Source organism: Nomascus leucogenys, chromosome 17 (assembly GCF_006542625.1).
Source record: "Nomascus leucogenys isolate Asia chromosome 17, Asia_NLE_v1, whole genome shotgun sequence".
Taxonomy (NCBI): domain Eukaryota; kingdom Metazoa; phylum Chordata; class Mammalia; order Primates; family Hylobatidae; genus Nomascus; species Nomascus leucogenys.
The window spans coordinates 81,269,401-81,536,295 of NC_044397.1; the positions used below are offsets into that span (position 1 = coordinate 81,269,401).

Sequence of the window (266,895 nt, forward strand, 5' to 3'; positions counted from 1 at the left end):
ACTTCTTTCTTGCAGCACTTCTCAGAGGTTTTACTATTCGAAAATACACTGTGACCCTTCAAGAGGGAAGTGTGGTAGTCTGTCCTTCCCAACCAGATTTGATCACACAGCCCTGTCTCTCTCAAGGACTAGTGTTCCACGGAACTCAGCTTGGGGAACACCACACTGTGGTCATTTGAGGATTATCTGGGGCCAAAATTTCTCCTGACATGCTGTCAATCACTAGCTACTAAAGAGCTGGGGGTAAAGAACACACAACATAAATCCTTAAACCCAAGATGTCCTGCTTTAGATATACACTATGTGTAAATAGTTTGGACACAATCCAAATTTCACAATCACCTAATAATTTCTCTCTTTTTCTAAACCGAGTCAATACTAATTTATTAAATTATATATTTATTTTATTCACAAGCATTTGGCATGATTCCTCTGCCCCAAATACTAAAATACCAACAAAAACAAGGCTTACTTCTGCCTAACATTCAAAGTCATCCTGATCTGACCCTTCCCTTATTAGCTGTTTGTCACAACTCCCCAGCCCAGTCTTCACCTTAGACTCATTACTCTCTCCCATCCCTGAGTCCTCAGCTCAGATCGCAACCGCAACAGCCTCATCCTTTCCAATTTTTTTTTCAGTTCTGGAATTGCAAATTAATTTTAATTATACATTTAGTTATATAAGCAATACATTAATACATGCTCCTTATACAAATCTAAATGCTAGGCTAACATCCCCTTTGATCGCCCCAATTGTGGTCCTCTTCCTGCCTCTACAAAAGTAACCACTGTTATCAGCTTTATGTGTAACCTTCTAGACCTTTTTCTGGGCATTTATACACACATATATGGACTCACAGAACACATGCAGGCATCTTCCATTCTATTGCTGCTCACCGTCCTCACCTTGGTTATGGACAGCTTTAAGGGCCCAGAAGCCAGGAGAGGTATTGAGAGGTGACAGCGTGCTGGCAGTCCTCGCAGCCCTCACTCGCTCTAGGTGCCTCCTCGGCCTCGGTGCCCATTCTGGCCGCGCTTGAGGAGCCCTTCAGCCTGCCGCTGCACCGTGGGAGCCCTTCTCTTGGCTGGCCAAGGCCGAAGCCGGCTCCCTGGGCTTGCAGGGAGGTGTGGAGGGAGAGGCATGGGTGGGAACCCAGGCTGCTCGCGGCACTTGCCAGCCAGCTAGAGTCCCGGGTGGGCGTGGGCTTGGCGGGCCCCGCACTCCGAGCAGCCAGCCGGCCCTGCCGGCCCGGGCAGTGAGGGGCTTAGCACCCACGCCAGCAGCTGCGTAGAGTGCGCCAGGTCCCCCAGCAGTGCTGGCCCACTGGCGCTGCACTCGATTTCTCGCCGGGCCTTAGCTGCCTTAGCTGCCTCCCGGCGGGGCAGGGCTCAGGACCTGCAGCCCGCCATGCCTGAGTCTCTCCCCACACCCGACCCCGCGCCTGAGGGAAAAGAAGTTCAGAAGTCAGCTGTGCTCCTGCACGGCCTGAGGCCTGAGTCTCCCCGAACAGAGCACCACCCCCTGCTCCACGGCACTGGGTGCCATCCACCGCCCAAGGGCTAAGGAGTGCGGGCGCACAGCGTGGGACTGGCAGGCAGCTCCATCTGCAGACCTGGTGCGAGATCCGCTGGGTGAAGCCAGCTGGGCTCATGAGTCTAGTAGGGACTTGGAGAATCTTTATGTCTAGCTAAGGGATTGTAAATACACCAATCAGCACTCTGCATCTAGCTCCAGGTTTGTAAACACACCAATCAGCACCCTGTGTCTAGCTCAGGGTTTGTGGACGCACCAATTGTCACTCTGTATCTAGTTAATCTGGTGGGGACTTGGAGAATCTTTATGTCTAGCTAAGGGATTGTGAATACACCAATTGGCACTCTGTATCTAGCTCAAGGTTTGTAAATGTACCAATCAGCACTCTGTGTCTAGCTCAAGGTTTGTAAATGCACCAATCGACATTGTATCTAGCTAATCCAGTGGGGAGGTGGAGAATTTTTGTGTCTAGCTCAGGGATTGTAAACGCACCAATCAGCACCCTGTCAAAATGGACCAATCAGCTCTCTGTAAAACAGACCAATTGGCTGTCTGTAAAATGGACCAATCAGCAGGATGTAGGTGGGGCAAAATAAGAGAATAAAAGCAGGCTGCGTGAGCCAGCAGTGGCAACCCGCTGGGTCCCCTTCCGCACTGTGGGAGCTTTGTTCTTTTGGTTTTTGCAATAAATCTTGCTGCTGGTCACTCTTTGGGTCCACATTGGGTTTACGAGCTGTAACACTCACCGTGAAGGTCTGCAGCTTCACTCCTGAGCCAGCGAGACCACGAACCCACCAGGAGGAAGAAGCTCCGAACACATCCGAACATCAGAAAGAACAAACTCCGGACACGCCACCATTAAGAACTGTAACACTCACCGCGAGGGTCTGCGGCTTCATTCTTGAAGTCGGTGAGACCAAGAACCCACCAATTCCGGACACAGTATTAGCTCCTAGAAACTGGGATCAAGGAAAAGAGAAGTACAACTTAGTTTCTCTGGAAAAATGGATGATATACAGCATCCACTGTTACACCAAAAATGTTATATTCTCAGAGGGCAAGAACTGGACAGTAAAGCCCTCTCACAGTAATGCATGGAGGAGAGAAAAGGAGCTATGGGGTGTTAGGAGCAATGCTGTCAGGCTCCCTGAAGAAGCGTTATGATATGGCTTGGATTTGTGTCCCTACATCTCATGTTTAATTGTAATCTCCCATGTTGGAGGAGGGGCTTGGTGGGAGGTGATTGGATCATGGGGGTGCATGTCCCCTTTGCTGTTCTTCTGATAGTGAGTTCTCACCAGATCTGGTTGTTTAAAAGTGTGTGGCACGTCCCCTCTGCCCTCTCTCTTCTGCTTTGGTCACATAAGATATGTCTGCTTCCCCTTCACCTTCCACCAAGATTGAAAACTTCCTGAGACCTCCCCAGCCATGCTACCTGTGCAGCCTGTGGAACCATGAGCCAATTACACCTCTTTTCTTTATAAATTACCCAGTCTCAGCTATTTCTTTATAGCAGTGGGGGAATGAACGAACATACCTTACAACCTCCATCGGATGTCACAGGGCAGCAATGGTTTGACGTAGGCAACACTCCAACCCTCATCAACATTGTGCGGTCCAGTTCTTCCCTGGGATTCTCTTCACAAGCCACACTCCACTCCCCCAGCCCCTCTCTACTTCCCACCCCTTCTGTCTGGAAAGCTAGGAGAGCTGCCTTTTGGATTTGGACAGCTACTTCCCAAATGTCCAACCAAGGGAAAGTGGGGAAAGAAAAGAAGGCCCACCCATATTTAAAGTGGGTTTGCCTGTTCCTTGCCCACTCTTCATCGTTACAGCCAAAACCGTTCTCTCCTGAGTTTGACAGAAACACTCTTAGGACAAATGTGCTAGTAGTGGCATGTTTTTCCCCGGGATCAGAGAGAGAGCACAACTGGGGGTGAGGTGGAAAAGACCCCCTGATGAAGTGGCAGTACAAGGGGAAAAGGGTGCTGAGCAAGAGTCAGACACACATCTGCACCGGCTCCCGTCACCTCCCTCCCCACACACTCCACCTTCTCCCTCATTTCCTGCACTGAGCCTTTGGTTATGAAACCTCTTTTGTTAATATCCACTAGATGTATTTGAATAAAATAACAAAATAGCCAAGTATAAATATAAAGTTTCCACTGAAGATGACCTCACTAGATTCACAACTCCTTCAGAACAGCAAAGCCCTGCGTGAAGCCAGCAGAGTGGGTGAGTGGGAGCTTTACCTGGGTTCAGGCAGTGCCTTTAATTGACTGCAATCCTCAATTCTGGCTCATGTCCCAGAATACAAGGCAAGGCTCCTCTCTTCTGGTCATCTAAGACCTCTGCCTTTTCTCTTTTTTTTTTCTTTTGAAACGGAGTCTCGCTCTGTCGCCCAGGCTGGAGTGCGGTGGCACGATCTCCGCTCACTGCAACCTCCACCTCCCGTGTTCAAGAGATTCTGCTGTCTCAGCCTCCGGAGTAGCTGGGCTTACAGGTGCCTGCCACCACGCCCGGCTAATTTTTGTATTTTTGTTAGAGATAGGGTGTCACCATGTTGGCCAGGCTGGTCTCGAACTCCTGACCTCAGGTGATCCACCTGCCATGGCCTCCCAAAGTGCTGGGATTACAGGCGTGAGCCACCGCACCCAGCCTGACTGCTGCCTTTTCATAAAGAAAATCCAACAGCAAACAAGAGTACATATATATCTGGAATTTTGCCCAGCATAATAATCTCTGCCTTCCTCCCTGACTTCATGTCCTCCCCTCTCTCCTCCCCTACTCTGTCCCTCACTGTCCCACTCACAGGTGATGCTCCTTCTTGGTTTAGGCCTTTGCACACGCTGTTCCTCCTGCCTAGAGTGCAGCTCCTCCTGGTCTCTGCATGACTATTTCTTACTTGCCATTCACACTAAATGTCTTGTCTTGCTCTAAATGTCATCTCTCAGGCCTTTTCTGGGTTTCTGCTCCAATATAGTCACTTTTTTCAGATCTCTCTATTTTAGTTTTCTGCGTAGAACCTAGCAATATCTGATGTTTTTCTTTTTCCCTTTTGCTGTTGATGTTGTATTTTAATTGTTTGACTTCTAGACTAGAATGGGAATGGGAATTTGCCTTGTTCATCCCAGCATCCCAGACATCTGAAAACAGAGCCTAGCATTAATAAGTATTGAATGAGTGAATCTTTGGACCTGCAACTTCACAAGTAAGCCCTTGCCTAATCCTCCTTCTATCTCAAAGCTTGTTTCTCATCCTTCCCTCCAACTCATGCTTTCCTCCAACCAGACTCATTTATTTAAAGTTCTCCTTTCATGCATGCTGTGTTGTCTTCCATTCTTTTCCACATACAGTCATGGGCCACATAACAATGTTTCACTCAATCATGGACCACATATACGACAGTGGTCCCATAAGATTATAGTACTGCATTTTGACTGTACCTTGTTAATGTTTAGATGTATTTAAATCCATTGTGTTACAATTGTATTGCCATTGTGTTACAGTTGCCTACAGTATCCAGTACAGTAGTATGCTATACAGAGTTGTAGCCTAGACACAATAGACTATACCATATAGCCTAGGTGTGTAGTAGGCCATGTCATCTAGGTTTGTGTCAGTACACTCCGTGATGTTTACACAGTGATGAAATTGCCTATCAACACATCCCTCAGCATACATGCCCTTTGTTAATCGACACGTGACTGTACTGTTCTCTCCCTTTTCTGTTCCCCCACTTGCCTGAAACCCTAGCTTCTCCACCTAGCTGAATCCTTCCTGTCTTTTAGCTGTTAGATCAAACATCACCTTCTTCAAAAACAGTCCCCACCTACCTCCTTCCATCCTCAGCCAGGCTACAAGTTTCTCCTCTGTGTTGGGAATTCTCTGCTTGCATGTACCAAATTATTTATGTCATTGTTCTGGTTATGTGTCTATTTACTCCTATTTACCCCCCTAGAGATTGAGATCATGAATGGGGATCATGTTAGTTTCCATACATCTGCAGCCCACTGACAGGTGAGTACTCAATAAATGGCTGCTGAATGAATAAATAGGAAACATTAAATATTTTGAAAGAAAAGAAAGAAGAGCAATACAAAGAAGCTCTGCACGGTGGCTCACACCTGTAATCCCAGCACTTTGGGAGGCCGAGGCAGGTGGATCACTTGAGGTTAGGAGTTTGAGACCAGCCTGGCCAACATGGTGAAACCCCATCTCTATCAAAAATACAAAAAATTAGCTGGGTGTGGTGGTACCCGCCTGTAGTCCCAGTTACTTGGGAGGCTGAGGCAGGAGAATCGTTTGAACCTAACAGAGAGAACAGAGAGTACAGTGAGCCAAGATCATGCCACTGCACTCCAGCCTGGGTGACAGAGTGAGACTCTGTCTCAAAACAAAGGAAGGGAGGGAGGGAGGGAGGGAGGGAGGGAATTACTGAAATGCAAAAGGCAAGACTTCATCTAAATCTTTTAGATTTAGAAAAAAATCCTGAATAAGACCTGAGAAACATCATATCAAAGTTAGGGGGATCTAAGACCTGCAGTGACCCTCCTTCATCTATTCCACTGGTTTTGATGCAATCATGTAGAAACCTACTAGATGTAGCCTTTTCAGATTATTTCTATTTATTATAAAATTATTGAACACAACAAAAGATAATCCAATATAAAATTACCTGACATCTAAACTAGGCCTTCCTGTTAATATACATACACCATGTCTTTGGGGTAGGAGTAGAAGGCCACAGTAGTAACCTATAGGTGGGATCCATGATTGTGCACTATCACCCTGTAGGTATGGATGTGTGCCCTCACCAATCCACAGGTGCCTAGGCTCTCACTGGAGGTTGGATTCAGTAGGAGGGCTCTCATTAGAGCAATATCAAAAACCTTTCTCCAGAGGCTCACCCTCCCAGCTGAGGGAAAGAATGTATCCCTGCAGCAGGAGCAAGTATCATGAAGGTATGAATGTTTGAGATCTTATAATTAATGGACACCTCTTGGTTGTCCTGGTTCTGTATATATATACTGTTTCTGTTACCCCAACCATATCGTTGTAAATCTTATGTATATGTAAACTAAGCAACCCCAAAGGATTGGTTTTAGCTGTAGTTTTTATGTATATACAAATTAGACAACCCAATGTCAATTCTAGATATGGTTAAGCAGACTTCCAGAGTAGACTTATTCGATACCCCCATGCATGTGGCTAGAGTTTTACATATTCACGAGTCAGTATGTGTACCCTTAGTTAGTTACATACCCTGGTATGTAGCTCCTAATAAGATGTGGTATTTCCTTTCACTGGACACAAGCAGCTCTTATAGGTTAGTATGGTAAGATAATGAGACTAGAACTAGGACTATGTAATCACACACATACTCTACGCAGTGAAGGCTGTAACATACACCATATAGTCTTCCTTCTCTTATAGAGAGAAGTACACATATGATCTATTTCATTCTGCTCATAAAAGTGATAAAGGGAGCCAAAGGACTCGAGGCTCCTTCCCAGGTCTATGATACCTTGCATCGATCCTCAACAAAGTAGTTTCCTTTCTATCCTCCTTTATTTCCTGGTGGTACCAAGGGTATGAACTGGGATAGACAGAAAGGGTTTCTCAATGACAAATTCTGCTCCCATGACATAAGTTCTCTGCCCTTGACCACCTAAAACTTCTAATTGGCCCAATTTCTCTCCTTGATGTTTTAAGAGAAAAAAAGAAAAGTAATAAAAATTACAAGTCAGAAGGTTTATGGCCCATGTCAAGCAACATCTTTCTAAGAAGATGGAATCAATACTGATGCAACCCATAGCCATATAATAGGAATATAAAGCAAAGAAATAGATTTCCCCAAGATTCATCTAGGCCTATTAGTTTCATTTCTGTAGTTGGGCCTCATGTGAAAAGTCTCCAACAGGGAGAACTAGTCATCTAGAGATATAATATCCTAACTTTTCAAATACAGCCATGCATCATTTAATGATGGGGATATGTTCTATAAAATGTATCACTGGATGATTTCATCATTGTGCAAACATTATAGAGTGCTCACACACAAACAGATGGCAGAGCCTACCCCACACTGAGCTTATATGGTATAGCCTAGGTGTAGGCTAGGCTACAACCCTGTTGAGCATGTTACTGTACTGAATACTGTAGGCAACTATTACACAATGGTAAGGTTTTGTGTATCTAAACATAGCTAAACATAGAAACATGTATCTAAACATAGCTAAACATAGAAAAGGTACAGGGAAAATATGATATAAAAGATTTAAAAATGATACATTTGTATAAGACACTCACTGTGAATGAAGCTTGTAGGACTGGAAGTTGCTCTAGATAAGTCAGTGAGTTAGTGGAGAGTGAATGTGAAGGCATAGGGCATTACTGTAGTACTGTACTACAGTAGAACACTACTCCAGACTTTATAAACACTGTACACTCAGGCTACATTAAATTTATAAAAATATTTTTCTTTCTTCAATAATAAATTAACTTGGGCTAATTTTTTGACTTTATAAACTTTTTAATTTTTTAACGTTTCGATTCATTTGTAATAACATTTAGCTTAAAACACAAGCATGTTGTACAGTTACACAAAAATATTTTCTTTTATTTTTGTTTTGTTTTTTTTTTGGAGACAGTGTCTTACTCTGTCACTCAGGCTGAGTGCAGTAGTGCAATCACAGCTCACTGCAGCCTCAACCTCCTGGGCTCAGCTGATCCTCCCACCTCAGCCTCCCAAGTAGCTGAGACCACAAGTGTGAACCACCGTGCCTGGCTAACTTTTGTATTTTCTGTAGAGATGGGGTTTTTGTCATGTTGCCCAGACTTGTCTTGAACCCCTGGGCTCAAGCAATCTGCCCACCTCAGCCTCCCAAAGTGCTGGGATTATAGGTATGAACCACTGCACCAGGCCTATTTTCTTTTTTATATCCTTATTCTATAAGCTTTTATCTATTTTTAATTTTGTTTTTAACTTTTTAAACTTATTTGTTAAAAACTAAGATACAAACACACACATTCACCTAGGCCTCCACAGGGTCAAGATCATCAACACCAGTGTCTTTCGCCTCCACATCCTGTCCCACTGGAAAGCCTTCAGAGGCAATAACACTCATGGCACTATCATCTCCTATGAGAACAATGCCTTCTTTGAGAATACCTTCTAAAGGACCTGCCCGAGGGTATTTTCATAAGTAAAAGGTGTACACAGTAAAATAATAGGAGGTATAGTAAATACATAAATCCATAATATAGTCATTTATTATCATCAAGTATCATGTACTGTACATATTGTATGTGGTAGACTTTCACATATCTGGTAGCACAATAGGTTTGTTAACACCAAGGGTCACCACAGACACAGGAGTGATGCATTGTGCTTTGAGGATACAATGGCTATGACATCACTAGGCAATAGGAATTTTTCAGCCTGATTATAATCTTCTGGAACTACCTTTGTATATGAGGCCATCATTGACTGAAACAGCCTTCTGCAGTGTATGACTGTACCTGCATTTACTACGGTAGGAAAATACACCATGCCCTGGGAATCCTGGGCCCACACTCCCCAAGAGCTACATGGTTGTGGGGGCGTGTGGAGTAAAGAGGTCAGGAGGAGAACCAAGTCAAGGTATAAACATGGCACATCTTCCTAAAGCCCAATTTTCTTCAGAGATTTGGAGAGGAAAATTATGTATATGTATGGTATAAAAACAAAGTTGAACATAAAGCTGCCCTTGCCTGAAGGTATTTGACATGCCTTTTTTTTTTTTTTTTTTTTTTGATAAGGAGTCTTGCTCTGTTGCCCAGGCTGGAGTGCAGTGGCACTATCTCGGCTCACTGTAAGCTCTGCCTCCCGGGTTCATGCCATTCTCCTGTCTCAGCCTCAGAGTAGCTAGGACTACAGGCGCGCGCCACCATGCCCAGCTAATTTTTTTTTTGCATTTTTAGTAGAGACCGGATTTCACCGTGTTAGCCAGGATGGTCTCGATCTCCTGACCTCGTGATCCGCCCACCTCGGCCTCCCAAAGTGCTGGGATTACAGGCGTGAGCCACCACGCCCGGCCAACATGCTTATTTTTTATGAATGAAACGTCAACATCTAGTCTGGCTAGTAAAAAGATTCAGGAAGGAGAGGGTCATTATTGATGATGGAATGAATTATTAATGGATGTAGTTCATCATAATGTTTAATGCAACATGTTCATGAATTTTAAAGATTAAATGAAGCATTTTTATTTATTTATTTATTTATTTTAGAGACAGGGTCTTGCTCTCTTGAGCTCAGGCTGGAGTGCAGTGGCACAGTCACAGTTCTCTGCATCTGCAAGTTCCTGGGCTCAAGGAATCCTCTGGCCTCAGCATCCCGAGTATCTGGGACTACACGTGCAGGCCAACACAGCTGGCTAATTTTTTTGTAAAGACTAGATTTTACCATGTTGCCTAGGCTGGTCTCAAACTCTGGGCTCAAGCAATCCTACTGCCTCTACCTCCCAAAGTGCTAAAATTAAAACCGCATGCATCCAGCCAATGAAATACTTTTTAAAATTGTGGGTGTGCTGCAGACAATTTCAGGTTTTGACCCTAGCCCCTACTTTTCCCAACCCCAATCAGGCTGGTGGTCACTCCCCTTTGCCTTGGGGTATTTTGCAGTGGAAAAGTTTAAGAAGTATTGAATCCCTATGGATTTTCAGAAACACTGAATGAGGGCTGAAACCAAAAGGGATATTTGTGTATACTTTAAATGTAGAGAAAATGTAACTAATTCAGAACATAGCATCTCTCCATTCTAGAGTCTGTCCTTCCTTCTTTCTGCTGCACCACAGTCTCTCCCCAACAACTCCTGCAAAAAGAAACCCACACACAAATCTTCACGCCTCCAAGCATTCTGAGTCAGCAAAGCTTTATTTGCACTGATGATAATGTGCACTATACATGGACATATCCATCTACCCCGACATCTAACAAACTGGGCTGGGCACCTCTGAGGATACAAAGGTGAGTGTGGTGTTATCCCTACCCTGGGATTCACAGGCATGTGAGGAATCCAGCTATCAATTTTTATAAGATTTTATAATGTGATAAATTCATAAAAAGCCACAAAGTGCTGCAGGAGCAGAGAGGGGAAAAAAAAAATTCCCTGCTCTACAAGGGCAGGATAGTCAGGGACGATTTCTCAGATGAATCAGCATTGGGGTCTCCACACTTTCAGGGTTTTTGCAGCAGCAAAATGAGCCTCCTGGGTGGAATCAGATGTGCCCTAGAAATTCCTCTGCCAAGCTGATTCTTCCTCACACCCCTCCCTCACTCCAGCCCTAAGTGCTCCCATTTCCTACACTTCCTCACAGCCTATTTTTCTAACTTTTAAATTATATTATCATTGCACAAGTATTTGTGGAACATCTTCCCTGTGAAAGGCTGACCTTGCATAGCTTTTAGTCTAACATTTAATACCCCCAAGAAACATATTTTCTACTCCTACTTTACTCATTGAGGCCGATAGAGGATAAATTACTTGCCCAAAGTCATGGCCAGGATGTGGTTGTGCTGGGTTTCAGACCCAGATCAGTCTACACTCTTTCCGTTGCACCCACTGTTTCCCTTGGTTATAAAGCTGCCCTTGCCCGTAGGCATTTGACATGCTTACTTTTATAAATGAAATGCCAGCATCTAGTCAACATCTAATAAAAAGATTCAGGAAGGAAAGGGTCATTTTTTATATTAGAATGGATTTTTTAAATTTTTTCTTTCTACTTTTACATGTTTCAAAAAAATTTCATCTCCATCCTTTTGTGGTTCAAGAGCTTGATGATTGGGTTTTCACGCTGATGTGTGAGAAGTGCCTCCCTCAAATCTTGTTATGACTCGATGTTGGCAAATTATGTCTGAAGTGAAAAAAAAATTATCTTAGTTTGAGAATGTATGATTTATAAATTGGAAATCGTGCATTATTTATTTATTTCTACTGAAAGAAGCAGTGCCATGCATAAGGAGATAAAGGGAAACCCAGATTAGGAGATGGGTAGGGAGGAAGCAGTGCAGAGTGTGAGAAAAAAAAAAAGCCAGAGATATAAAGTGAGTATAAAGTGAGGCAGCTTAGTGGAAAAGGTCACACAGCCCAATCTTGATGTCCTTTGAAATTTAAAAGATTCAGAAACAGTGTCTAGAAAATGCTGATCTAAAGCCATGGGGGCATCCGACCACAAACCACATCCGGGAAATGTCAGAGAAGCAAGGTCCTCAAACCCTGAGTGTAAATGGCTCAACCAAGCAACCCCTGGGTGAGTGAAACTCTGAGTTCACAATACACAGTCATGCTCAAAAGAGTGCCCAGCAGTAGGGTTCTGCCCTTCCATGAGGTGGAGAAAGAGCTTTCACTTGTGTTTGTGGCCCTGTCAGCTCCTCCAAGCTTGGATGCAAAGCCGAAGCTGGTAACACGCTGCCCCACCCCCCTATACCCACCAGGCCCAGGGTGAGACTAGCGCTGCCTCAGAGCCAGGGTGTGTGACCGGCCAAAAGGGGATGACAAAAGTCAACAAGCCAGGGGTCCAAACATGAAAACACCCTCCCCTTGTGAAATCTCTGCCTTCTGTTATGTGCCTGAGGACGATCAGAGGCAGCACATCCACTGCCACTTTGTCAGAGAACATTTCTCAGGGCAGGTCTGCCAGGGCTTTCTGCCAGACACCTCCTGCTCTGACTCAGGTGGCTCAAGAAGCCATCTCAAGCTAAAGACCTGCCCACAGGGAAGTTAATTTGACGTTTTCAACTCCTATTTGATTTCTACTCTATTTCTGTGAGGTCCTTTTCAAATCTATGTGGGTTCATTAAATGCTCCCATAGACCTACATGAGGAGGAAAAAATTAGTAAGCCAAACAGGCCACATCATTCTTTCTTCCATAGCTGCCGTATCAAAGGGCTGGTGGATGTGGTCATAGTTGCCATTTCCCGAGAGCTGATTATCACAGAGGAAAAGAATTTTATTTAAGGCAAAAAAAAAAAAAAAAAAAGCCAGCAAATTTACAATTTTATGTTTCCAGGAAGCAGCAAATGCCAGGGGCTGGATGCAGATAAGATGATCTGAAACTAAAAGTGCAGCAGGGATAGCCTATCTCCCAGTCCATTTCTAAAATTCCATCTACTGATAAAGAATTGTCAGGTGAAGAAAACCTCAGACTTGCACCTGTGCAAAAGGGAAAGGGAGCCAGTAGTAGACTGAAAATCAGATCAGAAAGTATCAGCAACATTCCAGGAAGAAAGTTGAGGAAAAAGAAAATGTTACACACACATACACACACACACACACACACACACACACACACACTGCATCAGGGAGTAGTCCTGCTGGTCAAAATAGATGCATAGCGCTGAGATATGATTAATCCTTGCTTCTGTAACCTCAGCAACGCAAAGGCTGTTTTCCACCCAAACCCTGGAGAGCCTGTCAAAATGAGTTAGACTGGATCTCCTGATTCAGTTCTCCTGTTATACAGTTGAGAAAAGTGACATGCCACAAATGCAGAGTGCTCAGGACACTGACAAGAGCCCTCCACATGCGGCAGCTTCTGTCCCTGCTCAGTGGCAGTTATAAGCAAACATTTTCATATTTCTAGGAATGCTTCTTACACAGAAGGTGAAATCCATCCTTCTCAACAGTCATGACCCTGAGAAAATGAGCCTAAGCTGTCAGATCCACCCGTGACCTGAAGTCCATAGGGACTATCTTTGCACTCTCACTCTGCCGGAGGGTCTCACATGCAGCCTGTGTCTCTCTCTTCTTACCCTCTAAGTGACGTTCCTCATAGTAATGACTGCTTCTCAGGAAGAGTCCATTGTCTTCTCTTCTTATTTTTTGTCTGCTTCTCTTCCATCTAGCTCACTTTCCCATAGTAGACGCACTACGGGAAAGCAATAGTATGAAAAAACACCTCACCACAACACAGCGTTTCCCCAAGATGGGGTTATCGTTTTAAAATTGTACCTGTGTTAATTCAAACTGGCCTATCACGGGGTCTGAAATTCTACCATTAATGATGATTTCTAGAATACAACAGAGTCAAATGTGCCCTTATAAAATAAAATACTACAAATAGAAAACACTGAAAATAGTTTTTAGTGCAAAGCAATTGATTTTCTCAGCTATTGGATGATTGTGTGGGAATCTGATAGAGGAAAGAACAGGCTAGACATTGGAGACTCGGAAGGGTGGGAGGTGGGGAGGAGGTGAGGGATGAGAAAGTACTTCATGGGTAAAATGTACATGTGATTCAGGTGATGGATACACTGAATGCCCAGACCTCATGACTGTGCAATATATTCATGTAATAAAACTGCACTTGTATCCCTTAACTTAATACAAATAATTTTTTTTTAAAGAACAAAAAAACACTCTTAGAACTTCTACAGCAACCCAGGAAATCCCTGCTCCAGCCCAGCTCCTCCCAGCTGTTCTGCCCTGGTGCTCGGGGGTTCATGAGATGAGGCTTAGAACTTCTACAGCAACCCAGGAAATCCCTGCTCCAGCCCAGCTCCTCCCAACTGTTCTGCCCTGGTGCTCGGGGGTTCCTGATAGGCAGCATCAACTTTGCATAGGTTTTATGTTTAAATACAACACTAAACTCTCCTCAGCCTGGCAGGCCCATTGTTGCTCATCACTGGCCTTTAGCTCCTGGCCATTTCCCAATTAAAATCAGTAGTGCCCTTCCTGGAAAACTTCATTTTCCTTTCAGCCACTCCCTGACAAGTATCTTTTATCTCCTTTCTCTCTCTCCCGCTTTCCTCCCTCCTCTCCCCTCCTTCCTTCTACTAACCATTCTCCAAACTTCCTCTCCTTTATTAGGCAGAACTAGGATGAGTTACACCATCAAACGTACCACATGAAGCATCATCTCAAATGGATTTCCAGTGAATTTAAGAAAAACCTGGATATAATATTTCTTGTATTTCCACTGAGCTCATAAAAGCCCAGGTTTTAGTCTGAAAACATTGCAGATAGTAAGACAGTCGAAACTGAACTGCCTGCCTAACGACTGCAATGAGCTCTGCCAGTATGGGCACAGGGTGGAAAATGCATGCGCTTCAGAGGCTGCTGGCCTAGGGAGCCAGAAACAACTGGACTCAAATCCCAGCTCCACCTTAATAGCTATACAACTTTGGAGAAGTTGTTCAGTCTTTCTGAACCTCAGTTTTCTCATCTCTAAAATGGAATAACAATTCTTCAGAGTTGTGAGTACTAAATGAGTCAATAAACATAAAAGAATATATTAAATGAATGTAAATAGTCTTTTTTAAAAAAAAAATTGCTTTCCTCTCTTCTTCCTGGTCAAGATATCATTGGTTTCTTTTGATTTTGAGAGCAGAGAGCTGGTTCCAGTTCCATTTTTATAATCCTGGGACTTCAATCAAAAGTGTATAGCTTCCTATATGGGCACTGGATACCTTGGGCTGTAGTAAGATGAAACTAATGTCAAATAAAGGACATGGTTTCATCAGATGAAAACTCCTGCTCAAGCTCCATATCACACCTCTCCCTATCTTTACTTCTTAAAAAAAAAAAAAAAAAGTCTATTTCAATGAATAAAACCAGCCTAAAATCACCTCCTCTCTAAAGCTATGTTTGATCCATTCTTCCCACTGATTGATTCATTCAAAACTAGCATCCCTCTATATATACAAAAGATTGGTTTCAGCCCCTCTACCCCTGCCAACCCCATATATACCAAAATTCTCACATACTCAAGTCCCACCGTTGGCCCTGTGGAGCCCGAGTACAGAACAAAAACAGCCTGCAGCCATAAAAAAGAATGAGATCTACCGGGTGCAGTGGCTCACACCTGTAATCCCAGCTCTTTGGGAGGCTGAGGTGGGCAGATTGCCTGAGGTCAGGAGTTCGAGACCACTCTGGCCAACATGGTGAAACCCCATCTCTACTAAAAATCCAAAAATTTAGCCGGGCGTGGTGGCATGCGCCTGTAATCCAGCTACTTGGGAGGCTGAGGCAGGGGAATTGCTTGAGGCAGAGAGATGGAGGTTGCAGTGATCCGAGATCGTGCCACTGCACTCCAGCCTGGGCAACAGAGCTAGACTCTATCTCCAAAAAAAAAAAAAAAAAAAAAAAAAAAGAATAAGATCGTGTCCTTTGCAGGGACATGGATAAAGCTGGAGGCCATTATGTTTAGCAAATTAACACAGGAACAGAAAACCAAATACTGCATGTTCTCACTTACAAGTAGGAGCTAAATGATGAGAACAGATGGACACATAGAGGGGAACAACACACACTGGGGTCTTTCAGAGAGTGGAGGTTGGGAGGAGGGAGAGGATCAGGAAAAATAACTGATGGATACTGGGCTTAATACCTGGGTGATGAAATAATCCATACCCCCAAAAAGAACCCATGACACAAGTTTACCTATATAGTAACAAACCTGCACTTGTACTCCTGAACTTAAAAGTTAAATAAAATAAATAAAAAGAAAAAAGCCATCCATATTCTTGGGTTTTGAGATGAAGAGTTTGTGGATGCTTATATTCAAGCATAGTATCTATTTTTTTTAACTCCATGAATACTGTCTTCCATCTGCATTTGGTTGAAAAAAATCCATGTAGAAGCGGACCCACACTGTTGAAATCCATGTTGTTCAAGGGTCAACTGTAATTGAATGTCCTCTGTCCCTGTTAGACAATGTGGATTAAATGGTGAGAAAAAAAGAGAGACATGAGCCCTGCCTTCCAGGAGTAATTATGTATTTACAGATAGACCTCTTCCACTAGACTCCAGAGTCAGGGCCCAGCATTCTACATTCCAAGCTTGGCATACAGTGTTCAAAGAAAAATTTTGAATGAATGAACGATTGGTTGATTTCAACATTTCATAAAAGTCGTGCTTTTCTAAAAAGAAAAAATCAGATCTGTTTTAACTATGTTTTTACTTTTAAAAATCAGTATATTTATTTCTGGTACATCTTCAGTTGATTGGCTTCCATCTTAGTCTACTTAGGCTGCAATAACTAAATACCACAGGGATTTATTTCTCTCAGCTCTGGAGGCTGAGAAATACAAAATCAAAGTCCCAGCCAGTTCAGACTCTTCCTGGTTTACAGATAGATGCATTCTTTCTTGCTGTATCCTCACATATGGACAGACAGAGCTCTGGCTTCTCCTTTTCTTCTTATCAGGACACTAACCCCGTCATAGAGGCCCCACCCTCATGATCTCATCTAAACTTAATTACCTTCCAAAGGCCCCATGGCCAAATGCCATCACATTGGGGGTTGCAGCTCCAACATATGAATTTGAGGAAACTCAGACATTCAGTACATAACAGCTACAATCTTTCTTTACACAACACAGGGAAACTAGAAGTTTCCAGGGGAGATTTTTAAACAATAATTAGTTTGTTTAAAATAAATTTAAAAAGAAAAGAGAGGTTTCCAGGGACAAAAGTTATGTTTCATGGAAAAATCAGAGCCAGGAGAGGTGGATTCTAACACTAGCCCTGCAACAAGCTATGTTAGACTTTGGTCAAGTTACTTCACTTCCTTATTCCTGAAAGAGGAGCTGGACTGATGATCCTTGGGCTCCTCTCCAGTTCTGCCATGCTGGGGTTCTCATGGGTATCTACCCTTAAAGATTATTTTTTAATTTGAGGGTCCCTATTGTTACCTTTCCTCACTAATCTCTGATACAAATTGAAAAGAATCCCATAAACAATAATGATGGCTGTTTTCATTCAAGACTGCCCCATCCATCAGGGAAACAACAGCCTTCCACTCCCCCCACCCTACCCACACGTGTTACCACCAACATGTGTTGCCACCCCACCAACATGTGTTAAGTTGGAAAGAAAAAAAACAGAAACCAAATCGAAGCTCTTTCAGAGGGTACTTTGAACTAGAAAAAATACCTAATTCCACTTACATAGGGGATACTTCTTAAGAGTTTACAGATGCTTATATTCAAGCATAGTATCTATTTTTTTTAACTCAACACCAAAACCATACAACTCAATTTTTAAAAAGACTGAGACTGATGTAGTGCTGCAATTGACATACACTATTTTTTATTTTGAATTCTGCAAATGTGTGATTGCAGTCAAGAAAGATATACCCACAGAATCTTCAAAGAACAGAAAGCCCCTGGTTGAAGATCTACTACATAAAATATTCATGTTACTAGTTCAGGTTTCCTCTCTGTGTTTCTCCAAGATAGCCTTAATCTCAACTGGAGATTTTAATACAGGTAGATTGGCAATAAAAATTAAAAGGACTCCTCTCTGTCCCCCTGCTGTTTTCTATTAGCAAAGTGCATCACATTGTATTATTTTCCAATGTTTACTTAGAAGAGCTAATAAATATTAGATGGATACCTCAGCTAACAAGAATGGTGACCACAAAATATTGAACAGCTGAAGATTAGAATCTGAACAAAAACAGTTTACATAAGCCATACTTCTGTGCAGGTAGGCATCCCAGTCCCCATTGATTACAGTATATACTGTGAAATCACATAGGAAAGCAAAGCAGATTTATTCTCTTTTGCATTGAACCCTACAGTTATTTCCTTTTTGCTGGTAGATTGTGACTCTGCAGTTATAAGTGTGAACTATGAAATCAATAATAAAATTACAAATCAGCAGGCAAAGTACATCTCAATAAAATTGTCCATTCTTGGGCATCTACCACCTGGCAGACCCAGGGCCAGAAGCCTCCACATGCACTGCCTCATACAAGTCTCAGCACTGTAAAAAGGCAGCATTATCTCCATTTTACAGGTGAGAGATCTAGAGAGGTCAGGCAACTTCTCCAAGGTCACACAGTTGGTAAATAATAGACACCCAGTTCTGGTGGATTCCTAAACTCATATTTGCTGCTCTACACTATGAACAGGGAGCACAGGTGCCATCGAAGGCACTGAGGGATAGAAAGACACCCTCTCCTATGGATTGAATTGTGCCCCTTCAAAATTCCTATAGTGAAGGCCCAACATGATTGTATTTGGAGATAGGGCCTCTATAGAGGTAATTAAGATTAAATGAGGTCGTAGGGTGGGGCTCTAACCCAATAGGATCAGCGTCCTAATAAGGAAAACCAGAGTTTGCTCTCTTATCTCTTCAGGGAATGCACAAAGAAGAGGTCATGTGGGCACACAGTGAGATGGCAGAAAATTACACACTTGAATTGTGGCTAGTGAAACTGAGATGTGCTGTAAGTGTAAACACTAGAGTTCACTCTTAGTATTAAAAAAAGAATATAAAATACTTTATTAATAATATTTATATTGATTACATGTTAAAATAATTTTTTTTTTGAGAAGGAGTCTCGCTCTGTCGCCCAGGCTGGAGTGAAGTGGCATAACTTTGGCTCACTGCAAGCTCCACCTCCCGGGTTCACACCATTCTCCTGCCTCAGCCTCCCAAGTAGCTGGGACTACAGGTGCCCGCCACCACACCCGGCTAATTTTTTGTATTTTTTAGTAGAGATGGGGTTTCACCGTATTAGCCAGGATGGTCTCGATCTCCTGACCTTGTGATCTGCCCGCCTCTGCCTCCCAGAGTGAGGGGATTACAGGCGTGAGTCACCACGCCCAGCCTAAAATAATATTTTTAATATATGAGGTTAAATAAAATGTATTATTATATTTAGTTTCATCTATTTTTTTAATGTAGCTGCTAGAAAATTTAGAATTACGTATGTGGTTCCCATTATATGCAGATTGGACAGCACTAATCGAGAATATATAGTTAACAGGAAGAAAAACAGATTTCAGAATGACCTAAGTACAGAAGCTCCTCTATTTATAAGCAGATCAGATTCTGAAAGGCTGGTCTAAGTCCATGTGTTGTGACTTCTAAGTGAGATTGTCAATTGGTCCTCTTGGAAACAGATGCCAAGAAGGTGTTAGAAATGCAAAAGATGTATTGGAGATAATGCCAGCAAAAGATAAAAGAAAACCTTCAGTCTATGATGTAGGGCTGAGTCCTATACAAGGAGAAGGGAGAGGAAGGAGAAGAGGGTAGCAGGAGGGTCAGACTACAGTGCAGCTCTTAGGGAGTTCTGGCCAGCCCAGTAGGGAGCTCTGGCAAGCCCTTGCAGTACTCCTGATGCTGCCTGGAAATCAGATGGACTCAACTCTAAATCTGAATCAAATACTGAAGGCATCTGCAACTATGGGCTATCAACTTACTGCACTCCTTGTGGCCAGTTCTCTTAAAGAGAGATCTGATAGGCACACCTCCATAGTCACCACAATAAGCAAGCGGGCTTTCACTTTGCACTCCTCGGATATTTTCCAATCAATAGGAAATATCTGCCCTATCCCCAAAATTTCCTGTCTCGATATACCTCCATTCATCCAGTGGGTTGTTACTCTGACTTAAAACTAGGAGTCATCTCTGATTCTTTTCCTTTGCCCGCACTAATCATCATCAGTAAGTCCTGTCCCCACTGCATTCAAAATGTATCCTGAATCTTACCAATACCACCTTCATCACAATAACTCTAGTTCAAGTCATTTTCTCTCTCACTTGAGTTACTCAGTAAACTCCTAATTGGTTACTTATTTTAATGCTTGAAATCAACAGTGTTCTCCACAGAATAGCCAGAGCAATATTTTTAAACCATAGATAAGATTATGTCACTTCTCTACTTAAAATCCCCCAGTGTCCTCCTGAATGACATAAAATTCAGACTCCATGCCATCTAATACCTTGCCACATTACCAGAGAGCTCGTTAGAAAGACATCATCTCGGACCCCACTCCAGACCTAAAGAATCAGAGGAGAGCCCCAGATGACTGATGTGCACATACAAGTTTGAGAAGCATCCTCTCCTACCAACCCCGTCCTCAGTCATTACACATTAATCACATGATCCCCCAGCTGTTCTTTGAACACACTAAGTACGTCCTATCTCTGGGCCTTTCCACTTGCTGTTCCTCCTGCTTGGAATACTCTTCCCCAAGATCTTCACACTCCTATTTACTGTCATCATTCAGTTCTTTTCTCAAATGTTACCTGCTCAAAGAAAATGTCTCTGATTACCCAAAATAATCCTCCCTCCATCTCAAGACATACTGTATCCCCTTTATCTGCTTTATTTTTTTCATGATATCTATAGGCACCTGAAATTTTTGTCTACTTATGTATTGCCTGTCTCTTACATTAGGATATAAGCTCCATATGAGTAACAACTTATTTTGTTCACTGTTATAATCCTGGTACTTTAAAAGGTGATTGGAACGTGATAGGTGCTTAATTAATATTCTTTGAATGAATTAATTAGTAAAAAAAATGAGTGCAGGCCAGGCTCGGTAGCTCACACCTGGAACTCCAGCACTTTGGGAGGCCAAGGCGGGAGGATTGCTTGAGCCCAGTAGTTCAAGGCCAGCCTGGGAAGCATGGAGAAATCCCATCTCTACAAAAAAATACAAACATTAGGGGGGCAAGGTGGTGCACACCTGTAGCCCCAGCTAATCAGGAGGCTGAGATGGGAGGATCACTTGAGCCTGGGAGGTCAAGGCTGCAGTGAGCTTTGTTTGTGCCCCTGCACTCCAGCCTGGGCAAGAGAGAAAGACCCTGTCTCAAAAGAAAATAAGAAAGAAGGAAGGAAGGAGAAAGGAAGGGAAGAAAGAAGGAAAATGAGTACATATGTGAATGTGCCTCTCTTTCTTACAGATATGTGCTTTGTCAAAAATGTGGAAAATTGTTGAAACAAGTTTCTGCCTACTCTTTTTTTTTTTTTTTTTTTTGAGACTCACTCATGGAGTTTTACTCTGTCGCCCAGGCTGGAGTGCAGTGGTGCAATCTCAGCTCACTGCAACCTCTGCCTCCCGGGTTCAAGTGATTTTCCTGCCTCAGTCTCCTGAGTAGCTGGGATTACAGGCATGCACTACCACACCTGGCTAATTTTTGTATTTTCAGTAGAGATGGGGTTTCACCATGTTGGCCAGGGTGGTCTCAAACTCCTGACCTCGAGTGATTGCCCACCTCAGCCTCCCAAAGTGCTATCTGCCTACTCTTTAACTATCTCTGCAAATGTAGTATACGATGCCTTAACCACTATAGAACCCAAATTTTTCATTTCACTACTCACTTTAACAGACAGTATATCCAAAAAGGCTTTAAATCTAAGGAATAATTCATGATTTATGAGGATAAAGTCTCAGAAGAACTGTTATACGTTGAGCCTCTAAATTCCTCAACAAAATCCCAGCCTTCATCTGATTTAATATTATGCTAATATGCATCCAACATGGATGTTGGCCTCTGGTCACAGGTAAGTTTTTCCATTTTTCCAGCCCTTAATGATTATTTTATTATTGAACAGTATTATACCTGAAAATCTTAAAGACACAAAAGGCCTTACAATGAAAAGGCCTTCTCCTTCCCAGTTTTGTCCTCCCTATTGCCCTCCCCAACTGCACCTAATGCTACCTATTTCTTATAGAGATATTCTATACATACAAAAGAGAATCTTTTTGTATATATTTTTATTCTTTTTCTTACAGAAATGATAACATATTATTAATGTTCTGCATCTTGATCTTGCTTAGCTTAACAAATTAACATGAAGGCTATTCAATATCAATACATAAAGAGCATCCTTGTTTTTTCAGATGTTCGTAGTTTTCATTGTATGGATCTATCATCATTATTTATCTGGTCCCCTTTTGTTGGGCAATTAGTTTGTTTGTAGGCTTTTTATCTATTACAGAGAAAGCCACAGTGAATAGCTTTGTGCATGAATCATTTCATACAGGCCTACTTACCTACTTTTGTCCATTGCACAGGTATGACATTTGTATGTTGCAGAATTTGTTCTTGGACCTTCAAAATCAATCCTACCGTTAAACAGTACTCTTATGTACCTCTTTTCTTGCCATTTCATTATTTTTCTTCGCTTTCATCTTCACCCTAATTGCATTCCTCTGTTAACTAGCACGTCAACATTCTTTCTGTTTCGCACTTAAGAAACATGACAGCCAGGTGTGGTGGCTCATGCCTGTAATCCCAGCACTTTGGGAGGCCGAGACAGGTGGGTCACCAGAGGTCAGGAGTTCGAGACCAGGCTGGGCAACATGGTGAAACCCCATCTCTACTAAAAATACAAAAATTAGCCAGGCATGGTGGCGTGCGCCTGTAATTCCAGCTACTGGGGAGGCTGAGGTAGGAGAATCGCTTGAACCTGGGAGACAGAGATTGCAGTGAGCTGAGTCATGCCATTTCACCCCATCCTGGGCAACAAGAGTGAAACTAGGAAGGAAGGAAGGAAGGAAGGAAGGAGGAAGGAAGGGAGGGAGGGAGGGGGAGGGAGGGAGGGAGGAGGGAGGGAGCAAGCGAAGGAAGGAAAGAAGGAAGGAGGGAGGGAGGGAGCGAGCGAAGGAAGGAAGAAAGGAAGGGAGCTAATAATATTCATGTTCAACTTCAAAACCAGGTAAAAAGACCAGCAGACATGCTGAACACTGATAAGTAATGTAATGACTACACACAACAACTGCTTCATCATCTATCTGTTGAAGGAGGTCATGGATTATATACTTTGGCTCTGGAGTGCAGCTATGTTCCTAATCTGTGATATTCAATAAAACTATGGGTAAAGGAGCTTCTATAGCAATAACAAGGACCACATCTTCTTCATAGTAAAGCGCCTAAATTCTCAGAGCCTGTCTGTGATTGGTTTATAGGCAACTCTAACGAGTAACATTCTCTGAGTTTTCTCACCAGAAAATTAAGAGTAGCATGTAATAAAGCTAGAGTCATACATTGATAACAGCCAGAAGTGATGCTTTACAGCAAAAGTGAAGCATCTAAACCATGAAAACATAAAATAACTCTAAGACCATTTACTGTAGAAGAAATAGCCCTATGCAAGTAAAATGCTCCTGAGGGTGCTACTTATCATATTATAGCACAGTAGCTGATGAACCAGAGACACTAAGACACTAAATTATGCTTACTCTTTTCTTTTTAAGAAGGCATAAAAAAACAACATGAACAACGAAACACAAAACACGAAACAAGAAACACGAAAGTATTTTGTCTACTTCCAAAAAATAGAAAATACCTTGAGAAGGCTTTCCATATTATATTATTTCATTCAATCACCAATCACTTTGGATAGACATTATAATTCTCATGTTATAGACGTGATTCAGAGAACTTAATTACCCAACTACTAAAATTTAGGCCTAAATGATTCCAACGTCCTCACTTTTTACCACAATAGCACACTGATACGGTTTGGATCTGTGTCCCCACCCAAAGCTCATGACCAGTTGTAATCCCCAGTGTTGGAGGTGGGACCTGGTGAGAGGTGATTGGATCAGGGGAGCACTTTCTTATGGTTTAACACTGCCCCCCTTGGTGCTGTCATCACGATAGTGAGTTCTCACAAAATCTGGCTGTTTAAAAGTGTATGGCACTTCCCTCCACCTTCCTCCTGCTCTGGGCATGTGGGGTGCTTGCTCCCTGATTCCCTTTCTCCATGATTGTAAGTTTCCTGAGGCCTCCTCAGAAGCTGAACAGATGCCAGCATCATGCTTCCTATACAGCCTGCAGAACCATAAGCTAATTAAATCTCTTTTTTTAATAAATCACCTAGTCTCAGGTATTTCTTCATAACAGCATGAGAATAAATAAAAAAAAATTGATACTGAACAGTGGGGCACTGCTGTAAAGATACCTGAAAATGTGGACGTGGCTTTGCAACCGGACAACAGGCAGAAGTTGGAAGAGTGTGGAGGTCTTAGAAGACAGGAAGATGAGGGGAAATTTGGAACTTACTACAGACTTGTTACAATAAATTGTTGTGACCAAGATGCTGATAGCAATATGGACAATGAAGTCCAGGCTGAGGAGGTCACAGATGAAAAAACAAGAGATTTGGGAGGAGACAGGGCAGAATAATATGGTTTGGATCTGTGTCACCACTCAAATCTCGTGTTAAATTGTAGTCCCCAATGTTGGAAGTGGGCCTGGTGGAAGGTGACTGTATCATGGGGGTGGATCCTTCATGAATAGTTTAGTACCATCTTCTTGGTGCTGTTCTTGTGACAGTGAGTGAGTTTTCCAAGATCTGGTTGTTTAAAAGTGTGTGGCACTTCCACCCTGCCGCCCTTCCTCCTGCTCTGGCCATGTGAGATGCCCACTCCTCTTTTGCCTTCTGCCATGAATGTAAGTTTCTTGAGGCCTCTCCAGACTCTGAGCAGATGCCAGCATCATGCTTCCTGTACAGCCTGCAGAACTATAAGACAATTAAACCTCTTTTCTTTATAAATCACCCAGTCTCAGGTATTTCTTTATAGCAGTGCAAGAACAGACTAATACACATACATTGTCTCTCCTGCCATGCTCACTGCTACGCTGTGGATGAAACTGCTATGAACTGACCCAGGAACTTAAATCCCTGTTTATAACACCATTTCTGTGGGGAAAATGGTGACCCTGGTCAGATAACCTACACACAAACTTTAAAAGCCCAGCTTATTCACCCCTTGTGTTCTTCCTGTGGTACATTTGTTACTCCTTAAAGATCTACCTAGCACAATGCAGGTAAAAGAAAAGGCTCCACAAATAAGGGTTTATAGCTACTTTCCCATGTCTTATTACCATCCATTTACTGCCATGTTACTATCCATTTAAACTCCTGTTTTGGGTAGATCCTTATAATTTTCTAATATTTGGTGTAAATGTTCTTTTTACTGACATAAGATATCTTCATCAACTATGTCTTATATATACAATGGATAAAGGCATTTTCTTTCTTAGATTTACTAGCAGAAGTTTTTCACCTAAAATAGTGCCAGACACACAGTAGGTGCTTTAACAATTGCCAATCAGTGAATGCATAAATTAATGAGTATAGAGTGGGGCTTACAAAAGGCAACTCAACTTTGGCAAACTGGTCAGCATGACAGATCAGAATCTGGACATAGACCAATTCACTGAAAATCAATTCACTGAAGGGGCAATTTGTCTACGTTATGCCGAAACCGAAACAAATTGTTGAATTAACCATCCGACAAATTAATCATTTGGTAAACTGATGTTGACAAACTAGTTTTGGTTTTTTTTGAGACGGAGTCTTGCTCTGTCGCCCAGGCTGGAGTGCAGTGGCGTGATCTCAGCTCACTGCAAGCTCTGCCTCCCAGGTTCACGCCATTCTCCTGCCTCAGCCTCCCGAGCAGCTGGGACTACAGGCGCCCGCCACCATGCCTGGCTAATTTTTTGTATTTTTAGTAGAGACGGGGTTTCACCGTGTTAGTCAGGATGGTCTCGATCTCCTGACCTTGTGATCCGCCCGCCTCGGCCTCCCAAAGTGCTGGGATTACAGGCTTGAGCCACCGCGCCCAGCGACAAACTAGTTAATAGGTAAATTGGCCACTTGAAAAATCAGCCACTGTTTTTAAAGCACTTCTTGAGCAACAACTGAGGCTTACGTTTTAAAAGCAGGGATTTAGCCTGGACTGCGTCTGTGGAAATGTCCATCTGATCAAGGATATATCAAAGTCCATCTATTTAAGTTCTCCTCTCCTCCACCTAGATGACCCTTCTCTTCCCTATTTTGTGTTCTTCCACTCCTCTAGCTACTGGCTCCTGTCATAATTAATCTCCCTTTCTCTTATCTCTAGTATATGCCTCCATCACTCCTGTCAGGTCTATGAATGTTTATGTCCTTTCTGCTGTCACTTCTACTTACCCTAGTTCTGCCAAAACCCGCCTTCCACATTGTGAATTTTTTGAGGCAAAAACATACTTTTGTAGAGAGGAAAAAAAAGTATGTCTCAATAAAATACTATGCATTGTCTAGAGGATACGCCTCCAGGTCATCTGATTCTAGCCTTTCATTCCTGAGTACTGTCTACATACATCACACTCTGCCAGATTATCTGATTCTAGGCTTGTTCATTATCTTTGAGTTGTTTTACAACTATGTATAAGTATGTCTACTCTTTGAATTCTCTTCCAACTAGTTATAACATCTGCCTAGTCCCTCCATTGTATGAGCTAAGTAAAGTCTTCAACACATGTTCATTTTCATAACTGTATAAGAATCATTTTACCCTTTTTTGAAAATTATCTTTTAACACATTCCTACAGTCTACTTATATTTGCACAGTATTAAGAGCATTATCACAGTCTATAGTCTTGAATTACAAGCCAGGGTACCTTGGTTCACTGGTGACCTTTGACCAATTACTCCCAGTGCTTATGGTTTCTTCTTTGCCTTCATTTTTATTATAATTTATTATAATGAAAATATTTACAAATAATTAACTCTCTCAGCTATTTTTAAAAGCTTTATTGACAAAATTTATATACCATAGAGTGTACCATCTAATGGTTTTTAGCACAGAGCTGTATAACCATAGATACAAATCAATTTTACTACATTCTCATCACTCCAAAAAGAAACCCCATAAGGATTAGCAGTAACTCTTCATTTACCCCTGTCCCCCAGTTCCCTGGCAACCACTAATATACTTTCCATTTCTATGAATTTACCTATTCTGGATATTTCATATGAAGGAAATTATACTATCTGTGGTCTTTGTAACTGGCTTCTTTCACTTAGCATGTTTTCAAGGTTATTCCACGTTGTAGCATGTATCAGTACTCGATTTACTTTTACAACCAAATTATCTTCCATTATATGGATAGGCCACATTTTATTATTCACTTGTCAGTTGGTGGACATGTAGATTGGTCTACTTTTTAGCTATTATGAATAATTCTGATATGAATGAGCATTCACAGACAAGTTTGTGTGCATGTGTATGTATGTGCCTGTGTGTGTGTGTGTGTGTGTGTGTGCTTTTATTTATCTTGGGTGTATACCATGAGCTGGGTCACATGGTACATTTCACCTTTTTAGGAACTGTCAGACTGTTTTCCAAGACAACTGCAGCATTTTACATTCCCTCCAGAAATGTGTGAGGGTTCTCATTTCTCCACATCTTTGCCAACACTTGTCTATCTTTTTTATTGTAGCCATTTTGGTAGGTGTGTCATAACTTAGGCTTTAAAGTTTACATGATTGATTTAATTTTCTTTAATTTTCACGATTTTTTCATTGTTAATTATTTTAATTGCGACCACAACTTTCTAAATACCCTATAGAAAGTTTTTTGAGGGGAAGGCAGAATGTACATCCTATGGAGATCATTAGTGACTACTCATCCTACCTTTCTTACTCCTTTCCTGACTATCCATGAAGATACTATCATTCTCTAGTACCATTATCTATAGACGCTCCATGTCATCTAACTTAATGTAAGAGGGTGAGAGAAGCTGGTCTCATGCTCATTCCTAACACCGTTTTTGAACCATGTAATTGACACATGTATCTCATTTCTTGACACAGAAACCATTCTTGTATATGATTCTCCTCAAATGACTGTTGCTACTGCTTATCACCATGTGGAAAATACTATTAGTTATCCTCCAGGACTCATTCTCTCCTACTTCCCTTATTAATAGAATACTCAGTTTCATCTGGCCACACAGTTACCCAGGTAAAAAACACAATCTCAGTCTGTCTTGCACATGACCACTCACCTGTCCTCCTATGGCCACATGACTGGGAATTATGTGTACAACTTCTGAAACATTGTCTTACAAGGAAAAAATATACCTTTCCCTTTTTTTTCTTCTCTAACAAATGTAGACATAAAGATGATCTTTGACTGTGCAGATGAGGGCACAAGCTACAGATGGCTGGGCAGCGAGAGAGGAGTTTCAGTCCCTGACACCACGAAACTTCCCTGCATCTTCATTTATTTATGTTCAGATTGCTATGTGAAAGAGGATAAACCTCTGTCCAATTTAAGTCACTGTTATTTTGGGTCTATGTTATGGCAGCCAAATCTGGGCCCGAGTAATACATCCTGTCACCATAACTCCCCCGCCACACACTTCCTAGCTACTTTCAAACTTCCCAGATAATGTTTTTGCTCACCACTCCATCTTTTACAGACTGCTTCAGTGATCACATACCCACCTCTTTTGGTGAGGTCCTTTACTCTTGATATTTCTCAGCCTCTCTTATTCAACAGACTCTGCACTTCCATTTCATATCAGTACAGTAGCAGCACATGCCAACCTTAATCAGCTCCTTATCACTTCTTGTAGTATTTATATTTACCTTTTATGTAGCACATTCCTGAAAATACCATTTCCCCTTTTGAGTTAGGGCTGTTTTCTTTCATTTCCCTCTCAAACTTTTCAAAAGAGCAACCTACAAATGACATCCCTCACTTTTTTCCATATACTTCCTGTATTAATCATGATTCTTCAGAGAAATAACCCAAAAATATAAATATAGAAATAGACACAGATATACATCTATCTAGATCTACAGAGAGAAAGATTGATTTTAAGGAATAGCTCACATGATTGTGAAGGCTACAATGTCCAAAACTGAAGGATAGGCTGGCAGGCTAGAGACAGACTGCGGTTAAAGTCTGAAAGCAATTCAGCGGGCAAAATCCCCTCTTCTCGTCTTTTTTTTTTTTTTAATAAGGTCGATCTCCAACTGATCAGATGAGGCCTACTCACATTATGGATGGTAATCTGCATTACTTAAAGTCTTCTAATTTAAGTGTTAAACTTATCCAAAGTATACTTTCAAAGAAACATCTAAAATAATGTTTGATCAAATATCTGGAGACCATGGCCTGAGGTGACCATCATACTCTCCCCCTTTAATTCCATTAAATCTCATTTCTGTTCCTTCAGTGCTACAGAAACTGTACACAACCCCAGAATTACCAGAATTAAGTTGGAGATTGTAAAACCCTAAACAAATCCAAAATTTTAAATGTTTGGTATATAACCTTTTTCTGGTGAAAGACTCCATCAAATTCTCCACAGATTAAAAACCACCATCCTAATAACTGAACCCAGTAGTCCTTCCCATCACCCTCCTCCTTAACCCATCCATGACCTCTTGTACTCCCTCTGATTGTTTGTCAATAAGAAGAGCTTTTGCACAGCAAAAGAAGCTATCATCAGAGTGAACAGGCAACCTATAGAATGGGAGAAAGTTTTTGCAATCTGTCCCTCTGACAAAGGGCTAATATCCAGAATCTACAAAGAACTTAAACAAATTTACAAGAAAAAAACAAACAACCCAATTAAAAAGTGGGCGAAGGATATGAATAGACACTTCTCAAAAGAAGACATTTATGCAGACAACAAACATGAAAAAAAAAGCTTATCACTGGTCATTAGAGAAATGAAAATCAAAACCACAATGAGATACCATCTCATGCCAGTTAGAATGGTGATCATTAAAAAGTCAGGAAACAACAGATGCTGGAGAGGATGTGGAGAAATAGGAACACTTTTACACTGTTGGTGGCAGTGTAAACTAGTTCAACCATTGTGGAAGACAGTGTGGCAATTCCTCAAGGATCTAGAACCAGAAATACCATTTGACCCAGCAATCTCATTACTGGGTATATACCCAAAGGGTTATAAATCATTCTACTATAAAGACACATGCACTTGTATGTTTATTGCAGCACTGTTCACAACAGCAAAGACTTGGAACCAATCCAACTGCCCATCAATCATAAACTGGATAAAAAAATGTGGCACATATACACCATGGAATACTATGCAGCCATAAAAAAGGATGAGTTCATGTCCTTTGCAGGGACATGGATGAAGCTGGAAACCATCATTCTGAGCAAACTAACACAAGAACAGAAAACCAAACACCACATGTTCTCACTTATAAGTGGGAGTTAAACAATGAGAACACACGGACACAGGGAGGGGAACATCACACACTGAGGCCTGTTGGTGAGTAGGGGGCTAAAGGAGGGATAGCATTATGAGAAATACCTAATGTAGATGATGGGTTGATGGGTGCAGCAAACCACCATGGCACGTGTACACCTATGTAACAAACCTGCACGTTCAGTACATGTATCCTGGAACTTAAAGTATAATTTAAAAAGTGTTTTTTTAAACAAAGCCAATAAGGTCCAATTAATTGTTCATATCACTTCAATTTGATTTCTGTCACCGGCAACCAAAGGAGTCCTGACTAACCCTCCTAGGGTTAGTTTCTTAGTCCACTGATCCTCTTGCTATACATTTTCTCTGGGAGGTTTTTTTCCTGCTCTCATAGCTTTAATTCTACCTCTGAGACAATAGTTTAGAAAGATCTTGGGTGTTGGAGCATTTTGACCTCAGTTTATATTCCAGCTCTGCCACTTTGCACCTGAGCAAGTTTACTTAATCTCTGAGTCCCTAGTCTTCATCTATAAAGTGGAGTCAATAAAATCTACTTCATAGAATGAATCATGTTTCTCCACCTTCCTTTTCTAAGCAGACGACTACCAGGACAAGGGCTTCAGCTTTCACGTATCTATCCACACTCAAGTTCAGCCTTTCTCTCTGCCTGCCAAGTATTTCCATTCAGACCTTATGCCATTACATGTTTAGCCTGCCTAAAGGTACGGCTATGACCTCCTCAAAATCACTTCCTCCTCCTCCTACTGTTTCTCTCCATGGTATCACTGTCCTCCAAAGCAAATCTTCTTTGAATCCTGTCTCTCCCTCAACTTCCTTACTCAACCAGGCACCATGCCCTCTCATTCCATCCTTTGGGATGTGTCCCTTTCTTTTCATTTCCATGACACCATTATAATCTATATCCTAATTAATTCAAGCCTGAACTGTTGTCTCTTGAGCCCTTTCCATGTCTCTACAATCTATCCAATACCAGGTTAAGGATCAGAAAACACTTTCTTTGACCATGTTGTTTCTCTTTTAAAGCGGGACCTCAAAGACTGCAGGATAAAAAACAGACTCTCTAGCCTGGTATTCCAGGCTGTGCGTGATCTGATTCCAACTCATGATCTTCCTTCACAAACCTCCTACTTTAATCAAATTAGTTTTTAACTTATCCAAAACACACCTGGTGCCCACCCCTTCACATCATAATACGGTTCATCATCCCACCCTCTATGAACACTTGCCACTCCTCTCTAACTACTCTACCCCTTTCTATCTTTTGAGATCCATCCAAATTACCATCTACTCTGTAAAGCCATCCTTGATGATCCAGCCTAAAACAAAGTCTTAATCCTCTGAAGGCAATTTAGCCTCAACATAATTGTATTAGTCAGGGTCCCAGCAGGAAATAGATGATATACTATAATTAGGATAATTAGAGGAGAGTTTAATAAAGGACATTTTTATAAAGGTGTGAGCAAGAAAACCAATCAACCGTCAAGAGTCAAGGCCTTCTGTGTGAGGGATATAGGCAGTCACCAGCAACCATGCAGAGAGGAAAACCGGGAGTTAAGTAACCCAACTTTGCTCGCCTTCCTCCCTCTAATTTCTTACCAGTATTCTCTATTAAATCCAACCTGGCACCAGAGGTTAGAGAAACCCATTGATGTAATCAACTTCCACAGCACAGAGCAAAGAGTGGAGGAGTAAAACATGGATCTAAAGGAATAAAGATACTTAGCATAGTAGACTACAGTAAAAGTTCTCTAGTCCCTCCTATGAAATTATATCAAAAGTATTTTTAAACAATTTTTTCTTAAATCCATCAAAAACAAAATGGATTAGAGAGTGGATAGATAAAGCAAATATGATAAAGCAAGTATGGTAACATGTCAATCATAGAATTTAGAGTTAGGTGTATTGGTGTTTACTACAAAATTCAACTTTACAGTATAATTAAAATTTTTCATAATTTAATACTTGGGAAAATGTGTTTTTAAAAAGCAGTGAATACTTTGCTGTGAAGCATGTTTCAAAAAGTATAAAATTTTTTTAAAAGAAGCAGTGAAACTTTCCTACCATATACTATCTTTTCCTCCGTACTCTTTATATCTTAAATGTAGCTTCATATCTGTTTGTCATAACCAGGCTACTGAAACCTCATAAGTAAAGTTATTTGGAAAGGACCAGGAAACGAAATATTTAACATGTAGTAGTTGTCATTTAACATCTTTTAAATATGTAAATGCTTCTTCCACAACAGATATCCTAGTTCCATTATATCAGCTTTCCTCTAGTCCTAAAACCTCAGGAAAGATAAAGATAATAGACATAGAGAGATAGATAGAGACAGAGATAGAGATAGAGATAGAGATAGAGATAGAGATAGAGATAGAGATAGAGATGGAGACAGAGATAGAGGTAGAGATGTCAGAGATAGAAAAAGAGACGGTGAGATCATTTTTAAAAGAGTGGCCTGAGGGTGAACAAGAATTCAGAAGATAGACTACCCATAAGATGGAACTTGGCATATAAGTGGGCTTTCACCCTCAGTGTTTCCAAAGCTATTACCATCAAAAATCAATTATGAAATACTTGTATGCCTCCTAAAAGCCAGACTGTAGAAAAGACTGATGGTCTATAAAAGTCCAATGGCTACTTCCTACTGGATAGATATCCATTCTGCAATTCCAAGTACTATCATAGGAAGGATTCTGGGGGAAAATGTGACAAACTTTAATTAGATTTAAAAAAGAGATCACTCCCGCCTTCTTTTCTCATCTCAGTGGCAGTGCAAAAGAGATCATTGATTTTTCATAATACTGTGGTCACAACACATTTACATCCCTAATAAGGAACTAATCTTACCTGTTATGACATGTCTGTCCTCTCCTATGAGGGCAGTAATACAACACAATTGTGTTCTATCCTGTGTTCCCAGTATCTGGCATACTGCTAGGCACATGGTTTAGAAATGACTTAGAAATCTTTGGGGATGTAATTTGAATTTACAATACCACAAAGATGTGGGGAGGCAGCATGGTGCAATGGAGGATGGAGAAATTGAGGAGAAAAGCTCACTAGGCATGTGCAGGGAGTAGTGTGCCTCCTGTGAGGCCAGCTGTCTTCCAAGCCAGCTGCCCAGGCAGCATTCTCTCCATAGCTGGCTAACTTCCTTTCAGTTTGACGCATCTGGTTTTAAGACAGAATAAAACAGTCAATAAAATTATAGTTATGTGACCATACGAAAGGACATTTCTGAGTTTTCTTTCTTCACTGGTAAGGTGAGGAGTTCACGGTTTGTATGGTAAGTGTATGTGTAACATTATAAGAAACTGCCACTCCATTTTTTAAAGTGGCTGCAGTATTGTACATTCCCAGAAGCTCCAATTTCTTGCCAACATGTGGCATTGTGAGCCTTTTGGGTTCAATTAGAATCCTTTCTAATTGATGTATAATTTGTCTATCCTCTTTGTGAAATATTTTAAAATATTTTGCCCCTTTAAAAAATGTTTTGGGTTATTTATCTTGAGTTGTAAATGTTCTTTGTATATTTTGAGTGTGAGTTGTTTGTCAAGTAGATGTACTGTGAATATTTTCTGCTAGTCTATGGTGTGTATGCCCTTTCATTTTCATAACACTGTCTTTTGAAGGACAGATGTTTTTAAAGTAATAAAGTTTATTTTATCAATTTTTTAATGGTTCATGCTTTTTGTGTTCTAAGAAATATTTGCCTATCCCAAGGTCACAAAGACATTTTTAAATCTTGTCCACCAGAAGTTTTAGAGTTTTTATGTTCACATTTAAGTCTATCATTCCTTTAAAGTTAATTTTGGTGTATGGTAAGAGATAATCGCTAAGGTTCATTTTTTTCCCCAAATGACATTCAAGTGTGCAGCACCATTTTTTGAAAAGACTGCCTTTCCTGACAGGGTTATATGGGCATTTTTATCAAAAGACAATTGACTAAGCTGGGTGTGGTGGCCAGCACCTATAGTCCCAGCTACTTGGGAGGCAGAAGCTGAAGTGGGAGGATTGCCTGAGCCCAGGAGTTCAAGGCCAGCCTCAGCAATATAGCAAGACCCTTTCTCTTAACAAACAAGAAGAAACAGCAACTGACCAAAATGTGTGAATCTAGACGCTTTACTCTCTTCTGCTGATCTACATGTTTCTATCCTAATGCTAATACCACAGTCTTGATTACTATAAATTTACAGTAAGTCTTGAAATCAGGTAAGTCCTCCAACTTTTATCTTTTCTTTCAAAATTATTTTGGCTATTGTTAATCCTTTGCTTTTCCATGTAAATTTTAGACTCAGATTATCAATTTCTGCAAAAATATATCTTGCAATTTTAATATAATTAAAATCAATTTGAAGACAATGGACATCTTAAGAATACTGAGTCTTTAAATACATGACTGTTATGATTTAGGTCTTTTAAAAAAAATTACTTGATGTTGCATAGTTTTCAGTATACAGATTCTACACATATTTTGTTAAGTTTATTCTAAGTATTGTACATTTTTGGATGCTATTATTAGTATTGTTTGCTTAATTTGAATTTCCTATTGTTGATAGCATATAGAAATACCATTGATTTTTATGTGCTGACCTTGGATCCTGTAACCTTAATAAACTCACTTATTATTCTAATAGCCTTTTTTGTAGATGCCATCAGATTTTCTACACAGACAATTATGTCGTCTCTAATTAAAGACTACATTATTTCTTCTTTTCCAATATTTATACCTTCTATATCTCTTTCTTATTTCACTGGCTGGAACCTCCAGTGTAAAGTAAAATAGAAGTGGTGAGAGTAGGCCAGGCGTGGTAGCTCATGCGTGTAATCCCAGCACTTTGGGAGGCTGAAGCGGGCAGATCACTTGAGGTCAGGAGTTCGAGACCAGCCTGGCCAACATGGCCAAAACCCCATCTCTACTAAAAATAAAAACATTAATTGGGTGTGGTGGCACGTGCCTGTAATCCCAGCTACTTGGGAGACTGAGGCATGAAAATTGCTTGAATGTGGGAGACAGAGGTTGGAGTGAACCAAGATTGCACCACTGCACTCCACCCTAGGCAACAGAGCGAAACTCCATCTCCAAAAAAAAAAAAAAAAAAAGGAAGTGGTGAGAGTAGTCTTATTCCCAATTTTAGAGGCAAAGTATTCATTCTTTCACCATGAGAAAAGATGTTTTTCATAAATGTCCTTAATCTGATTGAAGAAGTTCCTTCCTATTCCTAGCATACTGAGAATTGAAATCATAAATGGACATTGAATTTGATCAAAGATTTTTTTCTGCATCTACCGAGATGATCATATAGTTTTCCCCTCTTAGTCTGTTAATATGGTAAATTTTATTGATAGATTTTCAAGTATTGAGCCAACCTAGATTTCCTGTGATAACCTCCATTAGATTGTGACATATTATCCTTTTTATGTATTGCTGGAATTGATTTCCTAATATCTTTGTTAAAGATTTTTGAATCTATGCTCCTGAGAGATCTTGATCTGTAGTTTTCCTTTCTTGTAATGTCTTTTTCTGGTTTGGGCACTAACATAATTGTGCCCAACCTCATTAAATTAGTTGGGAAGAGTTACTTTTTCTTCTATTTTCTGAAAGATATTCGTGTGGGATTGACATTATATCGACATTAGATGTTTGACAGAATTCCTCTGTGAAGTTATTTGTGTTGAGTTTTCTTTGGTGAAATGCTTTGAATTATGAGCTCAATTTGTTTAATTGATATAGAGCTATCCTAGTTTTCTATTTCTTCCTGAGGGAGTTTTGGCAATTTGTGTCTATCAAGGAATTTGTCCATGTTAGCTTTTCATGTATTCAATGGTTAGGTTTAAATTTACTAGCATAAAGTTGTTCATAATGTAATCCTGTAAACCTTTTAATTTTCATAGGATTTTACTGATGTTCCTATTTTCATTTCTAATATTGGTAACTTGTAACTTTTTTTCTCTTTATCAGTCTAGCTAAAAATTTATTAATTGTATTGATCTTGTCAAAGAACCAGTCTTGGGTTTCACTCACATTTTTATATTGTGCTTTATTTTTTATTCTATTCATTTCCACTCCTTATTACATCCTTCCTTCTACTTCCTTTGGGGTTAATTTGCTCTTCTTTTCCTAGTTTCTTAAAGTGGAAAATTAGATCATTGATTTTAGACCTTCCTTCTTTTCTACTATAGGTATTTAAAGCTGTAGATTTCCCTGTGAGCATTGCTTTAGCTTTTTTCTGAAAATTTAGATCTTATGTCTTCATTTCCATTCAATTCAAAATACTTCCTAATTTCTCTTGTTGTTTCTTCTTTGCCTTGTGGGTTGTTTGACAGTATATTGATTTCTCAATGTTGAGCGTTATTTTCCCAGATCCCTGTCAATGTCCTTGAAGCATGGAGCATTACAGTTTTTGTTAATCTTGTCCTGAACCTGTTTATCAGCTTAAGGAGTTTTGGGGCTGAGACGATGGGGTTTTCTAAATATACAATCATGTCATCTGCAGACAGAGACAACTTGACTTCCTCTCTTTCTATCTGAATACTCTTTATTTCTTTCTCTTGTCTGATTGCTCTGGCCAGAACTTCCACTATGTTGAACAGGAGTGGTGAAAGAGGGCATTCTTGTCTGGTGCCAGTTTTCACAGGGAATGCTTCCAGCTTTTGCCCATTCAGTATGATATTGGCTGTGAGTTTGTCATAAATAGCTCTTATTATTTTGGGATATGTTCCAAAGCATTCCTGTACACAAATAATGGACAAGTAGAGAGCCAAATCATGAGTGAACTCCCATTCATAACTGCTACAAAGAAAATAAAATACCTAGGAATACAACTTACAAGAGACATGAAGGGCCTCTTCAAGGAGAACTACAAACCACTGCTCAAGGAAATAAGAGAGGACACAAACAAATGGAAAATAATTCCATGCTCATGGATAGGAAGAATCAATATCATGAAAATGGTTATACTGCCCAAAGCAGTTTGTAGATTCAATGCTATTCCCATCAAACTACCATTGACTTTCTTCACAGAACTATTAAAAAAAACTACTTTAAATTTCACATGGAACCAAAAAAAAGCCTGTATAGCCAAGACAATCCTAAGCAAAAAGAACAGAGCTGAAGGCATCACGCTACCTGACTTAACTGACTTCAAACTATACAGTAACCAAAACAATATGGTACTGGTGCCAAAACAGATATATAGACCAATGGAACAGAACAGAGGCCTCAGAAATAACACCACACATCTACAACCATCTGGTCTTTGACAAACCTGACAAAAACAAGCAATGGGGAAAGGATTCCCTATTTAATAAATGGTGCTGGAAAAACTGTCTAGCCACATGCAGAAAACAGAAACTGGACCCCTTCCTTACACCTTATATAAAAATTAACTCAAGATGGATTAAAGAGTTACACATGAAACCTAAAACCATAAAAACCCTAGTAGAAAACCTAGGTAATACTATTCAGGACATAAGCATGGGCAAAGACTTCATGAGTAAAACACCAAAAGCAATGGCAACAAAAGCCATAATTGACAAATGGGATCTAATTAAATGAAAGAGCTTCTTCTCATCAAAAGAAACTATCGTCAGAATGAACAGGCAACCTACAGAATGGGAGAAAATTTTTGCAATCTATCCCTCTGACAAAGGGCTAATATCCAGAATCTACGAGGAACTTAAGCAAATTTATAAGAAAAAAAAACAACCCCATCAAAAAGTGGACAAAGGATATGAACAGACACTTCTCAAAATAAGACATTTATGCAGCTAACAAACATATGAAAAAAAGTTCATCATCACTGGTCATTAGAGAAATGCAAATCAAAACCACAATGAGATACCATCTCATGCCAGTTAGAATGGTGATCATTAAAAAGTCTGGAAATAACAGATGCTGGCAAGGACGCAGAGAAATAAGAATGCTTTTACACTGTTGGCGGGAGTGTAAATTAGTTCAACCATTGTGGAAGACAGTGTGGCGATTCCTCAAGGATCTAGAGCCAGAAATACCATTAGACCCAGCAATTCCATTACTGGGTATATACCCAAAGAATTATAAATCATTCTACTATAAAGACACATGCACACATATGTTTATTGCAGCACTATTTACAATAGCAAAGACTTGGAACCCATCAATGATAGACTGAATAAAGAAAATGTGGCACATATACATCATAGAATACTATGCAGCCATAAAAAAGGATGAGTTCACATCCTTTGCAGGGACATGGATGAAGCTGGAAACCATCATTCTGAGCAAACTAACACAAGAACAGAAAACCAAACACTGCATATTCTCACTCATAAGTGGGAGTTAAACAATGAGAACACACGGACACAGGGAGGGGAACATCATACACCAGGGCATGTTGGGGGGTTAGGGGAAAGAGGAGAAAGAGCATTAGGACAAATACCTAATGCATGCAGGGCTTAAAACCGAGATGACGGGTTGATAGGTGCAGCAAACCAACATGGCATATATATATCTATGTAACAAACCTGCACGTTCAGCACATGTATCCCAGAACTTAAAGTAAAATAAAATAAAATTAAAAATCCAAAAAAAAGAAAAAAATCTTGTCCTTAACCTTGATCTTTAGGTTGCTTCTAAATTCTGTTAATTTGGGGAACTTTAATTATTAACTTAAGTTTGGAATCCAGACTCCTGTTCCACCCTCTCCTACATCCAGATCACCCAACTAACCTAACCCTGCTATTGCCTCCTAGCTTCCAGAGTAACTAAACAAACAATATTCATGAAATTAAGTGACCTATGGCATATTTACTTAAAATAATACCTTTAAACCCATTTTTAAAAGACTTACGCAGACTTTATAATATGAAAAAATAGCTATAGTATAGGCTCAACCAAAAAGAATTACATATACAATATCATAACAACAGGGTATTTAAAAAAAAAAAAGAAAAGCTATGCATGGAGAAACAATGGAAAGGAAAACACCAAAATGTGAAAAAATAATTTTTAGGTGATTGAAATGTGGTATTTTATTTTCTCTTATTCCCACTCTTTTAAGTTTTTCTATATATATATACTTTTAGTAATTAAAAAAGCATCCAAAATATAACTTTAAGAAACAAAAACGTCTAAGGAATAACTTAATACCATTTGTTTATTAATTTTTTAAAAGCAATACAGACATAATCAAATATTCCTTTGTCACCTCAGTCAGAATCCTTACATTGTCAAAAGTTCTACCCAGAAGTTGATTTTCAACTTCCAGGGTGCTATGGTCTTCAAAGGCCTCAGCTTCTTTACTACTAGAGGCCAGCTGTCCCTTCGTCTCAGTACCCATTGCTCTCTTCACTCCTTGCTGTATAGGATTATGTTAACATAGGCAACAACTCATCAGTGTACCACCAACCCTTCACAGGGGAGCCATCACACATGCAAAATTTATTTTTGCTACAAGTAAGGATATAAGGATACATACTGGTACAACAAGGTATATTAGACTTATAGGTTATGCAAGAGATTAATTCAGAGAAGATACAACTTGCTTCAAGTTAGCTATAAGAAACATGATGCAGCATCTGGCCAGTAATCAAAAAAGTTCATGATTTACTAGAAAATGTGATAACTGAATGCCTCTGAGAATGCAGGAAAATGTAGACAAACGGTCAACAGCCTTAAACGGTAATCATGAAATATACAGTAACTGTAATATGTATTTTCTATTTCCCAAAACTTTAAGATAAAAATTATATCCATCCTGTAAGTCCCTCAAATGATCTGCAAAAATTCTACTCTGCAAAAGTGCATAACAAATACAAAGTTTGGGAACGCTGAGGGTAACCCTTCTTTTGAATCCCACCACATGTTACAGTGCCTCTGTCAATTACAATGCCTCCCTTTCTCCCAAACTCTGATAATAAAGAGTGAAAGCAAAAACCATCAAGCATATCTACTGTGTCTGTTTTCCCCCAAATTGGTGTAATTAGCTCACTTGAATATCTTACTCAAGCTAGAACTGACAATTTCATATTCTATATTGAAGTTACTAGCTCTACAGAGATGGTCCCTACCAATGACTTTAGCCTGAAAAAATTAGCTTCAATTACAGACTGTTTCTATTAAAGATACAATATTCCTATAACAGAACATTTTGATAAAAAATTAAACATGCACAGAGGTAAAAATGTATTTCTTTACAAGTGTACAATCTACCAGTCATTCAAGAAAATGATCTGTAAACTTGAAAATAACAAGCTTCTAAGTTACCAAATTAGTTAAGTAATATATGGCTTCATATCTAGGGTAAGAACATTTCCTGTACAGAAGCTATCCTATGCCACATCAAGAAAATAATAAGGGACAATAATCTACATTTTAACTCTCTCAAAAATGTAAGGGCAGTGAACAGATTCACAAAAATAGTAGAGCTGCACTTCATTTTATACTCCTCTTCTAAGATAGAGAGCCTTCGATAGTTTGCTGACCCTATGATTGATTCACTTTTGCTGGAAGATACCATTTTAGGATTAGTGGCACTTAGAAAGTGATTCTTTTCTCTTTTTTTTTTTTTTTTTTTTCACAGATATGCCTTGCCTCAACAACCATACTTAAGACTCTCTAGGACAAAGACTTATAACTCTTAGTGCCTTCAGCATCTATCCAGTGTTCTACACATAATTTCAATTATGATCAATGTGATTCTTGCCAAGAACCTAGTCTCTTGTGCCTCACTTTCCTTCCTCCTATGTAAAAGAGGAATAACAGTTACACTTTAAAGGGTTGTTGTGAAGATTAAATTAGATAATGTAGGTGAAATGCCTGGTACCTGGCCCACCTCATGCACTGTGCTAGTTGATTCTACATAGCCTTTAATTATGAAACAAAATAACATTTCCAGACTCTATAAATTTTTAAAGAAGGTGAGAATTGAAAGTAATAGATTCAACTGACAGCCAAAGTGTGCTTTTAAATCAACGTTGTATCAGCGTCTGAGAGTTTACTTGGTAACATCAAAGTTATCTATGGCTACTCGAGCTCAGATTTTCACTCTAAATGTGCTCATTTTATAATAAACCACATCCCTTCCCAATGTGCAAAAATACAATGAAACAATTTTGTCAAGCACATTAATTAGTAATTTATTTTAAAATAACCTTTAAGCACGACTTTAAACACATTATGAAATGGGGGGAAGGTGATCATTTAGTAGGGAATAAAGTTTGTTTTAAAGAAAAAGAAAAAAAGCTTGAAAATTTTTATAGCAGCCTAAAAGAAATTATCTAGGTTTTGCTCTGAAACACATTTTCATCACATATTTATCTCCTATGTCTGACGCTTATGTGGGGGGTTAAAAAGGATGTAGTGAAATAAAATTTTGTGAATCATAGATCGGATGGCAGAAGATGATGCAAGCCATGACTCAGGCAAGTACAATAATCATGATCAAAATTATACTTGCAATTTGTCATAGCAATTGTAATTTGCAAATACCAGTTGTTTGCCATAAATGGAGCTGATATCAGATAAAAATGAATCATGACGTTCAAGGAAAAGCAAATAAATGTCAAAACATTAATCTGCATAATATTTTGGGGCAGTTATGAAAACATGATGGTAAGAGCTTGGTACCTTAACTTTCCCAAGAAATATTTCATGTTTCCAGAATATCAGCAATTTAAACTAACTTTTAACTAGTAATGGAAAAATGGGGGGCAAGGAGAAAAAAGAGGGGAAAGAGGAGGGAGGAAAAAAAGGAAGAAAGAGAAGGTACACAAAACAGGTATGCAATATAGACATTACTTACCTTTCAAGGCAATGAAGGGGAGAAAAGAGCATCAAAGTCCCAGCCCTTAAATATATAATGATTGTTCCTTGTAAATAAGTATAATTTGAAAGATGACATGTAAAAGCAGAACACAATTATAAAAATAGTAAGTCAATAATTTAATTCTTGAGCTAGGTAAATTTGTGATCTTGTTTCTCTGGAATCTTCCCTTTCCTGTAAATAGGAGTCCTTCTAAAAACAACAGCTCTAATATTGTTCATCTTCTCCTTTGATGAATCTTTCCACCATCCTGTCAGATATTCAAAAGCATGACACTAAATTCTTTGAGACACCTCCTTTATTTACGTTAAAATTCTCCCAAGACCTTTTACTCTAAATAGCGTCATTTTATTTAAAAAACCTACTGTTTCAAATATAGCTTATTAAATATCTCCTCTAAAAAAAAAGACTATAAATTGGAGAAAATTCTTTCACCTGGTTATTCCAGTAGTTTACTTGGCCATATTATTGGATTTTTGCCTCTATGATTTTATTTTCTGGTAGGTAGAAATAAATTGGCAGTTGATGACATCCTGCATAGAAAGAAACCCAGGATTCCTTAAAGGGGAAGAAAAAGAAAATATCTTGTTGTTTAAAACTGATTATAAAAATCTATTTTAAGTAGTTTAAGGCTCTACTTTCCTTTAAAAATAGCTATTTTTCACAAATAAAACCAGAAAAATATTTTCATGTAGGAGCAATTTTAAAACTGTAAAGATTATTTAAAATTGATCCTGTTATTAAAAGAAAATTTAAAAATGGAACAAGCACATTCTTAAGGAGTAGACTTACCAATTGTTACAAAATAGCTTTCATCCAGTTTCAAATCATTCTTTCCATTTATTCATTCACAGATATTTACTGAATGCCTGGAATTGTTCTACATACATTTTCAAACCTTATGGAGTTTATGTTTAAAAAGATATAGATATTAATCAAACAATCACACTAAAGAAAAATTCGAGTTGTGATGAGTTTTTGTTATACAAAAGAAGTCTGAATATTTGCATGTCCATGACTAACTTAAATATTTCTAAAATTAACCTTTCAAACAGCTGCTAACATAAACATGTTTGCTACATAAGCCAAAACTTATTACCTTGAGGCTGTGGAGTAAGAAAGTCACACTCCAGGTAAGAGAAAACGTGGTGGAAGCTTTTGAACAATAAAGAAAACATACAACCTAAATCAAATCCTTGAAATCCTTCAAGGAAGCAGGTTTTGATTCTATATCAAGGTTTATTTAATTACTTTACATCGTAATGAAGGTTAAATTTATTGTACTCTCCCTCACCCCAATAAACAAATCAAGTTTGATTTCATTTAGAAGTTGCCTTTCCTAAAACCCTCCCTGCAGATGCTTATCACTGAATGCTGTGGTCCAGAGCTACACCTGGTGGCCATACACAAACTTACAAGAAACCATTCTGAACCTCAACAGAAGTTTGTTACTCCTCTGTTAATCAAAAATCTCTCAAGACAGCAACATGTTATTTCTTTATAGCTGGGGAAAGTTAAACTTTTAATGGAAAAATGTTAAGGTAGATAGTTATAATAAAGTATAACATCATGTTAATGGTAGAAAGTAAGTGATGGGTATATGGATATTCACCATATTATTTTAACTTTCCAGTATGTTGGGAAATAGTCATTATAAAATGTTGAAAAGTAAGGATTTAAATTAAGAATTTTGCACCCATTTTTTTAACCAGAAATACCTTTTAGATATTGTTTCCCTTATGTATCAGCATAATGTGTGTCTTCAGAGTTCATGCTGGGTAATAGTCTATTATATTGCTGTACAATATTTTATGAAAAAATTCACTCATTCCACATTTATTCAATTTCCAATTGGACATTTACACATGTGTATTTTTGTTTCTATTAAGTCATGTTCCTAAAACAAACTTTTAAGACTGATGTCATTGGGATCAAAGGAGATCATCATTTTTATGGCTTTTGAGACATATGACCAAGCTACTTTCTACTAAGTTCACACTGTTATCACAAATGGAAACATACACCAATTTTAACCAATATTATAGGACCTAGACATTTTTAGATTGTACTGCTTTACTAAGCATGAAATACAATCCAAAGGTTAATTTGTACTTCTTGGAATTAAAAAAAATTACATGTTTATTTTTGCACTTATCTACTGGAATCTCAATAATTTTCTTGTAAATTTGAATATCACTTTATGTGCTTTAACTATTAACCTTTGTCTCCTAAACTCATGCAAGTTTTCCTGGTCAACTGCCATACTTTAGTTATTTTCACTGTGTTGACTTTTATATACTCTAATCTGTCAATCTTAACCTTTGTGATACCATTCAAAGCTAGAAAATATACTATCTAAAAATTTTTTTGTTTTAATTAGTCAATGTCAGACAGCAAAGCTCCCTTTAAGAAGATAATGAAGAAATAATAATACGGCTGGTAAAATTGAAAGCACATTGTCTCAGAGCACTATATTTCTAAGTGTGGTTCCCCCATATTAGCTCATTTATGCCTAGTGTTCCATTATTGGAATGCTAAGCTTGGAGTTATTTTATATCCTACTGAGAGGTGAAGCCAGCTGGACTTCCTGGGTCGAGTGGGGACTTGCAGAATTTTTCTGTCTAGCTAAAGGTTTGTAAATGCACCAATCAGCACTCTGTAAAAATGGACCAATCAGTGCTCTGTAAAATAGACAAATCAGCAGGATGTGGACAGGGCCAAATAAGGGAATAAAAGCTGGCCACCTGAGCCAGCAGTGGCAACCCACTCAGGTCCCCTTCCACGCTGTGGAAGTTTGTTCTTTTGCTCTTCATAATAAAGCTTGCTGCTGCTCACTCTTTGAGTCCACACTACCTTTACGAGCTGTAACACTCACTGTGAAGATCTGTGGCTTCACTCCTGAAGTCAAGCAAGACCACAAACCCATTAGAAGGAAGAAACTCTGGACACATCTGAACATCTGAAGGAACAAACTCCGGACACCCCATCTTTAAGAACTGTAACACTCACCATGAGGGTCTGCAGCTTCATTCTTGAAGTCAGAAAGACCAAGAATCCACTGGAAGGAATCAATTCCAGACACATTTTGGCAATCACGAAGGGACTACCACCAAGCAGTGAGTACCATCGGACCCCTTTTGCTTGCTATTCTGTCCTATTTTTCCTTAGAATTTGGGGGCTAAATACCAGGCACCTGTCAGACAGTTAAAAGTGACTAGCACGGCTGCCAGACTAAAGACATGGGTGTCAGGCTTTCTGGGAAAGGGCTCTATAACAACCCCCGACTCTTCGGAGTTGGGAGCGTTGGTTTGCCTGGAACAAGCTTCTGCTTTTCCTGTACTTCTGGGCTGAGCTGAGGGTCAACAGAGAGGAAAGCCATTCAGCTCCGGGGTCCCAACAAGTTGGGTGACCCTGCGGCCATGAGCAGAACTCTCAAAGTCATGTCGCCCAAGTGAGACTTGACCATCTAACCTATCTATACTGACCCTTGCCTCCTGGGTCCTAATGCCTGTCAGACAAACTTCCTCTCACTTCTCTTCTCCAAGGCTAGTCCCGCTTCTAAAAACCACTCCCTGTCTCTGGTGCTTTTCTAGTTTCTCCTATAAGAATGATTTCCAGTATAAACCTCAGGACTCTGTTCCCTTCTTTAGGCACCCAGGCTCACCAATCAGAAAGACATAATTTTTGCCCAAAGCCCCATCATGGGGGGACTATCTGGAATTTTAGGATCCCTCCTCAGACTAGCAGGCCTAACAAAAGGTATTCTTGAAGCTAGAATATGGGGAGCTTCAGAAACGGTATCTTTCCTATTCGTATAAGTGAGGACAAAAGGCATCACTCTTTCAACTCTGGAGATCCCTTCCCTCCTCTGGGTATGGCCCTCCACTTCATTTTTTGGGAATAACATCTTTATAGGACAGTGGTAAGGTCCTAATACTAACAGGAGAATGCTTAGGACTCTAACAGGTTTTTGAGAATGTGTCAGTAAGGGCCACTAAATCCAACCTTCCTTGGGCCTCCTTAGGGTCTAGGAGGAAAACTAGTGTTTCTGCTGCTGTGTCGGTGAGTGCAACTATTCTGATCAGCAGGGTCCATGGACCATTGCGGGTTCTTGGGCAAGAGGTGTTCCTGCTGCTGCATTGGTGAGCACAACTATTACAATCAGCAGTGTCCAGGGACTGTACTGTTGTGGGTTATTGGGCAAGAGGTGTTTCTGCTGCTTCATCGGCGAGTGCAACTATTCTGATCAGCAGGGTCCAGGGACCATTGCAGGTTCTTGGGCAGGGGGAGAAACAAACAAACCAAAACCGTAGGCAGTTTTGTCTTTCAGATGGGAAACACTCAGGCATCAACAGGCTCACCGTTGAAATGCATCCTAAGCCATTGGGACCAATTTGACCTGCAAATCCTGAAAAAGAGGCAGCTCATTTTTTTCTGCTCTATGGCTTGGCCCCAGTATTCTCTCTGATGGGGAAAAATGGCCACCTGAGGGAAGTATAAATTACAATACTATCCTGCAGCCTGACGTTTTCTGTAAGAGGGAAGGCAAATGGAGTGAAATACCTTATGTCCAAGCTTTCTTTTCATTGAAGGAGAATCCACAACTATGCAAAGCTTGCAACTTACATCCCACAGGAGGACCTCCCAGCTTACCCCCATATCCTAGCCTCCCTATAGCTCCCCTTCCTATTAATGATAAGCCTCCTCTAATCTCCCCTGCCCAGAAGGAAACAAGCAAAGAAATCTCCAAAGGACCATAAAAACCCCCAGGCTATCAGTTATGTCCCCTTCAAGCTGTAGGGGGAGGAGAATTTGGCCCAACCCGGGTACATGTCCCCTTCTCCTGCTCTAATTTAAAGCAGGCAGACCTGGGGAAGTTTTCAGATGATCCTGATAGGTACACAGATGTCCTACAGGGTCTAGGGCAAACCTTCAATCTCACTTGGAGAGATGTCTTGCTATTGTTGGATCAAACCCTGGCCTTTAATGAAAAGAATGCAGCTTTGGCTGCAGCCCAAGAGTTTGGAGATACCTGGTATCTTAGTCAAGTAAATGACAGAATGACAGCCGAAGAAAGGGACAAATTCCCTACCAGTCAGCAAGCCATCCCCAGTATGGATCCCCACTGGGACCTCAACTCAGATCACGGGGACTGGAGTCGTAAACATCTGTTGACCTGTGTTCTAGAAGGACTAAGGAGAATTAGGAAAAAACCCATGAAATACTTAATGATGACTACCATAACTCAGGGAAAGCAAGAAAATCCTTCTGCCTTCCTCGAGCAGCTATGGGAGGCCTTAAGAAAATATACTCCCCTGTCACCTGACTCACTCAAGGGTCAGTTGATTCTAAAAGTAAGTTTATTACCCAATCAGCTGCAGATATCAGGAGAAAGCTCCAAAAGCGAGCCCTGGGCCCTGAACAAAATCTGAAGGCATTATTAAACCTGGCAACCTTGGTGTTCTATAATAGGGACTAAGAGGAACAGGCCCAAAAGGAAAAGCGAGATCAGAGAAAGGCCACAGCCTTAGTCACGGCCCTCAGACAAACAAACCTTGGTGGTTCAGAGAGGACAGAAAATGGAGCAGGCCAATCACCCGGTATGGCTTGTTATCAGTGTGGATTACAAGGACACTATAAAAAAGATTGTCCAATGAGAAACAAGCCACACCCTTGTCTATGTCCACTATGCCAAGGCAATCACTGGAAGGCACACTGCCCCAGAGTGCAATGGTTCTCTGGGCCAGAAGCCCCCAATCAGATGATCCAACAACAGGACTGAGGGTGCCTGGGGCAAACACCAGCTCATGTCATCACCCTCACTGAGCCCCAGGTATGTTTAACCATTGAGGGCCAGGAAATTGACATCCTTCTGGACCTGGGTACAGCCTTCTCAGTGTTAATCTCCTATCCTGGACAATTGTCCTCAAGGTCCGTTACCATCCGAGGAATCCTAGGACAGCCTGTAACCAGGTATTTCTCCCACCTCCTCAGTTGTAATTGGTAGACTGCTCTTTTCACATGCCTTTCTTGTTATGCCTGCAAGTCCCACACCCTTATTAGGGAGGGATATATTAGCCAAAGCTGGAGGTATTATTACATGAATATGGGGAACAAGTTACCCATTTGTTGTCCCCTACTTGAGGAGGGAATCAACCCTGAAGTCTGGGCATTGGAAGGACAATTTGGAAGGGAAAAAATGCCTGTCCAGTCCAAATAAGGCTAAAAGATCCCACCACTTTTCCTTATCAAAGGCAATATCCCTTAAGGCCTGAAGCTCATAAAGGATTACAGGATATTGTTAAACATTTAAAAGCTCAAGGCTTAGTAAGGAAATGCGCAGTCCCTGCAACACCCCAACTCTAGGAGTACAAAAACCGAACAGTCAGTGGAGACTAGTGTAGGATCTTAGACTCATCAATGAGGCAGTAATTCCTCTATATCCAATTGTACCCAACCCCTATACCGTTCTCTCTCAAATACCAGAGGAAGCAGAATGGTTCACGGTCCTGGACCTCAAGGATGCCTTCTTCTGTATCCCCTGCACTCTGACTCCCAGTTTCTCTTTGCCTTTGAGGATCCCACAGACCACACATCCCAACTTACGTGGACGGTCTTGCCCCAAGGGTTTAGGGACAGCCCTCATCTGTTTGGTCAGGCACCGGCCCAAGATCTAGGCCACTTCTCAAGTCCAGGCACTCTGGTCCTTCAGTATGTGGACGATTTACTTTTGGCTACCAGTTCGGAAGCCTCATGCCAGCAGGCTACTCTAGATCTCTTGCACTTTCTAGCTAATCAAGGGTACAAGGCGTCTAGGAAGGCCCAGCTTTTCCTATGGCAGGTCAAATATCTAGGCCTAATGTTAGCCAGAGGGACCAGGGCCCTCATCAAGGAATGAATACAGCCTATACTGGCTTATCCTTATCCTAAGACATTAAAACAGCTGCAGGGGTTCCTTGGAATCACCGGCTTTTGCTGACTATGGATCCCTGGATACAGCGAGAGAGCCAGGCCTCTCTATACTCTAATCGAGGAGACCCAGAGGGCAAATACTCATCTAGTGGAATGGGAACCAGAGGCAGAAACAGCCTTCAAAACTTTAAAGCAGGCCCTAGTACAAGCTCCAGCTTTAAGCCTTTCCACAGGACAAAACTTCTCTTTATACGTCAGAGAGAGAGCAGGGATAGCTCTTGGAGTCCTTACTCAGACTCATGGGACAACTCCACAACCAGTGACATACCTAAGTAAGGAAATTGATGTACTAGCAAAAGGCTGGCCTCACTGTTTACAGGTAGTTGCGGCTGTGGCCGTCTTATTAGTGTCAGAGGCTATCAAAATAATACAAGGAAAGGATCTCACTGTCTGGACTACTCATGATGTAAATGGCATACTAGGTGCCAAAGGAAGTTTATGGCTATCAGACAACCACCTGCTTAGATATCAGGCGCTATTCCTTGAGGGACTGGTGCTTCAAATGCACATATGTGTGGCCCTCAACCCTGCCACTTTTCTCCCAGAGGATGGGGAACCAATCGAGCATAACTGCCAACAAATTATAGTCCAGACTTATGCTGCCTGAGATGATCTCTTAGAAGTCCCCTTAGCTAATCCTGACCTTAACCTATATACCGATGGAAATTCATTTGTGGAGAATGGGATACAAAGGGCAGGTTATGCCATAGTTAGTGATGTAACCGTACTTGAAAGTAAGCCCCTTCCCCCGGGGACCAGTGCCCAGTTAGCAGAACTAGTGGAACTTACCTGAGCCTTAGAACTGGGAAAGGGAAGAAGAATAAATGTGTATAGAGATAGCAAGTATGCTTATCTAATCCTATATGCCCATGCTGCAATATGGAAAGAAAGGGAGTTCCTAACCTCTGGGGGAACCCCCATTAAATACCACAAGGAAATCATGGAGTTATTGCATGCAATGCAAAAACCCAAGGAGGAGGTGGCAGTCTTACACTGCTGAAGCAATCAAAAAGGGGAAGGAGAGGAGAGAACGCAGCATAAGTGGCTGGCAGAGGCAGGGAAAGACCAGCAGAAAGGAAAGACAGAAAGAGACATAAAGTCAGAGAGAGAGAGAGAGAGAGAGGAAGAGACAGACAGAAAGGAGTCAAAAGAGAGAGACAGAGAGAGGAAGAGACAGAGAGACAGAAAGTCAAAGACAGAAGGAAAGAGAGAGACGAAGAGACAAAGAGGGAGTCAGAGAGAGAGAAAGAGAGAGACAAAAAGTCAAAGACAGAGAGGAAGAGACAGACAAAGTAGAGTCAGAGAGAGACAAAGAAGAAGTCAAAGAGAAACAAAGATGGAAGTAGTAAAGAAAAAACAGTGTACCCTATTCCTTTGACAGATAGGGTAAATTTAAAACCTGTAATTCATAATTAAAGGTCTTCTCTGTGACCCTGTAACACTCCAATACCACCTTGTTGTCTGTGTAAAAAAAGGCATAGCCCAAAAGCACTGAGGCCACTGACAACCTGTAGCCTTCCCATCAAAAATCCTTAACCTAGCAGGTTTCCTAACAGGGGATCTAAATCTTAATTAATTACCATACAAAGGTCTGACCACACCTAGGAGGAACTCCCTTCAGGACAGGACTATAGATGGTTCCTCCCAGGCGATTAAGGGAAAAAGACACAATGGGTTTTCAGTAAGTGATAAGGAAACTCTTGTAGAAGCAGAGTTAGGAAAATTGCCTAATAATTGGTCTGCTCAAATGTGCGAGCTGTTTGCACCCAGCCAAACCTTAAAAGTACTTACAGAATCAGGAAGGGGCCATCTATACCAATTCTAAGTTAATACGGACTGAACGAGGTCTTATTAATAGCAAAGAATAATTGAAATCCCAAACTTACAAGGTTTTCAACAAAAGCAGTTTGCTAAAAGTTAACTGTGTAACATGTATTATCCTACTACCACAAACTCTTAAAGGATTTCTCAGTTTGCAAGAAACAACAAAATCTATCCTTACCCTACAATCCCAAACAGACTCTGGCAGCAGTGACTCTCCAAACCCACCGAGGCCTAGACCTCCTCACTGCTGAGAAAGGAGGACTCTGCACCTTCTTAGGGGAAGAGTGTTGTTTTTACACTAACCAGTCAGGGACAGTATGAGATGCCACCCAGCATTTACAGGAAAAGGCTTCTGAAATCAGACAACGCTTTTCAAACTCTTATAGCAACCTCTGGAGTTGGGCGACATGGCTTCTCCCCTTTCTAGGTCCTGTGACAGCCATCTTGCTATTACTTGCCTTCGGGCCCTGTATTTTTAACCTCCTTGTCAAATTTGTTTCCTCTAGAATTGAGGCCATCAAGCTACATATGGTCTTAAAAATGGAACCCCAAATGAGCTCGACTAACAACTTATACCGAGGACCCCTGGACCGTCCCACTGGCCCTTTCACTGGCTTAAAGAGTTTCCCTCTGCAGGACGTTACAACTGCAGGGCCCCTTCTTTGCCCCTATCCAGCAGGAAGTAGCTAGAGTGGTCATCGCCCAATTTTCAACAGCAGTTGGGGTGTCCTGTTTAGAAGGGGGATAAGAGGTGAAGCCAGCTGGACTTCCTGGGTTGAGTGGGCACTTGGAGAACTTTTCTGTCTAGCTAAAGGTTTGTAAACACACCAATCAGCACTCTGTAAAAATGCACCAAGCAGCACTCTGTGTCTAGCTAAAGGTTTGTAAATGCACCAATCAGCACTCTGTAAAATGAACCAATCAGTGCTCTGTAAAATGGACCGATCAGCAGGATGTGGGCAAGGCCAAATAAGGGAATAAAAGCTGGTCACCCGAGCCAGTAGCAGCAACTCGCTCGGGTCCCCTTCCACGCTGTGGAAGCTTTTCTCTTTCGCTCTTCATAATAAATCTTGCTGCTGCACACTCTTTGGGTCCGCACTACCTTTAAGAGCTGTAACACTCACTGCAAAGGTCTGTGGCTTCACCCCTGAAGTCAGCAAGACCACAAACCCACCGGGAAGAACAAACAACTCCAGACGTGCCACCTTTAAGAGCTGTAACACTCACTGCAAAGGTCTGTGGCTTCACTCCTGAAGTCAAGCGAGACCACGAACCCGCCGGAAGGAAGAAACTCCAGACACATCTGAACATCTGAAGGAACAAACTCCAGACACACCATCTTTAAGAACTGTAACACTCACCACGAGGGTCCACGGCTTCATTCTTGAAGTCAGCGAGACCAAGAACCCACTGGAAGGAAGCAATTCTGGACACACTACAGCTCAAGGTCATCGCCAAGGTCTGGTTTTTCACAAAAAATATTTGCAACTTCTGGCATAAATGGGTTAGTTACATCACAGATACTTAAGGTATTTGTTATACATATAGATTCCCAAGTCTTATCTCTGATGTACTGAGGCAGAATCTCTAGGTAGAGACAATAGGGAGCTGCATTTTTAATAAGATAATCAGGTGACTCTTACGTAGATTTAGGCTTGAAAATCACAAACCAGAAGATTCCAGGTGAGTCACACACAATGGGATTAATGGAAAATAAGGAAGCAACATAGATGCCTGATAATCAGGAGTTACTCAAATATTTATTGAAATAACACATACATATGACTTTTTCTTATATAACAGCTTTTTGCAATCTAAGTCACTTACCATAAAATTTGCCCTTTTAGAAAAATAAATAGTTCAGTGACTTTTAGTCTATTCAGAGTTGTGAAACGATCACCACTATATAACTAGAGAACATTCCTATCTCACACATACACAGAAAAAGATCCTATGCCCATTAGCAGTCATTCCCTCTACTCTCTCCCATCCCGAATCACCAGGCTACTTTCTGTCTGTATGGATTTTTCTTCTGTGTGCCTTGGCCATCATTTCCCAGAAAACTTTGTCTAGCTCAAGGTCACAAAGATTTATGACTCTATATATTCTTCTAAAAGTTTCATAGTATTAGCTTTACATTTATGTTTACTAATAATTTTGAATTAATTTTTGCCTATGGTGTGAGATGGGATTTCAACTTCATTCTTTTACATGTTGATATGCAGTTGTCCCAACACTATTTGTTGAAAAGACTTTTTTCCTTATTGAATTGTACTGGTACCTTTGTCAAAAATCAACTAACGAGATATATAAGGGTTTATTTACATATATGTAAATAGAAAACAGAAACTTTCAATCCTATTCCATGGATCTATATGTCTATCCTTATACCAGTACCACACTGTCTCAATTATCTTTGCTTTACAGTAAGTTTTGAAATTAGAAGTGTTATTCCTCCTACTTAGTTATCCTTTTTCAATATCATTCTGTCTATCCTAGGTCCATTTATAACCAACTCAAGTCTGGCTGCTCACTGCTCGGAAGTCAAAGCAGGAGAAGCAAGGTGTGGTAAAAGGAAAGTAGCTTTTATTGATCATGCTAGCAGATGGGAGAACGGCCAAGCTCAAGCCTCAGATGAACCATATTAGCCTTTTGGGATAAGTAGGGGGTTTCAGAAGGAAAACTTGGTGTGGAAAATATGCAGGAGTGGTGCAGGAGGGTACAGGTTTGCATATCTTGGCTATTTTAAGTAATTGCTTGTCTGAAGGTCCAGACTGCATCATCTTTACTTCGCCCAGTGGTGGTGGACTAATTGTTCCTAACTCCCCCTAAGTGGGAGGATTCCACAGCTGTGTCTTTATGTCTGCTTTGTTTCAAAATTAGCCTCTGGAATTTCTAAGTGAGCACATAATTAGATAAGTGAGCACTGTGCACAGAGTGCCTGTTGGAAAAGGGAGGGAAATTAAAAGTTTTAAAGTACAAGGCTACATTTAAAGTACATGGTTATATTCTGAGATTAGAAAGGAAGGGGAAAAAGGTTTCAAAATGCATTTTCAATCTAAGCTACTCAGTTACAAGTTCAATTTCCACATGAATTTTAGGATACGCTTGCCAATTTCTTAAAAACAGAAGCAGAGATTTTTATAGAGACTGCATTGGATCTCTAGATAATTGAAGAGTATTGCCATCTTAGTATCTTCCAATCCACTAACATTTCTTTCAATTTATTTAGGTCTTCTTTACTTCATTTCAACATGTTAAGTAGTTTTAATGTGCAAGTCTTATACTCCTTTTGCCAAATTTATACATACACTTTTTCCTTTTTGATGTTATTATGTTAAATTTTTAAATGTCATTTTCATATTGTTCTAGTTCACTTTCATATTGTTGCATTTCTATAGAAGTGAATTTTTGTATACTGATTTTGTAAACTACAACCACGCTGAATGTATTAGTTCCAAAAGTTTATTGTGTATTCCTTAAGATTTTCTATATACAAGATCCTGTCACCTGCAAATAGCAACAGTTTTACTTCTTCCTTTCCAATCTGGATGCCATTTATTCCTTTTTCTTGTCTAATTGCCCTGAATAGAAACAACACTACAATGTTGAATAGAAATGGCAGGAGTGGACATTCTTGTCTTGTTCTTTATCTTATGGGCAAGCATTCAGTTTACCATGAAGTATAATGTTAGCTATGAATTATTTGACTATTTTTAGTTTGTTTAGTGTTAGCTGTGGGTTCCTTACTATTTTTCATTTGTTGAGTGTTTCCATCATAACAGGGTGATGGATTTTAAGTGCTTTTTCTGCATTTATTGAGATGATCGTAGGTTTTTGTCTTTATTCTATTTAGTGTAAATACAGTGATTGGTTTTCAAATATTAAACCAGCCTTGCATTCCTGAGACAAATGCTACATGTTCATGGTGTACATTCCTTTTTAAATGTTGCTAGATGCAGTTTGCTAGTATTCTGTTAAGGATTTCTGCACCTGTATTCATAAGACATATTTATAGTTTCTTCTTCTTGCGATTTGTCTACCATTGGTATCAGGGTAATATTGGCTGGCCTTATAGGATGAGTTGGAAAGTGTTCCTCCTCTTCCGTTTTTTAGAAGAGCTTGTGAAGGAATAGTAGTAGCTCTTCTTTACATGATTGGTAGAATTCACCATGTAGTCATCTTGGCCTGTGTTTTTCTTTGTAAGAATTTTCTAATTACTTATTCCCTCTCTTTCCATGTTACAGGTCTATTTATATTTCCTACTTCTTGTATCAGTTTTATAGGGATATAACCTTTCTACAAATTTGTCCATTTCATCGAGGTTCTCTACTTTGTTGGCATGCCATTGTTCATAATATTCCCACATAATCCTTCTTATCCCAATAAGTGTGTTAGGCTGTACTTGCATTGCTATAAAGAAATACTTGAGACTAGGTAATTGATAAAGAAAAGAGATTTAATTGGCTTGCAGTCTGGAGGCTGTACAGGAAGCATGGTGTTCACATCTGCTTGGCTTCTGGGGGAGCCTCAGAGAGCTTTCCATCATGGCAGAAGGCAGAGAGTAAAGCCAGCATCTTACATAGTGGGAGCAGGAGCAAGGAGCAGGGAGAGGTGCTACACACTTTTAAACAACCAGATCTGGTGACAGCTCCCTCATAATCACGAGGACAGCACCCAGAGGATGGTGCTATATCATGCAGAAGAAATCCACCCCCATGATCCAATCACCTCCCACTAGACCACACCAATATTGGGGACAATTCAATGTGAGATTTGGCAGGGACTATATACTCAGAGTCACTATACCCCGCCAACTCGGAACATCAATATTCCTTATATATCAGTAAGGTTTATAGATAAGCCTTTCCTTTCATTCTTCATTTTAATAATTGGAGGGTTTTGTCTTTTTTTTTCTTAAGTCAGTCTAGCTAAACTTTTCCCAATTTTACTGATGTTTTCAAACAACCAACTTTTGGTTTTACAGATTCATCTCTATTTTTTTTTATTATTTATTTCGTGTGTTTCCTCTCTCATCCTTATTATTTTCTTCTTTCTGCTCACTTTGAGTTTAGTTTGCTCATATTTTTCTAGTTTCTTTTTTTATTATTATACTTTAAGTTCTAGGGTACATGTGCACAACATGCAGGTTTGATACATAGGTATACGTGTGCCACAGTGGTTTGCTGCACTCATCAAACCGTCATTTACATTAGGTATTTCTCCTAATGCTATTCCTCTCACAGTCCCCTACCCCCCGACAGGCCCTGGTGTGTGATGTTCCCCGCCCTGTGTCCAAGTGATCTCATTGTTCAATTCCCACCTATGAGTGAGAACATGCAATGTTTGGTTTTCTATCCTTGTGAGAGTTTGCTCAGAATGATGGTTTCCAGCTTCATCCATGTCCCTGCAAAGGACATGAACTCATCCTTTTCTATGGCTGCATAGTATTCCATGGTATATATGTGTCATATTTTCTTAATCCAGTCTATCATTGATGGACATTTGGGTTGGTTCCAAGTCTTTGCTATTGTAAATAGTGCCACAATAAACATATGTGTGCATGTGTCTTTATAGCAGCATAATTTATAACCCTTTGGGTATACACCCAGTAATGGGATTGCTGGGTCAAATAGTAATTCTAGCTCTAGACCCTTCAGAAATAGCCACACTGTCTTCCACAATTGTTGAATTAATTTACAATCCCACCAACAGTGTAAAAGCATTCCTAATTCTCCACATCTTCTCCAGCATCTGTTGTTTCCTGACTTTTCAATGATTGCCATTCTAACTGGCATGAGATGGTATCACATTGTGGTTTTGATCTTCATTTCTCTGATGACCAGTGATGATGAGCATTTTTTCATGTTTGTTGGATGCATAGATGTCTTCTTTTGAGAAGTTTCTGTTCATATCCTTTGCCCACTTTTTGATGGGTTTTTTTTTCTTCTAAATTTGTTTGAGTTCTTGGTAGATTCTGGATATTAGCCCTAGTCAGATGGGTAGACTGCAAAAATTTTCTCCCGATCTGTAGGTTGCCTGTTCACTCTGATGGTAGTTTCTTTTGCTGTGCAGAAGCTCTTTAGTTTAATTAGATCCCATTTGTCTATTTTGGCCTTTGTTCCCATTGCTTTTGGTGTTTTAGTCATGAAGTCCTTGCCCATGCATATGTCCTGAATGATATTGCCTAGGTTTTCTTCTAGGGTTTTTCTTCTAAGGTTTTTATGGTTTTAGGTCTAACATTTAACATCTTGAATTAATTTGTATATAAGGTGTAAGGAAGGGATCCAGTTTCAGCTTTCTACATATGGCTAGCCAGTTTTCCCAGCACCATTTATTAAATAGGGAATCCTTTCCCCATTGCTTGTTTTTGTCAGTTCTGTCAAATATCAGATGGTTGTAGATGTGTGGTGTTATTTCTGCGGCCTCTGTTCTGTTCCATTGATCTATATATCTGTTTTGGTACCAGTACCATGCTGTTTTGGTTACTGTAGCCTTGTAGTATAGTTTGAAGTCAGGTAACATGATGCCTCCAGCTTTGTTCTTCTTGCTTAGGACTGTCTTGGCAATGCAGGCTTTTTTGGTTCCATACGAACTTTAAAGTAGTTTTTTTCCAATTCTGTGAAGAGTCATGGGTAGCTTGATGGGGATGGCATTGAATCTATAGACTACTTTGGGCAGTATGGCCATTTTCACAATATTGATTCTTCCTATCCATGAGCATGAAATATTCTTCCATTTGTTTGTGTTCTCTTTTATTTCATCGAGCAGTAGTTTGTAGTTCTCCTTGAAGAGGTCCTTCACATCCCTTGTAAGTTGGATTCCTAGGTATTTTATTCTCTTTGAAGCAATTGTGAATGGGAGTTCACTCATTATTTGGCTCTCTGTCTGTTAATGATGCATAGGAATGCTTATGATTTTTGCACATTGATTTTGTATCCTGAGACTTTGCTGAAGTTGCTTATCAGCTTAAGGAGATTTGGGGCTGAGACGATGGGGTTTTCTAAATATACAATCATGTCCTCTGCAAACAGGGACAATTTGACTTCCTCATTTCCTAATAGAATACCATTTATTTATTTCTTTTGCCTGATTGCCCTGGCCAGAACTCCCAACACTATTTTGAATAGGAGTGGTGAGAGAGGACATCCTTGGCTTGTGCCCATTTTCAAAGGGAATGCTTCCAGTTTTTGCCCATTCAGTATGATATTGGCTGTGGGTTTGTCATAAATAACTCTTATTATTTTGAGATTCCTTCCATCAATACTTAGTTTACTGAGTGTTTTTAGCACGAAGGGCTGCTGAATTTTGTCAAAGGCCTTTTCTGCATCTATTGAGATAATCATGGGGTTTTTGTCATTGTTTCTGTTTATGTGATGGATTACGTTTATTGATATGGGTATGTTGAACCAGCCTTGCATCCTGGGGATGAAGCCAACTTAATCATGGTGGATAAGCCATTTGATGTGCTGCTGGATTTGGTTTGCCAGTATTTTATTGAGGATTTTTTCATCAATGATCTTCAGGGATATTGGTCTAAAATTCTCTTTTTTGTTGTGTCTCTGCCAGGCTTTGGTATCAGGATGATGTTGGTTTCATAAAATGAGTTAGGGATGATTCCCTCTTTTTCTATTGATTGGAATAGTTTCAGAAGGAAGCGTACCAGCTCCTCTTTGTACCTCTGGTAGAATTTGGCTATGAATCCGTCTGGTGGTGGACTTTTTTTTGGTTGGTAGGCTATTATTGCCTCCATTTCAGAGTCTGTTATTGATCTCTTCAGAGATTCGACTTCTTCCTGGTTTAGTCTTGGGAGGGTGTATATGTCCAGAAATTTATCCATTTCTTCTAGATTTTCTAGTTTATTTGCGTAGAGGTGTTTATAGTATTCTCTGATGGTAGTGTGTATTTCTGTGGGATTGGTGACGATATCCCCTTTATCATTTTTTATTGCATTTATTTGATTCTTCTCTCTCTTCTTTAATCTTGCTAGCGGTCTATCAATTTTGTTGATCTTTTCAAAAAACCAGCTCCTGGATTCATTGATTTTTTGAGGAGTTTTTTGTATCTCTATCTCTTTCAGTTCTGCTCTAATCTTAGTTATTTCTTGCCTTCTGCTAGCTTTTGAATTTGTTTACTCTTGCTTCTCTAGTTCTTTTCATTGTGATGTTAGGGTGTCAATTTTAGATCTTTCCTGCTTTCTCCTGTGGGCATTCAGTGCTATAAATTTCCCTCTATGCACTGCTTTAAATGTGTCCCAGAGATTCTGGTACATTGTGTCTTTGTTCTCATTGGTTTCAAAGAACATCTTTATTTCTGCCTTCATTTCATTATTTACCCAGTAGTCATTCAGGAGCAAGTTGTTCAATTTCCATGTAGTTGTGTGGTTTTGAGTGAGTTGTTTTTTTTTTTTCAACAGAGACTCACTCTGTTGCCCAGGCTGGAGTGCAGTGGCATGATCTTGGCTCACTGCAAGCTCCGCCTCCCAGGTTCACACCATTTTCCTGCCTCAGCCTCCCAGGTGGCTGGGACTACAGGCACCCACCACCACACCCAGCTAATTTTTTGTATTTTTAGTAGAGACAGGTTTTCACTGTGTTAGCCAGGATGGTCTCGATCTCCTGACCTTGTGATCCACCTGCCTCAGCCTCCCAAAGTGCTGGGATTACAGGCATGAGCCACCGTACCCGGCCTTGAGTGAGTTTCTTAATCCTGAGTTCTAAGTTGATTGCACTGTGGTCTGAGAGACAGTTTGTTGTGACTTCTGTTCTTTTACATTTGCTGAGGAGTGCTTTACTTCCAATTATTTGGTCAGTTTTACAGTAAGTGAGATGTGGTGCTGAGAAGAATGTATATTCTATTGATTTGGGGTGAAGGATTCTGTAGGTGTCTATTAGGTCTGCTTAGTGCAGAGCTGAGTTCAGGTCCTGGATATCCTTGTCAACCTTCTGTCTCGTTCATCTAATATTGACGGTGGGGCATTAAAATCTCCCATTATTATTGTGTGGGAGTCTAAGTCTCTTTGTAGGTCTCTAACGACTTGCTTTATGAATCTGGGTTCTCCTGTATTGGGTGCATATATATTTAGTATAGTTAGCTCTTCTTGTTGAATTGATGCCTTTACCATTATGTAACGGCTTTGTCTCTTAAGATCTTTACTGGTTTAAAGTCTGTTTTATCAGACTAGGATTGCAACCCTTGCTTTTTTCTGTTTGTTTGTTTTCCATTTGCTTGGTAGATCTTCCTCCCTTTATTTTGAGCTTATGTGCGTTTTTGCATGTGAGATGGGTCTCCTGAATACAGCACACTGATGGGTCTTGAGTCTTTATCCAATTTGCCAGTCTGTGTCTTTTAATTGGGGCATTTAGTCCATTTACATTTAAGGTTAATATTGTTATGTGTGAATCTGATCCTGTCATTACGATGTTTGCTGGTTATTTTGCCCATTAATTGATGCAGTTTCTTTATAGCATCAATCGTCTTTACAATTCGGCATGTTTTTGCAGTGGCTGGTACCGGTTGTTTCTTTCCATGTTTAGTGCTTCCTTCAGGAGCTCTTGTAAGGCAGGCCTGGTGGTGACAAAATCTCTCAGCATTTACTTGTCTGTAAAGGATTTTATTTCTCCTTCACTTATGAAGCTTAGTTTGGCTGGATGTGAAATTCTGGGTTGAAAATTCTTTTCTTTAAGAATGTTGAATATTGGCCCCCACTCTCTTCTGGCTTGTAGGATTTCTGACAAGAGATCTGCTGTTAGTCTGATGGGCTTCCCTTTGTGGGCAACTCAACCTTTCCCTCTGGCTGCCCTTAACACTTTTTCCTTCATTTCAACCTTGGTGAATCTGATAATTATGTGTCTTGGGGTTGCTCTTCTCGAGGAGTATCTTTGTGGCGTTCTCTGTATATCCCGAATTTGAATGTTGGCCTGCCTTGCTAGGTTGGGGGATTTCTCCTTGATAATATGCTGAAGAGTGTTTTCCAACTTGCTTCCATTCTCCCCGTCACTTTCAGGTACACCAATCAAATGTAGATTTGGTCTTTTCACATAGTCCCATATTTCTTGGAGGCTTTGTTCATTTCTTTTTACTCTTTTTTCTCTAACCTTGTTTTCTTGCTTCATTTCATTAATTTGATCTTCAATCACTGATACCCTTTCTTCCACTTGATCGAATCAGCTATTGAAGCTTCTGCATGTGTCATGAAGTTCTCATGCCATGGTTTTCAGCTCCATCAGGTCATTTAATGTCTTCTCTACACTGTTTATTCTAGTTAGCCATTTGTCTAATCTTTTTTCAAGGTTTTTAGCTTCCTTGCAATGGGTTCAAACATCCTTCTTTAGCTCAGAGAAATCTGTTATTACCGATCTTCTGAAGCCTACATCTGTCAACTCGTCAAAGTCATTCTCCATCCAGCTTTGTTCCATTGCTGGTGAGGAGCGGCAATCCTTTGCAGAAGAAGAGGTGCTCTGGTTTTTAGAATTTTCAGCTTTTCTGCTCTGGTTTCTCCCCATCTTTGTGGTTTCATCTGCCTTTGGTCTTTGATGTTGGTGACCCACAGATGGGGTTTTGGTGTAGATGACCTTTTTGTTGATGTTGATGCTATTCTTGTTAGTTTTCCTTCTAACAGTCAGGTTCCTCAGCTGCAGGTCTGTTGGAGTTTGCTGGAGGTCCACTCCAGACCATTTGCCTGGATATCACCAGAAGAGGCTGCAGAACAGCAAATATTGCAGAACAGCAAATATTGCTGCCTGATCCTTCCTCTGGAAGCTTCATCCCTGAGGGGCAGCTGCCCATATGAGGTGTCTGTCGGCCCCTACTGGGAGATGTCTCCCAGTTACGCTACACGGGGGTCAGAGACCCACTTGAGGAGGCAGTCTGTCTGTTCTCAGAGCTCAAATGTCATGCTGGGAGAACCACTGCTCTCTTCAGAGCTGTCAGACAGGAACATTTAAGTCTGCAGAAGTTGTCTGTTGCCTTTTGTTCAGCTATCCCCTGCCCACTGAGGTGGAGTCTAGAGGCAGTAGGACTTGTTGAGCTGCGGTTGGCTCCACCCAGTTTGAGCTTCCCAGCCACTTTGTTTACCTACTCAAGCCTCAGCAATGGCGGAGGCCCCTCCCCCAGCCAGGCTTCTGCCTTGCAGATCCATCTCTAGACTGCTGCACTAGCAGTGAGCAAGGCTCCATGGGCGTGGGACCCGCCGAGCCAGGCATGGGAGAGAATCACCTTGTCTGCTGGTTTCTAAGACTTTGGGAAAAGCGCAATATTTAGGCAGGAGTGACCCATTTTTCCAGGTAGTCTGTCATGGTTTCCCTTGGCTAGGAAAGGGAAATCCCCCAACCCCTTGCGCTTCCCAGGTGAGGCGACACCTCGCCATGCTTCAACTCACCCTTGTGGGTTGCATCCACTGTCCAGCTGGTCCCAATGAGATGAACCAGGTACCTCAGTTGGAAATGCAGCAATCACCCATCTTCCACGTCGATCACGCTGGGAGCTGCAGACTGGAGCTGTTCCTATTCAGCCATCTTTTCATAATTTTCTAGTCTCTTGAGGTGAAAGGTTAGGTTACTGATTGAGATCTTACTTTTTAACATAGGCTTTCTCTGTATGCACTGCTGTAGCTGCATCTCATAAGTTTTGATATGTTTTTGTTTTCATTCATCACAAACTATTTTATAATTTGCCTTATTTCTATCTATGACTTTTGATTATTTAGGAGTATGTAGTTTAATTTTCATGCGAAAACTGTAAATTTTCTAAATTTCCTTACTGATTTCTAATTGCATCCCAAAGTGGCTAGAGGATATGCTTTTTATGATTTAAATCCTTTTAAATTTACTAAGGCTTTCTTTAGTCCAAGATGGTGGGTAGGAGGCAGGACTAGCATGCCTCTCCCATTTGGACAGACAGAATAGTGTGTGAAGATTCAGATTGTGAACTTTTGTTCCTAGAACCAATGCAGGAACGTATCAGGAAAACTGAAAGAATTCACAGATCCTTTTAAAGAAGTGGCACACCACTGCAAACTCCATGAAATACGTGAAAAACTGAGTTCCCAAAGTGTGAGAGAGGGAGAACCGGCTAGGCATAGTGGCTCACGCCTGTAATCCCAGCACTCTGGGAGGCTGAGGCGAGCAGATCACCTGAGGTCAGGAATTCAAGACCTGCCTGGCCAACACGGTGAAACCCCATCTCTACTAAAAATATAAAAATTAGCTGGTCGTGGTGGCAGATGCTGTAATCCCAGCTACTTGGGAGGTTGAAATAGGAGAATCGCTTGAACCCAGGAGGCAGAGGTTGCAGTGAGCCAAGATCACGCCACTGCACTCCAGCGGCCTCAGCGACAGCATTCTAGCCTGTGTGACAGAGTGAGATTCTGTCTAAAAAGAGAAAAAAAGAGAGAGAGGGAGAACCTACCTCCGAACATACATCCCCACAGGGGAATCTGAAAATCCAGATCACAGGAGAATGGTTTAACCTTACTTAGAGCTGGAATGGATTTAGGGAGTGGCACAAAAATAAAAATAGAAGCAGCAGCAGGAAGAGCCTTGTGGGCACTCCCAGTCTTCAGCTCGAGCCCAAGGAAGCCATGCCTGACTATATCCCACAGGGACCTGCAGGGAAGGCAGGCAGCAGAATTAGGGAGAGGTCATAGGGTGAAAGAAACTCCCAACTGAATTTTGTAATAATTTTGAGTGGGCACAAACCCCCTTGAATGGAATCTGGGAAGGAAGGGAAACTGCAGCAAATGTGAACGTGAGTGTAGGGTGCCCAACATTGCCAGTAGATGGGGAGCGGCAGGGCTCAAAAACCATGCTTGCTTTCTCAGCAGGGAAGATTATGACCTGGGGCAGGTCTGAGTTCTGTGCACAGGCTGCCTGGATCTAACTCGGGGCTGTTAGCAGGGCACTGCAGGAGTGAAACTGGCCTTGCCAACTGCATGGGAGTTGGGTGAGGCCTTTCACTACCAGCTAAACCCCACTCCCCTGGCGAGTTCTTCTGCACAGCAGAGGCAGCCATACTCTCTTCTGAAACATTACCCCACTGATCTGAGAACCACCGTCCCATCCCCTACAGGGCTGTGACAAGCCCCACCCAAGGAGAGTCTGAGCTCAGACCCACCTAACCATGCCCCAACCTGATGGTATTTCTCTACCCACCCTGGTGGGTTAACACAAAAGACATAAGCTCTTGGGAGCTTCATGGCCTCACCCATCACCTGAGAAACCAGAATACTTCCCCTGGCCAATGCAGGGCAAGCTCAAATCCCAATACTACTACTGCAGCTGGTGCTCTCTTGCAAGTGCTACCTCCTGGCTGGAGGCCAACTAATTCAGGCCATTATAGCAACTCTTGGCAGAATAACACTGCTCCCAGGAAGAAGAAAACAACAGCTAACATCACTGCCTGCAACAGCCTGGCTAACCAGAGGTCCTGAGTCTGTCCACATGGCAACTCCACAGCTAGCATAGCTAGCATTTGAGAAAGCCAGCAAACTAAGCCTCTCTCCAACCAAGGAACCTCAGAGCCTACATCACTACCCTGCCACCTCCGTCAGAGCAAGTGCTGGTATCCACAGCTGGGAGACCTGAAGACTAGCCACATCTTTGGACTCTTTGCAGACATTCCCTACTCCAGAGCCTGATAGCCCCACTGGGTGGCTAGACCTAGAAGAGTAATAACAATCACTGCAGTTCAGCTCTCAGGAAACCCCATTCCTAGGAAAAGCAGGAGAGCACCCTATCAAAGAATCACCCCATAGGACAAAAGAATCTGAAAAGCAGGCCTTGAGTTCCAGATCTTTCTGCTGGTGGGACGTTTCTCACAGCAGAGTCACAAGTACAGTGCTGGGTGCAGAAGGGAAAGTCTGCACCTCTACCTCAATAGGCAGGCAGCCTCTGTGACCAGGAAGGGCCTTAAAGAAGGGGTTCTTGTTCTCCCCTGGCACTCTACTGCAGACACAGCTTGGACTTCCCCAAGGGAATGCAGCATGGAGGCACCTATAGACAGCCTTTGTGGAACAATCCAGGGTAAGCTCAGCCCCACAGGAAGAGCACCCCCTAGATTCAACCCTACACAAGAGACAGAGACACAATTCCTCCCTACTTGGAACATCAACATTCCTATACATAAAAAGAGGTGCCTGTCTCATCTGAATAGCCAAAATACTAGGACAGAAGTGAGGCTGTGAGGGGAATAGCTTTCCTGCTGGCCTGGCAGGGGAGCTCAGGTAGCTCCCACTCTTCATCTTGATAAAACCTCAGCACATCTAATTAAGAGCTTCCCCAGCTAGCCTCATCAAGGCTGGGACCTCGGCCCACTGTTAGGTATTACAGCTATCTACCTGCCTTAGCTACAACCAGTGCTTACCCAGGGATACCTCCCCTATTGGCATGAAGCTGGAATCAGCTCAGCAAATTAAAAACTGAGGAAAAAATTAAATAAACAAATAAAACATACACCATGAGAGAACAATATAAGCTCCAAGAGATCCCTGTCATTCCAACTCCATAGGAGACAGTGAACCTGCCCACACACCAGGAACATAAGTACTACAACCAGCATCAGGGAAAGCCAGCACACAAAGACTCTCTATAACTAGAGAACTCATACAGTGTCTTCACCCCTACAAGCACCAAGAATCAAATTAGGCTAAAACAAACATTAAAGTCCAATCCTTAAGGGAAAAAATGAAATTCTTAAACACACACACACACACACACACACACACACACACACACACACACAGTACCATCAAAAATTTCAAGAACAATTTGAAGAAACAGGCTACCCAAAAGAGAAGGATCCAGAAAAGTAATTCTGGTAATATGACAAAACAGGGTTCTATAACACCCCCAAAAGATCACATTAGCTCTCCAGCAATGGATCCAAACTAAGGAGAAATCTCTGAATTGCCAGAAAAAAAAAAATTCAGAAGGTTTATTAAGCTACTCAAGGAGGTACCAGAGAAAGGTGAAAACCAACCTAAAGAAATTAAGAAACAATACCAGATATGGATGAAAAAATTTCCAGACAAGTAGATATCATAAAGAAAAAACTATCACAACTTCCGGAAATAAAAGACATACTTGGGAAAATCCAAAATACAGTGGAAAGTTTCAAAAATAGACTAGAACAAGTACAAGAAAAAACTTCAGAGCTCAAAAACAAGGCTTTCAAATTAACCCAATCAGACAAAGACCAAGAAAAAAAGGATTAAAAAATGAACAAAGTCTCCAAGAAATATGGGATTATGATAAACGGCCAAACCTAAGAATAACTGGTGTTCCTGAAGAAGGGAAATCTAAAAGTTTGAAAAATTTATTTAAGGGAATAATTGAGGGAAACTTCCCTGGCCTTGCTAAAGAGCTAAACATCCAAATACAAGAAACTCAAAGAATTCCTGGGAAATTCATCACAAAAAGATCACCAAGGCATGTAGTCATCAGGTTATCCAAAGTCAAGATGAAGGAATCTTAAGAGCTGTGAGACAAAGCATCAGGTAACCTACAAAGGAAAACCTATCAGATTAACAGCAGATCTCTCAGCAGAAACCTTATAAGCCAGAGGGATTGGGGTCCTATCTTTAGTCTCCTTTATCAGAGTAACTCTCAGTCAAGAATTTTGTATCCAGCAAAACTAAGCTTCATAAATGGAGAGATAAAGTCTTTTTCAGACAAACAAATGCTGAGAGAATTTGCCACTACCAAATCAGCACTACAAGAAATGCTAAAAGAAGTTCTAAATCTTGAAACAAAACTTCAAAATACTCCAAAATAATGCCAACAACTAAGAAGTGGTAAAGCTTATCATTTGCTGAGATAAAAGAGAGATGCTAAGAAGAAATGTAATAAATGTTGGCATTAAATATACACTAAAATGACTTGGCACTGATACAAATTGGACCAGAGGAGGATTCCCGTAAGTCTGAGGGAAAGTTTATACTTCCTTAAAACTGCAAAAGGACAGTTTAATTAGATGAATAATGAGCCTACAAAGTTGAGTCAGTTCTATTGAGACAATAAAACTGGAGGAAAAATCTTTCCCACATGTAAATGGGAACTTGTGGTTTTTAAGAAACCACATCAGGGCCTCAAGTTTACTTTCATTACTAATTTTTTTTTTTTTTACTGGATGAATTTTTTTTTCTTGCCAACTTTCATTTTAGATTCAGGAATACATGTGCATGTTTGTTACATGGGAAAATTGCATGTCACGGGGGTTTAGTGTACAGATTATGTCATCACCTGGGTAATGATCATAGTACCTGATGAATAGTTTTTCAATCTTCACCCTCCACCCATTCTCCACCTTCAACTAGGCCCCAGTGTCTACTGTTCCCTACTTATATACTCAATATTAACTCCCACTTATAAGTGAGAACATGCAGTTTTTGGGCTTCTGTTCCTGTGTCACTTTGCTTAGGATAATGGCCTCCAGCTCCATCCATGTTGCTGCAAAGTACATTATTTCATTCTTTTTATGGCTGTTTAGTATTATATGCTGTATATGCACATTTTCTTTATCCAGTCCACCACCAATGGGCATTTAGGTTGAGTCCATGTCTTAGCTATTGTGAATCTTAATATTCACAATACTTGTGTAAAACCTCATCTTTCTTTTCCCTTCTTTTGGTGACATATGTTATTGCTCTTATTATAGCTTATTACATGCTGCATCACTCAAATACTGCCTACAGGGCAGTGAACATAACTGTCTGCCTTTGCATTGGCTTCATGCTTATGTTCCATGAACATAAACATGCATGTGCCCTTATGGTAGAGCAACTTAATTTGGGCATATACCCAGTAATGGGATTGCTGGGTCAAATGGTAGTTCTAAGTTATCTGAGAAATCTCCAAACTGCCTTCTAGAGTGGCTGAACTAATTTACATTCCTACCAGCAGTGTATAATAAGCATTCCATTTTCTCTGCAGTCTTGCCAGCAACTGGAAGTTTGTTTTGCTTTTTTTTTCTGACTTTTTGGTAATATCTATTGTGACTGGTGTGAGAGGGTATCTCATTGTGGTTTTGATTTGCATTTCTCTAATGATTAGTGATGTTGAACATTTTTTAATATGCTTGTTGAACGTGTGTATGTTTTCTTTTGAGAAGTGTCTGTTCATGTCCTTTCCCCATTTTTTAATGGGGTTGTTTTCTGCTTGTTAATTTAACTTCCTTACAAATTCTGGATATTAGAATTTTGTCAGATGCATAGTTTGCAAATATTTTCTCCCATTCTGTAGGCTGTTTATTCTGTTTTCTTTTGTGGTGCAGAAGCTCATTAATTAAGTAACATTTTTCAATTTTTGGCTTTGTTGAAATTGCTTTGGGAGTCTTCATATGGTATCTCTGCCAGGGGCTACATCCAGAATAGTATTTCCTTCGTTTTCTTCTAGGGTTTTTATAGTTGTAAATTTTACAGTTAAGTCTTTAATTCCTAAAGTTGATTTTTTAATATGGTAAAAGGAAGGGCTCCAGTTTTAATCTTCTGCATATGGTTAGCCAGTTATCCCAGCACTATTTATTGAATAGGAAGTCCTTTCCCCATTGCTTTTGTCGACTTTGTCAAAGATCAGATGGTTGTAGGTGTGCAGCTTTATTTCTGAGCTCTCTAACCTGTTCCCTTTGGTCTCTGTGTCTCTTTTTGTATGAATACCACGCAGTTTTGGCTACTGTAGCCTTGTAGTGTAATTTGAAGTAAGGTAGTGTGATCCCTCCAGCTTTGTTCTTTTTGCTTAGCATTACTTGAGCTACTTGTGCTCAATCTTGGTTCCATATGAATTTTAGAACACCTTTTTCTAATTCTGTGAAAAATGTCATTGGTAGTTTGACAGGAATAGCATTAAATCTGTATTGCTTTTGGCAGTATGGCCACTTTAACAATATTGATTCTTCCTATCCATGAGCATGGAATGTTTTTCCATTTGTTTGTGTCATCTCTGATTTCCTTGAGCAGGGTATTTCAACTCTCATGGTAGGTATCTTTCACCTCCCAGATTAGTTGTATTCCTAGGTATTTTATTCTTTTTGTGGCTAATTTTACCTCTCTCAAATCCACCCACTGAACTTCCTTAATTTTCTTGGCCTGAAATGCCCCTCTTCCAGTTTCAAACAAGCATATATCTACTGTCTTCCTCCAAAATGAGTCAAGTGTCTATTCCTCAACCTCATCATCTTTCTTTTCCCTTCTTCTTCTTTGGTGACATACGTTATTGCTCTTATTATAGAATATTACATGCTGCATCACTCAAAGACTGCCTATAGGGCAGTGAATAAATTTGTCTGCCTTTGCATTGGCTTTATGCATATATACACGTATTTCAAGAGACATTTATTTCATTACACAGATACATGTAATTTGTCTCTTCTCACCACTCATTAGTATTTTCATTTTAAAACATGAAATTTAAAAAAAATTACCTTATCCCACAAAATCTGATCCTCACGCTAGTTTTATGAAAGAAGTTGCTAGGTATTATGTGGGAGAAAGGGGAGTTATCACTGTATATTTGGCAAACACTGGGCTAAATAAAACTAATCAGGTTTCTTTCCTATAGGACTTTTTAGAAACTTTACTGTATAACATGCATGATCAATCTGTAACTGCCCAACAGGTTCTTCTTGCCCATTGCCTAGATAGAGGTGACTTATCAAGACAGGGGAACTGCAATAGAGAAAGAGTTTAATACACGTAGAAGCAGCTAAATGGGAGTCAAAAGTTTTATTATTATTCTAATCAGCCTCCCTGAAATTTCAGAGGCTAGGGTTATTTAAAAATAGTTTGCTGAGCAGGGGGCTATGGAATGAGAAATGCTGATTGGTTGGAAGGGGATAAAATCATAGGGAATCTAAGCTGTCCTCTTGCACTGAGTCAGTTCCTGGATGGGGGACCACAAGACCAGATGAGCCAGCTTACCAGTCTGGTGGCACCAGCAAATCCATCAGAATGCAGGATCTGAAAAAATATCTCAAATACCAATCTTAGGTTTTACAGTAGTAACGTTATCCATAGGAGCAATTAGGGAGGTTAGGAACCTTGTAGCCTCTGGCTGCATGATTCCTGAGCCATAATTTCTCATCTTGTGGCTAATTTGTTAGTTTTACAAAGGCAGTCTGTACCCCAAGCAAGGGAGGGGTTTGTTTTGGAGAAGGGGGTTATCTCCTTTGTTTCAGAGAGAAACTATAAACTGAATTCCTCCCAAAGTTAGTTCGGCCTACGCCCAGGAATGAACAAGGGCAGTTTGGAGGTTAAAGGCAAGATAGAATTGCTTAGGTCAGATCTCTTTGACTGTCATGTTTTCTTACTGGTATAACTTCTGTAAAGGTGGTTTCAAATCTCCAACTTAGCATTCATTTCATAAACAACAAATCACAGAATTCATTTTTGTGCTGAGAATCCCCAAAAGCTAGTCTTCAGAAAACACTTAGAGAATATAGCTCTAATACTTTATTTAAAATAGTGAATGTTTAAAAAAAAGGAGTGTATCCTTGTTCCTGTTAATTATCCAAGTTTGCTTTAAATCTACTGCTGTGCTTTTACTACTGAGTCAACTGAAATTAAATTCTACTATAAAACAGAAAAGCTGAAAGGCTGCAAAGGCTTGAATATGTGGCAATATTTCCCTTTAGTATTCATCAGAATGACTTAAAGAGCTTATTAAAACACAGATTATTGGCTCCACCCCTCACTTTGAGATTCTTACTTAGTAGGTCTGCAGCGGAGCCAAAAATTTTCATTTCTAACAACTTCCCAGGTGATGCTGAAGCTGCTGATACAGGAACCACATTTTGTTTATTCTCTCAACATAAAATCTCAAGGCTCTGTACTAACAGAGGCTCCAGAATGATGACCAGCTCCTTCTAACTTGCTGTTCCACCAACCTAGCTCATGGCTTGCATCCTCAAAATCACCTAATGATCCAAGGGAGCTCTTCCAATTCTAGCCGTCATGTTAGCTTCAGGGTAGTAGGAAAGGAGTGAAGGCAAAGGGAACATCTCCCAGCCTCGTCAGCTCCTTTTTAGGAGCCTTATTTGCAAGAACTTAGTCAAAAGGCCTCATTACAGAGAAAATGGCAAATGTACTCTTGCTGAGTACATCAACAGTCCAAATAATACTAGGGATCTATAACTAAGGAAGACTGGATATTGAATAGGCAACAAAAAAACTCTGCCATACTACTTAAGTCTACATATACTCCAATTACCAAGTCCTACTGATTTTGCCTCCCAATTATTTGATAAGTTTGTCCTGTAGGTTTCATCTCTAATTCTACTTCTCTAGATCTGGCTTTAATCATCTCTCCCCTACTTTATCATAATTGCCATCTAACTAGTCTCCCTACCTACTATCCTGATGACAGTTAGAAGATGGATTTCAAGCGAGCTAAATCTGCTTATAATTCTTCAATAACTCCACATTTCCTATAAAATAATTAGGTATAAGCATTTTATTATTTCATATGAAGCCCTCATCTACCTATTCCCTGCCTTTTACTTCATACTAAAGACAACAAACTGTTTCTCCTTTCAGTGCTTTCATGATGTTTTCTCTGCTATTAAGATACTCTTGTGCCTGTAATCCTTCTACTTGGGAGGCTGAGGTGAAAGGACTGCTTGAGCCCAGGAGTTCAGGGTTACAGTGAGCCATGAGTTCACCAATGCACTCAAGCCTGAGTGACAGAGCAAGCCCCTGTCTCTAAAAAAGAAAAAAGAAAAAGATACTCCTGCCACTCTCTTTACCATTTCAACTCATCCTCTGAGATTTAACCAAGATACTGCCTTCTCCAGAAAGATTTCCTTGACAACCCTCCTCCACAGGAAGAGTACTCCTGTACAATCTCATCAAGCCCAGAGCTGTCACTGGATATTCCATGTTGTATTATAATCTGTTTGTATCTCTGGATTTCTCAATAGACGGTAGTCTTCATAAGTGTAAGGACCAGTTTTATGTATTTTTGTATTTCCAGAACTGGATACAAAGCAGATTACAACTATTATTTGTTGAATAAAAGCATGAGCCTTCATATCCAGCTAGCCAGGATACTGAAAATCTGCATAGGACTTGTCAAGCAATGTAATGTCTTTTCCTATCAAAGTATCACATTTTAATTACTCAATTTCGAAAGATAATTAGAATCAGAATATCCTTCTTTAATAACTCTATATTAGTCTGTTCTCATGCTGCTGATAAAGACATACCCGAGACTGGGTAATTTATAAAGGAAAGAGGTTAAATGGACTCACAGTTCCACATGGCTGGGGAGGCCTCACAATCATGGCAGAAGACAAAGGAAGAGCAAAGGAACATCTTACATGGTGGCAGGCAAGAGGTCTTGTGCAGGGAACTCCCATTTATAAAACCATCAGATCTCATGAGACTTATTCACTATCACAAGAATGGTATGGGGGAAACTGTCCCCATGATTCAATTATATGCACTTGGGCCCACCCTTGACACATGGGGATTATAACAATTCAAGATAAGATGTGAGTGGGGACCCAGCCAAACCATATAATTCCATCCCTGGCCCTTCCCAAAGCTCATGTCCTCCCATTTCAAAACCAATCATGCCTTCTCAACAGTCTCCCAAAATCTTAACTCATTTCAGCATTAACTCAAAAGTCCAGAGTCCAAAGTCTCATCTGAGACAAGGCAAGTCCCTTCTGCCTACGAGCCTGTAAAATCAAAAGCAAGTTAGTTACTTCCTAGATACAATGGGGGTACAGGCATTGGGTAAATACACCTGTTCCAAATGGGAGAAATTGGCCAAAATAAAGGGACCATATACAAGTTTGAAATCCAGTGCCCCATGCAAGTCTGAAATCCAGCAAGGCAGCCAAATCTTAAAGCTCCAAAATGACCTCCTTTGACTCATATCCAGGTCACACTGACGCAAGAGTTGGGTTCCCATGGCCTTGGGCAGCTCTGCCCCTGTGGCTTTGCAGGGTACAGCAACCACCCCCCGCCCCAGCTGCTTTCACAAGCTGGTGTTGTCTGCAGCTTTTCTAGGTGCAAAGTGCAAGCTGTCGGTGTATCTACCATTCTGGGGCCTGGAGGGCCGTGGCCTTCTCCTCACAGCTCCACTAGGCAATGCCCCAGTACGGACTCTGTGTGGGGGCTTTGACTCCACATTTCCCTTCCACACTGCCCTAGCAGGGGTTCTCCATGAAGGTCCCATCTCTGCAGAAAACTTCTGCCTGGACATCCAGGTGGTTCCAAAGATCCCCTGAAATGTAGGTGGAGGTTCCCAAACCTCCATTCTTACTTCTGTGCACCTGCAGGCTCAATGCCACATGGAAGTTGGAAGTTGCCAAAGGTGTGGAGCTTGCACCCTCTGAAGCCATGGGCGAAGCTGTACCTTGGACCCTTTTAGCCACAGCTAGAGCAGCTAGGATGCAGAGCACCAAGTCTCTAGGCTCCACACAGCAGGGGGACCCTGGGCCCAGCCCATGAAACCATTTTTTCCTCCTAGGCCTCTGGGCCTGTGATATGACAGCCTGCCACAAAGGTCTCTGATATGCCCTGGAGAAATTTTCCCCCTTCTCTTAGTGATTAACATTTGGCCCCTCATTACTTATGCAAACTTCTACAGCTGGCTTCAATTTCTCCTCAGAAAATAGGTTCTTTTCTATCACATCATCAGGCTGCAAATTTTCTGAACTTTTATGCTCTGCTTTTAAACATAAGTTCCAATTCCAAACCATATCTTTGTGAATACATAAGACTGAATGCTTTTAACAACACCCAGGTCACATCTTGAATGCTTTGCTACTTAGAAATTTCTTCCACCAGATGCCCTAAATCATCTCTCTCAAGTTCAGAGTTGCACAAATCTCTAGGGCAAAAATGCTCCCAGTCTCTTTGCTAAAACATTGCAAGAGTCACCTTTATTCCAGTTTCCAACAAGTTCCTCATCTCCATCTGAGACCACCTCAATCTGGACTTCATTGGCCATATCACTATCAGCATTTTGGTCAAAGCCATTCAACAAGTCTCTAGGATGTTCCAAACTTTCCCACATCTTCCTGTCCTCTTCTGAGCCCTCCAAACTGTTCCAACCTCTGCCTGTTACCAAGTTTCAAAGTCACTTCCACATTTTTGGGTATCTTTACAGCAGCACCCCACTCATAGTACCAATTTACTTTATTAGTCTATTCTCATGCTGCTAATAGACAAACATGAGACTGGATAATTTATAAAGGGAAGAGGTTTAATGGACTCACAGTTGCTCACATGGCTAGGGAGGCCTCACAATTGTGGTGGAAGGTGAAGGAAGAGTAACAGCATGTCTTACTGGTAGCAGGCAAAAAGCTTGCATAGGGCAACTCCCCTTTATAAAACCACCAGATGTCATGAGACTTGCTCACTACCATGAGAACAGTATGGGAAAAACCTGACCCCATGATTCAATTACCTCCCACCAGGTCCCTCTCACAACACGTGGGGATTATGGGAATTACAATTCAAAATGAAATTTGGGTGGGGACACAGCCAAACCATATCAAACTCCAAGTAAACTAAAGTTCAAAGCATACAAACTATTTTGTGCATAGCCAAACATCTTTATTTTTCACAACCTGAATATTAAAGATACAACCTAACTAGTCCCAGAACATTTCTAGATATTTCTGTGTATTAACCAAACTAAACAAAGTTTTTAAAAAGAATATCTGCAACAACAACAATAATAATTTAACAATCAAAGTTGGCTTCACCATTTCTTGTCTTCTCCATACATTTATCCAAGTTCTCCGTCTTTATTTCTTCTTCCTTTTTATATAGGGTGTATTCAGTATCTTTTTCTAGGTTTGGAACTGATTTCTCCTTTGGTATCAAGAAACATTCAGCATTTAAAACTTGTTCAGCAGTCATTGAACTTCTATAATATATCAAGCTACAGAGGAGGGATTTGACTTTATCATCCTGCAAGGAAAAACAGGTGTTACAAAACAAAGGAACAAAGGGACAAATCTGTAATGAAGGAGGATACAATTCACAAATACTTTTGGTCAGTGATACAGGGCTAAAATCAAGTTTTTCTATTTAGATTTTTAAAGTTCAACTATAGTTGACCCTTAAACAACACAGATTTGAACTGCACAGGTAGGTCCACTAATAAGTGGACTTATTTTTTCAATAAATACAGTCAGGAAGGAGGGGCTTCAAGATGACTGACAAGGTATCTGGTACTCCCCTCAACAAAAAAACACACCAAAATAATGAGCCGATTATCACACTTCAAATAGATCATCTGGCTGGGCACAGTGGCTTATGCCTTTAAACCCAGCACTTTGGGAGGCCGTGGTGGGGAGAATCACCCGAGGTCACCTGAGGTCAGGAGTTCAAGACTAGCCTGGCCAACATGGTGAAACTCCATCTCTACTAAGAGAGTTGTATACTTGGAAGTGAAAGAACAATATCTACCATTACAAAACACATATAAACTCCACTGGTAAAACAAACACACAACTAAAGAAGAGAAAGAATTCAAGTGTTACCACAACAGAAAACCACCAAACCACAACGAATAAATGAGAAAGTAAGAAACAAAAGATACACAAAACAACCAGAATCAATTAATATAATGACAGAAATTAACCCTCATGCATGTATCAATGACAGCCTTGAATGTAAACCAGTTGAACTTTCCACTTAAAAGATATAGACTGGTTGAAAGGAGTTTTTTTTTTTTAATGACCTAATTATATGCTGCAAAAAGATGGGAAAAGATGTTCCATATAAAAGGAAACCAAAAGCAAGCAGGTGTAACTATACTTGTATCAGGTAAGACAGACTTTAAGTGAAAAAGAGCAAAAAGTGACAAAGAAGGTTATTATATAATAATAAAGGGATCAATTCAGCAAGAGAATGTAACAATTCTAAACATATACATGGATCCAACAACAGAGCACCCAGATATATAAATCAAATATTATTAGATCTAAAGGGAGAAACAGACTCCACCCAACTCTCACCACTAGACAGATAATCTAGAGAGAAAATTAATTTTAAAAAAACTGATTTTACACTGCACTTAAAAACCAAATTAACCTAACAGATATTGACAGAACACTTTACCCAACAGCAACACAGAATACACATACTTCTCATGAGGATATGGAACATTCTGTAGGAAAAGACCATATCTTAAGCCCAAAACAAAGCTCAAAAAATGTTTTAAAATTAAAATCATATCCAGTATCATCTCAGACCACAATGGAAAACTAAAAATCAACAAGAGAAACTGAAAACTATACAAACGCATGGAAACTGGCCAGGCACAGTGGCTCATGCCTATAATCCCAGCACTTTGGGAGGTGGAGGCAGGTGGATCACTTAAGGTCAGGAGTTTGAGACGAGCCTGGCCAACGTGGTGAAACCTTGTCTCTACTAAAAATACAAACATTAGATGAGTGTGGTGGCAGACACCTATAATCTCAGCTACTCAAGAGGCTGAGGCAGGAAAATTGCTTGTACCCACGAGGCAGAAGTTGCAGTGAGATGAGATCATGCCACTGAACTCCAGCCTGGGCAATACAGTGAGACTCCCATCTCAAAAAGAAACAACAACAACAACACACACACACACACACACACACACACACACACCCACAGAAAACATGGAAATTAAACAACATGCTGCTGAATGACCACTGGGTCAAGGAAGAAATTAAGAGGGAATTAGAAAATGTCTTCGAACAATCACTGGTTCAAGGAAGAAATTAAAGAGGGAATAAGAAAATGTCTTAGAACAACTGAAAATCAAAGCAACATAACAAAACTAATGAGATATAGCAAAAACAGTGCGAAAAGAGAAGTTTATTGCAATTCTTGCATCAAAAAAGGAGTAAGATTTCAAATAAACAACCTGATACATATTAGTAGAAAAGAAAGACTAAAGACGAGAGCAGAATTAAGTGAAACAGACTAAAAAAAATACAAAGGATCAACAAAAAATTTTTTTGAAAAGATAAACAAAATCAATAAACTGCTAGCTGTACTAAAAATTTTTAAAAAGCTGCAATAAGCACGATCAGAAATGAGAAAGAAGACACTATGCCTGATATCACAAAACACAAAACATAAAATTAGCCAGGCGGGCGCCTGTAGTCCCAGCTACGTGGGAGGCTGAGGCAGGAGAATGGTGTGAACCCGGGAGGCGGAGCTTGCAGTGAGCCGAGACTGCGCCACTGCACTCCAGCCTGGGCAACAGAGGGAGACTCTGTCTCAAAACAAAAACAAAAAAAAAATACAAAACATAAAGACTATTATGAGTAATTATACATGAACAACTGGAAAACCTAGAGGAAATGTATAAATTCCTGGACACATACAACCTACCAGGTTTGAATCAGCAAGAAATAGAAAACATGAACAGACCAGTAACAAGTAATGGAATTCAGTCAGTAAGAGAAAGTCTCCCAACACAGAAAAGTCCAGGACCAGAGAGCTTCACTGCTGAATTCTACTGAACTTTCAAAGAACTAACATCAATTATCCTCAAACTACTGCAAAGGTTCAAGAGAAGAGAATTCTCCCTAACTTGTTCTACAAGGCCAAGCCCACCACTACCTTGATACCAAAACCAGACAAGGACACAACAACAACAAAAAACTATAGACCAGTATCCCTGATGAACACAGATGCAAAATTTTTCAACAAAATACTAGCAATCCAAATCCAACAGCACATCAAAAACATAATACACCATGATTAATTAGGATTTATCCCAGGGATGCCAGGATGGTTCAACATACCCAAATCAATGACATGATCCATCACATCAATGGAACTAAGCGCAAAAACCATATGGCAAACCATCTCAATAGACACAGAAAAAGTATTTGATAGATTAAAACATCCCTTTATGATAAAGGCTCTCAACAAACTAGGTATATAAGGAACATACCTCAACAAAATAAAGCCTATCTATAACAAAGCCACAGTTAACATCATTACTAAATGGGGAAAAGAAAAACAATCCTCTAGTGAGGCGCAGTGGCTCACGCCTGTAATCCCAGCACTTTGGGAGGCCGAGGTGGGCTGATCACCCGAGGTCAGGAGTTCGAGATCAGCCTGACCAACATGGTGAAACCTCATCTCTACTAAAAAATGCAAAAAAAAAAAAAAAATTAGCTGGGCATCATGGCAGGCGCCTGTAATCCCAGCTACTTGGCAAGGCTGAGGCAAGAAAACTGCTTGAACCCAGGAGGCGGAGGTTGCAGTGAGCTGAGACTGCGCCACTGCACTCCAGCTGGGCAACAAGAATGAAACTCCATCTCAAAAAAACGAAAACAAAAATAAAAAAAAGAAAGAAAGAAAAACATTCCTCTAAAGAACTGGAACAAGACAAGGATCTCCACTTTCACCACTCCTCTTCAACACAGTCCTGGAAGTCCTAGTCAGAACAATCAGGCAAGAAAAATAAAAGGAATCCAAATTGAAAAAGAACAAGTCGGGGGGTGGAGCCAAGATGGCTGAATAGGAACAGCTCCAGTCTACAGCTCCCAGCGTGACAATGCAGAAGATGGTGATTTCTGCATTTCCAAATGAGGTACCGGGTTCATCTCACTGGGGAGTGCGGACAGTGGGTGCAGGACAGTGGATGCAGTGCACCGTGCGTGAGCCGAAGCAGGGCGAGGCATCGCCTCACCCGGGAAGCACAAGGGGTCAGGGAATTCCCTTTCCTAGTCAAAGAAAGGGGTGACAGACAGCACCTGGAAAATTGGGTCACTCCCACCCTAATACTGTGCTTTTCCAACGGGCTTAAAAAACGGCACTCCAGGAGATTATATCCCGCACCTGGCTTGGAGGGTCCTATGCCCACAGAGCCTCGCTCATTGCTAGCACAGCAGTCTGAGATCAAACTGCAAGGCGGCAGCGAGGCTGGGGCAGGGGTGCCTGCCATTGCTCAGGCTTGAGTAGGTAAACAAAGCAGCCAGGAAGCTCAAACTGGGTGGAGCCCACCATAGCTCAAGGAGGCCTGCCTGCCTCTGTAAGCTCCACCTCTGGGGGCAGGGCACAGACAAACAAAAGACAGCAATAACCTCTGAAGTCTTAAATGTCCCTGTCTGACAGCTTTGAAGAGGGTAGTGGTTCTCCCAGCACGCAGCTTGAGAGCTGAGAACAGGCAGACTGCCTCCTCAAGTGGGTCCCTGACTCCCAAGCAGCCTAACTGGGAGGCACCCCCCAGTAGGGACAGACTGACACCTCACACGGCTGGGTGCTCCTCTGAGACAAAACTTCCAGTGGAACAATCAGGCAGCAGCATTTGCGGTTCACCAATATCCACTGTTCTGCAGCCTCTGCTGGTGATACCCAGACAAACAGGGTCTGGAGTGGACCTCCAGTAAACTCCAACAGACCTGCAGCTGAGGGTCCTGACTGTTAGAAGGAAAACTAACAAACAGAAAGGACATCCACACCAAAAACCCATCTGTATGTCACCATCATCAAAGACCAAAGGTAGATAAAACCACAAAGATGGGGAAAAAACAGAGGAGAAAAACCGGAAACTCTAAAAATCAGAGCACCTCTCCTCCTCCAAAGGAATGCAGCTCCTCACCAGCAACAGAACAAAGCTGGACAGAGAATGACTTTGACAAGTGGAGAGAGGAAGGCTTCAGAAGATCAAACTACTCCAAGCTACAGGAGGAAGTTCAAACCAAGGGCAAAGAAGTTAAAAACTTTGAAAATTAGATGAATGGATAACCAGAATAACCAATGCAGAGAAGTCCTTAAAGGACCTGATGGAGCTGAAAACCACGGCATGAGAACTACGTGACGAATGCACAAGCCTCAGTAACAGACGCGATCAACTGGAAGAAAGGTATCAGCGACGGAAGATGAAATGAATGAAATCAAGCGTGAAGAGAAGTTTAGAGAAAAAAGAATAAAAAGAAATGAACAAAGCCTCCAAGAAATATGGGACTATGTGAAAAGACCAAATCTACGTCTAACTGGTGTACCTGAAAGTGACGGGGAGAATGGAAACAAGTTGGAAAACACTCTGTAGGATATTATCCAGGAGAACTTCCCCAATCTAGCAAGGCAGGCCAACATTCAAATTTAGGAAATACAGAGACCACCACAAAGATACTCCTAGAGAAGATCAACTCCAACCCACATAATTGTCAGATTCACCAAAGTTGAAATGAAGGAAACAATGTTAAGGGCAGCCAGAGTTTAGAAAGGTTGGGTTACCCACAAAGGGAAGCCCACCAGACTAACAGCTGATCTCTCGGCAGAAACTCTACAAGCCAGAAGAGAGTGGGGGCCGATATTCAACATTCTTAAAGAAAAGAATTTTCAACCCAGAATTTCATATCCAGCCAAACTAAGCTTCACAAATGAAGGAGAAATAAAATACTTTACAGACAAGCAAATGCTAAGAGATTTTGTCACCAACAGGCCTGCCCTAAAAGAGCTCCTGAAGGAAGTACTAAACATGGAAAGAACAACCAGTACCAGCCACTGCAAAAACATACCAAACTGTAAAGACCATCGAGGCTAGGAAGAAACTGCATCAACTAATGAGCAAAATAACCAGCTAACATCAGAATGACAGGATCAAATTCACACATAAAAATATTAACCTTAAATGTAAATGGGCTAAATGCTCCAGTTAAAAGACACAGACTGGCAAACTGAATAAAGAGTCAAGACCCATCAGTGTGCTGTATTCAGGAAATCCATCTCATGTGCAGAGACACACATAGACTCAAAATAAAGGGATGGAGGAAGATCTACCAAGCAAATGGAAAACAAAAAAAGGCAGGGGTTACAATCCTAGTCTCTGATAAAACAGACTTTAAACCAACAAAGATCAAAAGAGACAAAGAAGGCCATTACATAATGGTAAAGGGATCAATTCAACAAGAAGAACTAACTATCCTAAATATATATATGCACCCAATACAGGAGCACCCAGATTCATAAAGCAAGTCCTTAGTGACCTGTAAAGAGACTTAGACTCCCACACAATAATAATGGGAGACTTTAACACCCGACTGTCAAAATCAGACAGATGAACAAAACAGAAAGTTAACAAGGATCTCCAGGAATTTAACTCAGCTCTGCACCAAGCAGACCTAACAGACATCTACAGAACTGTCCACCCCAAATCAACAGAATATACATTCTTTTCAGCACCACAACACACCTATTCCAAAATTGACCACATAGTTGGAAGTAAAGCTCTCCCCAGCAAATGTAAAAGAACAGAAATTATAACAAACTGTCTCTAAGACCACAGTGCAATCAAACTAGACGTCAGGATTAAGAAACTCACTCAAAACCACTCAACTACATGGAAACTGAACAACCTGCTCCTCAATGACGACTGGGTACATAATGAAATGAAGGCAGAAATAAAGATGTTCTTTGAAACCAATGAGAACAAAGACACAACATATCAGAATCTCTGGGACACATTCAAAGCAGTGTGTAGAGGGAAATTTATAGCACTGAATGCCCACAAGAGAAAGCAGAAAAGATCTAAAATTGACACCCTAACATCACAATTAAAAGAACTAGAGAAGCAAGAGCAAACACATTCAAAAGCTAGCAGAAGGCAAGAAATAACTAAGATCAGAGCAGAACTGAAGGAAATAGAGACACAAAAAACCCTTCAAAAACCAATGAAACCAGGAGCTGGTTTTTTTAAAAGATCAACAAAATCGATAGACCACTAGCAAGACTAATAAAGAAGAAAAGAGAGAAGAATCAAATAGACGCAATAAAAATTGATAAAGGGGGATATCACCACCAATCCCACAGAAATACAAACTACCATTAGAGAATACTATAAACACCTCTATGCAAATAAACTAGAAAATCTAGAAGAAATGGATAAATTCCTCGACACATACACCCTCCCAAGACTAAACCAGGAAGAAGTTGAATCTCTGAATAGACCAATAACAGGCTCTGAAAGTGAGGCAATAATTAACAACTTACCAACCAAAAAAAGTCCAGGACCAGACAGATTCACAGCCGAATTCTACCAGAGGTACAAGGAGGAGCTGGTACCATTCCTTGTGAAACTATTCCAATCAATAGAAAAAGAGGGAATCCTCCCTAACTCATTTTATGAGGCCAGCATCATCCTGATACCAAAGCCTGGCAGAGACACAACAAAACAAGAGAATTTTAGGCCAATATCCTTGATGAACATTGATGCAAAAATCCTCAAAAAAATACTGGCAAACCGAATCCAGCAACACATCAAAACGCTTATCCACCATGATCAAGTGGGCTTCATCCTTGGGATGCAAGGCTGGTTCAACATACGAAAATCAATAAACGTAATCCAGCATATAAACAGAACCAAAGACAAAAACCACATGATTATCTTAATAGATGCAGAAAAGGCCTCTGACAAAGTTCAACAACGCTTCATGATAAAAACTCTCAATAAATTAGGTATTGATGGGACGTATCTCAAAATCATAAGAGCTATCTATGACAAACCCACAGCCAATATCATACTGAATGGGCAAAAACTGGAAGCATTCCCTTTGAAAACTGGCACAAGACAAGGATGCCCTCTCTCACCACTCCTATTCAACATAGTGCTGGAAGTTCTGGCCAGGGCAATCAGGCCGGAGAAGGAAATAAAGGGTATTCAATTAGGAAAAGAGGAAGTTAAATTGTCCCTGTTGGCAGATGACATGATTGTATATCTAGAAAACCCCATTGTCTCAGCCCAAAATCTCCTTAAGCTGATGAGCAACTTCAGCAAAGTCTCAGGATACAAAATCAATGTACAAAAATCACAAGCATTCTTATACACCAATAACAGACAAACAGAGAGCCAAATCATGAGTGAACTCCCATTCACAATTGCTTCAAAGAGAATAAAATACCTAGGAATCCAATTTATAAGGGATGTGAAGGACCTCTTCAAGGAGAACTACAAACCACTGCTCAATGAAATAAAAGAGGATACAAACAAATGGAAGAACATTCCATGCTCATGGAGAGGAAGAATCAATATCGTGAAAATGGCCATACTATCCAAGGTAATTAATAGATTCAATGCCATCCCATCAAGCTACCAATGACTTTCTTCACAGAATTGGAAAAAACTAATTTTAAGTTCACATGGAACCAAAAAAAGAGCCCGCATTGCCAAGTCAATCCTAAGCCAAAAGAACAAAGCTGGAGGCATCACGCTACCTGACTTCAAACTGTACTACAAGGCTACAGTAACCAAAACAGCATGGTACTGGTACCACAACAGAGATATAGACCAATGGAACAAAACAGAGCCCTCAGAAATAATGCCGCGTATCTACAACTATCTGATCTTTGACAAACCTGACAAAAACAAGCAATGGAGAAAGGATTCTCTATTTAATAAATGGTGCTGGGAAAACTGGCTAGCCATATGTAGAAAGCTGAAACTGGATCCCTTCCTTATACCTTATACAAAAATTAATTCAAGATGGGTTAAAGACTTAAATGTTAGACCTAAAACCATAAAAACCCTAGAAGAAAACCTAGGCAATACCATTCAGGACATAGGCATGGGCAAGGACTTCATGTCTAAAACACCAAAGGCAATGGCAACAAAAGCCAAAATTGACAAATGAGATCTAATTAAACTAAAGAGCTTCTGCACAGCAAAAGAAACCACCATCAGAGTAAACAGGCAACCTACAGAAGGGGCGAAAATTTTTGCAACCTACTCATCTGACAAAGGGCTCATATCCAGAATCTACAATGAACTCAAACAAATTTACAAGAAAAAAACAAACAACCCCATCAAAAAGTGGGCGAAGGATATGAACAGACACTTCTCAAAAGGAGACATTTATGCAGCCAAAAAACACATGAAAAAATGCTCATCATCACTGGCCATCAGAGAAATGCAAATCAAAACCACAATGAGATACCATCTCACACCAGTTAGAATGGCCATCATTAAAAAGTCAGGAAACAACAGGTGCTGGAGAGGATGTGGAGAAATAGGAACACTTTTACACTGCTGGTGGGACTGTAAACTAGTTCAACCATTGTGGAAGTCAGTGTGGCGATTCCTCAGGGATCTAGAACTAGAAATACCATTTGACCCAGCCATCCCATTACTGGGTGTATATCCAAAGGATTATAAATCATGCTGCTATAAAGACACGTGCACACGTATGTTTATTGCGGCACTATTCACAATAGCAAAGACTTGGAACCAAGCCAAATGTCCAACAACGATAGACTGGATTAAGAAAATGTGGCACATATACACCATGGAATACTATGCAGCCATAAAAAATGATGAGCCCATGTCCTTTGTAGGGACATGGATAAAGCTGGAAACCATTATTCTCAGCAAACTATCACAAGGACAAAAAACCAAACACTGCCATGTTCTCACTCATAGGTGGGAATTGAACAATGAGAACACATGGACACAGGAAGGGGAACACCACACTCCGGGGACTGTTGTGTGGTGGGGGGAGGGGGGAGGGATAGCATTAGGAGATATACCTAATGCTAAATGACGAGTTAATGGGTGCAGCACACCAACATGGCACATGGATACATATGTAACAAGTCTGCACATTGTGCACATGTACCCTAAAACTTAAAGTATAATAATAATAATAATAATAATAAAAGAAAAACTGGAGGACAACTTTCAGTCAGATATCTAAGTTTATATTACTGTGTGTGTTTCAAACCAGTAAATGTCAAAAAGGTCACATACCAGATGAAACTGATCCACTTTCGGGATTCCATCTTTATTTATCTCAAACTCCTGATTTTGAACAGAAAGCTGTGAAAGAAAGAAAGAATGAATAAATATCCAATGTATTAATACACCAATCTATAGAAGACTCAACTCTGGAACTTCAGATCCTGGTGACTAGAAAAGAGCTTACTTAAAGAAAGCACATTAACTCTCTTACAGGGTAAAAACACTTTCATTGTAATTACTTGTTCACAAGCAACCAAATGGTTCCTGGGGCTCCTAAAGTACCAATCAGAGGGGACGTACACACTATGAACACTTTAATATTTCCTCACATTATAAGAAAATGTGTTAAAACTTGGTAGCCTATATCATGTTAGCTTCACCAATACTCAAAAATTAGGTACAAAGAAAATAAATCAGGCAAGTTTCTTTCTACCATAATATCTAACCTTTGTTCAAGAAATATAAGCTAAACTTAAAAAATAAACTTCAGAAATAAGGGGGATGCAAAAAATAAATTAATTAAATTTAATTTAAAAACATGGAGAATTTTTTACATACACAAAGGTATTCTGAGTCCCACTTATTCATCCCCTAGCCCTAACAACCATCAGCCAATGACCACTCTTACCCTATGAACAAATGCATATATATTATCTTTGAGGCAAATCCTATGTATTTCATAATTTCACCTGTAAATATCTTAGTACATCTCTCTAAGAGACAGTCTTTTATTTTTACACAATCGTATCATTATAAGAAAAATACTTTTATACAAAATACCTAGCTTTCAAAATTTGAGTAATCTCATATCAAATTAGTTTACTTTTTAGTTTATTTAAATCCAGATCTAAACAAGTTTCACCCATTGCAATTAAAAAATGAGCAGAAGGGCTTTTGGTCTCTTCCTGTTCCTCTCCATTAAGTACAATTATAAAACCTGAAAATACCATAAAATATAACCAAAGGAAAACACTGAAAGGTTTAAAAAAGGAAGAAAAACTAGTTGAAGACCCCAGGACTAGAGGAACAACATAGTAACAGGTTGTCTTATAACCCTCCCAACTGAAAAAAAAAAAAAAAAAAAAAAAAAAAAAAGTGAGCCAGATCTGATGTTTCCTAACTCCTAAGCCTACAACAGAAAGCAGCCCAGGTAGATTCATTCTTCTCTTGAATTTAATAGGATTGCCATCAACACCACCAGGTGAGGCCAGGAGAAACAGCAAGAAGGTTCAACTGGAAAACTCACTGTCAATAAGCAGCCACAGGAAGCATTCACCATCCTCAGCAGCAGCACCACCTGAGACACCAACGAGGCCACAGGCACCAACAAAGGGAAACCACACCACAAGCAGCTGTTCCAGTAAATACACTCTGACACCCATAAGTAGGGGGATCCCACCATAACAAGGGATGGTTCTGGAGGTATTCTGCATCTGTGTCATAGGAAAAGAGAGATCCTGCCACAACTAGCACCCAGCTCAAGAAGCTTCATCCCATAGACCAGAGTCTCCATTCCCATACTTAGAAGCACCAGGCAGTTCAGCCTTGAAAAGTTCATTTCATTCTCTCAAACACCATCAGCAGGGACCACTGGAGGCCCAGCAGCACGCAACAACTCAAGCAGATCAAAATATAACTGAAAAGTTTCTGAAAATTAGATTGTCGTTAAAACCACAGTTCAAAAAGTAGTCCAGGACCTCTGTTTAAACCTAAACAAGGTGACTGCCTGCTAAAATAAAATTTTCAGTAGGACCCAGAATCTACTAAAATAGTATCCAAAATGTCCAGGATACAATTTAAAATCACTTGTCATACAAAGTACCAGGAAAACCACAACTTCAACGAGAAACTGCAATCAACACCACGACGAATCACATAATTATCTGACAAGAACTTTCAAGCAATGGTCATAAAATGCTTCAACAAGCAATTATAATTTCTCTAAGGTAAATAAAAAAAATTTCAGCAAAGAAAAAAGTTATTAAAAAGAATCGCATGAAAGTTATGGAACTACAAAGTACAATAACCAAAATCTTAAAACTGGATGGGATAAATTGAAAAATACAGAGATGACAGAAGACAAAATCAGTGAACTCCAGAACAGATCAATACAATTTGCTCAGCCTGATCAGAGAGAAAACACACACCCAAAAAAAAAAAAAAAAAGAATAGAGAGCCTCAAGGACCTGTGAGACAATAACAAAAGATCCAACTTTCAGAGTCTCAGAAGAAAAGGAAAAAGATAATGGGGCCAAAGGAGTATTTTAAAATAGTGGCTACAGATGAGTGAGTAAAGAAACTGTGATGTGTGTGTATGTGTGTGAGTACACATATACACATACATACATATGTACACACACATGCATACAATAGAATATTCAGCAATAAAAAAGAATAAAATCATGTCTTTTGCAGCAACATGGATGGAATTGGAAGCCATTACCTTAAGTGAAACAACTCAAAATCAGAAAGCCAAATACTGCATTTTCTCACTTATAAGTAGGAGCTAAATAAAATGTGCATATGGACACAGAATGTCAAATAAAAGTCACTGAAGATTCAAAAAGGTGGGAGGATGGGAAAGGGGTGGAGTATGAGAAATTACTTAATGAGTACAATGTACACTGTTCAAAATTACACTAAAAGCCCAGACTTCACCATTAAACAATATATCTGTGTAACAAAACTGCACTTGTTCTCCCTAAATCTAGAGAAATTTAAAAATAAAAAAAAAGTTTAAGAAAATAATGGTTGAAAAGTTCCCACATTTTGAAGAAGATTAAAGAAGATGTGCAAACCCCAAATAGAAAAAATCTTAAAAAAAAAAAGAAAAGAATGAAAAAAGATGTTTGGGAAAACTAAAGACAAAGAAAAAATCTTGAAAGCAAGCAGAGAGAAATAAAACATTACCTATAAGAAATACTACCTTGTATGATAAACGTTTATCATATGAAATTATGGAGACCGAAGGAAGTAGCACATTTTTCAACTTTTAAAATAAAATAACTCTCAACCACCACACATTCTATGTCCAGTAAAACTATCCATCAGTAATGAAAGTGAAATCAAGATGTTCTCAAATAAGGGAAAACGAAAGGAATTTGTCACTAGACAATCTTAAAGAGTGGCTAAAGGAAGTACTTCAAACAAAAAGAAAATGATTTTTTAAAGGAGTCTTGGAGCATAAGGAAGAAATAACAATGAAAAAAAACAGAAATATGACTAATACCACAGACTATCCTTCTCATCATGAGTTTTCTAATCATATATGATGATTCAAACCAAAATTACACCACCATCTGATACTCAAGACAATGATATTTAAAAGTGGGGAGAATAAAGGAACCTCAAAGGAAGTGACGTTTCTATACTTCACTCAAAATGGTGAAATGCTGACATCATTAGAATGTAATAAGCCGCATATGTATATTGTAATACCCAAACCAACCACTAGGAAAACTGTAAGAGGCAATACACTCAAAAACACAATATCCTCTTCTGGATGCTTCCTATTCCCTGAAGTGCCTTTCCAACTGCACCATACTTGCTCCAAGCTCCAGGCTTCTGCTATAAGCGAGCACTGCTATCAGCGAGCACTGCTATCATCTACCTCCAGCCACCATCATGATTATCTCTGACAATTACAAGATCTGAGACACTGCAAACAGGCTGTGCCTGGAGTGGGAGAGGAAGATGGTCAGTAAGACATAGGGTAACATTGATGACTTGTTCATTGGTGGAAATGCCTCTACTGAAGGACCCAAGGGTGAAGGTACTGAAAGCACAGTAATCACTGGTATTGATATTGTCATGAACCATCACTTGCAGCAAGCTGGCTTCATGAAAGAAGCCTACAAGATGTATATGAAAGATTACATTAAATCAATCAAAGGCAAACTTGAAGAATGAAGACCAGAAAGAGTAAAACCTTTTATGGCAGAAGCTGCAGAACAAATCAAGCACATACTTGCTAATTTCAAAAACTACCAGTCCTTTACTGGTGAAAACATCAATCTAGATGGCATGGTTGCTCTGCCAAACTACTGTAAGGATGATGTGACTCTATATGTGATTTTCTTTATGGATGATTTAGAAATGGAAAAAAATTAACAAATCTGGCAATTACTTTGGATCTATCACCTGTCATCATAAATGGGGCTGCTTATCATCCACACAATATCCGGCCTTTAGACAAATGGGAATAATGTCATCTTGAGTTTTTCATTTATTTTGACCATATTTATCTGGAGTAGAGGTGTTGTTTAAAAAAAAAATAAGACACCATGTAGACATGTATATATGTGTGTGTATATATATATATATATCTCAAGATGGACTCTTAAAATTTTTTCAAGTAACCCACAGGAAGGGAAAAAAAGAAAAAAGAAACAGGAAACAAACAAAACCAGTAATACAATGGTAGACTTAAGCCCTAAAATATCAATAATCACCCTAAATGTAAATGGTCTAAAAACGCCAATTAAAAGACAGCCATTAGCAAGAGTAAATAAAAAACAATGCAACCATGTGTTATTTACAAGAAACTCCAAATTCAACAATGTAGGTACCTTTGGAGTAAACGGATGGCAGAAGATATACCATGCAAACATTAATGTTGAAACACAAGAATGGCTGTATTAATATCAGACAAAGTAGACATTAGAGCAAAGAAAATTAGTACAGAAAAAGAAGGATATTACACAATGATAAAAGTATCAATCTACTAAGAGGACATAACAATCCTAAATATGTACGTATTATACAAGATGACCTTAAACTACAAGATAGAGTTGAAAGGATAAATAGGCAAGTCTACAATTATAGCCAGGGACTTCAACTCTCAGTAACTAACAAAACAACAGGAATACATAACAGGAATATATTCTCAGAAATGCATCATGAGGCAATTTCATTCTTGTGTGAACATCATAACAAATGTACTTACACAAACCTAGATGATCTATCTTACCACACACCTAGGCTATACAGTGTAGCCTACTGCTCCAAGGTTACAAACCCATATTGTATGTTACAGTACTGAATTACTTGCACTGGAGAAGGAGCACTTTAATTCTCTGAAATAGGAGGCAAAGATAGAAGGCTGGGTAAACAGATAACTACAGTTGTCCCTTGAACAATGTAGATTTGAACTGTGTTGGCCCACTTATATGCAGATTTTTTTCAACCAAACATGGATGGAAAAATACACTATTAATGAGACATAAAGCCTGCATATATAAAAGGTCCACTTTTCATATTAGCAGGTTCCACAAAACTCACTGTGGGACTTTGTGCAGATTTTGGCATATGTGGGGGTCCTGAAACCAATTCCCTGTGTATACTGAGGGATGACTGTAATTTGTAAGTGCTCAAATTTGATGAAAAGCACATAACATGATCTCCAGTTTTTCACTAAAATAAGAAGTAAGATCATCTGAGAAGAATGAGGATAGGATCTAAGTGGAGACTTGATGAGAAGGTTTAAAATAATTGTTGAGGGGAATGTGAGAATAAGCTGGCTGTGAGGAGGTCAAAGAACCAAAAGAAAGCACCAAGGGCTCAATTAAATAACGCAATGCAACAGCATTCAGCTCCCAAGGTACAAAAGCATGCAAGGGGTTCCAGCCAAGATGGAGTAGTCACATTTCACATCAATCTTTCCTCTTAAAAATACAAACAACTCTAGATATAATACAACAAACACAGGAAGACCCTAAAAGGTGGAAAGAAGAAGGTGAAGTAGTTAGGACCTTGCTACTTGAGGAACAATACAATGGTGAGTTCCCTGGGCTTTCTTTTTGCCCCCCCTATATCTCTGATGGGGTCCTAGAGAAGTCTGCCACCCAGAAATGCCAACAGACACAGACACACACACACACACAGACACACACACACACACACACAGACACACACACAAAAGCTCCAAGAAAAGCCTGCTTCCTGTAGCCACAGGACTGGGAATATGGTGGCCTAGCAGAACAGAAAACTGTAATAGGTAATATACCCTATTCCAGTCACACACCAAACGAAAAACTGCCCCCTATCCCATCCGTAGTATTAGTAGTGCTGAGTGAGGAGCTGGACTTTCAGCCCCACCCAGCAGCAAGAAGTCATGAGAAGTCATCCCTTTGCTTCCTCCACTAACATGGTATCCATGAAGCCAAACAGGGAACTGAACTTCTACTTTCCCCCATCGACAGAGGCAGAAGACAGCAGTGAGAAACAGCACTAGCTGGCACTCTACAGTCTGGGGTACTGTCAGTGGGACTCAGAACAGGGCTTACTTCCACTCCCACCCAGCAGCAAAAAAAAAAGTGAAACAAAGCTGTGTGAAGTAGTACGAGTCAGCATTCAGTTTTTCATTGCCCACTCCCCACGGTGTTGGCAGGACCCACTGGGGAGTAAAACGTCCACTCTCACCAGGTAGCAACGAGGCGCAAGAAGGTGGAATAAGGTGGTGGTGAAACAGTTATACTTAACACTTTGCTCCTCCTGGTCTCCCAGTGTCAAAAGAACTCAATAAAGTGGTGAATTTACACTCCCATCTGTCAGCAGCAAGGAGAAGTAAGGCAGTACAACTGGGCATTCCACTTTTGCTGGGGTGAGGTCAGCAGAGCCCAGTGGGGAGCTAAATATCTAACCCCATCTGGAACTGCATACTATACCTAAACAGGGTGGCTGCCTACAAAAAAAAAATAAAGATTAAAAAGGATTCATAGTCTCACAACATAATAACCCAAATGTTTAGGGTACAATAAAAAATCACTTTATATCAAGAACCAGAATAATCTCAACTTGACTGAGAAAAAGACAACCAACGGACACCAAATAAAACAGATGTTGTGATTATCTGAGAAGGATTTTAAAACGGCCATCATAAAAATGCTGCATAGAGCAACTACAAACACATTTAAATTTTTAAAATAGAAAGCAAAGAAACAGAAGACAGAAGATATAAAGAAGAATCAATTGGAAATTTTATAACAGAAAAACAGTAATCAAAAATGTTAAAACTCATTAGGTGGACTGAATGGTAGAATAAATATGACAGGAAAGCACTGATGAATCTGAAGATGAAAAAATAGAAAATAACCCATTTGAACAACCATCATTACAAAAAAAAAACACCCTGATGAACAGAGCCCCAAGAATCTGTGAGACAATAACAAAAGACAGAAAATCTGTATCATCAGAGTCCTAGAAAAAGAGGAGAAAGGGTGGGGGGCTAAAATGCATTTGAGTAAATTATTGCTGAACTTCCCACATTTGTTGAAAAACATAAGCCCACAGGCTGAAGAAGCTGAGAAAACCTCAAACAGAATAAACTTAAAGAAACACATGCCACTACATACCATAATAAACTTAAAACTAAAGAAAAGAAAAATCTTGAAACCGGTCAGAGAGAAATGTAATATTACCTATAAACGAAATGATTCAAATGACAGTGAATTTCTCATCAGAAACCATGGACACCTAAAGAAAGTAGCACAATCTTTTCCAAATGCTAAAAGCAAAAGAACTACCAATCCAGAATTCTATTCCCAGTGAAAATATTCTTCAGAAATAAAGGTGACATCAAGATGCTCTCAGACAAAGGAAACTAAAAATTTGACACCAGTAGACTTATCTTGAAAGAATGGCCAAAAGAAGTTATTGGGATAAAAATGACAAAAGGAGAAATGCTGAAACATTAGAAATTTTAAAAAGAATAAGAATAAAAATATGGGTAAACAGACTATCTTAAAACAAAAACAAAAACCTTGAAAGGCGAACCTCCTCCAAGTTCTCTCCATTTGGATCCAGTAAGAAAGGAATGACCAGTCTAAGGTTCTTGATTGGCTCTAAGGTTCTTGATTGGCTCTCAAAGCAGTTTCAGAAATATTAATACATGAAATTCCTGTACAGGGAAGAGCACTAGAGAGATTAGTGAGTCCATCCAGCCTGTATCTCTTTTTTTTTTTTTTTTTGAGACGGAGTCTCGCTCTGTCGCCCAGGGTGGAGTGCAGTGGCGCGATCTCTGCTCACTGCAAGCTCCGCCTCCCGGGTTCATGCCATTCTCCTGCCTCAGCCTCCCCAGTAGCTGGGACTACAGGCGCCCGTCAACATACCTGGCTAATTTTTTGTATTTTTAGCAGAGATAGGGTTTCACCATGTTAACCAGGATGGTCTCGAGCTCCTGACCTCGTGATCCACCCACCTCGGCCTCCCAAAGTGCTGGGATTAGAGGCGTGAGCCACAGCACCCGGCCCAGCCTGCATCTCTTAATCCTCCTACATTCAATTCTACAATAATGAATTCTGTTCCCCAGTCTGCTTGATTATGATGTCAGAATCATAATACCTCTAGATTTTAAGGGGCTGCTACCCATGTTCCTTTCCCTCCATTTATCTTAGTTAGCATGTTCCTGAGACGCACTGCTAAGGTTCAAAGAAGGTGGGGGAGCTCATCACAAGTCACATGAGCTGGTCCTCAAGAAAGGACAGCATATGCAACATTACTTTCCCATTGTCTCTTATTTTTGGATTACGCATGAAAACCAGGCATCATGTGTGAAAAGTGTACCTGTATTCCAAACAGAAGTATTAAATACATCCATGTAAGACTTTGTAAGCAGAGAACTTCTTAAAAAACAGCACATAGGAGACAAGCCTAAAGATACCTAAAAGGGGAATAATATGATACAAGGGACTTCATAGTGGTCAATGCCATGGCATTTACTGGTAACTTATTTCCAAGCCCTGGGTTCCCTTCATCAGTTGTTCATCATTGGCTTCAGTGAGGACTGCCTTCAAGGCTTAATAATATGTGATGTGAAGGCAGAAGGTGGTCTTGCATGGAGCCTCAAGACACTAAAATTCTGAAATGGGATATCACTCAGGTACTTCCTCTCTCACACACAAAATTCTCATATCTATACTTTGGATAATAACGTACTCCCTCACACGCTTGTTAGGAGGGTGTAATGAGATAAAACTTTCTAAAGCACTTAGTTCCAAACATGCTCTATGTGCTCTCACCAAGGGAGGATGTTACCACCATATTATAAATAGACATAATAATGTCCTTAAATTAACAAATATGGGCTGGGCACAGTGGCTCATGCCTGTAGTACCAGCACGCTGGCAAAGGTGGACAAATTGCTTGAGCCCAAGAGTTTGAGACCAAGCTGGGCAACATGGTGAAACCCCATCTTTACAAAAAAAAGATTCAAAAATGAGTCAGGAGTGGTAATACAACCTGTAGTCCCAGCTACTCAGCGGGCTGAGGCAGGAGGATCACTTGAGCCCAAGAGATTGAGGCTGCAATGAGCTGTATAGTGCCACTGCACTCCAGCCCAGGTGAAAGCGCAAAACCCCATCTCCAAAAAAATAAAAAAACAAAAAATAAAAACAAATATGTTTGGTCACACTCTGTTAAAGAAATAAAATGTAATGCCTTTATAAAGTTATTGATGCATAGAAATAAAACTTTTTAAAAAGGAGAAATGGGGCTGGGCGCGGTGGCTCACGCTTGTAATCCTAGCACTTTGGGAGGCCGCGGCAGGTGGATTGCCTGAGCTCAGGAGTTCGAGACTAGCCTGAGCAAGATGGTGAAACCCCATCTCTACTAAAATACAAAAAATTAGTTAGGCATGGCAGCGTGCACCTGTAATCCCAGCTACTCAGGAGGCTGAGACAGGAGAATCGCTTGAACCTAGGAGGCAGAGGTTGCAGTGAGCTGAGATCGCACCACTGCACTCTAGCCTGGGCAACAGAGCAAGACTCCGTCTCAAAAAAACAAAAAAAAAGAGAGAAGTGAGGAAGAATTTTTTACTCATAAATGGCAGGCCATAGCTTATCTAAAATTGAGTTTTTTCCAAAAAGACTAAACGGAAGAACAGGAGTAAATAGAAATATAAGGCACACTCTGGGAATTATATGATAGGGTCCAAGGCTGAGTAAATAAAGAAAAAAGCTAGAAGGTTGCTGATGAACTGGAAGAAAAGAGGGACAGTAAATAAACACACTGGAGATTTAAGATTAGCAGACACAGTAAAAGAGAGGACAGGAAGTCCTGTTAGGAGAATAATATAATGGATTGGATTCTATTACTTTTGAAAAATAACAATTGTAGAGATTCACAAAATCCTGGTTTGGGGAAGTGACTGAAATTACATAAAGGTTTGGGTCTCAAGTTATTAAGGAGGTCCAGAAAATGCAAAGTTAGGTTCACTGGGTGATCAATATGACCACTAACATCTCCTAGAAATATATTAAGAGTCTGAATAAAATCTTCATGCAAGGTTTTAAAGAATAAAATGAGGTATATGTGGCCATAAATGAGAGATAAGTAAATGACCTCAGGAAAAAAACATGGAATTATTTTTTAAAGCCTAAAATTTCAGCATATAACTGTGGCTAAAATTTAAACATTCATTCAACTAATATTTGAGTGCCCACTTTGCACCAGGCACAGTTCTAGGCATTTGAGGATACAGTGGCAAACAAGACAGACAAGCTACTCCCAAAAAGCTTCCACTCGAGTGGTAGAAGCAGACAATAATAAAGATAAATAAGTGTATAATATGGTAAGAGAAAAATAAAGCAGGAAAAAATGCATTTCAGAGAAAGCAACACTGAAAATGTGTCACTGAATAAAGAAAAGGGGGCCAGACTTGCGAAGCTCATGCCTATAATCCCAGCACTTTGGAAGGTCGAGGTGGGAAGATCGCTTGAGCTCAGGAGTTTGAGACCAGCCTGAGCAATATTGTGAGACCCCATCTCTTAAAAATAAATAAATAAATAAAAATAAACAAAGAAAGGGGGCCATTCACTTCTTTATATTGAACTTCTTCACAGCAGTACTCCTCAACACACACGAAAACACAATTCTTTTTCAATGTAACATCAGACAGAACTGTTACACTTTTTAAAAACTGGCTTCTAGAAAAAGCCTTTAAGATTTCCATAATAACCTAAAAATATAGTGAAGAACCTTAATACAAATGGTGTCATGATAAAACTATATTCCATATATTTCAGTTAAAAGATATAGAAAACCAAATACTGCATGTTCTCACTAAATGTTGAGAACTCATGAACACAAAGAAGAGAACAACAGACACTGGGCCTACTTAAGGGCAGAGGGTAGGAGGAGGGAGAGGGGCAGAAAAAATAACTATTGGGTACTAGGCTTAGTATCTGGGTGACAAAATAATCTGTACAACAAGCCCCTGTGGCACGAGTTTACCTATATAACAAACTGGCATATGTACCCCCAAACCTAATTTAAACGTTTAAAAAAAGATATGGTTTATTACTGAAGGTAATAACCTACAACACTTGAATTGTCCACTGTTTTGAATTTTCTGTAGGCAGTCTTCAGAACACTTCATTTAATCTGGGTCTCATAAGAAAAATGACCTAAAACCACAGTATCTTTGACATGCCCAAAATATCTAGTTAGTATTCTAGAGCTTTGCTATCAAACAATTACTTTTTTATTATTGCTATTTCTAAAAATTTTTTAAAGACAAAGTGACAGTAATCCCTTCATGGCTTTGTAAATAAAATCTTTTGATAATGGTTCCAGTTTAACTCTGAATATTACCTTTTTAAGCACAGCCCTTGGATCTTGACTTTTTGCCCTTTTATATATTTTACACTATGTGCTTTCATAACAAATTGCCCAATTCTTTGAGGAGGAAGGTCAAAGTATACATGGCCTTTCATACCAAACTAACTTTACTATCAAAAAAATACTGTTGTAAAAAAAGAACTTGACCAACTAGAAAACAAAAATTTTTTAAAAACACAATAGCTTCCAAACATGAAATTCTTAGGTATAAATCTAACAACACATGTATAGAATCTGTAAGCCTAAAATAACAAAACATTGATAAAAGAAACCAGAGAAAATTTAAATAAACGGAGTTCACAAATTAAAGGCCCAATGTAGTAAAGATGTCAATTCTCCCCACATTGATCTACAGTTTTAATGCAATTCCAATCAAAATCACAGCAAGGCTTTTGTGCACACAGACAAGTTGTCTGTAAAATATACATGGAAAAGCAGCCAGGTCTGGTGGCTCACTCCTGTAATCCCAGCACTTTGGGAGGCCAAGGCAGGTGGATCACTTGAGGTGAGGAGTTCAAGACCAGCCTGGTCAACATGGTGAAACCTCATCTCTACTAAAAATACAAAAATTAGCTGAGCGTGGTGGCGGGTGCCTATAATCCCAGCTCCCCAGGAGGCTAAGGCACAAGAATCACTTGAACTCGTAAATTTGTTTGAGTTCATTGTAGATTCTGGATATTAGCCCTTTGTCAGATGAGTAGGTTGCAAAAATTTTCTCCCATTCTGTAGGCTGCCTGTTCACTCTGATGGTAGTTTCTTTTGCTGTGCAGAAGCTCTTTAGTTTAATTAGATCCCATTTGTCAATTTTGGCTTTTGTTGCCATTGCTTTTGGTGTTTTAGACATGACGTCCTTGCCCACGCCTATGTCCTGAATGGTATTGCCTAGGTTTTCTTGTAGGATTTTAATGGTTTTAGGTCTAACATTTAGGTCTTTAATCCATCTTGAATTAATTTTTGTATAAGGTGTAAGGAAGGGATCCAGTTTCAGCTTTCTCCATATGGCTAGCCAGTTTTCCCAGCACCATTTATTAAATAGGGAATCCTTTCCCCATTTCTTGTTTTTGTCAGGTTTGTCAAAGATCAGATAGTTGTAGATATGCAGCATCATTTCTGAGGGCTCTGTGCTGTTCCATTGATCTATGTCTCTGTTGTGGTACCAGTACCATGCTGTTTTGGTTACTGTAGCCTCATAGTATAGTTTGAAGTCAGGTAGCGTGATGCCTCCAGCTTTGTTCTTTTGGCTGAGGATTGACTTGGCGATGCGGGCTCTTTTTTGGTTCCATATGAACTTTAAAGTAGTTTTTTCCAGTTCTGTGAAGAAAGTCATTGGTAGCTTGATGGGGATGGCATTGAATCTATAGATTACCTTGGGCAGTATGGCCATTTTCACGATATTGATTCTTCCAACCCATGAGCATGGAATGTTCTTCCATTTGTTTGTATCCTCTTTTATTTCATTGAGCAGTGGTTTGTAGTTCTCCTTGAAGAGGTCTTTCACATCCCTTGTAAGTTGGATTCCTAGGTATTTTATTCTCTTTGAAGCAATTGTGAATGGGAGTTCACTCACGATTTGGCTCTCTGTTTGTCTGTTATTGGTGTACAAGAATGCTTGTGATTCAAACAAATTTACAAGAAAAAAACAAACAACCCCATCAAAAAGTGGGCAAAGGACATGAACAGACACTTCTCAAAAGAAGACATTTATGCAGCCAAAAAACACATGAAGAAATGCTCATCATCACTGGCCATCAGAGAAATGCAAATCAAAACCACAGTGAGACACCATCTCACACCAGTTAGAATGGCCATCATTAAAAAATCAGCAAACAACAGGTGCTTGAGAGGATGTGGAGAAATAGGAACACTTTTACACTGTTGGTGGGACTGTAAACTAGTTCAACCATTGTGGAAGTCAGTGTGGCGATTCCTCAGGGATCTCGAACTAGAAATACCATTTGACCCAGCCATCCCATTACTGGGTAGATACCCAAAGGACTATAAATCATGCTGCTATAAAGACACATGCACACGTATGTTTATTGCGGCACTATTCACAATAGCAAAGAGTTGGAACCAACCCAAATGTCCAACAACGATAGACGGGATTAAGAAAATGTGGCACATATACACCATGGAATACTATGCAGCCATAAAAAATGATGAGTTCATGTCCTTTGTAGGGACATGGATGAAACTGGAAAACATCATTCTCAGTAAACTATCACGAGGACAAAAAACCAAACACCACATGTTCTCACTCATAGGTGGGAACTGAACAATGAGAACTCATGGACACAGGAAGGGGAACATCTCACTCTGGGGACTGTTGTGGGGTTGGGGGAGGGGGGAGGGACAGCATTAGGAGATACACCTAATGCTAAATGACGAGTTAATGGGTGCAGGAAATCAACATGGCACATGGATACATATGTAACAAACCTGCACATTGTGCACATGTACCCTAAAACCTAAAGTATAATTTAAAAAAAAAAAAAAAGAATCACTTGAACTCGGGAGACAGAGGTTGCAGTGAGCCAAGACTGTGCCACTACACTCCAGCCTGGGTGACAGAGTGAGACTCCGTCTTAAAGACAAACTGCCCCAAAAAGCTTCTTGGCACTCCCCTCAAATGTCTCCGTGCTGCCCACCCTTCCCCCAAGCCTCTTTACATTTCTAAGCCCTTATCTATGCACCACACTGAAGCCAGCAGACTTCACTTATCAGACCTTGCTGCGATAAACAAACCCCAATTACAAACCATCTGGACAGCACAGGGGTAGGTCGTTGGAAGCATAAACAAACTTTATCTACACCTTCCTGTAAGTTCTGCTACCACAAATGTCACGAGGTGATATGTGACAAAATTAACCAGCAAACAACCACCCTGGAATGCGGCCATACCAAAGAAATCCCTGGAACTCCCTTCTCCAATATAAACCCCTCATTTTGTAAACTCAGGGCTGCCTCCTCTGAATGAGGTGAAGCAGCCCCGCAGGTTCAATAACTTACTCACCTGACTTTAGGTCTATTTTTCCTTTCTCTCGGCTGAACTTATATGTCTCAATAAAATAAAATAAGGTAAGATGTAAAATATAAAATAAAATATATACAAAAAAGAAAAGATAGCTGAATAGCTAAAATCTGAACAAGAATCATACTACCCAATTTTAAGACATACTATAAAGATACAGTAACCAAGACAGTATGATATTGGTAAACGGATAGACACGCAGATGAACAGCACAAAGAGTCCAGAAACAGACTCACACAAAAATGGCCGATTTATTTCTGACAAAGATACAAAGGCAATTCAACAGAGAATAACACTCTTTTAAAAAAAAAAATGGTGTAAAATTGGACATCCATATGCAAAAACATGAACCCTGACATAAACTTCTCACCTTACACAAAAATTACATCCAAAGAGATCTTAGCTCTAAATGTAAACCACACAACTATAGAGCTTTTAGATGAAAATATAAGAAAAAATATTCAAGTCTTTGGGTTATGCAAAGAGTTCTTACACACAACACTAAAAGCATAATACATAAAAGGAAAACAATAATAAATTAAACTTCAAAATTAAAACCCTTTTCTCTGCAAAAGACACTGAAAAGAAAATAAAAAGAAAAGCTACAGGCCAGAAAAAATCATTGCAAATTACATCTGATAAAGGACTTGTATCTAGAATATATTTATGGATGCCCAAAACTCTACAGCAAGAAAACAAAAATCCAGTTAAAAAACAGGCAAAAGACAGACACTTCACCAAAGAAAATACAGAAAGCCAATAATAAACTAAAAGATGCTCAACATCATTATCCATTAGAGAAATTAAAACCACAATGAAACACTACCACACACCTATGAGAATGGCTAAAATAGAAGATAATAACAACACCAGGTGCCGACAATGATGCTGAACAACTGAAATTTTCATATATTGCAGGTGAAAATGAAAAATAGTACAGCCACTCTGGAAAATAGTTTGGCAGGTCCTTAAAGAATAATACATACAATTACAATCTGACCCAGCAATTTCACTCCTGGGTAATTACCATAGAGAAACAAAAACTTATGTTCACATAAAAACCTATACACACATGTTCACAGTAGCTTTATCTGCAATAGTCAAACACTGGAAACAACGCAAATGTACTGCAACAGGTGAACAAACAAACAAATTTGGTATGTACATACAACAGAGCACTACTCAGAAACAAAAAAGGGAAAAACTACATTAGACAACTTGAATGAATCATAAAGGATGATTCACATGCTGAATGAAAGAAGCTAGACTCACAAAATTATATACTGTATGATACCACTAATATGACATTCTTTTTTATTTTTATTTTATTTTTTTTTCTATTTTTTCTTTTTTTATATACTTTAAGTTCTGGGAGACATGTGAAGAACGTGCAGGCTTGCTACATAGGTATACACATGCCATGGTGGTTTGCTGCACCCATCAAACCATCATCTACATTAGGTATTTCTCCTAATGCTATCCCTCCCCTAGACCCCCACTCCCCAACAGGCCCCAGTGTGTGATGTTCCCTTCCCTGTGTCCATGTGTTCTCATTGCTCTACTTATGAGTGAGAACGTGTTCACTTATGAGTGAGAACATGTGGTGTTTGGTTTTCTGTTCCTGTGTTCGTTTGCTGAGAATGATGGCCTCCACCTTCACCCATGTCCCTGCAAAGGATATTAACTCATCATTTTTTAAGGCTGCATAGTATTCCATGGTGTATATGTGCCACATTTTCTTTATGCAGTCTATCCCTGATGGGCATGTGGACTGGTTCCAAGTCTTTGCTATTGTGAGCAGTGCTGCAATAAACTTGTGTGCATGTCTTTATAGTAGAATGATTTATAATCCTTTGGGTATATACCCAGTAATGCGATTGCCAGGTCAGATGGTATTTCTGGTTCTAGATGCCTGAGGAATCGCCACACTATTTTCCACAATGGCTGAACTAATTTACACTCCCACAAACAATGTAAAGCGTTCCTATTTCTCTACATACTCTCCAGCATCTATTGTTTCCTGACTTTTTAAAGATTGTCATTCTAAGTGGCATGAGATGGTATCTCATTGTGGTTTTGATTTACATTTCTCTAATGACCAGTAATGATGGGCTTTTTTTCATATGTTTGTTGGCCACATAAATGTCTTCTTTTGAGAAATGTCTGTTTATATCCTTTGCCCACTTTTTGATGGGGTTGTTTTCTTTTTGTAAATGTGTTTCAGTTCTTTGTAGATTCTGGATACTAGACCTTTGTCAGATGGGTAGCTTGCAAAAATTTTCTCCCATTCTGTAGGTTACCTGTTCACTCTGATGATAGTTTATTTTGCTGTGCAGAAGCTCTTTAGTTTAATTAGATCCCATTTGTCAATTTTGGCATTTGCTGCCAGTGCTTTTGGTGTTTTAGTCATGAAGTCTTTGCCCATGCCAATGTCCTGAATGGTATTACCTAGGTTTTCTTCTAGGGTTTTTATGGTTTTAGGTCTTAAGTCTTTAATGCATCTTGAGTTAACTTTTGTATAAGGTGTAAGGAAGGGGTCCAGTTTCTGTTTTCTGCGTATGGCTAGCCAGTTTTCCCAACACCATTTATTAAATAGGGAATCCTTTCCCCATTGCTTGCTTCTGTCAGGTTTGTCAAAGATCAGATGGTTGTAGATACTTCTGAGGCATTACTTCTGTGGCCTCTGTTTTGTTCCATTGGTCTATATATCTGTTTTGGTACCAGTACCATGCTATTTTGGTTACTTTAGCCTTGTACTATAGTTTGAAGTCAGGTAGCGTGATGCCTCCAGCTTTGTTCTTTTTGCTTAGGATTGACTTGGCTATATGGGCTTTTTGGTTCCACATGAAATTTAAAGTAGTTTTTTCTAATTCTGTGAAGAAGGTTAATGGTGGCTTGATGGGGATAGCACTGAATCTATATATTACTTTGAGTAGTATGGCCATTTTCATGATACTGATTCTTCCTATCCATGAGCATGGAATTTGTTTTCCATTTGTTTGTGTCCTCTCTTATTTCCTTGAGCAGTGGTTTGTAGTTCTTCTTGAAGAGGTCCTTCACATCCCTTGTTAGCTGTATTCCTAGGTATCTTATTCTCTTTGTAGCAATTGTGAATGGGAGTTCACTCATGATTTGGCTCTTTGTCTATTATTGGTGTATAAGAATGCTTGTGATTTTTGCACATTGATTTTGTAACCTGAGACTTTGCTGAAGTTGCTTATCAGCTTAAGGAGATTTTGGGCTGAAATGATGTGATTTTCTAAATATACAATCGTGTCATCTGCACACAGAGAGACTTTGACTGCCTCTCTTCCTATCTGAATACTCTTTATTTCTTTCTCTTGCCTGATTGCCCTGACCAGAACTTGCAATACTATGTTAGATAGGAGTGGTGAGACAGGGCATCCCTGTCTTGTGCCAGTTTTCAAGGGAATGCTTTCAGTTTTTGCCCATTCAGTATGGTATTAGCTGTGGGTGTGTCATAAATAGCTTTTATTATTTTGAGATACATTCCATCAATACCTAGTTTATTCAGAGTTTTTAGCATGAAGGGTGTTGAATTTTATCAAAGACTTTTTCCTGCATCTATTGAGATAATCATGTGGTTTTTGTCTTTGGTTCTGTTTATGTGATGCATTATGTTTACTGATGTGCATATGTTGAACCAGCCTTGCATCCCAGGGATGAAGCCAACTTGATTGTGGTGGATTAGCTTTTTGATGTGCTGCTGAATTCAGTTTGCCAGTATTTTATTGAGGATTTTCGCATCAATGTTCATCAGGGATATTGGCCTGAAATTTTCTTTTTTTTGTTGTGTCTCTGCCACGTTTTGGTACCAGGATGATGCCGGCCTCATAAAATGAGTTAGGGAGGAGTCCCTCTTTTTCTACTGTTTGGAACAGTTTCAGAAAGAATGGTACTAGCTCCTCTTTGTACCTCTGGTAGAATTTGGCTGTGTATCCATCTGGTCCTGGACTTTTTTTGGTTGGTAGGCTATTAATAACTGCCTCAATTTCAGAACTTGTTATTGGTCTATTCAGGGATTCGACTTCTTCCTGATTTAGTCTTGGGAGGGTGTATGTGTCCAGGAATTTTTCCATTTCTTCTACATATTCTAATTAATTTGCATAGAGGTGTTTATTGTATTCTGTGATGGTAGCTTGGATTTCTGTGAGATCAATGGTGATATCGCCTTTATCATTTTTATTGTGTCTATTTGATTCTTCTCTCTTTTCTTCTTTATTAGTCTGGCTAGTGGTCTATTTTGTTAATCTTTTCAAAAAACCAGCTCCTAGATTCATTGATTTTTTGAAGGGTTTTTCATGTCTCTAGCTCCTGCAGTTCTGCTCTGAACTTAGTTATTTCTTGTCTTCTACTAGCTTTTGAATTTGTTTGCTCTTGCTTCTGTAGCTCTTTTTATTGTGATGTTAGGGGGTCAATTTTAGATCTTTCCTGTTTTCTCCTGTGGGCATTTAGTGCTATAAATCTCCCTCTAAACACTGCTTTAGCTGTGTCCTAGAGATTCTGGTACCTTGTGTCTTTGTTCTCATTAGTTTCAAAGAACTTATTTATTTCTGCCTTAATTTTGTTAATTACCCAGTAGTCATTCAGGAGCAGGTTGTTCAGTTTCCATGTAGTTGTGCAGTTTTGAGTTAGTTTCTTAATCTTGAGTTCTAATTTGATTGCACTGTGGTCTGAGAGACCATTAAGATTTCCATTCTTTTGCATTTGCTGAGGAGTGTTTTACTTCCAATAATGCGGTCAATTTTAGAATAAGTGTGATGTGGTGCTGAAAAGAATGTATATGCTGTTGATATGGGGTGGAGAGTTCTATAGATGTCTATTAGGTCCACTTGGTCCAGAGCTGAGTTCAAGTCCTGAATATCCTTGTTAATTTTCTGTCTCGTTGATCTGTCTAATATTTACAGTGGGGTGTTAAAGTCTCCCACTATTATTGTGTGGGAGTCTAAGTCTCTTTGTAGGTCTCTAAGAACTTGCTTTATGAATCTTGGTGCTCTTGTATTGGGTGCATGTAATATTTAGGATAGTTAACTCTTCTTGTTGCGTTGATCCCTTTTCCATTATGCAATGCCCTTCTTAGACTTTTTTGATCTTTGTTGGTTAAAATTCTGTTTTATCAGAGACTAGGATTGCAACCCCTGCTTTTTTTTTTGCCTTCCATTATCTTGGTAAATATTCCTCCATCCCTTTATTTTGAGCCTATGTGTGTCTTTGTATGTGAGATGGGTCTCCTGAATACAGCACACTGATGGGTCTTGATTCTTTATCCAATTTGCCAGTCTGTGTCTTTTAATTGGGGCATTTAACCCATTTACATTTAAGGTTCATATTGTTATGTGTGAGACATTCTTAAAAGCACAAAACACAGTGATAAAAGGTCAGTGGTTGCCAGCGTTTAAGGGTTGGGAGGAGGCTGTGACTACAAAGGGATGGCACACAGGAATTTTCTGGGTTATGGAACTGTTCTGCATCCTGGCTGTGGCAGTGGTTATTACACTAATCTATAGGTGTGTTAAAATTCATAGAATGCATACAAAAAAAAGTCCATTGTACAAGTTAATTTAAAAATAAAATTTTTAAAGGACCCTAATCAACAACACATAAGAGTAGAAAATCAGACAATATATTTATTCATGGAGCTTTTTACTATCATTTAAAGGAAATAGGTGGAATAAAAACTGCTATTACCACACTTATGGGATATCTTATGAGTCTTCCCAGAAACAACAAAAAAAATACTTGATATGTTGACTTTCCCCCTTCTGATATAAAGAATAGATTACTGAAGCATTGGTGAAAATCATGCCAATTTATTTCCATGAGTGTGCTGGTTCAATGAAACCAGACAACTTTAAATATACATGCAGGCATAGGGCTAAAGTCATGAGAACAGTATGGGGGAACCATCCCATAATTCAAATATCTCCACCCGGGCCTGCCCTTGACACATAGGAATTATTAAAATTCAAGGTGAGATTTGGGTGGGGACACAGCTAAACTATATCGCTCCACCCCTGGCCCCTCCCAAATCTCATGTCTTCACATTTCAAAACCAATCATGCCTTCCCAACACTCGCCCAAAGTTTTAACTCATTTAAGCATTAAGTCAAAAGTCCACAGTCCAAAGTCTCATCTAAAATAAGGCAAGTTCCTTCTGCCTATGAGCCTGTAAAATCAACAGCAAGTTAGTTGCTTCCTTCATACAATGGGGTACAGGCATTGGGTAAATACACCTGTTCCAAATGGGAGAAATTGGCCAAAACAAAGGGGCTACAGGCCCCATGCAAATTCAAAATCCAGCATGGCAGTCAAATCTTAAAGCTCCAAAATGATCTCCTTGGACTCCATGTCTCACATCCAGGTCACACTGATGCAAGAGGTGGGCTCCCACGGCCTTGGGCAGCTCTGTCCCAGTGGTTTTGCAGGCTACAGCCCCGCTTCCGGCTGCCTTCATGGGCTGGCATTGAGTGTCTGTTGCTTCTCCAGGCACACAGAGCAATCTGTCAGTGGATCTACCATTCTGGGGTCTGGAGGACTGTGGCCCTCTTCTCACAGCTCCACTAGGCAGTGCGCCAGTTGGGGATCTGTGTGGGAGCCCCAACCCCACATTTCCGTTTTGCACTGTCTTAGCAGAGGATCTGCGTAACGGCTCCACCCCTGCAGAAAACTTCTGCCTGGACATCCAGGCATTTCCATACATCCTCTGATATCTAGGTGGAAGTTCCCAAACCACCATTCTTGACTTCTGTGCACCTTCAGGCTCAAACCACATGGAAGCTGCCAAGGTTTGGGGCTTGCATCCTCTAAAGCCATGGCCTGAGCTGTACCTTGGCCCCTTTTAGCCACGACTGGAGCAGGTGGGACACAGGGCACCATGTCCCAAGGCTGCACACAGCGGGGGGACCGTGGGCCCAGCCCATGAAACCATTTTTTCCTCCTAGGCCTCTGTACCTGTGATGGGAGGGGCTGCTGCAAAGGTTTCTGACATGCCCTGGAGATATTTTCCCCATTGTCCTAGCGATTAACATTCAGCTACTTGTTACTTATGCAAATGCCTGCAGCTGGCTTGAATTTCTCCCCAGAAATGGGTTTTCTGTTCTACTGCATCATCAGGCTCCAAATTTTCTGAACTTTTATGCTCTGCTTCCCTTTTAAACATAAGTTCCAATTCCAAACCATATCTTTGTGAATACATAAAACAATGCTTTTAAAAGCACCCAAGTCACCTCTTGAACACTTTGCTGCTTAGAAATTTCTTCCACCAGATGCCCTAAATCATCTCTCTCAAGTTCAAAGTTTCACAAATCTCTAGGGCAGGGGCAAAATGCCGCCAGTCTCTTTGCTAAAACATCAAGAGTCATGTTTATTCTAGTTCCAACAAGTTCCTCATCTCCAGGTGAGACCACCTCAACCTGGACTTCACTGGCCATATCACTATCAGCATTTTGCTCAAAGCCATTCAACAAGTCTCTAGGAAGTTCCAAACTTTCCCACATCTTCCTGTCCTCTTCTGAGCCCTCCAACCTCTGCTCATGACCCAGTTCCAAAGTTGCTTCCACATTTTCAGGTATCTTTACAGCAGCATCCCACTCTCTGTACCAATTTACTGTATTGGTCCATTCTCACGCTGCTAATAAAGACATCCCCAAGACTGGGTAATTTATAAAGGAAAGAAGTTTAATTGACTCACAGTTCAAAATGGCTGAGGAGCCCTCGGGAAACTTACAATCATGGCAGAAGGGGAAGTAAACACATTCTTCTTCACATGGTGGCAGCAAGAAGCGCCGAGCAAAAGGGAAAATGCCCCTTATAAAATAATCAGATCTTGTGAGGCTTATTCACTACCATGAGAACCACATGGTGGAAACTGCCCCCACGATTCAATTATCTCCACCTGACCCCACCCTTGAAACGTGGGGATTACGATTCAATGTGAGATTGGGGTGGAGACACAGCCAAACCATATCATCTGGCTTCTTTCTCTTGGCAGAATTATTTTAAGACTCATCCATCTTACTGAGTTATATTTATAATTCAATCATTTTATTCCTGAGTAGTATTCCAATGGATAGACACATATATAGCAGACTGTTTTTCCATTCATCTGTTGATGGACTTTGAGTTGTTTCTAGTTTTCATCTATTACACATAAATTCTTCCAATATTTACATACAAGTCTTTGTGTGGACATATGCTTTCATTTCTCTTGGCTAAATATCTAGAAGTGGAATTGCTGGGTCATAAGGTAGGAATATGTTCAACCTTTTAACAAACTGCCAAATGTTTTTCAAACTGCTTGTTCCCTTTACATTCCCCTCGGCAATATATATGAGTTCTAGGTACAACACATCTAAGCAACCCTTGGTACGATCTTTTTAATTTTAAGACATTATAGTGAGTATAATAGTGGTATCTCATTTTAGTTTTAATCTGTAGTTCCCTAATGACAAATGGTGTTCACAGCATCTTTCACATGCTTACATGCCATGTGGACACCTTCTTTGGTAAAGTGCCTGTTTAAATATTTTGCCCATTTCTTAACTGGGTAGTCTTCTTAGTATTGATTGTAGGAGCTCTTGATAATCTGGATATAATGTTTTTGTCAGATATATGTTTTGCAAATATTTTCTCCTAGTCTGTAGCTTGCCTTTCATTTTTGTGACAATGTCTTTAGAAGAGCAAAGTTTTCAATTTTGATGAAATCCAAAATGATTTTTTCTTTTAGAGTTGATGTTTTCTGTGTCCTACTTAAGAAATCTTTGCCAAATTGAAAGTCAAATATTTCATCCTATGTTTTCTTCTATAAGTTTTAGACTCAGGTTTTACATTTAGGTCTGATACACATTTTGAGCTAATTTTTGTGTATGGTATAAGGAATGAATCAAAATTTATTCTCTACATATGGTATGAGTTGTCCTGTATCATTTTTGTTGAAGATTCTCCTTTCACCCAGAAAACTGCCTTGGCATCTTTGTCAAAAGCCAGTTATCATATATGTGCAGTCTATTTATATTGTCTCTATTCTGCTCCATTCATCTGGACATCTAACTTCACAGCAGTATCACTTTTGTTTTTAGAAACAGGGTCCTGCTCTGTAGCCTAGGCTGGAGGGCAGTAGAACAGTCATAGCTTACTGTAGCCTTAAACTCCTGGACTCCAACAATCTTTCTGCCTTAGCCTACCAAGGAGCTAGAACCATAGACACACCATTACACCCAGCTAATTTTTATTTTTTGTAGAGACAGGGGGTTCTCACTGTGTTGCCTAGGCTAGTCTTGAACTCCTGGCATCAAGCAATCCTCCTGCATCAGCCTCCCTAAGTGCTGGGATTACAGTTTTGAGCCACCACTCTAAGCCTACATTGTCTTAATTTCCTAGAATCTATTAAGTTATAAAATCAGGTAGTTTGGGTCTTTCAATGTTGTTCTTTTTCAAACTTGTTTTGGCTATCTCAGATCCTCTCCATTTTTATATTAATTGTAAAATCTAACTGTCAATTTCTGAAAAAATAAGCAAAATCTACCAGCAATTTTGTTGAAATTGCATCAAATCTATAAGCCAATCTAAGAACAACTGATATCCATACAATGTCTTCTAGTCCATGAGCATGGTGTATCTCTCCATTTATTTACGTCTTCCTGAGTTTCTCTGAACAATGCTTTGTAGTTTTAATAGTGTGCAACTCTTGCACATCTTTTGCTAAATTTACCCCTACAAATTCCATATTTTAATACTTTTGTAAATGATTTTTAAATTTTAATTTCCTATTATTTGTTGCTAATATAAAAACACAATTATATTGAAAGTAAAACTGCTATCTTTCTAAACTCATTTGTTCTAGTAGCTTTTACGTTCATTCTCAAAGATTTTCTACATAATTAAGCATGTCGTCTGCAAATAAAGACAGCTTTATTTCTTCATTTTCAAACTCTATGACTTTTATTTCTTTTTGTGACCTTATTACACTGATTGGAACAGAGATCAGCAAACTATATGGCCTCTGCACCAAACTGATTCCACTACTTGTTTTTGTACAGCTGCAAGCCAAGGGTAGTTTTCACATTTTTAAATGTTTAATAGCAAACTGAAGGAATACTATTTCATGCACATGCAAACTACCTGAAATTCAAATTTCAATATCCATAAATAAAGTACTACTGGAAAAGAGCCACACTGATTTGTTTACATACTGTCTATGGCTGCTTTCATGCTATAGCAGCAGAACTCAGTACTTGGAACAGAGACCATCTGGTCCTTTACAGAAAATGCTTGCTGGCCCCTGGGCTGATAAGAATAGTCTTCCTTCTCTTAATGCTTAATCCCTCTTAACTCTTGTTTTTCTAACAAAGAGATTATTTTTATTTATGTGATCAACAAAGATAAGGTTTTGTCCCACTCAAGACTTTGGAAAAAGAGGCACTCTCTATGTAAAATAGCAGTACAAAATGAAACAAGCTTTTTATTTTTTTGTCTTCCAACTTTTATTTTAGGTTCAAGGGGTACATGTGCAGGTTTGTTACATGGGTAAACAGTGTGTCATGGGAGTTTGGTGTACAGATAATTTTGTCACCCAGGTAATCAGCCTGATACCTAACAGGTAGTTTTTCAATCCTTACCTTTCTCCCAACCTCCACCCTCAACTAGACCCCAGTGTCCCTTCTTTGTGGCCAAATGTACTCAGTGTTTAGCTCCCACTTATAAGTGAGAACATGCAGTATTTAGCTCTCTGATCCAGAGTAAATTCACTTAGGATAATGGCCTCCAGCTCCATCCAACTTCTTAATTCTTAAACTATAGATGAGAAATAGCTATTTGGTTTACACTGGAAGCAGGAATATACCCAAGGCTCATTTAACATTTATTTTCCACATATGCATGAACTGCTTTCAGATTAATGTAGGACAAAATCATCTTCACTGTTAATCTTGACTTCAACAGAACTAAGACAATAGCATCATACCTAAAATATATATCAAGCCAATTTGTAGAAAGTACACAATAGGTAATAGGAAGCATATCAATAGTTTTTGATAAAACTTAAGTTCTACTAAAAGTCTGCTTTTTACTTTTAAGGAGAATCACTATAAAATCATCACTTTATATACTGAAATATATATATATATATATATGATCTATTTCAACAAAAAAAATTACATACCCATAATAAAAGGCAGCCATAAGCATATAAGTCTGAACCTGGAGAAGCAGGTTTTCCCATTTTCAACTCAGGTGACATCAAACTCAAGTCACCAACCATCATGTTCACTGAGGCTCGCTGACTCTGCGAAAACAATATTTTAAATATTTCAGATACAACACAGTTGAGGTGACTTTCTGTGAAGTACTCTGCATTTAATCAATACAAAAAACAAATTCATTTTAAATATTTCATTCCCTTGCTTTCAAATATTTTTACCAATTTCTGCTATTATAAATTGCTCTTAAAATCAGTCTAATAAATTAACTATGAGACTTTTATTACATTCACTTTGTAGACTTGAACAGATTTAATACTAACAACCACTGATTCTGTGATTAAACATTGATACTCTTTTTAAAAAATAAATTTCACAAGAGTGAGTAGCAGTGCTATGTTCTAATTCTGAAAATTCTAAATAATTCATTTAAGAACTGAAATCCTACAAAGCACTTTCCTTCCTTACTGATCATTCTCTAAATATACCATTTCTAACATGTCAAAGATGATCAGTGACAACAGCATGAACCCTATATTCAGGCAGATCTTGGTTACAATTTCCCACTCTCCTATTTATTTGCTGTGTGACCGAGAGCTTTAACCTCTTTTTTGTCCATTTTTAAAATTTATTTTTAATTTTTATGGGTATATAGTAGGTGTAAACCTCTTTGAGCCTAAATTAATTTGTAAAATGGAAATAATGTCTACCTTACAGAGATACAATGCCTAGCATGTATCACTGTGTTATCTTTTTTCTAGCTATGATTTTGATCCTTGCTTCTCAAAGTATGGAACAAGGGACAGGAACTACAGCATTAACTGGTGGCTTGTTAGAAATGCAGATGATCCATTGCAGAAATGCTGAACATTAATTTTCATTTTAACATGAACCCCAGGTGAGTCATATACACTATAAGGTCTGAAAAGCAATGATCTTGACCTCAGACTATTTTTCAAATTTATCTTCGTGATGACCACTTCAATCTGAAAATTGCATGCAAAATGTAGCAAAGGTGAGTTTGATCAATATTTCAGAATAAATATTTTTAACTGAAGATTGAAAACAATATTTTGGGGAATAATAACAGGTGATGAATGAGTAAAGAGAAGAGTAATTATTGTAGTCATATCTACAATTATGCAAATAGTATGTTCAAAAGGTAAACTAACCAGAACCCCTGAAGGTTGAGATCTTTCAAAATTCATAATTTAGTATATTTCTTAGGATATCTTAATTTTCTGTTAAACTAATGTAATAAAGTAAATATTTCAGAAAATCAATCTGTATAAATCCTGTACAATCCAGCTTTTGATTACAGTTGCATTTTCTCATCTTTTTGAGCTATCACATGAAAACCATTAAGACTACATATACTCCAGTAGCATTACGCTATGACTTGCAGATGACCAAAGTATAAAGGCATTATAACCTATACCAGTCAAAGGGAATTGCTCAGATAATAACAAATATTGGCAAGGATGTAGAGAAAACAAAATCCCTACACATTACTGGTAAGAATTTAAAATGATGTAGCCACTTTGGAAAACAGTTTGGCTCCTCAAAAAGTAAAACAATATAACCCAGTAATTCCACTCCTAAGAGAAATGAAAACATGTCCACACAAAAAATACTGTATGCTAAAGCTCATAGCAGCATTATTCATATAATCATTAAGTATAAACAACCCAAATGTCCAGCAACTGATGAATATATAAACAAAATGTGGTGCATCCATACAATGAAATATAATTTGGCAATAAAAAGGAATGGCATTCTGATGCAGTCAATAACATGGATGAACTCTGAAAACACTATGCTAAGTGAAATTAGCATAAAAGGCCACATATTGTATCATTCCATTTACATGAGATGTCCAAATAGGCAAATCCATAGAGACAAAAAGTGTATTAGTGGTTTCCAGGCTTGAGAAGGAGTGGGAAATTTGAGTGACTGCTAATCAGTATGGATTTTCTTTTTGGGAATGATAATAATGTTCTGGAATTCAATACTGATTATCACTGCACAACTTTGTGAATGTACTACAAACTATTAATGAATTGTATACATTATGTGAATTGTATCTCAATAAAGCTGTTATTTTTAGAAAAATAATTGCTGATTTGGCCACTCCACGTTGTATACATACTTCAAAACATCATGTTGTACATGATAAACATATACAATTTTTATTTCTCAATTAAAATAGAGAATTGTTTCCATTATAACAACAACAAAAAAATCACAACATGCTCTTAAATTGTGTGATCTTTGCTATCTCTACAAACTGCCTATTCTGAGGTAATATGACACCGCATTAACAGCCATTAGAGGTGAATCAGGATTTAAACTAAAAAGTCCAAGGTTCCCTGGTTTCTAAAAATGCACATTATTAATCAAAAAATAGCAAAGTACGTATATGTAAATTGTATCTATAGACGGAGGGACACCAGTGGAGAGAGGCTGGGAGATGGCCACCTAGTTTCCTTGCGTGTTTCCTAGCAATTAAATGTTTCCTAATGATGATAAAATAATTAATGTTGTCAATGCCATTGAGTATACAATGTCAGGTAGCTCCTAAGACTTACGGTTAAAATACACAATACTCCTGTTGTTCTAGCACCCAGCTGAGGACAAACAGTTGCTTATACTACATGACACAGTTTAACTGAAGACAAAGATCCTATAATAAAGTATTATATTATATATAAGTGCTGAACTACTGCTTAATAATATTAAATAAAGTCTAGAACTTATTTGTAAAACCATGATCTCTTACCACAGATTTGGTGAAGTCAAAATCTCCAACAATTCCTTGTTCACGGTTTAAAGCAAATACATTGTTCTGATGAAGTGATCCATGAATTATGTCAGCCTTATGCAATGTATGCAGGCCCTGGGCAACACCTTTCATGACCTTTAAAGCTTCCTATAGATAAGTACATATAAAAGAAGTGAGGAAGTAGGCAAATCATTTTAATCTTGAAACTGTTCTCTAATTAAAAGACTGCTCTAGAAGTGAGTAAAGTTTCCTCCAAATGAACCACTAATAAGAATACAGCACAGAGAAAGACCAGATGAAGCCTTGATTTTGTAATGGTGATACTGTGTGTGCGTGTGTTTGTATGTGTGTGTGTGTACAATCATACCTTTTGGGCACCAGGGACCGGTTTCATGAAAGACAATTTTTCCATGGATGCAGGGGGTTGGTTTCAGGATCAAACTGTTCCACCTCAGATCACAGGCATTAGATTCTTACAAGGAGTGCGCAACCTAGATCCCTCACATGCACAGTTCACAACAGAGTTTATGGTCCTATGAGAATCTAATGCCTCTAGTGATATCACAGGAAGTGGAGCTCAGGCAGTAATGCCTGCTCACCTGCCACTCACCTCCTGCTGTGCCGCCCTGTTCTTAATAGGCCACAGACTGGTACCAGTCTGTGACCTGGGGTTTGAGGACACCTGTTCTATCATCTCAAAGAAGACTTGGATTACAAATATCAACCATGTAAAGTAGCTAGAAGAGACTGAAACAGTGTTACTCCATAAGAAGAATCAGGGCCTCCTTTACTGTTATCACTAATCCTAAACTTACAATGATAAAAACTAAAGCTGCCACTTAAGCACTTATAATACCAAGTGCTATATTAGGCAGTTCACATACAGCACAGCTTAGTAGTTACAAGTTTGGCCTTTGGAACCACAAAGACTTAATTTCAAGTCCCAGCTCTACCTCTGGCTAAGGGACCCTGTGCAAGTCACTTAATCTAATCCCTTTAACCCTTTTTCTCATCCATATAATATGATAACTTCTACCACAGGTTTGAGGTGACAATTAAATAGAATACCACGAGTCAAAATTTTACAAAGTATATAGCATGTAGCATGCCTGAATAAATATTAGGTGTTATTTTCTCATTTAATACATCCATGGAAATAGTGCTTTTTACTTACTTCTGAATTTAAAGGCATGCTGGCTTGAACAGCACTCAGGTTTGCCCTAGGGTAGTATGGGACCATCAGATAAGCCATAGGATCAGACTAAGAAGCAAAACAGAGACTGTGACTCCAAGTAAAAACTTCTTCAACATATTTTTAGCACACACTGATTCTATAGGATAATTTTTCTTTTATGTTAAAGGGAATGAACTGCTGCTCTAAAACCTGGAGCTAAAATTTATTTTAAATACAATAGTTTCTGCAAGATAAAATGGTTTCTGCAAGAGATTAGCATAAGAACTTTACCTTACATAAAAACAGGAATATCAATGGTAGTAACCCTGACTCTTCTTCAGCCTCTCTCCAAGCTCTATGGTAGGTGGCTGCTCTCTCAATCACCTTGGCTTCTGTGTCAACATCCACAGAATAGCCCTTGTACCAAAAAAAGAGGCACTGGTAATTCCAAGATGAAAATCTCATTATAATTATATACCATTCCAATTTAAACACAATTCATTATTTTAAGTTAAATCAAATCTAACTTTATTTTTTAATTTTATAAGTACTTTTCTACCTTCTTTGAATGCTATAATTTGGAAAAGGAACGTGCAATTCTACCTGTAGCCTGCCACACATTCTAAAATGTGTAGCAACTAAGGCCAAATTAATTACTTTATTATCATGATTAACAGTTTCCCAGATCAATGAGAAGAAGAAATTAAGGAGTAGAAGATTGTACTGACAACATAGCTGAGATTTCCAGGAGAAATATAAGAAAATCAAGAATTTTAAAAAGATATTGGATGAATATAATAAGTTCACCCAAAAAAAAGGAAAGCATATCCTATTAAGGACATGTTCTATTTAGGGAAATGAGGGAAACTTTATTTTTTGTTCTTGTGAGACAAAGCTTTATTTAATGACCTTTTTTACATACTTATTTTTATTATTATACGTTAAGTTCTAGGGTGCATGTGCACAACGTGCAAGTTTGTTACATATGTATACATGTGCCATGTTGGTTTGCTGCACCCATTAACTCATCATTTACATTAGGTATTTCTCCTAATGCTATCCCTCCCCCTGCCCCCCACCCCATGAGAGGCCCCCATGTGTGATGTTCCCCGCCCTGTGTCCAAGTGTTCTCATTGTTCAATTGAGGGAAACTTTAAAAGTGAAAATTAGTTGTGGCAACCAAACTACAAGCACGATTATCATGCCAGTCAACTCATATACTTTAGAAAACTAACAGTGAGGTTTTCTCTTTCCTGAAATGTAACAGCACCACTATCCTTTAAGCTGCTGAATCTCCCACAAGTAAGAAGTTAGGCTTACCTTTAACAGAATTATCTGCCCATTAACCTCAGAACATACCAAAGGACGCTTGCTGCTAAGTTCCTTCATGGGCTCAGCATCAAGAAGATCTCGTTCCAAGCTCATTGTAAGGAGACCACCAGAGTTCTAGGCACAAGTTTTTATGACAGTTGAAGAATCCAAACAATCCTAGCACTTAAAAATCATCAAAATAACTAGTTACATGCTATTAAATGACTTGGACACCATCAACTGTACTGGAAAAACCAACAAAATTAAAATCTTTAAAACTGTGTACTTTCTCCAGTTCCTGGCTCTTAAACTCCTCCTACCCAAAGTGTAATCACCATACATTTAATTACTGCTATAATTTTAGAACAGATTCAGGAAATGACTAGAATTAACCAGACATGCATCCTAGGATCCCTAATGTTTACTTGAAAAACCACTTACGTTTCCTAAAAAATACTAAAGTAACAACCGATTGGGATGGGGGTGAGGAATGAAGGACTACATATTGGGTTAGTGTACACTGCTCAGATGACGGGTGCACTAAAATCTCAGAAATCACCACTAAAGAACTTATCCATGTAACCACAAAACACCTGTACCCCAAAAACTACTGAAATAAACATTTTTAAAAAACAAAAAATAAATAAGGTAAAATAATGACAAAAATGTAGGTGTCAAATGGAAAAGATTATTCCAAAAATTATGACTACCATGAAGTAATTCTAACACCTCTGCCCCTGTTTGGAGTCCCTAGAAGTGAAAATGGCTTTCAATAACTAATTTTACTAGATATTTCTGCTACTTTTTAAAAGGAATAATTTTTCATACTAAAATATGATCATCAACATTTTAAACAAAGCTAAGTTTTACTGTGGTGCAGTTTCGGTAAGAGGCACTGTAGAATTGTTTTCTGGGTTTTTTTTTTTAAGTCTTGTCAGTACATTTAAGTATTCTACAATATATAATCAACCTACAAAAAATTCCTAAGCATATATTACAGTTAAACATCAGAAAGCCATTAAAGGCTTCAATAAACCATGAGTCAAACCTTTAATAATCTTCTATAATAAAGTAGATTAGCATATTTTTAAATATTAATTTTCAAGTCCCATGTGGAAGTACATACTCATTTGCCCACACTGCATAAGGTAATCGCTAAGCTAGAGTTAAATATTTGCAAGAAAAAGTCACATCATTTTAAAGTCTAGTCTAGAAAGAGTTTAGAGTAATTATTTAAGTTAGGGAACTTTAATCTTAAATATTTTTTAGAATAAACTCACATGTCTACACAAATATCCCTCTCTGTACCATATTTAAGCCATTATAATGAACTTCATGACAATCTTAATGAATAAATACCTCATCTAGGCCCTCACCGTAGAAGGCAATATAAATCGCAGGACTAACAGATTCTGTCCTGAGAACCAGTGTTTACTAATCCCGCTCCGTATGGCCCCTATCTAATATGCTGATCTCCAGCTTTTGAATCCTGCCTACCTAGAAAACCATACCCACCTCAACATCTCTACCTTAGCCAATCTCTCTAGAATTTTTTCCCGGACTGCTTTAACTTAAAAAACCCATTGTGCTCAAATCCCTCAGGGCTAGCAATATCTTGTTTTTATACTAACTCTTGAAATAGCAGTTAAAATTTTATTTTGTCATTTCAAAAAGTAAACACATATAATTCAAATAAGTGCCATGCAATGTACTGAATGAGGATGAGGAAAACAGAAAAACAGATAATGCAAATTTACATAAAAATACAAATACATACCATGCAACCATTAAAGGGTCATAAGAAAAAGTTCTAATACACATAAAATATTCATCAGGAATATTTTTATTTAAAAGATACTATAAGTTTAACACTGACACAAATTTAATATTATCACTTTTCAACACCCTCTGCAGAGTAGTAATTCGCAAGGGAAACAAAGTTTACCATGTATTTGAGTAATCCTATTTCAGGATGAAGCAGAGGCAGCTCAGGGAACCATTTCTGTGCCAAACTAGTTAGCATCTCCTAAAGTTGAAAAAAAAAAAAGTTTTCAACTGTAAATCAATATATATTCAATTTTGACATGTTGCTCTTCAGGAAAATATATCAGCATCTACCTTATAACATATCCAATAAGATACATAATCACTGATTTTGCCTTCTACTTCAAGAAGTAACAAGTGAAAACCAAGACTCACCTTGCATCTGCTAAAGCAAATTAAACATGGCCTGAGAAGGACTCTGTACTTCTATATTTGAGTCCTTGTGGATGAACTGCAACCTAGCTTAACAGGCAGACAAGATTGAAAATGTAACTTAGCAGAGTGGACCTATAACAATAGCTGAGTCTTGGCCAATCCCAGCGGCCATACTTCAACCACTTACAGACTGCTAAGTGTTCAAACTGTGTTCAAATAAGGAAAACACCAATCTGTAACCAATATAGCTGTTTCTGTACCTCACTGCCAATTTCTGAAAGCCACTTTCCTTTTTTGGTCTATTAATTTGTTCTGACCACAAAGCATCCCCAGAGTCTCTCCGAATATGCTGTGATTCGGCTGCCCAATTTGCGAATTGTTCATTGCTCCTTTAAATGTAAGTTGGCTGAAGTTTTGTTGTTTTTTTTAACCCATCTAAACTACCATCTTACTAATTGAAGAAAAATTTAATTACCAATTTCAAGCTTTGGATACATACATAAGCATAAATCTTGCAAGGTCAAAGTCCTCACCCACTTCCAAACTAAAATGAAAATGTCTGATAATATATCAATTTGAGGCATAAAACTGTCATTATTTCTCAAAATATTAAGAGCACAGTGACATTTTAAAATAACAGCTGTTTCGTTAAGAAAAATTTTTAAAGCCTGAGAAAAAAAACACATAGCTCTACATAAGTAACTTTGAAATAAATGTGAAAATTGAGTATCCTCACAAAAGAAAAGCCACTTATCACATATTTATTAAGCAAAACTTCTAAACATTTGTCGAATCATTGGAAGATCGCTATTTTAACCCAAGGTCCATAAGGTATTTACATATACTCAGATAAATTTGCTAAAGAAAGCATGACACTTAAAATACCAATTGTTTTCACAGTATTATTACTTTCTTTACTTTTCTTTTCTTTTTTTTTTTTTTTTTGAGACAGGGTCTTGCTCTGTTGCCCAGGCTGGAATGCAGTGGCATGATCATAGCTCAATGCAGCCTCAACCTCCTGGGCTCAAGCAATCCTCCTGCCTCAGCCTCCAAAGTAGCTGGGACTACAGGTACATGACACCATGACCAGCTAATTGTTGTATTTTTTGTAGAGATGGGGTCTCACCATGTGCCCAAGCTGGTCTCAAACTCCCGGGCTCAAGTGATCCGCCCACCTCGGCCTCCCAAAGGGCTGGGACTACAGGTGTGAGCCACCACGCCCGGTCAGTATTTTTACTTTCAAAGCACTGTTTCTTTTTTTTTTTTTTTTTTTTTTTTTTTTTTATTATACTTTAGGGTTTTAGGGTACATGTGCACAATGTGCAGGTTTGTTACATATGTATCCATGTGCCATGTTGATTTCCTGCACCCATTAACTCATCATTTAGCATTAGGTGTATCTCCTAATGCTGTCCCTCCCCCCTCCCCCCACCCCACAACAGTCTCTGGAGTGTGATGTTCCCCTTCCTGTGTCCATGAGTTCTCATTGTTCAATTCCCACCTATGAGAGAGAACATGCGGTGTTTGGTTTTTTGTCCTTGCGATAGTTTACTGAGAATGATGTTTTCCAGTTTCATCCGTGTCCCTACAAAGGACACGAACTCATCATTTTTTATGGCTGCATAGTATTCCATGGTGTATATGTGCCACATTTTCTTAATCCAGTCTATTGTTGTTGGACATATGGGTTGGTTCCAACTCTTTGCTATTGTGAATAGTGCCGCAATAAACATACGTGTGCATGTGTCTTTATAGCAGCATGATTTATAGTCCTTTGGGTATATGCCCAGTAATGGGATGGCTGGGTCAAATGGTATTTCTAGTTCGAGATCCCTGAGGAATCGCCACACTGACTTCCACAATGGTTGAACTAGTTTACAGTCCCACCAACAGTGTAAAAGTGTTCCTATTTCTCCACATCCTCTCCAGCACCTGTTGTTTCCTGATTTTTTAATGATGGCCATTCTAACTGGTGTGAGATGGTATCTCACTGTGGTTTTGATTTGCATTTCTCTGATGGCCAGTGATGATGAGCATTTCTTCATGTGTTTTCTGGCTGCATAAATGTCTTCTTTTGAGAAGTGCCTGTTCATGTCCTTTGCCCACTTTTTGATGGGGTTGTTTGTTTTTTTCTTGTAAATTTGTTTGAGTTCATTGTAGATTCTGGATATTAGCCCTTTGTCAGATGAGTAGGTTGCAAAAATTTTCTCCCATTCTGTAGGTTGCCTGTTCATTCTGATGATAGTTTCTTTTGCTGTGCAGAAGCTCTTTAGTTTAATGAGATCCCATTTGTCGATTTTGGCTTTTGTTGCCATTGCTTTTGGTGTTTTAGACATGAAGTCCTTGCCCACGCCTATGTCCTGAATGGTATTGCCTAGGTTTTCTTGTAGGATTTTAATGGTTTTAGGTCTAACATATAAGTCTTTAATCCATCTTGAATTAATTTTTGTATAAGGTGTAAGGAAGGGATCCAGTTGCAGCTTTCTACACATGGCTAGCCAGTTTTCCCAGCACCATTTATTAAATAGGGAATCCTTTCCCCATTTCTTGTTTTTGTCAGGTTTGTCAAAGATCAGATAGTTGTAGCTATGCAGCATCATTTCTGAGGGCTCTGTTCTGTTCCATTGATCTATGTCTCTGTTGTGGTACCAGTACCATGCTGTTTTGGTTACTGTAGCCTTGTAGTATAGTTTAAAGTCAGGTAGCGTGATGCCTCCAGCTTTGTTCTTTTGGCTTAGGATTGACTTGGCGATGCAGGCTCTTTTTTGGTTCCATATGAACTTTAAAGTAGTTTTTTCCAATTCTGTGAAGAAAGTCATTGGTAGCTTGATGGGGATGGCATTGAATGTATAAATTACCTTGGGCAGTATGGCCATTTTCACGATATTGATTCTTCCAACCCATGAGCATGGAATGTTCTTCCATTTGTTTGTATCCTCTTTTATTTCATTGAGCAGTGGTTTGTAGTTCTCCTTGAAGAGGTCCTTCACATCCCTTGTAAGTTGGATTCCTAGGTATTTTATTCTCTTTGAAGCAATTGTGAATGGGAGTTCACTCATGATTTGGCTCTCTGTTTGTCTGTTATTGGTGTACAAGAATGCTTGTGATTTTTGTACATTAATTTTGTATCCTGAGACTTCGCTGAAGTTGCTAATCAGCTTAAGGAGATTTTGGGCTGAGACATGGGGTTTTCTAGATATACAATCATGTCATCTGCAAACAGGGACAATTTGACTTCCTCTTTTCCTAATTGAATACCTTTTATTTCCTTCTCCTGCCTGATTGCTCTGGCCAGAACTTCCAACACTATGTTGAATAGGAGCGGTGAAAGAGGGCATCCCTGTCTTGTGCCAGTTTTCAGAGGGAATGCTTCCAGTTTTTGCCCATTCAGTATGATATTGGCTGTGGGTTTGTCGTAGATAGCTCTTATTATTTTGAGATACGTCCCATCAATACCTAATTTATTGAGAGTTTTTAGCATGAAGGGTTGTTGAATTTTGTCAAAGGTCTTTTCTGCATCTATTGAGATAATCATGTGGTTTTTGTCTTTGGTTCTGTTTATATGCTGGATTACATTTATTGATTTGCGTATGTTGAACCAGCCTTGCATCCCAGGGATGAAGCCCACTTGATCATGGTGGATAAGCTTTTTGATGTGCTGCTGGATTCGGTTTGCCAGTATTTTATTGAGGATTTTTGCATCAATGTTCATCAAGGATATTGGTCTGAAATTCTCTTTTTTGGTTATGTCTCTGCCAGGCTTTGGTATCAGGACGATGCTGGCTTCATAAAATGTGTTAGGGAGGATTCCCTCTTTTTCTATCGATTGGAATAGTTTCAGAAGGAATGGTACCAGTTCCTCCTTGTACCTCTGGTAGAATTCAGCTGTGAATCCATCAGGTCCTGGACTCTTTTTGGTTGGTAAGCTATTGATTATTGCCACAATTTCAGAACCTGTTATTGGTCTATTCAGAGATTCAACTTCTTCCTGGTTTAGTCTTGGGAGGGTGTATTTGTCGAGGAATTTATCCATTTCTTCTAGATTTTCTAGTTTATTTGCATAGAGGTGTTTGTAGTATTCTCTGATGGTAGATTGTATTTCTGTGGGATCGGTGGTGATATCCCCTTTTTCGTTTTTTATTGCATCTATTTGATTCTTCTCTCTTTTCTTCTTTATTAGTCTTGCTAGTGGTCCATCAATTTTGTTGATCTTTTCAAAAAACCAGCTCCTGGATTCATTAATTTTTTGAAGGGTTTTTTCTGTCTCTATTTCCTTCAGTTCTGCTCTGATTTTAGTTATTTCTTGCCTTCTGCTAGCTTTTGAATGTGTTTGCTCTTGCTTTTCTAGTTCTTTTAATAGTGATGTTAGGGAGTCAATTTTGGATCTTTCCTGCTTTCTCTTGTGGGCATTTAGTGCTATAAATTTCCCTCTACACACTGCTTTGAATGTGTCCCAGAGATTCTGGTATGTTGTGTCTTTGTTCTCGTTGGTTTCAAAGACATCTTTATTTCTGCCTTCATTTCATTATGTACCCAATAGTCATTCAGGAGCAGGTTGTTCAGTTTCCATGTAGTTGAGCGGTTTTGAGTGAGTTTCTTAATCCTGAGTTCTATTTTGATTGCACTGTGGTCTGAGAGACAGTTTGTTATAATTTCTGTTCTTTTACATTTGCTGAGGAGAGCTTTACTTCCAACTATGTGGTCAATTTTGGAATAGGTGTGGTGTGGTGCTGAAAAAAATGTATATTCTGTTGACTGGGGTGGAGAGTTCTGTAGATGTCTATTAGGTCCACTTTATGTAGAGCTGAGTTCAATTCCTGGATATCCTTGTTAACTTTCTGTCTCGTTGATCTGTCTAATGCTGACAGTGGGGTGTTAAAATCTCCCATTATTATTGTGTGGGAGTTTAAGTCCCTTTGTAGGTCACTCAGGACTTGCTTTATGAATCTGGGTGCTCCTGTGTTGGGTGCATATATATTTAGGATAGTTAGCTCTTCTTGTTGAATTCATCCCTTTACCATTATGTAATGGCCTTCTTTTGTCTCTTTTGATCTTTGTTGGTTTAAAGTCTATTTTATCAGAGACTAGGATTGCAACCCCTGCCTTTTTTTGTTTTCCAGTTGCTTGATAGATCTTCCTCCATCCCTTTATTTTGAGTCTATGTGTGTCTCTGCACGTGAGATGGGTTTCCTGAATACAGCACACTGATGGGTCCTGACTCCTTATCCAGTTTGCCAGTCTGTGTCTTTTGATTGGAGCATTTAGCCCATTTACATTTAACGTTAATATTGTTATGTGTGAATCTGATCCTGTCATTATGATGTTAGTTGGTTATTTTGCTCGTTAGTTGCTATAGTTTCTTCCTAGTCTCGATGGTCTTTACAATTTGGCATGTTTTTGCAGTGGCTGGTACCGGTTGTTCCTTTCCATGTTTAGTGCTTCCTTCAGGAGCTCTTTTAGGGCAGGCCTGGTGGTGACAAAATCACTCAGCATTTGCTTGTCTGTAAAGTGTTTTATTTCTCCTTCACTTATGAAGCTTAGTTTGGTGGGATAGGAGATTCTGGGTTTAAAATTCTTTTCTTTAAGAATGTTGAATATCGGCCCCCACTCTCTTCTGGCTTGTAGAGTTTCTGCTGAGAGATCAGCTGTTAGTCTGATGGGCTTCCCTTTGTGGGTAACCCGACCTTTCTCTCTGGCTGCCCTTAACATTTTTTCTTCATTTCAACTTTGGTGAATCTGACAATAATGTGTCTTGGAGTTGCCCTTCTCGAGGAGTATCTTTGTGGCGTTCTCTGTATTTCCTGAATCTGAATGCTGGCCTGCCTTGCTAGATTGGGGAAGTTCTCCTGGATAATATCTTGCAGAGTGTTTTCCAACTTGGTTCCATTCTCCCCGTCATTTTTAGGTACACCAATCAGACGTAGGTTTGGTCTTTTCACATAGTCCCAAATTTCTTGGAGGCTTTGTTCATTTCTTTTTATCCTTTTTTCTCTAAACTTCCCTTCTCTCTTCATTTCATTCATTTCATCTTCCATCAGCGATACCCTTTCTTCCAGTTGATCGCATCTGCTACTGAGGCTTCTGCAATCTTCACGTAGTTCTCGAAACTTGGCTTTCATCAGCTCCATCAGCTCGTTGAAGCCCTTCTCTCCATTGGTTATTCTAGTTATCCATTCTTCTAATTTTTTTTCAAAGTTTTTAACTTCTTTGCTGTTGTTTTGAATTTCCTGTCGTAGCTCAGAGTAGTTTGATCGTCTGAAGGCTTCTTCTCTCAACTCAACAAAGTCATCCTCCATCCAGCTTTGTTCCGTTGCTGGTGAGGAACTGCGTTCCTTTGGAGGAGGAGAGGTGCTCTGTTTTTTAGAGTTTCCAGTTTTTTTGGTCTGTTTTTTCCCCATCTTTGTGGTTTTATCTACTTTTTGTCTTTGATGATGGTGATGTACAGATGGGTTTTTGGTGTGGATGTCCTTTCTGTTTGTTAGTTTTCCTTCTACCAGACAGGACCCTCAGCTGCAGGTCTGTTGGAGTTTACTAGAGGTCCACTCCAGACCCTGTTTGCCTGGGTGTCAGCAGCGGTGGCTGCAGAACAGCGGATTTTCGTGAGACCACAAATTCAGCTGTCTGATAGTTCCTCTGAAAGTTTTGTCTCAGAGAAGTACCGGGTTGAATGAGGTGTCAGTCTGTCCCTCCTGGGGGGGTGCCTCCCAGTTAGGCTGCTCAGGGGTGAGGGACCCACTTTAGGAGGCAGTCTGACCGTTCTCAGATCTCCAGCTGCGTGCTGGGAGAACCACTACTCTCTTCAAAGCTGTCAGTCAGACAGGGACATTTAAGTCTGTGGAAGTTCTTGCAGAGTTTTTGTTTGTCTGTGCCCTGCCCCCAGAGGTGGAGCCTACAGAGGCAGGCAGGCCTCCTTGAGCTGTGGTGGGCTCCACCCAGTTCGAGCTTCCTGGCTGCTTTGTTTACCTAAGCAAGCCTGGGCAATGGCGGGCCCCCCTCCCCCAGCCTCGCTGCCGCCTCGCAGCTTGATCTCAGACTGCTGTGCTAGCAATTAGCGAGACTCCGTGGGCATAGGACCCTCTGAGCCAGGTGCGGGACACAATCTCCTAGTGTGCCGTTTTCCAGGCCCGTTGGAAAAGCGCAGTATTAGGATAGGACTGACCCGATATTCCAGGTGCCGTCTGCTTCCCCTTTTTTTGACTAGGAAAGGGAACTCCCTGACCCCTTGCGCTTCCCGAGTGAGGCAATGCCTCGCCCTGCTTCGGCTCGCGCACAGTGCGCTTCACCGACTGTCCTGCACCCACTGTTAGGCACTCCCTAGTGAGATGAAACCGGTACCTCAAGCAGAAATGCAGAAATCACCCGTCTTCTGTGTCGCTGGGGCTGGGAGCCGGAGACCGGAGCTGTTCCTATTCGGCCATCTTGGCTCCACCCTCCCAAAGCACTGTTTCTTAACTAACTTCTTCCTGGTAACATCTCCCAGACATAAAATACAATATTCTTCCATTTTAAAGAAAAAATACAATGACTTATTTTCCCAAGCTCACAAAAATCAGTGGTGAAAATAGAGACTTAAAAGATGTAACTTCTCCTGCCCCCAAAACCAGGTAGTCTTATTGTTACATTCTTCAACTAAATTATGCTGCTCCATTAATGTTTTCATTGCGACATTATGGGAAAATGATGTTGATATAAATTTTATGTAAGGAAAAGGTCTTTAGGTTTTACGTTAAACAGAGAAAAGGCAATATGCAAAAGTGTATCTGTGCTATAATCTCAATTCTAAAAACAAACAAAAAAAGACTAAAAGAAAGTCAAAAGTTAACAGTGATTACTACTATTATCACTGAGTGGAAATATTACAAGTGATGTTTTTCCTTCTTTACAGTTTTCAGCTATTTCCACACTGGTACAATGGTCACAATATTTTGTCATGTGAAATTTATTTCTAAATTTACAAAAATCTTACTAGGTCAATATATATATAAACTTTCTATATAATACCTCTAGCCTTGTGATTACAGTCCACTTCATAAAATGGGTATTTAAATTCAATTTCTAGAGTAAAACCTAATGTAAAACTTCAAAGAACCAAATACTTACATATTCCTCTCTCTCATGATAAATTTCCTGAAAGACATTATTGCGCAGCTGAGTTATTTCTTCTTTTATTTTCTCAATTTGAGAGCCATCAGGATCATCTGACTTGAATCAGAAAGAAAAGTATTTTTTATTAACATAGAGAAAACAAGTCTTCCTTTAAGAATTCAAGTTCTATAGTAAATTACTCTGTGTGGTTTCCTTTAAGAATTCAAGTTCTATAGTAAATTACTCTGTGTGGTTTCTATGTATCCTTCAGTACCTAGCACATAAAAGACCCTTCTAATACTTGCTGAATTAACTTAGGTCAATTTATTCTAACAATGACTTTTCTGAAACCTAGAAAAAGGAATTATAGAAAGTAAAGACATAAAATCAATTACATAGATTTTTCTTGTCTCTTCATCTGCTGTAGATTTTCTCTAAGATAAAGATGACCAACTGCCATTCAAACAAAAGAAATGTTAATAATAGCAACCAGAATACACCTGAATTCCCTACAATTGTCTTCTACATGAGATTTGGTTAAAAACAAAACAAAAAGATGAGTAAATGTGTGAACTGTCTCCAATGATAATACATAAGCCACCTTAAAAAGTATGCATGCTTTTGTGAAAGGAAAATAAATCTTGGGAACTTTAAATCACTAAGCCAAAGGAAAAAGTCAAGCTGGGAACTGTGTCAGGCAAACCAGCTTCTCGTTTTATTCCTAAATAAGATAGCTACAACCATAGACACCCTGCATACCTCTCACACAATTTGCTCAGTAGGAAATTCCTTATGGGTCCCAGGATCTTCACCCTAAAACAGTTCTGTTGAATTTTACCCTGACAATGTAAATTGATGGCTTATTTTCTCAGGTGCAGGACAAAAGACAGAACTCTAAGTCATCATCCCTTTGCTCAACTGAGACAAATGCATATCCGATTCCTTCCTCTGATATAAAAATGCAGATTCACTGAGCTAGTGACTATTCCTCTACCCCTCTCTCAAATGTAAATTGTGTATTTGCTGAAGGGTGATCAAAGATTAAAGAATTCAAACCATCTGACTCTTATCTACTCACGTCTTTTTAAAATTTCTTCCTCTTTCCCCAGTATCCATCCTTTCCCCTTTAAATATTTAAGCCCTCAAAATCATCTTTGAGAAAGGCAGAGACCTGCCTCCCAGGCATGCATCCTTAACCTTGGCAAAATAAACTTTCTAAATTGATGGATACCTGCCTCAGATAGTTTGGTTTACACTTTAAGTCAGATTTCAAGGATCCAGATACTAAGATGGCCAAATAGTAACAGCTCCGGTCTGCAGCTCCCAGCAAGATCAACAGACAAGGCGGGTGATTTCTGCATTTCGAACTGAGGTACCCAGCTTATCTCACTGGGACTAGTTAGACAGTGGGTGCAGCCCACAGAGGGCAAGCAAAAGCAGGGTGGGGCATCACCTCACCCAGGAAGTGCAAGGGGCTGCGGAACTCCCTCTCCTAGCTAAGAGAAGCCATGAGGGACTATGCCATGAGGAATGGTTCATTCTGGCCCAGATACTATGCTATTCCAACAGTCTTCACAACCCACAGAGCAGGAGATTCCCTCAGGTGCATACACCACCAGGGCCCTGGGTTTCAAGCACAAAACTGGGCAGACGTTTGGGCAGACACCGAGCTAGCTGCAGGAATATTTATTCATACCCCCCTTGCGCCTGGAATGCCAGCAAGATAGAATCGTTGACTCCCCTGAAAAAGGGGTTGAAGCCAGGGAGCCAAGTGGTCCTGCTCAGCAGATACCACCCCCATGGAGCCCAGCAAGCTAAGATCCACTAGCTTGAAATTCTCACTGCCAGCACGGCAGTCTGAAGTCAACCTGGGTCTCTCCAGCTTGGTTGGGGGAGGGGCCTCTGTCATTACTGAGGCTTGAGTAGGCAGTTTTCCCCTCACAGTGTAAACAAAGCCACCAGGAAGTTCGGACTCCGCAGAGCCCAACGCAGCCCAGCAAAGCCTCTGCAGCCAGACTGCCTCTCTAGATTCCTCCTTTCTGGGCAGGGCATCTCTGAAAGAAAGATAGAAGCCCCAGTCAGGGGCTTATAGATAAAACTCCCATCCTCCTGGGACAGAGCACCTGGGGGAAAGGGCAGCTGTGGGCATAGCTTCAGCAGACTTTAATGTTCCTGCCTGCCAGCTCTGAAGAGAGCAGCAGATCTCCCAGCACAGTGCTCGAGCTCTGCTAAGGGACAGACTGCCTCCTCAAGTGGGTCCCTGACCCCCATCCTCCTGACTGGAAGACACCTCCCAGCAGGGGATGACAGACACCTCATACAGGAGAGCTCTGGCTAGCATCTGGCAGGTGCCCCTCTGGGATGAAGCTTCCAGAGGAAGGAACATGTAGCAATCTTGGCTGTTCTGCAGTCTCCGCTGGTGATACCCAGGCAAACAGGGTCTGGAGTGGACTTCCAGCAAACTCCAGCAAACTTGCAGCAGAGGGGCCTGACTGTTAGAAGGAAAACTAACAAACAGAAAGGAATAGCATCAGCATAAACAAAAAGGATGTCCACACACACAAAAAAAAACACATCCAAAGGTCACCAACATCAAAGACCAAAGGTAGATAAATCCAAGAAGATGAGTAAAAACCAGCACAAAAAGGGTGAAAATTTCAAAAATCAGAACATCTTTTCTCCTCCAAAGGATCACAACTCCTCGCCAGCAAGGGAACAAAACTGGATGGAGAATTAGTTTGATGAATTGACAGAAGTACACTTCAGAAGGTGGGTAATAACGAACTCCTCCTAGCTAAAGGAGCATGTTCTAACCCAATGCAAGGAAGCTAAGAAACTTGAAAAAAGGTTAGACAAATTGCTAACTAGAATAACCAGTTTAGAGAAGAACATAAATGACCTCATGGAGCTGAAAAACACAGTATGAGAACTTCATGAAGCATACACAAGTATCAATAGCCAAATCAATCAAGTAGAAGAAAGGATATCAGAGACTGAAGATCAACTTAATAAAATAAAGTGTGAAGACAAGATTAAAGAAAAAAAATGAAAAGGAACAAAGCCTTGAAGAAATATGTGAGTATGTGAAAATACCAAACCTACGTTTGATTGGTGTACCTAAAAGTGACAGGGAAAAGGGAACCAAGTTGAAAACACACTTAAGTATATTATCCAGGAGAACTTCCCCAACCTAGCAGGACAGGCCAACATTCAAATTCAGGAAATACAGAGAACACCAAAAACCTACTCTTCAAAAACAGCAACCCCAAGACACGTAATTGTCAGATTCACCAAGGTTGAAATGAAGGAAAAAATGTTAAGGGCAGCCAGAGAGAAAGGTCGGGTTACTCATGAAGGGAAGCCCATCAAACTAACAGCAATTTCTCTGCAGAAACCGTACAATGCCAGAAGAGAGTGGGGGCCAATATTCAACATTCTTAAAGAAAAGAATTTTCAAACCAGAATTTCATATCCAGCCAAACTAAGCTTCACAAGCAAAGGAGAAATGAAATCCTTTACAGACAATCAAATGCTGAGAGATTTTGTCAAAATCAGACCTGCCTTACAAGAGCTCCTAAAGGAAGCACTAAATATGGAAAGGAACAACTGGTTCCAGCCAATGCAAAAACATACCAAATTGTAAAGACTATCGACACTATGAAGAAACTACATCAACTAATGGGCAAAATAACCAGTTAGTATCATAATGACAGGATCAGATTCACAAACAACAATATTGACCTGAAATGTAAACAGGTGAAATGCCCCCAATTAAAAGACAAGGACTGGCAAATTGGATAAAAAGTCAAGACCCATTGGTGTGTTATATTCAGGAGACCCGTCTCACATGCAAAGACACATCATAGGCTCAAAATAAAGGGATGGAGGAAGATTTACCAAGCAAATGGAAAGCAAAAAAAAGCAGAGGTTGCAATCCTGGTATCTGATAAAACAGACTTTAAACAAACAAAGATCAAAAAAACAAAAAAAATAAAGAAGGGCATTACATAATGGTAAAGGGATCAGTGCAACAAGAAGAGTTAACTATCTTAAACACATATGCACCCAATACAGGAGCACCAAGATGCATAAAGCAAGTTCTTAGAGACCTACAAAGAGAATTAGACTCCCACACAATAATACTGGGAGACTTTAACACCCCACTGTCAATATTAGACTAGACAGATCAATGAGATGGAAAATTAACAAGGATATTCAGGACTTGAACTCAGCTTTGGACCAAGTGGACCTAATAGACACCTACAGAACTCTCCACCCCAAATCAACAGAATATACATTCTTTTCAGCACCACATAGCACTTATTCTAAAATTGACCACATAGTTAGAAGTAAAACACTTCTCAGCAAGTGGAAAATAACAGAAATCATAACAAACAGTCTCTCCGACCACAGTGCAGTCAAAGTAGAACTTAAGATTGACAAACTCACTCAAAACCACACAACTACATGGAAACTGAACAACCTGCTCCTGAATGACTACTGGGTAATTAACAAAATTAAGGCAGAAATAAATAAGTTCTTTGAAACCAAGGAGAACAAAGACACAACGTACCAGAATCTCTAGGACACAGCTAAAGCAGTGTTTAGAGGGAAATTTATAGCACTAAATGCCCACAGGAGAAAGCGGGAAAGATCTAAAATCGACATCCTAACATCACAATTAAAAGACCTAGAGAAGCAAGAACAAACAAATTCAAAAGCTAGCAGAAGACAAGAAATAACTAAGATCAGGGCAGAACTGGAGGAGATAGAGACATGAAAAACCCTTCAAAAAAATCAATGAATCCAGGAGTTGGTTTTTTGAAAAGATCAACAAAATAGATAGACTACTAGCCAGACTAATAAAGAAGAAGAATCAAATAGACACAGTAAAAAATGATAAAGGGGATATCACCACTGATCCCACAGAAATCCAAGCTACCATCACAGAATACAATAAACACCTCTATGCAAATCAACTAGAAAATCTAGAAGAAATGGAAAAATTCCTGGACACATACACCCTCCCAAGACTAAATCAGGAAGAAGTCGAATCCCCGAATAGACCAGTAACAAGTTCTGAAACTGAGGCAGTAATTAACAGCCTACCAACCAAAAAAAGTCCAGGACCAGACAGATACACAGCCGAACTCCACCGGAGGTACAAAGAGGAGCTAGTACCATTCTTTCTGAACAATTTCAAACAATAGAAAAAGAGGGACTCCTCCCTAACTCATTTTATAAGGCCAGCATCATCCTGGTACAAAAACCTGGCAGAGACACAACAAAAAAAAGAAAATTTCAGGCCAATATCCCCGATGAACATTGATGCCAAAATACTCAATAAAATACTGGCAAACTGAATTCAGCAGCACATCAAAAAGCTTATCCACCAAAATCAAGTCGGCTTCATCCCTGGGATGCAAGGTTGGTTCAAAATAGGCAAATCAGTAAACATAATGCATCACATAAACAGAACCAATGACAAAAACCACATGAATATCTCAATAGATGCAGAAAAAGCCTTTGATAAAATTTGACACCCCTTCATGCTAAAAATTCTCAATTAACTAGGTATTGATGGAATGCATCTCAAAATATTAAAAGCCATTTATGACAAACCCACAGCCAATATCATACTGAATGGGAAAATCTGGAAGTATCCCTTTGAAAACTGTCACCAAGACAAGGATGCCCACTCTCACCACTCCTATTTAACATAGTATTGGAAGTTCTAGACAGGGCAATCAGGCAAGAGAAAGAAATAAAAGGTATTCACACAGGAAGACAGGAAGTCAAATTGTCTCTGTTTGCAGATGACATGATTGTATATTTAGAAAATCCCATCGTCTCAGCCTAAAATCTCCTTAAGCTGATAAGCAACTTCAGCAAAGTCTCAGGATACAAAATCAGTGTGCAAAAATCACAAGCATTCCCATACACCAATAATAGGCAAACAGAAAGCCAAATCATGAGTGAACTCCTATTCACAACTGCTACAAAGAGAGTAAGATATCTGGGACTACAGCTAACAAGGTATGTGAAGGACCTCTTCAAGGAGAACTACACACCACTGCTCAAGGAAATAAGAGAGGACACAAACAAATGGAAAAAAATTCCATGCTCATGAATAGGAATAATCAACATCATGAAAATGGCCATACTGCCCAAAATAATTTATAAATTCAATGCTATCCCCATCAAGCCACCACTGAATTTCTGCACAGAATTTTTTTTAAAATTACCTTAAACTTCATATGGAACTAAAAAAGAGCCCATATAGCCAAGACAATCCTAAGCAAAAAGAACAAAGCTGGAGGCATCATGCTACCTGACTTCAACTATACTATAAGGCTACGGTAACCAAAACAGCATGGTACTGGTGCCAAAACAGATATATAGACCAATGGAACACAAAGAGGCCTCAGAAATAATGTCACACATCTACAACCATCTGATCTTTGACAAACCTGACAGAAGCAAGCAATGGGGAAAGGATTCCCTATTTAATAAATGGTACTGGGAAAACTGGGAAAGCAATGGGGGAAGGATTCCCTATTTAATAAATGGTGTTGGGAAAACTAGCCATATGCAGAAAACTGAAACTGGACCCCTTCCTTACATCTTATACAAAAATTAATTCAAGATTAAATAAAGACTTAAACTTAAGACCTAAAACCATAAAAACCCTAGAAGAAAACCTAGGCAATACCATTCAGGACATAGGCATGGGCAAAGACTTCATGACTAAAACACCAAAAGCAATGGCAACAAAAGCCAAAATTGACAAATGGGATCTAATTAAACTAAAGAGCTTCTGCACAGCAAAATAAACTATGATCAGAGTGAACACGCAACCTACAGAATGGGAGAAAATTTTTACAATCTACCCATCTGACAAAGGTCTAATATCCAGAATCTACAAGGAACTTAAAACATATTTACAGGAAAAAAGCAAATAACCCCAACAAAAAGTGGGCAAAGGATATGAACAGACACTTCTCAAAAGACGACATTTATGCGACCAACAAACATATGAAAAAAAGCTCATCATCACCGGTCATTAGAGAAATGCAAATCAAAACCACAATGAGATACCATCTCAGGCCAGTTAGAACAGCGATCATCAAAAAGTCAGGAAACATCTGCTCGAAGATGGCCGAATAGGAACAGCTCTGGTCTGCAGCTCCCAGCGTGATCAACGCAGAAGACGGGTGATTTCAGCATTTCCAACTGAGGTACCTGGTTCATCTCACTGGGACTAGATGGACAGTGGGTACAGCCCACAGCGGGTGAGCTGAAGCAGGGTGGAGCATCACCTCACCCGGGAAGCACAAGGGGTCAGGGGATTTCCCTTTCCTAGCCAAGGGAAGCTGTGACAGACAGTACCTGAAAAAACGGGACACTCCTGCCCCAATACTGCGCTTTTCCAACGGCCTTAGCAAATGGCACACCAAGAAATTATATCCTGCACCTGGTTCAGTAGGTCCGACGCCCACGGAGCCTTGCTCACTGCTAGCGCAGAAGTCTGAGATTGACCTGTGAGGCAGCAGCCTGGTAGGGGGAGGGGCGTCCACTATTGCTGAGGCTTGAGTAGGTAAACAAAGCAGCCAGGAAGCTCGAACTGGGCGGAGCCCACTGCAGCTCAGCCGGGTCTCTGCCTCTGTAGAGTGCACCTCTGGGGGCAGGGCATAGCTGAACAAAAGGCAGGAGAGACTTCTGCAGACTTAAACGTCCCTGTCTGACAGCTCTGAAGAGATCACAGGTTCTCCCAACATGGTGTTTGAGCTTGGAGAATGGACAGTCTGCCTCCTCCAGTGGGTCCCTGACCCTGTGTGGCCTAACTGGGAGACACCTCCCAGATGGGGCCGACTGACACCTCATACAACCAGGTGCCCCTCTGGGACAAAGCTTCCAGAGGAAGGATCAGGCAGCAATATTTGCTGTTCTACAATATTTGCTGTTCTACAGCCTCCACTGGTGATACCCAGGCAAACAGGGTCTGGAATGGACCTCCAGCAAACTCCAACAGACCTGCTGCTGAGGGACCTGACTGTTAGAAGGAAAACTAACAAACAGAAAGGAATAGCATCAACATCAACAAAAAAGACATCCACACCAAATCCCCATCTGTAGGTCACCAACATCAAAGACCAAAGGTAGATAAAACCACAAAGATGGGGAGAAACCAGAGCAGAAAAGTGGAAAATACTTTTTTTTTTTTTTTTTGAGATGGAGTCTCACTCTGTAACCCAGGCTGCAGTGCAGTGGAACGATCTCAACTCACTGCAAGCTCCACCTCCCAGGTTCACACCATGCTCCTGCCTCAGCGTTCCTAGTACCTGGGACTACAAGTGCCCGCCACCATGCCCGGCTAATTTTTTGTATATTTAGTAGAGACGGGGTTTTACCATATTAGCTAGGATGGTCTCGATCTCCTGAACTTGTGATCTGCCCGCCTCGGCCTCCCAAAGTGCTGGGATTACAGGGGTGAGCCACCGCACCCGGCCAAAACCTGAAAATTCTAAAAACCAAAGCTCCTCTTCTCCTCCAAAGGATCGCAGCTCCTTGCCAGCAACAGAACAAAGCTGGACAGAGAATGACTTTGACAAGCTGACAGAAGTAGGCTTCAGAAGGTCAGTAATAACAAACTTCTCTGAGCTAAAGGAGGATGTTCAAACCCATCACAAGGAAGCTAAAAACCTTGAAAAAAGATTAGATGAATGGCTAAGTAGAATGAACAGTGAAGAGAAGACCTTAAATAACCTGACGGAGCTGAAAACCATGACACAGGAACTACGTGATACATGCAGAAGCTTCAATAGCCGATTCAATCAAGTGGAAGAAAGGGTATCAGTGATTGAAGATCAAATTAATAAAATAAAGCAAGACGAGAAGTTTAGAGAAAAAAGAGTAAAAAGAAATGAACAAAGCCTCCAAGAAATATGGGACTAAGCAAAAAGACCAAATTTACGGTTTGATTGGTGTACCGGAAAGTGACGCGGAGAATGGAACCAAGTTGCAAAACACTCCTCAGGATATTATCCAGGAGAACTTCCCCAACCTAGCAAGGCAGGCCAACATTCAAATTCAGGAAATACAGAGAATGCCACAAAGATACTCCTTTAGAAGAGCAACCACAAGACACATAATTGTCAGATCCTCCAAGGTTGAAATGAAGGAAAAAACTGTCAGGTTACTCAAAAAGGGAAGCCCATCAGACTAACAGCAGATCTCTTGGCAGAAACTCTACAAGCCAGAAGAGAGTGGGGGCCAATATTCAACATTCTTAAAGAAAAGAATTTTCAACCCAGAATTTCATATCCAGCCAAACTAAGCTTCATAAGTGAAGGAGAAATAAAATCTTTTACAGACAAGCAAATGCTGAGAGATTTTGTAACCACCAGAGCTGCCTTACAAGAGCTCCTGAAGGAAGCACTAAACATGGAAAGAAACAACCAGTATCAGCCACTGCAAAAACATGCCAAATTGTAAAGACCATCAATGCTATGAATAAACTGCATCAACAAACGGGCAAAATAACCAGTAAAAATCATAATGACAGGATCAAATTCACACATAACAATATTAACCTTAAATGTAAATGGGCTAAATGCCCCAATTAAAAGACACAGATTGGCAAATTGGATAAAGAATCAAGACCCATCAGTGTGCTATATTCAGGAAACCCATCTCACGTGCAGAGACACACACAGGTTCAAAATAAAGGGATGGAGAAGATTTAACAAGCAAATGGAAAGCAAAAAAAAACAGGGGTTGCAATCCTAATCTCTGATAAAACAGACGTTAAACCAACAAAGATCAAAAGAGACAAGGCCATTATGTAATGGTAAAGGGATCAATTCAACAAGAAGAGCTAACTATCCTAAATATATATGCACCCAATACAGGAGCACCAAGATTCATAAAGCAAGTCCCTAGAGACCTACAAAGAGACTTAGACTCCCACACAATAATAATGGGAGACTTTAACACCCCACTGTCAACATTAGACAGATCAACGAGACAGAAGGTTAACAAGGATATCCAGGACTTGAACTCAGCTCTGCACCATGCGGATCTAACAGACACCTACAGAACTCTCCACCCCAAATCAACAGAATATACATTCTTCTCAGCACCACATCACACTTATTCTGAAATAGACCACATAGTTGGAAATAAAACACTCCTTAGCAAATGTAAAAGAACAGAAACTGTCTCTCAGACCACAGTGCCATCAAATTAGAACTCAGGATTAAGAAACTCACTCAAAACCACACAACTACATGGAAACCAAACAACCTGCTCCTGAATGACTACTGCGTAAATAATGAAATGAAGACACAAATAAAGATGTTCTTTGAAACCAATGAGAACAAAGACACAACGTACCAGAACCTCAGGGACACATTTAAAGCAGTGTGTAGAGGGAAATTTATAGCACTAAATGCCCAAAAGAGAAAGCAGGAAAGATCTAAAATCAACACCCTAACATCACAATTGTAAGAAATACAGAAGCAAGAACAAACACATTCAAAAGCTAGTAGAAGGCAAGAAATAACTAAGTTTAGAGCAGAACTGAAGTACATACAGACACACAAAAAAAAAAACCCTTCAAAAAATCAATGAATCCAGGAGTTGGTTTTTTTGAAAAGATCAACAAAACTGATAGACTGCTAGGAAGACTAATAAGAAAAGAGAGAAGAATCAAATAGGCACAATAAAAAATGATAAAGGGGCTATCATAACTAATGCAACAGAAATACAAACTACCATCAGAGAATACTATAAACACCTCTACACAAATAAATTAGAAAATCTAGAAGAAATGGGTAAATTCCTGGACATATACACCCACCCAAGACTAAACCAGGAAGAAGCTGAATCTCTAAATAGACCAATAACAGGCTCTGAAATTGAGGCAATAATTAATAGCCCACCAATCAAAAAAAGTCCAGAACCAGACAGATTCACAGCCAAATTCTACCAGAGGGACAAAGAGGAGCTGGTACCATTCCTTCTGAAACTATTCCAATCAATAGAAAAAGAGGGAATCCTCCCTAACTCATTTTATGAGGCCAGCATCATCCTGATACCAAAGCCTGGCACAGACACAACAAAAAAAGAGAATTTAGACCAATATCCCTGATGAACATCAATTAAAAAATCCTCAATAAAATACTGGCAAACCGAATCCAGCAGCACATCAAAAAGCTTATACACCATGATCAAGTCGGTTTCATCCCTGGGATGCAAGGCTGGTTCAACATATGCAAATCAATAAACATAATCCATCACATAAACAGAACCAATAACAAAAACCACATGACTATCTCAATAGATGCAGAAAAGGCCTTTGACAAAATTCAACAGCCCTTCATGCTAAAAACTCTCAATAAACTAGATACTGATGGAACGTATCTCAAAAGAATAAGAGCTATTTATGACAAACCCACAGCCAATATCATACTGAATGGGCAAAAACTGGAAGCATTCCCTTTGAAAACTGGCACAAGACAGGGATGCCCTCTCTCACCACTCCTATTCAACACAGTATTCAAAGTTCTGGCCAGGGGAATCAGGCAAGAGAAAGAAATAAAGGGTATTCAATTAGGAAAAGAGGAAGTCAAATTGTCCCTGTTTGCAGATGACATAATTGTATATTTAGAAACCCCATAGTCTCAGCCCAAAATCTCCTAAAGCTGATAAGCAACTTCAGCAAAGTCTCAGGATACAAAATCAATGTGCAAAAATCACAAACATTCCTATACACCAATAGCAGACAAACAGCCAAATCATGAGTAAACTCCCATTCACAACTGCTACAAAAGGAATAAAACACCTAGGAATCCAACTTACAAAGGATGTGAAGGTCCTCTTCAAGGAGAACTACACACCACTGCTCAAGGAAATAAAAGAGAACATAAACAAATGGAAGAGCATTCCATGCTCATGGATAGGAAGAATCAATATCGTGAAAATGGCCATACTGCCCAAGGTAATTTATAGATTCAATGCCATCCCCATCAAGCTACCAATGACTTTCTTCACAGAATTGGAAAAAAAACACTTTAAAGTTCATATGGAACCAAGAAACAGCCCATATTGCCAAGACAATCCTAAGCAAAAAGAACAACGTTGGAGGCATCATGCTACCTGACTTCAATCTATACTACAAGGCTACAGTAACCAAAACAGCATGGTACCGGTACCAAAAGAGATATATAGACCAATGGAACAGAACAGAGGCCCCAGAAATAACACCATACATCTACAACCATCTGATCTTTAACAAACCTGACAAAAACAAGCAATTGGGAAAGGATTTCCTATTTAATAAATGGTGCTGGGAAAACGGGCTAGCCATATCTAGAAAGCTGAAACTGGATCCCTTCCTTACATCTTATACGAAAATTAATTCAAGATGGATTAAAGACTTAAATGTTAGACCTAAAACCATAACAACTCTAGAAGAAAACCTAGGCAATACCATTCAGGACATAGGCATGGGCAAGGACTTCATGACTAAAACACCAAAAGCAATGGCAACAAAAGCCAAAATTGACAAATGGGATCTAATTAAACTAAAGAGCTTCTGCACAGCAAAATAAACTACCATCAGAGTGAACAGGCAACCTACAGAATGGAGAAAATTTTTGCAATCTACCCATCTGACAAAGGTTTAATATCCGGAATCTACCACAACTTAAACAAATTTACAAGAAAAAAACAACCCCATCAAAAAGTGTGCAAAGGATATGAACAGACACTTCTCAAAAGAAGACATTTATGCAGCCAAAAGACACATGAAAAAATGCTCATCATCACTGGTCATCAGAGAAATGCAAATCAAAACCACAGTGAGATACGATCTCATACCAGTTAGGATGGTGATCATTAAAAAGTCAGGAAACAACAGGTGCTGGAGAGGATGTGGAGAAATAGAATCACTTTTACACTGTTGGTGGGACTGTAAACTAGTTCAACCATTGTGGAAGACAGTGTGGCAATTCCTCAGGGATCTAGAACTAGGAATACCATTTGACCCAGCCATCCCATTACTGGGTATATACCCAAAGGATTATAAATCTTGCTGCTCTAAAGACACATGCACATGTATATTTATTGTGGCACTATTCACAATAGCAAAGACTTGGAACAAACCCAAATGCCCATCAATAATAGACTGGATTAAGAAAATGTGGCACATATACACCATGGAATACTATGCAGCCATAAAAAAGGATGAGTTCATGTCCTTTGCAGGGACATGGATGCAACTGGAAACCATCATTCTCAGCCAACTATCACAAGGACAGAAAACCAAACACCACATGTTCTCACTCATAGGTGGGAACTGAACAATGGGAACACTTGGACACAGGAAGGGGACCATCACACCCCGGGGTCTGTTGTGGGGTGGGGGGGCAGGGAGAGGGACAGCATTAGGAGAAATACCCAATGTAAATGACTAGTTAATGGGTGCAGCAAACCAACATGGCACATGTATACCTATGTAACAAACCTGCACGTTGTGCACACATAGCGCAGAACTTAAAGTATAATAATGGAAAAAAACAGAACATAGGCAACATACAAACACACACACACACACACACAAAAAGTCAGGAAACAACAGGTGCTGAAGAGGATGTGGAGAAATAGCAACACTTTTACACTGTTGGTGGGAGTGTAAATTAGTTCAACCATTGTGGAAGACAGTGTGGCAATTCCTAAAGGATCTAGAACCAGAAATACCATTTGACCCAGCAATACCATTACTGGGTCTATACCCAAAGGATTATAAATCATTCTACTATAAAGACACATGCACACGTATGTTTATTGTAGCACTGTTCACAATAGCAAAGACTTAGAACCAACCCAAATGCCCATCAATGATAGAGTGGATAAAGAAAATGTGGCACATATACACCATGGAATATTATGCAGCTATAAAAAAGGACGAGTTCATGTCCTTTGGAGGGACAAGGATGAAGCTGGAAACCATCAGTCTCAGCAAACTAACACAGGAACAGAAAACCAAACACCGCATGTTATCACTCTTAAGTTGAGGTGAACACTGAGAAAACATGGACACAGGGAGGGGAACATCAAACACCGGGCCTGTTGGGGGGTAGGGGTCTAGGGGAGGGATAGCATCAGGAGAAATACCTAATGTAGGTGACGGGTTGATGGGTGCAGCAAACCACCATGGCATGTGTATAACTATGTAACAAACCTGCACATTCTGCACATGTATCCCAGAACTTAAAGTATAACAAAAGTCAGATTTCTCCAAAAGTTGAAAAATCAGACTAAAAAAATCAACTTTCCCAAAGCCCAGAATAGAATAAAACTAGAAAGCTCTTCAACTATGATATTAGTTCTAGAATAGTCCTCCGCTCCACCTCCAATTCAGTGCTCAGAAGTAGAAGACAGATAATTCAAATTGGATTGAGGCATAATACAGATCCTTGTACATAAATCAAATCCTCAAGGGAACACAAAGTTTACTACCTTATTCACAAAGTTTCTAGCCTAAAGGAAGAAGTTAGTCCAGATTAGGGCATCCTAATCCTTCCAGTTCTATTATCATATAAAAGCAACTTAAAATACTTGCAAGAAATATTACATCTATCCATAAAAAGGGAGTTAACAAAAGATACCATGATCTTAAAAATACTTTATGACAAAACGCTACCTTCAAGAGGGTACCCTGTCACCTGCATGTAGCAAGTTGGTATTACAATAAACATTCTAACAGTCCAAACCAAAAGAGCTTTTAAAATTATTCTAAAATGTTCATGTTACTAAGAACCAAGGCAGCATAGGAAAATGTTTTTAAAGAATATTTAATGATATAGGAAAATTTTTACACTATTACTGTAATCTCTATTTTACTTATATACACAGAAAACAAGATAAAGTATATGAAACAAAATGTGAATGTAATGGCTCTCTTATTGTAAAGAGTGTATTTATGTATTATTTTTATGAAGCAGAGACCAAATAAAATGACATGCACATAAAGATCAGTAAGAAACAACTGTTTCCTTACCTCTTCCAAATTATTCTTTTCAACCAATTTCCATCTGAGTCGAGCTTTTAAGCTTTTCAATGTCTTCTTAATGGATAGCAAGTGATCCACACTGGGAATCTTATTTAAATATTCAATAAGCTGCTTTTTAAACTAAGTAAACAAAAGTTATGTATTTTCAAACACATAAGAAAAATATTTATTGAACAGTGATCATTTATTATTTCTGTTAAGATTCAACTAGTATTTACTGAGTTCAGATTGAGATACTAAGAAAATCTATAATTTTCAACAAGACAATTCAATAGATTTCCTTTTTATCCATGTTTCTATTTAGAAGAATATCAATTCCAGCACTCAAAGTAGCAAAGACAAAAGTAATATTTCAAACTGAGACATACAATAAAACACACATTGTTAGTATGGATGAAAAAGGAATTTCTAGTGAGGATGTAAACTGAAATCACCTTTCCCAAAAGTGGTTTGAAAGTATGTATCAAGTTTTAATAATGTCCATTCCTTTTAACTTAGTAATTATAGAATTTAGAAATCTGAGAAATAAAAACAAAAAATTATGCACAAACATATGTACAGTGTTATTTATGGTAGGAAAAATTGGAAGTAACTTTAATGTCCAACACACATGAAAGGTTAATGTTGTATATCTACATAGGGATGAGGATTTAGTCACTCAAGATGACAGTATAGAAAAATCATATAGAAAAATGTTCATAATATACCATTAAATGAAGAAAGTATGTTTGAAATAACTTAAAAAACAATGCAATGCATATATATATGCCCACAAACATATAGATGCACATCCAGTGAGTAAATACTCTAAAACTATCTCTTAGGCTAAGGGAATTATAAGCAATGTTTTATTTCTTATCTTTCTGTATATAGCAAATTATCTACAGTAGACTTACACAGGCAAAAAGAAAATGATGTTAAAGGTTGTGGTTCTCATGGACATAAGAAAATAAAATATTTAAAACAATAAAAAATTTGATATATCATCAAAAATCACCATTTCCAGTTGATAGTGAATTCTAGTAATAATAGATAATTTACTGACACTGAGTATTAAACACCAAGAGAAAAATTTAAGTACTGAAAAATGCAAAGCATCAATTTATAAGATCAATAAGAGAAAGCACAATCAAACCTCAATACTGTCCTTGTACTTAGCTTGTACTGTGGCAATGAGCCTTTCCTCTGAACGAATCTTTTGCAGTACTTGACTATATGTATTTAAAATTATCTCCTTGTCTGCATCACCTTGATCCTAAATGAAATCACACACACATAGAATTATACACAAAGGAATATCCAAAAGAGTTAAGGCCTCCAATGACAATAGATCAACTTCAAAATTATGCCTTTAACAGATTTCTGCAGTGATTTCAAAACAGTTCTTAAACACAAAGAAAAGATAGATATCAAAGATGTTCATATGGAGGCCAGGCAACATAGTGAGACCAGTCCCTAAAAAAAAATTTTTAATCAGCTGAGTACAGTGGTATACACCTGCAGTACTAGCTACAAGGGAGGCTGAGGCACGGAGATTGAGGAGTTCAAGGCAGCAGTGAGCTAGGATCACATCAACGCACTCCAGCCAGGGCGGCAGAGCAAGACACTGTCTCTCTAAAAAAAGCAAAGCCATTCATATGGGAAACTTTATCCGTATTACACCATTATTCCCAAAGCTGTGTGGAGTGAGACCATCAATGGAAATCAGGGATACTAATATGCTAAATACAAGAACTATAAACAATATATAGACCTTCAACACTTTTAGAAACCACCTGTTAACAACTACTTCTAAAATCAAGTCTGACAAAACTATCTACATCAGGACTATTTAACAATATAAAACTTCTTAATGTATTTTTAATGCCAATATGAGTAAAATTATAAAAAGTAAAAAAAAGAAAAAACAAGTAAAATGAGAAGCCTAACCACTGAAACATTGGAAAGCAACCTGAATAACTGGGAAGAGTCCCAATAAGCAATAATTAAAATTACAAAACACCCTTTGGAGTAGCTACACTAATTTTTACCTTGACACAGTAACAAAGAATATACACAATGGAGAAAGAAAGAGGATGACCAGTCCATCTTGTGTGTCAACTTTCAGAGCTCTCTCAGATTTTAAGTTTTCACAAACTCTAAGGAGTTTCTTCTTATAGTCATTTGGTATGACACATTCAAGAATCAAAAAATATAGACAGATTGTCCACTCAAATTAAGAGGAGTTTTCTTAGAATTAAACAGATTTTTTATGTGAAATGTCCTATTAAAACAAAAATGTCACCTAAGAAAAAGACTTTGCATTGTGTTTGGATTAGAACTAGACATTGTTACTCTTTCAAACAAGCCTATCAGAAGAAAGCTATCATCAGTCCTAATACGTTCTAACTAGCAAGAAAAACTCTATTATTGGTTAATACTTTCTAACCATGAAAGGAAACCACACTGCTTCCAAGGAGGCAATAATAAAGAATATCGATACTCACAACCAGAGCTATCTCCAGCTCTTTGCAGACACTTGACTCAGTCTTCTCTAGGATTTCATCAATATTATCCATTGTGTCTTCTGAAATCAGTGATTCTTCCATAGATAGGTCAAAAACCTCATTTGCAAAAATAAACACAAGAAATATCTCATTTAATTCAATCAGCATTCATTGTGCCTTAATATCTGAAGCAGAGTATTAAGCTATACCCTGGGCAATGTAAAAGAACTAGGAATGCAGGAAAAAAAAGTGCCTACCCTCACAAAATTTGTGCACTGAAAGGAAAAGGTACATACACATAGCATACTGTAAGAAAATAAATGGTTAAAAGAGGAAAGAGGACAATCCTTAGGAAAAGTTGAGAAAAAGGAGGAACAAGACTGATATGATTTTTTTAAGACTAATAAAAGGAGCAATCTGACTAAAAGCTGATAAAGAACCTTGACTGGTAAGGTGGCAAGTTTAAATCTGATACATAGTAGGTAGACGATGTCAGCTCTTGAACAAAGCACGTGATTTTTAAAATATATATTCCCTGGTTTATGCTACAAACACAACCGGGCAGGAGCTTTTATTACCTTTAAGGTTCTTTGGAACCATGCTACAAGACGCTGCAGAGAAGCGTCTGTTTCACTTCTAACATTGGTGAACTCCTCTCTTTTATCACACTTCCAGTCACAAAACTTTTTAAGTATTTCATCAGAATTTGCTCCTTCTTTGGCTTGTCCATACACTGCTTCTAAAGAGACTGACAAATCCTGCAGAGAGATATACTTCTGTTTATTAAAGTTTATTAACTAATTCAGGATTCAAGCACTGTGTTAGGATCTAAGGGGCAGAAAAGCAGTATGCTGAATCCCCATTCTTGAGAATTTCATAAATACAACTTAGAATCATCAGATAGAGATGAAAACACAAAACTACCTAGAAGGTGGTTTATTTGGACCATAATAGTAAAGTTTATTAAGTGAATTAGTTACAAATAGAAAGCTTTATATCCTTATGGTTTTTAATTAAGCAGACATTACCCTGTTTTCCCTTTTTGTATAAATTTATCAGGTAAAAGAGTAATTTTGTTACATGGATATATTGTGTAATGGTAAAGTCTGGGCTTTAGCGTATCTATCACCCAAATGTACACTGAACCCATTAAGTAATTTCTCAACATCCACCACCCTCCACCCCTAACCACCCTTCTGAGTCTCCTTTGTCTATCATAAGAATCACTACTATTTGTCCTGGCATGAAAGTTTCTAAGACCGATTGCCAAATAAAAATAAACTACACACCAAAATATACAAATAATTCTAATTAAGTAAAGACATTAAACATATATATGGACAATCATGCATCACTTAACGACACGGATATCTTCTAAGAAATGCATCGTGAGGCAATTTCATCATTATGCAAACATCACGGAGTGTACTGATGCAAACCTAGATGGTATAAATTTACTACATAACCAAACTACATGCTATAGCCTACTGCTCCTAGATATAGCATGCTACTGTACTGAATAATGTAAGCAATTGTAACAATGATTGCCTAGGTAAACACAGAAAAGGTACAGTTAAGTACTATAATTTTATGGCATCACCACCATATATACAGTCCATCATTGACCAAACCATGCAGCCTTTGACTGTACTTAAAGGCATTTTTTTAATGAATTGGCCTGGCTGGGTTTGTCGGGGCAGGTGTGCAAAAAAACAAAACAAAAAAAAAAAAACCCAGTAATAATAAAATTTTTTAATGTAATAAAGAATTGGAAAAGACAAGATAGGCACAGTCTGCTAGCTCTCTCCAGAAATCAAACCCTAGAAATTTTACAGAGATAAGAAAAAAGCTTAAGAGATCTCAGAAGTTTTTAATCACAAAACTCTGAGAAATCTTAGGCAGAGGATGGTTGGTGTTTAGCACTGAATTAATAAAGTCCCTACAAGTGAAAGAAGGACTGTGTCACAGCATAGAATTACCTGTGGGAAAAGAAAACTTTTTTCATAGGCCCTTCTCTCTCCCTCACATCAGGAGGAAAAACAGCAGCACCATCAAGAGGCAACGGGTTTATGCAAATACAGCACAAGAACACAGATGAGGCAAAAATTGATAACCGATATAGAAGAGCTGGCCAGCCCCTGACAATTCTCTTTCCTTCACTTCTCCCCTGAATATCTGGCAGCATTTACATCTAAGGGCGGTAGTGCCTGGAAAGGAGCAGTAGCTGAGGCAGAGGGAATAGAGGTTTGCTGAGGAGTAAGACCACCCAGGAGAGAAGCAAAGAGGGAGTAGATAATCCCTGGTTGCAACATCAGAAGCTCTAGACCCTTAAAAACAACCCCATTCTAGTCCCTAAACCTATCCGAAGTCTTAAAAGTTGTGGTCCAGACTTTCACTCTTCCCTAGGCCCTTCATATAACTACACAACAGCAAAGAACTAAGGTAGCTTATAGTTCCAAGGGAATATGAGATCTTGAGGAGAGATAAGAAGAGGATAAAATGGTGTAAATGTCACAAGCACTCTGAAAGAAGTATAAAAAACTAAGCCACTTTATAAAAAGGAAGTAAAATCAGTGCCAATGGCCCAGATAACAGTAAGAACTCAAAAATAAGCATAATAAATATTCTCAACAAAAGAAAGAATATTGGAAATACAAAGCCAAGTACTTATAAAAAATAACCAACTGAAGATATTAAATATAAAAGAAATAATCTTTGACAAAACACAATGGATTGGCTAAATGGCAGAAGGGACACAGCTAGAGGAGTAATTCATTAGCTACATGGTTGAGTCAAGGATCCCTCCAAAAAGATACCAACAAGATAAAAAGATTTTATTTATTTATTTAGTTTAACCCACCTCCTACATAAGATAAAAAGATTTTAAACAATAGATTAGCCATTAAAATATGTAGATAACAGAAATAGAAGCTTAAATATCTATCTAACGGAAGTCAGAATAAGAGAAAAATTTAATGGGGGAGGGAAGTATCTTAAGAAATAATTATCAAGTATTACCTGCAATTAAAGAAATATATAAAACCTCAGACTGAACTGGCTCAGATTCAGTCAAAACATAAACATGTTCTGATGCAACTTAAGAACAAAGTCAAAGGAAAATTTTAAAACTTCCAGAGAGAAAAAAGATCACCGAAGAACAAAGATTAGACTGATATCAACAATTATGGAAATAAGAAGGCTGGGCACTTTGGCTCACGCCTGTAATCCCAGCACTTTGGGAGGCCAAGGCAGGTGGATCACTCGAGGTCAGAAGTTCGAGACCAGCCCGGCCAACATGGTGAAACCCCATCTCTACTAAAATTAGCCAGGCACAGTGGCGCATGCCTGTAGTCCCAGCTACTCAGGAGGTTGAGGCATGAGAATTGCTTGAACCCAGGAGCCAGAGGTTGCAGTGAGCTGAGATGGCACCACTGCACTCCAGCCTGGGTGAAAGAGCAAGACTCTGTCTCAAATAAAGAAATAAAATTATAGAAATGATACAATAGATTATTATTGTCAAAGGTGTAAAGGAAACATGCCCTTTGAACTTGCTATTTTATAGTCAGCTAAACAACTATTTGTATTTGAGATTGAAATGAGATATCCTAAAATATCAAATAACTCACAAAATCAAATACACAAAGATTTCTTTGAAAGCACTCTTAGAGAAAATATTCCAATATACAGAGAAAGCCAAGAGATAAACGACTTATGAAATAAGAATGGAAAAATAACCCTAAAGTCTATTTAACTGAGCTATCACACACAGTATCTATAATAACCTGTGACTAAAATCCTAGACAATTGTGTTTGGTTCACTGGTTGGTTTGGGGAAGGAGGTACAGAAAGAGAGGAAAGACACCAAAGGCAGATAAGAATGTTCTAAAGTATTAGAAGAGTGGCCAGGCACAGTGGCTCACGCCCGTAATCCCAACACTTTGGGAGGCTGAGGTGGGTGGATGACTTGAGGCCAGGAGTTCAAGACTAGCCTGGCCAACATGATGAAACCCCATCTCTATTAAAAACACAAAAATTAGCCAGGCCTGCCTGTAATCCTAGCCACTCATGAGGCTGAGGAAGGAGAATCACTTGAACCCAGGAGGCGGAAGTTGCAGTGAGCCAAGACTGTGCCACTGCACTCCAGCCTGGGCAACAGAGTGAGACTCCATCTTAAAAAAAAAAAAAGTATTAAAGATGTAAGTCAGAAAAGGGGAGAAAAAGAAACCACGATAAACAGAAATAAGTTTTAATAAAACAGTAATTATAAATATGTAAATTAAGTTACCAACAAAAAAGATATACGTTGGGTGCTTTCAAAAATTAAATCCATTAGTGTGTTATCAGGAGGGCATTTCAAAACATGAATACAAAAGGTTAAAAATAAAGGGAGAAGCCAGGTGCAGTGGCTCACATCTGTAATTCTAGCACTTTGGAGGCCAAGGTGGGTAGACTGCCTGAGCTCAGGAGTTCAAGCCCACCCTGGGCAACATCGTGAAACCCATCGCTACTAAAATACAAAAAATTAGACAGGCATGGTGGTGTGTGCCTGTAATCCCAGCTACTCGGGAGGCTGAGGCAGGAGAATCGCTTGAATCTGGGAGGCACAGGTTGCAGTGAGCCGAGATCGGCCACTGCACTCCAGCCTAGGCGACAGAGCGAGACTCCATCTCAAGAAAAATAAAAATAAATAAAATAAAAATAGAAAAAAAGAAAAGATGTTACAGTGTTAACTAAAAAGAAAGGTGGGATAGGAACTTAAAAGGCAAACAAAAAATTTTTTATTTTATTTTTTAAAATCTAAGTGAAAAAATAAGATTACATAGTAGTTAAAAAGAAAACATTTTTATTATTATTTTTGACTTTTAGTTTAGGTTTGGAAGTACATGTGAAGGTCTGTTACATAGGTAAACATGTGTCATGGGGGGGGATACACATTTTTAAATACATTACAATCATGAATATCTTAACACTCAACAATGTGGCGCTGAAATACTTTGAACAAGAACCAAAAGAACAATAGGGACAAATAGGGACAAACCTATCTATTTCAGATATGTGTAACAAAAATATCTCAAAGACTGATATACTGAACCAACCAAAACCTAAGCAAGTTTTACATATATCTTAAACTGTACACCAAGAAAACCGAGAATACAATGTCTTTTTGAACTTAAGAAGACCAGTCACAAAAAATCAACCATGTATTGTACGCCATAAAAGAAGTCTAAATAAAATGCTGAGGAAATCAGAAATCAAGAACTTTAATTTATTTGACCTTCATTATAGAAATATCTTTCTTGGATACTTGAAAAATAAACTATTTCTCAGCAAAATAAAGAGAAATTTAAAGAATATTTTGGTGACCTGAGGGAATACTAGAAGTGGAGACAAGCCAGACAAGGCAAAAAGTCTTCTAGCATTGAACTTTTAAAAGAAAAGAGGTTTAAAGATTATCTTAATTACAGAACCTTAACCCACATTTACTAACAGTGAGAAGAAATAAACCTTAACTGATAAAGTAGAAGTTGCATTGTGGAAAAGTAAATTCTTACTATATTACTGCCCTTTTATATGCAAGGCTTACTTCAACATTCTGGAAGAACTTATACTATTTATGCAATTCCATTTAAAAAAATGTTTCAAACCAGGGCTCCAACAGTTCTTAAGCCATGTGGAGCATCATCGAAACTACATCTTCATCCAGCAAGACAGAAAGAAACAATGCCTAGATGTCCCTGAATATCTTCTTCTCCAAATTTCTAGCAAGCTTATTCCCTGCAGTCCACAACAAGATCGATATCAGCTACTGGTCAGCTTAGTACTAGAGTAACTGACCAAAGCAGCAAAAATTCAAAAATACATAAAAGGTAAAAGGACTAGAAGAGAAAAGATTAAAGAGTTATTGTTTTCAAATGAAAACATTTGAAAATGAAATGAAAACATTTCAAATGAAAACATTTGAAAATGAAATGAAAACATTTCAAACGAAAACATTTGAAAACACAGAAAGCAGAGTATCAACAGACAAATGAGAACTAAAAGAGAGAGGTCAGCAGAGTTATCAGAGAAACATCAGTACATAAAAATGAACAGTATTCCTCTATTCAATCAAAAATAGGAAATGAAAAGATAATATTCATAAAAGCAATCAAAAACATAAATAAATAAAAGTTCAATGAAGATAAAAACATGAGGACTTATAGAGAAAAATTTTAAACAATATTAAAGGACAAAAAAAGATCTGAATAAGTAGAGAGAAACACTATTATTAGGTGAAATTACTTAACATTGCCATGTTCATTCACCCCAAATTAAAGTCATTCCTGAGCTGGCAAGACAGAGCTGAAGACAAGATTCCACCATATCATACAGCTATATGTACTACAGTACTCTAGCCTCTGATCACATCAGGGAGAAACTTCCCTGGTCATGGAGCCTAAAAACCCTATAATTTAAGGATCAGAGTTGATCCCTTCTCCCTCTAACATGTGGTCCTACTACATTTTCTGCTAGAATGCAATGGACGATAAGGACCCACATACCTGCTACTGTTCCTGTCTCCATTAATTTCCCCAGTGAATACTGCTGTAGCAGGCCTGGAGTCCCTAGCCATTTTACCTTGTTTGCAAGATAGATATGCATATAAACATAGCCACAAAATATATTAATATAAACTTTTAATCCCATTAAAAAGAAATTAGAATTCAGGAAATAGGAAAAACTTTTGCAACCATCACAGAACAATCTAAAGTCTTAAGGTAAATGCTAATTTCACTTCTTAAATAAACTTACAATTTAACGTATATTTAATATAGTTTTAATTCCAACCTGCAATGTTTTTAAGCGTTTATTAAGAGATGACTCATCAACATCCAGAATAAAATATTCTACTGACATGTACAGCTTCTGCTGCATTTCATTTCTTTGGGTAATCAAAATATTCCCTTCATTCTGGAGGAAGAAAAAAAGAATAACCATCATTAATACATCAGGTCTTTTCTGCATATGACCTATATGAAAAAAAGTGATCTCCAAAATTAACTTGATATTCTCCAAACATAGTAGCATTTAGGACATTTCTCTCCTTAGATCAACAAAATGACAAAAAAACTTCCTTTCTCTTAATTAAAAATAAAACATTTAAATTCAACAACTCTGATCTGCTAATTTTTATTTTTCCCATTATTTCTGCAACAATGAAATTTTTGCTTTTCTTACAGAAAATTATATAAGTTCCTACTAATTACATATGGCCTCTTTCCTATTCCCATCCCATTCTCAACTCCTTCAGCTACTCATCCTTCAAGATACACTTAAATACCAGGATAAATCCTCCAATTTGTCCAACAGGCTGTGTTTGGAAATACATATGTGAAAGATATCCAAGAACTCTATGCATTTTCTTTATTATAGCACTTACCATACTGTATTAAAACTATATATTAATATATCCAACCTATACCCAAGAAAGAAAGAAAGGATGATGTCTTTTAAAAATTTTTATCTCTATTACCTATAACAGTGTCTGGCACATACACTTAAAAGTCTGAATTTTAGGATATTTTTTCTTGCATAAGCTCAACCAGACTATTTTATTTTTTTTATTTTTTTACTTATTTATTTTTTTTTTTTATTATTATACTTTAGGTTTTAGGGTACATGTGCACAATGTGCAGGTTTGTTACATATGTATCCATGTGCCATGTTGATTTCCTGCACCCATTAACTCGTCATTTAGCATTAGGTATATCTCCTAATGCTGTCCCTCCCCCCTCCCCCCACCCCACAACAGTCCCTGGAGTGTGATGTTCCCCTTCCTGTGTCCATGAGTTCTCATTGTTCAATTCCCACCTATGAGTGAGAACATGCGGTGTTTGGTTTTTTGTCCTTGCGATAGTTTACTGAGAGTGATGTTTTCCAGTTTCATCCATGTCCCTACAAAGGACACGAACTCATCATTTTTTATGGCTGCATAGTATTCCATGGTGTATATGTGCCACATTTTCTTAATCCAGTCTATCGTCATTGGACATTTGGGTTGGTTCCAACTCTTTGCTATTGTGAATAGTGCCGCAATAAACATACGTGTGCATGTGTCTTTATAGCAGCATGATTTATAGTCCTTTGGGTATATACCCAGTAATGGGATGGCTGGGTCAAATGGTATTTCTAGTTCTAGATCCCTGAGGAATCGCCACACTGACTTCCACAATGGTTGAACTAGTTTACAGTAAAAGTCAACCAGACTATTTTAAAACTATAAATAAAAAAGAAAAGACCTCAAGTAAAGCCTATTGTTTTCATCAAAAACAGCTGGGTGCGGTGGCTCACGCCTGTAATCCCAGCACTTTGGGAGGCCGAGGCAAGCGGATCACGAGGTCAGGAGATCAAGACCACGGTGAAACCCCGTCTCTACTAAAAATACAAAAAATTAGCTGGGTGCAGTGGCAGGCGCCTGTAGTCCCAGCTACTCGGGAGGCTGAGGCAGCGAACGGCATGAACCTGGAAGGCAGAGCTTGCAGTGAGCCGAGATCACACCACTGCACTCCAGCCTGGGCGACAGAGCGAGACTCCGTCTCAAAAAAAAAAAAAAATACAGGTGGCCACATGGCAATCAAGTTAAAGAACTATGCAAAATACTTGAATAAAAGTTAACAATTCTAAGCCAAAATAAGTACAATAAGGGAAATAAAATGACGATTTCATTTGAGTGGCTATTATGATTGTATATTTAGCCAATAATCTACCCTTCCATCTATCAAGTAAACTTTAAGTCCGGAAACACAAGCAGTAGTAGAAAAAAAAAAATTCTACTTTCAAAAAAAGTCACATCTGTACTCATAGGATACTAAGTGCTAAAGCTCCATCCTGAATACTTTCACTATGCTCAAACCACAAAAATAAATAAGGCAGGTTTTTTTATCTTTTCATCTTATATGAAAATACATTAAGAAGTATTTTAATATCAATAGTGTGGTTTAAATGGAGAAAGAATAGGCTTTGCTGTCAGACATGTCTGGGTTCAAGTTCCATATTAACATTTAGAACTAGGGTCCAGGCATGGTGACTAACACTTGCAATCCCAGGACTTTGGGAGGCTGAGGCAGGAGAATTACTTGAGCCAAGGAGTTCAAAACCTGTCTGGACAACATGGTAAAACCCTGTCACTATAAAAAGTACAAAAAAATTAGCCAGGCATGGTTGGTAGTGCACGCCTGCAGTCCTAGCTACTTGGGAAGCTGAAGTGGAGAATCTCTTGTGCCCTGGAGGTTGCGGCTGCAGTGAGCTGTGATCATGCCACTGCACTCCAGCCTGGGTGACAGAGGGAGACCATACCTCAAAAAAAAAAGTAATTTTTTAATTTTAAAAAATTACAACTAGGTAATCTTGAACAATTTCCTTACCCTTGTAAGCCTGTTTCCTCACTTATAAAATGGGAGCAAATATGCCCATTTTAAAAGTTAATGTAAGAAAATGTTTATCAACACACTGCCTGTGTTTCATAGAAATTTAAAAAATTATTCATTCTGCTGTCATCTTCTTTCTCCCATAATCAGAAGTGGTCAGTTAAAACCTAATATGTAAAATAACCAAAATCAAATCCCTTCTCCAAACTAAACATTCCTGGCATTTTCAAAAGCCTAGTTATCCCGCTCATACTTCTCATTCAGAGCCAGTCAGGCTGCCAACTGATCAACCTAGGTATGATTAGGGAGTAAGATTTACAGGGTATAATCCACAGAGGCAGAAGCCACAAATATTTAAGATGGAACAAGTCCAAACAACAAGTATAGAGCTCACAGGTGCTAGGGAAAGTTATGGTGGTTGTAGGGAATGGTTTACAGGAAAAACAGGAAGTTCTGTTCAGTCCAATACAATAAATTAAAGAAAACTGCAACAGGAAATAAATATACTTGTACCTAAGCTACTAAAGAATTTATGTGAAATATTTCATTTTCATACCCCTACTCACACACACAAACAACTACCTCCCAACAATAGATGACTCAGACACTAATTAATAGTAAGGCAGAGTCTTACATGCATACAATACACTACTCAGACCAGAAAAGATCCACATTAGCATGTATGAAAGCCACTCTGGTATACAAGCCTAATGTCCCTCAAAAGCCAATATCTCTTATGACAACTCCATAGGTATAGCTTCCAGGGTCCCTCAAGGGGCATGTTTAGTTACAAGAGTCCACATCAAGTATTTGTAGTTTGTAGTTCCTCCCAGTACAGATGCAATTTGACAATCATAAGTTATATTTACCATGAAAAATGTTGCCTGGTAACACAGTTGAAATATTTTATCACATTACGAAGGGAACAAAGAGAGGGAGTTAACCAAAGGTAAAGTTTTCATGCAAAAGGGGAAAAGATTTTGTTACCCCTTTTCCACAATCACCGGTTGTCTATTACACCTTTCTTACAAGGCTATAAATGAAGCAAATTATTAATATGAAGTTACTGTAAAAGTTAAAGATTTTACACAAACTATCATTACAGTATCTCCAGTTCCTTTTCTTTCTAGAAAGATAACATTTCCTGAGTTCTAATTTGATTACACTGTGATCTGAGAGACTGTTTGTTATTATTTCAGTTCTTTTGCATTTGCTGAAGAGTGTTTTACTTCCAATTATGTGGTCAATTTTAGAATAAGTGCCATGTGGCACTGAGAAGAATGTATATTCAGTTGATTTGGGGTAAAGAGTTCTGCAGACGTCTACCGGGTCCACCTGATAGAGAGCTAAGTTCAAGTCCTTAATACCCTTGTTAATTTTCTGTCTCATTGATCTAATACTGACAGTGGGGTGTTACAGTCTCCCATTATTATTGTGTGGGAATCTAAGTCTCTTTGTAGGTCTCTAAGAACTTGTTTTATGAATCTGGGTGCTCCTTGGGTGCATATATATTCAGAATAGTCACCTCTTCTTGTTGAACTGTTTCATTTACCACTATGTAATGCCTTTCTTTGTCTTTTTTTATCTTTGTTGATTTAAAGTCTGTTTTGTCAGAGACTAGGACTGCAACCCCCGCTTTCTTTTGCTTTCTATTTGCTTGGTAAATTTCCCTCTATCCCTTTATTTTGAGCCTGTATGTGTTTTTGTGCGGAAGATGGGTCTCCTGAATACAGCACACAGATGAGCCTTGACCACTTAGCTAATTTGCCAGTCTGTGTCTTTTAATTGGGGCATTTAGCCCATTTACATTTAAGGTTAGTATTGCTCACTCAAAACCACACGATTTCATGGAAATTGAACAACTTGCTCCTGAATGGCTCCAGGGTAAATAATGAAATTAAGGCAGAAATCAAGAACTGCTTTGAAACCAATGAGAACAAAGAGACAATGTACCAGAATCTCTAGGACACAGATAAAGTAGTGTTAAGAGAGGAATTTATAGCACTAAATGCCCACATCAGAAAGCTAGAAAGATCCCAAATCAACGTCTTAACATCACAATTAAAAGAACTAGAAAGGCAAGAGCAAACAAACCCAAAAGCTAGCAGAAGACAAGAAATAAGATCAGAGAAGAATTGAAGGAGACAGAGACACACACACACACACACACACAAAACACTCCAAAAACATCAATGAATCTAGGGTCTGGTTTTTTTTAAAAAAAAAAGTAACAAAATAGACCACTAGCTAGACTAATAAAGAAGAAGAGAGAGAAGAATCAAATAGACTCAACAAAAAATGTTAAAGGGGTATCACCACTGACCCCATAAAAATACCAACTACCATCACAGAATACTATAAACACCTCTACACAAATAAACTAGAAAATCTAGAAGAAATGAATAAACTCTTGGATGCCTACACCCTACCAAGACTAAACCAGGAAGTGTGGGGAAAAGAAAGAGAGATCAGACTGTTACTGTGTCAATGTAGAAAGAAGTAGACATAAGAGACTCCATTTTGTTCTGTATTAAGAAAAATTCTGCCTTGAGATGCTGTTAATCTGTAACCCTACCCCCAACCTTGTGCTCCCTAAGACATGTGCTGTGTTGACTCAAGGTTTAATGGATTTAGGGCTACGCAGGAGGTGCTTTGTTAAACAAATGCTCGAAGGCAGTATGCTTGTTAAAAGTCATCACCACTCCCTAATCTCAAGTACCCACGGACACAAAACACTGCGGAAGGCCCCAGGGACCTCTGCCTAGGAAAGCCAGGTCTTGTCCAAGGTCTCTCCCCATGTGAAAGTCTGAAATATGGCCTCGTGGGAACGGAAAGACCTGACCATCCCCCAGCCCGACACCCATAAAGGGTCTGTGCTGAGGAGGATTAGTAAAAGAGGAAGGCCTCTTTGCAGCTGAGATAAGAGGAAGGCATCTGTCTCCTGCTCGTCCCTGGGCAATGGAATGTCTCGGTGTAAAACCCGATTGTATGTTCCATCTACTGAGACAGGAGAAAACCGCCTTAAGGCTGGAGGTGAGACATGCTGACGGCAATACTGCTCTTTAATGCACCAGATATGTTTATGTATATGCATATCAAAGCACAGCACATTTTCTAACCTTGTTTATGACAGAGACATTTGTTCACATGTTTTCCTGCTGACTCTCTCCCCACTATTACCCTATTGTCCTGCCACATCCCCCTCTCCGAGATGGTAGAGATAATGATCAATAAATACTGAGGGAACTCAGAGACCTGTGCCGGCGCAGGTCCTCGGTCCCCTGGGCGCACTTTTCTTTCTCTATACTTTTTCTCTGTGTCTCTTTCTTTTCTCAAGTCTCTCGTTCCACCTGACGAGAAATGCCCACAGGTGTTGAATCCCTGAATAGACCAATAACAAACTGAAATTGAGGCAGTAATTAACAGCCTACCGAACAAAAAAAACCCAGGACCAGACAGATTCACAGCTGAATTCTACCAGAAATACAAAGAACAGCTGGTACCATTCCTTTTGAAACTATAAAAAAGGACAGACTCCTCCCTAACTCATTTTATGAAGCCAGCATTATCCTGATACCCAAACCAGGAAAAGACACAACAAAAAAAGAAAACTTCAGGCCAATATCCCTGATGAACATCAATGCGAAAATCCTCAATAAAATACTGACAAACCGAATCCAGCAGCACATCAAAAAACTTATCCACCACGATCAAGTCCACTTCATCCCTGGGACACAAGGATGGTTCAACATACGCAAATCAATAAACGTAATCCATCACATAAACAGAACCAACGACAAAAACCACATGACTATCTCAATAGATGCAGAAAGGGCTTCGATAAAATTCAACATGCCTTCATGTTAAAAACTCTCAGTAAACTAAGTATTGACGGAACATATCTCATAAACAGTTATTTTTGACAAACCCACAGCCTCAAATTGAATGGGCAAAATGCTGGAAGCATTCCCTTTGAAAACTGGTACAAGACAAGGATGCCCTCTCTCACCACTCCTATTCACCATAGTATTGGAAGTTCTCAACAGGGCAATCAGGCAAGAGAAAGAAATAAAGCGTATTCAAATAGGAAGAGAGGAAGACAAGCTGTCTGTTTGCAGATGACCTGATTTTATATTTAGAAAACCCCATCGTCTCAGCCCAAAAACGTCTTGAACTGATAGGCAACTTCAGCAAAGTCTCAGGATACAAAATTAATGTGCAGAAATCACAAGCATTCCTACACACCAACAAGAGGCAAGCAAAGAGCCAAATCATGAATGAACTCCCATTCACAACTGCTACGAAGAGAATAAAATACCTAGGAATACAGCTAATAAGGGATGTGAAGGACCTCTTCAAGAAGAACTACAAACCACTGCTCAAGGAAATAAGACAGGACACAAACAAATGGAAAAATATTCCATCCTCATGGATAGGAAGACTCAATATCATGAAAATGGCCATACTGGCCAAAAAAATTTATAGAATCAATGCTATTCCCATCAAGCTACCATTGACATTCTTCACAGAATTAGAAAAAACTATTTTAAATTTCATATGGAATCAAAGAAGACCCCATATAGCCAAGATAATCCTAAGCAAAAGGAACAATGCTGGAGGCATGATGCTACCTGACTTCAAACTATACTACAAGGCTACAGTAACCAAAACAGCATGCTACTGGTACCAAAACAGACATATAGACCAATGGAGCAGAACAGAAACCTCAGAAATAACATCACACATCTAAAACCATCTGATCTTCAACAAACCTGACAAAAACAAGCAATTGGGAAAGCATCTCCTATTCAGTAAACGGTGCTGGGAAAACTAGACATATGCAGAAAACTGAAACTGAACCCCTTCCTTACACTTTACACAAAAATTAACTCTAGATGGATTAAAGACTACAAAAACCCTAGAAGAAAACCTAGGCAATAGCGTTCAGGACATAGGCATGGGCAAAGACTTCATGACAAAAACAACAAAAGTCAAAATTGACAAATGGGATCTAATTAAACTAAAGAGCTTCTGCACAACAAAAGAAAATCATCAGAGTGAACAGGCAACCTGTTCTCCTGAACAGGAGAAAATTTTTGCAATCTACCCATCTGACAAAGATCTAATATCCAGAATCTACAAGGCACTTAAACATATTTACAGGAAAAAGACAACCCTATCAAAAAGTGGGCAAAGGGTATGAACAGGCACTTCTCAAAAGAAGACATTTATGCAGCCAACAAACATATGAAAAAAAGATCAACATCACTAATCATCAGAGAAATGCAAATCAAAACCACAAGAAGATACCATCTCATACCAGTTAGAATGATGATCATTAAAGTCAGGAAACAATAGATGCTGGAGAGGATGTGGAGAAATAGGAACACTTTCACACTGCTGGTGGGAATGTAAATTAGTTCAACCATTGTGGAAGACGATATGGCAATTCCTCAAGGATCTATAACCAGAAATACCATTTGACCCAGCAATCCCATTACTGGGTATATACCCAAAGGAATATAAATCTTTCTACTATAAAGGCACATGCACACGTATGTTTACTGCAGCACTGTTCACAATAGCAAAGACTTGGAACCAACCCAAATGCCCATCAACGATAGACTGGATAAAGAAAATGTGGTACATATACACCATGGAATACTATGCAGCCATAAAAAGGAACGAGTTTATGTCCTTTGCAGCAACATGGATGAAGCTGGAAGCCATCATCTTTGGCAAACTAACACAAGAATAGAAAACCAAACACTGCATATTCTCACTCATAAGTGGGAGTTGAACATTGAGAACACATGGACACAGAGAGGGGAATAATACATACCAGGGCTTGTTAGGAAATGGGAGGGGTGAGGGGAGGGAATGTAGAGGACAGGTGCAGCAAACCACCACGGCACATGTACATCTATGTAACAAATCTGCACATTCTGCACATGTATCTCGTTATTTTTTTCAGACGAAATTAAAAAAAAACATTTCCTTATGTTCAACAGATAAAAATCACAATAGAGAAAAGTTCTCAACTCACCACATATTCACAAGTTTTAATCTTCTCCTGAGCCAGATTGTATTCTGCCCATATTATCTCTAATCCATTCAAAGAAGCTGGAGCAGTAAAGCACCCTTCATCCAACACTTGTATAGCATCTGAAAGGTCTTGTCCGAAACGAACGCTGATGCCAACGTGCCTATTTTAAAAAACATCAAAAAGAAAAAGATCAATAAATTAGAAAGCTGGTGTGAGAAAAAGTTACACTTTAATAGCAATGGTCTAAAAGTTATTGTTTATAGCACTGGCTTTGAAGAGGTACCTTTTAAAACTTTATATAAAATCATGTATAACTTATTTTTTCAGTCCACATATTTTTATGCAGACATGCATAATTTAATATAAACTTTTAATTAAAAAACATCTGTGATATACTAATTTCATGACAAAAAATATGAAAAAATTAAAAATTTTTTAAACTATAAAAAAGGCAACTTCGAAAGTCTGCAGAATTTGAAATGGTATGAAATGAACCTTCAATTTTTGGTCTACAGATAATTTACAATGTCTAAGAGAAAAGACATATAAGAAACCCACTGTATCATAGGCTAATTGATCTAAACAAGAGTTAAGTTCCTATGGCATATTTTTAGTCACAAAAACAGCACTTCCAAATAAAGACCCAAAACATTTCTAATATTAAACACTAAAATACACGTGTCCTCTACATACATTTAAGAAAAAGCAATAAAAACAACAAAGATAATTATTTACCCAAACTTTGGTGAATGAGTGGGTGACAGTAGGGTTAAATCAAGGAATAAATGTTTGCAAAGCGAAAATTGTAAGAAGTGCCCCCTACCACCACAGGTTCAAAAACAAACAATAACAAACGTAGTGGGCTCGCTGAATGCTTTCATGCCACGTCGTTTATTGCAAAGGCATCTGTATGATTCTTGCACACTTTACAAATTTTTATTTTATTATAATCTGTATATATTCATTCACTCATTCATTTTCCAACCCACTTATTCCAATCCAGCGGTTGCAGGTGGCCACATCTATCTCAGCAGCTCAGAGTGTTAAGGTAGGAACCAATCCTGGACATGATACCATTGCACTTCAGGGCACACTCACGCTCATCCACACTCACTCATACTGGGACAATACAGACACACCAATTCACCTAAGTGGGATGTGAGAGGAAACCACAGTATTCCAAGAAAACCACCCAAATATGGAGAGAATGTGCAAACTCCACAAAGATAGTGGGGCTCCAGCTAGGAATTGATTTTCTTCTTCAATGTTATAATGAAATAATGTTGAATGAAAACACGTTATTCAAGGACATGCTGTACTCCTGAAAATAACCCCAAGCAAAATAACTGGATATGGTAGTTTCCCATCAAACTATCACTTAAAAGCTATGGTGCTGTTTTTTCAATTTCAGTCTCAGTTATGACCTTAGAACACTATAGCTCCAAGCAGTGACAGTAGAAACCTGACAAAAACAGTATAAGATTCATCTCAGAAATAACTATCTTTCTCTCTTTGAAGTCATAAAAATACAAAGGTTTAATTTTAAAGCAAAAATGGCAAGCATACAATTTAAACAAAGCACCAATTGATTAACAATTAGTTTAAAATATCCTTCTGAAAAATATGCTTTTACTTACCTCATTTCTTTCAGTATTTCCATCTTAGCTGCCAGATTTTTCATTCTGGTATCTATACAGGTCTTCAGGGTGCTTTCTAAGTGGTTAGTCAAATCCACAGCAGCTGCCTTCTCTTGCTGAAACAAAGAATAAGCACATCCTAGTGAGACCCAAATAGGAAACTGTATTTCTGCTATAATTTAAATAATTTTTGGCTGGGCACAGTGGCTCATGCCTGTAATTCCAACACTTTGGGAGGCCAAGGAGGGCAGATGGCTTGAGCTCAGAAGTTTGAGACCAGCCTGGACAATGTGGCAAAACCCCATCTCTACGAAAAAATACATGGGTGTGGTGGTGCGTGCCTGTAGTCTTAGCTACTTAGGAGGCTAAGGTGAGAGGATGGCTTGAGTTAGGGAGGCAGAGGTCGCAGCGAGCTGAGATTGTGCCACAGCACTCCAGCCTGGGCAACAAAGCCAGACTCTGTCTCAAAAAAAAAAAAAAAAGTTTCCAAATTTGAATAAAACATAATAGAATCTAGCTGCTGATTTTTATTTCAAATTAATATTTATTTTTAACTGCTTCAATTAAATAAAGAATGAAGGCTTTAATGATTCTAAACAAACTATACATTATCACTCTTGGCACAGCTTTTTGGAATTTATTCATTCATCATCTTTTTTTGGTGCTATGTCTTTTTTTAAATTGTAGTAAAATACACATAACATAAAATGTATCATTTTAACCATTTTAAAATGTATAGTTCTGTTGCATTAGGAACATTCATATTGTTGTGTAATCATCAGCACCCTCCATCTCCAGAACTTTTTCATCCTTCCTAATTAAAACTCTATATCTATCAAACACTACTCCCTATCTCCCCTTCCCCTCCCCCAAGCCCCCAGAAACCACCATTCAACTTTGGGTGCCTACAGATTTGACTGCTCTAGGAACTTCGAATAAAAATACTATATGCAAATATGCCTGTATTAATGTCAAGCAACAACTCCCTTTGGCACAAGGAGTATTTTCTAAGCAGTAAAGAGAGACATTTAGTAAAGATAAATGGGTCAATTCATCAAAAAGATACAACAATTCTAAATGTATATTTGCATAATAACAGAGCTTTTTTTAAAAAAAATCACAAAATCTGATAGAACAAAAGGGAATAAAACAGACAAAACTACAATAATATTTAGATTTCAGTACTTCTCTCTCAGTAGCTGACTGAACAAGTAGAGAGAATCTGTCAGGGTCTAAAAGACTTGAAGTCCACTATCAACCAATTCAGCCTAATATTTATAAAACACTTCACCCAACAACTATAGGATACACATAACTCTTAAAAATGCATGAAACATTTCCAGACAGACCATATGCTGGGTAATGAAACAAATGTCAATAAATTTAAAAGGACTGAAACCATTCAGAGTATGCTCTCTGATACCAATAAAATTAAATTAGAAATCAGTAACAAAATATATTGCAGGAACCACTGAGTATTTATCCAAAAGAATGGAATTAACATGCACTCCTAAGTTTACTGCAGCACTATCACAACATCAAAGACATGGAATCAACCTAAGTGTCCATCAATGGATCAAGAAAATGCAGTATATATACAATGGAATACTATTCAGCCATAAAAAAGAATGAAATCCTGTCATTTGCAGCAACATGGATGGAAGTGGATGTCATTCTATTAAGTGAAATAAGCCAGGCACAGAAAGAAAATATTTTACATTCTTGTTAATACGTAGGAGCTAAAAAAAGTTGATCTCATGCAGGTAGAGAGTGGAATGATAGATACCAGAGGCTAGGAAGGATGTGGTAGGGATAGAAGAATAAAGAAAGTGGTTAATAAGTACAAACATGCAGTTAGATAGAAAGGATAAATTCTAATGTTTGATAGCAGATGACTATAGTTAATGATGTATTGTATATTTCAAAATAGCTAGAAGAGAGGTCTTGACATGTTCCCAACACACAGAAATGATAAATCCTTTAGGTGATCGATATCCTAAATACCTACACTTGATCATTACACATTCTAGGCATATGACAAAATATCACACATACACCAGTAAACACATATAAATACTATGTACCAAGAAAAAAATAAAATGTATATTGGGGAAATCTTCAAATTTGTGGAAATTAAGCAACATGCTTCTAAGTAGCTCATGGTTCAAACTAGGATTCACGAGGAAATGTTTTAAATATGCTTCACTAAATAATAAACAAAACATATCAAAATTTGTGGTTTGTAAATAAAGCAATGCTTAGAAAGAAATCTTTATCTCTAAAAGTATATTACAAAAGATTTAAAACAATAATATAGGGACTTCTGGTTTTGGTTTCACATGTAAGGAGCCTGGAAGTCACTATGCCATCCTAACACATATTAAAAGGCTGAACAAAGTGGAAATCAACAACTTTTCTCAGATCTGTAAGAAAAGGTGAGATAGGTAGGGTCACTGGGAAAACTGCTACTCCTAAAATTAGAGAGACAGGGATACAGAGAATCACAACATACTGGAACAGAAATTTCTACAGGAAGCAGTGCCTAGATAGGAAAACCTGGACTGCTGACAAACTGCTGGAAACTAGGTGTGGGCAAGACTGAGAGCTGAAACCTCCAGGGGCATCCAGTCATGGGGACCCCCGTGCTTCTGTGAGTTTTACCTCCAGGAGCTAGATCAGGTTCTCACAGTAAATACAGTATCATACATATCATCGCAGTAAAATCCCCTCATGCTTCCAGCAGTGGGAGGGGAAAACAAACCATTTTGAAATATCCCAGAGTACTCTGTACTTCTTAATAAGATCTACCCTGAAAAGAAATCAGTTAAGCAGAGCCTAACCTGCTGAGGTTTCATCAAAGCCTAACTGACCTGGGGGACGGAAATATCCAACTCCAGCCAGCTCTATCCTTCCACATGGGATGAGGTAAATACCCAATTCCATCCTATTCTAGCCATCCTATCCCACCTAAAGGGGGAGGAAAAAAATGAGAAATGCTTGTGAATTCACAGGCCAGAGGCATAGACTCACAAAAAGACTAAGACCTAATCACAGGACTATACAACACATCACTCCCCCGTACATCTTACAATTACATTATTAAAGACATATTTAAACCAATTGCTTTTTTACCTGATATATCACATACAGTTATCAAGAAAAAAATTACAGCCAGGCACAGTGGCTAATGCCTGTAATTCCAGCACTTTGGGAGGCTGAGGTGGGTGAACTGCTCAAGCCCAGGAGTTCAAGACCAGCCTGGGCAACATGACAAAACGGTCTCTACCAAAACAAAGAATGCAAAAATTAGCCAGGCATGGTGGTGCACACCTGTAGTCCCAGTTACTCAGGAGGCTGAGATGGGAGGATCACTTGAGTCCAGGAGGTGGAGGTTGCAGTGAGCCAAGATCACACCACTGTATTCCAGACTAGACAACAGGGCAAGACCCTGTCTCAAAAAAAAAAAAAAAAAAGAAAAGAAAAGAAAAAATTACAAGGCATACTCTAGGGCAAAAACTACAGTTTGAAGAAAGAAAACATTCAGAACCAGATGTAGAAGGGATGTTGGAATTATCAGACAATGAATTTAAAACAATTATGATTAAAATGCTATGCATTACAATGGAGAAAGTAGATAGCATGTAGTAACAACAGATGGGCAATGTAAGCAAAGAGATGGAAATCCTAAGAATGAACCAAAAAGAAATGTTAGATATCAAAACACTGTAACAGAAATCAAAAATGCCTTCAATGGACATCCTAGTAGACTGGATGTGGCTGAGAAAAGCATCTCTGAGCTTCAGGATATATTAATAGAAACCCCAAAACTGAGAAGCGACGAGAACAGACTAAAAAGAAACAACAGAAGACCTAAGAATTGTGGGACAACTACAAAACATGTAACATATGAGTAATGAGAACGCCAAAAGGAAAAGAAATACCTAAAACAATACTGAGAATTATCCTAAACCAAAACATGGATCCGGGAAGCTCAAAGACCACTAAGCTGAATGAATGCAAATAATAATAATAATAAAACTATGCATATTATTTTCAAACTACAGAAAATCAAAGATAAAGAAAAAATCCTCAAAGAAGCCAGAGGGGAAAAAACACTTTACCTATAGAGGAGTAAAGGTAAGAATCACATTCAACATCTGATATACTTTGGATGTTCGTCCCCTCCAAATCTCATGTTTAAATGTAATCTCCAGTGTTAGAAGTGGGACCAAGTGGGAGGTATTGGTTCAGGGGTCAGATCCGTCATGAATGGCTTAGCACCATCCTCTTGGTGGTGAGTTCTCACTCAGTTCACACGAGATTTGGTTAGGACCTACCCCTTCTCTCCCTCGCTCCCCTCTCCTTGCTCCCTGTCTCCCCATGTGATATACTGGCTCCCCTTTGCCTTCAGCCATGACTGTAAGCTTCTTAAGGCCCTCACCAGAAGCAGATGCTGGCACCCTGCTTTCTATATAGCCTGCAAAACCATGAGCCAATATAAACCTCTTTTCTTTATAGTCAGTCTCAGATATTCCTTTATAGCAATGAAAACGAACAAAATATCTCCTTGGCAAGCATGCAAGGAAGTAGAGAATGGAGTGAAATATTTAAAGGGTTGAACAAAAAAAGCCACTAACCTAGAACTCTGTGTCCTAAATCATCCTGGAAAAGCAAAGATGAAATAAAAGACCTTCTTAGAGAAAAAAAAAAAATGAGGGACTATGCAACTGGTAGACCTTTCTTGAAAGAAATGTTAAAATGTTTTTAAAGAGAAGAAAAATAATATAGGTTAGAAACTTGTCTCCACATAAAAAAGGAAGAGCATCAAAGCAGGAATAAGTGAAGGCAAAATAAAAACTTTTTTTCTTATTCTCAATTGATCTAACAGAAAATGGTTTCTTAAAAAATAATAGCAACAATGTATTTGATTATATATGTTTATATGTACATATATATGCTTACATATAATTATATATAAGTGAAATGAAAGACATCAACAACACAAGGAGTAAGAGGGAGGAATTATGATTATTTTCTTATAATAAGGTGCTCACACTACCCATTAAGTGATACAGTGCTACTTGAAAGCGGGCCTGAATTAATTGTAAATGTATACTGCAAACTCTAGAGAAACCACTAAAAAACATTTTTTAAAAAAAGTATAACTGACATGCTAAGAAAGAAGAAAAAATAGAATCATATAAAACGCTCAATTAAAGCACAAAAAAAGAGAAAAAATGTGGAAGACAAAAGAACAAGCAAGAGCATCAGATAGATCTTAATCCAATGCAACCACATCAATAATCACTTTAAATGTCAATGGTCTACATCAGGGGTCCCCATCCCCCAGGCCATGAACTGGTAGGGTCCATGGCCTGGTAAGAACTGGGCCACACAGCAGGAGGTGAGTAGCAGGTGAGCCAGCATTACCGCCTGAGCTTCGCCACCTGTAATATCAGCGGCGGCATTACAGTCTCATAGGAGCGCAAACCCTATTGTGAAGTGCACACATGAGGGATCTAGGTTGCATGCTCCTTATGAGAATCTAATTAATGCCTGATGATCTGAGGTGAAACAGTTTCATCCCAAAACCCCCAACCTCCCTCCTGGAAAAATTGTCTTCCATGAAACTGGTCCCTCGTGCCAAAAAGGTTGGAGACCACTGGTCTAAATGCACCAATTAAAAGACGGACTGTCAGAATGGATGAAAAAGCAAAATTCAAATACACACTGTCTACCAGAACCTACTTTAAATATAAAGATGCCTACAGATTAAAAGTAAATGTAGCCAGGCATAGAGGCTCACACTTGTCATCCCAACACTTTGGGAGGCTGCGGCTGGAGAAATGCTGAAGACCAGGAGTTCAAGACCAGTCTGGAAAACATGTCAAGACCCCATCTCTTAGAAAAAAAAAATTGCCAGGCATAGTGGTGCATGCCTGTAGTCCAAGCTACTCAGGAGGCTGGGGCAGGAGGAGGATAGCTTGAGCTATCCTTGAGAGGAGTTCGAGGTTGCAATGTGCCATGATTATACTGCTGCACTCCAGCCTGGGTGACAGAGTGAGATCCTGTCTCAAAAAATAAATAAAATAAAAATTAAACAGATGAAGAAAAATATACCATGCTAACACTAATCAAAGGGAAACAAATTAACACAGGTACTAAACACTAGTAGCTATACTAATTTCACACAGAGTAGACTTCAAAGCAAGAAAAGTTTTCAGGGATAAAGAGGAACACGAAACAATGATAAAGGGGTCAATTCTCTGTACGTGCCTAATAATACAGCATCAAAATATATGACTCAAAGACTAAGAACTGCAAGGAGAAATAAATAAACCTAGTATTATAGTTGGAGACTTCAACATCCCTCTATCAGAAGTGGACAGATCTAGCATGGAAAAATCAGTAAAGATACATTTGAACTCAACACCAATAAATTGGATATAATTAACATCTATAGTGTACAGTTGATAATTAACATCTACAGACTACAGCTGACTCTTGAACAAAGCAAGTGTTAGGGGTGCCAACCCCCTACAGTCTTGTAAATTTATGTATAACTTTTGATTCCACAGAAACCTAATTACTAATAGCCTACTGTTGACCAGAAGCTTTATTGATAAGACAAGCCATCAGTTAGCAAGTATTCTGTATGTTATATGTATTATATACTGTATTCTCACAGTAAAGTAAGCCAGAAAAAAGAAAATATTAGGAAAAGCATGAAGAAGAGAAGATATATTTACTATTCATTAAATGGAAGTGGATCATCATTAAGATGATCATCCTCCATCATCTTCACATTGAGCAGGCTGACGACAAGGAGGAAGAGGAAAGGCTGGTATTCCTATCTCACCAATGGCAGAGATGGAAGAAGTGGAAGGGGAGGCAGGAGAGGCAGGCATAACTGATGTAACTTTTATTTAAAATATCCACATATAAGTGGACCCACGTAGTTCAAACTCATGTTCAAGGGTGAACTATGCTTCATCCAACAACAGGAGAATATACATTCCTGTCAAGATCACATGGAAGATTCACCAAAATACGCCACCACATTCTGGGCCATAGAACACACCTTAACAGAGTTAAAAGAATAGAAACCGTACAATGTCTGCTCTCAGGCCACAACAGAATAAGCTAGAAATCAATAACAGAAAGATAATTGAAAAAAATCTCAAAACATGTAAGGATTAAACAACATTACTAATAACACATGAGTCAAAGAAGAAATCTCATGACAAATTTAAAAATACTTTCAAGATAAAAATACAACCTACCAAACTTTGTAGAATGCAGCATAGGCAGTGCATTGACAAAAATTTACAGCATTTAAATGCATATATATTAGAAGTGAAAAGAAACTAATATTAATAATCTAAGTTTGCTCCTTAGGAAACATAAAAAGAACAGCAAATTAAATCTTAAATATGCAAAAATAGGAAAGTATAAATCAATCTATTTGAAAACAGGAAATCAGGAGAGAAAAATCAACAAAACCAAAAGTTGATACTTTGAAAAGATGAATAAAATTGGTAACACTATAACCAAGCTAATTAAGAAAAAAAAAGACAGAAGACACAAATTGCCAGTATCAGAAATGAAGGAGAGGGCATCAGTACAGATCCAATGGAAATTAAAACTTAAAAATATTATGAACAACTCAAGTCCCACAAATTTGATAACCTAGATTAAGTGAACTAATTCTTTCAAAGACATAATCTGCCAAAGCTCACACAAAAATAATCTGAACAGGCCGGGCGTGGTGGCTCACACCTGTAATCCCAGCACTTCGGGAGGCTGAGGCAGGCGGATCACGAGGTCAGGAGATAGAGACCATCCTGGCTAACATAGTGAAACCCTGTCTCTACTAAAAATACAAAAATTAGCCGGGCGTGGTGGTGGGCACCTGTAGTCCCAGCTACTTGGGAGGCTGAGGAAGGAGAATGGCGTGAACCTGGGAGGCAGAGCTTGCAGTGAGCAGAGATCATGCCACTGCACTCCAGCCTGGGCAACAGAGTGAGCCTCCGTCTCCAAAAAAATAAAAATAAAAATAAAAAATAATCTGAACAGACTTATTTCTATTTTTAAAATTGAATTAACCATTAATAACCTTCCAAAACAGAAAGTGTCAGGCCTATATAAGTTCACTGGTAAATTCTACCAAACATTTAAGGAAAAAACTATACCAATTCTCAGTCATTGAATATAAGCAGAGGAAATACTTCCAAACTCATTCCATGAGGCCAGCATCACCCTAATACTGAAACCAGAAAACAACATTACACAAAAAGAAAGCCACAAACCAATATATGTCATGAACATATATGTAAAAACCTTCCAAAAAATTGGAAAACTGAATCCAACAATGTATGAAAAGAAACACAGTTGATGCTTGAACAACACAGGTTTGAACTGCACAGGTCCACCTACAAACGGATTTTTCTCAAAAAGTTACACAAGGTGTGCCTGCCTGGTACACCTTGTATAACTTATTGAAAAAAAAAAAAGTAAAAATTTTAATTTATTTTAAAATAATTTTAATTTTAACTTATTTTTAAATAAGTTAGTAAGTTAAATAATTTTAACTTATTTTAAAATTAAATAATATTAAGTTAAAATTATTTAACTTATTTATCCCTCCACTCTTCCATCTCTGTCACCTGTGAGACAAGACCAACCCATGCTCTTCCTCCTCAGCCTACTCAACATGAAGACAATGAGGATTAAGACTTAATAAAACGTAAATATATTTCTTCTTCCTTATGATTTTCTTAATAATATTTTCCCTTCTCTAGATTATTGTAAAGATACAGTATGCAATAAATATAACACACAAAAACATGTTTGTTAGAATAAATTATTTCAGAGAGGGGCTTCAAGATGACTCACTAGAGGCCACTGGTATTTGCCTCCTTCTGAAAAAAGAGCCAAAATAGCAAGTATATAATCACACTTCAAATAGGTTATCTAAGAGAGAAACGGGACTTCAACAGAGAAGTGACAGGAAACACATAAAGCAAGGAAGGAGAAAGAAGAGAAGCAGCCTTCTTGGCTGGGAGCCTGGACAGGCTCCTCAATGCATAGAAGGGGTAAATGAGAGACCCCAGTGGCCCATATTCTCACTGCAAATTCCTGCAATCCTAGCCATGAAAGGAACCTTTGATCCTCATGTGCTCTGAGACACAGAGAGCTGCCCAGAGACTACATATTGCTCCATACAGGGAGCTCATGTTGGGTCCCATACACCCACCCCCCAACCCTAAGCAACTACAGCATGCTGCCATTTTGCATGCCCAACCCCAACTAGACTGCATCATGGTCTAGGGCCCAACATCCCCTACAACTCCACAACCCTGGAGCAAAGCTGACATCTCCTGCCCATAGCCACCACTGCAGCCGGCTGCAAGTACCCGCGAAGAGGTAGGAGCCACTGGCAGCAACCCTGTTCCCCACGGCAGAGGAACAGCCATACATCCTGATGGCCCTGAGGAAATGCTATCCTGCTTGCAGCCACCACCACTACTGGCTGCTGCTGCCACAGAATCAAAACACAAGCCACTGGCAGCCACTCTACCCCCAAGAAGGGCAACCATGCATTTTCACGGACCCAGAGGAAAGGCTATCCCATCCCACAACCACCATTGCTGCTAGCTGCTGCCACACCTGAGGCCAAACTGCAAGCCACCGGCAGGAACCCCAACCCCACTAGCAGAAGGGCAGCCATGCATCTTCACATGACCCAAGGGAGGGCTACCCAACCCAGAACCTGAGACAATGCTAGCTGCTGCTGCCACCAGTGTCAAAGTGTGAGCCATTTACAGTGACCCTGCTGTCCTAAGCAGCAAAGCTGCCACACATTTCCACACACCCAAAGGACAAACTTTCCCACCTGCAGCTGCTGCCCTTGCAAACTGCCACAACTGGAGCAAATGTAAGAGCAAAGTACGTGTTCACCAGCCACCTCCATACATCTGCTGCCACTGAAAGCAACCTCACCCTCCCCAGTGACAGGGCTGCAAAGCAACCACTGCCACCCCCACTCAAGCATTCCATTGGAAACCTGGGCATCATCCTGCACCTGCCTACCACAATCAGAGTCTGCACTCACCACCTGGACCTGAGGACAGGTCCACTCCATCCAGCTCCATACCCCCTCTCACCAGTGTCTGAGCACACCACCCAAGGCCCTGGGTATCAGCCAGCCCAGTCCACCACTGGTACCTGAACACTCCTCCCAAGGGCCCAAGGTCAGGCCTACCCAACCTGCCACTACCAACACAGCTGGCATCCACTTGCACATGCTACCTATGGGCCTGACTGACCCACTCAGCACATCACAGCCAGCACTAATACCAGTGTAGACCACTTGGAAAGCACAGGGTTGTCAAGCCATTGCTACTATCACCCACATCGTGCCCATTGCCTAAGAGCCCAAGAACACACTCACCTGTCTGGCCCACCACTGCTGCTACTAGCACCCAAGCAAGACTCCTGGAAACCCAAGCATTGGCCAACCTGGGCTCTCTAACAGTAGTGCCAGCATGTGCTGTCCTGGAAACCAAGGACAGGCATACTTGGCCTGGCATTGCCACCACTGGGGTCTAGGGACTGGCAAACCTGGCATTCCTATACCCAGCAAAACTTCTCCACAGCCCCCACTAACAACCACACCCTAAGCCATTGAGGAAATCACAAACACCACTGACTATTCACATCCAAAGGAATCATACAAAGAGTATACTACTGCATGAACCCAGAATTAAAGCCAAAGGGCCCTACCCAACGAACACCATAGGTACATTTTCAGGAAAAGATCCTCCCCTACAAAATTATTTCCAAAAAATTGGAAGAAGCAACTGTTACACCCAATGCACAAATATCAATGTAACAAAAGAAACATGAGAACACAAGAAAATATAACTCCAAAGGAAGTTAGTAATTCTCCACCAACAGATCATAATCAAAAAGAATTTTGAAATTCCAGATTAAAAATTCAAAATACTGATTTTAAAGAAGTTCAGTGAGATAAAAGATAATTGTGAAAAATAATATAAAGAAATCAGAAAAACAATTCAGGTTATAAATGAGAAATTTACCGAATAGGTATCATTAAAAAAAAGAAATCCTAGAACTAAAGGATTCACTGAATGAAATACAAAATACATTCTAAAGCTTCAACAATATACTAGATCTAGGCCTGGCATGATGGCTCACGCCTGTAATCCCAGCACTGTGGGAGGCTGAGGCAGGAGGATCACTTGAGCTCAGGGGTTGAGAAGAGCCTGGTCAACATAACAAGACCTCATCTCTAATAAAAATTTAAAATATTAGCTCAGCATGGTGGCATGCACCTGTAGTCCCAGCTACCCAGGAAGCTGAAGCAGGAGGACTGATTGAGCACAGAAGTTGGAGGCTGCAGTGAGCTGTGATTGTGCCACTGCACTCCATCCTGGGCAGCAAAACAAAACCCTGCCTCAAAACAAAACAAACAACAACAAAAATATACTAGATCAAACAGAAGAAAGAATTTCAGAACTTGAAGACAAGACTTTTGAACTAACCCAGTCAACCAAAAATTAAAAAAAGAACAAAAAAGAATGAAAAAAGCCTACAAGGCATGTGAGACACTATACTGCAAACAAATATTTGAATTTTCAACGTCACAGAAAGAGAAAAAAAGGGATTGAAAACTTCTTATATTTAATAAAATAATAGCCGAAAACTTCTGAAGTCTAGCAAGAGATTTAGAAATTCAAATAAAAGAAGTTCAGAGATGCCCAAACAGATAAAATTCATAAAGGTCTTCTCCACAGCATACTACAGTCAAACTGTCAAAAGTCAAAGACAAAGATATTTCTAAAAACAGAAGGAAAAAGGCGTGTCATCAATTATAAGGAAACCCCCATCAGACTAACTATAAATTTCTCAGTAAAATCCTTACAGGAGAGAATGAAACGATATAGTCAAAGCGCTGAAAGGAAACTGCTAGTCAAGAATGCTATATCCAGCAAAGTTGTCCTTCATGAATGTAGAAGTAGTAGTCTTTCCCAGGCAAGCCAAGGCTGAGGGAATTCATCAGCACTAGATCATCCCTACAAGAGATGTTTAAGGCAGGGCAATACACAATCTGTGATCATAAAAACACATGAAAGTACAAAACCCAGCTGGGCACGGTGGCTCACGCCTGTAATCCCAGCACTTTGGGAGGCCAAGGCAGGCAGATCACCTGAAGTCAGGAGTTCAAGACCAGCCTGGCCAACATGGTGAAACCCCGTCCCTACTAAAAAGTACAAAAATTAACTGGGCATGTTGGCAGGTGCTTTTAATCCCAGCTACTCAGGGGCCTGAAGTAGGAGAACTGCTTGAACTCAGGAGGTGGAGGTTGCAAAGAGCCAAGACTGTGCCACTGCACTCCAGCCTGGGTGACACAAGACTCTGTCTCAAAAAAAAAAAAAAAGTATAAAACCCACAGAGTAAAGCAAACACGCAAGTAAAAACAAGAAAGGAATCAAATGTTCCCACTACAGAAACACACCAAACCACAATGATAAACAATGAGTGAGAGAGAAAATAATCAAGATGGCCAACTAGATAGTGTGTTCTTTTTCCACAGGGAAGAACCAGAATAGTAAGTAGACACATTTTGAACAGACTGTCTAAGAATGAACATTTGGATTCACCAGAGAAGAGAGAGAAAGCCCCAGAAGTAAGAAAGGAGAGGGTTCGAAGAAGCATGCCTAGGCAGAAACCAGCTGAGAGCTGGGAAAGGCTACTGTATGCAGGGAAACAGTAAGAGAAAAATCCCCAGATCTCTGAAACAAGCTTTTACAACATTTGCTACAGGAGAAACCCTCGATCCAGTAGGGCCTCGCACCTCACATATGGAGCTGCCTAAAGATCACACAGAGACATTGTTCCAGAAATGGAATCCACACAGAATCCCAAAGGCACCCAAGTCTGGAGCAGCCTCAGCAGGGAGCCACTTTAAGAGTTTAGATACCAGGGACCTATAGACATGGCTGCAGCCACTGTACTGCTCCAAAAAAGGAGAGGGAGAACAAGCATGTCCATGCACCCTCAGGAGGATACTTGTCACCCTGCTACAAGCTGCTGTTGAGACTGAGATATAAGTATATCACACTCCCTACACCTTCTTGCTCATGCTGCTTGGCTGGGTGGTGACTCATTCTCTCTAGCCCCATGCCCACGGCACCATTTTCTGAGTTCAATGCTGGGCTGAGTCCTGCCCTTGGCCTGAGTTTGGGCTGACACGGCCCCAGTCACTGACCAGCAAAGGACCAACAGGGAAACCAGGCTACCCCACACATATCTATAGAATACCCACCGCCCTGCAATGGGCTGCTGTGAAACTGAGACACAATCAGACTACACTTCCCACAGCTTTTTGCCCATGCTGCTCACCTGGGTGGTGCCCCAGTATCCCAGGGCACAGGCCAAAAGTGTCACTTTGAGAGTTTAATTCTGAGCTCTGGCCCAACTTTGGCCTGACTTTAGGCTGACATGACTGCAGCTGCTGCCCAGCCAAGAAGGGGCAGAAAAGCCAAGCTCTCCTATGCACACCTGGGACAACACTCAAAGCTCTGCTATAGGCTGCCGTGAGACTTAGACTTGAGTAGAACACACTCCCGACTGCTTCATATCCACACTGCTCACCTGAGAGGGGCCCCACCCTCTCTAGTCACAATCCTACAGATGGCAGAGAGTTTAGAGACACTGTTTGATGCCTGGCAGCAGTAGCCACAGCAGACATTCTAGTCTCTGGTCAGAGACTGGGGCACCTGCTCTGGAACAAAGGAGTCTCTTTGTTACCTGTGTCCCTGAAATTATTGGTAGAGCTTGATACTAGGTGAAATATCTGATTAATCATAGTTTGATCAGCCAGTCTTGATGAGGGTGATTCAGGTTACATGAGTGTATACACATGTCAAAATTTATCAAGTTCTACACAGTATTTGTGCATTTTTACTATATGTATAATATGTATAATATGCTATCTCAATATAGCATTAGAAAATAAAATTAATATTTCCTAACCCTATCCATTAGACATTTTATAACCTAGAAGCAAAGACTAAAGCAATAGCTATATACATCCCTAGCACCCAAAGTCTGGTATCTAAATACCTCTTGCCACTAAAAAGAACCATAGCTTGGAGAAATAACTTTTACAGGATTAGTGTAGGAAATGCAGGTGAGTATAGAACGTCTTGTGACACCAGAAAACAAGGAAGCTATCAGACTACTGGAATCACATCAAAACGACAGAGCAATGACTTACAGAGACTTCAAAAGAGTATAAGATGGGCATCAAAAAGAATAATGGCTGCAGTGAATTAAAACACTCAAATATGTTTAAAATTCATTAGTTCATAATAATACTTAAGGAGAACAAATAACCCTTGCTGGTCAACACTGGACAATCCTAGGGAATAAACTTATTTTTCTGAAAACATGTACATATAAAGGGAATGAATAAAGTATTTATCTTGCCTTTACTGAACAAACTAGGCTTCAGCATGACCAAATAGTTGAAATTTTCCAGCTAAGAAATACAGCACCTGGCCAAAAAAATGATGAGCTCATGTCCTTTGTAGGGACATGGATGAAGCTGGAAACCATCATTCTCAGCAAACTATCGCAAGGACAGAAAACCAAACACCGCATGTTCTTACCCATAAGTGGGAATTGAACAATGAGAACACATGGACACAGGAAGGGGAACATCACACACCGGGGACTGTTGTGGGGTGGGGGGAGCAGGGAGGGATAGCATTAGGAGATATACCTAATGCTAAATGACGAGTTAATGGGTGCAGCACACCAACATGGCACATGTACACATACGTAACAAACCTGCACGTTGTGCACATGTACCCTAAAACTTAAAGTATAATTAAAAAAAAGGAAATACAGCACCTGATGAAAACATGGTTGCAGACAACAATCATCGATGGCTGCAAAAATCATTAGGTCACAGATTAATGAAAAACTTAATAATGGTGATTTATCCATTATGAATATCATCTGTTATGATGTCAAAAGGACACAGCAGCTAATTTAAAAAGACTTCAAAGGGGATAATGTGTGCATCAAAAAGAAAAAAATGGCTTCAGTGGATTAAAACATGCCAAATGTGTTTAAAATTCATTAATTTAGCAAGGTATGGTGGCTCGCCTGCAGTACCAGCAACTCTGGAGCCAAAAGAGGAAGGATTGCTTGAGCCCAAAAGTTTGAGACCAGCCTGGGCAACACAGCAAACCCTGACTGTACAGAAAATACAATTCCATGCTCATGGACAGGAAGAATCAATACCATGAAAATGGCCATACTGCCCAAAGTAATTGATAGATTCAATTCTATTCCCATCAAACTACCAATGACTTTCTTCACAGAACTAGAAAAAAATACTTTAAATTTCATATGGAACCAGAAAGAGCCCGTATAGCCAAGACAATCCTAAGCAAAAAGAACAAACCTGGAGACATCACACTATCTTACTTCAAGCTACACTACAAGGCTACAGTAACCAAAACAGCATGCTACTGGTACCAAAACAGATATAAAGATCAATGGAACAGAACACAGGCCTCAGAAATAACACCACACATCTACAACCATCTGATCTTCGACAAACCTACCAAAAACAAGCAATGGGGAAAGGATTCCCTATTTAATAAACGGTGTTGGGAAAACTGGCTAGCCATATGCAGAAAACTGAAACTGGACTCCTTCCTTACACCTTATACAAAAATTAACTCAAGATGGATTAAAGACTTAAATGTAAAACCTCAAACAGAAAAAACCCTAGAAGAAAACCTAGGCAATACCATTCAGGACATAGGCATGGGCAAAGACTTCATGATTAAAACACCAAAAGCAATGGCAACAAAAGCCAAAATAGACAAATGGGATCTAATTAAACTAAAGAGTTTCTGCACAGCAAAAGAAACTATCATCAGAGTGTACAGGCAACCTACAGAATGGGAGACAATTTTTGCAATCTACCCATCTGACAAAGGGCTAATATCCAGAATCTACAAGGAACTTAAAACAAATTTATAAGAAAAAAACAATATCATCAAAAAGTGGGCAAAGGATATGAACAGGCACTTCTCAAAAGAAGACATTTATGTGGCCAAAAAACATACGAAAAAAAGCCCATCATCACTGGTCATTAGAGAAATGCAAATCAAAACCACAATGAGATACCATCTCACTCCAGTTAGAATGGTGATCATTAAAAAGTCAGGAACAACAGATGCTAGAGAGGATGTGGAGAAATAAGAACACTTCTACACTGTTGGTGGGAGTGTGAATTAGTTCAAACATTGCAGAAGACAGTATGGCAATTCCTCAAGGATCTAGAACAAGAAATACCATTTGACCCAGCAATCCCATTACTGGGTATATACCCAAAGGATTATAAATCATTCTACTATAAAGACACATGCACACGTATGTTTACTGCAGCACTATTTACAATGGCAAAGACTTGGAACCAACCCAAATGCCCATCAATGATAGACTGGATAAAGAAAATGTGGGCTGGGCACAGTGGCTCATGCCTGTAATCCCAGCACTTTGGGAGGCAGAGGTGGGCGGATCACCTGAGGAGTTCGAAACCAGCCTGGCCAACATGGTGAAACCCTGTCTCTACTAAAAATACAAAAATTAGCCAGGCATGGCAGCGGGTGCCTTTAATGCCAGCTATCAGGAGGCTGAGGCAGGAGAATCACTTGAACCTGGGAAGCAGAGGTTGCAATGAGCCAAGATCATGCCATTGGGGATATAAACAAGGCAAGTTTGAGTTTAAAAAAAAAAAAAAAGAAAAGAAAAGAAAACACAAATATTAGCCAGGAATGGGGCACACGCCTGTAGTCTGAGCTAGGCAGGAGACTGAAGTGAGTGGATTGCTTGAGTCCGGGAGGCAGAAGTTGCAGTGAGCAGAAATTACACCACTGCACTCCAGCCTAAGCAACAGAGCAAGACTGTCTCAAAACAAACAAAACCAAAAAAACTCTGAATGAGATTTGGGGAGCTTCTGGGTTGATAAACACATCCATGACCTGGGAGGGTGGCACACTCAGAAAGGGCATGGAAGCTCTGTACCTCCTGCCCCAGTACCTTGCCTTATGCATATCTTCCATTTATTTGGCTGTTTCTGAGTAATATCCTTAATAATAAAACTGTAAGTATAGCACTTCTGTGAGTTCTGTGAGTAGTTCTAGTGAATTATCTAACCTGAGGGAGGGTCATGGGAAACCCCGAATTTAGAGTGGGGAGGTAGATATCCAAGTAGCCTGGGGACCCCATTTGTGGCTGGCATCTAAATTAGAGGCAGCTTTATGGAACTGAGTCCTTAACTTGTAGGGTATATGCTAAGTACAGGTAATGTAGTGTCAGAATAGAGCTGAATTATTAGACACCCAGTTGGTGTCAGAGAATTGGAGGAACTAGTACAGGAACAACAGATTTGGTGTAAAACACAAACATACACACACACACACACACACACACACACACACACACTTATCAACCACACTGTATCCCGGGGCGGGGGGAGTTTTTGAACTAGAATCTGAGCAAATCTGGAGACCTGATTACCATAAAAGAAGACACATGTGGAGATCAAGAACCCAGTTAAGCAACACAAGGATACAGATTAAGGCAATTTAAGAGAAATATCAACCAAAATGCAACGTATGTGCCTAACTGGGATCCTGATTGGAGAGAACTACAATCAACATGCCTACAATCATGTGGCATTCATGACACAATATGGCAAATTTGAATACTGCCTGGATATAAATAATATTAAGGAATTATTGTTTACTTTTAAGTATGAATAGTATTATTATTATGGTTTTTTAAAGTCCTTTTCTATTAGTCATACATACTGAAGACTATGAAATAATATGAATGGGACTTCTAAAATAATCCAGGAAGTGTAAAGTTTTAAAAAGATTGGCCATGTGTTATAATTGTAAAAACTGGGTGATGGGCACATGAGAATTAATTATTCAAGTCTCTCTCCTTTTAGAATGTTTGAAAATTGCCTTAGTTGAAAAGTTTTTAGAACATAAAGGGAAATGTAAATGAGAAATTATTAAATTTTCAAACATCCAATGAAATCCAAAGATGATTAGTCTGGAGTATATGAAAAAAATTCACCTATAAACAAATACAGGGATTAGCAAAGAAGGAGAGAATGAGGTGGGAAAGGAAAGGAAAGTGACAGAAAAATAAATAGCAGCAGATGAGTACCCAGATTTCCCAGTTGGACACTCTTCACCTTAAGCCACTGAACATACCTGCAGCTCCTGGGCAATCTGCTCTACTTTCAATTCTAACTCCTTATAACTTTTGAGAAGAGCGTCCTTCTCTGTTTTAAGTTTTTCATTTTCTTCAATCAGTTTCTGGTCCTGCTTAATTTTTGCCAGGCTGACGTTAGACCCTAAATTAAAGTCACCAACAGCCAAACTTTCCCTATAAAAACAAATTCATTTATTTTGAAAAACAAACTGTATAAGGCTGACAGAGAAAACAAATCTAAGTTATCTTGGTCCTTTTACACCACAATACATCTGAAAGTTAATTTTGAAAACTGAAATATTTACCTAGTTCATATTAAAAAATAATTTAATGCAAACAAGATTTTATAACTGAAGTTGTAATTCAATAATGCCTCTAATTCTCAAAGAACATATATTCCAACTTCTTCATAGCACTATCAACTACAGAGAACAAGGTAAAAAGCATTTCTGTATTAGTTTTTTTCCAATCCCTCCTGTGATCCCCCCGTGACCCCCCCATCCTGTGATCCCCCCCGTCCACCGCCTCCCACCCCCATTTGACAGTTTAGCTCCTAAAGCACTGATGAGATCCCATCAAACAGCTATATCATCCAAGATACAGCATCATGGCTTGGACCATGGTATAGAAGAATGTTTTGATACATATAAATATCAAATCTGGATTTCTGCTTCAAGTTGATGATTTAAAATTATCTAAAAAGTAAACTATTCGGAATAATCAAACTCCATCACAAGTTTTCACAAGAAGAAGAAAGAGCCTCGCTTTTACTTAAAAAGTAAAGGCAATTTCCTGAAACTCTTTAAAATATTCCTAAAGCCATAGGAAAAACTTCAAATCTTATCTGAAATTCTGACTTTGCCTGAATAATTCAGATTTAGGGGCAGATTTTTATTTTTGATAAGTGTATTCCAAATAGTTGGCATGAAAAGTTGGCATGTAAACTTTTAAATAATTCAGGAATTATTTTTCTTTCAAAATAGCTTTTAATGAAAATATCCCTGCTAAAGCAAAGAGGAATACATTTGAGAAAAATAGAAATATCAGCATCAGCCCTTAAAATCACTGACACAGTTAAGGATTCCAAAAGCATAAGCCTTAACTTCTATTCTACTATGACAGGGACCTCTACCATTAATTAGAAATTAGTGAAAACTAAATTCTTACTTTGGAAATGTCATAAGATTGCCTGCATCATTTTCATCCTTCAAGTCAAGAGTCATTTTCTCACTTAAGTGCCCCTTGGGCCTGCTGAAGGTTGACTGGTTTGATCTATGCCCCCACAAAGGAATGGGGTTTTTGAGGTTCCCGAGAACAAGTTGACCAGGATCCAATTTTTTTTCCTCACAGATGTCAGTTCTGGAAGTAAGTCTGCACTTCTCTGCAAATCCTTTCTTAAACACCTCTTCCCCTATATCCACACTGCCATACTCAGCCTGAGCAATAACTGTTCCATCTTGAGAGGTTGCTTTAATTCTCATTTTTATTTCCTTTTCAAAAATTAAGCTCCCCAAAAAGGTTGTGCCCTAAGAAAGAAGAAAACATAAATCAGCTACACCAACATGTTTCTCTTCCCTTATTTTGTTTCTACCCATTTTTTCCAAGCATCATATTTCTTCATTCTAAAATCTCTATATTACCTTGTTGTTGGCTATAATATTCAAATATGCACCTCCACGTATATGAATTATTCAAATTACGCCCTTGCTAAAATGAAGTAGAGCTAAATACTTGTATAGGCAGCCATATTTATAAATCTAAAAATGTATACTAAGTAAATATCCTAGAATAGTTTTTTTAACCCAGCAGATTACGTTGATTACTTTGGCCCCAACTAAATATAATCGGTTCCTGAAAAGCAACAGCACATAAAAATGAATCTCTGATATCTAGAAAAGGTATTCGATTTTACAAAACTTTAAAAGTTTTAGAGGCAGAGTCAGAACTCTGGTTTTAAAGTAAGACGAGCAGAAGCGAAAAAAAACACAAACCGAAAGCACAAAATACGAACAAATTCTTTAAAAATCAACAAACTGAAATTATAAAATGTGAGGTGTCACAAATACATATTCAAAACTTTTTTTCTTCTTTTTTGAGACAGAATCTCACTCTGTCGCACAGGCTGGAGCGCAGTGGCACAATCTCGACTCGTTGCAACCTCCGCCTCCCCAGTTCAAGCAATTCTCCTGCCTCAGCCTCCCCAGTAACTGGGACTACTGGCACACACCACGACACCTGCCTAATTTTTGTATTTTTAGTAGAGATGGGGTTTCACCGTGTCAGCTGAGCTGGTCTCAAACTCCTAACCTCAAGTGATCCGCCCACCTTGGCCTCCCAAAGTGCTGGGATTACAGGGGTGAGCCACCGCGCCTGGCCTTCTACATTCAAAACTCTCTTAAATAGACTTTTGCTTAAGAGGGCTACAACTGTACAACTGGCATATGAGAAATTAGGTGCTTGCTAACTTTGAGCTATTGAATGTCTATCAAGAGAACTAAGCAAAGATATACCTAAAACATATTTGGGATTAGAACATATTGAGACTTAATTTTAATAAGAACTTATCTACTCCTTCATAAAACTGTAATTACTAAAATTACTTTGACACAATCTAACTACTCTCCCCAAATTTCTCTAGGTTATTTTCCTGATTTTCACCCTGTGCATACTATAAAGGAAATTAAAAGTCAGTATTCTTTTTTGGAATATATAAAGCATAAATTTAAAACACAAAATGGGTAGGTACAGCTCAAATTTACTGGTTCACAACTTCCTTGAAATGGGGACATCATCTGATGCAACATATCTCTCTTAGAAGGTGGAGGTGTATTTTTAGCTACATTCCCACTCTATAAATATGAAAAAAATATAGTTTATGCAAACAAAGCAAACCAAATAGGACATCATACCTATAATAATCAGACAAACAAAAGTGTAAAAAACACACTAAAAACCACAAAATACAAACCGGCCACATTTTTAAAAGAAATAGGGGGCGTGGGGAAGTCAAGGTCCAAGAAACTAAATAACATTTTTAAGAACTATTTTCTCTTCTATACTACTTCTATACTACTACACAGTAGTATAGACGGTAAAAGTGAGACCTATGTAGGAATTCTTAACCTTTTTGTGGCCATGGGGCTCCTTTATCAGTCAGGTGAAATCTTTGGACTTTTTCTCACAATGTTTTTAAATGTATGAAATACATAGGATTACAAAAAAAATTATTTCATTGGGACACTTTTTTTTTTTTTTTTTTTTTTTTTGAGATGGAGTCTGGCTTTGTCGCCCAGGCTGGAGTGCAGTGGCGCTATCTCAGCTCACTGCAAGCTCCACCTCCCGAGTTCACACCATTCTCCTGCCTCAGCCTCCCAAGTAGCTGGGACTACAGGCGCCCACCACCATGACCAGCTAATTTTTTGTATTTTGTAGTAGAGATGGGGTTTCACCATGTTAGCCAGGATGGTCTCAATCTCCTGACTTTGAGATCCGCCCACCTCGGTCTCCCAAAGTGCTGGGATTACAGGCATGAGCCACCGCACCCAGCTGACACATTTATTTTAACAACAGGTTGAGGATACCTGGGCCTAGAAGGATGCATCTGAAGGGGCAGAGAAGGAGACTCAAGCTACATATGCTCAAGAATCACCAACTATCACTACCCCAAACAAAAAGAAAAAAAGAATTTTTTAGATGGGGTCTTGCTATGTTTGCTCAAGCTGGTCTTGAACTCCTGGGCCCAAGCAATCCTCCCACTTCAGCCTCCTAAGTAGCTGTGATTACAGGCACACACCCTGTGCCTAGCTGAAAAAATGATTTTTTAAATCCACAAAACAAAATAAGAAAATACTTTAGGTTAACAAAAATATAGGTTTTATAAATTTTTCAAGGCATAAAATTCCTATAAGAAAATACTTTAGGTTAACAAAAACACAGGTTTTATACATTTTTCAAGGCATAAAATTCCTATAAGAAAATAGGTTAACAAAAACACAGGTTTTATAAATTTTTCAAGGCATAAAATTCAGAAATACACACATTATATCAGGAGGTTTGAATTCACCGAGAATATCAATATAAGTAACAAATACGGTCCAGAAGTTATCACCAATCAAATGGGATCAAGCAGGCAAAGCTAACAACCTCAAAATATAACTAATTGAAAATGTTAGGATTTTAATCAATTAGATGTAGTTTTCCAGTTAACCTCTTTCACATAAAAACCCTTGGTTTCAACTCTTATTATCAAAAGTCTATCTAAAATTCAAGAACAACTTCTGCCCCTAGGAAGTCTTTGAAAATTATTGCTGGTATATGTGGAATTATTAATATTTCAAGAAACCCTGTCTTTGGGCAATACGTGAATTCAAATGGAAATAACCTATTTTCTACAAAAGTTTCAATTACCTAAAGCTGAATGTTCTAGAGGTCCATTACTCCTTGCATAGAATTCTTATGTGGAAATCTAATTTTAGATTTCTCTCTGAATTCAAATTCATTTTAGTTACAGTCACCAATCACAATTAGTATGAAGTGGTTCAAACAGATTCTCCCTGAATCATATATAATCATAAACACAGAACCCTGAACTTGAAATAAAATCTGAGTCTTCCTCAGTTCCAACTAACAAAAAGAATGACAGAGTATATGATACATGTTTTAATACTATACCAAAAATATGTATGTTTTCTCTTTTCATATATATATATATAATACACATAAACATTTAATTTATATCATAAGAAATATATTTTCCACTAACCCTTATGAGCTGGAGATATATACCTGCACTTAAAAAATATATTTAGGTATTTAAAAGGTATAAAACTTAACTTTTTTCTTTTTTTTTCTTAGACAGGGTCTCACAGCCTTGACCCCTCAAGTTCAAGCAATCCTCCCACCTCAGCCTCCTGAGTAGCTGGGACTACAGGCATGCGCCACCATGCCCAGCTAATTTTTTTGTATTTTTTATACAGACAGGGTTTTGCCATGTTGCCCAGGCTGGTCTCAGACTCCTGGACTCAAGCCATCCACCCACCTCAGCCTCCCAAAGTGCTGGGCTTACAGGCATGAGCCAATGCACTGGGCGAAACTTAACTTTTTAAAATAAATCTGGTCATTGGTTTAGAACATAAGGCATTCAATCATAAAAAAGATGAATGTCACTTTTTAGAAATATATTTCATTCTGTTTTCCAAAATGGTAAGCTTCATTCAGAAACAAGAAAGGATCACTTGCTTTCTACTTTATTCCTCTGAATTCTGCCTGTATATATTAGAAAACAAGCTAAAAGGCCTTTAAATTGTTAAACACAAATTCCAAGCTCTAGCTCTCATTCCCTTACTCTACATATAATTTTTAAAGTCAGGCATGTAGAAATAGTGATGTAATATTCTCTTGATCTTCAGCAAACTACCATTCTGAGTATCAGTTCTGACTGTGCTGCAGCATAGCACGAAAGAGTTAAAAAATGTGAAGGAATTTCAGTGCCCAGGACACCTTCCGGGAAAGGGGAAGGAGGGAGGTATTTGTGTTGTTACTGAATCCCTACTGTTCATCTATTTATTCAAATGCTAGATAAACTAATGCTCATCTAACACCTACCTGGCAGGGAAATTAGGCACAGAAAAGTGAATACTTATCTCTACCAAACTCACTAAGCTTGTAGGGGAGGAAAAAATTATAACTTTATAGGCTTTATTACGGAGTGACTAAAACACCACAGATGACCAGGTAAGTGGGTATTAGCAAAGACTTCATATAGAAGATTAGAGTTGAGCTTTGGGCTGAGAATTAATAACTAAACACAGACTTTCTAGGCAGAGCTATTCAAGAATAGCTCATTTTTTTCCGGAAAACATTGTGTGCCAATTAGCTTAACTCTAATCAATGATCTTTTTACTGAACTAAGCATCCGAATACAAATGTTTAGCCGGGTGGCTCATGCCTGTAATCCCAGCACTTTGGGAGGCAGAGACGGGGGGATCTCTTGAGGTCAGGAGTTCAAGACCAGCCTGGCCAACATGGTGAAACCCCATCTCTACTAAAAATACAAAAATTAGCCAGGCGTGGTGGCAGGTGCCCGTAATTCCAGCTATCAGGAGACTGAGGCAGGAGAATCGCTTGAACCCAAGAGGAGGAGGTTGCAGTGAGCCAAGATCATGCCATTGCACTCCAGCCTGGGCAACAGAGTAAGACTTCATCCCCCCACCAAAAAAAAATAAATAAATAAAATATATATATATATATATATATATATATATAAATGTTTATATACAGTACCATATATAAAGAATCTTTGAAACATACAAAAACATTCTCAGCTGCAGTTTCATTCAGTTCTAAAATTAACTTTTTTAAATGTCTTTTTCCCCCTTAATTCATGTGTGTTTCAATCAACATAAATCTGTGCATTTTACTATGAAAAGAATAATAGACTTGAGTTTTAGGCCTAGCTCTTCCCTAATTAGCTTCACAACTTGAAGTCATTTAATTATTCTAGACTACAATTTCCCCATATGTAAAACAAAGTGAGTGCAGATAATATTCTAAGGTCTGTAAACAAGATTTTGAGTTTTACGCATGCAAGAAATCCAAAACAAGCCTCCCCAACCTTGGTCAAAGCATTTATATTAAAGAAGAAAGTAACAAACTTTAGATTTTAAACCAGAAACTTGGGGTGTAATTTTATAATACCTATATTTCATGTTTATGAAAGCCTGAGTTTCATGTACAGAAATGTCTTTTATAAGTAACTACATAGCAGACAAAACTATACCCAACACACCTACAAGATTCTCAAAGGAAAATAAAGAGGCAATTTTAATTAATTTTAATTAATTTCTTTATAATGCTTACAATGATTAAACTGTTTTCCACATGAGCTACTTGAGTTGCTATTATAAATAAGAATTATAAACCTGATTACTTTGCAATGTAGTATCTCTCACCAGCATTACCATTTACCAAAAGAATCATCTTTGTACAACAGATTTTAAAAGAGGTAGGATTCCTGTAAGACTACCCCTGAAATTATCGAATGTCTTCCAGAATTAGGTTACCAACCCAAAATTCAATGGAAAGGAATATAAACTAGAATCCACATGAACGAAACATCCACTGCCAATTATTACATCAAACAGTATGAGCCTCTGCCAAAATGATATAATCTGATTAATTATAACCCCATTAATTTCAAATTTGTGGTATTTATGGCCAGGACTAGGTAAAGATCACTTTTATTTAATAAATACTTTCCCAAAACAATTATAGAAATAACTGTATTCATTATTTTCTCCATCATATAAGAGACTATCCTTGGCCGGGTGCAGTGGCTCATGCTTGTAATCCCAGCACTTTGGGAGGCCAAGGTGGGCATATCACCTGGGGTCAGGAGTTCAAGACCAGCCTGGCCAACATGGTAAAACCCCGACTCTACCAAAAATACAAAAATTAGCTGGACATGGTGGCACAGGCCTGTAATCCAGCTATTCGGGAGGCTGAGGCAGAAGAATTGCTTGAACCTGGGAGTCAGAGGTTGCGGTGAGCCGAGATCACGCTACTGCACTCCAGCCTGGGCAACAGAGTCAGACTCTGTCTCGAAAAAAAAAAAAAACAAAAAGAGACTATCCTTTTAAACATTTACATCAGAAAAAACTACTTAATTATATGTGTGTATGTCATTCTTATCTGTTCAATGTTTACCTAGCAAAGATGAGCATAAATATATAATTGCTTTCTAATTATAATTCCTATTTTTCACTAATTTATACAGACTTTTATATTAAAGTAAGATTTAACTATACCTACATTTTGGTTTAAGCACATAGTTTTACTTTCATTAGCAAAAATATTTAAAATCCGTGACTTGCCTGATCAAACTGGGTAACTTCTTGATTAGAAGGAATCTGTAGTCCCCAAAGTTTATACTTTTTGGCAACACTGGAAAACTGCAGCTCCGAAGGAATTTCAACTATATCAGATCGATTTAGAATTTCAGTATTTCCATAGTCAATGTACCTCACCAGACACTGGAAAAAATAAGAGACAAATACTAATACTGACTCCAGATTAAATATTTCCAAAGAAACCACCAATTTGCTGCTCTCTGTTAATGACCTGTATATCAAAACAGCATTCTTATCTCAAAATGACAAAATACATTCAGAAATAGATCTCTAATAGTATCTTCAAAATAAAAAAAATCCACAGTCCATGAAATTACAGTGATTTCTTTACTTGCTACTAGTTAAATTCCAATAGTACCATTTCTCATTAGGGTGCTTTTTCTTTTTAGACAATCGATATTTTAAATAAACATCAGCCTATGAAGCTTACAGCCCTCTCCTGTTTCTCCTAATGTTAAAATCAATCAACATTCAATTCAATTTCAAATTGGAAAGAATAAAATCTGAAAAGAAAGGCAAAGTTATCAAACTTCCTTTGATACAATTAACTCACTCCAGGTAGACCATGTAAACTATCAGATTCACCACCCTTACCTCCAGCTCTACATCTGTTTAAAAAGTAAAAAAGAAAAATAGTTATTACAAGGTCAAACATCATGTTGCCCTTTAATTAAAAAAATTAAAGCCAACTGAAAAGCAAATGCAAAATATCATCTCCAGTTGTCAAATTATGGGAGAAAGGTCAATTAGAAAGTTCCATTCCACGAAAATAAGCCATTATCTATGACAGCAAAAAATGAGATTTTTTTAAACCAAGCTATTCAGAATATTAATCAAATTGTTACATCTTAGCATCTTATTAAACCAAAGAAAATATTTATGAAACATATATATTTTTAATTTTTTCTCTTTTATCCTTAACCACTTTCCCAGGTTCAGTAAAAACATACATATTATAATTTAAGTACAGAAAGCAGGTGTAGAAAAAACACCAAAGGAAATCTTACAGAGGTGCTTTCACACAGCCTGCAATATGCAACTGTCACCAAACAGCTATTCAGAATTCTATCTCCCTAAATCCTCTTAAAAATCCTCCACAAATTCACAATGTAAAAAAAAAAAAAAAAAAAAAAAGAGCTTAACACAAAGAAAACTCACCACATTTAACCCAGGCATAAGAAAGTGGCAAGCCAATCATTATTATTAACAATATTCATATCAACCAAATAAAAGATATACCTAACTTCAGAAAGATCAATCAAAATGTTCTTCTACTTATAAAGCTTAATAAAATGAACATTTAAAAGTTACTCATTATCAAGAACTAAATATAATTATTAAGATCTGAGGTAGGCTGGGCACAGTGGCTCACTCCTGTAATCCCAGCACTTTCGGAGGCTGAGGCGGACGGATCACCTGAGGTCAGAAGTTCGACCAGCCTGACCAACATGGTGAAACCCCGTCTCTACTAAAAATACAAAAATTAGCCAATGTGTTGGTGGGCGCCTGTAATCCCAGCTACTTGGGAGGCTGAGGCAGGAGAATAGCTTGAACCTAGGAGGCAGAGGTTGCAGTGAGCCAAGATCGTACCACTGCACTCCAGCCTGGGTGACAGAGAAAGACTCCATCTCAAACAAAAAAAAAAAAAGAAGAACTGAGGTAAAAAGAACTAGTCACCAAAAATAACCTACATATTATATAAACTATTCTTGAATAATCTGAGGTGATTATAAAACAACATGTTTCTTAGCAATTAATTTCTTCTGTGTTTTAATCACTGAACCAGGTATCAGTACTATGAATAACCAATGAAGGGCTAAATAAGCATCAAATTTTGGAACCACAATAAATATTTCTTAAAGCAAAAAAAAACTGAACACTTAATTTCCTGCCTTTTCAACGCTGATGATTTTCAGTACTTTGCATCTGTACCAACACTGATCTTCAGAAAATAATCCACCATAAATCTACAAAGAGAAAAGAAAGCAAAATTACTTGGCATTTAAAGCATGCTGAATAGATCAGAATAAAGGTTAGCATTCAAGCTCTTCCTGTATGTCAATAAGTACTTTATATATAACTCATTTAATTCTCACAATCCTATGAGGCAGGTACTTTGTTTATGACACTATGTATCCAAAGACATAAACTAGTAAACTGCAGAACCAAGATTCAAACTTCTGACTTCAGAGTTCATTATGCTATTCTGCATCTCCAAAATGAGGAGGGAGGGGTATAAAAAGCAAAAAAAAATTTTAAGGCACAAGCATCAAACACTTAAAATCACACTATTATAATATCTGAGGCGATAATTGGTACAATTTTTTTAAACATAAACATGACAAGTACATGCCACGTAAGTCTAACTCTCGACTATAGTGGAATCCATGTTTCCTACCAACCAAGAAAGATTTCATGCTTTTTACTTTACGTATAAGGACATTAGTCCTATTAAGTAGATAAAACTAAATTAGATAATATCTTTAATACTGAACTTTATTTTATATTTCAATTGAATGATGTTTAATAAAAGATAAAGAGAAAATTTACGTACTTTCAATCATTTTCTTTTCTTTTTTTTTTTTTTTTTTTTGAGACAGGGTCTCATTCTGTCGCCAGGCCTGGAGTGCAGTGGAGCAGTCATGGCTCTCTGCTGACTCCACCTCCCCAAGCTCAGGTGATCCTCCCACCTCAGTCCCCAGGGTAGCTGGGAACATGGGCATGCACCACCACGCCTGGGCTAATTTTTGTATTTTTTTTTTTTTTTGGTAGAGGCAAGGTCTCACCATGTTGCCCAGGCTGGCTTTCATTTGCTCGAACTTCAAAGTAGCCTTAGCACCACTGGCATTTGGGACTGGATGAGTCTGTGTTGAGTGGAAGAGTGGGGCTGTCCTCTGTCCTGTGCATTGTAAGATGTTTACCAACATCCCTTCTGGCCTCTACACACTAGATGCCAGTAGCACCACTTCCAGTTGTGACAAGCAAAAATGTTTCCAAATACTGTCAAATGTCTCCTGAAGGTGTCTATGATTTAGATGGATATCATTTGGATATCATCCACCGAATCTCATGTTAAAATCTGATTCTCAATGTTGGAGGGGGGGCCTGGCAGGAGGTGATTAGATAGTAGAGGTAGATCCCTAAAAATGGCTTGGTGCCATTCTCGTGGAAGTGAATGAGTTTTCACTCATAGTTCCTAAGAGAACTGGTTGTTGAAAAGAGCCTGGCACCTCTTCCTCCCTTTGCTTCCTCTCTCACTATGTAATCTATAGACACTGGCTCCTCTTCACCTTCTAATATTTGTGGAAGCACCCTGAGTCCCTTGTTAAAGTTGTATAAAAAGCAAAAAAAACTTTTTTTTAGAAGACACAAGCATCAAACACTTAAAATCATACTATCTTAATGTCTGAAGACATAATTGGTATAATTTTTTTAAAACATAAACATGTGAAGCACATGCCACTTAAGTCTAACTCTCAACTATACTATGTTGGAGCTATGCTTTTTGTACAGCCTACAGAACCATGAGCCAAATAAACCTCTTTTCTTTATAAATTACCCAGTCTCAGGTATTTCTTTACAGTAACAAAAACGAAGTAAGATGATTGGATTGGGAAGGATACAAAAATCACTGCAGGCTGATAACTACTTTTTTTGAGATAAGGTTTTACTCTGTTGTCCAGGCTGGAGTGCAGCAGCATGATCATAGCTCAGTGTAGCCTCAAACTTCTGGGCTCACGCAATCCTCCCACCTCAGCCTCCCAAATATCTGGGGCTACAGGCACACACACCATACCTAGCTTTTTTTTTTTTTGTAGAAACAGAGTCTCACTATGTTGCCCAAGACTGGTTTTGAACTCCTGGCCTCAACCAAGCCTCCTGCCTTGGCCTCCCAAAGTGCTCGGATTACGGGCATGAGCCCCCATGCCTGGCCTTAACCGCTTTAAATCATACATTCTCAACTGGGGCAATATCCCTAAGGGGAAGAAAAGTGGTCCTTATGGAGAGTTGGAAATCTTAAATATTACAATGGTCTGTAGCCCTCCAAAGTTCAATCCTACTAATAACATAGTTATTATATACTGTATATCTATAGTATTAAAATATCTGAAGGGGAGAAGGCCCATTAGGCCATTAGGGAGAAAACAGGTCTAAAAATGCTCCTTAGGAGGGAATAATGAGAAAAATGGCTGAAGAATACTGCTTTAAGTTATGGATTATAAAATTAATTTCAATGTATCACTCTGAACTAGGACAAATCCACAGATTTATTTTATGAAATCTAAACACCAAACCTATTCACCAAAACAATAAAGTACACATAAATTCAGACAAAGAAATAAATAAATAACAATTCAAACGCTACAAAGGATAAGTGTATTCAATTCATAATTAACTCCGGTTTCTTCAGTTAACATTCAACAACTAAAGGGCAAGAGAGAGCAGTAATAGTATGGTACTCTTTCCCAACCCTGGTAAGAAAACAGGGGTAGTAGCAAAAATAGCTGACAATCAACAGTCCTAACCAATTTCAACCCCTGCAAAAGACTGCATCATCTTTAATTAAGGCTTTGTAATAACATCACAATATGATTAATAATTTGGTATAAGGTAAGCGACAGATATGCAATGGTTGATTGCAAACCAGGTGAGGCAGGGCTGGGAACACTTGTGTCCAAGAATAGAGCTGGTACTGTAATGCCTAACCTTGTTTTTACTCTAACTCGCTACTTTAAATTTTGCCCTGTTTGTCTCTTTAATCACCTAGCCTTGCTTCTCATGTAAATAAGATTCTCTCTAGCTGGGAAAGCCAGACAAACTCCAACTGACCCCTTAATTTACAAGACACTAAGGGCTCCTTACCCAACCCCCTCCCGCAAGGAGTTGACCCGGTGTAAGCAGATCCTCAGCATTTCAAAGGAGCCCAATTAACTGATAAGGTACTGGCACAAACAATGTATGAAGTTCCCAGGATTTTTCTCAAAGAGATAACAACATAAAGCCTTCAGTTCAGGTCCCGCATAGTATTTATATCTAATTATAATGAAGGATTTAGAGCCCTGCACCTGGTACCGTTGCTTTTTGTAACCTTTTGTCTTTTAAATTGTTTAACTCTCTGTAACCATTTGCTTCTTTTGATTCTTACATGTTTTTACTTCTGTAGAATTATTGCATTTGAGTTCCCCTCCCCTTCCTAAACCAAGGTATAAAACTCAATCAAGCCCCTTCCTCGGGGCCGAGAGAATTTTGAGCGTTAGCCGTCTCTTTGGCCGCAGGCTTAAATAAAGGACTCTTAATTCGTCTCAGAGTGTGGCGTTTTCTCTAACTCGCCTAGGTATGACAGTACTCAACAAAGTAAAGAACCTGAAGTTCGTGGCTCTGTCAGTGTAATACAACCACCAAAACATACAAATCTATCCCAGATAGACTTACCTGTTCTCATGACATAGTGAAAACTATATATTCACTCTCATTGTGCCTGGGCCCAATCTTCTCCTCCCACAACTCCACTATTCATAGCCTATGACCCTCCTACATGGTGGCAGAGGGAGAGAACCATTTAGATCACTAAGGAAAACTGACAAAGTATAATCCATTTATGAACAATCAGAAGTAGCTGATTAATCACTTATAATCAGATGCCTATTGCTGACACTTGTTTAAATTTTTGATAATGTAATTAATTTTATATTCAACAGAAGAAAAGGAGTATGTCTTAATTTATAACAATATTAAACACAGTCATAGGTCAGGCGCAGTGGCTCACACCTGTAATCCCCCCATAAAAAATTTTTTTTAATTGAGGAATGGGTTGGCTCCAATGATGGGTCTCAGATGGGCTAATTTTTCTAGACATAGCCTCTGAAAGAAATCTGTCAAGGAATCATATAGAGACACTTATCTGCATGCTCATTCTCCACTAATATAGAAGGGAGAATTGGCATTAGATTGTTTCAGCGAATAAAAGTAAAATCAAGATTTATAAAGAAAAGAGAGAGAGGTTCCAAGATGGCCGAATAGGAACAGCTCCAGTCTGAAGCTCCCAGCATGAGCAACACAGAAGACGGGCGATTTCTGCATTTCCAAGTGAGGTACCAGGTTCATCTCACTGGGGCTTGTCAGACAGTGGGTACAGCCCATGGAGCAGGGCGGGGTATCGCCTCACCCAGGAAGTGCAAGGGGTCAGGGAATTCCCTTTCCTAGCAAAGGGAAGCCGTGACAGATGGTACCTGGAAATTCGGGACACTCTCACCCTAATACTGCACTTTTCCAATAGCCTTAGCCAATGGCACATGAGGAGATTATATCCCACGCCTGGCTCGGAGGGTCCCACGCCCATGGAGCCTCGCTCACTGCTAGCATAGCAGTCTCAGATCGAACTGCAAGGTGGCAGCGAGGCTAGGGGAGGGGCATCCACCATTACTGAGGTATGAGTAGTTAAACAAAGCCACCGGGAAGCTCGAACAGGGTGGGGCCCACCACAGCTCAAGGAGACCTGCCTGCCTCTGTAGACTCCACCTCTGGAGGCAGGGCATAGCTGAACAAAAGGCAGCAGAAACTTCTGCAGACTTAAACGTCCCTGTCTGACAGCTTTGAAGAGAGTAGTGCTTCTCCCAGCATAGACTTTGAGATCTGAGAACAGACAGACTGTTTCCTCAAGTGGGTCCCTAACCCCTGAGTAGCCTAACTGGGAGGCACCTCCAAGTAGGGGCAGACTGACACCTCATACAGCTGGGTGCCCCTCTGAGACGAAGCTTCCAGAGGAACCATCAGGCAGCAACATCTGCCGTTCTGCAATATTTGCTGTTCTGCAGATTCCACTGGTGATACCCAGGCAAACAGAGTCTGGAGTGGACCTCCAGCAAACTTCAACAGACCTGCAGCTGAGGACCTGAGGGTCCTGACTGTTAGAAGGAAAACTAACAAAAAGAAAGGACATCCACACCAAAACCCCATCTGTATGTCACCATCATCAAAGACAAAAAATAGATAAAACCACAAAGATGGGGAGAAACCAAAGCAGAAAAGCTGAAAATTCTAAAAATCAGAGCGCCTCTTCTCCTCCAAAGGAACGCAGCTCCTCGCCAGCAACGGAACAAAGCTGGATGGAGAATGACTTTGACGAGTTGAGAGAAGGCTTCAGACGACTGGTAACAACAAACTTCTCCAAGCTAAAGGAGGATGTTCGAACCCATTGCAAAGAAACTAAAACCCTTGAAAAAAGATTAGACGAATGGCTAACTAGAATAAACAGTGTAAAGAAGTCCTTAATGACCTGATGGAGCTGAGAATCATGGCACGAGAACTATGTGACGCATGCACAAGCTTCAGTAGCTGATTTGATCAAGTGGAAGAAAGGGTATCAATGATTGAAGATCAAATGAATGAAATGAAGCAAGAAGAGAAGTTTGGAGAGAAAAGAGTAAAAAGAAACAAACAAAGCCTCCAGAAATATGGGACTGAGTGAAAAGACCAAATCTATGTCTGACTCGTGTACCTGAAAGTGACAGGGTGAATAGAACCAAGTTGGAAAACTTTCTTCAGGATATTATCGAGGAGAAATTCTCCAACCTAGCAAAGCAGGCCAACATTCAAATTCAGGTAATACAGAGAATGCCACAAAGATACTCCTCGAGAAGAGCAATTCCAAGACACATAATTGTCAGATTCACCAAAGTTGAAATGAAGGAAAAGATGTTAACTGCAGCCACAGAGGAAGGTCGGGTTACTCACAAAGGCAAGCTCATCAGACTAACAGCAGATCTCTCGGCAGGAACTCTACAAGCCAGAAGAGAGTGGGGGCCAATAGTCAACATTCTTAAAGAAAAGAATTTTCAACCCAGAATTTCATATCCAGCCAAACTAAGCTTCATAAGTGAAGGAGAAATAAAATCCTTTACATACAAACAAATGCTGAGAGATTCTGTCACCACCAGGCCTGCCTTACAAGAGCTCCTGAAGCACGCACTAAACATGGAAAGGAACAATCGGTACCAGCCACTGCAAAAACATGACAAATTGTACAGACCACCAATACTAGGAAGAAACTGCATCAACTAACAAGCAAAATAACCAGCTAACATCATAATGACAGGATCAAATTCACACATAACAATATTCACCTTAAATGTAAATGGGCTAAATGCTCCAATACAATTAAAAGACACAGACTGGCAAATTGGATAAAGAGTCAAGACCCGGCTGGGCACAGTGGCTCACGCCTGTAATCCCAGCACTTTGGGAGGCCGAGGCGGGCGGATCACGAGGTCAGGAGATCGAGATCATCCTGGCTAACACGGTGAAACCCCATCTCTACTAAAAATACAAAAAATTAGCTGGGCATGGTGGCAGGCACCTGTAGTCCCAGCTACTAGGGAGGCTGAGGCAGGAGAATGGCGTGAAAGTGGGAGGCTGAACTTGCAGTGAGCCGAGATCACACCACTGCACTCTAGCCTGGGCAACAGAGTGAGACTCCATCTCAAAAAATAATAATAATAAAAACAGTCAAGACCCATCAGCGTGCTGTATTCAGGAGACCCATCTCACGTGCAGAGACACACATAGGCTCAAAATAAAGGGATGGAGCAAGATCTACCAAGCAAATGGAAAACAAAAAAAAAGGCAGGGGTTGCAATCCTAGTCTCTGATAAAACAGAATTTAAACCAACAAAGATCAAAAGAGACAAAAAACGCCATTACATAATGGTAAAGGGATCAATTCAACAAGAGCTAACTATCCTAAATATATATGCACCCAATACAGGAGCACCCAGATTCATAAAACAAGTCCTGAGTGACCTACAAAGGGACTTAAACTCCCACACAATAATAATGGGAGACTTTAACACCCCACTGTCAACATTAGATAGATCAATGAGACAGAAAGTTAACAAGGATATACAGGAATTGAACTCAGCTCTGCCCCAAGCAGACCTAATAGACATCCACAGAACTCTCCACCTCAAATCAACAGAATATACATTCTTCTCAGCACCACATCGCATTTATTCCAAAATTGACCACATAGTTGGAAGTAAAGCACTCCTCAGCCAATGTAAAAGAACAGAAATTATAACAAACTGTCTCTCAAACACATTCAAAAGCTAGCAGAAAGCAAGAAATAACTAAGATCACAGCAGAACTGAAGGAAACAGAGACACAAAAAATCTTTAAAAAAATCAATGAATCCAGGAGCTGGTTTTTTGAAAAGATCAACAAAATTGGTAGACCACTAGAAAGACTAATAAAGAAGAAAAGAGAGAAGAATCAAATAGACGCAATAAAAAATGATAAAGGGGATATCACCACTGATCCCACAGAAATACAAACTACCATCAGAGAATACTATAAACACCTCTACGCAAATAAACTAGAAAACCTAGAAAAAAGGGATAAATTCCTGGACACATACACCCTCCCAAGACTAAACCAGGAAGAAGTTGAATCTCTGAATAGACCAATAACAGGTTCTGAAATTGAGGCAATAATTAATAGTCTACCAACTAAAAAAAAGTCCAGGACCAGACGGATTCACAGCCGAATTCTACTAGAAATACAAAGAGGAGCTGGTACCATTCCTTCTCAAACTATTCCAATCAATAGAAAAAGAGAGAATCCTCCCTAATTCATTTTATGAGGCCAACATCATCCTGATACCAAAGCCTGGCAGAGACACAACAAAAAAAGAGAATTTTAGACCAATATCCCTGAAGAACATCGATTAAAAAATCCTCAATAAAATACTGGCAAACCGAATCCAGCAGCACATCAAAAAGCTTATCCACCACGATCACATTGGCTTCATCCCCAGGATGCAAGGCTGGTTCAACATACCCATATCAATAAACGTAATCCAGCATATAAACAGAACCAAAGACAAAAACCACATGATTATCTTAATAGATGCAGAAAAGGCCTTTGACAAAATTCAACAGCCCTTCATGCTAAAAACTCCCAATAAACTAGGTACTAATGGAACGTTATCTCAAAATAATAAGAGCTATTTATGACAAACCCACAGCCGATATCATACTGAATGGGCAAAAACTGGAAGCATTCCCTTTGAAAACTGGCAAAAGACAGGGATGCCCTCTCTCACCACTCCTATTCAACACAGTGTTCAAAGTTCTGGCCAGGGGAATCGGGCAAGAGAAAGAAATAAAGGGTATTCAATTAGGAAAAGAGGAAGTCAAATTGTCCCTGTTTGCAGATGACATGATTGTGTATTTAGAAAACCCCATAGTCTCAGCCCAAAATCTCCTTAAGCTGATAAGCAACTTCAGCAAAGTCTCAGGATACAAAATCAATGTGCAAAAATCACAAGCATTCCTATACACCAATAACAGACAAACAGACAGCCAAATCATGAGTGAACTCCCATTCACAACGGCTACAAAAAGAATAAAATACCTAGGAATCCAACTTACAAGGGATGTGAAGGACCTCTTCAAGGAGAACTACAAACCACTGCTCAACGAAATAAAAGAGGACATAAACAAATGAAAGAACGTTCCATGCTCATGGAGAGGAAGAATCAATATCATGAAAATGGCCATACTGCCCAAAGTAATTGATAGATTCAATGCCATCCCCATCAAGCTACCAATGACTTTCTTCACAGAATTGGAAAAAACTACTTTAAAGTTCATGTGGAACCAAAAAAGAGCCTGCACTGCCAAGACAATCCTAAGCAAAAAGAACAAAGCTGGAGGCATCACGCTACCTGACTTCAAACTATACTACAAGGCTACAGTAACCAAAACAGCATGGTACTGGTACCAAAACAGAGATATAGAACAATGGAACAGAATAGAGCCCTCGGAAATGATACCACACATCTACAACCATCTGATCTTTGACAAACCTGACAAAAACAAGAAATGGGGAAAGGATTCCCTATTTAATAAATGGTGCTGGGAAAACTGGCTAGCCATATGGAGAAAGTTGAAACTGGATCCCTTCCTTACACCTTATACAAAAATTAATTCAAAATGGATTAAAGACTTAAATGTTAAACCTAAAACCATAAAAACTCTAGAAGAAAACCTAGGCAATACCATTCAGGACACAGACATGGGCAAAGACTTCATGACTAAAACACCAAAAGCAATGGCAACAAAAGCCAAAATTGACAAATGGGATCTAATCAAACTAAAGAGCTTCTGCACAGCAAAAGAAACTACCATCAGAGTGAACAGGCAACCTACAGAATGGGAGAAAATTTTTACAATCTACCCATCTGACAAAGGGCTAGTAACCAGAATCTACAAAGAACTTAAACAAATTTACAAGAAAAAATCAAACAACCCCATCAAAGTCAGCAAAGGATATGAACAGACACTTCTCAAAAGAAGACATTTATGCAGCCAAAAGACACATGAAAAAATGCTCATCATCACTGGTCATCAGAGAAATGCAAATCAACACCACAATGAGATACCATCTCACACCAGTTAGAATGGCGATCATTAAAAAGTCAGGAAACAACAGATGCTGGAGACAACGTGGAGATATAGGAACACTTTTACACTGTTGGTGGGACTGTAAACTAGTTCAACCATTGTGGAAGACAGTGTGGCAATTCCTCAAGGATCTAGAACTAGAAATACCATTTGGCCCAGCCATCCCATTCCTGGGTATATACCCAGAGGATTATAAATCATGCTGCTATAAAGACACATGCACACATATATTTATTGAGGCACTATTCACAATAGCAAAGATTTGGAACCAGTCCATATGTCCATCAATGATAGACTGAATTAAGAAAATGTGGCACATATACACCATGGAATACTATGCAGCCATAAAAAAGGATGAGTTTCTGTCCTTTGTAGGGACATGGATGAAGCCAGAAACCATCATTCTGAGCTAACTATCACAAGGACAGAAAACCAAACACCGCATGTTCTCACTCATAGGTGGGAAATGAACAATGAGAACACTTGGATACAGGGTGGGGAACATCACACACCAGGGCCTGTCGTGGGGTTGCGGGAGGGGGGAGGGATAGCATTAGGAGATATTCCTAATGTAAATGATGAGTTAACGAGTGCAGCACACCAACATTGCACATGTATACATATGTAACAAACCTGCACGTTGTGCACATGCACCCTAGAACTTAAAATAGAATTTAAAAAAAGAAAGAAAAGAGGAAAGGGGAGGAGAAAAAAAATTGAGGAATGTTTGCCAATTAAAAAAAAAAGAAAAAGAAAAAAATAAGGCTCTACCACAATTTGTTCATTTTTCTAAGCAGGGCAACAGTTAAAGAGATAGGTTCTGTGGGTTTCTATACTTGATCTACCATTAATTAGCTAGTGACTTTCATAAAGTTATCCTGGCTATGCCTGAATTTCAAAAAAGGTGTAAAAAATAACACCTGCCTCATAAGGATGCTGTGAGCATTAAATGAGTTACTACACACAAAATGCTTGGAATATCTGGCACTACCTCACAAAGGAAATAAATACTATTATAATTACTACTACTATTGTATTATATAAAGGACATTTAGTTAATCTCCAGTTTTGCCTACTAGCTGCCAATGAGTATCTCTGTACAAACATCTTTGTCTACGTACAGAAATGTCCCAGGGTAAATTCTTGGCAGAGAATCTGATGCACTCAAGATTATAGTTACCTATTATATTGAAAAAGATGGTTAATACTCATATATAGTCACTTGATTTAAAACAAACATGCCAATACAATTCAGCAAAGAAAAGATGGTCTTTTCAATAAATAGTGATGGTATAACTGGATAGCCAAATGGAAAAATACTGAAGTTTATCTCTACCTCACATTATAATCAAAAAATTTACTGGAGGTCACCCCAGTCCTAAATGCAAAAGGTAAAAACTTCCAGAGAAACACACACACACACACACAAATATATCTATGATCTTGGGGTAAGTATAATGGTCTTAAATGGGAAGCAGAATGCACATACCAAAAAAAAATTAATAAATTAAATTACAAGTAATACCAAGAAAATGAGTACGTAGGCCACAGACTAAAAGATACTAGCAACACATATAAAAGACAAAGGACTCGTGTCAAGAATATGTACAGGTTGGGCACAGTGATTCACACCATGCATCTCAGCACTTTGGGAGGCTAAGGTGGGAGAACTGATTGAGCCCAGGAGTTCAAGACCAGCCTGGTCAACATAGTGATGCCCCATCTCTACAAAAAATTTAAAACTTAGCTGGGCATGGTGGCACACACCTTTAGTCCCAGCTACTTGGAAGGCTGAGGTGGGAAGATCACTTGAGCCCAATAGGTTGAGGCTGCAGTGAGCCATGATCACACCACTGCACTCCAGCCTGGGCAACAGAGACTTCATCTCAAAAAAACATATATAAATAACATATAGAAAGGTCCTGGCCCCACCAATTTGCTCTCCTCAGCTGTGGCAGTGGCTGTGCTGTTGTGGTGGTGGCAGCGTCCAGCTGCCACAGACCCCACCAACTCCCAGCACCTGGTCTGCTCACTGCTGCAGTGGGCCGGACCAACCACTGCACCACAGATCCTTTTGGAGTAAACCATGGGATTGGGCCTCATTCAGATGTGGTAGAATATGCCAAGGAAAAATTGGAGAGCTTCATCAAAAATAGTGATAGCTTTGATAATCAGCTCCTAGACCCAGACTATCCATCTAAGAGGGAAGTTACAGGGCAAGGCTAGGTCACCCTGATCTTCTAGCAGCTTATCAAAAGAATTATATGTGCAAGTTGGCAAGCCCCCACTGTAAGCGAAATCATCTGTCCATCTCAAGATGAAGATATTCCAACATGCACCTATAAAGAAAACTACTCCTAAGATTTGAGTTCTGTGAACCTGCATCTGTCATCAGTAATTGCCTCCAGATAGCATCTGACAGTGATCAGTATGATCGAATTTACTGTGGAGCTGGAGTCCAGAAAGATCATGAAAATATTACTAAAAGTTGGAGGCATATTAGTCATGCCTATGGAGGATCAGTTAACACAGAACTGGACAAAACACTTGGGAAAGGAAAAATGTCCTTGTGGTGTCATTTGCTCCACTTGTGCAACCAAGTAAGAATGATAATGGTAAACCAGATTCTGTGGGACTCCCTCCCTGTGCTGTCAGGAATCCACAGGGCTTGGCTCGTATTTACATTCGACGCACACTTGGAAATTTCATAAATGATGAGATGCAGGCCAAGGGGATTCCGCAAAGGGCTCCACCCAAAAGGAAAAAAAAAGAGTTAAACAGAGAACTAACACGTACATATTTGTGGGTAATCAGCTTATTCCTCAGCCTCTAGACAGAGAGGAGGATGAAAAAATGGAAGAAGATAACAAAGAAGAGGAAGAAAAAGATCACAGTGAAGAAATGAAGCCAGAGGAGGCACCTCAAAATTTACTGAGAGAAAAAAAATCACAATGCTGCCCCTCCCTGAATCTTTAAAAGCTTACTTGACATATTTTAGAGACAAATAGTTTAGATCAAGGAGAAAGAATGCCACCGGTAATTCCTTTAGTCTTGAAAATGTAGCGTTTGTTAGGAGTTAAGAGAGAGAATTATTTCTTTCATCAGAGCGAATTATAGTGGAAAAAAGCAAAACTTGTTTCTGTCAGTAACAAAAATAACGTAAAAGATTCCCTTTTATAAAATCTACTTTTCTTTAAATCTTGGAAGAATGCTGTTTTAGCTCAGAGTGATTTCAAAGTGGAATGAAACAGTAATCAAGACTTGTGTACTATAAATCCTTTTCTGATTCCTTACAGATTTGTAGTGGTAAGGGTTAGATTTTATACAAGGTTTAAATAATTGTCAAGCTTATATAATGTGATCTGAATTGCAGTTGTTTGCATTTCCTCTGCAAAAACTTTCTCTAATGAGGAAATTAAATGCTTTGTAGACCTATTTACCTTACTTTTGTTGCAGTCACTGTTGCTGGGATGCTGTACATATATTCCGGGGCAATACATGGGTGCAACAACAGTACAAGATATTGAATAATTTAGCTTTAAAAAATCCCACAAATTTTATGAAATTTTATAGCCCTGCTACTTCTGCTTTTGAATCTCTTGCCAGAAGACATGGGTAAAATATCTGCTTCTCTCATTTTAAGAGCACAGCCACGTGAATTATTAAAATAGAAAGTATACACTTAATACAGCTCTTATTTTGCATGGACCCTTTACATTTTCAGTATTTTTTCTTTAATGAGGTTATCTTAACTCTCTAGCATTTTAAAAGTGTATTTAGAATTGTTTTTCCTGTAGTTCACTGTATAAAGCATTTGGTTTGAAAAAAAAATTGTTACATGTGACTCTTGATAAGACATAGAAACAGTGAATGAGCACGAGTGATGGCCACCTTCCTGGCTGGCTCTAAGTAGCAGGGTAGATCTGATCAGCAGATACACTTTAGCAAATGGAACTTCTAACTTAGCTGAGTATTTATCTTTGACAAGGTATGGCTAAGCTTGCCTGGATTTGCTTTGGATCTTTCTAGTATAAGAAATATTCACAGAAATTGTTTTCCAAATCCTGTTCTGAAACATATTGTAATCTTTGGGACCCATGCCATGTTCATTTCACTTCTTCCCATATTTTTCGTGTTTCTTTGGTAAAATTATAATGGCTTTCATTTTGTACTCAATATCACACATGTAAAGCATCCATCATTTGAGCTTTATTGCAGCTTATCAGTGATAAAAACAGGCAGTAACTGCCATTGTTTGTCCGTTTGTTTTCCTAGTAAGGCCTGAAAACAGCCATTCTTTGTTAAGAAGGTGTACAATGTAACATATTTACTAGTGTTACATGGATTATACATTTCTTAAAGGGAAAAAATTTGAGAGTATCATGGACTACCACCAGCATTGTTATTACAGTAGTTGCTCAGATTTGGTTAAGGAAGCCCAATCAATGTATAGTGAAAGGATTATTATATCTCTGCTAAGATTCAGATATTGTTTCAAATATCTCAGCTCCAATAATTCCACACACCTAAAAACAAGTGTTTGTACTCATCTATGCAAGAAATTGTCCCAAGTAAGTGAGGATATTTTAGTAATGTGAAAGATACTTTCATGGAAGGTATCTGCTTTATACCAGTGGGTGCAGTGGTAGAACTGTGAGTATTTCTACAGTTATTCTTAGATGATTACTGAAATGCCCCATCTCATTTCTATCTAGGAAAGGAAAAATCAGTTTCATACTACTGTTGTCATCTGTCAGAAATGTTCACTTTATTTTGAGTTAAATGTTGCCTTAGAAGTTTAATCTTGAATTCCTGGTGACCACATGTTTATATCTGGAAAACTTGGGGAGAGTTATCATCTGCCCATTCCCCCCGCTTTTTTTTTTTGGTTGGAGCTGCTGTTTAGATGTGTAAAGACAAATATTCTTAAATGATGATTTTACTATTTAGGAGGGAGTTTTTGTTGAGGATATATTTGAAGATTGGCTTTTTCATATTGCCTTTCATTCTTTGGCCTTGGCAAAGTGTACAGTTGATTTTCATGATCATTGCATACTTTTTGTCATTGAAATATATCTTTCATTTTTTAAATGCATTCATTTTACAGTTGTGACTTTATCATTGACTTTAAGAGGTAGAAATAAAAATGAAAATTAAAGTGAAAAAACATACAGAATGCCTACAAATCAATCAAGACAAATAACCTAATTTAAAAATGGGGAAAAGATGTGAATAGGTACTTCACAAGAGCCCTTCCAAAGGGCTAATAAAAATATTAAAACACAACCTCAGTACACTAGCAAAGCAGGGGGCTGGTGAGGACATGAAGGAACTACAACTCTCATAAATTGCTGATAAGAATGTAAATTGGTTCAACACTTTTGCAAAGCTGTTTGGCAGTATCTACTTTGGCAGAAACATGCCTACCCTACAATTTAGCAATTCTACTCTACATATATGTGCAAAAGAAATGAGTCAATACATCCAGCAGAAGACTTATATGAGGATTTCACAGCAGTTTCATTCAGTGTAGTTAAAAACTGCAAAAAATCCAAATGCCCATCAAAGGAGATCAATAAATTGTGTTATATTTATACAATGAATGTTAAATAGCTTAAAAAAGAACAGACTACCAATACACTAGTACACACAATATAAATGAATCTCAGAAATTATGTTGAACAAAAGAAGCCAGATACATACAATAAAGTACATACTGCATGATTTAAGAACAGACAAATGAATCTATGATGACAGTGTCAGAATGATGGTTATACCTCTGATGGAGAAACTACTGACTAAGAATTGACTGAAAAGGGACCTGAAGGAATTTTCTGAAATGATGGAACCATATGTTGATCTGGATGGTGGTTACATGGATACATACATAGGTAAAAACTCACCAAGTTAAATACTTAGGATCTTAAGAGATATATACCTTACTGTATACAAGTTATACCTCAGTAAAAAAGAAAAGAGCCAAATTGCTCTGCATAAAGATGCATCTTACAAATTTTTTGTGAATCAAAGTCAAAGGCAAGGAATCTAGTTTGTTCACCACTGCATACTTAATGCTTAATACAGTGCCAGGTACATGGCAGACAGTACATACGTTTTCTTCACTTTTGTTTTTTTGGCTAGAATAGTGTAGCTTTTAATTCTATTTTTCCTATTTTTAACTGTAGTAAACTATACATAACATAAAATTGACTATCTTGACCATTGTTAAGTATACAGCTCAGTGGCATTAAGTACATTCATACTGTTTTGCAACCTTCGCCACCATTCATCATCCATCTCCATAGCTATTTTCATCTTGTAAAACTGAAACTCTACACCCATTAATCAGTAACTCCCCATCCCCAATCTTCCCCCAGTCCCTGATAACCATCATTCACTTTTTCTGTCTCTATGATTTTGACTACTCTAAGTACTTCATACGAGTAGAACCATAACAGTATTTGTCCTTTTGTGACTGGCTTATTTAGCTAATGTCCTGAAGATGCATCCATGTTGTAGCTTATGTCAAATTTCCTTTCAAGACTGAGTAATATTCAGTCCATAAGTATTTTTGAATTAATAAATTTACCATAACAGTAGTTTATACAAATTCCAAAAATCAGCCTCTTCTTATCAAATATACCGAAAACTCCAAAAACTAAATATCTAAGACACAGGAAAGCTGACAGGAGGAATGAAATAATTATATTCAAGAATATGGCTCACCTTGTTTGGGTCAAGATTCCCCAAAACTGAACTGGCCTGGGGGCAAACTTCAGACAGTGAGCAACCAATCTTCATGATATCTTTATTTCTACTGACACTCTAGAAAGATCAGATATAGTATAAGATACAGTAAAATATTATTTTATAGTGTTACACGCTTGAAGGTTCTAACCATGATAAACTTAAAAGATTTTAGGCCATTAGAAATTAAATCAAGTTCTTATGTCTGTATTTTTTCATAATTTAAATGAGTTATTTATAAGAAATGAGACTAAGCCATAGAAAAAGTTTACTTCCCAATGTGTTCAAATTAGGTAGAATTCAAACAAGATATCAAATATAATTAAATCATATGGAAAGGATCCCTTAAAGATTGAGTTGATTGCAGAGCTCAAACTGGGAAATAAAAGATGATCCTGGAACATTTGATGGTGCCAGAAAGTAAAGAAATGCTAAAAAAAAAAAAAAAAAAAAAAAAAAAAAAAACAAACAAACAAACAAACAAAAAAAACGGGTTGTGATGGCTTACACCTGTAATCCCAGCACTTTGGAGGGCCGAGGTGGGAGGATCATTTTTGAGCCCAGGAGTTTGAGACTAGCTTGGCAACATGGTGAAACCCTGTCTCTACAAAAATAATACAAAAAATTAGCCGGGCATGGTAGTGTGCACCTATAGTCCCAACTACACAGGAAGATGAGGTGGTGAGGTGGGAGGATTGCTTCAGCCCGGAAGTTCGAGACTGCAGTAAGCCATGATCACACTACTGCACTCTAGCCTTGGTGACGGACACCCTGTCTTGGAAAGAAAAAAAAAAAAAAAAACGGGCTCCAAAAAAGAATAGGAGACGTTTAAGGACAAGTACCAATCTGTGTTCTTTGGTAAACTTTGTCCCAATGGCCAAGGCTGAATAATTTAAACAACAAAATAAATAATGATAGTATAGGATTATAACCCACGGAATAAATATCCTTGAGTTTATATTAATATAAATAATTGAATAAATAAATGGCAGAGAAGAGACAGCTCTTCCTTACAGAAGAATTCCAATTAATAAATGTGGAAGGAATGACGAGAATAGAAAATCATCATTAGGCAAGCACTAGAGCAATAAACAATAAAATTCGTGGGTGAAAATTTGAAGAGAAACTGGGTTAGACAGCCACAATAAGTCTCCTAAAACAGTTATTAATTACAAAAGAAAACAGAGTAACTTTACAGTGAAAAAACCTGAAGTTGCCACCTTACCCAAGTGAATCAAGGTTATCATCAATAAGAAGGTATATCACATCATGAAACCCCAAGATGATATGCTGAGAGGACTACAATATCACTTCTGTGGAACTCTTGCTAATCTATTCATAAGAAATCATCAAACAAACCCAAATTAAAAGATACTCTACAAAATAACTAATATTCATCAGAAGTGTCAAGAGCCTTGAAATACAAGGAAAAATTGAGGAACATTCAGAGGTTAAAGGAAACCAAAGATACACAACTAAATACAATTTGGCATTCTGTATTGGATCCTGGAACACAAAAAGACAAAAAACTGCTAAAATTTAAATAAGGGCTGTAGTTTAGTTAATAGCATTGTACTAATGTTAATTCCCTGGCTTTGATCACTATATTGTGGTTATATAACACATTAGCATTAAAGGAAGCTGGGTGAAGAGTATACAGAGCCACATTCTAGCCTCTGTACTAATTTTGCAACATTCCTGTAAGTCAAAGTTTCTTCAAAATAAAATGTTAAATATATATATATATGTTCTAAAGAAATATACTAACAAAATATTCAATAATGCTAGAAAGAACATTATCCATGATGACTGAAAAAAAACTCTGAAAGAGCAGTTCAAAGAACATCATGATGAATATCAAAGTCTCAGCATAGAATAGGAACTGAATTTAAACTGACCTGAGAAACAATAGAAGCAGCCTTTGGGAACAAACCCCTGGAATCGAAATATTCCATATAACTGTATTTTTTCACTATACAGACTAAAACAAATAGGAGCTCTTTGTTTGTTTGTTTGGCACAATCTCAGCTCACTGCAGTCTCAATCTCCTGGGCCCAGGCAATCCTCACACCCTCAGCCCCCACATAGCTGGGAACACAGGCATGCACCACCATGCCCGGCTAATTTTTTTTTTTTTTTTTTTTTTTTTTTTTGTAGTGACAAGGTCTCACTATGTTGCCAAGGCTGGTCTCAAACTCCTGGGCTCAGGCGATCCTCTCACATAGGTCTCCCAAAGTGTTGGGATTACAGGCATGAGCCACCATGCCTGACCAGAAGCTCATTCTTTCAAAGAAACAGGTGGAGTCAAATATGTCAGATTCCTTCAGCTGCCACTCATCCAATCCGAAGTGTTTGCTTATAAGTGGTTTATAAGGCAGAAGCCCACAGGGCAAAAAAATTGAGAATATATGTGAGCAGATTTTCATCCTAATCTGCCTACACGTATTTCCAAATCTCCACTTAGACTTCTCTATGCCTGTTTTAAACGTTCTTCTACAAGAGCCTCAACTTCACAGTTTAACTCAGAGGTTGGCAAATTACAGCCACCTGTTTTAGTAAATAAAGTTTACTGCATCACAGCTACACCCAGTCATTCACATTATGTCTATAGCTGCTTTGCACTGTGTTGGCAGAATTGAATAGCTGCAAAAGAAACTGTATGGCCTAAAAATGGTAAAATACTCATCATCTGATCCTTTACAGAAAAAAAACTGCTGACTTGAATTTGCTCCAAATTCAATCAATATATTCACAAATAAAGTAAACTGAAATCAAAGTCTAGAGCTACACTAGTGAATTCAACAGCCAATACCCACTTGAAATATGGCTAGTCTAAGGAGATATGCTGTAAGTCTAATATACACACTGGATTTCAAAGACAATATTAAAAAGGAAATATAAACTATCCTGTTCAAATTTTTATGCCAATTATATTTTGAAACAATATTTTGGATATATTGAGTTAAATAAAATGTACTTATTAAAATGTCACCTGCTATTTTCAGTTTCTTCAATGTGGCTGTCAAAAATGTTTTAAAATTACTTACGTGGCTCACATATTTCTACTAGACAGCACTAGTCTAGAAAATCTTTTTACACCGATAAATGATGTTTCTATATAATAAGCTTAAATATAATTTATCATCCACCCTGGGACACTGTTGAGAGTGATGCAGTTGTCACTAATACAGAGACAATGGGCACGGAACCAGAACATGTGAGCAACCTTTAGAGAACATGCATAAGCAGAAACAAATTTGCCAAATATATGTGCATAAGCAGACACATGAATTTGCCCCAAGTTTTCCATAACATCACCCTTCTACAATGTTTTTTTATATGCAGCCATGCCCCACATAGTGACATTTTGGTCAAGAATGAACCACATACACTACAGTAGTCCCATAAGATCATAATGAAGATGAAAAATTCCTATTGCCTAGTGTAGTCCTAGCCATTGTAACACCATAGAGCAATGCATTACTCACATATTTGTGGTGATGCTGGTGTAAACCTACTGTGCCCCAGTCTTACAAAAGCACAGCACATACAATTATGTACAGTATATAATACTTGGTAATGAAAATAAACAACTATGTCACTTGTGTGTATGTGTATATATATTTTTTTACTATAATTTTTCTTATTTTAGTGTACTCCTACTTATTTAAAAAAGTTAATTGTACAGCTGCCTCAAGTCCTTCTGAAGGTATTCCAAAAGGGCATTATTATTACAGAAGACAGCTCCATGCACATTACTGACCCTGAAGACCTTCTAGTAGGACAAGAAGTGGAGGTGAAAGACAGTGATATTGAAGATCTTGTGTCTTCGTTTTTAACCAAAAAGTTTTTAAAGTAAAAAAAATCAAAAGTTTAAAAAGAGAAGAAAGCTTTAGAATAAGGACGTAAAGAATATTTTTGCACAGCTCTACAATGTTTGTTTTAAGCTGTTATTACAAATGAGTCAAAAGTTTATTAAAAGTTACAGTAAGCTAAGATTTATTGAAGAAAAATATTTTTATAAATTTAGTGTAGCCTAAGTGTATGGTATTTATAAAGTATACAGTAGTGTACAGTAATGTCCCAGGTCTTCACATTCCTCACTACTCACTCAATGACTCACCCAAAGCAATTTCTAATCCTGCAAGCTCCATTCATGGTAAGTGCCCTATACAGGTGTACCATTTTTAAATTTTTTATAAAATGTTTTTACTGTACCTTTATGCTTAGATACATAAAGACTTACTATTGTGTACAATTGTCTGCAGCATTCGTACAGTAACATGGGGTACGAGTACACCACATGGCCTAGGTATGTGGTAGGCTATATCATCTAGGTTTCTCTAAGTACATTCTATGATGTTCATACAGCGACGAAGTTGCCTAATGATGCATTTCTGTGTATGTATCCCAGTCATTAAGTGATGCATGACTATATATTTAAGAACTCTGGGTTAATCATATTCTTCTAGAACTTTCTTCTCATATATTCTCCTATTTCCCACATTACGAGTTCACCTCACCCCCCACCAAAAGGAGTTCCCATGCTGTAGGGAGTATAGAGAAATGTAATTTCTTTCCCTTCCATATTATGTATAGTTTACAAAACCAAAAATTAGCAGGTCGTTCTGTGTATCAGAGGAATTTACCTTCTTAAATTGTGGAACACAGCCCTTCAGTGCTTGCTTTGTATTTAAAACTGAGTAACCTTACCTAACTGACAGCCTCCCAACAGAAAATCAGAAATGTTTCATTCATGCTTCCCATTTTATAATGAGAAAAATACCACATCTCAAATTTAAGCCATTAGAAAAAATGACCGAGATTTTTAAAACTTATCCTCCTTCAAGAAACAATCTTATAAAAGACCCCTAGATGGGGCTATAACTTCACAAATACAACAGGCTCTCAGACTCCAGCAAAAGCAGCCTAGAATTGAGTGGAATTCTGAAATCACAATCTTGCCAATTTTATTTTTTTAAACTTGGTGTATTATGCACATAATATTCATGAGTCAAGTAATGTCACAGCTGTCAACATTTGTCTTCTAACAATGCCTGGTGATAAATAATTCAATAAATATTAGGCAATGAGAATGATAAATATATTTATTCTTGGGTTTTATTTTTGTTTTTGTTGGGGAGTAACTGGATTGGGGGAGGTGAGGGGGGAATATCAACCAGTTTGCTATTTACCTGGGCCCAAAATGTTACTGCATCTTCTATGTGACTTCCAACCACATCTTCCACTAAAATCAAATCACAATACAAGGAAAATTAGAAATTAATCAGTATCATCTAGCTCTTACACCCCAAAATAATTTTTAGTGTCAGTACCTTTATCGTAATGTGTGTCTTCATCCATTTGAACAATTCCTGAAAAACTAAAACAATACCTTAAATTAGATTATAATAATCCATCCGTTAATAATGAATGAAGACTAAACTACATCATGTTCAATCCTTACAAATGTTTTGTCCTAAATGCAGTTATCAAAATTCAAACTCTATATTAAAAATGAACTTAATATTTCCTTCACTAATTATTTTGTAGTAGATGCAATTTTATCATATATAATCTCTATCCTTAAAATTATCTCTTTAGCCAAACTTTTACAAATTTATACTGACCAACTCATACATATTTTGATCACTTACATAAATCAATACTTTGAAACAATGTACATATTCTTTTTTAGAAAATATCCTCCCATAAAAAGGACTTCCACAACGTAAACAAAGAGAAACATTACAAGTAATAGAACAAATGCTTTAAACTCGTAGTCTATTTTATGTAAAAGGCACGGTGGTTACTATTTTTGAAGATTCTGTGGGATTAAAGACTGCAAAAATACATAGAATTTTGCCTATTACTTCAAAAATAATTTTCACTACATAATATACTTTATCAAATGCAAAAATATTCCAAAATAAATGTATACTATGTAATTTTATCTGTAATATACTCGAATATTGCACTTTCCATTCCTAAGTGTTGAAGGAAAATTAAAACACAGATTTTTTGATGTTGTTTTTTTTTTCCCAAACGAAGTCTTGCTCTGTCGCTCAGGCTGGAGATCTCAGCTCACTGCAACCTCCACTTCCCGGGTTCAAGCAATTCTCCTGCCTCACCCTCCCAAGTAGCTGAGATTGCCGGCGCATGACACCACGTCCGGCTAATTTTTGTATTTTTAGTACAGATGGGGTTTCACCATGTTGGCCAGGCTGGTCTTGAACTCCCGACCTTGTGATTTGCCCACCTCGGCCTCTCAAAGTGCTGGGATTACAGGCCTAAGCCACCGCAACTTTTTAAGAGCTTTAAAAGTTGTTTAGGAACACCACTATACTAAAGTTTCAAATGCTCTCTCATTATGAAAAGGAAAACATTAACTCCTCATCACAGAAAAATAAAATTTTAAAAATGGGTTACTTTTGTTACAACTTAATTTTTTAAAGAAAAAATTTTCGTAAGTGGCATGAAAATGTCTCCAAAACAAGAGTTCTTTTCTACTGGTCAAAAAGCAGTTTTTAAATTCAACTGATTGAAAAGCTGTAAAAACTTTTAGGGAGACGATATATTCCCATGGAAGGCATTAAGGCTTAAATTCAGTAAAAGTTAAAATTACTTTGGACATCTCTCCACACACTCCAAGAAGCTACTTCTAGAGTAGTTTTTAAATCTTATTTTAAAATGACTTGCCCTGATTATGAAGGCACTGATGCCGTACGCACTTTCTGCAAAGAGATCACAAAATGGTACGTCCAAATCTCCACTTCGTGATGAAAATTTGGAAGAAACGGGTACACGTAGCTCTCTGACACTTATTTTATAACGGATTTTGAAACTTAAATGGCACAGAATTTTCGAGAAGGGGAAGAGAGTGTGGAGGCTGCGTGACCTCGTCTTCATGGGGATTATTCAGGCCCGAGGTCTTTTCAAGCCACTTTCGCCTGCCTGCACGCACTCAAAAACCGGGGCATCTGGCACCCCTCTGGGGTGGCGGGCGGCTAGGTGACAGAAAACCCTGAAATGGGCCTCCTCCCAGGATTGGAGACTTAAAACGCAAGCAGCGACGAAAATAGTCCTTGAAGCGGCCACCACTGCACGTACCACAAAAACTACTACTGACCTCACACTTTCCGTTGCAGAAGCTCTAGAAAAGTGACCCTGGCCCCACATACTGGGATCCCGGCCCTCCGCCCGCCGTAGCACACGTGCCGCGGCTTACCGCGTGAGCTTCGGCCGCAAGGGCCCCACACTGCGCCTGCGTGCACAGCGCTGCGCCATCATCCGGTGTTAGCGGGAGTCACGTGGCAGCCACGGCCTACCGCCTAGGAAGAAGCGTGCGGGGAGCCGCCTGACGCTGGCTGCTGCCGACCCCCACGCACTGAGGCTGCGCCCTGGTGATTTATAGGCTGGGGTGGGGTCCATGGCCAGTTCCTTTCGCAAGGCTTCAAGCAGTTAGGTTAGAGGTGACGTAGGATTTCGTGGCCTTTCCTAATCTGTTCGCGTGGATTTAAATTTTAGAAACACCCAAATTAGAAGAACCCCGACATTCTATTTACACGATGGAAGAGAGAAAATAACTTTGGTAACTGAAAATGTGTTTTTCAGATTAGTAGCTTTACAAGCGTTGGTCAACTAATCCTTAGATTCCACAGGTCTCTGTAGTATTACAACTTTTTCCACAATCTTAAGAGGAAAAAATTAGCTGTCTCCTTCTTTGCAGATATTACACTTTGTGGCAAACCTTACACAACAATTGAAAATTATCTCCGGTTAATTTTTAACAGCTTGAAGGTTAAAGTACAATAAACTGCAGATATCAAAAGTGCATAATTTGTTAAGGGTGAACATATGTATACACTGTTGAAATCACTTCCACAATTAAGATAAACTTTTCCATCACCTCAAAGTTTCCTTATGCCCGATTGTAATACCTGACTCCTCCCAGCTCCCGTTCTGCTTTCTGTCACCATATATTAGTTTGCATTTTCTAGAATTTTACGATAATAGAATCATACAGTATGAACAGTTAATCTAGCTTCTTTCCAATAGCATAATTATTTTGATTGATAAATTTCATCCTATGTATCAAGAGTTTGTTGGGTTTTATTGCTGTTATTATTCCATTACATGAATATAACACAATTTGTTTATCTACCTTTTAATAGGTGTTTGGACTGCTTCCAGTTTTGAATCGTTTCAAATAAAGCTGCTATTGTGTGCAAGTCTTTGTATGGACATATGTTTTCATATCTCATGGGTTAGTACCTAGGAGTGGAATGGCCAAGTCATAGAATTGTATATGTGCTTAAAAAATTGCCACATAGTTTTACATAGTGGTACTATTTTATATTCCCACCAGCAGGTTTCAGAGTTCTAGTTGCTCTATATCCTCACCATCATTTGATATGGTCTGTGTTTTTAAGTTTAAACATTCATGTATAAATGTTTAAAGTGGTATCTCCTTGTGGTTTTAATTTGCATTTATTTCTCTACTAACTAAAAATGTTGAGAAACTTTTCTTATGTTTATTTTCCATCCAGATCTTCCTAAATGAGGTGTCTGTTCAAGCTTTTTCCTGTTTTCTAACTGAATTTATTATTGAGTTTTGACAGTTCTTTGTATGCTATGGATAAAACTCCTTCAGGTTTGAAAATATTTTCTCCCAGTCTACAGCTGTCTTTTTGTTTTCTAAAAAGGGTACTTCAAAGAACAAAAGTTTTTAATTTCAGTAAAGTCTAATTTATCAGTTTTGTCTTATGGGTCATGCTTTTGTGTTGAATGTAAGGAATCTCCGACTAGCCTGGTTCACAAAAGTTTTCTTCTATATTTTTTTCTAGAAATTTTACATGTTCAAGCTTTACATTTTGATATATAGTCCTTTTTGAGTTTATTTTTATAACATGTGAAACAATCAAATTTTATTTTATTGCATATGGATATCTAATTTTTCCAGCATCATTTGTTGAAAACACTCATTTGTCTATTGAATTGTCTTTGTAATATTGTCAGAGATCAATTAACCATACATATGCAAGTCTATTTCTGGATTCTCTGTTCTGTTACACTGATCTATTTGCTTTCTTTAGACTAATACCACACTGTCTTAATTACTGTAGTTTTATAGTAACTCTTGAAGACAGGTACTGTAAGCCTCCCAATATTGTTCTTTTTCAAAGTTGTTTTAGGTTTGTAGTTTCATGCGATCGTAGAACCAATTTGTCAGCATCTACACACACACACACACACAGCCTGCTGTGATTTTGATTGGGATCACACTGAATGTACACACCAATTTGAGGAGAATGGACATCTTGGCTATATTGAGTCTTCTGATCCATGAGTGCAGTATATTTATTTAGGTCTTATTTTACCTCTCTGAGTGATGTTTTATGCTTTTCATTGTAAAAGTTTTACTTTTGTCTGATTTATCCCTAAGAATTTCATTGTTCATGCTGTTGTAAATTGTATTATTTTCTTAATTTCAACTTCTGTTTGTTTTGTTGCTAGTGTATAGAAATATAACTTTAGTATATTGTGTATTATTTCTGTGATAGTTTTTTTGTGGGTGGGTGGGTGTGTGCGTAAGACAGGGTCTCGCTCTGTCACCCAGGTGAGAGAGCTGCGGTGCTATCACAGGTCATTGCAGCCTTGAGCTCCCGGGGTTAAGCAAGCATCCTGCCTCAGTCTCCCAAAGTGCCGGTGTTAGCCACTGAGTCTAGCCTATTTCTAGTGATAGTTTTAAAAATAAATTTAACAGAATTATCTACATAGATGATCATGTCTTATGCAAATAAAGGCTGTTTTTACTTTCTCCTTTACAATCTGGAAGTCTTTTATTTATTTTTATCTTGCCTTATTGCAGTGGCTAGATCCTCCAGTGTAATGCTGAAAATAAGTGCTGAGAGAAGACACCCTTGCCATGTTCCTATTCTTAAGAGGAAAGCATTTTCCATTCACCATTAAGTATGATGTTTGCTGTGGGTTTATAGTAGATACCCTTTAATAGATTAAGGAAGTTACTTTCTATCCTGAGTTTGCTGAAAATTTTTATCCTGAATGTGTGTTGAATTTTGTCAAATACTTCTTTTCGTATCTATTGAGATGATCATGTGGTTCTTTTTTAGTTTATTAATATGATGAATTACATCAATTAATTTTCAAATGTTATACCAACCTTGCATTTCTGGGATAAAATTCACTTGGTCATGATGTATTATCCTTTTTATATATTCTCATATTAGGTTTGCTAAAATTGTTAAGAATTTTTGCATCTATGTTCAGGAGGAATATTGGTCTGAAATTTTCTCTTCTCATAATGGCTTTGTCTGGTTTTGATATCAGAGTGATGCTGGCCATATAGAATAAGCTGCAAAGAATTCCCAACTTCAGTTTTCTGGAAGAGTCTTATAGAATTGATCTTCTTTGTTCCTTTAAGGCTTGGTAAAATTTACTGTGCGGCCATCTAGCCATCTAGGCATCATTTCCTCTAGTGCACATTCTAGCCATCTATAATTTTCTTTGTGGTAAGGTTTTTAACTATAAATTCAATTTCTTTAATAGATATAGGGCTAAACATGTTACCCATTTAGTATTTAATGAGCTTGATAGTTGTGTCTATATTGTAATTTTTTTAACTTTGTATTTTCCTGGTGCCTCAGTATCCCCACAAATAGGCTATAACCACCCTGCCCAAGTGACCAGGTGTACCAGGGTGATAGGCTAGTTCCTGCCACCTCCCGACTGTGACCTAATGACATTCAAAAACCACCAATGAAATCCCTTCTCATATTTTCTTGTGTACTCTGCTCTGACCCCCAGTAAAGGCACTTGCCCATGGATCCTCACTCTCTCTAAGCTGGAGCATGCTCCCTTGGCGTTCAAACCTTATACGTAGCCCCCACGTGGCATGTCATGCCTCCCTTTTCTAGAACAAATCAGTATAATAATGTTTTTAATTTTATATGCCTCTCTGGAATTTCCATGGCCAAACTGGAATGATCCTTAAACATCTCACAAAGGGGACTTACAACAGTGTTTTTTTAACGAATTTGTCCATTTCATCTGAGTTGTCAAAATAATTGGCATAGTTATTTATAGTATTCCCTTAGTATCCTTTTAATATCTGTAGAGTCTATAGTGATGTCACCACTCTCATTCCTAACATGGATAATTTGTGCCTTCTCTCTCTGTCTCTCTCTCTCTTTCTCTCTCTCTCTCTCTCTGTCTCTCGTATTAGGCTAGAGGTTTATAAATTTTATTGATTTTATTGATTTTCTCTCTTGCTTTTGTTTTCTATTTCAATTTGTATGCTGGTCTTATTTTCCCTTTTCTATCTATTTTAGTTTCATTTTCTCTTATTTTTCTAGTTACTTAAGGTAAGGGCTGATTTGAGATTTTTCTTCATTACTGATGAAGGCATTTTGGTGCTATAAATTATCCTCTACATACTGCTTTAGCTGCATCCCACAAATATGATGTTGTGTTTTCATTGTCTTTCAATTAAAAGTGCCTTTATTCCCATTTTGACTTTTTTTCTTTGGCCCATGGATCATTTACCTGTGTTATATAATTTTCAAACATTTGAGATTTTTCCAGATATCTTTGTTATAGATTTATAATTTAATTCCACTGTGGTCAGGGGATATACTTTAAGATCTGAATCATCTTAAGAATATCGAGCCTTGTTTTATGGCCTAAAATATGGTCAATCTTAGTAAATGTTCCATTTGCACTAAAAAAAAAAGAACGTGTTTTCTGCTGTTATTGGTTAGTGTGTTCTATAAATGTCAATTAGGTGAAGTTGGTTAATACTGTTGTTCAAGTCTTCTATATCCTTACTGACTTTATGTCGACATGACCCATTGGTCAAGGGAAGCATCTAGGTCATTAACTCTGTCCTACAGCATCTAAGAAGCCCTGGGACAAGAAGCAAGAGCCATCAGTGTAGGTCCAAGGGTTCTGTCAGCCTCAAAGTATATCTATCTCAATTATGTATATATAGGGAGAGTAGAAATAAAGAGTGGGACCAGACCCGTTTTACCTTCTGTGAGCTGAACTTTGGCCAGGACTCCATTTGTCACTGAGCTTCCCTACTCTAACCAGTAAACCACAGTGGTATTTTGGGTCCTTTGGAATCCATGTCAGGTCAGGCACTGCATCCAACAGTCCTTGGTTGAAAAAAAAAATCTGACTATTCCTTTTTATCCATTGCACAGTTACCCTGGTAAATGATGGTACGTGACTGCCCCTTAGAGAAAGGATTAGGGGGATATTTACCAAATATATTGGATGATCCTTCCTCAAGGGGATCTGGGCCTTCCCTTGCATAATGAGCTTTAGATCTGGAAACTGGATGGGGAACTATGGTTTTTCATTACCAAGACTGATGTCAGCCTTCTCCTTGCCAATTCTCAATTTTCTTTTTTGAGGGGTGAGAGGAGTCAAATATACAAGTCAATCAACATCATTATATAACAAGTCAATTATACAACTCAAATAACATCCTAATCAGCTGTCCTTCTGTCTTGCCCCTTGGAATATCATGAACTTTACCTTGTTCACAGATTCGTGCCTAGGTGCCCATTAAGTTAATTATGTCCACTGGGCCCGACAGTTAAGTTCTGCAACTTGGCCTTCAAAATTTCGGCATCCCATCATCTATCTACATTGATACCACAGAGCCCATAGTCATGACAGTATCTTCCATCATCAGTTCTAGACTGTAGAGGTCAATCAGCCATTGCCAAGCTTTTCAAAGTTTCCAGTATACTCTTCACCATTACATTTCTCTTTGTTGTTGTTTGAGACAGACAGGATCTCACTCTGTCACCCAGGCTAGTGTATTGGCATGATCAAGGATCACTGCAGCCTCGACCTCCTGGCTGAAGCAGTCCTCCCACCTCAGCCTCCCAAGAAGCTAGGACTACAGGCATGCACCACCATGCCCACCGTGTGTGTGTGTATGTGTGTGTGTGTGTGTGTGTGTGTGTGTAGATGAGCTCTGTGTTGCCCAGGCTGTTCTTGAACTCCTGGGCTCAAGCAATCCTCTCACCTCAGCCTCCCAAAGTGCTGGGACCACAGGTGTGATCCACTGCACCTGACTACCATTAAATATTTTTTTGCCTTAGTTATGAATATCATCTGGGCCCTCCCAGGGAAAAGTCGGGTGATAATTTCTCCAGTTTCAAATAACAAATACATTCCTGAGCTTTCTGACCACTTAATACTGTATCAGATAACTGCTAGCATGCCTATCATATCTTCAATATGCCATCCTTGCATTGTGTTAGGAACAACTCCAGAGATTCTTGCCAGGGAATTAAATCATGCATCATGAGTGAGTGCTCCCATGTCACTCTCTCCTATCAAGCCTTATATTCCACCTCCACCCCACCCCTTGACTCAATATCCTCAAGATCTACTCTCAGACATGTTTCCTGGGTTCCTCCCAATACATTTTAACCAGAATCTGCAGTTGATTCAGAGTGAAACCTATCCTCCTAGAGGAAGGACTGTATTCCCCAACTTAGGGTTTGCTAAGACCTGATCCTAGTTATTACTTTGGAGTCAATGAGAGGTAACAAGGGTGGATCTTGAGGAGGACAAGTGTTACCTTGTGATGCAACTGCCTCAGATAAAGCCCTTACAGAATCTCAAGGTAAGGGCAGGCTATTCTCCCTAGAAAATTGGAGGACACGGCTTGTGCCAGCTCAGATTTCATGGAAACCTGAGGATTCAAGATTCTCAGGCTCACCAACACAAACATCCCCATCCTGTGATTTAGGGTTCCATTCTTTTTGTGTCAGCACTGACTTTGCTGGGGACTAGCAAGGCTGTGCATTCTGCCTCCTCTGCAACCTTGCCACCTTTACTATTAGATTTGGGCCTCAATGGCAGCACAGTCTGCCCTGCATCTGCAGATGAGTTTCCTGAAAGTGCTATAGAGGGACTCTGGCTTTCACAGCATTCCTTGAGTTAAATGGCTATCATGAGCCTGTGTCATTTTCTTTTTCAAAGCTCCTAAAGCATTTCACAGTAGCAAGTGAATACTTAATCTTTATAATTTCCACTAGTCCCATTTCACTGTAATGGCACAGCTACTGCATAACCTAGCACTTCACCTCCTACCTGCACTTCATCCAAATCCACTGCAGTAACTGATCCAGTCACAGGATACTATCCTGAGTCTTTGCTGTCAAAGGCCATTCCTGGTACTAACCATCTTAGCCTGAGTTTATCCCTTGCCCAAAAGCAAAGCCTAAGACAAATGTTCTTATACCTGTAAGTGTTGTTATACAAATAATTTATTTGGGAAGTGATCTGAGGGAACCAGAGGGAGGGTTAGAGGAGTGGAAAAGGAAAAAAGAAAAAGATAACATAGGGATGTATTATTATTGAGTTGGCCACTGCTGTGGGTTACTGGAGCTCAACGATAGGATTTTCTGAGGAAGTTTATGAAATGCATTTCAGAATTGTCTTCCCAGCCGACGGAAGGAAGAGCACTTATCTATTGGGCTTCTACCTCCCATTAGTCAAGAGTGGCCCCAAAGTCACTAGCTCCCCAACATCTTTGGGCTGCATATGTATGATACAGTGGGGTTCCAGTGGGCATCCCAAGCCACAGTGTCAGAAGATCCCTGCAGAAGGAAGCAAGAGAGCCGTGACATGCGCCCAAGACAAGATGCCATCAAATGGCTTACGCTATCAGAAGCCTGCTGGAAAGTGTTCCACAGCAATAATAGAGTAAGAAATGGGGCCAAGAGGATTTGCAGTGGCACACAAGATGTGTCCAGTACAGTTATAGACAATGGGTAGTTGACAACACAACTTAAAAATCAGTAGATATCTTCGGCCTGAGAAAGATGATTGAAAAAAAATCAGTAATATCACTAGAAAATGGTTGTATAATTTTGATACATTTTTTATTTAAAAACATAACATTACAAAGTTTGAAAAATAAAAAAATTAATGATTTTAACTTTTTTGTTTGTTTTGTTTTCTTGTTTTTAACTTACTGTTTTGAATGACAAAAAAATGGCTCATATATTTGTCCAAAACCCTTGATAATATCTTTAATTTTTTAAATACCTGAAACAGTTAAATTATTATGTACTAAAAATATTTACTGTACTCTCAGACAGACTCATATAGAATAACTTCATTTGTCAGGAGAGAGAAAGGTACATACAAAGTAGTAAATTATGAGTTTTGACAAAAGTAATAGGCATTTTTAGTTATTTAAATAAATTAAGGAAACATCCCAAAAGACATTTATACAGTACAAAAAAAAAAAAAGTAAATAATTTCAGGAAAAATAAACTGTATTATTACATTTAAATAAACATGAAAAAGATACTTGAATGATGGTTTTAATTTCTCCAGCAGTCTTCATGAAGGTTTTGTAGCTGATGGCAATGGAGCTTTTCCTTTCCACTTAGCAGCCTTTTCCATTTTCATCTGTAAATTTAACATATTTATTGATATAATAACTTGTAAACCATTCTAAAGAAAAAAACTTGCAGAAAACTCATTCAAATTCATGTCACAGCCATTCCACAGTTATTAAGCTGCTAAATACTAAAGCCAAAATCTGTTAAAAGGACATAATTACACATTTGCAAATGGTTTTATTTTAATTTTACAGAAGCATTTTAATAAAAGTAACATGAATATTGCTTTAGAGAAAAAAATTAATTTCAATTGCCACTAAAATTACAAGTGCTTAAAATGACTAAACTTACATCCAGCCTATGCACATTCCCTGCAGAGTTACATAATGCACCCAATCCAGCTGGATTCTCTCTGGAATGTGGACTGCTTTAAGGATAGTTTTCTATAATTCTGGTTTCTATATTCCCACAGTTACCTTTCTGAAAGTCTTTTCCTCCTCCATTGTAGTTAAAGCAAAAAGGCAGCACACATACCCTAAGCAGTGGCATTCTAACTTTTGAGACACAGAGACCTTTTCCATGGGATTAAAGACCCCAGAGAACACAAATCCAACCTGCCTCTTACTCACCACCACTCACATTCACACACATCAATTTCCAGAGGCAACCCCACTGCCTTACCCCTGCAAGAGAAGGGGAGAGCAAGTCAGGGTCTCCGACCTTCTGAACTGACAGGAATAATATCAAGAAACCAGGAGAGACGTGGAAAAACCAGTCTATCCAATCCCTTCAAACTGCAAGTAATAGAAGTTTCCAATCATAAAACCAGATTAATCTAACCTCTGTCTCCTCCACATTTATTCCCTCTCTCGCCTCTTTGAGTTGGGTTGGGAACCTCATTCAGACACCATACACTCATACCATTCCTGCAAACCGTATCAAACAACAGGTCATCTGAAGGACCCCCAAAAATACCCTATTCTAGAGCAAAAATTATAGGTTTTGATGTCAAATAGAAGAGAATGTGAATCCTACTTCTACCATTTATTAAGCATTTGGGGCAATTTATTTAACAGTTTTACATTTGTAAAAAATGTCATAGTAATAGCTACTCCTCAGGGTTGTTCTAAAGCTGTAAATAATATATATAAAGATCTAGGCACTTAAGCACTCGATAAATGCTAGACCCTTTTCCTCACTCATTTAAAGCCAAGTGCTAGATTTGTAGGAACATAAATTTTTAAGAAGCAAAGACGCTAAAATACAAACAAAAGCCAAAGCAGTGTTTGTCATTTGAAATAGTAGGTAGCAAATACATCCATCAACCATCTAGTCTTTTTTTTTTTTTCTTTTTGAGACAAAGTCTTGCTCTGTCGCCCAGGCTGGAGTGCAGTGGCACAATCTCAGCTCACTGCAACCTCCACCTCCTAGGTTCAAGTAATTCTCCTGCCTCAGCCTCCCAAGTAGCTGGGATTACAGGCACGCACCATCACACCCAGCTAATTTTTGTATTTTTAGTAGAGACGGGGTTTCACCATGTTCACCAGGCTGGTCTTGAACTCCTGACCTCAAGTGATCCGCCCACCTCGGCCTACCGAAGTGCTGGAATTACAGGCGTGAGCCACCGCACCCAGCAAACCATCTAGAGTCTTAAAAGCAAAGATACCTCCTCCTCTTTTTTTTTTTTTTTTTTTTTTGTTTGTTTGTTTTGTTTTGTTTTTTTAAATTTCCTGGCAGGAATACAGTGCTTTGCACCTAGTAGACTTTTGATATTTGTTTCCTTAATAAAATTCTCCTTTCTTGGGGGAAAAGAGACCAAGAATCATCCACAGCAGAAGAAAATAACTTGAACTGATACATAAAAGCAACTTTTCAACAGTATCTAAAAGCAGCTGGTAAACTATGTTACCACAAAGGCCTCACTTGTCAAAGCCGACTTACAGTCATCATAGATTCTTCCCTGCCAGATGTTACCAATGATTAGCAAAGAATGCAAGCAGAAACCAGATACACACATGGCATTGCTCTTGCGAGAGGCTCTGAACTATCAGACACACAGCTTCCTAATCATGAAAACGGTTTTGGAGTAAAAGACGACTACTAATAGCACGTATGGTCCATGTCACCTCAGAGGAAGTTATTTAGGTATAGGCGCCTTAGTTTTTATACTCCATTAATCACACATGGTGGAGAGTTTATAAGCTGTATCTCATAAATCTATAAATCACAGAGGCTAGAAAGTTATAAACTACATCTCGTAAATCCACAAATTCCAGGTTTGTTTATGTCAAGTAATCTTTTATTTTTTTCCTCCGAGACAGAGTGTTGCTCTGTCGCCCAGGCTGGAGTGCAGTAGCACGATCTCAGCTCACTGCAATCTTGCCTCCTGGGTTCAAGCAATTCCCCTGCCTCGGCCTCCTGAGTAGCTGGGATTACAGGCGCATGCCACCATGCCCAGCTAACTGTGTGTGTGTGTGTGTGTGTGTGTGTGTGTGTGTGTGTGTGTGTGTGTGTTTAGTAGAGATGGGGTTTCACCGTGTTGGCCAGGCTGGTCTCAAACTCCTGACCTCATAATCCGCCCACCTCAGCCTCCCAAAGTGCTGGGATTACAGGCATAATAATTACAGGCATAATACACCCAGCCTATAATAAGCAATCTTGACAGGCCAGGTATATCCTTTAAAACATTCACAAATAAGAATTCCTCTCCTTATCTTCTCACAAGCAAACACCATTGGCATGTTTTCAAGGCAGCCAAAACTCCAGGCTTCTGGAGAAGGGATGGAAGGAATTCTAGAACCTAGTCTCCCATAAGCCTGTGAGGAAAAACTAAAACTTGGCTGTGCGTGTGTGTGTGTGTTCCAAGAATGAAGAGTGATTTGATTATAAGTTTATACCCTGATGCTGCTGCAAAAGCTGCCTTTTCTTCCATCACTCTGACCATTTCATCTCCCTCGCTGACATCCTACCACAACGCTTTCCCCTTGCTATGGTCTGAATGTTTTTGCCCCCCAAAATTCATGTTGAAATCCTAATCTCCAGTATAGCGGTATTAGGAGATGGGCCCTGTGGACAGTGATTAGATCGTGAGTGCAGAGCCCTCATGAATGGGATAAGTGCCCTTATAAAAGAGGCCTCAAGACCCATCATGCCTCTTTTACCATATGAGGACACAGCAAGATGCTATCTGCTGACCTGGAAGCAGGCCTCCACGAGACACCAAATCTGCTGGCACCTTGATCTTAGACTTCCTAGTCTCTGAAACTGTGAGCAATAAATTTCTATTGTTTATAACCCACCCAGCTTTACGGTATTTTGTTACAGCAGACCAAACAGACTAAGACACCCTTAGACCAGAGCTTTTGAAATCTGCGGTGATGCACATAACAATATTAACTTTAAATGTAAATGGGCTAAATGCTCCAATTAAAAGACACAGACTGGCAAATTGGATAAGGAGTCAAGACCCATCAGTGTGCTATATTCAGGAAACCCATCTCACGTGCAGAGACACACATAGACTCAAAATAAAGGGATGGAGGAAGATCTACCAAGCAAATGGAAAACAAAAAAAGGCAAGGGTTGCAATCCTAGTCTCTGATAAAATAGACTTTAAACCAACAAAGATCAAAAGAGACAAAGAAGGCCATTACATAATGGTAAAGGGATCAATTCAACAAGAAGAGCTAACTATCCTAAATATATATGCACACAATACAGGAGCACCCAGATTCATAAAGCAAGTCCTGAGTGACCTACAAAGAGACTTAGACTCCCATACAATAATAATGGGAGATTTTAACACCACACTGTCAACATTAGACAGATCAGCGAGACAGAAAGTTAACAAGGATACCCAGGAATTGAACTCAGCTCTGCACCAAGCAGACCTAATAGACATCTACAGAACTCTCCACCTCAAATCAACAGAATATACATTTTTTTCAGCACCACAACACACCTATTCCAAAATTGACCACATAGTTGGAAGTAAAGCTCTCCTCAGCAAATGTAAAAGAACAGAAATTATAACAAACTGTCTCTCAGACCACAGTGCAATCAAACTAGAACTCAGGATTAAGAAACTCACTCAAAACCGCTCAACTACATGGAAACTGAACAACCCGCTCCTGAATGACTATTGGGTACATAATGAAATGAAGGCAGAAATAAAGATGTTCTTTGAAACCAACGAGAACAAAGACACAACATACCAGAATCTCTGGGACACATTCAAAGCAGTGTGTAGAGGGAAATTTATAGCACTAAATGCCCACAAGAGAAAGCAGGAAAGATCCAAAATTGACACGCTAACATCACAATTAAAAGAACTAGAAAAGCAAGAGCAAACACATTCAAAAGCTAGCAGAAGGCAAGAAGTAACTAAAATCAGAGCAGAACTGAAGGAAATAGAGACCCAAAAATCCTTCAAAAAATTAATGAATCCAGGAGCTGGTTTTTTGAAAAGATCAACAAAATTGATAGACCGCTAGCAAGACTAATAAAGAAGAAAAGAGAGAAGAATCAAATAGATGCAATAAAAAATGATAAAGGGGATATCACCACTGATCCCACATAAATACAACCTACCATCAGAGAATACTACAAACACCTCTGTGCAAATAAACTAGAAAATCTAGAAGAAATGGATAAATTCCTCGACAAATACATCCTCCCAAGACTAAACCAGGAAGAAGTTGAATCTCTGAATAGACCAATAACAGGCTCTGAAATTGTGGCAATAATCAATAGCTTACCAACCAAAAAGAGTCCAGGACCTGATGGATTCACAGCCAAATTCTACCAGAGGTACAAGGAGGAACTGGTACCATTCCTTCTGAAACTATTCCAATCCATAGAAAAAGAGGGAATCCTCCCTAACACATTTTATGAGGCCAGCATCATCCTGAGACCAAAGCCTGGCAGAGATACAACCAAAAAAGAGAATTTCAGACCAATATCCTTGATGAACATTGATGCAAAAATCCTCAATAAAATACTGGCAAACCGAATCCAGCAGCACATCAAAAAGCTTATCCACCATGATCAAGTGGGCTTCATCCCTGGGATGCAAGGCTGGTTCAGCATACACAAATCAATAAATGTAATCCAGCATATAAACAGAACCAAAGACGAAAACCACATGATTATCTCAATAGATGCAGAAAAGGCCTTTGACAAAATTCAATAACCCTTCATGCTAAAAACTCTCAATAAATTAGGTATTGATGGGATGTATCTCAAAATAATAAGAGCTATCTATGACAAACCCACAGCCAATATCATACTGAATGGGCAAAAACTGGAAGCATTCCCTTTGAAAACTGGCACAAGACAGGGATGCCCTCTCTCACCACTCCTATTCAACATAGTGTTGGAAGTTCTGGCCAGGGCAATCAGGCAGGAGAAGGAAATAAAGGGTATTCAATTAGGAAAAGAGGAAGTCAAATTGTCCCTGTTTCCAGATGACATGATTGTATATCTAGAAAACCCCATTGTCTCAGCCCAAAATCTCCTCAAGCTGATAAGCAACTTCAGCAAAGTCTCAGGATACAGAATCAATGTACAAAAATCACAAGCATTCTTATACACCAATCACAGACAAACAGAGAGCCAAATCATGAGTGTACTCCCATTCACAATTGCTTCAAAGAGAATAAAATACCTAGGAATCCAACTTACAAGGGAAGTGAAGGACCTCTTCAAGGAGAACTACAAACCACTGCTCAATGAAATAAAAGAGGATACAAACAAATGGAAGAACATTCCATGCTCATGGGTTGGAAGAATCAATATCGTGAAAATGGCCATACTGCCCAAGGTAATTTATAGATTCAATGCCATCCCCATCAAGCTACCAATGACTTTCTTCACAGAATTGGAAAAAACTACTTTAAAGTTCATATGGAACCAAAAAAGAGCCCGCATTGCCAAGTCAATCCTAACCCAAAAGAACAAGGCTGGAGGCATCACGCTACCTGACTTCAAACTATACTGCGAGGCTACAGTAACCAAAACAGCATGGTACTGGTACCACAACAGAGACAGAGATCGATGGAACAGAACAGAGCCCTCAGAAATAATGCCACATATCTACAACTATCTGATCTTTGACAAACCTGACAAAAACAAGCAATGGGGAAAGGATTCCCTATTTAATAAATGGTGCTGGAAAAACTGGCTAGCCATATGGAGAAAGCTGAAACTGGATCCCTTCCTTACACCTTATACGAAAATTAATTCAAGATGGATTAAAGACTTAAATGTTAGACCTAAAACCATAGAAACCCTAGAAGAAAACCTAGGCAATACCATTCAGGACATAGGCATGGGCAAGGACTTCATGTCTAAAACACCAAAAGCAATGGCAACAAAAGCCAAAATTGACAAATGGGATCTAATTAAACTAAAGAGCTTCTGCACAGCAAAAGAAACTACCATCAGAGTGAACAGGCAACCTACAAAATGGGAGAAAATTTTTGCAACCTACTCATCTGACAAAGGGCTAATATCCAGAATCTACAATGAACTCAAACAAATTTACAAGAAAACAACAAACCCCATCAAAAAGTGGGCAAAGGACATGAACAGACACTTCTTAAAAGAAGACATTTATGCAGCCAAAAAACACATGAAAAAATGCTCATCATCACTGGCCATCAGAGAAATGCAAATCAAAACCACAATGAGATACCATCTCACGCCAGTTAGAATGGCAATCATTAAAAAGTCAGGAAACAACAGGTGCTGGAGAGGATGTGGAGAAATAGGAACACTTTTACACTGTTGGTGGGACTGTACACTAGTTCAACCATTGTGGAAGTCAGTGTGGCGATTCCTCAGGGATCTAGAACTAGAAATACCATTTGACCCAGCCATCCCATTACTGGGTATATACCCAAAGGACTATAAATCATGCTGCTATAAAGACACATGCACACAGATGTTTATTGCGGCACTATTCACAATAGCAAAGACTTGGAACCAACCCAAATGTCCAACAACGATAGACTGGATTAAGAAAATGTGGCACATATACACCATGGAATACTATGCAGCCATAAAAAATGATGAGTGCATGTCCTTTGTAGGGACATGGATGAAACTGGAAACCATCATTTTCAGTAAACTATCACAAGGACAAAAAACCAAACACCACATGTTCTCACTCATAGGTGGGAATTGAACAATGAGAACACATGGACACAGGAGGGGGAACATCACACTCCAGGGACTGTTGTGGGGTGGGGGGAGGGGGGAGGGACAGCATTAGGAGATATACCTAATGCTGAATGACAAGTTAATGGGTGCAGCACACCAACATGGCACATGGATACATATGTAACAAACCTGCACATTGTGCACATGTACCCTAAAACTTAAAGTATAATAATAATAATAATAAAAAGAAAAAAAAAAGAAATCTGCAGTGATGGAAATGCCTTGTGCTATCCAGTAAGGAAGCCGCTAGCCACATGTGGCTACTAAGCACTTGAAATGTGGCTAGTGTGACTGAGGAAATAAACATTAACTTTTTAAAATTTAAATTTAGCCTTATAGAGCCCCATATGGAGAGTGACTAAAGCATGGATATAGAATGTTTCCATCACGCAAAAAGCTCTATTTTCTGTCTCTGACTTAAATCCTGTCCTCTCCCCTTCGACTTCAAAATTCTTAAGCTATCCTGTCTCCAGCTTACTTCCTGAATTTACTTAATGCTCAGCTTTTTCCACACTTTCAGTTACTCAACAAGCTCTTGTCTAAGAGTCGTATAGGATACGACAAAAAGTGGCAGGAGTATCTTTACTTTTGTGGAGTTTATTACCTGGCTGGAGAGATAATGATGCCCACAAAACGACAACCCTAAAGAAAGTACTTGCAGCCATTTGGCTGAAATACTATTGCCCACACCTCATTAAGCCAACATTCTTTCATCTAGTAAAACATAAAAACAAAATAAAACTCTCAAATATGAACATGGCCATGAAACATATCAAAAGTATAAGAAGTTGACATGTACGAAAGTATCGATTATATTTGTGTTAACTTTTTTCAATTTTCCATGAATTCATAATTCACTAAAAACCTATTACACACGAAGCACTGTGCTAGGTGCTAGGGAAAATGCAAAAATGAATAAAACACTATGCTTATCTCCAAGGCATTTACACACTGGTGAACTGAGTCACTATTAAAGCTGTGAACACATCAAGACTTCACTTGTTGAGCCCTGGAAATTGTTAAAATATGTTTATGTTTAATGTTCCGTTTCTTAAAGAATATTGGGTAATTTTTTTTTTTTGGATGGAGTTTCACTGTCACCCAGGCTGGAGTGCAGTGGCACGATCTTGGCTCACTGCAATCTCTGCCTCCCAGGTTCAAGCGATTCTCCTGCCTCAGCCTCCCAAATAGCTGGGATTACAGGCGTACACCACCATGCCTGACTAATTTTTGTATTTTTTTTAGTAGAGACGGGGTCTCGCCATGTTGGACAGCCTGGTCCCAAACTCCTAACCTCAGGTGATCCACCCACCTCGGCCTCCCAAAATGCTGGGATCACAGGCATGAGCCACTGTGCCCAGATGTATATTGGGTAATTTTAACGAGTCTGGATACACCTAAAAGCCTCTAAGAAGAATAAATAATACATATTAAGAATTCAAAATAGGCACCGGGTGCGGTGGCTCACGCCTGTAATCCCAGCACTTTGGGAGGCCGAGGTGGGAGGATCAGAAGGTCAGGAGATCGAGACCATCCTGGCTAACACGGTGAAACCCTGTCTCTACTAAAAATACAAAAAATTAGCTGGGCGTCGTGGTGGGAGCCTGTAGTCCCAGCTACTCAGAGAGGCTGAGGCAGGAGAATGGCGTGAACCCGGGAGGCGGCGCTTGCAGTGAGCCGAGATCGCGCCACTGCACTCCAGCCTGGGCAACAGAGCAAGACTCCGTCTCAAAAAAAAAAAAAAAAAAAAAAAAGAATTCAAAATATATTCAATCTTTATTTGGCAAATATTTTTAAATAAAAAATAAAGGTACATGTATAAAAAAAGGAATTCAAGATATATATAATTTACAAATCTGCTGATATTGATGTTTATTACTGACAATTTTATTTGCATATTTATCCAATCTTTATGGCCTTCATAAATCAACCAGTGTATTAAATATCATGTTATTCTTTAACCCTGTTTCTGTGTAAATTATTCTAATAAGCCTCAAGGCCTAACACCAACTGTAAGTAAAGACTTTATAAATTATTTTCAAGGATGTTCCACATTCAATGTATAATCGTTCTAGTGCTTTTGCTACAAGTAAACGCCTAATGCAAGTGGATTTCCTCAAAAACCTACCCTTTCCTGGTATTGTCTTTCAAAGAAAGCCATATCAGCCTCTTCAGGTCTCCTTAACGAAGAAACTTGACTACTTGTACCTACTAAGAAGGAAAAAAAACCTAAGTAATGTATTTATATCATTACATATTCCCCTGAAATAAAAGAAGGAAAAGTTTTCTCCTGCTAGGTGATAATGTTTTATTTTTCAAACCAAAAATGACCTAAATGAATAATTGGTCCTACTACCTAATTCTCTTTTAGAGAGAATGGCATCACAGGACAAAAGTGTTTTTCACTAGCAAACATTCTCCAAATATTCCACAGTTCATATTAAATAGCACCATATAGCTATTCCGTATAAGAGTACACTTAGTTTTGTCCAACTACTTTTTACATTTTATAACTAGAAATCCATGTTACACTTTGAGATAATACACAAAAGTAATTATTGAGACTTGGTATAGGCAGCCATAGTAATGACAGTACCTGCTTCAAAATCTTTCAAAACTGAACTATTTTATACATTTCTTACGGTACTCACTTTGTAAAATGGATCAAGCACTAATTTATATGCTGAAAGGAATTTTTTAAATTGCTTCAGTAGGAAAACATCTGGTTTTCTTGGTAGGTACCCCAAGAGCCTAATTTCATAGAAAAGTACACCTTCATTGCGAGTGAATGTCTTCACTGGGTCCCTTCATTTCCAAAGCAGACTAGCAACCTGAACACTTGTGCTTCTAGTTTCTAAAGCATATGAATTCAGCCTCAATCAGCAACATGTAACTCCAGACAACCACCACAGAGTACAGCTACAGTCTGTTGACTATCTTTGACAAAAGTCTTAGTGAGAAGAGTAAGAAGGGATTCTTAGAATAAGTGTTATCTACCCAATCCTCTGGAAACCCTGGATCATGTGGGACCATGTGAGCCAAACTTCTTCCAGACTCATCTACATTGAGTTGCATTATAATGGCATATTACCATTTATCTAGTAAAATTATATATCATAACTCTTCAAAGGTGACTATCAGGCCAGGTGCAGTGGTTCACGCCTGTAGTCCCAGCACTTTGGGAGGTGGAGGCAGGTGGATTGCTTGAGCTCAGGAGTTCGAGACCAGCCTGGGCAACATGACAAAACCCTGTCTCTACAAAAAATTCAAAATTTAGCTGGACATGGTGGTGCATTCCTGTAGTCCCAGCTACTCAGGAGGCTGAGGTGGGAGATCACTTGAGCCAGGGAGGCGGAGGTTGCAGTGAGCCAAGATCACACCACTATACTCCAGCCTGGGTAACAGAGCAAGACTCTGTCTCAAAAAAAAAAAAAAGGAAAAGGTGACTATCAGAAACAAACAACTGTCTGCTGTATTTGCTGAAAAAAATCTTTTGCCTTGGCCACTAATCACTGAGGGTCACTATACTGACTTAAAATCCAGCATGCCATGCCAGGAGCAGTGACATAGAGTTATAATCCCAGTGCTTTGGGAAGCTGAGGCAGGAGGAGAGCTTGAGGCCAGGAGTTTGAGATCAGCCTAGTCAACATAGCAAGACCCTGCTGCTGCAAAAAAAAAAAGTTTTTTTAATTACCCAGGTGTAGTGGCACACCTGTACTCCTAGCTACGTGGAAGGCTGAGGCAGGAAGATCACTTGAGCCTGGAGTTCAAGGTAACAGTGAGCCATGGTCACACTACTGCACACCAGCTTGGACAACAGAGAGAGAACTTGTCTCAAAAAAAAAAAAAAAAAAAAAAAATCCAGCATTGGTGTAACATTCACTAGCACTGAGGAACTCAGGCTTCCTCCTGTCTAATAAAGAAAAGCATTTAATTGACTGCACTTTCCTCTGTGTCTTGGCTGCCACTAAACTCAGTCAAAACTGAAGTTTAAACAAAGCAATTACATCAACCTTGAAAGCTGCCACAGCTGTGTCCTTTTCTTGGCTTCTTACTTCTATATATATTTTATCATTATGTACTAAGTTGTATGTTGTTTTTGCAAGCAGCCTTGCAATCCCTTGTGGGCAATGTCTAGGTGTATGAAAATACAGATAAAGAAAATTCTCATTTTAAAATATTCTAAAATACTAAATTTTAAATACCTAATAAGTCATACGAATTCATTCTTCTTGTTTTCAGTAAGGAAAATACAGAATACTGGTGCTTAAAAATGAATTATACTTGCTCTTAATTTATAAATGATAAAACCCTGCTAACCTATTGTTATCACTGGCTTATGCCTCTTTGGGAAAACCCAAAGGCAATTAGTCTGCCAAAGGGCCCTCTTATTCAAACACCAGAGCAACAGCATGTACCAGAACAAGGTTTAAAACTTCAAATTACAGTAGTATCAGACTCCTCGACATTCTCGGAGTTAGCTATTTTTCCCAATACAAAATGAAGTTGCTTGCTTTTTCTCAGTGTGTGGCTTACATAAAAGAAAGTAAAATGATAGCTTAACTTGAAGTTAAATTATCATAATAATGAAAAAAAGAGAGATGCCTAGAAAACAAATCAAAGCTCCGTATTCCAATTTACTACATCCAAAAACAGTTCTAAACTTCATTTCATTACCATCTGTTAATGTTCCTGGAGAAGAACTGGATGATGCTTGAAATGCTTTTAGGAATGGGTTGTCTACTGCCGTAATGGGGGATTCTAAAAATTCAACTGAAGGTGCACCTGAGAAAACAATACATGGAGAATAAAAATTAAATATTTACAGGGATACAAACAAGTTATTACTTCTAATGTAAAATAAATTGGAACCTCAGCAGAATTATTAGAAATTCCTTCTATAAAAAAAAATTTAGACTCGGTGTAATGGCTCATGCCTGTAATCCCAACACTTTGGAAAGCCAAAGCAAGAGGATTACTTGAGGCCAGGAGTTCAAGACCAATCTTGGCAACATAGGGAGACCCCATCTCTACCAAAAAAAAAAAAAAAAAAAATACAAAAATTAGTTGGGGCCGGGCGCGGTGGCTCACGCTTGTAATCACAGCACTTTGGGAGGCCGAGGCGGGCGGATCACGAGGTCAGGAGATCGAGACCACGGTGAAACCCCGTCTCTACTAAAAATACAAAAAATTAGCCGGGCGTGGTGGCGGGCGCCTGTAGTCCCAGCTACTCGGAGAGGCTGAGGCAGGAGAATGGCGTGAACCCGGGAGGCGGAGCTTGCAGTGAGCCGAGATTGCGCCACTGCACTCCAGCCTGGGCGACAGAGCGAGACTCCGTCTCAAAAAAAAAAAAAAAAAAATTAGTTGGACATGGTGGTGTGTGCCTGTAGTCCTACCTACTTGGAAGGGTAAAGCAGGAAGATCACTTGAGCCCAGGAATTTGAGGCTGCAGTGAGCTATGATCACATCACTTCACTGGATCCGGCCTGGGCAACACAGTGAGACTCTTTTTATTTAGATTTTTGTCTGACATATAAAGTAAAAGCAAATGAATAAAAGTATTCTGCACATTTCTGAGAACTTTTTCACAGAAAAAAAGAATATTATGTACCTATGTTAGCATAGAAGTTCAAAACCCTAATATATAATAGTTATAAAACACTATCAAAAGCAAGACATTCACAATAAGGAACCTCTGGCTGAAAAGGGTAGAATAAGTGTATTTTTACTCTATTCCTTACTAGGAAACCATCTAAAAACAAAGTAAGAAAAATAAAGAAGAAAGTACCTTCTTCAATGAAATGAGGAAACATCCACAACTCCAAACCATAAACTACAAAGACTAATTGCTAAATACATTGACTTTTGGACCGAAAGGAAGGAAGCTGCGGAGAAAATGTGTAGCTGCTCTATCTTCTTCACAAACCACCACCTTCCCCCAACACTGCTATCTCTATACCACAGGTGAAGAAAGTGAACTTTTGGTCCTAACTGGGTTAGAAGTTAGCCCCATCTTATAACATAAACAGTGCGGGACGATTGCTCTGTCTCTCCCCGCTCCTATCCCCAGTGGCTCCCATGGGGCATGTGGGAATATGGGAGAAGGGGCTCTGGCCCACGCAGGTCCTTGTGCTGCCCTCTGGCGGCTGCATGTGCTACTGATCTCAAATGCTCAACTTGTATTTAGTAAGTTGGTCTTTCAGCTTGATAGGGCCTGGTAGCCTCATGCTTGCTCCCACAGTAAGTATAGACTCCCTCAATACCTGGCACTTCCTCTATTGAGTCCCCCAGCTTAGGGGACCCACCTCCAGCTCTGCCCCCTGCTATGACAGATGGCATGACTGGCCCACTGACTCACAGGTCAGCTGCCTTCCCACACTCCCAGAGAGCTGGGAATTACGGACTCCTTCCACATCAAAAAGGAACCAAATTCCAGCAAGAGGTTTCCTCGGTCTAGGTATCTACATGGCTAAAAATCTGGAGTCCCTCGGCCCCTAGGTTCCTCTATACCTGAAATCAGAACAAAAACATCTTATATTTCCTCTCCTTACTCTCACCTTTCTTCACCCCACCTTCTTTCATGGACCGAAAGGAAGAGGTTTTCTATCCCTATGAAATCATGTGTTACATAAGACATTTTGGTCAACAATGGACTGCATATACAATGGTGGCCCCATAAGATTATAACAGAGCTGCCCTATAAAAGTGTAACATTTTATTTATTTATTTTGAGGCAGGGTCTCACTCTGTCACCCAGGCTGTAGGGCAACAGTGCCATCACAGCTCATTGCAACCTCTACATCCCAGGCTCAGGTGATCCTCTCACCTCAGCCCTCACCAAGTAGCTGGGATTACAGGCACACACCCAATACCAGGCCCAGCTAATTTTTTGTATTTTTGTAGAGACAGGGTTTCGCCATGTTGCCCAGGCTGGTCTCAAACTCCTGGGCTCAAGCGATCTGCCTGCCTCAGCCTCCCAAAATGCTGGGATTACAGGCATGAGCCACTGCACACGGCCCATTTTATTTTTTATGCCATATTTTTACTGTACCTTTTCTATATTTAGAAAAATTTAGATATACAAATACTCACCATTGTGTTACAATTGTCTACAGCATTCAGTACAGTAGCATGATGAACAAGTTTGTTGCCTAGGAACAAAAGGCTATACCATGTAGCTGGGTGTGTAGTACGCTCTACCATCTGGGTTTATGTAAGTACACTCTGTGATGTTCACATAACATCAACTAACAATGCCTTTTCCAGAATGTGTCCCCATCGTTTAGTGGCACATGACTATACCTCGAAGATACTTAGTGTTAAAATACTAGAAGTCACTAAAGGGCAAAGATGCCAGCTACCACCATTATTTAGCATTGTTCTGGAAGTACTAGCCATTTTGGCTAGTCAAGAATAAGAAGAGTTATAAATATTGGAAAGGAAGAGGCAAAAACATTTTTATAAAATAAACTAAAAATTGGGTAAAAACTCCAAGATTAAGTAATAAGAATGGTAACAAAAGCAATGAAACACTTTTGCTTTTTTACAAACAATAATCAGTAAGAAAATATAATGGAAGAAAAAATATCTCATGTATGATACCAATGAAAAAAAATTAGCCAGGAATAGTGGCTCACACCTGTAATCCCAGCACTTTGGGAGGCCGAGGCAGGCAGATCACCTGAGGTCAGGAGTTCGAGACCAGCTTGGCCAACATGGTGAAACCACGCCTCTACTAAAAATGCAAAAATTAGCTTGGCATGGTGGCACATGCCTGTAATTCCAGCTACTCAGGAGGCTGAGGCAGGAGAATCACTTGAACCCAGGAGACAGAGATTGCAGTGAGCCAAGATCGTGCCACTGCCCTCCAGCCTGGGAGACAGAGCAAGATTCCATTTCAAAAAAAATTAAATACCTAGAAATAAACTTAATAAGATTGTGCAAGACTTCTGGGAAAACAACTTCAGAATTCCACTTAGCTGCACAGATGACAAATAAATGAAAAGACAATATTTTAAAATATCAATTCTACATGGTGGCTCACACCTGTAGTCCCAGCTACTCAGGAGTCTGAGGTGGGAGGATTACTTGAGCTTCGGAGTTTGAGACGAACCTGAGCAACATAGTAAGACTTTGTCTCTAAAAAAAATATAAAATGTAAAATATTAGCCAGGCATAGTGGCATGCGTCCATAGTCACAGCTACTGGGGAGGTTGGGTGGGAGGACTGCTTGAGCCCAGGAGTTCAAGGCTGTAGTGAGCTATAATCATACTACCGCAGCCCAGCCTGGGAAACAAAGCAAAACCCCATCTTTAAAAAAAAAAAATTATTTCTACATTCATCTACATATTCAAAGTGATCTCAATTAAAATAATAGAGTTTTTATACCTTAACAAAATGATGCCAAAGTTCCAAAAGAATTAAAACATAAGAACAGGTCGGGAAAATTCTGAAGCAATAAAATGAAGTCATAAATATTAACTAATTTATTTATTATAAAGCTGCAGTAATGAAAACAATATAGTAGCTGTACACAAATAGCCAACAATGTGGCAGACTAGGGAGCCCACAGAAATCTTCGGGTTGAATCCCACCCTGCTACTTCCTAGTTGAATAACACTGAGCAAGTTATTTTACTTCTCTGTGCTGCATATCCTCATCTGTAAAATAGGAATAATAATCTAACTCATAGAGTTGTTGTTAGGATTAAGTGAAGTAATACATGTGATGTGGCTCAAACAACTGCTGGTAGGTACAACGCTGCAGTCATCAAACACAATCATCATCATCATTATTTTTTGACACTGGTAGTTGGGTTTTCCTTAGCTGTTGTTTGAGCCTAACACAATTATGCACCCATAAAACTGCAAAAGAATTTACTTATGAAATTTAACAAGCTAGTTATAAAATTACCTAGAAGAGAAAATGCACAAAAATATCAAGACAATCTTGAAAACAATCACAAACAGGAGGAATTTACCATATCAAATATCATGACACACCAGGAAGCTATCATAAAAAATATATATTATATCAATATATAATATTGGCACACGATAGACAAATGGGCCAATGGTACAAAATGGAGAATATGACAGAATATGGTAGAGTTTCCATGGAATACTATGCATAAAAAAGAATGAGTTCATGTACTTTGCAGGGACATGGATGAAGCTGGAAGCCATCATTCTCAGCAAACTAATGCAGGAACAGAAAACTAAACACCGCATGTTCTCACTCACAAGTGGGAGTTGAACAGTGAGAACACATGGACACAAGGAGGGCAACATCACACACAGGGGCCTGTCAGAGGGTGGGAGGTGAGTGGAGGGAGGTCATTAGGACAAATAGCTAATGCATGCAGGGCTTAAAACCTAGATGATGGGTTGACAGGTGCAGCAGATCACCATGGCACATGTATACCTAGGTAACAAACCTGCATGTTCTGCACATGTATCCCAGAACTTAAGGTAAAATAAAAATAAAGAATATGGTAGCGTTTCAAATGATTTGGGAAAGAATGGTGCTTGAATAACTGGCCATCAATTTAGACAAAAACTGAAGTTACAAACGTCTACCTCATACTTTCACAAAAAATAAATTACAGATATGTGAAAAAGCTAAACATAAAAAAGTATTAAAATGCAGGAGAATATATTTATAAAACTCAAATACGAAAGGCCTGTCTCCAAAATTTCTAAACTGCAAAGAAAAAAAAATTAAGTTAAGAGACAAATGACAGGTTGGGAGAAAATATCTGCAAAATAAATAACAAAAAACAAATATACAGACTATATAAAAAGACTTCCTATAAGTCAATGATAAAAGATAAAAACAAAAAAAATGAGCAAGGGATATGAATAGGAAGTTCACAGAAAGTGAAATGGCCAATAAATATGAAAAGATCCCTATCTCACTAATAACCAAGGACATCAAATTGAAACAACAATAACAATTTTACACATCAGACTGGCAAAAAAATCAAGTTTAATAATATCAATGATTAGCCTAAATGTGAGGAAACAGGCAAGCTAAAGCATCAGTAGAGGAAGTAAAAACAAGCAGAGCATTTTTGGAGGACATTTTGGCAGAATATATCAGAATTTTACAGGTTAACACGCTCCAATAGTTTTATTTCTCTGTATCTACCTTAGAGTCAAATTCATACAAGGATACAGTCAGACAAATTCAAAGATGGAAATCTAAATGCCATGAACAAGGAAATGGTTAGATAAACTGCTTTATCTACAGTGTGGAATACCATACAGCAGTTAAAAAGAATGAAGTAGACTTGTGTGTCCTGACACAATAGGCCTTCACATTTTTCTAAGTTAAAAAAAAAGTAAAGCCAGGTATGGTGATGCATGCCTGTAATCCCAGCTACTAGGAAGGCTGAGACTGGAGGATCGCTTGAACCCAGGAGTTCAAACCTGGCCTACCACCATAGCAAGACCCTATCTCTTAAACAATAAATACAAATAATTTTTTAAAATTAAAAAGTAAATTGTAAAATTGTATGTTAAAGAGAAAAATTAATTGATGATAGCAAATTACCCTCGGGGAAAGAATCAGACAAAGAGAAGTATTCAAGGGTGCTTTGCACTTACTTTCTTTTTTTTTTTTTTTCCACTTAATTTCTATTGTTTGAATCTTTTACAAGAAAATATACACTTGTATGGGCCTGGCATGGTGGCTCAAGCCTGTAATCCCAGCACTTTGGGAGGCTAAGGCGGGCAGATCACCTGAGGTCGGGAGTTTGAGACCAGCCTGACCAACATGGAGACACCCCATCTCTACTAAAAATACAAAATTAGCCGGGCATGGTGGTGCATGCCTGTAGTCCCAGCTACTTGGGAAGCTGAGGCAGGAGAATCGCTTGAACCCGGGAGGCGGAGGTTGTGGTGAGCCAAGATCGCGCCATTGCACTCCAGCCTGGGCAACAAGAGCAAAACTCCATCTCAAAAAAAAAAGAAAAGTAAAGAAAATATACACTTGTATTTATGTAATTTTTAAATGAAAAAATACATGCTTGTTGTAAAAAAGAAAAAAAAACTTACACACAAGTGTTTTAAGTGGACAGGGAACACATTCTGCTCCCCAGTCCCACTCAGCTCTCAGAAGGATCCATCTACCTTTAATAGTTTAGAATAGATCCTATTAAACTTTCCCTATATTATTTACAACATATATGTATGCAAGAAGATATATGTGTGTGCACACACATACATACATATTTTACTACAGAAGTGATTACATGTATAGACATGTATGTTCATATACACACATGAACATAAGCCTATTGTTTCCAAAATGAAATGAATAGCGTAAGTTACATACAGTAGAGTAACAGGTAAACTATATCATATCAAATAAAATAAATATTATTCAGCTATTACAAACAATAGAGAGTAGATTCAAATTTGAGTACAAGTATTGGGATGGGAATGATCTCTGCCACGTGCTTTCTAAATTCTATAATGACAATACATGGTATAGTAGCAATAAAACCTCTTTTATGGATACTAAATAGGTCTGAAAAAATAAAAAATAAAATAAAAATCTTAAAAACCTCTTTTAAAAAATAAAAATCAAATGAGAGAATGTTTTCTGAAAGAAAAATACTATAAATTGCTTAACAAATACAAGGCTTCACTATTGTTAGCACACATAAAAACAACACGATGGGCTCACATTTCATATAGTATCACTTACCAATCCCACTGTCATCTAACCGCATGTAGCCTTCCGCCAGCGAGCTGAAACCAGTTAATCCTCCCATGGCTGCATAAGGAACATCCTGTCCCACTGGTTTTCCCTAAGCCAATCTTTCTTGCTTAGTTTCCACTACTGTGTCATGGGCATATGCAGGCTGACCACAAGCACAAGTGAAGCAGCTATGGAATCCTGAACACTTGGAACCTGAATCAAGATGTAAAGGGAGTTAAATTCTTAAAGGTACTATGTTGTCTACCCTAAAGACACTTAGCCTGGCAAAAGCCAGCTGAATCTAGATCCTCTGGCCCCTGTAACTCTTACCTCCAGCCACTGAACTCCTTCCTAGCCACTGTTCTTACTTCTAAAACATGCTGAAGTAGTAACCGGATACAACACAGAAAAAAAAACAAAACTGCAAAACACAACAAGGACTAAAAGAAATTGAAGTGCCAGGTAATGCAGACCCTCTCCTCAAAAACTGAATTATAAGCAGGCATGGCAGGGACAGCCCGGTGGCCAGGACCAGATGAAGAGATAATGTAGAAATCTTCCTACAGATCAACTCCCCATAAAAGCCAAATTGGAAAGCCAACCTGTAGACACAGAAAGGGTGTAGTGGAATCTTGTTCAGCAATAAAAAGGAAAGAAGTATTGATATAGGCTACATGGATGAATCATGAAAACATCATGCTAAATGAAAGAGGCCAGTCACAAAAGACCACATATTCTATGATTCTATTTATATAAAATGTCCAGAAGAGGCAAATCCAGAAACAGAAAGTAGATTATGGGTTGTCTAGGGCTGGGGAGAGAGAAAAGTAAGGAATGACTCCAAGTGAATATGGAGTTTCTTTTTGGGGTGAGAAAAATGTTCTGAAATGTATTGTGCTGGTGGTTACACAACATTCATGATTATATATTAAAAATCATTAAACTGCACATTTTAAATAGGTTAATTGTATGACATACGAATTACGTCTTAACAAAGTTGTTCTATAAAAAGATCAAGCCATATTGTAATGGAGGCCAGAATATACCATTAGCAAAATCTTTACCCATTCACACCTCTGACGAACACATGTGGGAACAGCCAGGCATGGTGGCTCACGCCTGGAATCCCAGCACTTTGGGAGGCCGAGGCGGGCAGATCACTTGAGGTCAGGGATTTGAGAACAGCCTGGCCAACATGGCAAAACCCCGTCTCTACTAAAAATACAAAAATTAGCCGGGCGTCGTGGTGGGTGCCTATAATCTCAGCTACTTGGGAGGCTGAGGCAGGAGAATCATTTGAACCCTGGAGGCAGAGGTTGCAGTGAGCCGAGATGATACCACTATACTCCAGCCTGGGTGACAAGAGCAAAACTCCATTAAAAAAAAAAAAAAAAAATATATATATATATATATATATATATATATGAACCAAGGCATATAAATAAATCAGTTTTTTCCAACTACTTCCATATTCAGCCAATGAAACATTTATTCCTGCCACTGTCATTAAAAATGTTTTGTTACATACTTCATCATAAGATTTCAACTCAAACTACTATAAAAACAACTGGATTGACTATCTCCTGAAGGAAACTAATGGACTAGCACTCTACCTATCAATGGATGATCCAGTGCAAGGGCAAAAGGGGTAGAGGTTGGAATTTGGGTACAGGTATTAAGGTAAGGGTGTTACTGCATACAAAGCATTAAAATGATCGTGCTATGTTAATCTATGAGCAAACCATAAAAGTTTTTTGACTTATAAAATGCTTTTTTAAAAAATATGAATAGAATTTAGTTGATTAAACTCCCATATTCAAAAATTTGAATCAGATCACATCTGGTAATTCTTTAAAATCCATTACTATTACTTAAATTATCTGAACTACATGAGATGAGAGTTTATGATTATCAAGCATACCATTAACTCTGAGTTCTTCCACAAAAATGAAATCTTAGAGTATCTATCCATTGAATTTTCCTTAGTTGTTTAATATTAACGCTATAACTGAATATTAACTCTACAACTAATACAACTGATTATTAACTCTACAACTAATACAAAGGCACGTTAAATATTCAAGGAAGACATATAAACATTCTGAGTTTATGTGTTTATAACAATATAACTCACATGTATTGCATGTAAAGCCAGGCGCAGCACTGTGCTGATCAGCAAAGTGTTTGCACCTGCAGCGAATGGGCTGGCTACCATTCAAGGGGACATAAAGGTAAGCCCTGCACTGGCAGCCAGTCACTTGGCAGGGCAGATCAATGGGGCGCTGCTGAGGAATCGTTTCCAAGTCAGTTTTATGTTGTTTATACCTAAAAAAGGAGAGAGAGAGAGAAATATAAATACAGGTATTATCAAAAATTACAATTTCTATTATATTAAAGGCAGATATGATTTTTTAAATTATTATTGCTTTATTATTCTTCATAGTAAGGTGAAAATAAACTCTCCTACATATAGTACTTGTATTACCTATGTTGCTTTGGTCAGAGGAAATCTTCACTCTTTTAGATTTCTATTTTTAGTTATTTAAGAAGCTGTTTCACAGCAATACAAAGAATAATTATATAATTTCCTTAAAACACTTACCTCTACAGATTCCTTAATAGAGAAGCACAGCCTAAGATATGAAAAAGTTCAGGCCGGGCGCAGTGGCTCACACCTGTAATCCCAGCACTTTGGGAGGCCAAGGCGGGCAGATCACCTGAGGTCGGAAGTTCGAGACCAGCCTGACCAATATAGAGAAATCCCATCTCTACTAAAAATAAAAAATTAGCTGGCCATTGTGGCACATGCCTGTAACCCCAGCTACTCAGGAGGCTGAGGCAGGAGAATTGCTTGAACCCAGGAGACAGAGGTTGCGGTGAGCCCAGATCGCACCATTGCACTCCACCCTGGGCAACAAGAGCGAAACTCTGTCTCAAAAAAAATAAAATAAAATAAAAAGTTCTTTACCAATGTTATTTTTATCAAAGTGCATTACTTAAATTTATTTGCATGTTTGCTACTTAAAATAGAAATATATTCAATAAACGTTTATTGATGTAATTTATTTTAATATAACTTTTGACTTCAAAATAATCAATATTTTTGAAAGCCAAAGCTCCTTCTTATACTTCTGTAATTTTCTTAAATAGATCACTCACTTCTCATAGGTGATATTCGGTAAAATAATACTAAATTTATTATTCTCAATATTAATCAAAGAAATGCAAATTAAAGGCCAGGCAGGGTGGCTCACGCCTGTAATCCCAGCACTTTGGGAGGCCGAGGCGGACGGATCACGAGGTCAGGAGATCAGGACCATCCTGACTAACACGGTGAAACCCTGTCTCTACTAAAAGTGCAAAAAATTAGCCAAGCGTGGTGGTGGGCGCCTGTAGTCCCAGCTACTTGGGAGGCTGAGGCAGGAGAATGGCGTGAACCCGGGAGGCGGAGCTTGCAGTGAGCCAAGATCACACCACTGCACTCCAGCCTGGGCAACAGAGCAAGACTCCGTCTCAAAAGAAAAAAAAAAAAGAAATGCAAATTAAAATGAGATACCATTTTAATTTAGCAAAGAGTCGAAGTTTTTTAAAACTATATGTAATACACAGTGCTATCAAGAGTGTTATGAAAGGGCCAGGAGCCGGTGGCACATGCCTGTAATCCCAGCACTTTGGGAGGCCAAGGCAGGTGGACCGCTTGAGCTCAGGAGTTCGAGACCAACCTGGGCAACATGATGAAACCCCGACTCTACTAAAAATAAAAAAATTAGCCCGGCATGGTGGTGCATGCCTGTAGTCCCAGCTACTCAGGAGGCTGAGGCAGGAGAATCCCTTGAACCCGGGAGGCAGAGGTTGCAGTAAGCTGAGATGGCACCACTGTACTCCAGCCTGGGCAACAGAGCGAGGCTCTGTCTCAAAAAAAAAAAAAAAAAAGAGTGTTACAAAAGAACAAATTCTATTTAATAATGTTTCAAGAAACTTGAAAAGGTCCATTCTTTGAACCAGAAATTTCATTTTTGGAAAATATACCCTAAGAAAATAATTCCATATATAGAAAAAGCTTTATGCATACCAATAATATTAGCAATAGTACTTACATCAGCTACATTATACACACACCCACAAAACATAAGAGAAACCAGTAAGTAAATTACTAGACAACAGTTTTCAAACCTTTTAGCAGTGAAACACTTTTGTCAAATAAAATCTTTTATAGAACCAGAATACATAAAACAAATGCAGAATTGGTTAAAGCAAGAGGAAGAACAGAATAGAGTTTCCCCTTCTCCTAACTTGCCCTTCCACCTAGCACACCACCAAGGCTCCCTCACAGCTCCAGAGAGCACAGATAAACACCACTGGACTAGCTGGACTAGCTGGCAGGTATTAAAAATCTTGTTTTTGATCAGCACATAACAACGTGGAAACATATTTCTATGATTCTGTCATTGAAAAGTGGGTCAGTATTTTATGCACACACATACTTAACAACAGTTAAATGAACCATGTAAAGAAAAAGTCAGGCCGGGCACAGTGGCTCATGCCTGTAATCCCAGCACTTTGGGAGGCCAAGGCAGGTGGATCACCTGAGGCTGGGAGTTCGAGACCAGCCTGACCAACATGGAGAAACCCAGTCTCTGCTAAAAATACAAAATTAGCCGGGCATGGTGGTGCATGCCTGTAATCCCAGCTATTCGGGAGGCTGAGGCAGGAGAATCGCTTGAACCCACGAGGCAGAGGTTGTAGTGAGCTGAGATTGTGCCACTGCACTCCAGCCTGGGCAACAAGAGTGAAAGAAAAAAGAAAAGAAAAGAAAAGAAAAGAAGAAAAAAAAGAAAAAGTCATACAGATATTGTAAAAAAAAAAAAAAAAAAAAAACTAGCAGCTGGCTTTGGGTAGTAAGCTGCTTCTATATATTGTATATAGAATATATTCTACGTTTCTATATATCCCCCACTTTCCTTAATAATCATATATCACTTTTATAGTGGGGGGAAAAGTTTGGAATAAATCTCACTGAGTGGATCAGTACTAAATATAATAACTTCTCCATCAAAGTTGAGTTGGGTCAGCTGAGCATGGTGGCGCACATGTGTAATATGGGTACTTTGGAAAACCCCAGGTAGACAGATAACTTGAGCCCAGGAGTTCCAGACCACTCTGGGCAACAAAGCCAAACCGCTTCTCTACAAAAAAATACAAAAATTAGCTGGATGTGGTGGCACACGCCTGTGGTCCCAGCTACTTGGGAGGCTGAGGTCGAAGGATCGCTTGGGCCCAGGAGGTCAAGGCTGCAATGAGCCAACCTGAGTGACAGAGTAAGACCCTGTCTCGAAAAAAAAAAAAAGTTGAGTTGGATCAATTCTGATGTTCAAGTCCATGCTGTGTAAGTTATACAGAGATTAGAAAGTGGCACTAAATTTGTGTAACAATAAATTATAAAACTATCACAAACTTACCAAACCCCTCTTTAATTCTGAAAGATATCAGCACATCCCTTATCCTCCATTCCTCCTCAGTGTTTTTAGTTGGGGTTGCTAAATAAATTTATAGTCAATCTATATACAACATTACTCATCCTAGCAACTGCCTAACAAACTTTGGCAAACTGCAACTCTGTAAATAGCAACCATACAAAGAGTGTCCGTGAAAGAGCCCCAGAAATTGCTATCAGAATAGGGTGGTTCCTCTTGGAACCGAAAGTTAAAGTTGCTGCCTGAAAACATGGAACAGGTTCAGAGACTTTTCTGTGAAGCAGCTTAGGTATTCTGAACTTTACAACTGTGAGACGGTAGCAAAATTTAAAGTAGAGCATATACACAGCAAAACGCAAACTTCAGATACAGACAACTCAAGTCAAAAACTGGAGCCTCGCTTATTTCCTTTCCTTTAGGCACTTTTCTTGGAACATGACCATTTGTAATGCAAAGCAGTGTGCTTGTTTGTTTAAAGAAAGGTATCAACACAGCAGATTCTTAAGGTATAAAAGGCGATTAGTATATTTGAGGAGAAATGTTTATACTTACAGATGGACAGCATGATCAGTGTGGGTCAATTCAGGCAACACTTATAGTTCCTCAATCTGATGACCCATTCTCTACCTTCTCCAATGATGTGAGATGTCGGTAGACTCTGCTCCCCAGTCAAACTGAAAGACCCCTGACAAAGCCACAGGGCCACCAAACATTTTTACCAATGACAAGAGAATTGCTTAAGGTGATAGACTCCAGGATAAGCGCTAACAGGATATGATGGAAAATTTTAAATTATAGCTTTAAAAACCTTTAGATAATTTTTGTGGGGTTTTTTGTTCTGTTCTGTTTTGTTTTGTTTTGAGACAGAGTCTCACACTGTCGCCCAGGCTGGTGTGCAGTGGCGTGATCTCGGCTCACTGCAACCTCACCTCCCATGTTCAAGCAATTCTCCTGTCTCAGCCTTCCATGTAGCTAGGATTACAGGCGCGTGCCACCACACCCGGCTAATTTTTTGTATTTTTAGTAGAGACAAGGTTTCACTATGTTGGCCAGACTGGTCTCGAACTCCTGACCTCGTGATCTACCCACCTCAGCCTCCCAAAATGCTGGAATTACAGGCGCGAGCCATTGCGCCTGGCCTATTTTTGTTTTTTAAGAGACAAGGTTTCACTCTCTGTCACCCAGGCTGGAATGCAGTTGCACAATCACAGCTCACTGCAGACTAAACTCCTGGGCTCAAGCAGTCCTCCTGCCTCGGCCTCCCAAAGTTCTGGGATAACATAGATGTGAGCCACCATCCCCAGCTGATAATTTCTACTCTACTATATAAAGGACAATTGTTAAATGTTTCTCAATCATTACAATTTGTAGACATAAGATATGCTTAGCTTTTTATTTTCTAATTATCAAAAAACTTTGCAATAAAGTGTCTTACCTATGTGTACAAAAACACAGTGTCTCTGGGCCCACAAGTTTACAATCCATCCCTGTTGGTGACCGCCAGCTCACAAATAATCTGTTTTGTAAGCGCAGAGGTAACACTTTTCTTTTGTATTCTTCATATTCTTCAGGAGTAAAAAGTTTCCCTCCATCATCCTCACCAACAATTCTACAACAAAAATATATGTTTCTCTTAAGCTTTGAGTATTTATTTTCCGGGTGAGCTATGACCAGGCCACTGCAAATATTAAATAAATTTGTAAGCTATTCTTTCGTAAATCTGTCTTTTCTTACAGATGTGGCAGGCCAGGTCTCCATAACAACTGTTTCAGCATTGACTGAGTGGTTAAGTTAAACATTAAAAGCTGATAGAACCAGGGTCTTTATACAAAGGCTGGAATGTAACAAAAGCCCACCAAGCATTTGCCCAGGCCATTCCTGGGCCTTGAAGCATGACAAGATAACGAAGGAACTCTTAAAGGACCAGTTTAGGACTAAACAAGTTTCACTGGGGGTCTGAAGAAACTCCCCAGACCTCCACAAACAAGTTTATTGGAGGTCCGAAGGAACTTCCCAGACCTCCATGATTTACCAGGAGACAAGACGAGAGTAAATCACCCCAGCACCTGGACCCATTTAGATAAAGTAAATTTACTGAGGCTCCAGAGGAAGGTCTTCAGGACTCAGATCTTAGTTATAGATTAGAAGTTAATCATTTATGTATTTAGATAAATGCACACTTACACATAAACATATATATACATATAAACATATGTAATTTTGAATTAGTCTGGCGATATCTTCCAGGCCTTCTCCCTATAACCAGTTACAGAAATAATCTCCCTTCTTTCCCAGTTCATCTGAATTGCATTACTGGGCCACGAGAATAAGCAGCCCAACCCTCGGTTTGATCCAGAAACATAGGTGCCTCAGCCATGAACCTAGTGATGGGTGAGAAAAGAAATATTTCTCCCCTCCACTTCCTATATAAGAGGGTTATAAATAGGAAAGACAATGAATTCATAACACAACTTTACTGATCCAGGTTTATCAACAGAGGAGTACCACATATTCATCTCAGCTTTTCCTTTGATACTGAAGCAAAGATGCTCATTCCTCTCATTAAAGGTAGAGCCTTAACTGCTAAAAATTCTAACATTTTCCTCCTTTGAAAATGTATCCCAAAAAAGTACAAAAAATATCAAAGCAGAAGCCAACATGACTAATTTCCATACCTGTCTTCAAACCCTGGCCAAGGGTTTAAACTAACGCAGAACCTAAATACGCACTTGGTTCAGCACAAGCTCAAACCACATTTGTGTGTTAGGTAATCAAGTTTATCATTGTTTAATTTCAGAACTAAGAACCCAAAATATTATGGGAAAACATTAAGCCCCCACCATTTCTATGAAAAGAAATTAAGAGTTGGCCTCCCTGGAGGAAAAGAAAGCACAATTAAAAGAAGTTTTTCCAAAACTGAAGACATTTCTCCCTGAAAATACTCCCCTTGAAAAGTCACGAAAAGTGATGCTTGTAGAATACTACGTACTTTTTTATGCAATACATGGTTTTTTCCATACTTTGAAGCCTTTAGCTGAGGTAGAAAATAAAAACCATTGGTCTATGTACTTGCCATTAGAAAAAAAGAAAAAAATTTGTAAGGTATGAAATAATCAAAACCGTCTTCTTTACAGAACAATCTAGATACATAATAGTAAAGAAACAAAGGGCATTTAATTCTGAGATAAATTTTGGGCCATTTCACTTTCTTGTAGCTATCAAGAATACCAACAGGTATTAAGATCTTAAGATAAATATGGATCTTTAAAAGATCTTTCAAAAGTAAGATGTCATTGGTATTTAAGTTCTAAACCAGTGCAACTCAAATTTTATTGTACTTACAGAATCCCCAGGGGATCTTGCCCAAACACCGATTAAGACTCACAACGCAGTGGCTCATGCCTGTAATCCCAGCACTTTGGGAGGCCGAAGCAGGCGGATCACTTGAGGTCAGGAGTTCGAGCCCAGCCTGGCCAATATAGCAAAACCCCGTCTCTACCAATAATACAAAAATTAGTGGGGCATGGTGGTGGGCGCCTATAATCCCAACTACTCTGGAAACTGAGGCACTGAGAATCGTTTGAACCGCAGAGGCAGAGGTTACAGTGAGCTGAGATAGCGCCACTGCACTCCAGCCTAGGCAGCAGAGCAAGTCTCTATCTAAAAAAAAATACATATATATATATATATATATATATATATATACACACACACACACACATACACACACACACACACACACACACACGATAAGGCCAGATGTGGTGGCTCACACCTGTAATCCCAGCACTTTGTGAGGCTGAGGTGGGAGGATTGCTTGAGGCCAGGATCTCAAGATGAGCCTGGGCATCCTAGTGAGATCCCATCTCTATAAAAAATTTTAAAATTAGCTGGATGTGGTGATGCATGCCTGCAGTCCTAGCTAGTTAGGAGGCTGAGAAGACAGAGTCGCTGCAGCTGGGGAGGTCAAGGTTGCAGTCATCCATTACAGTGCCACTGCACTCCAGCCTGGGTGACAGAGCGAGACTCTAAATAATAATAATAATAATAATAATAGGTCTGGAGTGGGCCTGAGATTCTGCTTTTCTAACAAGCTAACAGGTGATGCCAGGACACTGGTCAGGGCCTCCCACAGTGTGAGTAACAAGGCTGCATGCTTCCCCTCCCAACTGACTCCCACCGAAGTACCTAGGCAAGACCAAATCCAGGAAAACTCTTAGGAAGGAAAGTTTGTCTCCTTCTAAACTCATATTTTGACTCATCTTCCCACCTCACCTTCCCAGCCCACCTTTTCATATCTAGGCACTCAAGTCCTGTTTTCCCCACTTTTCTAAAATTCTGACGTCAGTAAGGGACCTGATAATCTCTTTCAGAGGGAAGTGTTTCAAGTCATTTACGATTGCAAAAATAATTTCCCAGCCGGGCGCGGTGGCCCAGGCCTGTAATCCCAACACGTTAGGAGGCCGAGGCGGGTGGACAACTTGAGCCCAGGAGTTCAAGAACAGCCTGGGCAACATGGTGAAATCCCGTCTCTACAGCAAGTACGAAAATTACCTGGGCGCCTGTAGTCCCAGCTACTCGGGTGGCTGAGGCAGGAGAATCACTTGAACCCAGGAGGCGGAGATTGCGGTGAGCCGAGGTCGCGCCACTGCACTCCAGCCTGGGCAAGAGTCAGACCCTGTCTCAATAAAATAAATAACTACATAATTTCTCACCAGTCTGCCCTAACATGTTCGGAGCTAGGCAAGAGTCAACTGGAGGCCCACAATTCACATATCTAAATATCCAAGTTATCAGTCAACACCAGCTCCAGCAACTTGCTCCCAGGCAAAAGCTCTGGAGAACTGGAGGCTCAAGGAGCCGGCTCTGCTCTGGGCGAGGACGGGATGGTGGTTGTTCTGACCCTGAACCGGGCGTGGGAACTGACCCCATCAAGCTGCTAGCCCTTATTCTTCTGGTTCAGAATCTCCAGGCAGTTCTAAGGGTTACCCAAAACTACACCAACGGGGCAGTCAGGGCAGGGGAGAATAGTCAGCTGGGGGGCCGTCTGCGCGCACACCTCTGGGTCACCTGGGCCGTCCACGATGCCGCAGAGGAGGCCCTGTCCCTCGCTCCGGCCTCCCTGGCCGAGCCTGGAGCGTCTCCCCTCTGCTTGTACACACACGTCCTCCCGCCCCAACTCCGCGTCCTCAGGCGGTCCTCTCCAGGACTTCCCATCCGCCCAGATTCCGGACGATAAAAAACCCCAGGAAGCGGAAAAAGAGGGCGTCGCTGCAGGTGCACCAGCCTAGCTCAGAACCCAGGACAATGAACCGTGTCCTCAGGCCAAAGGAGCGGCTACGTTTCCAGTTTCGGAAGGGGTTTCTCTAGAACACCAAACACCAGTCGGTGTCTTTCTCCTAAAACCAACACCTCGGGGTGGGGAGCGCGTTCAAGTTCACGTTTGACTCTATTACTGGGTTAATTTGATGTATGCTAACTTCTATAGCCCCGAGTACTCGATGTGCATGTTTTCAATGGCCATTTAAGGAACAGCTGGACCTCTGTATCAATCTAGTTAGTCATCCTTCTTGGAGGGGAGCAGAGGGACATCTTAAATGTTATCGGAAGACTCATCATTGCGTAGAACTGCGTGGCCCTACAATATTTAATTAGGCAAAGACTAAACTGGAATTCATCTAGGCCTCCTCCAACAGCCCAGGCACAGATTCCCGGAACCCCCGCGGACGCCCGCCGGGCCCCTGCCCGCGCCCCCAGCCCAGGGATCCTGGCCCCTCGGAGCGGCGGGGAGCAGGCCCGGAGCCACAGCCTCACCTCCGGTACTCCAGGTACTCGTCCACCGCCGCCGCGCCGCCGGGAGGCAACGTCAGCTGCTCCATGGCGGGTAGGGAAGCCAAAGGCACCCTCCCAGCTGGCCGGCCGACGGCGAAGCCCGACCCAGCCCCGCTCCCTCCCGGCGCCGCGCCCCCTCCCGCCCGCCTGCTGATTGGCCCGGCCTGAAGCCCGAGGAGGCCGCGCGCGGAAACTGCGCAGGACGCGCGCCGCTACTGGCAGCCGGCGCCAGGCATCAGAACCCCGGTCTCCGCAAGCGCAGCCCCGCGGCAGGTGGAGTGCAGTTTGCCGCCTTCCACAAACCTTGTCCCTGTTCCCCTGGACCGGCAAGTCTTCTTGTAAATTAACAAGTGACAAGGGAGTGCTGTGCCTTGCATATAACAGGCGCATAGAAAATGTCTTATTTCCTTGTACAGCTCTTTTCGCTTAATCCATCTCTTGAAATGTAAGTGGTTTTGAGAAGGTTCTGCTTTAGTTTGAGGCCCGCCTCTCCTTAACTGTCGGCCTGTTTCCAGTATTGGCGTTTTCAAAAACTCTGATGTAACAATCAGTAGTCCTGGGTATCTGGGTTCACTTTGGGGGTTGCTAAGGCAACATGTTCTTCAAAGGAACCGAATAACTGATTTAAGGTGAAGCAAGTAAAAACAATTTAGGTAAAATTTTTTTTTTTAACTTTTGGAAACACTCTGCAAAATATATTTAGAAGCTGAATTACCATGCGATTGGTAATTTGGCCATAATTTGACTTAGCACATTGTGGAAAAGAACAGGAAATCGTCAGGCGAAGTCATTAAACTCTGAAGCTCCCAGGGAATCAGCTTTAGCGCCCTCTGTAAAGTATCTGGGAGGGAGAATATGCAAACAATAAGAAAAATAGTTAAACTTCAGTACAGTACTTTAGTTTCAAAGTACTTTTCTACGTATTTCAGGTCCAAAAAACATGTAAACAAATTGTTTGGGTACCACCCCCTTCCCTTCTCGGTGCCCTTTCAACAAACCCCACCCTCTCCCCAAAGTCTTCCTCCTGTTCAGAGGCGTTCTTGACAGTCAGATAAATGAGTGACCCTGAAATCCGACTCATATTTTAGCAGACTGATCTCAGCTCAGTATTCTCTCCTATCACACCTGTGGTTTGCTGCTGTCCATTTTACCTCTTCCCCCCCGACACCTTCCCAGATGGAGTCTTGCTCTGTCTCCAAGGCTGGAGTGCGGTGGCTGGATCTCGACTCACTGCAACCTTTGCCTCCTAGGTTCAAGCAATTCTCCTGCCTCAGCCTCCTAAGTAGCTGGGATTACAGGCACGAGCCACCACGCCTGGCTATTTTTTTTTTTTTTTTTATTTTTATTTTTAGTAGAGACGGGGTTTCACCATGTTGGCCAGGCCGGTCTCGATCTCCTGACCTCGTGATTTGCCCGCCTCAGCCTCCCAAAGTGCTGGGATTACAGACGTGAGCCACCGCGTCCAGCCCCATTCTACCTCTATGAGAGCCTAGTCTTGCTTTTAGGCACAACTAAACTAACAAAGAAAAATAGAAGAAAATGCCAGGCTCTGCAAGCTCACAGAAAAGTGGCAGGGGAATGTCTGTGTAGGCAAGTACAATTTAAAAATCTAGAGGGAAATGGTTAAAATAGATTTAGCCCAATTGTGGACTCTTCCAGGAAGATGCTGGAGCAGTAAACTCTTCTGGCCAAAGAAGTCAACAAAAATATTCAGCATGACGAATAAGAGTATGAAACAAACTAGAAAATGTTATCCTAACCTTACATAAAACTGACAGCTTTGCAAATTAAAATACTGTATATGGTACTCACCTCTGCTTTAATAAACAGGTATAATCAAACTATAACTTCCTCCCAATGTGTAGCTAAATTGATCTAGGAAGTAGGGTAGACAGAGGAATATGTAAATTGCCTAGGCAAGCGTTAGGCATTTTATTTATTCAATACTCATGAAAGTTTATGAGATAGGATTTGCCAGCATTTTGCTGTGATGTATATGTTAGGAATGGTTTCTTCTGAAAATAACAGAATAATTCAACTAACAGTGGCTTAATTAAACATAAATTTTATTTTTTATTGCACTAAAGAAGAGTGGGGGTAGGTAGTTGCTCACATCGGTTTAGAGCATTTTCCTCATGGTTGCAAGAGCTGTTACAGCTCCAGAAATCATATCCAAATTCAAGAAAGGAAAAAGGAGGGCCACCAACATCATTTGTTTCTTTTATCAAAGAATTTTCCTAGAGGCCTCTCTGCAAAAAGATTTTCATTTATGTCTCATATGGCCACCCCTTGGTATAAAGAAAACTGGGAAAGCCAATCCAGTACTTAGTTTTCCAGGCTCCATGATGACAATTGTCAAGGAGAGGGTTAGAAATGTGTGTTGGGGCAGGGCACGGTGGCTCATGCCTGTAATCCCAGCACTTTGGGAGGCCAAGGCAGGTGGGTCACCTGAGGTCAGGAGTACGTGACCAGCCTGGCCAACATGGTGAAACCCCGTCTCCACTAAAAATACAAAAATCGGCCAGGAGTGGTGGCTCATGCCTGTAATTCCAGCTACTGGGGTGGCTGAGGCAGGAGAATTGCTTGAACCCAGGAGGCAGAGCTTACAGTGAGTTGAGATGGCACCATTGCACTCCAACCTGGGTGATAAGAGTGAAACTCCGTCTCAAAAAAAAGAAAAAGAAAAAAAGAAATGTGTGTTGGGTTAAAAATGTGTTTAGTTTACCAAGAAACATGGTTGGCGACAGCTTATCCTTAAACTGATTAATATCCATGCATACCCTTCTTCCCATGCAGGCATTGTACACTAAACGCATTCATCTAACCTCTAAGTAAGGCATTCCCAAAATCTCAACCAGCTACTGCACCCAGCTTAAAGTCTAAGTCTCTGCAATCTTCTCTCAGTCATTCTTAATCCTGATCAGCCTGATTCTTATTGTCTTAATGGTTTGACAGTTGATAGCTACAAGACAAGAAAGATAATTATTCAGTGTGTATATCTAACAGATAACTTGTTTTTTCGTTTTTTGTTTTTTGGTTTTTGTTTTTTTGTTTTTTGTTTTTTGTTTTTTTGAGATGGAGTCTTGCTGTGTCACCAGGCTGGAGTGCAGTGGCATGATCTCAGCTCACTGCAGACTCCACCTCCTGAGTTCAAGTGATTCTCCTGCCTCAGCCTCCTGAGTAGCTGGGACTACAGGCGCGCACCACCATGCCCAGCTAATTTTTGTATTTTTAGTAGAGACGGGGTTTCACCTTGTCGGCCAAGATGGTCTCAATCTCTTGATCTCATGATCTGCCCGCTTCGGTCTCCCAAAGTGCTAGGATTACAGGCATGAGCTACCGCACCCGGCCAATAACTTGTTTTAAAATCCACAGTGCAATTATCACACCTAACAAATTAAACAATAATTCCTTAATATCACCTAATAATACCCAGCCTAGATATCATCTATTAGATATCATCTGATAAGCCTAGTTTTATACTAATTAGAATTCAACCAAGGCCTATACTACCTTTGGTTTATATGAGTTTCATATATTACGAGTCTTTTGTAATTTTAGACAGTTTCCTTTCTCCTACCCCAATTTTTTGTGCCATTAATTTGTTGAAGAATTTGGATCACTTTTCCTGTAGAATATCTTTCTGAATTTGGTCATTTACAGAAAGGCGTCACTTACTATGTTCTTTGTCCCCTGTATTTCCTGTAAATTTGTACATCAGTCTTGAGACTTGCGTAGGTATTTAGGGTCAGGAGCAGGTCTTTTCAGAAGAGTAATTTATTGATAGTGCTATGTCCTGAATTCATAAAGTGAAATTTTGTGAACAGCCCAGGTGAAATGAATTGGGGCTGCAAATTCCCGTAAGGCCCATGTATTAGTCCATTTTCATGCTGCCGATAAAGACATACCCGAGACTGAGCAATTTACAAAAGAAAGAGGTTTGATTTGACTTACAGTTATCCCTTGGTGATAAAAACTTTCAACAAATTAGGCACAGAAGGAACATACCTGAACTTAATAAAGACTATTTATGAAAAACCCACAGTTAACATCATACTAAATGGGGAAAAGATGACAGACAGCCTTTCATCTAGGAACTGGAACAAGACATGGATGCTCACTTACACCACTCTTATTCAACATAGTACTGAAAGTCCTAGCCAGAGCAATCAGACAAGAGAAATAAACAAAAGCCACTCAAATTGGAAATAAAGGAAGTCAAATTGTCCTTCTATGCAAAGGACATGATCTTATAAAGAGAAACACCTAGACTCCAACATAAAAGCTTTTAGAACTGATAAACAAATTCAGTAAAGTTGCAGTATACAAAATCAACATACAAAAACAAATAAAGTTTCTATACACCAATAATGAACTAGCTGAAAAAGAAATCAAGGAAGGAATCTCATTTACAATAGCTACCAAAAACACATAAAATACCTAGTAATAAATTTAACCAAGGAGGAGAAAGAATGCCCCAAGGAAAACCACAAAACACTAACAAAAGACATTGAAGAGAACACAAACAAATGGAAAGACATCCCATGCTAATGGATTAATTAATATTGTTAAAATGACCACACTACCCAAAGCAATCTACAGAGTCAATGCAATACCTGTCAAAATGCCAATGTCATTCTTTATGTAAATAGAAAAACAATCCTAAAATTTATATGGACCCACAAAAAACCCTGAATAGCCAAAGCAATACTGAATAAAAAGAACAAAGGTGGAAGCATCACGCTACCTGACTTCAAAACATACTACAAAGCTATGGTAACCAAAACAGCATGGTATTGGTATAAAAACAGACATATAGACCAACGAAAGAGAATAGAGAACCCAGAAACAAACCTACATATTTACAGCCAACTGATTTTTGACAAAGGTGCCAAGAATATACATGGATAAAGGACAGTCTCTTCAACAAATGATATATTGGGAAAACTGTATAACCATATGCAGGAGAATGAAATTAGACTTCTAGGAGGTGGAGCCAAGATGGCTGAATACGAACAGCTCCGGTCTACAGCTCCCAGCATGAGCGATGCAGAAGACGGGTGATTTCTGCATATCCATCTGAGGTTCCAGGTTCATCTCAATAGGGAGTGCCAGACAGTGGGTGCAGGAGAGTGGGTGCAGCGCACCGTGTGCAAGCCAAAGCAGGGCGAGGCACTGCCTCACTCGGGAAGTGCAAGGGGTCAAGGGTTCCCTTTCCTAGTCAAAGAAAGGGGCGACAGACGGCACCTGGAAAATCGGGTCACTCCCACCCTAATACTGCACTTTTCCAACAGGCTTAAAAAACGGCACACCAGGAGATTATATCCCACACCTGGCTCGGAGGGCCCTATGCCCATGGAGTCTCACTGATTGCTAGCACGGCAGTCTGAGATCAAACTGCAAGGCAGCAGCGAGGCTGGGGGAGGGGCACCTGCCATTGCCCAGGCTTGCTTAGGTAAACAAAGCAGCCACCTCTCCTCCTCCAAAGGAACGCAGTTCCTCACCAGCAACGGAACAAAGCTGGACGGAGAATGACTTTGACGAGCTGAGAGAAGAAGGCCTCAGACAATCAAACTACTCCGAGCTACAGGAGGAAATTCAAACCAATGGCAAAGAAGTTAAAAACATTGAAAAAAAATTAGACGAATAGCTAACTAGAATAACCAATGAAGAGAAGTGCTTAAAGGAGCTGATAGAGCCGAAAGCCAAGGCTCGAGAACTACGTGAAGAATGCAGATGCCTCAGGAGCCGATGCGATCAACTGGAAGAAAGGGTATCAGTGATGGAAGATGAAATGAATGAACTGAAGCGAGAAGAGAAGTTTAGAGAAAAAAGAATAAAAAGAAATGAACAAAGCCTCCAAGAAATATGGGACTATGTGAAAAGACCAAATCTACATCTGATTGGTGCACCTGAAAGTGACAGGGAGAATGGAACCAAGTTGGAAAACACTCTACAGGATATTATCCAGGAGAACTTACCCAATCTAGCAAGGCAGGCCAACATTCAGATTCAGGAAATACACAGAACACCACAAAGATACTCCTCGAGAAGAGCAACTCCAAGACACATAATTGTCAGATTAACTAAAGTTGCAATGAAGGAAAAAATGTTAAGGGCAGCCAGAGAGAAAGGTCAGGTTACAAAGGGAAGCCCATCAGACTAACAGCTGATCTCTTGGCAGAAACTCTACAAGCCAGAAGAGAGTGGGGGCCGATAAGCCAGAAGAGAGTGGGGGCCGATATTCAACATTCTTAAGAAAAGAATTTTCAACCCAGAATCTCATCATATCCAGCCAAACTAAGCTTCATAAATGAAGGAGAAATAAAATACTTTACAGACAAGTAAATGCTGAGAGATTTTGTCACCACCAGGCCTGCCCTAAAAGAGCTCCTGAAGGAAACACTAAACATGGAAAGGAACAACTGGGTACTAGCCCCTGCAAAAACATGCCAAATTGTAAAGACCATCGAGGCTAGGAAGAAACTGCATCAACTAACGAGCAAAATAACCAGCTAACATCATAATGACAGGATCAAATTCACACATAACAATATTAACCTTAAATGTAAATGGGCTAAACGCTCCAATTAAAAGACACAGACTGGCAAATTGGATAAAGAGTCAAGACCCATCAGTGTGCTGTATTCAGGAAACCCATCTCACGTGCAGAGACACACATAGGCTCAAAATAAAGGGATGGAGGAAGATCTACCAAGCAAATGGAAAACAAAAAAAGGCAAGAGTTGCAATCCTAGTCTCTGATAAAACAGACTTTAAACCAACAAAGATCAAAAGAGACAAAGAAGGCCATTACATAATGGTAAAGGAATCAATTCAACAAGAAGAGCTAACTATCCTAAATATATATGCACCCAATACAGGAGCACCCAGATTCATAAAGCAAGTCCTGAGTGACCTACAAAGAGACTTAGACTCCCACGCAATAATAATGGGAGACTTTAACACCCCACTGTCAACATTAGACAGATCAATGAGACAGAAAGTTAACAAGGATACCCAGAAATTGAACTCAGCTCTGCACCAAGCGGACCTAATAGACATCTACAGAACTCTCCACCTCAAATCAACAGAATATACATTTTTTTCAGCACCACAACACACCTATTCCAAAATTGACCACATAGTTGGAAGTAAAGCTCTCCTCAGCAAATGTAAAAGAACAGAAATTATAACAAACTGTCTCTCAGACCACAGTGCAATCAAACTACAACTCAGGATTAAGAAACTCACTCAAAACCGCTCAACTACTTGGAAACTGAACAACCTGCTCCTGAATGACTACTGGCTACATAATGAAATGAAGGCAGAAATAAAGATGTTCTTTGAAACCAACGAGAACAAAGACACAACATACCAGAATCTCTGGGACACATTCAAAGCAGTGTGTAGAGGGAAATTTATAGCACTAAATGCCCACAAGAGAAAGCAGGAAAGATCCAAAATTGACACGCTAACATCACAATTAAAAGAACTAGAAAAGCAAGAGCAAACACATTCAAAAGCTAGCAGAAGGCAAGAAATAACTAAAATCAGAGCAGAACTGAAGGAAATAGAGAAACAAAAACCCTTCAAAAATTAGTGAATACAGGAGCTGGTTTTTTGAAAAGATCAACAAAATTGATAGACCACTAGCAAGACTAATAAAGAAGAAAAGAGAGAAGAATCAAATAGATGCAATAAAAAATGATAAAGGGGATATCACCACCGATCCCACATAAATACAATCTACCATCAGAGAATGCTACAAACACCTCTACGCAAATAAACTAGAAAATCTAGAAGAAATGGATAAATTCCTCGACACATACACCCTCCCAAGACTAAATCAGGAAGAAGTTGAATCTCTGAATAGACCGGTAACAGGCTCTGAAATTGTGGCAATAATCAATAGCTTACCAACCAAAAAGAGTCCAGGACCTGATGGATACACAGCCAAATTCTACCAGAGGTACAAGGAGGAACTGGTACCATTCCTTCTGAAACTATTCTAATCAATAGAAAAAGAGGGAATCCTCCCTAACTCATTTTATGAGGCCAGCATCACCCCGATACCAAACATGGCAGAGACACAACCAAAAAAAGAGAATTTTAGACCAATATCCTTGATGAACATTGATGCAAAAATCATCAATAAAATACTGGCAAACCAAATCCAGCAACACATCAAAAAGCTTATCCACCATGATCAAGTGGGCTTCATCCCTGGGATGCAAGGCTGGTTCAACATACGAAAATCAATAAACGAAATCCAGCATATAAACAGAACCAAAGACAAAAACCACATGATTATCTCAATAGATGCAGAAAAGGCCTTTGACAAAATTCAACAACCCTTCATGCTAAAAACTCTCAATAAATGAGGTATTGGTGGGACGTATCTCAAAATAATAAGAGCTATCTATGACAAACCCACAGCCAATATCATACTGAATGGACAAAAACTGGAAGCATTCCCTTTGAAAACTGGCACAAGACAGGGATGCCCTCTCTCACCACTCGTATTCAACATAGTGTTGGAAGTTCTGGCCAGGGCAATCGGGCAGGAGAAGGAAATAAAGGGTATTTAATTAGGAAAAGAGGAAGTCAAACTGTCCCTGTTTGCAGATGACATGATGGTATATCTAGAAAACCCCACTGTGTCAGCCCAAAATCTCCTTAAGCTGATAAGCAACTTCAGCAAAGTCTCAGGATACAAAATCAATGTACAAAAATCACAAGGATTCTTATACACCAATAACAGACAAACACCCAAATCATGAGTGAACTCCCATTCACAATTGCTACAAAGAGAATAAAATACCTAGGAATCCAACTTACAAGGGATGCGAAGGACCTCTTCAAGGAGAACTGCAAACTACTGCTCAATGAAATAAAAGAGGATACAAACAAATGGAAGAACATTCCACGCTCATGGGTTGGAAGAATCAATATTGTCAAAATGGCCATACTGCCCAAGGTAATTTATAGATTCAATGCCATCCCCATCAAGCTACCAATGACTTTCTTCACAGAATTGGAAAAAACTAAAGTTCATATGGAACCAAAAAAGAGCCCGCATTGCCAAGTCAATCCTAAGCCAAAAGAACAAGGCTGGAGGCATCACGCTACCTGACTTCAAACAATTCTACAAGGCTATAGTAACCAAAACAGCATGGTACTGGTACCAAAACAGAGATATAGACCAATGGAACAGAACAGAGCCCTCAGAAATAATGCCACATATCTACAACTATCTGATCTTTGACAAACCTGACAAAAACAAGCAATGGGGAAAGGATTCCCTATTTAATAAATGGTGCTGGGAAAACTGGCTAGCCATATGAAGAAAGCTGAAACTGGATCCCTTCCTTACACCTTATACGAAAATTAACTCAAGATGGATTAAAGACTTAAATGTTGGACATAAAACCATAAAAACCCTAGAAGAAAACCTAGGCAATACCATTCAGGACATAGGCGTGGGCAAGGACTTCATGTCTAAAACACCAAAAGCAATGGCAACAAAAGCCAAAATTGACAACTGGGATCTAATTAAACTAAAGAGCTTCTGCACAGCAAAAGAAACTACCGTCAGAGTGAACAGGCAACCTACAAAATGGGAGAAAATTTTCACAACCTACTCATCTGACAAAAGGCTAATATCCAGAATCTACAATGAACTCAAACAAATTTACAAGAAAAAAACAAACAACCCCATCAAAAAGTGGGCAAAGGATATGAACAGACACTTCTCAAAAGAAGACATTTATGCAGCCAAAAAACACATGAAAAAATGCTCATCATCACTGGCCATCAGAGAAATGCAAATCAAAACCACAATGAGATACCATCTCAAACCAGTTAGAATGGCGATCATTAAAAAGTCAGGAAACAACAGGTGCTGGAGAGGATGTGGAGAAATAGGAACACTTTTACACTGTTGGTGGGACTGTAAACTAGTTCAACCATTGTAGAAGTCAGTGTGGCGATTCCTCAGGGATCTAGAACTAGAAATAACATTTGACCCAGCCATCCCATTACTGGGTATATACCCAAAGGACTATAAATCATGCTGCTATAAAGACACATAGACAGGTATGTTTATTGCGGCACTATTCACAATAGCAAAGACTTGGAACCAACCCAAATGTCCAACAACGATAGACTGGATTAAGAAAATGTGGCACATATACACCATGGAATACTACGCAGCCATAAAAAATGATGAGTCCGTGTCCTTTGTAGGGACATGGATGAAACTGAAAACCATCATTCTCAGTAAACTATCACAAGGACAAAAAACCAAACACCGCATGTTCTCACTCATAGGTGGGAATTGAACAATGAGAACACATAGACACAGGAAGGGGAACATCACACACCGGGGACTGTTGTGGGGTGGGGGGATGGGGGAGGGACAGCATTAGGAGATATACCTAATGCTAAATGACAAGTTAATGGGTGCAGCACACCAACATGGCACATGGATACATATGTAACAAACCTGCACATTGTGCACATGTACCCTCAAACTTAAAGTATAATAATAATAAAATAAAATAAATAAAAAACAAAAAAATAAAAATAAAAAAGAAATTAGACTTCTGTCTCTCACCATATACAAAAACTAACTTGTGGATTAAAGACTTAAAAGTAAGACCTGAAACTGAAACTACGAAACTACTAGAAGAAAACATAGGGAAATGCTTCAGGACATTGGTCCAGGCAAAGATTTTATAGCTAAGACTTCAAAAGCACAGGCAACAAAACCAAAAATAGACAAATAGGACTAGATTAAACTGAAAAGCTTCTGCACTACCAAGGAAACAATCAACAAATTGAAGAGACAGCCTGTAGAATGAGGGAAAATATTTGCAAACTATTCCTCTAACAAGCGACTAATATACAGAAAATACAAGGAACCCAACCCAACAGTAAAAGTCCACATAATCCCATTGAAAAGTGGGCAGGCAAAAGACATGAATAGACATTTCTCAAAAGAAGACATACAAGTGGCCAAGAGGTACATGAAAAAATGTAAACCATGGCATACCATCTTACCCCTGTTAGACTGGCTATCATTAAAAAGACTAAAAATAACAAATGCTGGCAAGGATGCAGAGAACAGAGGAACTCTTATACACTGTTGGTGGGAATGTACATTAGTATAGTCATTATGAAAAACAGTATGAAGGTTTCTCAAAAAACTAAAAATAGAACTACCATAGGATCCAGCGATCCCTTTACTGGGTATTTATCCAAAGGAAAAGAAATCAGCATATCAAAATGATACCTATACTTGCATGTTTATTGTAGCATTATTCACAATAGCCAAGATTTGGAATCAACCTAAGTGTTCATCAATAGGCAAATGAATAAAGAAAAATATGGTATATGTACACAATATTGTTCAACTGTGAAAAAAAATGAAATCCTGTCATTTGCAGCAACATGATGGAACTGTAGGTCATTATTTTATGTGAAATAAGCCAGGCACAGAAAGAGAAATATCAAATGTTCTGTCTCATATGTGAAAGCTAAAAAAGTTGATCTCATGGAGGTAGAGAGTAGAATGATGGTTACCAGAGGCTGGGAAGAAGAGGGTCGGGAGAAAGAAAAGTTGGTTAACGGGTACAAAAATACAATTAGACAGAAGGAGTAAGTTCTAGTGTTAAATAACATGTTAGGGTAACTTTACTTGACAGTAATTTACTGTATATTTTGAAATAGCTGGAAGGGAAGATTTGAAATATTCCCAACACAAAGAAATTATAAATGTCTGAGTTGATGGATATCCTAAATAACCTTATTTGACCAATACACCTGTATGTATGCCTCAAAATATCACATGTACCTCATAAATATTTACAATTAATATGTATCAATTAAAAAAATTTTAGGCCAGGCACAGTGTCTCATGCCTGTAATCACAGCTCTTTGGGAAGCCAAAGCAAGAGGATCACTTGAGGCCAGGAGTTCAAGACCAGCCTGGGCAACATTACAACACCCTGCCTCTACAAAAAAAATTTTTTTTTTTTTTTTTTTTTGAGACAGAGTCTCGCTCTGTCGCCCAGGCTGGAGTGCAGTGGCACAATCTCGGCTCACTGCAAGCTCCGCCTCCCGGGTTCACGCCATTCTCCTGCCTCAGCCTCTCCGAGTAGCTGGGACTACAGGCGCCCGCCACCACGCCCAGCTAATTTTTTTGTATTTTTGGTAGAGACGGGGTTTCACCGTGTTAGCCAGGATGGTCTCGATCTCCTGACCTCGTGATCCGCCCGCCTCGGCCTCCCAAAGTGCTGGGATTACAAGCGTGAGCCACCGCGCCCGGCCTACAAAAAAATTTTTAAATTAGCCTAGCATGGAGGTACCTGCCTGTAGTCTCTACAAAAAATACAAACATTATCCAGGTGTGGTGGTGTGTGCCTCTAGTCCCAGCTACTCAGAAGGCTGAGGTGGGAGGATTGCTTGAGCCTGGGAGTTTGAGGCTGCAGTGAGCCGAGATGGCACCACTGCAGTCCGCCTGGGTAACAGAACGAGACACTGTCTTAAAAAAAGAAAAGAAAAAAAAAAGAGTTCTATTTCTATGGTGAAACCTTCCTTCTCTCTAGTCTATCAAGGACATTTAGCAATTCTTAGATTTCCTTGACTATTCCAAAGTCCTTCCACAGCTTAGGACCCCAAGCCACATTCCACCCAAGGGAGTTAGTAGACTAGAGCATAGTAGTTCTTCAAACAGGTCACCCTGAGTATATTATCAAAAAGATCTTAGCTTAATGTCTAGCACTTCTGGGATTCTTTCCCGATTCTATCTTCTCCCCACCCTGAACCACTAGCTGTACATGGCTGGGCAGGAAGAAACTCAGGAGTAAGATAATGATTCTGGGAGACAGAAGTAACCTAATCAATAGTGAATTTGTCTTTATTATGGTGTAGGAATATCTCACTGGCCTTTACCAGAGCTTGGAATAAATATTCTATGCCTATTTCCTCCAAACAACTTTCTGAATCAAAATTTATCTTCTCAGGTATCTTAACATTTAAAAAGTACTATGCTAGGAGACTGGGGCATCATTAGAAAGGAACAAAGTTTATTCTGAATGAACAAAACAGCTTTCTGTTTAAATACCAGTCTCAAGTAATACTAGTAACTAACACTTATGTAGAGTTTCCTATGTACCAGGCTCTGTTCTCAGAGCTTTATCTATATTGACTCTTTTTATTCTTATAATAGTCCTATGATGAAGTAGATTCTGTTGCTGTTCTCATTTTGTGAATGAAGATACTAAATCATAAAAATGTTAGGTAATTTTTTAAAGGTCACATTCACTGGTAATTAGTGACAGCTGAGATTTAAACTCAGGCAGTCTGGCACAGAATCTATTTTCCTAACCTCTGTGCTATTCGGTGTGGAATCTGCCTGACTGACCTGCAAAGTTAAGGCTCAAGCCTAGGACGTGAAGTTCTAACCAATATACTGATCCTAACAAGCCCTGACAGTACTACAGACCCCCAGCAATAACTCAGGCAGATGATCCTTCATTGCCCAAAATGCGTGTTACATAATGAATAACTCAAAGACTGATGGAAAAGTTTTCATTAATGCTCAAATCATTTCAGATTTTCGTGCCTTTGCATGTGGTAGCAATAATTTCCGCTCTTTTTCTCCACCCTGCAAACACCTACCCCTGTCAAATTCAGGACAAGCATCTTGTCCTCTGGAAGGCCTTCCCTCATTGCCACCCCTAAAGGCAATCCCTTTGCACTCTCTATTGTAGCATTTGGCACCTTCTATTAAGTTTATGCTTGTTCTCATCTCTCGAGGTGGTCAACTCTTTGAAAGCAAAACTCTTTGAAAAGTCTTTTTTCTCCTCATTTGTGTATTGAGAATAATAAAATTACCTCTCCTATGAGAATTGACTGAGAAAATCCCTGCAAAGGACTGACTTGACATTGGTGGCTCTCGGTAAAGGATAGCTACTATAAAAGTATAATTTTTTACCCTTGGGTACTTGGCACAGTGTTAGCATACAATATACATTTAATAAATGTTTTTTAAATGAGTACAAAATAATATATCCAAAAGTATATCCAAAGATATACTTTAAAATATTAGTTAAAAGTCTTTAATGTACTGCTAGCCTTGATTTGTCAGTTTCATCTATTTACATTTCACAGTCTTGGCCACGCATAGTGGCTTACACCTGTAATCTCAGTACTTCGGGAGGCCGAGGTGAGAGGATTGCTTGGGCCCAGGAGTTTGAGACCAGCCTGGGCAACCTAGGGAAACCCTCTCTCCACAAAAACTTTAAAAATTAGCTGGGCATGGTGGTGCACACCTGTGGTCCCAGCTACTTGGGAGGCTGAGGTGGGAGGATCACTTGAGCCCAGGAGATAGAGGCTGCAATCAGCTGTGTTCATGCCATGGCACTCCAGCCTGGGCAACAGAGCAAGACCTTGACTCAAAAATAAATTTCGCAGTCCAAATTGTCATATATCATGTTGGTGTCATTTCATTTTTCCAGTTACATTTGAAGGGGATGCTGTGCTCAAGACTGAAATTGAAATAGAAAAGCATTAGTTTGGTGCAAAAGTAATTGCGTTTTTTGCCATAAAAGCAATTACTTTTGTACCAACCTAATAAATACATTCAGGACAAGATCTCTTTGCTTTTATTTCATTAAGACATTTAGTCAACTTACTATTTATTTATTTATTTATTTGGAGACAGAGTCTTGCTCTGTTGCCCAGGCTCTAATGCAGTGGTATAATCTCAGCTCACTGCAATGTCCGTCTCTCGGGTTCAAGCAATTCTCGTGCCTCAGCCTCCTGAGTAGCGGGGACTACAGGCATGTGCTACCAGGCCCGGCTAATTTTTTGTATTTTAGTAGAGACAGGGTTTCACCACGTTGCTGGTTTCAAACTCTTGAGCTCAGGCAGTCCACCCACCTCAGCCTCCCAAAGTGCTGGGATTACAGGTGTGAGCCACCGCACCTGGTCATAATCATCTTACATTTAAAAAATTAGGACAAAGTTAAAAATAGTCTTCATTTTTCCCTTTTTTGTTCCTTTCCCTGCCTCATCGTTTAAGCTTTGAATAAAGAATAATGACTGCTTTCACAGATTTATTTTCTAACCAGATTAAGTTTTGTTAATAATTGCCAGCACAACAAAAATTTCAGTGTATCCCAAAAATTTCTAAGCTCCTTAACATTGTCGAATTTACTGGATTACTATTAATACAATAAAAAATGCCAGAGCAACAAAAGAATTTGAAAAATTCCTTTGAGAAATGGGATTTTACCTATGGGGAAAAAGTCGTTTCTGACTCTTAAGTATCTCTTGATCTGTATTTTATTTATTTTCTTGAATTCCTCACCAGTATCTCTAAAACCCTCCATGCTACTAATTACAAATACATATAAACATTGAGTAGTACTAAGTTGTTTATTTTACCTTAATTCCTTTGAAAGGAATAAAACAGTCATTCATTCCATCTTACTTTATAAAGCTTTTTTTTTTTTTTTTTTGAGACAGGGTCTTGCTCTGTCACTCAGGATGGAATGCAGTGGCATAATCACAGCTTACTGCAGCTTCAACTTCCCAGGCACAGGTGAGTGATCCTCACACCTCAGTCTCCCAAATAGCTGGGACTATAGGCATGCACTACCACACTCAGCTAAATTTTCGTTTTATTTTTTTGGTAGAGATGGGGTTTCACCATGTTGCCCAGGCTGGTCTCAAACTCCAGGGCTCAAGCAATCCTCCAGCCTTGGCCTCCTAAAGTGCTCGGATTACAGACGTGAGCCACCATGCCTGGCCTGTGTTCTTATTTAGGGAATTTCACGTAGTTATAAGTAATTTAGAGTTTATTTTACTCTTTATATATTTAGGGAACCTGAACTTTATTGCAGAAGAAGTCAATATTGAACTTGAGATAAAATCTTCACAATCTATAGCTATTCATTTCACAAATTGTTAGTAAATGCCTATTCTGTATCAAGCATTATACTAAGTAGTCAGGATACGGGACTACAAATAATAGCATCATGGCCGAGCACGGTGGTTCATGCCTGTAATTCCAACACCTTGGAAGGCTAAGGAGGGCAGATCACTTGAGGTCAGGAGTTTGAGAC

At 39.2% G+C, this 266,895-nt stretch overlaps 2 protein-coding genes, 1 non-coding gene and 2 pseudogenes across 3 annotated transcripts; 3 read left to right on the top strand and 2 right to left on the bottom strand.

Annotated features, from left to right (window-relative positions):
* Positions 1 to 11,332: 11,332 nt before the first annotated feature.
* Positions 11,333 to 11,439, top strand: LOC115831077. Its single transcript, XR_004026624.1, has one exon. It is a non-coding gene; the product is annotated as a small nucleolar RNA U13 (small nucleolar RNA).
* Positions 11,440 to 74,450: 63,011 nt separating this feature from the next.
* On the bottom strand, positions 74,451 to 210,529 carry STK31 (serine/threonine kinase 31). Its single transcript, XM_030796693.1, has 23 exons — positions 210,465 to 210,529; positions 210,324 to 210,376; positions 205,108 to 205,206; positions 188,812 to 188,886; positions 186,884 to 187,042; positions 180,180 to 180,538; positions 179,012 to 179,186; positions 160,674 to 160,789; positions 159,037 to 159,196; positions 150,412 to 150,534; positions 144,162 to 144,341; positions 143,584 to 143,700; positions 142,233 to 142,352; positions 141,086 to 141,217; positions 126,037 to 126,138; positions 117,683 to 117,763; positions 115,747 to 115,872; positions 114,718 to 114,843; positions 114,427 to 114,513; positions 113,250 to 113,399; positions 110,434 to 110,556; positions 84,617 to 84,685; positions 74,451 to 74,832 (listed from the first exon to the last, which is right to left on the bottom strand). Exons 1-23 carry the CDS (start codon positions 210,490 to 210,492, stop codon positions 74,602 to 74,604), a joined length of 2,991 nt encoding a protein of 996 aa, XP_030652553.1. The 5' UTR covers positions 210,493 to 210,529; the 3' UTR covers positions 74,451 to 74,601.
* Positions 88,247 to 88,717, top strand: LOC105737742 (annotated as a pseudogene).
* On the top strand, positions 200,851 to 201,389 carry LOC105737743 (annotated as a pseudogene).
* A 9,513-nt stretch (positions 210,530 to 220,042) lies between the features above and the next one.
* FAM221A (family with sequence similarity 221 member A) lies at positions 220,043 to 250,909 on the bottom strand. The gene is given in 7 exon segments (XM_030796721.1): positions 220,043 to 220,593; positions 229,876 to 229,958; positions 232,425 to 232,532; positions 239,460 to 239,666; positions 241,588 to 241,778; positions 246,363 to 246,536; positions 250,742 to 250,909. Coding segments are annotated over 7 exon segments (897 nt in total). The 5' UTR covers positions 250,807 to 250,909; the 3' UTR covers positions 220,043 to 220,524.
* Between the last annotated feature and the right edge of the window lie 15,986 nt (positions 250,910 to 266,895).

Excerpts from the sequence above, each read along its gene's own strand:
- STK31 (XM_030796693.1), bottom strand. The coding sequence starts at position 210,492 with ATGGATGAAGACACACATTACGATAAAG. Across the intron at positions 188,887-205,107 it reads GGAATCTTGACCCAAACAAG|ATTTATGGTGGATTATTTTC; the intron begins GTGAGCCATATT and ends TTCTCTTTGTAG. Across the intron at positions 113,400-114,426 it reads GCATGCCTTTAAATTCAGAA|GAAGCTTTAAAGGTCATGAA; the intron begins GTAAGTAAAAAG and ends ACTTATCTATAG.